Source organism: Vombatus ursinus, unplaced genomic scaffold (genome assembly GCF_900497805.2).
Source record: "Vombatus ursinus unplaced genomic scaffold, bare-nosed wombat genome assembly UNPS02007344.1, whole genome shotgun sequence".
In the NCBI taxonomy this organism is placed as follows: Eukaryota; Metazoa; Chordata; class Mammalia; order Diprotodontia; family Vombatidae; genus Vombatus; species Vombatus ursinus.
In genome coordinates, this window is record NW_020947122.1 from 3,689,507 (window position 1) to 3,977,864 (window position 288,358).

General features: G+C 38.9%; 5 protein-coding genes and 10 non-coding genes across 25 annotated transcripts; 5 read left to right on the plus strand and 10 right to left on the minus strand.

The window, feature by feature from the left end:
- Nucleotides 1–12,434: 12,434 nt before the first annotated feature.
- Nucleotides 12,435–101,364, plus strand: CEP295 (centrosomal protein 295). 8 transcript variants are annotated; one of them, XM_027849363.1, is made up of 31 exons: nucleotides 12,435–12,452; nucleotides 15,771–15,904; nucleotides 19,879–20,079; nucleotides 22,631–22,755; nucleotides 26,551–26,644; nucleotides 29,428–29,472; nucleotides 36,163–36,273; nucleotides 37,283–37,387; nucleotides 38,532–38,672; nucleotides 42,300–42,483; nucleotides 42,744–42,914; nucleotides 44,563–44,793; nucleotides 47,258–47,368; nucleotides 47,623–47,726; nucleotides 49,641–49,868; nucleotides 50,310–50,407; nucleotides 50,646–53,484; nucleotides 63,773–63,950; nucleotides 64,102–64,245; nucleotides 66,951–67,157; nucleotides 69,282–69,391; nucleotides 69,917–70,064; nucleotides 73,560–73,696; nucleotides 74,081–74,270; nucleotides 74,952–75,529; nucleotides 77,726–77,866; nucleotides 84,316–84,418; nucleotides 90,648–90,842; nucleotides 91,848–91,947; nucleotides 94,251–94,350; nucleotides 101,215–101,364. In XM_027849363.1, the coding sequence occupies exons 2-31, from the start codon at nucleotides 15,797–15,799 to the stop codon at nucleotides 101,251–101,253; spliced, it is 7,266 nt and encodes a 2,421-aa protein (XP_027705164.1). In that variant the 5' UTR covers nucleotides 12,435–12,452; nucleotides 15,771–15,796; the 3' UTR covers nucleotides 101,254–101,364. The 8 variants fall into 8 exon arrangements, 7 of the variants coding, with proteins under 7 accessions (XP_027705164.1, XP_027705163.1, XP_027705165.1 ...); XR_003568023.1 differs by lacking the exons at nucleotides 12,435–12,452; nucleotides 101,215–101,364 and adding exons at nucleotides 12,499–12,576; nucleotides 92,975–93,066 and having other exon boundaries at nucleotides 94,251–94,334; XM_027849362.1 differs by lacking the exon at nucleotides 12,435–12,452 and adding an exon at nucleotides 12,499–12,576.
- LOC114033763 lies at nucleotides 69,532–69,612 on the plus strand. The gene has a single exon (XR_003568028.1). It is a non-coding gene; the product is annotated as a small nucleolar RNA U2-19 (small nucleolar RNA).
- Nucleotides 69,750–69,819, plus strand: LOC114033762. The gene has a single exon (XR_003568027.1). It is a non-coding gene; the product is annotated as a small nucleolar RNA U2-30 (small nucleolar RNA).
- A 10,199-nt stretch (nucleotides 101,365–111,563) lies between the features above and the next one.
- Nucleotides 111,564–123,583, minus strand: TAF1D (TATA-box binding protein associated factor, RNA polymerase I subunit D). Of its 2 annotated transcripts, XM_027849390.1 has the most exons (15): nucleotides 123,440–123,583; nucleotides 122,940–123,161; nucleotides 119,535–119,621; nucleotides 118,591–118,981; nucleotides 117,696–117,871; nucleotides 117,400–117,448; nucleotides 116,748–116,912; nucleotides 115,636–115,685; nucleotides 115,183–115,222; nucleotides 114,826–114,966; nucleotides 114,135–114,201; nucleotides 113,436–113,481; nucleotides 112,603–112,672; nucleotides 112,216–112,291; nucleotides 111,564–111,736 (listed from the first exon to the last, which is right to left on the minus strand). In XM_027849390.1, the coding sequence occupies exons 2-7, from the start codon at nucleotides 122,957–122,959 to the stop codon at nucleotides 116,844–116,846; spliced, it is 792 nt and encodes a 263-aa protein (XP_027705191.1). In that variant the 5' UTR covers nucleotides 122,960–123,161; nucleotides 123,440–123,583; the 3' UTR covers nucleotides 111,564–111,736; nucleotides 112,216–112,291; nucleotides 112,603–112,672; nucleotides 113,436–113,481; nucleotides 114,135–114,201; nucleotides 114,826–114,966; nucleotides 115,183–115,222; nucleotides 115,636–115,685; nucleotides 116,748–116,843. The 2 variants fall into 2 exon arrangements, with proteins under 2 accessions (XP_027705191.1, XP_027705192.1); XM_027849391.1 differs by lacking the exon at nucleotides 122,940–123,161 and having other exon boundaries at nucleotides 123,440–123,578.
- On the minus strand, nucleotides 111,872–112,006 carry LOC114033770. Its single transcript, XR_003568032.1, has one exon. It is a non-coding gene; the product is annotated as a small nucleolar RNA SNORA25 (small nucleolar RNA).
- On the minus strand, nucleotides 112,423–112,541 carry LOC114033772. Its single transcript, XR_003568034.1, has one exon. It is a non-coding gene; the product is annotated as a small nucleolar RNA SNORA32 (small nucleolar RNA).
- LOC114033760 lies at nucleotides 112,880–112,952 on the minus strand. The gene has a single exon (XR_003568025.1). It is a non-coding gene; the product is annotated as a small nucleolar RNA Z40 (small nucleolar RNA).
- On the minus strand, nucleotides 113,844–113,974 carry LOC114033771. Its single transcript, XR_003568033.1, has one exon. It is a non-coding gene; the product is annotated as a small nucleolar RNA SNORA1 (small nucleolar RNA).
- LOC114033769 lies at nucleotides 114,282–114,418 on the minus strand. Its single transcript, XR_003568031.1, has one exon. It is a non-coding gene; the product is annotated as a small nucleolar RNA SNORA8 (small nucleolar RNA).
- Nucleotides 115,071–115,141, minus strand: LOC114033768. The gene has a single exon (XR_003568030.1). It is a non-coding gene; the product is annotated as a small nucleolar RNA SNORD5 (small nucleolar RNA).
- Nucleotides 115,290–115,423, minus strand: LOC114033761. Its single transcript, XR_003568026.1, has one exon. It is a non-coding gene; the product is annotated as a small nucleolar RNA SNORA18 (small nucleolar RNA).
- Nucleotides 115,912–116,040, minus strand: LOC114033767. Its single transcript, XR_003568029.1, has one exon. It is a non-coding gene; the product is annotated as a small nucleolar RNA SNORA40 (small nucleolar RNA).
- Nucleotides 123,584–123,769: 186 nt separating the features above from the next.
- On the plus strand, nucleotides 123,770–152,100 carry CUNH11orf54 (chromosome unknown C11orf54 homolog). Of its 3 annotated transcripts, none has more exons than XM_027849375.1 (9): nucleotides 123,770–123,835; nucleotides 128,662–128,723; nucleotides 133,472–133,570; nucleotides 141,237–141,310; nucleotides 141,465–141,566; nucleotides 143,066–143,242; nucleotides 144,979–145,128; nucleotides 147,234–147,350; nucleotides 151,416–152,100. In XM_027849375.1, the coding sequence occupies exons 2-9, from the start codon at nucleotides 128,666–128,668 to the stop codon at nucleotides 151,587–151,589; spliced, it is 951 nt and encodes a 316-aa protein (XP_027705176.1). In that variant the 5' UTR covers nucleotides 123,770–123,835; nucleotides 128,662–128,665; the 3' UTR covers nucleotides 151,590–152,100. The 3 variants fall into 3 exon arrangements, with proteins under 3 accessions (XP_027705176.1, XP_027705175.1, XP_027705177.1); XM_027849374.1 differs by having other exon boundaries at nucleotides 123,786–123,852; nucleotides 128,577–128,723; XM_027849376.1 differs by having other exon boundaries at nucleotides 123,834–123,852.
- A 23,290-nt stretch (nucleotides 152,101–175,390) lies between these two features.
- On the plus strand, nucleotides 175,391–209,633 carry MED17 (mediator complex subunit 17). The gene is made up of 12 exons (XM_027849405.1): nucleotides 175,391–175,754; nucleotides 178,906–179,072; nucleotides 183,000–183,219; nucleotides 186,017–186,153; nucleotides 186,482–186,566; nucleotides 192,519–192,671; nucleotides 194,396–194,523; nucleotides 195,208–195,392; nucleotides 198,359–198,496; nucleotides 203,777–203,894; nucleotides 207,801–207,960; nucleotides 209,193–209,633. The coding sequence occupies exons 1-12, from the start codon at nucleotides 175,505–175,507 to the stop codon at nucleotides 209,399–209,401; spliced, it is 1,950 nt and encodes a 649-aa protein (XP_027705206.1). The 5' UTR covers nucleotides 175,391–175,504; the 3' UTR covers nucleotides 209,402–209,633.
- Nucleotides 209,634–215,144: 5,511 nt separating this feature from the next.
- Nucleotides 215,145–246,580, minus strand: VSTM5 (V-set and transmembrane domain containing 5). Its single transcript, XM_027849408.1, has 4 exons — nucleotides 246,412–246,580; nucleotides 217,987–218,313; nucleotides 217,729–217,869; nucleotides 215,145–215,711 (listed from the first exon to the last, which is right to left on the minus strand). The coding sequence occupies exons 1-4, from the start codon at nucleotides 246,500–246,502 to the stop codon at nucleotides 215,668–215,670; spliced, it is 603 nt and encodes a 200-aa protein (XP_027705209.1). The 5' UTR covers nucleotides 246,503–246,580; the 3' UTR covers nucleotides 215,145–215,667.
- Between the last annotated feature and the right edge of the window lie 41,778 nt (nucleotides 246,581–288,358).

The window sequence follows — 288,358 nt, forward strand, 5'->3', positions numbered from 1 at the left end:
GTGAAATAAAGAATTTAACAACCCCACCTCAGAAAAATAAACTGAAAAACCACCAAAAGATTCCATGGGGGATTTCCTCAAATTCTTTATTAAAATATAGCTAAAGTCTATCTGCAGTATTTCTCTCACCCCACAGTTTAGTAATCCTGCCTAAGATTTCAGTTGTATAGTCATTTTTCATTCATGTCCAATTCTTTGTGATCCCATTTGGGTTTTATTGGCAAAGATTCCAGAGTGACTTTCCATTTCCTTCTCCAGCTCATTTTACAGATGAGAAAACTGAGGCAAATGGAGTTAAGTGACTTGTCTAGGGTCACACAGCTAGTAAGTGTCTGAGGCTGGATTTGAACTTAGGAAGATGAGTCTTCCTGATTCTAGGACCAGCATCCATCCACTGTGCCACCTAGTTGCCCTCCTGCCTAAAACTGGGTTTGTCTGAACAAGAATTGTTCTTGATGAAGCCTTGCTGACTCTTTGAGATTACTGATTTCTTTTCTAGATATTTACTAATCATTCTTTTAATAATGTATTCTAGAAATTTGCCAGGAATCAAAGTCAAGCTTAATAGTATAGAATTTGTAGACCCCATTCTATTCTTTCTTTTGAAAGATGGGTTATTTGCCTTTTTTTCCCCCCTTGCAGTTCTCCCATTCTTCACAATCACTTGTTGACAGTGGCTGAACTGTCTGCTTATCGGGTTACTTGCAAGCTTTGACTATTCTGGCCACATTCCTATCAAATCACAAACAACTAATGAGTTATCTCCTCCCCCTGCCTAAATGGGGCAAAAGATGAAAAGAACTATAATATGCCATTAATATCATTTCCATCACTTCAGAAATATGACACCAATACTCTGAAGGTTCACAATGACAAGACCATCTGTTACAGCCGGGGCATAGGTTAACAAGCATTCCCCAAGGACTCTTAAGTCACAATGGCAAATGGTAGTAGCATGGAGCCTGAGGCTGGTGAGCAAGGATCCACTACCGATTTTCTTAGAACTCAGACTCATATCTCAACACTTTTGTGCAAGCAAACCCATGATCTAAATAGCTAGCAATGTGGTTCAGTGGACAGTGGGTGGATTTGGAAGGCCTGCGATCCAATGCTGCCCCAATGTGTATTGCATTACCAAGGGCAAGTCATCTAGACTCTCTCTCTGAGTCTCATTATTCTTATCTGCAAAATAGGAATAGTAATGCCCCTAGTCCCTACCTTACAGTGTTGTTGTGAGATGAATGTTAGTTGTTTCCCCTGCTACCATTTGCTCTAGCTTTTCTGAATCTGCTGCCATCAAGACTCTTGGATGCAGAAGGCTCTAAAATGCTCTGCTTTGTCCCTGGTCCCCCTTAACAGCACACTAGTTTCTTGGGTACCTTAAAAGGGGATTTACTACAAAGCATTTCAGGGGACACCTAATGGAGGGAGGTGGTATTACAATAGGTGAAAAGAATAATAGTTTCTTAGTTGATAAGTGTTATCATAGTAACTAGGGCAAATCAGCACAGCCAGACACAGAATAGCAGCAGACGAGTTTGCTCTGCCAAAAAAAAAAAGTCTCATCACTATACATTTATGGAGGGAGCATTGGCCAAGGCCAATGTGCTTAAAGAGAGAAGAAGGATGGATTCCAGACTAGCAGTTTGGGGAAAAACTGTAATTCAAATTCATCGGTAGGCAATTAACCTTAGTAAGAGTTCTTAGACTTCTTTCCATCCTTTAGAGATGTCCCTGACAAAGTTTCAGAGAGGAACATAAACCTAGGAGTGTGAGATGCCCACTGGTATGACAGCATGGAATGTTATTAATTCATATTCAGTTCTGGATGTCACATTAAAGAAAGGACATTAATAAGTTAAGAAGTATCCAGAACAGGGAGACCAGGATGTTGAAGAAGCTGGGGATTATGTTTTGGCAAATAGGTGAAAGGAATGAGGGCTATGTAGGTGAAGCAGCGGATGGAGTGCCAGCCCTGGAATCAGGAAGACTAGTCTTCCTGAGTTCAAATCCAGCCTCAGACACTTACTAGCTGTGTGACCCCAGGCAAGTAACTTTGTTTGCCTCAGTTTCCTCATCTGTAAAATGAGCTGGAGAAGGAAACAGTAAACCACTTCAATTTCTCTGCCAAGAAAATCCCAAATGGTGTCACAAAGGGTTAGACACAACTGAAAACAACTGAACAATAAAAAAAAAAATCTGGAAAAGAGAAAACAGAGATAATATTATAGCTCTTTTTAAATATTTGAAGCACTGACAGGAACAATGAATGGCAGAAAATGGAGGCATAAAAATGGAATATCTGCCTCAAATGGTAGTGGGTTCCTCTTCTTCCTGGATGTCTTCAATTAAGCAAATATGGGAAGACCATTTCTCTAGAATGCTGAAGAAAAGATTCTTGTCTGGATACCAATTGGATTAGATAATTCCAAAGGTCCTTTCCCACTCTGAGGTTCTATGATTCTATGACTTCACTAGTGGCACACATTATGTAGCAATTCCAGGATCTGAATCCTGATCTTCTATCCACTATAGCCCCTGCTTATCCCACCATATCCCTTCTTCTAGACCTTTTCTAGACCTCCGCTTCTTCATCTATAAAAAGAAGTGTTTGGACTAGAGTAGCAGTTCTCTTTTTATTTTTTTATCTCACCACCTCTTTATACTCAAAAAATCATTGAGGAACCTCCCACACACACATACACACACTCACATTTTGTTATGTGGGTCATCTCATGGGACATATAACACATTAGAAATTTAAATGTCTCACTAGTATTATTATGAAAATAGTTTTGACCTTGAAGACCCCTTGAAAGGATCTTGGAGACCCCCAGGGATTGCTGGACCACACTTTGAGAACTGCTGCTCTCGATGGCTTCTATGGTCCCCTTCCGAACATATTTTACTTTTATAGTAGTCAGGTAAGGTAACCTTGGCCCTTCATATAAATATTTATTGAGTGCCCCAGGCCTACACACATTAGTCAAAAGCATTACTCTCCACATTTTTTGATCAAGGCATCACAATCTTTGAATACGGAGCTGTCGATTCCATAAGTTAGGCTCCTAACTCTGCCACTTACTCATACTGTGACCTCAAACTGAGCACTTAACTGTTCTGTTCCTTACTCTCTCTTGATGTCAATTATCGCCCCAGATTTACCTCACATTGGATTTCATGTAGATTAACGAGCTGCCATTTGTAAAGCTTTTTGAGCTCCCACCTATAAATTAAAATACTTTCTGGTCAGAACTGTAGCCAAATTATGTCGTCTTGTTCTGCAAAAACCGAATCTATCAGAACAGGTCAATAATGGCAGTGACATCCTGGCAAACAAGTGGTTGCCCAGAATCTGCTCCACTGGCCACAGAATGAAAAGGGATCAGCCAATTATCCAATTCAATAAGCACTTATTAAACACCTATTTATTATGTGCTGGACACTGTAGTAGGTACTGGGGATACAAAGACAAAAATAGGTCTGCCTTCATTGAACTTAAATTCTACTAGAGGGTAGGGATGGGGAAGGAAATAAAAAGTACAAAGAAAATATATACAAAGTAACTTCCAGAGGGAGCAAGCTAACAAAGGGAGAAAAGGAATGCATGTTTATTAAGCACAATAGAAGGTGATCTACAAATATCTCATTTGATCCTCAAAATAACCCTGGGAAGTAGGCGCCATTGTGATCCCCATTTTACAGTAGAGGAAACTGAGGTTAAGTGACTTGTCCAGGGTTACAAAGGTAGTAAAGTGTCATTGGCCACATTTGAACTCGGGTGTTGTTGATTTCAGACCCAGTGCTCTACACGCTGTGCCACCAGCTGCCCCTAAAGGGAAAGGGGGTAAGTAGAAGAAGAAGAAGGAGAACAGACTTCCTGTAGGAGATGGTACTTGAGTGGAGCTTTGAAGGAAAACAGGGATTCTTTGAGGCAGAGTGAGGCAGGGCATCCCAAGCACCTAGATTTCCTTAACTTTTTGTCTTCTGTTAGTTTTGATTTGAGTGCTATGCTCTTTGAAGTCAGCATTCAGTTTCAAGGTCATGTTTGTTCATTTGTTGCTTAATATGAGTAATGACAAGGTACAATTAGGATTATACTGAAAACAGTGTTTAAGGCATAGACAAGGCCAATTAGTTCCACCTGTTTTTTTTCCTCTATGTTTCTCAATCTTTTAAAAAAAATTTGCTCAGTCTTTCTTTTCCCACCTCATCTTCATCCCACCCCTTCCCTGACTTTTTGTTAAAAACAGTATTTATAGCTTTTAAAAGCTTTTCCCAGTCCATCTTTCCTCTCCAGTTGACCACTCTTGATCTCCATTTCTGTAACAGCATTAAATTATCACATAGAGACACAGTGGTTCTTGTTCAGCTCTCATGGAGTGTTTATTCCCCAGAGAGAGAGAAAGAGGGAGGACGATAGATGGCAGCTGGCAGCAGATGGACAGATGGGAGCTCTTAAAAGCTATTAATACTGTTCTGACTGCGAGCCCTTTTCTCCTAAGCTTTGTAAATGAGAATGACGGAAAGCTTTTCCCATTTTTACCTTTAGTGATATGTTTTTCTACATATGCATATATAGTGGACTCATAGCCCGTGAAGCTGTCATCATGAAAGAAAAAGCCTCAGTCACTTCCAGGCAGTGATATGGATGGACATTGTTTTTATATGAGGAGAAGAGATCATATATACCTGGATCATGTACCATTATTTATTTATTCTTATTACCAAAAAACATAAGTACTATCAAAGTGCTTTGTACAAAGGGAGAGGAAAAAAGCCTTGATCCACAGCAGAGAATGTGCTTGGCTGCCTTGGTATATTTATGACAAATACGGGGAGATAAGACACGGATGACAAGAAACAACACCAGTAAAAATGATGAGTATAGTATATATCCATATATCCATATGTGTGTATAAATATATATGGAGAGAGAGAGAGAGAGAGAGAGAGAGAGATAGGGAGAGAGTGCAGTAGGTGGCACAGTAGATAGTGTACTTGGCCCTTAGTCAGGAATATCTGGGTTCAAATTTGGCCTCAGACATTTACTAACTATATAACCCTGGGCAAGTCATTTAACCTCTGTTTGCATCAGTTTATCTGTAAAAAGGGGATAATAATAGCACCTAACTCCTAAAGTGGTTGTGAGAATCAAATGAGATAATATTTGTAAAGATTTGTAAAATGATTAGCATAGTGCCTGACACATAGTACATATTATATACATGATAAAATTTCCTCAAATAGAAGCAGAAGAAATCTATGTCATACAGGAGATTGTAAAGATTATTAAATACTGATGTGACCCAGGGCTTGGGCCTCTCCCTCCCTGAAAGCTCTGGACTAACAAAAAACCAGGTTTGAATCCTGGGGTCTGACTCCAGTGGGTTACTTTCTCTCTTCTTTGATGCTCCCACCTAGAGTTTCTGCAGGGAGTTCTCCAAATGTACCTGTGACCTTACTTGTGTCTGAGAAGCAGTCAGGTTGGTGTACTGGATAAAGAACCAGGCTTGGAGTCAGGAAAACTGGTTTCAAGTCCTGCCTCCGACACATACTGGCTGTGTGGCCCTGGACAGGTCAATTCACCTCTTAGTGCCCCCTCAGATTGGAAAATCTCCACAACTTTAAAGTGCTGGCTTAAATGAAAAAGAAGGCGTTTACTCACCAGAAGTTCCCTATATCAGTAAAATCAGGCCCAGTTCGTATAGCCTCATCTCTAGCTATTCCCAAAAGCAAATAAAAAGAGTTCTCAGCAACCATATAAGCACTATATAGCACTGAGGTCCTGAATATGTATTGAACACAGACCAGGCTTTCTTTCACCTTGCAAAAGAGGCCAAGGAATCATAAGAACTCTGAACAGATAATGAAACATATAAAGCACTCAAATGACTAATCAGCTCCCCCTTGGAGAACTGGACTTGGAGTTGCTATTAGAGAAACCTGGGCATCCCAGTGAGTCCCTTTTTCTTAAAGTCCTAGTTGGTCCCCACAAGTGTCACAGAACCAGACTCTGGTTTATACCCTCATCTCCCTGAAGGTACACATTTGGAGGCTGCTGAACAAGAAATACCTTTTCATAGGACTTGAAATGTTCAAGTAATTCATTGGCTTTGATCTTCAAATAGGATGCTGGACAGTAAAGAGCATATTCTTTTTCCTCTAAGGAGGATGATTCATCAAGGAATCTCCTTCTCTCTCTAGAAGTTCCTATCCCTAAAATCATCGATTTGGGAACTCTTAAACTTGGGCCAAGTAGGCACACACACACACACACACACACACACAGACACACACACACACACACACACAATCTGTTTTGGTCACATGCTTTTGTGGGGAAATCTCTCAGTGTCTCAGGTTCTACCATCTATTGAGCTGGTGCTACTCAGGAAATCTCTCTTCTCTGGCTAGAAAATTAGATTCTATAATCACATTGCCCAGGGAATAAAGTCCCCTTTATTCTACAGGAAAGGCTGGGATTCAGGAACACTGACCATAGAGTGCCCTTTCAGTCTCTGGGCAAGTACATGGCTACCTTGTGCTTCTGCCACCAGTTGCCATCCTCTGCTCCCGAGAGGAGGGACCTGCTCAAGGGCATAGGTTTCTACCCTATTCTGCAGAATTCAGGTCAACTCTGTGGCACTCTGGTCTGGAAGTCTGGTGGAGAGGTAAGGAGGAGAAGGACGGGGAGAGAGAGAAGGAAAGACACAAACTAACCTGACAGCTGGCTTTTTTATGGCACTGGGAGGAGTCACACAACTGTGCTGACTGAGTACACTATAAAGGCACGCCATCCAGCTTTAAATGGGCTGTCAATGCAGCAAGCCAATCCACTTAATCTTCCCTAATTGATTCCCTACCTCACTGCCCATAGAAGCTATTCCAGATCTTCTCATTCCAATCCCCCAAACCTTGCCTCTCACTACTATCTCAATGGAGGATCTTGACTCATTTTACTGAGAAAATTGAGGCCCTTTGCCAGGAGCTCCCTCTTATCCCATTCTCTTCATCTTAAAGTTTTCTGACTTTGTCCCCTATTCTTCTTCTTTTCCCCATCTCTGATAACGAGGCAGCCGTCTCCTTGAAAAAGTTAACTCTGCTGTGCCCATGTGCCCATGATTCCTTCCCCTCACATTTTCTCCATAAAATTGCCCTCTCCATCATATCTCCCCATACATAACCTTCCACTCCTCCCTATTTTTTGCTTTCTTTCCCCCTGCATTCAGATATGCTTAACTCTCCCCATCCTAAAAAAAAACAAAACAAAACTTCACTAGGCCTTACCATCACCCAATATGTTTATCTTCCTTTTCTTAGCCAAACTCCAAGAAAAAGTTGTCTACAGTCATTGCCTCTACTTCTCCTCTTACTTCTCAACCCTTTATAATCTGGCTTTAGACTCTTATCTCTTCAATGTTTCATGTGTTGCCATGACCAAAGACTTCACAACCTATTGGTCAATTTACTAGTAATGAGTTTCTCTATAGTAGGTTAAGCTGATTTTCAGATATAAGACTTAATCTGTTACCAGGACTACATTTAAAGACTTTCCAGTTTGGTAAAATATCCTTGAACTTACACACTCATGGCATGATAAGTTATCAGAAGTCCATAGAACTTTTGTAGAAGTATTGACAAATGATTATCTGGGAAGTAGAAGCTGGTGAAGATAACCTGCTTGCTTTTCTTTCGTACAAGAAACCTCAGTCATTGAGGGTATGGGTGCAGTCCAGTTTGAAAACAAGGTCTAAATTGGACTCATTGATCCATTGATCTAGCAACTGTTTATTAGATGACTTGTATGACAACTAGATGGTTCAATGGATAGGCTAGATGTGAAGTCAAGAAGACCTAAGTTCAAATCTAGCCTCAAACACTTACCAGTTGTAAAATCTTGGGCCAGTCACTTAACCTCTGTCTGCTCCAGTTTCCTCATCTATAAAATGGAGATAATAATAGTATCTATCTCCCAGGGTTGTTGTAAGGATAAAATGAGATAATATTTGGAAAGTGCTTTACAAACCTTAAAGCACATGTGTGTTCAGTTGTTTCAGTTATGACCCCCAACTCTTCATGACCCCATTTGGGGTTTTCTTGGCAAAGATACTGGAGTAGTATGCCATTTCCATCTCCAGATCATTTTACAGATGAGGAAACTGAGGCAAACAGGATTAAGTGACTTGTCCAGGATCTAGACAGCTAGAAAGTGTCTGAGGTCAGATTTGAACTCAGGAAGATGAGTCTTCCTGACTTCAGGCCCAGCACTCTCTCTATCCACTGTGCCACCTAGTTGCTCTAAAGTACTATGTAAATGCTAGCTATTAATACTAAGTATTATTATTATTGGCAAAGAAGGGGCTAGACCCTGCAGGAAAATACAAAAATAATTCAGATACATTCCTTACTATCACATAGTTTACAATCTTGTCTGGTGGGGAGAATTATAATCTAGCTAGCATCTTAAAATTCCTCCCACGGAAATAGTTTTGTTTCATTCAGCATACCCAAAACGGCAATTACAATCACCTGGGGAAAACCCATTCAAACACACTTCTTCCTTTCAAGGAGTTCCATTGTGGTTGCTATTAAATATTTGTTGAGTGCCTGGAACAGTGGATTAATAAAAATAATTATCTATCTTTACATACATAATACTTGGGGACATGCTCAGTTCATTAAGAGGGTTCTTAAGGGATGGCTACCACAATTTCAAGATAATTTGTGGGACTTTATTCACTAAAAATCTCAAAATCACAGCTCATGAACCCCCACCAGTGTGTTTACTTTTAATAGTCCACCAGCGGACACACATTCCAAGCAAAGACATTTAAAGAAATGGCATAATAAGTAGAACAAAAACATTTCCTTCATAAAACATTACATTTTCTCCAAAAAAGTCTTTGTGCAGTTTTACATACGCTATTAGGGAGAGCGGATATACCAGTATGTAATTAGTATGTACTTCCAGTAGCAGTTTTACATACATTCCAGTAAAAAAGGTGAATATACCAAGGGAAAACTCAGGGAGAGACACATGTGTAGCCACACTCATAAACAGGTAGGTACACTGTGGGGAACATATGTACTCATGTCCCTGACAATGCATGGTTGTAGTATCTCCTAATAAAGTCAACATGCTGCACACCCCAAGCTTGCTCCCTACTGATTTCTGTCAGTTGCTGCTTTGTTGGACCCTGTTTGAATGCTCATTTGGTCTTTGCCAGATTCTCCTTTGGACCCTGCTCTGCTGGACACATAGTCTTCGTCAGACACTGCCAGACATAGAACTGGGGATATGGCTTTGGCGCCCCTCTCTGTTTCCAACTGTTGCCTTTAGTTGAAGTCTTTGGCTATCTCTTTCTCATAAGAAGAAAGCACTTTGCAATGCTCTGAAAAGGCAGAGACTTTTTAAAATAGCTTTTTTAGGAAGGTAGTCCTCTTCAGCCATAGGAACCACAAGAGTTAGAGAGTAGGCTGGGGAGAACATCTTCCAGACTGATTTTCAGCTCCAGACTAAACTATTTTGAACAATGTTTCTCAAACATTTGGTCTCAGGACCACTACATAGTTTAAAAATTATTGAGGAACCCAAGGAGCTTTTGTTTATGTGGGTTATTGACAGTTTCATTATTTGAAATTAAAACTGATAAATTTTTAAAGTTATATATTAATTCATTTAAATGAACAATCATAAAACTATTACATTACATGTACATTACATGTCATTACATTTTTAAATGAAAAATAACTATTTTCAAAACAAAAATACTTAGAAGAATGGCATTGTTTTACGTATTTTTTTTACAAAATTTATTTAATGTATACTCTAATAAAAGACAGCTGGATTCTCATATCTGCTTCTGCAATCAATTTATTGTGACATGTTATTTTGATTGAAATGATGAAAAAAAATCTGGCCTCACCCATATATGTACTTGGAAAATTGCTGTAGTTGCATTTTAATAGATATTCAGTCTTTTACATTAGTTTTATACATGTATTTTATATATGTAGTTGTATTTATATATATGCATAAATATGGAGTTGTATTTTAGTAGTCAAATAACATCTTAGTATTATTATGAAGTTTTTTTGACCTTACAGACACCTTGAAATGTAATCCAAGACTCTTGGGCCACACTTTGAGAATTTCACAAAGCCACTCCTAGCTATCCAAGCTAAGTAACTAGAGCCCTCAGGCTCAAATCTGTTTTCGTTTCTTCAACTTGATGGGTCCAGAGCTCAGGTTTCTCTGTTAGAGAACTCACTCTAACTTCTGGTAAGCATTCCCTACTATGCCTCTGTTCATTATGTGTGTGTGGGTATATGTGTGTGTATGAATACACATGTATACTCAATAACACATATACGTATGTGTACATATATACACACACCCAATATCTATTCAACAGCTTGTGGTGTGGAGTTCCTTCTTTTTTCAATTCTACCTTGTAGATGAATAGGTGGGAGTGGGATGGGAAAGGGACAGAGTAAGAAGGCAAGGCCTTTGTCTTCTCTACCAGCCCAGCCACATGATTGAAGACATGGCCTTTAAACTTGAAAGGTTTTGAGTTCAATCCACAAACATATATTAAACACTTATTCTATTCCAGGCACTCTACACATTGCTAGGAATACAAAGGCAGAAACCGGTGGAGATTGATGCCTGGTGCCTCTGTGAGGGGCAGGTGGAGGACAGAAGGGTCAGTGTCTCAGTCTCTTGGGAGTCTCTTTAGACACTTTTCAGTTAATTATGGCTCTGCAGTTGCTTCAGGCTCTTCCAGCTTCCAGGAAGATGCCAACCCCACTTCAAGTGGCTGAAGGGAAAGACTCTGAGAAGAAGCCAACATAAGAGGAACTGGCAGTCTCCATCATATCCCTAGACCCAGCATGCTACACTAGAGACTTCAGCTAACTTCCCCTTGAGTGAGATCTGGAACTCTCCCTTGGTTGAGCTGAGTTACCTTGTTCCCAATGGGAGAACCCCTTCATTCTGTATTGTTTGGCACATATTCTCCTATGTATATTTTCTCTTCTTCCTGCTTTGCTATCAACTTGGATAAATGAATTTCTTTGCTAAATTATGTATTCATTGTGAAATTAGTTTTTGGTGTAAAGAGAGTCAAGCCTTGTATATTAAGCTTGGGATCCTGCTCCTCCCACCCCCCATTAAGAGACAGAGATCAGAAATTTAGTTTGATCCTGAAAACCACCCTAGACTAACAATATTTAAGGGAACAGAGAGATACAATTCTAGCCTGGTAACCCCTTTCCCTGAGGCCAAGCTTCTGGCCTCAAACTCCTGCTTCCCCTGTTGGCAGGAATAAAAGTTTCCATTGGACAAGGGTAAAGGGAGAAGAGGCTAGAGATATCTATGCTGCCTCCCTTCAGAGCCACACAGTGATAGCTCCATGATACATGTGGGGACTCACCCAGGGTAACATAATTTGTGTCAGAAGCAAGACCTAAACCTCTAACCATCCTGATTCTTAAGTCACTTTCAAACCATTAAGTCGCACTACCCCTGAGTTAGTGTCTTATCCCCCTACCGGATTGCAGTCAATCAAGGTGCTCTTATTAGGCATTTATTAGTTACCATCAGGAGAAAGAGGCACACTGGATAGAGCGCCAGAGCCAGAAGACTTGAGTTCAAATCCAGCCTCGTACACTTACTAGCTGGGCAAGTCACTTAACCCTGTTTGCCTTATTTCCTCATTTGTAAAATGAGCTGGAGAAGAAAATGGCAAACCATTCCTGTATCTCTTCCAAGAAAACCCCAAATGGGGTTAGGAACAGTCTGACACTCCTGAAAGGACGGGACAACAGGTGTCAATCACTGTGTCGGGCGCTGGGACTACAAAGACAAAAGAAACGATACCTCCTGTCAAGGAGATACATTCTATGTGGGAGACTACTTACATGCATGTTCTGTGCAACTGTGTACAGAATAAATAGCAAGATAATACGAAGGGCACTAGCAATAGGGAGGCTGAGGAAAGGCTTCATGGAGAAGGCTGTGCTTCAGCTGCCTAGTCTTCTAAGTCCCTAGAGGCGTCATCCGACCTTGGCCTCCGCCCCACGCCTAGCGTGAACTCCGGTGCCTAAGAAAGGTGGGAATGCGGTACTCCACCCTAGAGCAGCATCTCATTCAGAGTGAAGAGGTCTCTTCTGCGCCTGCGCCCAAACTCCGGGAGGGTTGGGGGGTGGGGGGTGGGGGAGGCCGAGACTGAGAATGGAATAGTCCCAGCGCCTGTGCGTTCCCGCGCTTCTGTCCCGCCATTGGCTGGCGTTTTGAAACCTCCAAGTAACGTTGGCGCCCCTGGATGACGTAGAAACGGCTCTTTAGAGGCGGGGCTGAGGTTCGGTGGAAGCTGCGACGCAGTGAGCTTCTGCTTGGCTCAGCCTGGGGCCGAGCTGGGCCGGGGAGCAGACGACGTTTCCTCCAGGTGAGCGACTGACCCGGTGCCGGACCTTCCGGCGCGGGCCCGCGCAGCACGAGGCCCGGCGGCGACCCGGGCCAGCCGACGGAGCGTTCCGTTCGCGTCTCCAGAGGCCCCCATTGCCATTAAGGTAACATACAAGTTCCACAGTCAGGCATTGAAGACCCTGCACAGTCTGGTTCCTGACCCCTTTTTCAACCCCCCCCCCCAAAGTTACCTTGTTTAAAGTTTCTCCAAGAAAAATTTCATGAAGTGGGTAGGTACTGAGTGGGATCTTGAGGCTTGGGTAGAATGCGGCTAGAATAGTGGGGAAGGAATTCTAGGCCAGGAGTAGGGAGCACATGGCTTTGTGTGACTGGAGGTAAATTAGGAATAAAAGACTGTCGCTAAAGGATGATAATATGATAGCAAAGATGTGGTAAGGTGAAAGTTTCCACAGCGCAGTCTGCATTTCTGCTAAACTGCACTGCTAGCTTTTTCCTGAATTTGACTTACTACCACCTGCCACCGAGCGTTTGCATAGGCTGTCCCCCATGACATCTCCACCTTTTAGAACCTTCAAGACTTTGCTCTAGTGCCGCCTCCCTCATGTATAGGCATTTCTGGTATTTGTGTCCATCTCCACTCATTTAGAGGTTTTTTTTTTCCCTCCTAACAATTTCGTAGAGTACTTTGCCTAGATCTTTCTCCCTCCCTCCATCACCATCGTTACAGAGGAGGAATAAATTTGTTCTTTAAAGGGTGGTGGAACAAGCACGTGCTGGAAAAAAAATCCTTATTTTACTTGATTATATCTCATTACTTGTCTCAAGGAAAAGTTACTTAATCTCCCCGAGTCTCGGTTTCTTCGTCTTTGAGACTACCTAACTGGATTGTTGTGGGAGTCTGTGTACTTGGATTTTAGTCCTAGCTAGCTTTCTCCCTTAAGTAGTCTTGGGCTACTCTCTCTTTCTTCACTAGATCTCTGTTTCCTCGTTTGTCAAACAAAGGGGTTCTAAAAAGGCCTTTAAGATGTCGCACAACTCTGGATCTCTGTGATTTTATGAAATGATAATGTGGCTGAAAATGCTTTGAAAATTATCTATGCAAATATTAGATGATACAATTATTAAGATAACTATAAATTTTTATCACTTCACAAACTTTAAACACTTGCTATGCTCAAAGCAAGATTCTAAGAATTGAAAGGGGGATATAAAATTAAGACAAGGCACAATTCATACCTTTTTACAATTTAGCTGTATCTTCCCGGGAAAATAAAACACCTAATAGACCTAAAATACCTTTCGTATCTAATCAGCTGTCTGTTATTTTCTGTAAGGAAGCAGACATACAGGGGTGAGGAACATGTGGCTCTCTAGTCCTCAAGTGAGGCCCTTTGACTGAATCTAAACTTCACAGAACAAATCCCCTTAATAAAAGGATACATTCTGTGAAACTTAAACTCAGTCAAAAGGCCTCACTTGAGGCCCTAGAAGGCCTTGAAGTCCCAGGTTCTCCACCTCTGATAGACAATATACTCTGGCAAACAGTTTTAGAAAATATCATTTCCGTATAGCTTTACATTAGTTATAGTTATATTTGAACATGGGTGAATTTTCACAGCACTTAAAATGAAATAATAAATCTATATGTCCAATCTAAGCTAACTTCTTTCTTCTTCCTTTGTACACTTCTCTGATTTTCTCTGCATTCTGTGGATAGAAAGCATTAGCTCTGAAGCACGTGCGATCATTCTACTTCTGGGTTATGTAATTTGTTATGTTGGTTCCCATTCGACCAGTTTCAAATACATAGAATTTGGCTGTAGTCTATCCTATTTCTCTCCATCTTTTTTTTTGTTTTTGTTTTTTGGCTAGGCAATGGGGTTAAGTGACTTGCCTGGGGTCACACAGCTAGCAAGTGTCAAATGTCTGAGGCCGCATTTGAACTCAGGTCCTCCTGACTCCAGGCTCGGTGCTCCATCCACTGCACCACCTAGCGGCCCCTTTCTCTCCATCATTTCCACAAGATTAATGCAAAATATTTTTTGAGAAACTTTCCTAAAATCTTGGTAAAGTATGTGTACAGCATTTTTATGTTCTTCTAGGTTAACCTGTTATAACTCATCTAAAAAAAAGATTTGGTAACTCGATTAGATATGTAGGATGAATGAGAGTGAGGCATCAAGAATGATTTGACTCTTCACTCTCCGCCCTGGGTTACTAGAAGGATGATGGTACCCTTGACAATAATAGGGAAGTTCAGAAGAGTGGCTTTGAGGGAAAAGAGGACAAGTTGTTTCAGACATGTTGAGTTTGAGATGTCTATGAGATACTGAGTCCAAGATGTTCAGTAGGAAGCTGGTATTAGATTGGAACTTTGGAGAGGAATGAGATCTGAATATAAGAACTCTGGGTGTCATCTGCATAGTGGTGGTAATTAAATCCTTGGGAACAGCTGAGGCCACCAATTGAAAAAATGTAAAAGGGGAAGAAGTGTGCCCAGAACAACCTTTGAGTACACTAACAATGGGTATGTCGTGGGTGATGGTCCAGCATAGGAAGTGGAGAAAGAACATTTAGATAAGTGGAGAAACTGTCTAGCAGTCCAGAATGCTGCAGAGAAGTCAAGAAGTTTGAGAACTGGAAAAAGGCCATCAGACTTTCAGTGAAGGTAACTTAGGAGAGAACAATTTCATTTGAATGATGGGGTTGGAAAATGGGTTGTAAAAGGTTCAGAATAGAGGAAAGATCAGTCAGTGGATACTGATAGCACAACCTTTTATCTCATAGGGGTTAAATAAATTTATTTCCCTTAAAAAGTGTGCCTCATACTGAGAAATTTGGGGAAGTACTCCGCTATGTTGGGAAGCCAGGAAGAGAATATAGCATTACCTCACTAACAGGTTGTTGTGGGGGAAAGCTCTTCTTAAACACTAAATAACTGCTGATAAAGTCACTGAGAAAAGTGTACAATTAGTTTTTTAATTCTCATTCTATATTGTTGGATTGCTCTACAAAAAGACTGTACCAATTAAACCTTCTGCCTACAGTGTAATAGAGTGCCAGTTTTCCTATAGCCCCACCAAAACAGAATTTCATCATTTAATTATGTTTGCCACATGGAGGGTTAGGATACCTCATTTTATTTCAAACGTCTCCTGATGATTTTCATTAGTTGGCAGGATTTTTTTGTTTAAAAGTTAAATATTTTCATCTGCTGGTCTCTAAATTTAAAATGTTCCCCAGCTGTGTAAGATCACTGGTTTAAAAAACTATATGAAGCCCCTTTTTGTGTTTGTCTCTCGTAATAGAAGGGTTTCGTTGTTGTTGTTCAATACAGGACCTATATACTCAAAATAGAAGAAAATGAAAAGAAAGGTAACAAAAGTTGGAAACTTTAGATTTAGTCCCAATGAGGAAGCCTTACTTTTGAAGGAAGAATATGAAAGAAGAAGAAAACAAAGATTACTACAGGTATGAGTCATTCTACATTTTTTTGAATTCAAATAAATCTTAAACATAAAATAAAAATAATGTAACATACATAGATACTTATAACTTGTAAAAATAACTGCAAACGCTAGGTGTGGTGTCGACACATACCTGTAATCCCTGCTACTGGGGAGGCTGATGATACTGGATCTCTTGAGTTCTGAGCTTCAGTGGGCTAAGCTATTATGGTGTCCTCATTAAGACTGAAATCTGTATGGTTAGCCTAGTCAGGGTGGGAGGGGTTGAGGAGGAGAAGAATGCTTTAGCCTGCCTGAGAAAGAAAATTTTTTAGGTGTCTACTATTGTGAGCTACTCTAACTACTTTATTATTATTTATTAAGTATTATCTCATTTAAATGCACACAACCAAAGGAGTGGAGTTAGGAGTGTTGAGGGTAGGAACTATTATCTTCAGTTGATAGTTGAGGAAGCTAAGGCAGATGAAGGTTAAGTGACCCAGAGACACACTACTGATAAGTGTTCTGAGACTGGATTTGAACTTGGGTCTTCCTGACTTCAGCCTCAGTGCTGCACTACCTTGAAGTCCCCTAAGGAGGAGGGGTGAACTAAACTCTCATGATCAGTTGTGGGATCATACTTTCCAGGATTCTTCTTCCAGATTGGGTGAGATGAAGAGACCCAGTCCCAAAAAAAAAGAAACCAAACAAAAACAAAACATAGCAATAATATTAGTGTGTTGGTTGGTCTTGGTATTTTTGGTGCAGTTTCTCAAAATGTAGTGGGTTTGACTCTGGCTTTCATAATTCTTTCCCAATTACTTATCCATTTCTTTTACTCTTTCCTACTACCTTCCCCCTCCCATAACTACCACCACTATTGAGCAAGATTTTTTAAAAAAAGAAAAATAAAGCCCTTAAAACAGATGCATAGTTTGGCAAAAAACAAATTCTAGACAAATTTTGAACATTTATCATGTCTTGAAATGTTTATCTTTGTATTTTAAATGTATCTTCTCTCTGGCAGGAGGAAAGTGATGTGTTTTCTTCACTCTTTTAGACTTGTGGCTTATCATGTATGTATGTATGTATATATGTGGCAGAGTTCTAAAGTCTCTCAAAGTTGTTTTTCTCTGTAATGTTATCATTGTATAGATGGTTCTGGTTCTGTTCACTTCACTTAGCATCAGTTCATAGAGGTCTTCCCAGTTTCCTTTGAAGCTATCCATTTCATCATTTCCTATAGCACAATAATAAACATTTATGTGTACCACAGTTTCTTTAGCCATTCTCCAATAGGACAGGCCCTTAAGTTTCAAATTTTCACTACTGCAAAAAGAGATGCTACAAATATTTTTGTTGTAGGTAGAGGTCCTTTTCCATTCTTGATTTCTTTGGGGTGCAGCAGGATCATAGTGTGTGTAAAGTTTGGTAGCTTTTGGGGCATAGTTCAAATTGCTTTTCAGAACAGATGAACTAGTTCCACCAACATTGCTCTATCTAGTGTACTTGTTTTCTCTTAGCCTCTCTAGCATTTGTCATTTCCGTCTGTCATCTTTGCCTAACTGATGGGTGTGAAGTTGGAGCCTCAAAGTTACTTTGATATTTATTTCTCTATTAGTGATTTAGAGCATTTTTCTTTCTTAAGAAATGTTTTTATTGGTGTCTTGTTTTTTTTAAATGGTCATAATTTCCCCCAGTATCTCTTCTCCCAGCTCTCCCAGAGAGCTGTCACAAATAACAAATGATATTTTTTAAAGACAAAAAGAAGAAAAAAAATCAGCATAACTTATTTAATACATTGAAAATGTCTGAAAATATGTACAATATACCACATTAATTGACCTGTACCTCTGCAGAAGGGTAGGGTGGAATTGGCTTCTCATATCTTTTCTTTAGATCCATGCTTATTCTTTGTAATTTTACAGCATTCACCTTTGTTTTGGTAGTAGTAGTTCTTTCCATTTATTGTTGTAGTCATGTATATATTGTGTTCTTGGCTCTTATTATTTGATATCAAGTTCAAGTAGATGTTTCCATGCTCCTTTGTATTTATCATATTCATCATTTCTTATAGTAAAACAATATTCCATTCATTCACATATCACAATTTGTTTAGTCATTCACCACTTGATGGGTTATCTTCTTTGTGTACAATTTTTTGCTATTACAAAAAAGTTCTGCTACAACTATTTTGGCATACATTCCCGAATTGGTAAATGGTCAAAGGATATGAACGGAGAGTTCTCGGATGAAGAAATTAAAGCCATCTATAATGATATGAAAAAATGCTCTAAATCACTATTGATTAGAGAAATGCAAATCAAAACAACTCTGAGGTACCATATCACACCCATCAGATTGGCCAACATGACAAAACAGGAAAATGATAAATGTTGGAGAAGATGTGGGAAAATTGGAACACTAATGCATTGTTGGTGGAGTTGTGAAATGATCCAACCGTTTTGGAGAGCAATTTGGAACCATGCCCAAAGGGCTATAAAAAATGTGCGTACCTTTTGACCCATCAATAGCACTTCTAGGGCTATATCCCAAAGAGATCATGCAAATGGGAAAAGGACCCACATGTACAAAAATATTCATAGCAGCTCTTTTTGTGGTGCCAAAGAATTAGAAATTGAGAGGATGCCCATCAGTTGGAGAATGGCTGAGCAAGTTGTGGTATATGAATGTGATGGAATACTATTGTGCTATGAGAAAGATTGAACAGGCTGACTTCAGAAAAACCTGGAAAGAGTTGTATGGTCTGATGCCGAGTAAAGTGAACAGAACCAGGAGAACATTGTACACGATAACAGCTGCGTTGTGTGATGACTAATATTGATAAACTTAACCCTTCTCAGCAATACAAGGATCTAACACATCTCCAGAGGCCTTGTGATGGAAAATGCTATCCACATTCAAAGAAAGAACTATGGAGGTTGAATTGCTATTTTTTTTCTCTTCTGTTGAGTTTTGTTTCCTCTTTCTGATGGTTCCTCCTATTGGTTTTTATTTTTACTTACAACATCACTAATGTGAAAATATGTTTAATATGAATGTAATGTATAGCCTATATCAGATTGTGTGACCTCTTGGGGAGGGTGGTGGGGAGGAAGGGGGAGAAAAATTTTAAACTCAAAAGCATGCAGAAGTGATTATTGATAAATCAAAATAAAGTAGTATAAAAATAAAATAAATTAAATTAATATTTCAGCATATAAGAAGACTGATTTCTTATCAGTTACCTCCTAGGAGTACAAGCTTATTAGTGGAATCTCTGAGTCAAAGGGTAAGGACATTTTAGTCACTATATTTGCGTAATTCCAAATTGCTTTCATTTAAACCAAGCAAGAAGACTTAAATTAGATGTAAGAAAAACTTACTGGAAGGATTATTAGACACCCAGCAGATTGTTAAAAAAAGGTTTGTAGAAGCCTCTTTCCTGGGATTCTTTAGAATAAGATAGATACTACGTTTGTATATGATGATTTTGGCATTGTTTTGCAAGGAGTTTTCTTTGAAACTTATTTGCTTGACCATGGACCATGCCTGCCACATTGTTTTCCCTATCAGGATAAGAGAGTGACAATGGCAGTTTTCTGGTGGGAATTCCCACTTCTTTCCTTAACTTAAATTTTTCCTTTTTTGAATTTTTTTTCATTGCTGTGAATTTTCTTTAGATGTTCGGGTATTATATTGCATTTTAGACATCCAGGGTAATACATTTCTTTTTTTGTTTTTTGTTTTTGTTTTGTTTTTTGGTGAGGCAATTGGGGTTAAGTGACTTGCGCAGTCACACAGCTAGTGAGTGTTAGGTGTCTGAGGTCAGATTTGAACTCAGGTTCTCCTGACTCTAGGGCTGGTGCTCTATCCACTGCACCACCTAGCTGCCCCTGGATAGTACATTTCTTAAAGAAAATTCATTTCTGATGATTGGGGGTCAAAATATTCTATTGTCTTTTACCCAATCTAATTAATACTTAATTCTTTCCTTAGGTTAGAGAACAGGAAAGATGCATCGCTTTGCAGATAAGACAAGAAGTAAAGCAGAGGAGAGATCAGCACCTCCATCATTTGGCAGAAGAGTTGAGGTTAGAATGGCAAAAGACACAAGAACAGAAAATTAAAGAACTGGAAAAACTGTACTTGGCAAGCTTACGATCTGTGGGAGAGGGACATCGTGGTGCCAAGGAAAACGTGAGTAAAAATTTTACCACTCAGATGTTCATGAAGACAAATTTGAGTGCTTGAGCTTTTTGTTGCTACAATTCTATTTTTAAAATAGCATAGCGAGCTTAATTTTCAGTTGGGCAGCCTGAATAATTATATGCTTTCAGTAATCACATATATCTTAGACACATTCAGTGTGACAAATTAAAATTCTTCTTACTAATAAAATACAAAATTGTTATGTGGCAAAAGTATTTATTGAGATAGCATACCAACTGTCTTCCAGGAACTGGGTATGTATTGGTAACTGTTCTCACCAAAACCAACACCTCTATGTGTACCCTTGGGCCCATCCCCTTCTCTTTTCTACAGCAGATTGTGCCTTCTGTCATCCTCTCTTGAGTTATTAGCCTCTCCCTGCCTTACTAGTTCCTTCCATACTGCCTACAAACACATAGAAGTCTTCCTCACTACATCCTGTCATCCACTTCAAGCTGTTGTCCAGTGTCTTTTGTCTCTTTCACAGTCATACTTCTAGAAAAAAGTCCATTATCTCTCCTTACTTGCTTCTTAATCCTCTGCTATCTGGCTTTCGGTCTCAGACTATTAACTGAAACTGTTCTCTCCAAAATGATCAATGATCTCTTACTTGCAAAGTCTAGTGGCCTATTCTCAAGTTTTAACCTTCACGAACCCTCTACTGTATATATGACATTGTCAGTCATCCTTTCCTCTATCATGTCTCTAGGTTTTCTTGATACTGTTCTTTCTCCAATCTCTACCTATCTTCCTGACAGCTCCTCTGTCTCTTCTGCTGGTTCATCGTACCTTATCTTATTTATTGATGTGCCCCAAGGCTGTATCCTGGACACTACTTTCTCTATACCCTCTCATTTGGTTTTTTCATCCTGTCCCAGAAGTTTAATCGTAACCTCCATATATGACATCCAAATCTGTGTGTAGCAAGACCTTCTTTCTCTACTGAGATCTATTTTCACATCTCCATCCACCCGTTTGACATTTCAAAATGTCCTGTTGGCATCTCAAAACAATTTTGTACACAAAACAAAATTCATTATCTATTCCCTTAAACCCTACCTCTTTTCTAAGTTTCTTCATTACTATTGATGGTACCACCATCCTTCCAGTCACCCAATTTCACATTCCTTATACTGCCTCACTCCACATAGCCACTCAGTTGCCAAACCTTTTTGTTTCTGCCTCCATATAAATCTCCCTTTCTGTATTCATACTACCGACACCATAATCCAAGCTGCCATCATTTCTCACCTGGACCACCGCAGTGGCCTCCTAACGGGTATTCGTGCCACTTGTCTCTTCATTCCACTCTCCCTCACAGCTGCTGAAGTTATTTTCCTAAAGCATAAGACTCAGTAAACTTCAAAGCATACCTGTTGCCTTTGGGATCAAATATAAATGTCTCTGTTTGGGTTTTTGTAGCCCTTCACAACCTGATTTCAGTGTTGTTATAAGTTATTTTCTGTACCGTATTCTGTAATCCAACCAAACTGTCCTCCATGTGTTTCATACATAGCACTTCATGGCTATCTCCATTACCTGGAATTATTCTCTTTTCACCTTTGCCTCCTAGAATCCCTTTTTTCCTTCAATATTTGACTCAAGCACTAATTATCTTGTATTTGTTTTTTATATCTTTGTGTATGTCTCCCCTGTTTTATTTTTTGTCTGTATCCTCAGCACCTAGCACAGTGTCTGGCATTAAAATAAATATTTGTTGATTGCTTCTTACTTGAAGGGCTTTAAATAATGTGAAATCAGTCTCTTATTCAGTCAAGATAACTAAGGAAGTTGAAGTTCCCTTAGTTGAAATTTTTTTAGACTGCACTGCTGCTTAACATGTTGCTTATTCATTAAATAGACACTTTCCTATTCTTTCTAATTTCTAATTAGCTATTCGCGATTACTTGTTTTGACTTAACAGTCCCATAACATAAATGTTGTTGACTTAACAGCTTTTTAAAAAGCTTTTTCCTGGCCCCCTCCATATCTACAGTGACTCACAATCTTACTACTATTTGCTCTTTCAGTAAGTAAGTATGACAGCAATCATATGTGCTTGAATTTAACTCAAACAGAATATATTGAAAACATGAAGAGATATGCCTTACCTGTTATTTAATATGTTGGCTTTAAGAATGTACAAATTTGTATGAGTCTCATTTACTTGAGTCTTTATGTGACTTCATCTCAGAACTCATTATTTCTTTGTGAATTATGATGAGAAAATAATATTTTGTGGGCCTCACAGCAAGTCATAAAGAACAAAGGGAATTGATTATGAAGGAGATAGTTCTGTTTCTGTAGATAGGAAGGAATATTTTAAAAGAATATGACTGTTAAATAAGTAATTTTAAAAAGCTGAGTATAGTAGTGGTTTTTATTATTCTACATATCATCATTAACTTCACTTTTTAATGTTTTGAGAAAGAAGAAATTTTTAAAAAATTTTTAGTTTCAAGTAAGACATGTTTCATTTGGTCATGCTTTAATGTATTCTTTTGTTGTAACATTTTAAATTGACTTAAATTAATTTTAGGCTCCTGATATAGATGATTTGATAAAGCAAAGAGAGGAAAGGCAACAAAGAGCGGAGGAAAGAGGCCAGGAAGCATTGAAAAAAGTGAAAAATGAAAAAGAAAACCTATTGAAACAGAAAACATGGTAAAGTAGCATTTTTAATGTCCTATATTTTTGTAGAAGAAAAAAATGACAAGAATGCTTTTAATTGTGTGACTCAAGTTAACACAAAATTAAGTAATTTATGTGTAAATACAAAATGGTAACTACAGAAAATGAGGCCACCGAATATCATGTATTCTTTTTAACTTTTTTCAGTTAGCAAGAATTTATCTTCTGTCTTCTCCTCCCCAATGAAAAAAGAAAGATAAAATCCTTGTAACAAATAAGCATAGTCAAGTAAAACAAATTCCTGCATTAGCCATATCCAAAAATGTATGCTTTGTTCTGCATTCTGTAGAGTCTATTTTCTCCATCAGAGGTAGGATTGCTTGCTTCATATTCGGTCCCCTGGAGTTGTGACTGATCACTGCGTTGATCAAGTTCTTAAGTGTTTGAGTTTATTTTTGTGGTATTGTTATTACAAAATTTTTCTCCAGTTATGCTCATTTCCCCAGGTTTCACTAAAAGTCCCCCCCCCATCATTTCTTACAGTGCAACGATATTCTGATACATTTGTATATCATACTATTTTCAGCCATTCCCAAGTAGTTGGGTACCTTCTTAGTTTCCAGTTCTTTGTCACTACAAAAAACTGCTGTTTTTGTATACATGGATCCTTTTCCTCTTTTTTTGATCTCTTTGGGATGTATGTCTATGAACACTTTAGTGACTTTTGGGACGTAGTTCCAAAGAGCTTTGTCTTTATGCCCTCACAACAGAGGTTCATACCTGTTTAAGTATATCTTTGTCAATCAGTATTTTTATTCCTATAATGTCATAATTAGGAAAGACTTTTTAAAAAGGTCATGTGGTCTATGAATTCCCTCTGCAATATCCCCAATAAGTTAAGTTGTCATCGAGGCTGTTTTAACACATATAGTGACAGTCATTCTTTTTTTTTTTTTTAAATTATTGATGTTTTTTTTTTATATCACCTAAGAGATCATTCTTAAGACAAAGCTCATTCCAATTTTTAAGTGATAGTCTTTATTAGGGACTTCTTCCTTAACTACTAAATAATTAGAAAAAATAACACAGATGTTATTACTGTTTAAAAAGGTGACCAAGAGAACATGAATAACTATAAAGACGTTTAAAATCATTCTTTTAAAAAATCTATACACATATCAAGGATATTCTTGATGAAAGTAGGAGAAAGCAATAGTAAAGTTTTTTAAAATGATTCTCTATAGTAAACCTTATTTCATAGTCACACAATTGTCTGAAAGGTACAAAGAATACAGTATACTACTGGGCTTATTTTTTTGTTTAAAACATAATCATAAGACCATAATATATAATCTGATGGGGTAAAATACAGTCTTAAAGGCTTCCCAAGGTAGCCTTTCCTAAAATACACATCACTTAAAGGCTGACCAAGGTACACATCACTCATGTGTATGTCAGGACCATGTAAGATTCTTTTTGTTAGGTTAACAACAGAGATAACTTGGGTCCTCTGACCATTAATCCCAAGTGAAATTTAAAGCAGGGATTATATGGGCTAGCTCAGGAAGTTTGCCATTGTCAGAGATGACATCCAGGACAGTATCCAGATGGAAAAGGATTCCCTTTGGGTGGTGACAGCTTTGTGCTGATTGCACTAATCCATAGAATGGTAGTCTCCTACATGAGATCCGGAATCACTCAAAAAAGTAACCCAGGGGCCAGCTAGGTGGCACAGTGAATAGAGCACCAGCCCTGGAGTCAGGAGGACCTGAGTTCAAATTCAGCCTCAGACACATAACGCTCACTAGCTGTGTGACTGGACAAATCACTTAACCCCAATTGCCTCACCAAAAAAAAAAAAAAAAAGAGTAACCTGATAGAACAGGAAAGAACAAATGAATGTCTATTGTCCAAATTATAATATGTAGTTGGATAGAGAGCCCAATGACCAGTCTCCATACATAGAACCAATGCTGAAGGTAGACACAAAGCTGAGCTTGTAATTGAGTAAGAAGGAGAAAGGGCATAGAATTAAATTGAATTCAGAAAATTGCTATTCTCTACAGTCTCAGGCTCCTCCATCAAGCACAGACTCATATTTTTAGCTATAATCTTCTGGTTCAGGTTTTTTTTTTTTTCCACTGTGAATAATAGAATTTACCACAATCTCCAAAGAATCAGAATTGCAGGTGACACAAACAGAAATGAGGAGATGGAGGGTGGGTGTGAGTAGGCTTTAGTATTCTAGTATCAAAGATCTAGTAATACGTAGTAGTAAAATGACAATCATTTGGGAGCTGGATGACCAGAAAAGGAGGCTAGGCTGGTCAGATCTCCAGAGTGAGGAATGCCAAGTGCACCCCTGTAAAATATCTAGAGAAGTATTTCAGCTTGAGGATTAAGAATTTGTTGTTGCATGTAGATCAAGTTCTCAAGATGTGAGGTCTGGATAGGTTGTGATTTCTCTACCTTTGGCAGAAACTTGCATGGATGAGAATACAGATCTGCTGAAATAAAAAAATTCGTTCTTATACTGAAATGCACATTTAAATAAAAAGAAAAATAATGACATTTAAAAAACCTTTCTCATATTGAGCTAGAAATTAGTTTTATATATGTCTGTCTCCCTGTAACTCCTCATTCATCCTTTGGAACCACGTAGAATAAGTATAATTTCATTTCTACCTGCGTTTCACAGGAAGCTGTTGTGTTTTCCCCAAGTTTTTTTCTTTTTTGAGGCTAAATTTTCCTAGTTTCTAACATGGTTTTGAATTCTGACATCATCCTGTCCTTTAGACACGGCCTAGTTCCTGACTGTCTCTCATAAGAGTTACCAGAAACTGAACCAAATATTCCAGGTGTGGTCTGATATTAAAGCGTGTAAGAGAATTGTTGTTACCTTCTCTAAATTTAGATAGTACACTTTCAGGATTTTCGTAACAACTAATCAAGTTGCAGTCTGTTATAACTAATACATATTTAACATATAAAATATGTATATTTGTATATATATGAATAATTTGAGTCCTTTTTTCCCCGTGTTTGCTGGTTATAACTTTCTAATATTTGACATTTTGAGCTTAATTGAATGTACTATTTTGGAAAGAATGCTGGACAGCCTTGGTTCTTTCTAATATGGGTTCTGAAAACCTGGGTTGTTTCTAGTCCTGGCACTGCCATCTGCCACTCAATTGACATTGGTGTTTAGGCCTGTACTCTCTTCAGCTAAGTTCCTTAGGCATTAAAGTAAAAATGCCTACCTTGACTACCTCATAGGGTTGTTACAAAGATCAAATTATATGATATATGTGGATACTCATTGTCAGATATGAAGTGCAATCCAGATATGAGGTGATATGACATTCTGGATCAGAATGTTTTATAGAAAAAAATTGAAGACATACTGTGTCTAGATGTGTTTCAGGCACTGTGTCGTAAGGAATTAGATTAGAAGGCCTCTTGACAGCCTCCTGTTAAACATGTAATCTGATGCAAAAGATTGAACCATTACATTATTTGAACTGATACACAAAATGGTATTGTGAGTAGAGGGGAGAGCTGAATCATGTAGGCCAGGACTCAAGTCCTGCCTCTGACATATACGGGTTGTGTGAACCTGTACAAGTAATTTATTCTCATCTGTCCCAGGCAGCTTCCTCTAAGTTACAAACAAGTTGATCATTTTCATGAGAAGAGGGAATTTCCCCATTGGAAGTTCCTTACACTGATGAAATCTCAGATCCCAGACCCAAAGGGGCCAGTGGAGGGGGGAGGTGCAGGTTGGGAAATTATTTGAACATTCATTTATGACTTGTCGTTTCACTCAAGGTACGTGGAAACTCGTAAGAAAGTACTACTTGAGGAAAAAGAAAGAGCTGCAAAAATTGCAAGTCTGCCACCTCCTCCTCCAAATCCTTTTGAGGTGAGTTATGTGATTTTGAGATGGTTTTTAAAAAAAACCAAAAAACCTGAACTATCATTGTTGCATTTTTCTCTTAGAATATTGTGGAGATGAAAACAACCACGAGTTAAAGGAAAAAGTGGCAAAAGGTTATTAGGAGGGATTATTGACTTTCTTAAAATGTTAATGACTAGTTTCTTTTTTTTTTTTAAATGAGAGTAGACTTCTGTTTTTTGCTATATGCACCTTTGGATATAAATTCTTAGTAATTTTAGTTTCAGTCAATCAGTAAACATTTATTACTTGCCTGCCATGTTCCAGGTGCTCTAGGGATATAAAAAGGAACAGAAGACATTTCCTGCCCTCAAGTAGCTCACAATCTAATAGTTTGATACAAAGGAGAAGTTAGGTTGGTGGAGATTGTCTGTTTTAGCTTTGAATAATTTGAACCCTTTTCCCCTTCCCTCCTTCTTTTATTTTCAGCTCCAATTTCTGTCCCTCCCTTCAGTCCCTTCCCCCACTCAACTATCTCCATTATACACACAAAGTCAGGCAAAACAAATTTTCACATATTAGCCATGTTGGGGGGGGGGGGGCGAGAAAAATAAAGAAAGCTTACTAAATAATTGTTGAATTGAATGGATTATATTAGATTGTTGGTCCTAATGGACACAAACAAGGGAAGAAATAAACTTCCAACAGAAAAGTTTTACATTTTAAAAGCATTATTAGTTTTTCAATTACAAGCTTTTACTCTCCCTCCCACCAACTCTGCCTTTCAACAACGACAAAAAGAAAGATGTAAAAAATTCATTAGAATTATGTGAAAAAGAAATGAAATTAATCAGGAAGAAACTAAATTTAGCATAACCTGGGAAAGTGATTTTTTAAAATATAAAGTTATATTAAGTGATATTTTTGTTACATAATTACGAACTTGGTTTCACAAAAAGGCATACCACACGTGTGTATGTATATGTGAATTCATTAGCTGAAAGTGTGTGTGTGTGTGTGTGTGTGTGTGTACACACACTATCATGGGATTGTAAGTCTAAAGCTGGACGGGACCTTAGAGGCCATCTAGTCTAAACCCCTCATTTTGCAGTTAAGGAAACTGAGGCCCAGTAAGACTTGTCCAAGGCCACTCACATAGTGTCAAAGGAAGGCTATAAAATTGGGCTGGAACCACAGTATTTTATTTTGTAAAAGAATAAAGGTGTATCTGAGTCTAGTGAGGGGAAAATTCTGGTTGGATAATAAGAGGATGAGGAAGATGGTTCTGGTTAAGGAGGACTCTGGATCATGTGGGGTATTTGTCACGTGTAGTTGTTTTCTTAATTGTACATTAGATTGTGAGTTTTTTGAAGTCAGAGACTATTGCCCGTTTTTTCTATCCCCAGCACTTACCACAGTGGCTGGCTGGCACACAGTAGACACCTAATAAATGTTATTTAATTGATTGATTGTTCTTTTATTGTGTTAGGTCTTTGGGATACCTGGTTCTCTCTTCTGCCTCACCCTTTCATGTGACTTCTGTGTGTTCCTTTTAGCTCTTTCAGTATTACATGAAAAAGTTGAGCATGTGCATATATACCTATTTACAAACATATGACTAGGTGACAGATTGACTGTTGTTAAGGCATGGGGAATTGTATGTGTCTGATAATTTAGGCATAAAAACTACTGACTCAAAATTTCATTTGAGAATGTTAATCCTTGAATATACCATATATTTTCCTGTCTTCCTTGAAACAGTGAAAGTCTTTCCCCCGTAATATGCATATAAAATGAACTATTTGGACGTGAGATTTTTTTTTTAATGAGCTAAAATCAGAGGGGCAGGGTAGTATAGTCGATAGAGAACCGGCCTTGGAGTCAGGGAGACTTGAGTTCGTGTCCCATCCCTCACAAGTATCAGTGTCCAGGATGGTAGTTACAGAACAGCTGCTGGTCTGCCTAGGTATAGAGTCCTCGATGTAAATTCCTTATACCAGTGAAATCACCAGTCTGGACCTCCAAAAGACCCCAAATCACTGGTCTGGACTCCCCCCCCCAAGAAAAAACCCATACTTAAATTTTTCTGTTAGAGAACTACTTACACTGCAGAGGTTAATTCAGAGTAGTCAGGTTTGTTCTTTATGCTGCACTTAGCCCAGATATAGGAATAGAGTAACAGAATCCCTTAAAGATGGCCGACACTGTTGTCTAATTCACATCAAAGGTTCTTGGCAATTTGTCCATGAAAGAACTTGTTCCAGCTGTATTAAGTCTGTACAGTAAGTAACCAACCAGAATTCAAATAGCCAAAGAATTCTGATAGACTTTTGTTTATAGTGCCTTACATTGCTTATTATTCATAATAATGATTTGGAGATGCTGCTGTGTCCCAAATAGATTGCTGGATCAAGTAAGAAAAATCTATTACCTTATATATTTATGTATGTTTACCTTAGATATTTATATTGTGCTGTTCATTCTTTTGCATATGTTATCTCATGCAGTTTATAGCTTTGTTAATGTATTAACTAGAGGATTCATACTCCCTAATCATGTGTGTATGTGAAAGTACATGGACACATTAGCTGAAGGTTATTAATGAATCACCATGTGATAATCTAGTTGGTAGCTTTAAGATAGTTATTTCTTATGGTAATGGAATAGCAAATGAAATGGTTAGATTTCATGCTTTATATTTAAATTTATATTTATATTTAAATTTAAAACTTGTTTTATTATTTTTGTGATAACGTAGTAAAGTTTTGGTACATTTCAAAGACTTTATTGTTGGATTTTTCTATTTGTAGGCAGTCCTGACACTTAAGACATGCTGCCTTCCTGGAAAAGGCACAGTAAGTTAAAATTATATAAATTATTTTATTTTCCCTACAGTGATGGCGTGAGGGTAATATTCCTCACGAAAGACCTGATGCTTAGCATTCTTTAGAAATAACGGGGCAACTAGGTGGTACAGTAGATAGAGCAATGGCCCTGGAGTCAGAAGGACCTGAGTTCAAATGCAGTCTCAGACATATAACACTTCCTAGCTGTGTGATTCTGGGCAAGTCTCTTAATCCTAGTTGCCTCGGTTTAAAAAAAAAAAGAAAGAAAGAAAGAACACCATGTTTCATAAACTAAAAAGACATAGTCTATAGCTTTCTTGAATGTATTTGAATCAATTAAATGAGGCAATACAGTAACCAAATGTAACAATATAATAATTCCTCTTGTTTTTATTTTAACAAATTAAAAGATAATGGAACACCTTTTTTCAGCGTCCTAAACTTCAGCAGAGTTTCTTTAGGGAAGTTTTCAAGAAGATTTTTATCAGACTTAGGACTTTGTGTTTTTGAGAAAGTGTAGTAAAGATGTCTGTCTGCTGCTTCTTGCTTGTTCTCAGTTCTCTCCTAGAGTTTTCCAAGCTGGTTCTGCTTCATTTTGCAACCTAATGTTCTATAAGACATAACTGCCTTCAAAATATGTAAATAGCCCTCATTTGCAATACATTTTTTAAAATTTGTGATTCTTTATAATGTTAGTAATTCAGTATCCAAAAATGTCAAGACACTGGCTTGAATGGTGATGATCAGGAAAGAATTTTTCTCAGTTTACATTCTCACAAGTCTCCATTTCATCCATAAGCCCTACCCTTTGACTTAATATGTCAGTTACAATCTTACAAAGCAATGCTCTTTCCTTTATTACCTATTTTTAAGCAATAAACTGCATATGAGGAGCAGCTGGGTAGAAAAATGGATAGATCTCCAGCCTTGAAGTCAGGAGGATATGAATTCAAATCCGGGTCTCAGACACACAACACGTACTAACTGTGTGACCTTGGGCAAGTCACTTAATCCCAATTGCCTGGCAAAGCCAAAAAAAAAAAACTGCATATGACAAAAAGGTACAGATGTATTATGACTTTATAATAAATAATACAAATTTTGGTTTGTTTAAAAACATCAAAATTTATACATACAAATGATTGCTCTTTAAGTGATCCTATTGGGAAGATAAAACTTTTTATTTGTGTGATGCTATCATTGTTTAAATTATTTTTTGGAATTTCTTTTTCAGATTGCCTTTAAAGATATTTTGCTAGATGCTCAATAAAGGATTCTTTTGCCATGAGGTCTTTTCTTTTTTCTACCTTCTTACTTTGTTTGGTTTACTTAGTTCTTCCTTCCCTCTCTTCTGCTTGTTGAGCTGATAGACACACCAGAGTTTTGGTGTTGACTAACCTTCAAGAGACAGTAGGGAGATACACTAGCCAAACTCAGACTGGAAGCCAGGGGGAGTTTTACATAAAATGGCCTTCCGTAAATATTTTATGTTGCAGATGTAGGTGTGAGTAGCTAAATGCTTAGGGGAAGGGAAGGCACATTTATATAGTGCCAGCTGTGTGCCAGGCCCTGTGCTAAGCACTTAACAAATACTATCTCATTTAATCCTCACAACAGCCCTGGGAGGTAGTTGCTATTATTTATCCTCATTTTACAGCTGAGGAAACTGAGTCAGACTGAAGTTGTGACCTGCCTGAGGCCACATAACTTGTAAGCTTAAGATTTGGAATTTGAAATCAGGTCTACCTGACTCCAGACCCAGCTGTCTACTGTGCCCCCTAGCTACTCTAAATAGAAATACTAAGTGGAATTACCTTTAATTTTAATCTCCAATTTTTAAAAACTATCTTTTCAGATTCAAAGAAGCATATATATATATATATGTGTGTGTGTGTGTGTGTGTGTGTGTGTGTGTGTGTATGTGTATATATATATATGTGATCTGTTTTTTTTTTTAATGTGGGTGTAGGTATACATATGTATATGTGTGTGTGTATATAGCTACATGAAGTATACTTACATTTAAATAGTTTTAAATTTAAAAGAGTAAACTTACCTTACAAAATAATTATGCTAATAATACTATTTTGATTTGTTTGTGATCTCATTAGTGTAAGATTCCCTCTACCAGTAGATCGCAATTCATGCTTGCCTTTTCAATTTGTGATTCTTATCTGTGTCCTTCCATAAATCTACCAGAGAGAATCTACTAAGTAAGTTGGACAGCTTATTTAATTTCTTGGTGTCCTCAGCAGTTCTCTAAGACTATAGTTATAGAACTGTTGCTCATCTTTACTTTAGGTCTTTTAATAGTTTGTGCATGCTAGTGTAACAGTCATGCCATATATCTGTTATCTCTTGCTTTTGATATATGCTGGGTGGTACTGAGCCTGGAATCAGGAAGAACCCAGTTCAGATTTGGTCTTAGACACTTATACGCTCTACGACCCTGAGCAAGGCACTTACTTGCCTCAGTTTCCTTATCTGTAAAATGGGGGCAATAACACTTCTTCTCCCCTTCCTCTTTCCTGTCCTTAGGGTTGTTATGAGGATCATATGAGATAATTGTAAAGCACTTAGCACAGTGCTTGGCACGAAATAAGTACTATGTAAATGTTAGCTATTATTGTTGCTATTATTATTTTGGCCCATCTCCTTTTCCAGTCAATATGTGTTTTTGATGTCTTTTATGCCATTTTTAGTGTGTAAGTCATTGTAGTATGTTATTGCCTGGTTACACCGACCATATGTCTTTTTGTTGCCTTGTCACTTGAAATATTGATTATTCTAAGATATTGTTCTTATGATTCTCAGCTGTATAAAGTAACTAAAATAATATTGGTATTAAAAAATATGGGAGAAGCTTAGGATCATTTTCTTAAATGCCATACAACCTATTTAGTACTGGAACTAGGTCTTTGTGTTTCTGTCCAAATATAGGCATTGATGGACTAAAAAGAGCTACCATTCAACTTCCTAATATGAGTGATGTGCATTCTTTATGCATTTTGTTTTTCCTATATGAATTACTAGGACAGTCCCTTTTGAGTGGCTGTGAATTTTACTGTGAAGTCCCTATAGCCCTCAGGACACTGTTCTCCACAAATAGGAACTTCTGGAAATCATTTCATGTGGCTGTGACCATTAACAGCTTAACTTTGGGTGGTGATCTGTAAAACATAAATTCATTGACACAGATTATAACTAAGGACATTCCAAGATGGATCATTTTGTAGAGGGAAAAAAATCCTTTCTTAATGTTAATAGTTACCTTTTAATTTCTGTTTTGTAAATTCATTTTTGCAGGTAATACCTGTATTGAAGTGATCTTAATTTTTTTTAATGACAGTATAAGGGGAATTGCTATATCCTATATCCATTTCCTGCATTTTAAAGCCCACCATAATAACCTACTCATTTCACCCATCTTACAAGCTATTCATTCTGCTGTGCTTCCTGCGTTCTTCTCGACAAATTCCCCTATGTCTTTAAACCTTGAAACCAAAATTTATTCCACTTACTCATCTTATCGAAAACCTGGCTGACCCTAAAAATACCACATCACTTGCAATTCTCTCCACTGCTGACTGCTGCTTCTCCTGTTTCACCTGACTTATAGAGCCAGGAGGAGAATAGTAATATTCCTTGTTCTCCCTTACTACTTCCAGATCTTTCTTCTCCTTCATCTCTCTTTTTTTTTTTAAACATCTATGCAATCTGATTATAACATCCTCTCTCCCTAGTCCCTATTGTTGCTATTTCCTGACCTCCAGTTCATTCTCCCCAGTTTTCTCAGTGACTTTATGGCTTATGATCTATTTTTTCACTTCCTTGCCATCATTCTGATGAAGTATTCACTGTAACATTCTGACTTTCCTGTTATCAGATCAACAAGTAATTTCCTCTGTATCCCTCAGCGATATGGGATGCTTTTGATCCCTTCCTATGATTTTTACTGCAGGATATCTCACTGGCATCCCTTCCCTGGAGGCAGGTTGGGGCAGTGGGAAGAGTGTCGGCTTTGGAGTCAGGGAACCTGAATGCGCATTCTGGCTTTATTAGCCCTCACCTGTGCATTCAGTCTTGCTTAATTTTTTGTTGATCTTAACTTCCTGAGCTGTGTATGGGGAGGGTGTTGGACTCGGTGCCCCTGAGGAGTTTTCAAGGTCTGTATCTGCGATCTGAGAACCTGTGGGTTATCATCTTCATTTCTTGAAACACAGTCAGCTTCTTTCTTAGACAATCCAGTCTGTTCCTCTTAGAGGAAAGCCTTGTATTTGTTACTTAATTTTGAGTGTTCACTGGGCTTCTTCCCTTTTTCCTCTGACTCAGAGTCTTCTACCCTCAGCCTTCTGAAACAGATCTCAATTCCGCTCTGACTCTTCAGATTTCTCTTCCTCCTTCTGCTCATATCTTTATTCTTCCTCGTCTTCTGTACACCCTCTACTCTTTCTTTCTGTGGTTGAGGATTAGATAGGAAAGGATTAGTCAAAGATAGGGTTGGAACCTGGCGATTGGGAGATTGGTGCTCCTAATACAAATAGTGAAATTAAGGAAAAGGATGGGTGTAAAGGAAAGATGATGAGCTCCATCTTGGAGGTGATAAGCATGTTATCTTATTTGATCTTTAAAACATTGTATGAGGGAGGCAAGATTAACTCCATTTTACAGGTGGACAACTAAGGGCTCAGAGGTCAAGTGACATGTTCAAGGTCATATAGATGACAGAGTGACAAGTAGGACTAAGCCTTCAGGGCTTTTTTTCACTGCAACATGAGGATAGAGTATTCTGTGTGTTCTTCAGATTAATAATAATAGTGAGGCTTTTAAAATCTGAATCTGGTTATCTAATAATGGGTGAACTTTTACATGCAGTAAATTTTGTTAATTGGATGCCCTTTTAATTATATAATAGTGAGTGAAACACAGGAATAAACTGATGTGATTGGGAGGCAGTGTTGTTAGATAAAAACTAATGGGTACCAGAGGATACTGAACAGGTATTAATTAGTACCAGTATGAAGTACTAATTAATTGCTTTTTAGAATACCGTTGTAATTCACAAAGCTTTAAAATGTTTCTGAAACAAATATTTCTATCTTCCTGAGCTACATGGTAGCATAATTAGTGCAAAATTATTAATTTCTCTCCATTCCATTTAGTTTCATATGGAAAATAATGTTTTTGGCTTAGCAATTTGTTGTTCTATTTAATTTTTCAGAATCTTTAAGTAAAGAGAATTCCTATAGTAAAGACCAATAGCTTTTCTACTATTCATCATCTTGACTCAAGTGTGAGTAAAGAGAAGGATGTATAATATTTTTAGATTTCAAAGATAAAATAACCATAGCAGGCACTGGAAAGTAATAAATATTAGAAAAATCTTGAAAAATATGCTTTTGAATTGCACAGTAGTCACACAATGGTTCTGATCGTTCCTTTAGGACAAAATACAGAAGTCTAGAAGTCATAAACCATTATTTTCTCTGCCCTCATTTGGGGGCTGTTATTTTGTAAAACTAGGATAACACGGAGGGACTCAGCACAGATCCTTAAACATTTTGAATGAGTTAGGCTGGCAGTTTCAGTATTTTGTGATGCAGTTCTTTTTTTTTTTTAATTGTTGTAGGCTTTTTGTTCTTATTTCTTTGCTCATATATGCAACAGTGCATGTTCTGTTTATTGATCCTATGAATTTTTTTAGTTATGGGGCTGGACTTGTGATATTTCATCGGAATGAGGAAAGTCTAGCTAAGGAAACGCCTTTTGCCAGTGCAGGGACAGTTGCTCTTCAACATACAGTTATTGAGTTTTTGGAGCACAGAGAGATTAAGTGAGTTGCCAAAGATCATGTAATCAACGTGTGTCAAAGGTAGTACTTGAACCCAGTTGTGTCTAACTACTGGGCCTGCTCTATGCATAAAGCGTACTGTTTTTCATTACTACGTGAATGGGGACAGAATAATAGAGGCTTTTTGTGATTTTAGTCTGGATGGCAGGTAATCTGAGCACTTTTATGTACAATTGACTTAAATTATTAATATGTGGATATCAATATGGATATTATGTTTATTTTAAATTGAAAACGGAACTTGGAGATCATCTGGTCCAGCCCCTTCATTTCATGGATGGGTTAGACAGGGGAAGTGATTTGACTGTGATCAGCATAGTTTAAGTAGCAGGGCCAGATTTTAGATTCTTAAGTCTGCCTTTTCTAAGCTTCTCTTTCTGCTGTGCTCAACTGTCCTTTAAGAGAAACTTGGACATAAATGGAAATAAATTTGTCATGTATACATAGATTTAGAGCTTCATTTTACAGATGAGGAAAGTGAGGCCCAGAGATGGTAAGTATCATGGTTAGGGATTTATCCAAGGTCAAACAGGGAGTAAGTGGTAGAGCCAAGATTTAGATCCAAGGTCTCTAACATCAGATCCACTGCACTTTGGCTGTGTTCCATGTAATACCATTGTCTTCTTTTAAACCTCCTGAAAAATGTAAAGTGAATTTTTAAAAATAAAAATGGTATTGTAATTCATAAAGCTCTAAATTTTCCTTAGGGACAAAGTTTTAAGTGGGCAGTCAGATACTCAGTTTTCTTGGACCATATGGTAACCTTTAAAATGCAAAACTTATTTCTCCATTTTTTAGTGGAAAATAATGTGTTTGCCTCAACAAATTGTTTTTGTTTAATTTTTCAGAGTGTTCAAGTAAAGGGAATTTCTACATTAAAAACCAACACTGCTAGTAACCCTCCTACTTACCATCATCTTCACCCAAGTGTCGTAAACGAGGAGAAGGATTTAGAGCAGGTGATTGACTTACTGCTTATGTGTAGTCTCCAATAAATTGTTACTTTGGATTCTAATATTATTAGATTTTAAAATTTAAATAACCTTAGCAAGCATTCGTGGGTTATAGTCATTGGAAAAATATTTCAAAACATGCTTTAATAATCATAGTAGGGACATCATGATTCTAATTGTCCTATCAGACAAAATATGAACTGTAGAAAAAGGTATATCATAATTTTCTACTCTATTTTAGGGTGTCATGTAATTAGAACAACATGGTTACTTGCTACTGTCCCAGAATTCAACTTATATCTTAAAACTTTGAGAATAAGTTATGTTGACATAGTTTCAAATTTGTCAATGCAGTACATTTACTCTGTTCAGTTTTCTCTTCCCATTTAGGTAATTGTACATAATTGTGTGTTTGCTGTTCTTATGAATTTATCTTAAATGAAGTTTTTGTATCTTGAGTCTTTATAGCTGGTAATGGGAGAAGTATAACCAATAAAATAAAGAACATCCCTTTTATTAAATGACATGTCTTAATGTAGATTAAGAGCTAGAAGGGATATTAGATGTCACCTCGACCAACTCCTTCATTTTACAGATGAGAAAACTGATGCCTTGAGAGAGATTTTACTTTCCTGTGGTCAGACATTTAAAGACCTGGATCGTCTGACTACAAATATAGTGTTCTTCCTACTAAGTTGGACTGCTGGGCATCTAAATAGAATGTTTAGATGCTTAAAAGTGAATGGAAATGAAATGGGAGTCATTGTTTTAATTCAGATCTCCTGTAAAGATACTAGAGAATTTTTTAAAAATTCTGTTTCTAACCTTTAAGCTTTCTAACCTTTATTTCTTCTCCTATGGGACAGTTATTTTAGATAGACAAGCTGATTTTCAGTTCTCTTGGGTTAGGATATATAACTTATTAAATACAAAACTATTTTTGTCCATACCATTAGTTTTAAATAGAAAACAATGCCTTTGGCTTTGCAATTTTTTCTTGTGTTCAATTTTTCAGAACCTTCAACTGAAGCAAATTTCTAAGATTATTGGCACTACTACTGCTACCTGTTCTACTTATAATTTTGAACCAACTGTGGAGAGAGAGATGGAAATAGAGCAGGTGATCTACTTATTATTTGCTTATAGTACCCTAGAATTATTTATTTTATCTTGGTGTTAAATATAATACCTATTGCTTAATAGAGGACTACTTTTTCTTTTAGTTCTAAATGTAGTATCCTGATTTTACAGAACTTGAGTAATTCAGACAGCTAAGGTTACTCATTTTTTAAACTAAATATTTTCTGACCTTGCATAACCATCAAAATAAAATAGCCATAGATATTTATAGAATTATCAAAATTTGAAACAATAGACTTCAAAAATTCTTGTTTATTTACAGAGATCAGTGGGCGCATTAGTCTATTACATTAATATGACAGGAAACTTTCTAAATGTAGAATTTGTTTACATTTTATTTGAGGGTTTTAAGGTACCCAGGTGTGTTATTTGTGCTTTGTAACATTTATGGTTTATCAAAAGAATTTTTCCACTCAAGTATGTATTTGTATTGCTTTTTTTTAAAAAGGCAAATATTTTGTCACACTTAAAGTACTACAAAAATATCAGCTATAATTAATGAAAAAAATTTAAATGCATCATTGGAGTATACATTTTTATTCTATGTTGATTTATTGTCTACTAAATAAATATTTTTAAAAATGCAAATAAATTAGTTAAATGGTGAATAGTTTGGAACTAGCAGTTGGCAAAATCAGGAAAGACCTTGTGCAGAAAGTGCCACTTGTCCTGAGTCTTAAAGGTAACTAAGGATTCAGAAGGCAGGGATGGAGGAGAAGAATTTATTGAGACATGTGGGATGGCCATGCAATGGCACAAAGATGGGAACTGGAGTTTGCCACAAGGACAGTGAAGGCCGATTTGACTGAATTGCAGAGTTCAGTAGGGAGAGTGTTATACAAGAAAACTGGAAAATATTATCACAAACATTAGAATGTAATGCTTTATTGTGTAATTAAGTATATAATCACAACGATTCTTCCGTGGTTTTATTTGACATTAATACAACAATTAAACGTTGAAGGAAAAAAGTTTTTGTTACTATGACTTTTTTTATCTTTGCAATTGTGTGCTCTTAATACATGTCTGATCATTTTTCACCCTAATTTTATAGTAATTAAAAGAAAAACATTAATCGTCTATGTGTCTGTGTGTGTTTTGTATAAAATATTATTGATTGCTAGCCAGATCCTCATTTGGCTGCTGAAGAGGAAACAAAGAGGTTGGAGGAACTACAGAAAGAAGCAATACAAGAAAGGAGAGAACAGCTTGAAAAGGCTCACATACGGGGAGTTCATGCCATGAGAAAGGTCCATTTGGCTAAAGTAAGCAAAACACAACTATATTTTCTTAGTGTTAAATGTGAATACCAGTAATAGAAATATTTAACATAGCAAAATGGATAATAAATGGGTTGAAATTAATGGAGTATGGAGGATGTTACAGTAATGTAGTTTCTATTCTTACCTCTTCTGATTACAAGTTGAACAGCCTATTTTTATTTTCCTCTGGCACTCCATACATATTTATTAATGGTGACTGTATCATAAAGTCAAATTTCATCATATAGACCAAAAAAATCTCATGTTACAAAAGAGGTTAATTGAGAAAACTTTTTTTTTTTAAAAAGCATAGTGTTTTTTCACTATTAAGATTTAATACCGAAGAGCTAATTCTTTCTATTACATTTGTGTTCTTTAATTTATCTGACCATATCCACAGATACTTTTATAAGTAATTTTAAGAGTGTGAAAACTGGTTTTAGGAATTTAGAGGATTTAGAAAATTTTCCTTGCTAATTTGATACTGTGTGAGTGCTGATAGTTGAGATTACAAGCTTAGAAATAATGAATAGTGTTGGTAGTCTTTTTATGAATTAAAAATTTTAATAATGTGCTTAAATGTTATAGGCATTTTTCTTTGGAAATAGATTTTTTTTATACTTTGAGGTGTTTAAAATTTTTTATTAAAGCTCTGTGCAGAAAAACCACAAAATTGCAGAGTTGAAATTCGGTGGCCAACAAATCTTAACTCAGACCTGAAAAGTATAAAGTTTCTAATAGGCAGAATAATTATCTAACCTTTTCTTGAAGGCCTCCATTGAGGGGGATCCACTCCCTTTTGATGGAGGTGTGTAATGCCTAGTTTGGGGAAATTTATTTTTTCTTCTCGACTGAATCTTGCCTTCTCCTTTAAATATTTAGTTTTGTTATATTATAACCTTGTAGTAAACCATAATAAAATGATTTATGTTATTCTTGGAACTTAGTAGCATCATTGAACGTAGATAACTACCGTCTCTTATAAATCTTTTTATGAGTTAATGAAATACCATTTAAAATAGACTATTACCCTTCTTTGTCTCCTACATCCATTTAGTGATTTAAGAATTATATACAACATTAATGAATCAGAATGTTAAAGTCATTCATGAACAAGTAGTTGGATTAACATCAGTTATTTGCCTTTTAATGTCATTTTACTGGAAAAGTTGAGTTTTTGCTAATTAAAAGAAATTGAGTCATAATCTGACCTTTTTTTAGACATGACAAAAAAAGAAAAGCTTCCTACAAATAACAAAACATGAAAAAGCACAAAGCAATGTTTTATTTAATAATCTTTAGTATTTTAGAAAAGCATTTTATTATTTATGTAGCTTCTGATTTTTCTGTATCCCTTGTATATGGATTGCTAACCCAGTTGAGCATTATAGGAACTTTGCCTACCTTTGTCACTGAGAATCCCTTCCCCTAATAGGCTGTTCCTTACTATCCCACAGATTTCTGTCCCTCTCTTTACTGCTCAGCCCCTGTACTAGCTGCTTTTCAATTCAGAAACCCAAATTATGTTATTCAGAACCTGTTTTGCTTGGTTGCTTCAGGCCTCAGAAGCCATCTCCAATAGTTTAAAATAAGGAAAGTTAGTGATGTCAGGGCTGTTATTATTGTTCAGTGCTTTTCAGTCATGTCCAACTCTTCTTGACTCCATTTGGGGTTTTACTGGAGTGGTTTGTCATTTCCTTCTCCAGCTCATTTTACAGATGAGGAAATTGAGGCAAAAAGGGTTAAGTGACTTGTACAGGGTCACGCAACTCAGGTGTCTGCAGCCAGATTTGAACTCAAGAAGATGAATCTTTCTGACTCCAGGCCCAGCACTCTACCTACTTTGTCATCTACCTGTCTGTCTGGGCTTAGAGTGAAATCTGATTCTGACATATCAAGTTGAAATTTTGTCCATATTTTCTCATATGACATTGTTATTAATGGTGGTGGTTTCTACAGTTAGTAGTGTACTTCAAGTATTATGGGTTAATTAGGTTTTTGTGAGCTATCCATCGTTTATATTCTTTCTATGGGAAAAGGCAGTCTAGCTTCTTCTGCATTCCTCTTTCCTCTCTGGCCAGTTCATGAAAGTTGCTGAGAGGCAAATTTAGGCATAATGTCAGTGGAAACTTCCTAATACTTAGAGCTATCCAAAAATAGAGGTGGTGGGTTGTCCTTCATTGGAGGTCTTTGGAGAGGCAAGATGACTACATGGTCAGTGTTGTAGAGGGGGTTCTTTTTTCATGTCAGGTTATATTTGATAGTCACTGAGGTCCCTAGTAGCTCTGAAAAAATTAAGTAATGAAAAGGAGAGGAGATCACACGGAATTCTTCTGGTGTTATGTTCTTCAAAATCTATATTTTGCTACAGTGCCGTAATAATTTCTTCCCACAATAGCCTAGTTGGTAGAATATTTTTGTCCTTTGTATTTAGGCATACCTGGCAAATATATCCGATAGTAATGTTTCAATGGTTCAATGGCAAAACAACCACAACAATGCTATACCTATTCTAATTGATGACTTCATTGCCCAGAGCCTAATCAGGAACTAGGAAGTAAGCAAAAATACTTTGTGCAGCCCAAAAAATAAATAAATAAATGTGTGTGTGTATATACACATGTGTACATATATACATATGTGTATATATGTATGTGTGTATATACACACAGAGAGAGTTCATATGCTAAATTTCTTGCCATCATTCAGAAAAAGTAGCACATAATTGTAATTAGCTTAGTTATCTTGTTTCTTGAGCTACAGTAAATTAGAATAGAAATTGAAGATGTTCTAGGCAGGCACACTAACACTGAAAAGTTGCCATTTATTGCAATAGAGGGGGACATGAACTATAGAAAGTAACTAATTACATTTATATAATTTTTTTATAGATTACAAAGTGCTCTCTAGTGTAAAAAATATTTTCCCATATGTTTATCTCCTTTGACCTTTAATAAACAAAAATACCCCAAAAACTGAAAACTCAAATAGAATTGCTTTTGGGAACCAGTTCACATAAGGACAAAAAGCTCCTAAGGCCCTGAGGTCTTCCGTGGAGTAAAGCATAGGATGTTCAGCATTTTGAGTATGTCATTAGGAAAAGTTTAAAGGTTGTATTATGTTTAGCATGCTTCATTTAAGAAGGGGAAAATAATACATGTTTGACAACTGACTAACAATGCCTCTTAACTCCTTCAGTGCACCAGGCAGCTGTATGTTGCAAAGATGGGATTTATTGGCATTTGTAAAAGGAGTTCCTTATCAGGATCTCCCTACTTCAGTGAAATCAAAAAAGAAAGCTGGGTAGTAAATAAAAATTGCAAAAATTTCCATATAAAAATTTTTTTAAAGTTTTGATGCTTAAAATTTAAGTGTCTGACTATTTGGTAAATTTAGCCATCCAGAATCACTTATTTCCCAAGGTATCTGGATAGCTGAGGTTTTACTTCACTCACACCAAGAGTAAGTCAGTTATAAGAAACCAAAGTAGGCTAAAAAAAAAAAAAAAAAGCAGTTAGTACACCTACAGTGAGACTAAGGTATGGGTGTAAAAAAGACTAGCAAAGTGAAAGATCTTACTCTTACTCATTTGAGTAAATAAATCTGAATTAATTTGCTTTTTATTTGTAGAGCAGAGAGAAAATAATGAAAGAGCTGGAACAGCTGCAACAAGAGGACCTGGCTCGTAGGAGGCAGAATGTGGCCCAGATGCCACCACAGGTGGTTGAGCTGCCATACAAGCGCATGGCCATGAAAGAGGACTGGCAGAGGGAACTGGAGTTTGCCTTTGAAGATATGTACAACTCGGACAGAAGTAAGATATTTGTTTTTTGTTTCTTCTAAATGTATTAAGCAGATGCGAAAGCCAAAAAAATAGAACAGCCTGTTGTTTTGTTAATAAGGTAGATTTCTCGTATCAAGAGGGTTTGGAAGTTTTTAAAAATAGAGTATCAGCGTGTAAGGTGCTTTTCGTTGTTTTCATTTTTTTAAAAGTTGCTCTTTGGGGGTCTTTTATCTTGTGAAAAATGGGTTTTCATAGTTTTGGAAGAAACTTCTGACATTTCTTTTTTTTAGAGGTGAAAGGAGACCTGATTTTGAAACTAGAGCCAGAGCCTTTGCCAGTTGTGACTGAACTCATCCAAGATGAAGAACTGGATCTTTCCATGGAGCAAGACCATGCATCTGAGGACACTCAGAACCAAGAGAGAATGGAAGAAGAAACTCCATTTCTCACAGAAACAGAGAGTGAGAAACCCTGAAGCCAAGTTCATTTTAAATGAGCATAATTATATCATTTCGAAGAAATAATGCTTTAAGATATACGGATCATAATTTTAATTTCTGGGTCTGTTATATCATAAGGGAAGTGAGTGCTTTCCTTAAAAACTGTCCATTGATTATGTGAAAAGGAAGGTATTCTCATTTTAATGCAAACTTTAACAAGTCACTCACTGTTTGTACTTCTGCAATATCTCTCAAATCCATACCCTTTTCTTTTCATGTACAGACACCATCCTAGTACTGGCCCTCCATCACCTGTTGTCTGGACTCTTAGAGAGCCCTCCTAATTGGTCTTCCCTGCTTCAGATCTCTCCCCATTTCAGTTCATCATCCTCACATCTACCAAAGTGTTTTTCCTAAAATTCAGGTTTGACCATGTCATTTACCTACTCCTATTACCTCTAAGATGACATGTAAACCTTTCTGTGGGGCCTTTAAAATCCTTCACAGCCTGGGTACAACCTTTCTATCAGGCTTCATTATACATTAATCCCTTTCCCTCTCTGTGGTCTGTCCAAACTGGCCTTGCTGCTTCTCACACATAGTGTTCCACATCCTGTTTCTGTTCCTTTATACTTTTGGACCTCTGTGCCTGTAATGCTCAGTCACTACCTTCTACACAAAGGCCTCCTATTGCTCTCCCGTCTGTCCCCTGCCCCCTACAATTGCTAGTGCTATAAAGTAGTTAGGTTTTGGGGGGTTTTTTCATCTATGAACTTATATATAGGTGTCCCTGTGTGTATGCTTCATAGAAAAAGGTGAAGACAGACAGACATGCATGTTGTCTATAATAATGTCAATTCCTTGGTAACAGAGACTTTCAGTTTTTGTTTTTGCATCCCTGTCAAACTAGCATAGTGTTTGTAGGAACTTGTTGATTCTTTCTAAAAAATTTTCAAGTTACATAGGTTTTCAGGTGTGAGGATTAGTTTAGTCTTCAATGTTTTCTTCAAATTTGAGTTCTCTTTCAACTTGAGAATAGTCTGGTACACTGTAAAGTAAAAATTGAAAAATTCATTATCACTGATGAAAAGAAACTCTAACATATTAACCTTGCAGTGTAAATAGGTAGTGAAAAAAGGAATTAGAGATAACAATTGTCGCAGTGGTGAGTACGAGACCAGCTCAGTGCTCAGTGACCCGGAGACGCCTCAGGAGACGCATGGATGAGGCGGGAGACAACAAGATGGCAGAAGCTCCTGTTTATTGTTAGCTGGGTGTGGCCTATATAGCCCTCGAGGCACCTTGGGATCACGTGATCAGAGCCCATCAGCCAATTAGTAGATCCCATCATTGCATGCAGGCCTTGTGTCAGGGATGTGCACAGGAATGCTTAGCCATTCAGAGGAGAGCCGAACCAGCCATGATTGTTGCGTGTCCACAGAGGAGAGGTCAGTTAAGACTTCCTTGCTTTCACACAACAGACTGTGACCCTCAGCTTCCTGCTTAAGAAGCCAGGACTCCAATAGCAGGGCGCAGCCCCGTGACAATTCCTGTGACAAACAATGGCTATAATAATAATTTTTTCAGTTCAGTGTTTTGTAGCAGCGATAGCTGGCAAATGAGTATAAATGTTATGTGGTTTCAACTTTGTGTTTAATTTTTTTCTTAGTTCCAGAGGCACAGGAGACCCACCATGCATCTTCAAAAACTGTGTTAAAAAAATTACTAGACAGAATCCAAAGCCAAAGATCACAGTGGGCAAATAAGTACACTCCTGAAGATGAAAGTGAAATGCCTAAAATTTTTACTGATGGTGAAAGTGAGACATTGACAGTAGAGACAGGAACAATTGCCAGTGAAGAAAAACCGTTGGATAAACCAGAGCATACACAGGGACAAGGTATTGTTCTCTAGTATCACATGTTAATGCAACACCTATAACTTTTTGATTCTTTTAGTATTTATCGTGCTTCAAAATCCATACTAACTCTAAGGAAGGTATTATCATTCCAAGTTACAGATGAAGAACCTGAGGCCCAGAATTTTACTCAAGGTCACACGTAATTAATGGTAGGCTTAGCACTAGAATATGGGCCTCTTCTACTTTTTGTACATTTTAGTAAGATACTGACTTTCTAAGTCGTTTTTCTGAGTTTTTTCTTTAGTTTTTCACTCTCTACCCACCCCCTTCCCCCCAACATGTCAGTCTTGTATTGAAGATTAGGGCATAAATACTCAGATTCTTGTTGAAATGATACTTTTAGTATCTAATGGTTATATAGTATTTGTCCCTTCTTCGTTGTTGCCAGAGAAATTTTTTGATGTTTCCCACTTCCCATTAATTTTTAAACCTTTTATTAGTCAGTGTTTTTGTCATAGTTGACTGGTTCCCCTGTGAATCTTAATACAGATCATTAGTTCAGCTGGTCATTCTGTTCATACAAAACTGCTATCCCTCGAGGATACTCAAACCCTGGTAGCACATGGAGACCCCCATCTAGAGAGAGACCAGAGTGGTGGAGTCTGCAAATTGTCAAGAGAAATGGGCTGGGGCAAGGCAGTGCTTTAAGTTCCATTAGGTGTCCTATGTTAGTAACAATGTTATACATTTGCATAGTTGTTTGCACTTTAAAGTGCTTTCACATAAATCATTTCATTGACCCATATAAAGCGTCTGTAAGACAAACAACACTTAGGAAGATTCCTTGTCTTATGGATGAACACACTGAGGCTCCTTGGCCACTTCAGTTATTAAGTATCTTTTCTTTATATTTCTTGATACTTTGTACTTATGGTATTCTTTCTATATTAAGATTATTTGTTTACGTCCAACCTATTCAAAAGTATCTTTTCTTTATACTTCATGATCCTTTGTACTTAACCTATGGCATTTTTGCTACATTATATTAGGTTTATTTATGGATATATATTATCTCTCCCCATTAGATTGTAAAATTTTAAGATAGGATTCATATCCTTGTATCCCTACTGCTTAGCACAGTACCTTACACAAAGTTTTCAGTAAATGTTTTTGTTTGAGGAAAGGAAAACTTTGAAAGGAGACAGATTGAGTTAAAATGTGGTCAGGAGGACCTGAGTTCAAATTTGGCCTCAGACACTTGACACTTACTAGCTGTGTGACCCTGGGCAAGTCACTTAACCCTAAATGCGCCCCCACCCCCAAAAAAAAGCCTACCATGTTGAAGACTCTGCTAAAAACTGTTGTTCTGGTTGAAGTAGATGGAAAAAAAAATTCATCCTTAACATAGATATGTAGTTGGAAAAGGAAAGAGTATTTTAAAAGGTAAATAATGTCCAAGTGTTGTTATGAAAATAATTTTGACCAAGGACCACAGATCATATTTTGAGATCTGCAGGTATGGAAGATAGTTTTTGTTTGTTTCGATTTGGTTTTGACTTGGACTTTTTACTTTGTTTCTGGGTTTCTGGTACTTAAACTGGCTCTGCTCATTTTAGTTGTATCAGTGCTAGGAAATTCTCTAGTGCAATTTCTCTTTGCTTAACCCAACTGGTTATGTGTTTATCTGTCATAAAATGATATTACTTCAATTAAAGATAAGAGACAACAAAAAATTTAAGATTTAAATATAATTGTTGAACATTTCAAATTATTGATAACTATTTTCAATTTGTTTTTTTTAAGTAGCATTTTTGAGGAGGGCTATCTTATTATATCGTGAAGTGTTGAGAAATACAATTTATTTTATGCTATTTTAAACATCAACACAAAGACTGTTTAGCTTCAGGTTTAAACTCCTTACATTCACGTGCAGTTATCTGTATCATCAATTTGTTCCAGATGACATGTCTGTGACACTTAACCTTGCATGTTTCAGATTCAGTATTTGCTGAACTTCATTCACTGTCAGAGTGAATTTGCCCTGCTATGTTTGCTTTTGTTTATTTTTATTTTAACTTTGTGCTGTTTTTAAAAGTGGATTTTCTTGTCCAGCCCTTTTCATTTTTTAAGAAACTGAGGTATGGAGAAGTTAACTGACTTGCTCCAGATCACCTAAGTAGTATGTGAGAGGAAGGCTTTGACCCCAGGTCCTTTGATGCCAGATCTAGTGCTCTTTCTACTATACTAAACTTACCCATTAAAAAGATCTAATAATTTTGGCCATTGCTTCACCTTCCCTTCTCCAGCCTCAGGGTCTTATCTTCTCCTAAAGAGGTATGTGTACCCCAGAGTCTGGGTACTCGTTTAAAAGGAATAATCTCTAGGTTTTATAAATCAAAATCCCCTGTGCAAAATTAGAGGATCTTTTTTGGCTTTGTTCACATATAGACTTGAGTAATAATATTGGATTAGTTATTATAGCCAATATTATTTGCTGTTGAAGGTGAAACAAAACTTACTGGCATTGGAGGTGAAACATTCAAAATTGAGTTGGGAACAATGCTGGAAGAAGAAAAACCATTCAAAAACCTTACAGAATCTGGAAAGAAAAAAGGTAATACATACATTTTTTTTCTCCAAAGCCCCTAGTTAAATATTAGATTGGTCTTAATGCTTTTTAATTTCCCCGTTTAGCACATTACATATTGATCTGTGAAATAAGCTAATGGTGAGTAACAGGAAGGAAAGGGAATATGCATTTAAGTATATGTATATGTCAGACACTGTGCTAAATGACAATGGTTGATGTATTATGAAAGTATAAGAATTTTAAAACTCAAATCCACTTCTTGTTTTTGGAATGTTTAGAATCATCTGAAAAAGAAATTTCCCTGTTAGATGAAAAGTCGATTCTGCTTCATCCTTATGAAAAGGCAACTCAAATGAGAATAGTAATGAAGAGACAAAAAGAGGTATTTTTCTGAGATTCTTTTAACTTTTTTCATCTTTGGTTCTAATATTATCCATAAATTTGCCTTGATTTTTGTCCCTTTTTAAAAGATTCCTCCTCTGTGATGCTTCTTCTGATCTCTACCCTGACACCTCACCCTCCTCACCACCTCCTACCAGTGACCTACTACTACCTTCCTCTGAACTTCAGACACACTTGAGTTTATGTGACTCATATAACTTTCCTTTCTTAATGCTTTATATTTTAGCTATTTGTGTGTTTCTCACTAAGCTCGAAGTTCCTTAAGGACAGAGACCATTTAACTTTTAACTTTGTACATAATAGGTGCTGAATCAACACTTGTTAAATGAATGACTGTTTTGCTATCATAATACAGTATGCTGTATTCCAGTTTCAGTTAATTTCAAGTTTTAGAAAATTACCTGAATTGCAGAAGGGTGGAAAATTAAATCTTGTATAAGATTTCAATCTCAAACTTTGATAGCCGTTTTGTTTTAGCATTAAATCTGATAGAGAAAGGTGAATTTTGTTTTATACAGAATGTGTAAGAGTTTTTTTCCTTTCCTTTTTTTTTTTTTTTTTTTTTAATTTTATTTAAAGAAGGGAATCATATGAACCAACCTTCTAGGAACATGAATTTGGAGACAGTAAAAAGTCCCCATAATGCACAAATTTAGAAATTAATTCACTTGATTGCTTCAATATTATATAGTTTGCATTTTTCTTTTTGTATGATGTATGATTTTAAACAGAAAATTAGTCAATACATTTCGGACCAAATTGAGAATTAACTTTGTCTTTTTTAGTCTTAGTAAATAAATATTTAGAACATTAAGAATTCTATTCATTTCAGAATAGTGAATGTATCTTTAGAACGTATTAATAAAGGTTCTAATCATTTCAGAGTGAGATATTAATCGTGAAAATGCAGTAGCCGTCTATATGTGTGTATGTACAAATGTATTTGTTCGTCATTCCGTCATGTTTGATTCTTTGTGACTCCATAGACCATACCTGTTAATGTGGTTTTCTTGACAGAGATACAGTAGTTATTTGCCATTATCTTCTCCAGTGGATTTAGACAAAACTTAAGTGACTATCCAGGGTCACACAACTAGTGTCTGAGGCCACATATGAACTGGGGTCTTCCTTACCCCAGGCCCAGTACTCTATCCACAGAGCCATCTAGCTGCCCTAAATAAATGTATATACACACATATATATGTAAACATATGTGTGTGTGTGTATAATATATAATATATATATCACACGTGTGTGTTTGTATATATAAAATAGAAGTATCCTTAAAAATGTGTCTGAAGCTAAATTTGACAGAGACTTACTTAATCTCTCCAACTTGCTTTAGCCCTATAATGCTTGCTTTGTTGCTTAGCCTTTAGGTAACCAGGTCCTCCGTGGGAAAATGATCAATTTGAGGTCCTTCTTCCCCTTGAGGAACCCAAGAGGGCCTCAGGGGACATCCTGGTACTAAAACTGCCTAATTCACAGTTGAGCTGAGTATGGTGCTAAAGAAAGTTGTAATAGATGTCCAGTTTTGCCCAACAATGTCCATGGCAACTGTTGGTTTAGCTGAGCCCCTAGCATCAGCTGCTGCTTACCTAGAGCACTTTAGCTGGGAAGCTTATGCTTGTAGTCATATAGTGGTGGGTGGATCACTGTGATCCCTTATCTCTGTCAGTGATGGTTGTCCTAATATATGTATGTGGGCGTTATCTGTTCTTTTTCTTGCTGATCTTTGTTTGACAGTAGCAGCAACCAAGAGAAAGCATTAATGCTCTTTATAAATTGGATCCTCTTTGATTAAGAGCTAATCTTTTAATGATGTAATTAGCTTCACTTTTTGCCTTGAAGGTATTAATTTGTGGCTAATTACTTGAATCTTTCTGTTTCCTAGATGATGAAACTTGAACAACAAAAGCAGAAGCAGATTGAATTAATTAGACAGATTGAACAACAGAGAATAAGATTGGAGAGTGAATGCCTAAAGGCTCAAAAAACTCAACTAGAAGATGAGAGGAAAAAAATGAAAGAAAGAAATCAACAGTTTTATTTAAGATATATGAAATCTTACCCCGTTATGGACCAGAGGAAGAAAGAAGCCTATACAGTCTCTCAACATTTGGTAAAATAAAATTTCTTTTAGATTCTCAAGTATCTTTTAAAAAAACACTTTTAAAACAATGGGTACTTTGTAAGTTGTTGGAACACATTTATACTAATATGATGACTTGAATTTTTTAATTGGTGTGGTCAGATTATTCTTCTGACTTGTAGGCATGCAACCATAGTTAATAGCAGACATTTGTGTAATTCTGGGATACAACACTAACAAAACACCTATTAGCCTTGCTTTTGTGAATATTGGTGAGGTTACATGAACTACTTATAATGTCATATTATTTTTAGGTTATGAGTAGATGTTATATTTTTATTACTAATTTCTAATCAGAGAGTGATGTTTTTTAATATAAAGCTTCATAGAAGCTACAATTGAAGAACTTTTTATTTTGGTTGCTTTGTAACTTTATTTTAAATTCATCTCTTAAATATTCTCTTTTATTAGATTGATGATGCTCCAACGTTAGACTTGAAAGTTTCCAGAGAAGATCATAGTAGACAAATGATTCATAACTACCAGCAACATCTTTTACAGCAGAACAGGTATTACTAGTTTATGCACAAGTAAATTTGTGTGTGTGTCTAGTTATTTCGATTTGTTTGTCATACTTTAAGACTCAAGGAAATGGAAATTTCCCAAAGGATTATTCAAGAGTATGTTCTTTCTTCTAGCTATAGTAGCTGGTAACAGATATCTTATTTTCCAGAAGATGAAAATTAGGATTAGTACTTTAGAATGCTGGACATTTTTCTCATCAGAAAAAGTTTGATTTCTTTGCAGGTTTCACAGACAATCCATTGATGCAGCCAGGAAACGTTTGTATGAGTATCAGAATATGTTAAAACAAAGATACCCATCCAAGTCAACCAAGTCCTTTTCGCCTGATTTTGCAAAGCCTAAGGGTGAATCGCTTGATAGAAAAACACTAACATTCCAGGCAAGCTCTCACCTTCCAGGAGTACCAGAACTACCCAGTCTACATTCATTACCAAGTTATCCTGCCCAAACAGTAGACTCCCATTTGCTTTCCATAGAGAGCAGTGAAAGGATATTATCTTCTGATCAGACTGCTCTTTCTTATTCAGGGTCGCTGTTAATTGAACCTACACTTAGTTCAGTACCTTCTGCTGAACCTGAATCTAAATTTAGAAGAATCCAAGATCTCTTTTCAACTGAGAGTCAAAGTCCACAGCCCTCAAGTCATTTCATGAGTTCAGAGGATGGGTGCTTCATTTCTTCAGATCATATCCTACCTCGGAAGGATAGTTTGAAGACAATGCAAAAGCCGTTAGATGTACAAAGGAAAACTCTTCATTTTGGTGAGAAAACCCCAGAAGAATTGGTTGTACATAGGCAGACTGAATTGGAAGAGAGAATACTTTCTAATCAGACTGGGTCCTCATCTTTAGTACCATTATTCTCTCAGCACTCACTCACTTTATCCCCTTCTGCTGAACCTGAATCTGGAAGAATCCAAGAACCCTTTTCAATCAAGAGTGACAGCATAGTTCCCTCAGGCCATTCCCTAACTCAAATAATTCCAGATAGACTTTTATCTTCTTCTGAGGACACCCTACATCAGCAATATAATTTGAACACAACCCTAGAACAGTTGAATATGCAAAGGGAAGCCCTTCACTCGTGCCTGAAAGCCCAGGCAAAACTGGTTTCACATAAATCAGCTTCAGTAGAGGAAAAAGTACCTTCTAGTCAGACTGGGTCCTTTCCTTTCCTACCACTGGCCCCTCAGCATTCACTTAGTTCATCACTTTCTGCAGCATCTGAATGGAGAGGAGTTCAGAAACTCTTTTTAACTAAGAATGAAAGCACAATTCCTTCAAGCGCCTCCATAAAACAGGTATTTCAGGATAGACCTCTGATTTCAGAGGATAGCCTACATCAACAGGACAGTTTGGATATTTTGAAAGTAATGCAAGAGCAGTTGGCTATTCAGAAGGAAGCCCTCCTCTTTGGCCAGAAAACCCGGGAGCAAAACCTTGTAAACAGACCAGCTGCAGTAGAAGAAAAGAAATCTGCTCAGACGGAGTCTCCTTTACTACCACTTTTCCCTGAGCTTGCACTTAGTTCATCACCTTCTAATGAACCTGAATCTGTAGGAATTCAGGAATTCCATTTAACAAGGAACGAGACTACATATCCTTCAAGCTATTTCACAGCTCAGGATAGACGTTTGACTTCTTCAAAACCAATGCTAGTTCAGCAAGATAATTGGGAAATGAATGAAGAACAGTTAGATTTGCAGAGGGAATTGTTTCGCTTTAGTGAGAAAGCTCAGGAAGAACTGATTGTTCATCAACCAGCTGCAGTGGAGGAAAGAACACGTTCCAGTCACACTGGACCCTCTTTGATACCACTGTTTCCTCAGCATTCATTTAGTTCATTACACTCTGCAAAATCTGAGTCTGGAGGGATCCATGCCATCTTTGCAGAGAAGTGTGAGCCTGAATGTCCTTCAGGCGTTTCTTCAACCCAAATATTTCAGGAAAAGGTTTTGGCTTCTTCAGGGCAAACTCCACCTCAGCAGCATAATCAGATGGCAATCCAAGAAGCATTAAATGTACAGAGGGAAGCCTTTTGCTTTAGCGAGAGAACTCAGGAAGAGCTGTTGGTACAATCTAAGGTAGCTTTAGAGGAAAGACTATCTCCTAACCAGACTGACTCTTCTTTCCTGCCACTAATACCACAGCATTCATTTACTTCACTACCTTCTACTGAATCTGGAGGCATCCACATAGCTAGTTCACATCCTGCAACCCCTAATATCCAGGTATTTCAGGAAAAGCTTTTGGCTTCTTCAGAGCACATTCTCCCTCAGCCAGACAATTTGAACCTTCACCAAGAACAATTGACTGTAGAAAGGAAAGCCCTTCAGTTTAGTGAGAGAGCCCAGCAACAGACAACATTGAATGAAAGATTATTTTCTGGTCAGACTGACTCCTCTTTTGTACCATCATTAGCTGAGCATGCATCTAGTTCATCACTCTCTAATTCTGAAGAAATCCAAACCCCTCTTATAGACAAGAGTGAGAACACACATCCTTCAAGTTATTCCACAATCCTTGTATTTCAGGACAGGGTTTCACCTTCAGGTGACAGCCAGTATCAGCAAGGTGATTTGAAAGCAACACAAGAACAGTTGAATATACAGAGGGAAACCCCTCGCTCTAGCCAGAGATCCCAGTTACGGTATCTTGACTACGAACTTGCTGCAGTGGAGGAAAGGACATCTGGTCAGATTGACCCCTCTCTTTTTCTACCACTGTTCCCTCTTCATTCAGTTAGTTCATTGCCTTCAACTGAAGCTGAGTCTAATTGTGGAGGATTCCAAGAACCCTTTTTAACCGGTGGAGAAAACACATTTCCCTCAAGCCAGTCTTCAATCCACGCATTTCAGGATAAGCTTTTGGCTTCTTCAGAACATTTTTCAGCTGCTCAAGACAATTTGAAAGAGCTCCAGAAACAATTGAACATACAAAAGGAATTTTTTGAGGGGAGACAGAAAGCCCAAGAAGAATGGCTTCTCCAAAAACAGACTGAGCTGAAACAACAGGTACAAAAGCATGAGGAGACATTAAAGGATTCACTTTATGAGATTGAGGTATTAATGTTTTATTTTTAAGCAAAATTATTTAAAATTTAGACGACTAATTTGTTTTTATCAGATATCAGTTTGACATCTTTTTATGAACCTAGTCTAAAAGTTTGAATCCTGGCTCTGGAACAAGTTCTTTCTGGGTTAGTAATCTTGACTATATAAAATAATTTTGAACATGCTTCAAACTTCTTATTTGTATTTAAGGAACAGGGACACTTGTTAATGAAATACATCCTGGGAAAGACATAGCTGGATAGCAATTTGTGTGAAAAGACCTCAGGATTTTAATAGAAAGCAAATTAAGTACCAGTCAAGAGTGGGACATCATTAAAGGTTTTTCAGCAGGGCAAAGACATAAAAAAAGTGACCAAAAAATAACTAATTCAATATTAGACTGTATTAGTAGACATATAGTTTTCACATTAAGGAAAACAATCCCTTTGTATTGTACCCTAGTCAGGTCACATCTAGAAAATTCTCTCTGGTTTTGGGTGCCATGTGTTAAAACGGATAAAACTGGAATGTGTGCAGGGGAGGGAGCCACAGTCGTCAAAGGCCAGTTGTTGGTTGTTGTTCAGTTGTTTTCAGTCTTGTCTGTGTCTTCATGAACCCATTTGTGGTTTTCTTGGCAGAGATACTGTAGTGGTTTGCCATTTCCTTCTCCAGCTCATGCAGATGAAGAAACTAAGGCAAACAGGGATAAGTGACTTGCCCAGGGTTACATAGCTAGTAAGTGTCTGAGGCCAGAGTTGAACTCAGGAAGATGAATCTTCCTGAGTTCAGGCTCAGCACTTTATCTATTGTACCACCTACCTGCCCCAAAGGGCCAATATAAGTATCTGTTGAAAGAACTGGATTTGTTCAGAGAGAATACTTGGGAGAACATAAAAGCTGTTTTCAAGGACATCATTCAGAAAAAGGCTCAGACATGTTCTACCTGGTTCCACCCCAAAGGACAGAATTAGGAGCAGTGAGTATAAGTTTCTAAGAGACAGATAACAGGCTTGGATGTCAGGGAGAAAATCATAATGATTAGAGCTATCCATAAGTGGGGTGGGCTACCGTGGAAAGCAATGGGTAAGTGACCACTTGTCAGGCTTGTTGTAAAACAAATTCTTAGTTATGGTCACTGAGGTTTTTTCCAACCCTGAAATTTTTTGATTACCAAGAGATTCAGAGGAGATTGACCAGGATGGTAAGGTGACTTAAAACGATGCTATGTCTATTTGGCTAAGTTGAAATGGGAATGGATGTTTAACTTAGAGAAAATAATTAGGTTGTAACATGATCCCAGGGTTCAAACATTTGAAGAGTTGATAGCATTGGGCTGTTTAATAAAGTGAAATTCAGAGATTTAGTAGCAATTAAAGTCTTGGCACTTGGGTGCAAAAAAAATCTTCACAATTTTAAGATAGGAGAATATGTGAATAGACAGCAGTAGTTGTGAAAGTATCTGAGTGTTTTAGTGGGCTATAGTCAGCAGTATGATACAGCAGTCAAAGAAAGGTAATGCAGCCTTAGGCTGCCTCAAGGAGGCCATAGTTTCCAAGAATAAGGAGGTGATAGTTTCCTTGTACCCTGTCCTCATAGGCAGCTAGGTGGTGCAGTAGATAGAGCACCAGCCCTGGTGTCAGGAGGGCCTGAGTTCAAATATGGTTTCAGATACTTATTAGCTTTGTGACGCTGGGCAAGTCACTTAACTCTGTTTACCTCAGCTTCCTCATCTGTAAAATGAGCTGGAGAAGGAAATGGCAAACCACTTTAGTATCTTTACTAAGAAAACCCCAAATGGGGTCACAGAAAGTCAGACACGACTGAAACAACTCATCAACAACAACTCTGCCCTCATCAGACTTCATTTAAAGTATTGGGTTCTATTTAGGGCAACATGGTTTAAGGAAGATAGTGATAAACTGAAGACTATCCAAAGGAGGGCAATAAAGATGGTGAAGGACCTTGAGTCTTTGACATATGAGAATTGGCTAAAGGCATTGGGTATGCTTAGCCGGTAGAAGAGAAAACTCATGGTGGCCATGATAGCAAGGTATATTATGTAAAGGAAAGGTTCTCTTTGTTCTCTTTGTGCACAGAGGGCTAAACTAGGAACAGTGAGTAAGGCCAACTTAGGTTTGATGTCAGGACAAATTTCCTGACAGTTTGAGCTGTCCAAAAGTGAAGTGGGCTGCTGCCAGGGCTAGTGAATTTCTTATCTTTAGAGGTCCACATATCAAGTATGTTATAGTATATTCCTTTCTTGAATAGCATTGACTGGTTAATTGTTGAACTCTCTCAACCCTCATATTCTGTTATTCTGTAGGATGTGGAAGAGAAATTAGATGGTTTCTGCTTGACTTATAGAGCAGAGACCTAGAACTTGATGAGTGGAAACTATAGGGAGACAGATTTTCAACTTGCTGTGGGCAAAACATCCTAAAAGAGTTGTTGTTTTTTTTTTTTTTTAATGTGGTTGGCTGCCTCAGTAGCCAAAATGCAAATTAGTCAAAGAGAATTCAGAGAATATCAAAATTGGGGGGAAAACATAGCTATAACTTAATAGCAGAACTTGTCCTCTTTATATCTAGCACATTATTGAAATGTGGGATAGGTAGTTCAAAATCAGTCAATTTTATATTTCTCTGACAATTTTATAAGATGCCTCTTATAAAATATCAAGCTAAACTCCCACTGAAGTTGCTGTTGAACTCATAATAAATTGCTGTTTATTCAAATAATTTGCTCTAGAAACATGGCAATAAGTAATATTATTGTTGTTTTTATTATTCAGTAATAAAACAATTTCAACAAGGTTGAATTGAAAAAATATATATTTTGACAACAAACTTTCAAATTATTTTCTTTTTTTAAAAATGAACATTATAAAATGTTTTAGCAGTTGAAATGCACTGTTTTTGAGTTTTTATCATTGGAAATAGAACTATATATCTCCAGAAAGCACATAATTGAAATTTAAGTTGGAAAAAACAAATTTTAAAGGAATACTTTAAAATTTTGAATAATGAATGCTATCACACAGATGTTATACATTTCAGTGGACAGTTCATTGAACTGGTTCATTAATTAGTACATATATTTTGGACAGATAACATGGGGGGATGATGAGTTTGGTCCATAATTGAGTAGAAGGTCAAGAGTGTGCTGAAATTCATTTGGGAAATTGCACAGTACTTTTTAACAACACAAGTTCCCTGAAGCAGAAATCATCTTTTTTACTTCATTATTTATCCAGTGATGTTTTATAACTACTAGTGATGGAACATCACAGTCTCTTCCCCCAAATAATGTAGGTGACCCAAAGACTGTGTATGAATTTTGTTAGCTGTAGCATGTTACCAATGATAATGTGCATAAGAAGTGACCTTTTTAAAAGTTATCATCCAGGAAGCATATGATCAGAAAAAAGATAATCAAATGAGGTGTTTAATTTAAAGCTATTTGTAAACCTTGAGAGCAAGGAAGTAACATATGGGTAGCCAGAATGCTCCATTGGTATCTATAATGTTAAAAGAATGCGAAGTAAGGGAATTGCAGTAGATGACCTCAAAAATCCTAGCGTTAAATTTACGATCCTGTGACATAGAGGAAGGCCATCAGGACACAGAGTGGATCTCCCTTGGAGGATTTATGGGAAGGCATGAAAGAGAATCACACAGGCTGAAAAAGCATTGATGAGTTATGATCTTGAACAATTAAAGGGAATACCCATATTAATAAAATCATGGATCTATCAAAGTGTATAAAGTAGTAACTTTAGTAATATTAGCTTTTTTTCAGAGAGTTTCCAAATGTTATATCGAGCGAGATAGAGCAGTTTCGGTGATTATATACTGAATAATTGGACTTAAGACATGTATTAAGCAACTGTTATGTATAGAACACCTTACTAGACAGTGCACTGGAAGATATAAGATGAATATGAAATGGTTCCTTCCCTCAGGTAGTTTCTAATATAGTAGGACAGACAAGACAAATAAATAACTATAACACAAAGTGGAACCTAAGCATGTAATAATTCAAAATGCTACTTTCTTTTCTAGCTTACAGTCTTCCTTTTAGTCTCTTTCCTGTCGTCAGCTTTGTAGATGTCAGTATTTTCATTGATATCTCTTCTAAAAATCTGACTTCACGGTTTTCTGATGTACTTAATTTCTATGAAGGAGTAAGCTTTTCATCTACATTCTACTTCATCCAACTCCTAGAGTTGATCCACCTTCGTGATCTTGAACAACTTCTTCTCTCTCCTTTTTTCTTTATATATTTCATTCATTCTCATTAAAACTTCTAGGCCCTTTGTCACACAGTTTTCAACTAGTGATCATCCCTACTCTGGGCCTAAATTCTGTTCCTAACCAGAATTGACCCAGTAGTCAGGTTCGTTCTCCTCCTGTTGAATCCCTCTCTTCCGTTTCACCTTCAGCCTTTCCTAGTTCTCCCTGCCCTGAAAATCCCCAATTCTGTTTAAGTCTTACCAGCTGCCTTCTTTCTTCTTCCCAAGCTGACAAATGCTGGGGAAGGAAATCATAAAACTTTTCTGATTGGATCTACTATAAATTTATTCTGCCTCGTCTCAACCCTGTCCTCACTTCTGTTCTACTGTTCCAGATTTTCCCTGTCTTGAAGCTCCCAGCTTTCTTCATTTCCTCTCTTATTGTCAGTGCGTGACTTTGTCCCTAACCTGTTCAGTTCAGCAAGCATTTCTTAGCACTTACAACTTGCCAGGTATTAGCTATCTGCTGGGGATACAAAGACAAAGGTGAAAATAAGAACCAGGCCTGAAAAAAAGTTTACAGTCTGCTAGAGGGGAACCAGGTAGGATTACTACCTACCTTCTGGTAATGAGATAAGTTGTACAACATGAAGCCCCTAAACTCCCCTTTTCTACTTATCTAAACTTTTCAACATCAGTCAGTAAACACTTATTAAAAACCTGCTATGTGCAGGCACTGTGCCAAATACTCAAAATGCAGCACAGAGGCATATGGAGAAGTCCCAGAGAAGTGCAGTTGGGTGGGAGAAGTGACTGGCCTAGGCACCTTCCTTAAGTGGGGGTTCTGAGCATGATGGAGAAGTCCAGAGGAGCACTGCAATGTAATCCTTAATCTCCTCCTCTCCTATCATGTCAGAGAGTGAATGGTCCTTGTCAAAACTAGCTCCTTTTACCACCTGTAATTTCTTCTTCATCTGACTTGGCTTTGTCAAATAATAATAGTAACAAGTCACATTTATATCATACTTTGAAGTTTTGCAGTGTTCTTTTTATCATAACTACCTGTGAAGTCTTTTTTTTTGGCTGAAGAAACAGGCTTTGGGAGCTTAAATGACTTCTTCAAGGTCACACGGCTAATAAGATAAAACTCAGACCGAGGTCTCCTGACCCCAAATCCAGCATTTTATCCCATTGTTTGTCATGCTTATTCCTCTCTCCTAATTCTTTATAAAACAAATATGTTGAGGTTCCCTCTAGCCAAAAAAAGTCTCCTCTGACCTTTCTACTCTCTCAAAATGTTTTTCTTTTTTCCTTCCACTTGACTACTAGAAAAATCAGGCTTCGCTCACTTTGACTTATTCCTCAACCCCTTGTCATCTGGCTTTTGCCCTCACGTTTCTAATAGAACTCCTTTTGTCAAATTCTTTTTTTCAATTCTCAGCCTCTGAAGCTTCAGACACTGGTCTTGGACACTACACTTTTATGGTTCATCTATCACTCTTGACAATTCCTTCATTAAATGATGTGTGGATGTTCCCCAGAGTTCTTGCTTTGGCCTTTTTCTCTTTACATTCTTTCCCTTGGCACCTTTGTTGCTTCATTTATCACTTGGACTTGGAGTTTCAGAATCACCTCTGAGGCTACCTAGTCTAATCCATATACAAAAAGAACCCCTACTGTTAACGTAGGCAACAAGTGATCATCTAGCCTTTTCTTGGAGATCTCTAAGGAATGGGAACCTACCCCCTCTTGAGGCAGGTCATTCCTCTTTTGAACATGTTATTGTTAGGAATTTTTTCCTTTGTAGAAAAGCTAAATTGGCTTCAAGCTGGTGTCTTCCCACAACCCATAGATAGACAAGACAAAACCAGGTTCCATCCCAGATCTTTATTTCCTCCAACAGAGACATTTGGGACTAAGTTCCTGGACCCTCCACTCTACAAGAGGAAGGCTTAACTACACTAATTGACGTGAAAACAAATAATAATAGTATCCCAGCACCTTTGTGAATTTGGAAGCATCCCTGACTTGTTGACCTCATCTGTCAAATACTAAGGTCACCTGTGTTTACTTATTTTGGCCTACTTAGAATCCATTGGGTAGGGGCAGCTAGGTGGCGCAGTGGATAGAGCACCAGCCCTGGAGTCAGGAGGACCCAAGTTCAAATCCGGCCTCAGACACATGACACTCACTAGCTGTGTGACTCTGGGCAAGTCACTTAACCCTGATTGCCTCACCAAAAAAAAAAAAAAATCCATTGGGTTGCTCTCAAGATCACAAGTATCAGACCAGTGCTCTGATGCTGTCCTATTATACCCTGCCAAGATTGGAAACAACTCTTGTTGGCCTACTAAATCATTGGTGTGCCTGTACCCTGTGGCTTCTTGTCATCGTGGGAGTATGTCAGCCCTAGCTCATTCTTCGTTCTGGCCCACATACAGGATTCTCTTGCTGTTGTGAGGAAATGGCTCTACTTTCCAACCTCACTGCCTTTTTATCCTTATTCTCTTCCCTACTCCTTGCAGCTCCTCTACTTCGTATGTGAGTAATTCTTTCCCCTTTGTTGTATCTCTTCCTGCCTCTGGAAGGTTCTTTCCCATACGTGTTGAATACCGAACTTTGACACTAATGTCCACTGAAGTTCTATCTCAATTGTCAGTATATTTGCACTACCATCATCCTAATTCAGGTCCTGATCACCTGTATTGTTTTAATGATTTATTATTTGATTTTCAAGAAATAAAACATTTTAAATGGCTACTATGTGCATGACATGATGCTAAGTACTGAGATTATAGAGACAAAAGGCAAGTCAAAAAGCATTTATCAAATATCTGCTATATGTCAGGGACTTTGCTAAGTGCTAGGAATACAAAGAATGGCAAAAGGCAATCCCTATTTCAAGAAGCTTATAGTGTAATGGGGGAGACAGTATGCAGACAATTATATACAAACGACATAGACATGCATTCGTCTTTATGTGATAATTGGAAATAATCAACAGATGGAAGGTACTAGCATTAAGGAGAATTGGGAAAGGCTTCTTGTAGAAAATGACATTTTAGCCAGGACTTGAAGGAAGCCAGGAGGTGGAAATGATTTGATCCAGGACATGAGAGGGAAATACTGGAATTTACTGAATTCAGTGGTGACACGATAGTTAAGATGTGAAGTGATGAAGGTTTACATCAAGTTGGTGGCAGTGTCAAAGGAGAGAAGGGAATGAATACAAGAGATGTTAGGAAGGTAGAATCGACAGGATTTGGCAACAGATTGGAGGAGCTGTAAATTACACCTGGGTTGTCAGCGTAGAGTCAGGGAGGGTGGTAGGGATTTTAACAGTAGTGGGAAGTTCTAAAGGGTGGGGGAAGGTTTTGGACATACTTAGTTTCACATTTTAACAGGATATCATTAGAGATGTCCGGTAGGAGGCTGGAGATGAGAGTCTGGAGGTGAGGTCTAGATAAATAGATCTGAGAATCATCTTCAAAGAGATGATTATTGAATTCATAAAAATTGGTATGATCAAGTGAAATTATACAGAGAGAAGAGGACTCAAGATAGACTTTGGGGGATACCTACAATTATCAAACAAGACTAATAAATTCTAGCAAAGGAGACTGAGGAGAATAGGATACATTAGTAGATAAAACTATTAAAGCCTAGAGAGAAGAGGTTATCAAGAAAAAGGTGATTGACAAAGGCTGCAGAGAAGTCAAGAAGGGTGAGCATTGAGAAAAGGCCATTAAATTTGGCAATTTAAGATATTGTTAACTTTGGAGAGAACAGTTTCAGTTTAATGATGAGATTAGAAATCAGACTCTAGAGTAAGTAGAAAGGAAATGGAAGCACCTGTTATAAAAATCCTTCTCGAGGAATTTAGCCACAAAAGGGAAGCAAGATATAAGACATTGGCTAGTAGAGATGGCTAGATCAAGTGAAGGTGTTTTGAAGATAGGAGGACATGGGTGTTTTTGTAGGCACTGGGGAAGCAGCCATTAGGTAGGAAGAGCTTTAAGATAAGTGAGAGAGTGGAGATAATAGAGGAAGCAATCTGCTAGATAAGATGGGATAGAATGGGATCATTTGGGCAGGTAGAGGGATTTGCTTTGCAAGGAGAAGGGCCATCTCTAAATGCGAGACAGGTAAAAGGGGAGTGGGGGAGACATCAGAGTGTTGGGAGATGAAGAGGGAGCTTGCAGTGAAAGGCATCAGTTTTTTTTTTTCTTAAGTAAAATGTGAGGCAGAGTTTTCAGCTAAGAGGGAGAGGGAGCCATGGAAGGTTTGAGGAGGGATGAAAAGATTTGGAAAGCTCTGTGGTAGGTGGGATAGTGAATGAATTAGATGTCAAAGGATTGCTTTGTCTCAGTGAAGACCCAGTTGAGATTATGTAACATTTATAGTGGACCCAGTTGTGTGATCTTTTTTTCCAGCTTTGTTCAGCAGCATGTGTGTAGGAATTAAGGCAGAGAATGGAAAGAGTAATACTCAAGAGAACATAACAGTGTAAAGTTGAGCTAGTGTACCAAGGGGTCAAGATGGGGAAGGAAGGAGAGCATAGCTAGTGCTCGGGTGATGTCCTGGGAAAGAACTGAAGAGATCAGGGATTGAAAGCCATGGTGAGAATGAAGAACAGTATTCAGGCTTGCAAGGTGGAGTAGAGGAGGACAACAGATTGTGATCAGAGAATGGAATTTCAGGGCTCATGGATGTGGAAGTGGGCAAAAATAAACCATCTTTATATTTCCAGTGCCACTATCCCAATATATTCTTCATACTGCTGCTGCTTACCTCTTCGATCATGTCACATCTTCATTCCAAAACCTCCAGTGGCTTTTTCAGTGTCATTTGTCAAATAAAGTATAAATCAATGCCGGTATTCAAAGCTTTCTATAATGGCAAGGATTTTGAACCCCACATTTAACTGGCTAAGAAAAGAGAAGAATTTAAAGAAAGAATGACAGGGGCAGTTAGGTGGTCCAGTGGATAGAGCACCCGCCCTGGAGTCAGAAGGACCTGAGTTCAAATACGGCCTCGGACACTTACTAATTGTGCGACTCTGGGCAAGTCACTTAACCCCAATTGCCTCACCCCTCCCCCTCAAAAGAAAAAAAGGAATGACAGATAAATAGAAAAAAAGAAATCAAATTGTTAATTTGCTTAAGGCACTTAGGACAGAGTAGGCAAATGGGAACAAGGGAAAAGACTAGTGGAAGTAGTCAATATCAAAGCAGTGTAATCAAAACTAATCATAGGATCAACTTGCTCGTTTTGAGGAGGAAGGAGATAAAAAAATAAAACAAATAATGAATATAATCATAACCTTAAATGTAAATGGATTAAACAATCCAATAAAACAAAAGAGACCAAATAGTTAACAAGACCCCACAATTAGTTGATGCATCATCCAAAAATGACATAGGCTGTGGTTATAGGATAGGCATACATTATCAGATCCAACCATTGTGCTTGTTTTACTTAAGCATACTGCGTTGCAAAGGAGGAGGTCATTGTAAAATTGTGATGACTTTTTTTAAACATCAATAAAATATTTAATTAAAAACAACGAATGAGGATTAGGGAAGTGGTAAATTTGGGGGTAGATAGCAAAGATCTTTAAGTGGTATGGGAGTAGAAATGCTGAGTTGGTAGGATTTAGTCGTAGAATAACTTGAAGCATTAACTGGTTCTAAAGTTCCAATCACAGTGTTTTCGAGTTGGAATATTGGTGCTTTGAGATGTGACTTCCCAGACCACTCCTGAGCATTTGTTCTCTGATGGTGGCATTGGAGTTTCCCAGTGGGAGAAGCGAGGAGTCTGGAGTGCTGCCTTCAAAAATCATCTGCTAAAAAAAAATCTGCTCCCAGTACTTCTTGATAGATGCTTTTGAGTTTCCCATTGGTAAAATAGGAAGGAGCTAGAGTGCAAGCCTTGTGAATCATGGTTTCTGGGGTCTTTAATTCGTCTCTGATAGTGACTGTGGAGTTGTTTTATTTTAAATTAGGAGAGGGAAGGAAAGGACTGGAAAATAAATCAGTTCCTTCTGGTTTTTTTTTTTTTTTAAAGGCAAATAAGTCCACACCCCGAAATGTGAAAGAAGCACAAAAGACAATGCAATTCACACAGTTATCTCTGTCACAAGATGTAGAAAGAAATCATCCGGAAGAACTTGGTAATGCAAATAAGAGTAAATGTGATGATGGTGAATTGCTTTCAGAAAACATCAATCCAGATGAGCATACTGGTAAGGAAAGTGATTTGTTTTTATTTTTACTGATTTTTGTCTCAATTATGATAGCTTCCTGTCCCTCATGTTAATTGGGTGGAAGATTTATAGCATATTGATATTATTTGCTGTTTAAAGTTTAGATGTGTATAATATCTTGGTTTGACAGGTCAGCTGCAAAACAGAGAACTAAGACAGAGACTTTCAAAACCACCTGTAGCAAAAATCAGATCAGGACTAGATTTAAATCAGCATGAACTTAGTGCTATTCAAGAAGTGGAATCACCAAAAAGTGGCAGAGCTTCTATTAGAGGTAAGGAAGCATCCAGTAATATCAAGTTTTTTAAATTTGGTAAGTTTCAAATACCATATAAAGGGTTAAAATATTTCCAGGCATATTTACTTATCACAGTTGTTGAATTGTAAGTTTCATGTCCTGTCCCATTTTCTTTTCTTTCTCCCAACAAACAATGGATTAGTTTGAAATAAGTCACCTTCTTTATAATGAAAAAATAAAATCAGTTACACTGACCACAGTTAGGAATTTGGGTTGCAGTAAACTTGCTTTTTAAATATGTAGTTTATTTTGCATGTGAAGGGTTAAAATTGATGTTACCATTCTCTTTCTTGCTGTTTAATGATCTTTCATTGAATTTATGTGTTTCTCTTGAGGGTATACCATTCTTTCAGTCATCCCAGTTTGCAACTTTCTTTTGACTTACTGTTGTGTCTTCCATATTCATTCAGTTGACTTTGCCACCATCCATATTGCCTTTCGTACATTCCCTTTTCTCCATTTATAGTCACCACCATAATTCATGTCCTTATTATGTCTCATCTAGATTATTACAATTGTTTTTCTTCAGTCATTTTCAGTCCTGACCCCATTTGGGGTTTTCTTTGCAAAGATACTAGAATGGTTTGCCATTTCCTTGTCTAGCTCATTTTACAGAATAGGAAACTGAGGCAGACAGGTGACTTGCCCTGGATTACACAATTGGTAAGTGTCTGAGGCCATATTTAAACTCAGGAAGGTGAATCTTCCTGACTTCAGGCCTGGCACACTATCTACTATGCCACCTACCTGCCCTTGATTATTACAATAGTCACTTAATTTTCCATTTTTTCCACCATTTCCATTTTTTTCCTCTGTAATCCCTCTTCCATGTATTTGCCAATTTAATATTTCTAGAAGACCTGACATATATTACCCTACACAGAAATCCTTGGTGGTTCCCAATTGTCTCTAAGATAAAATAAAACGACTAGTCTAGCATCCATCCAGTCTAGCACTCAAAACCAATCATAATCTGGCTCCCGTCTACATTTTTAGCTTTATAAATATTACTACCTTTCATGCGCTCTGTGTTCAAGCCAACTAGCTTTTACCATAACTCGGTATTCCATTCCTATCTCTGTTTCTTTGCACAAGCAGTCCTATTCTTGGAACGCACTGTCTCCTCATCTTTACCAGTTAGCATCCATAGCTTCCTTTAAGATTGAGCTCCAGTACCACTTCCAAAAGAAATGTTTCCTGATTTCTTCCAGTTAGTTTTTTTTCACCCTTTTGAAGTTATATTTTTTTTTATTTTTCTGTTGTCTAACTATATCATTCTTCTACTTGGTAAACTCCAGCAGCTCTCTCTTGCTTAAAGGACCAAATAAAAACTCCTGTATTTGACATATAAAACCCTTCACAACCTGGCCCCAACCTGTCTTTCCAGTATCATTTTGTACTACCCTCCTTTCCACATTCTATAGCCTAGCCAATCTGACCTTCTCCATGTTCCTCACTTACTACAGCATTCTTTCTCCTATCTCCTATGCCATTGTCTTGGGCTGTCTGCTATAGCTGAAATCAACTTCCTCCTCTTACTACCTCTTAGAATCCTTCAAAATTGAGTTCATATACCAACTATAGGAAACCTTTCATGATTCCCCAGCTCCTGATGCCCTCATTGCCAAAATTATTTTTTTACTCATTTTGTACATATTCTGTATATACTGCATGTTTTCTCCCCCAACAGAATATAAGCCCCTTGAGGTCACGGACAGCTTTGTTATTGTCTTTGTTCACAATACAGTGACTTCTTCTTAATAGGTGCTTAACAGGTCTTGTTTTCAAATGGAATGCAGTATACCAAGTTAGAGGTCACTGGATACAGACATAGCGTAAATATTTTGTGAAAATTGGATTACAGTAATTTAAGAGACTTAAGTTAAGCATTTGAGGGTGCTTAAGTCAAAAAGTCTGAGCTTCATTTATCCTTATCAACTAAGATATTTTAGTTTGAGTGACCTCTACAAGCATATAAGGAAATCTGTTGCTTTAAAATCAAAGCATCTCAGAGTTGGGAGGAACCCATACTTGAAACAGGCATCTCCTGGGCTACATTCCCACAAGTTGAGAAGATAGTTCACTGCTGCTTTCATATCTCCAGTCTTATAAGGGAATCTGTCACCACCTGGGGCAGGTCATTACAATTTATCCTCTCTAATTGTCAGAAATCCTTTATGGTGAGTCGAGACATTGCTCTTTGCAGATTCCACTCATCAGTCCTAAAAGCAGAACATACATGATGTCAGATCCTTGGAGAGAGCTGTCATGTCCTTTTTGAGCTATCTGTTCTCTAGACTAAACATTCTCGATTTCTTCAGTTGATCCTTATGTAACATAATCTTAAATCTTTTCATTATGCTACAATTCTTTTTCTGGACATAAAATTGATCCATGCTTTTATAAAATGTGATACCCCGAACTGAACACAAAACCCAAGATGTGATCTGAACAAGGCAAAACACCAGGGACTTTCTTCATTTTGAACGTTATACTTCTCTAAACATAACCCAAGATCATATTTATAATAGCCTTCATGTTTCGCTGCTCATTCATATTAGATGCCAAAATTCCATTTTCACAGAAATTTTTATCTAGTCCCCCCCCACCTTCGTCTTGTGCTGTATAGATTAATTGATCTTTATCTATGTGTGTACTGATTCGGTCATTTTTAATTTCAGAGAAGAGAGAATGTTATAGAGAGGCTGCTTCCAAATCAGCTTCAGGTGACTTGGATTCTAGCAACCATGAAGAAACTATTGATCAAGATAGAGACCCTGTCAGGATTTCAGTAAGCCAATGCCTGAGTTTGGAGGATAGATTACAAGATAGTAATCAGGCTAGTAGTCAGCAGCCTGTAAAGCCAGTTCATACAGGTAGTAATGATGGTATGTATCAGCCAGGTAAGTAAGACATGAATAAGTTGATTAATAGACTTGTTGTCCTTCAAGGCTCAGCTAAAGCCTTACCTTTACAACAAACACAGTCACAGTCTGTCCCTTCTCTAAGCAGTTATTTTTTAACTATGCTACTTAGCACTGGACTGTAACATGTTTCACATGTGCTAATCTTATTTACCAGATAAACTCACATTTTGGAAGGGAAGGATTATCATTTATCTTTATTATTGTATCTCCTAATGTCCTGACCACATGTTGAGTGTTTGGATTAGTGCATACATCTTAACAGATAAGGAAGAAATAGTGTCAATAAATAGCAGTAGAAACTCTGTGTAGAACACTTCATTTTTCAGAAGCTTGGTTTTCTCATCCATAAAATGAGACTGTTGGACTTGGTGATCTCTGAGATTGCTTCTAACCCATAATCTATAATTCTGTGAACTCTTAGTTTACCAAAATACTCTCATTTTACAGCTGTTTTAGATAATACAGGTTTGGCTATACTGTACCCTGATTCCCAAGCTACAGAGGAAAATACTGTGACATGTAACTACATTTTAAGACACCCTTTATGTTAAGTTCTGCCATGTATCCCTATTGCTACTGTTTCTTTGCCTTTTCATTATTTACAGTTTCTGCTTCTTTCCTTTTTCAAAAAACTTATTCCTTGTTGCTTTCCCTAATTCTTATTGCTTACTCCCTACCACTTTCCAAATACTATTTCAGTTCCGTTTCCCCTCCCTTCTGACATGAGTAGTCTATTTTTATTGCTTCCCAGAGAGTATTAGTAATTATAGATGACTAAATTGTTTGGTATTACATTTCTAGATTCCAAGGAGTACATAAGGCCTCTTATTCCCCCTGGTTTTCAGTTTGAGTCTTATTGTATTGCTGTATCACAATTCCTAACACATAGTATGCATTCAATAAATACTTATTGATTGGCATAGTAGACAGAGATTCAGCCTGGGAATCAGGAAGAATTGGTTCATGTCCTGCCTCAAATACATACTGGCTTTGTGAATGTAAGTCATTCAGTCATAACCAGTTAATAAGTAATTAAGTTGGACTTACTGGTCTTTTAGCTCTAAAATTCTGTGAACCTAAGAAAGGAGAGAAAAATAGCCCATGTGTATCTATGTCATTTAGAGACCTTCAGTGACTCTTATCTATAGGATAAAATGTAAACTTCTTAACCCTTTATTTAAGACTCTTCCTGATCTGGTTCAAGTCTTCCTTTCCAGCCTTACTGCATACTACCCTCCTTCATATATTCTGTGTTCCAAGAATACCGTACTGGGGGAAGAGGGGAAAGGTTCAAAGTGAGATGGTTGCTGAATGAGGCTATGACTCTTCATTGGCTTACATATGTGTGTTTAGAGTTAATCAGTTCAGAACATTGTTGAAAATGTTCTCTGATCCTGCATTCAGTCAGTCAATAAGGATTTATTATGCACCTCCTTACGTTCCAGACACTGCAAAACTCTGGGGATACAGAGAAAAGCAAAAGAGAGTCCCTGCTCTCAAGGAACTCAATCTAATGAGGAGACAACATAAAAATAACTGTACAGACAATATATATACAGAATAAATGGGAAATAATCAACCGAGGGAAGACATTAGCTTTAAGGGGGATCTGGAAAGACTTCTTATAGAAGGTGAAATTGGAGTACACTGCTGCCTGTTTTTTACCTTTTGGAATTTTTCTCTTCCTTCAAACCCAATTCATCTGCCACCTCCAGGAAATCTTTGCTGAAAATAGTATCTTTCTCCTTAAATTTTTTTGGAATATCTTATCTAGATCTCTTTTATCATTGTCATATTTCATGTAAGATCATTTATTTGCATGGATATTCTTTTCTCTTTTTAAATTGTAAATTCATTGTGGGTAAGTACTGTTATTTTTTATCTTGTGTTGCCAGAGAGGCAGCATGGCAATAATAGATAGACAATTAACCTTAAAGTGAGGAGACCTGGATTCATGCCCTGCCTTATATATAGTACACACCTTGTACAGTGTTTTACATATAGTGGAGACTTAATATTTTCTTAATTATGTTGAAATGGAATTAAGCTTCAACTTCAAATTCTACTTTTAATTTTCATATTCAGGCCAGGCCAGGGATGTTGTAACTGAGAATCATGGGTTACTCAGTTATGCTGCTGCTGATTTGATGCAGAAAGTACCTGTATATCCTGGTTCAGCTTTTGAGCCAAAAAAGGTTAGTAATAAGGAATATTACAGAGTAGCTTTTGAAGACATATACTTTTATTTGTGTGTGTGTGTGTTTTAATAATCTTGTCAAGTTTAAATTGCAAACCATGGATATGGTGTCCTCTGAGATCTACTCTCGTTGAGGTAGATCAGTGATGAAAAATAGCCAAATATGAGCATCACAAGACCTTCTGGTCTTTGTGGTGCGTGATTTGTTTGTTTCTGAGAAGCATTAGAAGTTAGAATAGTTGGTGAGAAAAGTTGTGGGGTGCAGTGTGTGAGTGAAAATGTAAGACTTGAGTGAGGTGGGTGGGTGGGAGTGTGTGTGTGTGTGTATGCGTATGTGTTTAAGGTTACTCAATTCTGTGCAGTGATGAAAACAGTTTTTCTGCTGACCTTTTAATCGTGAAGGTTTCTACACTTGAACTGAGCTCAGAATTGATATTACTAGTATCAGTGATTTCTTCATGACATGGACAGCTGTGTGATTTCTTGTTCTTTTGTTTGCCTTTTTTTTTTTTTTTTTTTTTAGATAGTGTCATCCGTACCATGGTCCACTAATGACCTTGTTTCCCAGTCTCATGCACAGGAGCTACAAGATGACCAACTATCTTCATTAACAGTGTCTACGGGGAGCTTCTTAAGTAATGACAAGACTCATTTAAACCTTGCACATTCAGGTAACGATGCATTAATGTGAGCCCAAATAAATGAAAATGCTAGTGTGGATAGCTGTTTCACTTTCCCCAAGACCATTTTATATGTTGCTACCTTATTACCTTCTTAAGACTCTGTCAGTTAAACGTCACCATTCTCAGTCTGGCCTTCAAGAATCTTTATTATAACTTTTCCATCTTATCTTAGTATTTCCTAACATAACCATTCCACTCCAGTTAGGCCAGTTCTCTCTCCATGCATATTCCTTTCTTTTGTTTATTCTGTTCCTCCCTTCTCCTTAATGACCTTACTCATCCTTGCCACCATGAATCCCTTATTTATGTTAGGGCCCAGTTCAAGTCACACTTCCTTGAGGCCTTCTCTAACCAAACCCAGACTCCACTGATCTTTCCATTTTCTAAATTCCTGTTGCACAATTTTGTATTTGATTGTATGCCACTAATTTTTTTGTTTGTTAGTTATTTCATGCAAATCTACCTTCCTGGTAAATTGTGTGCTTCTCAGAGGCTACTTCTTTTAGCTCTTCCATGTTTGTTGGCCATGTTTGTTATTAAAGCTTATTCTGCAGGAGTAACTGCAATCAACTCTGTATTTCAGCACTTTGTCAGTGAAGAAAGATCAGTAAAAATTGCTTTGAATAATAAATTCCCAATTCATCTGGATAGTAGAGATTCTTATTTTGGAAATTTATCCCTCTTACCCCAAAATTTTTCCAGATATCTGGCCATTTCACCTTGCAACTAAATCAGGGTTGCATCGAACTTCAGTTTTAATCAGATACTAATGAAGTTACATTTATTTTTAAAGCTAAATCTCAAAAGCAAATTATTGATTCATGCCTAGTACAGAGTTTCTGTACTATTAGTACTATAATATTAATACTTAATTAGTACTATAATATTAATATATAATTACATATTATAATATATTATATTTATAATATTATATAATTATTATAATGTTATAATATTATTCATAATATATTGTGTATTATAATATATTATATATTATATATGGCATATAATTATAATAATATTTAATTAGTGCTATAATATTAGTACCATTAGTACTATAATAAATGGGCTTTTACTATTTCCCAGTAAATATGGAATAACATCCTGTTATCTTTCTGATGATACTTTTCCTATACCTATCAGAAAGAGATTGTGAGTATAAAACATTTGATCAGTGTAATATATGGTGGATCTTAATGTCATGCCTCCTTTCAAAAGTTTGTAATAGAAGTTAAATGTAGGCATTAATGTGGCACAATATAAAATGCTTGGGTATTCTAATTAAGTTCAAAAATTTTCATAGTCATTTTCCAGTAGTACAAAACCAGGATGACAAGATTCTGTTGTTTGAGAAACGGAAAAAGTCTTGAGTTCTGCACTTGTTGCTTGTTCTTCATTTTTTGAAGAAGACCAGTGACATCACAGGGTGATGTCTTGACTTGCAAATGAATTGGATTTAAGTGAGGCAAAGCTGCACAAAGTTGTCAGCCTCACTCTCTTTTCCAAAGTCATCGGAATCTAGTGGCAAGATAAAAGTCAAGAAAATGGCTCAGGATGCATTGGCTGACCTTGATGTCTTGAGTGTCTGACTAAGCTCTAATTGCTCCACGGTGCCAGCTTCAACCACCTTTTATGGCTGTTAGAACAAATTGTTCTCATTTGCCCATTTCATCAGGGGAAGTAGTCTTCGCTTGCTCAGGGCAGACATCCCTCTAATTCACTGATGAGTTTGAAGCCTGTTGATTACCCTACCTGGGTTAGTTTGTCTGCTGAGCCAGTTTTACCAGGGTGTGGCATAGTACGGTTTCTTGGAGCCACGGGTGAGAGTTGGATGGCAGGTGGACACCAAAGGTGGATGAGCAGTCCTGAAAAGAGCTCAGCAGACCCTCACACCAGAGGTGCTAGTCCTCCTTAACACCCCATATACCCCAGTCTGCACTTACTCTACCAAGGTCAGGAGTCTTCTAAACATAAATTTCTGTTGCAGGTAGAAATGTTTAGATACAATAGAAATCATGCCTTTCAGCAGGTCATAGAGAAAAACGCAAGAGATTCAAAAAAAGACACCTGAGAGAAATATAAACTTTCAACATAGAAATATTTTTCTATTTCTAAATTAGTGCAATGTCTTTTCAGATGCTATACTTACATTTTTCACACTTTAGTGTTCCTCTGCTATCCCTAGATTCACTATGCTGATTTTTGGTGATAAGCCATTCAATTCCTTTCCTGAATTCTCAGACCTTTGCAAATTCACTCTCTTGCTTGACCATATAAAAGATGTAAAATCTAATAGCAAAAGCATCTAATTAAGACATAAAGCAATGCAAACAACAAGGAAGAGATTCAAGTAGTGGAACATCCTCTGTACTCATACGCTAGTTTCAGTTTCTCACACCTTCAGGGAATTATATAATTCCCCTTAAATTTCCACTGATTCCCAGTAGGTGAAAGACCCAGTCACTTCAGAAACTCATAAGACTATCAGTAAGCATTAGAGTATGATATCTGTCTCTTTAAAGTGTCTTGCCCAGAATTCTCAAAGGGCAGGCAGGAAAATATCTAAAAATTCTCACCATATAATTCTGGAGTTGAGGTTGTAGTCATCTCTGTTCTAATCCTATTGACTACTCTCATTTTGCACTCTCATTCCACTTCATTCATGTACCTCTCACAACCTCATTTTTCTTTTATTTTCATTTATATCCCTCTCTGATTTTTCTAGGTTCTCATTACTTCATCCTTTTCTCTTGTGGCTGTAATATATTTTCCCCTCTCAAGTTCTTGCTTCCTGGCTCATTGTAAGTTCTTACTATGCATGACTTATGAGAAGAAAGTCTCAAACTTTTTCTTCTAGACATCAGCTTTCCTGTTGTACGGTTGTCAGCATCTGAAAAGCATACATAAAAAATGGAAATTTTCTCTGGCCATATTATATGCATCTTGTACTTTAATGCTGTTTAAATCATTATTTAGAGCTTTCAATTTCAATGATATTTAGTTGTGCGGAGTGGTGAATTAAGAAATTTAGTGAAAAAGAGCGACCTGGGGCTGGATGGTATGTTACTGAGGGAAAAAAAGATAAATTCTGCTTTCCCTCTTCCTTTATACTTATTGTTCCCCTCTTCATTATTGTTAGCTTTATAATTGATTCTTAGGTGAGCTCTTTAAAAGCAAAGGTCATATGAAGGCTTCTCTATCTTTTGATCATCCTTAGGTTTGGGGCTTGTAGCATCGGGAGCTTCGTTGGTCTTTGGTCATTGAGTGTTTTTCCAGTCTTAAATAGCTCAGATAATGAAAGTCTGACCTTTTATCAAATCACTTTGTTGATAATACTAAAGGGGGGAGGAAGGGAACCAAAATTTTCTTTTTTACTTGAATTGTTCCAAAGTACAACAACATAATCTTGTCCACAGTATTTATTTAGAACTTATGTTCAGTAGTTCAAAATTACTGTTTTTCTTTTTCCCAAAATTCTAATAGTTGTTCCTGACTTCACAGAATTGGAACAAACTTTTCCGCATTTACATCATCAGCTCTTTCATACTCTGGAAACAAGGCCTGACTTGGATCTCTTATCATCTCTTTCTCAGTCTGGACTTTCTCAAGACTTCAGCAAGGTATTTGACATTATGTATTAATAGAATTTTTAAAAATAAGTTATTGTTATTGTGATGGAATTTGATCTATAAGAAGGCAGGCAAATAAGAATTGAGAAGAAAAATAAAGAAAATTTTAAGTCCTTTTTGAAAAAATGTAAACTCCCCAACTTACCTTAAGTTCCAAGAACAAAATGCAGAATTGTGGAAAAATTCGTGTAGTGATTTTTAAGTTGGAATTGTGTTTGAACATGGAAACTGTTATTCTTCTATTAACCTACGTTAAGGTAATATGGTATTTGTCAGTGTCATATTAATGTGAAAGCATCATAGCAATGACCACATTGGCTGTCATATGTCGTATTTTTGTTATTTTTTTTAAACTTATATGTGTGTTTCCATCAGACCACATACTCTTCAACCCCGGAAAGCCAAGATGCATCTGAGTCTCATGAAAGCACACCCTCCACCACAGCTGTGAGGGCCAGCCTTCATTCCTCTCTTGATGTAAACTTTCATTCTGCTATGAATAGAACTGGTGTCACCCTTAATTCCTCCAAAACTGAAGATTTTCCTAAGGAAAAAATTATTTTGGGTATGTATGACCTAGACAATTAAATAAGTTTCAACAAAAACCTAATTGGTAAGATTTCTTGGTTATTCTGAGACCCAATGAGATGTCATAAGCTTAGAAGGATCTCTTCAAAGAATTAGATTTTGGCCAGTTTGTTATTCTGTACACTTCTTTTCCACATTTTCTCTTCATTTTCTTTCTGATTATCCTTTCTTTACCATCCAGAAATTGTTCCCACAGATTCACAGTGAATATTTTTAAGTGCAGGTTTCCTTATGACACTTTATGATTTGGTTTGTGCTGATGTGTCTGTAATGAAAACACAAGAGTATTTAATTTTTATCTTTTCCAAAGAAATCTTAAGGTTAATAACCAGTAATGATGTTTTGGATATAACACTTCAAACATTAATTTCAGTAGAGAAAGCTCATGGTCATAGCTGTTAGAGTTGTGTGATTGTGTGATGTAGTTTCTTCATATGGGAAGAGTTAATGTGGGGTAGTAAAAACTAAATATTTTTCAATATTAAGAAAAAACTTCTCTTTCTATTTATATAGCTTATATGTGGACATCATTAGTAATCATAAGGAAATTAAGTAAACACTGTATATAACTTATTTATTTAAGTAGTATTGTTTTGGTCTGTTTCCAGATACCACATATATGTGATTAACTGATTTTTGAAAACTTTTTTTAAAACAGTGTCTGAAGAATCCTTTCAACCCCTTCAACCTGAATCAACTCCAAATGACAGTAGCTGTTCTACTGATTTACTAAGCATTGAAGCTGAAGGACCTTCACAAAACTTTAAAAAAGAAATATCTCCTCTTAGAAAGCAGTATGAGGAATTACTAATACAGAAGAGAAGTGCTGATTTCTCCCCATCAGAGGCGGTTCTGCAGAGCCCAACTTTTAGTTCCTCTGATGATCCATATCTGTTTGATAGAATGAGGGTGCCACATAGCACACCTTATGATTCTTCTTCAAGCAAGAGTTCAACAAAAGACCAAGTGCAATCCAGAAAGGAGGATTTGGGTTTTGAAGAATTATCTGATGAAATGAGGAGTCAAACGGAAGTTATTGCAGGTGCTCGGAGGGAAACAAATAGTAGGTGTATGGTCAGAGATTCAGACACACATTTGGAAAGATCAGGTGGATCCATAACAAGTGAAGAAGATGTGGAGATCTTTCGAAACACACCTCAGTCACTACCATCATCATTCTTAATAAGTCTCAGATCATGTTCATTACGGAGCTCTATACCCATTTGGATAAGTGAGGTAAATAAATCCTAAAAGTGGCTACTAACTGCATTATATTTCATGAGTCAGTAAAGGAATTATTCAAATGAATCTCAACATGTCACTTTGGAACCAGAAGAAGCTCTTTAACCAAGAGAGCCATCTGTCTTAGATTTCCAAATACCTAGAATTAAAGGCATATGCCTTTATTTTCATCATGGATTAGATCAGTGATGTCAAACTCAAATAGAAATGGACCCCTGGGGGCTGTATATTGCCTTAAAAACGACAAATTAACATTAACTATATCTATCTTGTATTATATTTTTATTTTATTAAATATTTCCCACAGGTGAATTTGATACCTCTGAACTAGATGGTCTTTAAGTCTGTTTGAGCTTTAATATTATCTCATTCAGTACTTTTCAATAAGGGTGGTTTTGTTCTTAGTATCATAGCAGTGGTACAACAGGGTATGAAGAAGCATCCTACTTATTTACTCTTTCTTTGATATTTATTAGTAGGGTTGTAGGGCAACTAGGGTGGCATAGTGGATAGAATGCCACACTTGGAGTCAGGAAGACCTGAGCTCAAATAGAGCCTCAGACACTTGCTAGCTGTGTGACTCTGGGCAAGTCACTTTACCCTGTTTGCCTCAGTTTCTCTATCTTTAAAATGAGCTGGAGAAGGAAATGGCAAACCACTCCAGTATTTTCGCCAAGAAAACCCCAAACAGTGTCATGAAGAGTCGGACACGACTCGGCAACAATGTAGTAGTAATGTAGTAGCAGTAGTGGTAGCCATGACAGCATTTTGACATAGTGCTTTGGGTTCAAGTTCTGCCTTTAATACCTGTTAGTTTTGTGATTATGGGCAAGTCACCTCTCAGTGCTCTGAGCACATGTCTAAAAGTATCAATTACAAATGAGTTGCCCTTCTGTATCATTAATGGAAGTTCATTGTATGGATAAAATCATATGTAGAGACTTAAAAATATATTCAAAGTAATATTTGACATTTTTGTAGTGCTTTATAGTTGCACAGTGCTTTCCATGCATTCTCTGAACAACACTGTAATAGATAATACATGTATTTTTATCTCTAGTGTATTACAAATAAGGAAGCTGAGGCTGTGGTTACCTAGCCAGTTAGTGTCAGAGATCTGGTCACACAGGTAATTAGCAGCAGAGATGAGATTCCAGCCCATACTTTCTTATCTTTCTGTATCATAGAACTGGGCTTGAGGAGTCAGAGCGAATGGCTGTAACCAAAGTTTCATTTTGAGAAAGCCTCTACATGAGGTGGGAGTGACTGCTCACAAAAGCTTTTCTCAAGGCTTACAGGTTTTACTAAGATAGAAAGTCTGTGTGTGTAGTAGACCAAGGTGTGAGTATATTTACATTTTTCTCAAGAGATTCAGCACCTAAGGATTGGCCACCCACAGTGATCATTTTCTTAAGGCCTAACAGGTGACAAATTTCATTGATGAGAAGGAGGGAGTACCCTCATTGCTGAGACTGAATTCTAAGTACTGAAGCAAGTCAGTCTTTTGGAAACGGACAAGTCCGTCTTGTATAATTTCACTTCTGACCTGACACACACTTTTGTCACTTCCCACTATCTGCATTCACTAGGTGATAGAGAAGATAGGTTCTCATACTCCATGTGGTCCATACTGCATATGGTCAGCAGCTATTTAATATAGTCTTAACTGCTGTGTTCTGAAAATTCTCTTGCCACTAATACCCTATTAATTAAATTATTTTCCTAAATGTAATTTTTCCTTCATTCCCTCAACTATTCACTGCCACTGTAGTATGAAAATGTGGGCATCAGACAACTTTTTCATTAGCCAAAAAAGCATGGTCTAGCGGACATGCCAGATCAAGATAAACCTCATAGTAGTCCTTTCAAGAAAGTGTTTTTTTACAGGCAGTAAAATTAGTGGGAGACTGTTACTCAGGAAATTACCAAATTGTTTTTTAATGTGTTCCTTTCTTTAAACATTGGCACATTATTTCAGTGGAATTAATGGAATCCCAAAAGTTAGGGTTTTTGTGGACTTTTTTGTTTTTTTTAGTGGGCACCAGTTTGTTTTTCTCCTCCTTTAAACATACCTGTTCCATAACAACTTCCCGTTTATTTTATCTTAAGATATAAATAGATATTAAAATTTTTATTTTATTTTGAGAAATAATAATTTATAAGAGCTGCTTTCTTTATATTGCTGTTTAGGAGGCCACATCTGGACAGGGTATCATGGAAGAGGCTGAACTCACTTTAATCAGCTCTAGTGACAATAGTGTTACAGATTCAGATTTGGAAAATTTGATCCAAGAAGAAAACAATGGGAGTGAATTGAAAAGCAATTTTCAGGTAAGTTTTACAAAGTTTAGTTTAATAATACTTCATTTATATAACAAGCATAGCTATCTGAAACACAGTGGAAGAGCAGGAAATAAGCCAAAAATAAATGTCGGCAACTAAAATAGATGTCATAATGGTAGTCATTTAAGAAGAAATGTGTATTTGAGTTAAGAAGTTCAGCAAGATCATCTCTAAGGTTTTATAAATTTCTGTGATGTTTTTTGCACATAAGAAGGACCTAAAGACCCTAAGTTATAATTAATTTGCTCTTATTTTACACACATTTCTAACACATTTTTGTTATGTGCTTTTCTAGCCCAGCATAGATTAGAAATAGAAATTACCAGTGGTCTGCTAATAAAACATGATATAATAATTGGTGTTTGCAATGATGATCTTATGTTATCCCAAAAAAGGCCTTGTGAAATCCTGTGTTAAGAAAGAAAAGTATGTGAGATAATTTAAAGAAGGTTACTATAAAAATGATTAAAATTTAGGGCAAAAACTTAATTAGTGAAATTTTTTTCTAAAATTTATTATACATTTAAGCTGAATATATAAGACATTTATTTGGAATGTGTTTTCTGACTATTAAACATTGAAAATGAAGGCTGTTTTTAGGAAATCTTGATACTGTTTAACAAGAAAGTATGTGCTACCTCTGTTTCCACTTTTGGCTTATCAATCAAGCAAAACAGATGGATGCTATAAAGGGTCAGTCCTATGTGTTATCTTTACTAGCAGTGTGACCCGCTTCCACAGACCAGTTTTCCTCACAAATAAGTTTTTTCTCTATAGCACACACTTCTGTACTCATCAGCATCATGAGCAGCAGGCACGTGGTCGTGAAATATTGATTTACCAGCCTGTTGAGCCAATGGAATATTCTAGTTCTTTTCATTTTAGTCCCTAAAATAGTAAGAATCTTGTTAACTTTGGAAGATACAGTCTGTTGAAACTCACTGATTGTTTGATTATCAAGGGATTTTTTTTTTAAGCACATTTGGAGCATTTTTACTATAAAGGATAATAAACATTCTAGGATTAGGAGATTGGATGGAACCTTCCTTCAGTCAGAAGGTCAGAAGCACCCCTGGAATCTGAGGACAACTGCTTGATTAGCCCTGAGGTCACCAGCCCCTCCTTCCTTTGAGGGAGGCAGTATTGTACAGGGAAATGTCATTGACTCTGCGGTTACTTTTAACATTTTTTTCTTTTTAAATTTTGAGTTCCAAATTCTCTCCTTCCCTCCCCTGCCCACTAAGAAGGAAAGCAAAATTATATAGATTATACATGTGAAATCATGCAAAATATTTCCTTACTAACCATATTGCCAAAAAAAGCAAGAAAACTATACTTCATTTTGCATTCAGAGTTCATCAGTTCTCTGTGGAGGTGGATAGCATTTTTTCATGATGAGTGCTTTGGAATTGCCTTGGATCACTGTATTGATCAAGTCTTTGATAGTTGATCGTCATTACAACATTGCTCCTAACTGTGCACAATGGTCTTCTGGTTCTTCTCACTTCACTTTGCATCAATTCATATTGGTTTTGATCTTGTCATGTTTTTTTCTGACCCTCCCCCCCATCATTTCCCACAGTACAATAGTACTCCATCACAATCATATACCACAACTTATTCAGCCATTCCCCAAGTGATGAGTATTCCCTCAATTTCCAATTCTTTGCCATCACAAAAAGAGCTGCCATAAATATTTTTTGTGCATGGAGGGTTTTTCCCCCCCTTTTTCTTTGATCTCTTTGGGATACAGACCTAGAAGTGGTATTGCTGGGTTAAAGGATATGCACAGTTTTATAGTCCTTTGGGCATAGTTCCAAATTGTTCTCCAGAATCACTAAATCAGTTAACAGTTCCATCAGCAATTTATGAGTGTACCTATTTTTCCTCATCTCTTCCATCACTTGTTTCTGGTGGGTATAAGGAGATACCTCAGAGTTTTAATTTGCATTTCTCTAATAAATAGTGATTTAGAGCATTTTTTCATATGATAGCTTTGATTTCTTCTTTTGAAAATGTTTGTTCCTATTCTTTGACCAATTATCATTTGGGGAATGGCACTTTTATGAATTTGACTTGGTTCCCTATATGTTTGAAAAATGAGGCCTTTATCAGAGAAACTTGCTATCACTTTTTTTGATATTACTTCATTGTTTATGATACTTTTTAATTAAATATTTCTCAGATTATCACTTTTATATCTTTTATATATATGTTTTATATCTGTTTTTGCTTTGTCTGAGATTATGATTGCTACCCTTGCCTTTTTTTTACTTTACTTGATCATAATAGAGTCTGCTGCAGGCTTATGTGTGTCTTTCTGTTTCAGGATGCTGGATTTTGGTTTCTGATCCATTCTGCTGTTTCCCTGTTATGGATTATTCCATGTTATATCATCTCATTCACAATCATAGTTATGATTACTAACTGTATATTTCTCTGTATCCTGTTTTCTTCTGTTTATCTTTCTCTCTTTATTTTGTCCCTCCTCAAAAGTCTGTTTTGCTTCTGACCATTGCCTTCCCTAATCTGCCCTCCCTTTTATTATTCCACTTCTCCATATCTAATCCCCTTCCCCTCTTGTTTCCTTGTTGGATAAGATAGATTTCTGCACCCAACTGAGTGAGTCACCCAAGCATTTATTAAGCAGTTGTTGTATGCCAGTCACTGTGTTGTATGATATATATACAAAAAAAGGCAAAACACAAATAATCCTCACTCTCAATGAGTTCGTGGTTTTATGGGAGAGACATCATAAAAACAATGCTATACAAACAAGCTGTGAACAGGATAGATGGGAGATAATAAAAAGAGAAGTCACTAGCATGAAGGGAAATTGAGAAAAGGATTTTTTCTGGTTCTTGAGGGAAGTCGGGATGTAGATGTGAGGAGGGAGAGCATTCCAGTATGGGGCTTTTCTGATGACTGAGAGATAAGCCAATATCAGGCCGATAAGAGGATTTCCACCTTGTTCAAACCTGTCAGAGTCTGAGTTCCACCAACATAACATTCAAGAACCCAGCTTAGCTTTCATACCACAGTAAAATACAGTTGGAAGACTTTAGTTCCAAATTGATCATCACTTTTCTCTTCTGTCATTCTGATATTTAAAAACTCTTAGTGACCTACAGTGTAAAGTTCATATTGCTTTGTATGAATAAGTATATTTAGGCATTTATTTAGCACTTACTGTGCAGGTACTGTTCTAAGGAGAGAGAGAAAGAGAGAGAATGTGTGTGCGTGTGTGTGTGTGTGTGTGTGTGTGTGTTCCTTTGAGAAGAAATTCACTTTCTGACTATATAAACAGAAAGTGTAGTTTCTTCTCAAAGGAGCTTACTTTCTAGTAACTTAGGAGCAGCAAGGTGTGCAATGTATAGAGCATGGGGCCTTGAGTCAGGAAGACCTAAGTCCAAATCTAGCTGAGACACTTACTAGCTAACCCCATTGCCGGGGGTAGGGGGAGGGAGGGATGGTGGGTGGGAAGCTTAACATTAAAAAAAACTAAGGGTGTTGTTTTTTTGTTTGTTTTGTTTTTTTGGCGAGGTAGCGGGGATTAAGTGACCTGCCCAGAGTCACACAGCTAGTGAGTGTTACGTGTCTGAGGCTGGATTTGAACTCAGGTCCTCTGACTCCAGGGCCAGTGCTCTATCCACTGTGCCACCTAGCTGCCCCAAAAACTAAGATCTTGTCAAGTGGTCCCATCACTTCCTGACAAGTGAAGGAAGAAAAAGTGGAAGCAGTGTCAGATTTTATATTCTTGGGCTCAAAGATCACTGCAGATGGCAACTGTAGCCATGAAATTAAAAGGCACTTGATCCTTAGAAGGAAGCTATGGCAAATCTGGAAAGAATATTAAAAAGCAGAATCATCACCTTGCCACCAAAGGTTCATGTAGTCAAAGTTACGGTTTTTCCGGTAGCAGTGTATGGCTGTAAGAGTTGGATTGTAAGGGAAGCTGAGCACTGCAGAATCAATGCTTTTGAATAGTGCTGGAAAATACTTGGACAGCAAGGAGATCAAATCACTTAATATTTAAAGAAATTATTTCAGGCTGTTCACTGGAAGGTCAAATACTGAAGCTGAAACTTAAATACTTTGGCCACATAATGAGAAGACAGGACTCATTGGAAAAGACTGATGTTAGAAAAAATTGAATGGAAAAGGAGACAGCAGAGAATGAGATGGATAGTGTCATGGAAACAACAAACATAAACTTGGACAGACTTTGAGAGATAGTGGAGGACAGAAGGATAGAAGTGAAGGATATGGTCCATGGGGTTACAAAAAGTCAGACATGGCTGAACAACAGTTATTAGTAGGTAAAGATAGCACACATAGAGAATGGCCAGGTAAAGGCTTTTATTCTTGGGAGTCAATTGCTTTGGTGACTTGACCTACACGCAGTTATTAGATGTCATTTCCAGAAAGAATAGTAATATTGATTTGACTACTTTGCCTAGAGCAAGAAATAGAAAGGGGTGTGGGAAGGTTATTATGCTTGGGGCTGTAGGTCTAATGGCAGAATGTTAAGATATACTAGATGGATGACAGAATAAGATGTGAAGCATAGACTGATGCCCACTTAATGGGTTAGGTAAGCGGGACATGATATTCAAAAGACCACATAATCAGACCACAACAAACCTTTCTAATATCATCTTATCATCTCTCAGTATTCCTGTAAACGAACATTTTACTCAAACTAAATTTGTTTCATTATTGACTGGTTCTCACATTACAAAAAGGTCATCAGGCCTTTACTAGAAACCTTTATATTCTATTGAGTTCTTCCAAATCTTGTGTTTCACTGGCATAGCCCAGAGTAACTTCCACCCCACAATGAAGTATAGTAATCTTAAACTAGTGCAAAATTAATCCCCACTCTCATCATGTCATGCCAATGTTCAGAAACTTTCCATAGCCTGAATTTTATATCCCACTATTTCTCTGAATAAATATTTTACTCCAGGTAAATTGGTTTCATTGTACATAGACCATACCTTGTTTAGGTGTGCTTTTCCTTAATCTGGAGTCCATTTCCCCTACTCTTTCCATCTGAAATCCTACCTATTCTCAGAAGCCAATAATATGAAATTTTTTTTGACTCCCTCAACTCACTGTGATCCTCTGAAATGTTTACGACTTCTTCAGCTGATTTGGCATGCAATGTACATTGCCTCATGTTACTGTAATGTTTTCATTTAGGAATGTCATGTCTTTCTAATATGTATTATGTAAATTTCTTTTGTAAAGTTGTTGACTCTGAGGCCATTGTTTTTCATCCTCTGTCCTTTGAGGACTCCTGCTTCCAACATTCTAGTACAGTAGTGATTGACTTTCCATTCTAAGAACTCTCATAGGATGGCACTCACTACTTCATGCAGCAGCTCATTTGACTTGGTGAAAGTTCAGATTGTCAGGACATTTTTCTTGTATTGACCAAAAATATACCTTTCTGCAACATTTGTCCATTGCTTTGAGTTCTTCCCTTTGAGGCCAAACACAATAATTTTTATCTTCTTCTTTTTAACTCTACCACGTCATGCTTGTGACTGCCAGAATAATCTTCTGAATAGATTTGGTCATGTTCTTCCTCCTCAGAAAACTTCTTTTGTTCTTTTCTTGAGTAGATGAAGTAAAGGGATTTATTTGTATTTATGAAATGTAATCTGATATTGATATGTCTATAACATACTACTGTACCTTATACAGAACTATTATACAGTTTTCAACTTGGCCAGTGGAGAAATCCCACCCATTTTTTTTTCCACTGTGATTGACTGAGTTTCTGAAAGCATTAGAGGTTAATCAGCTGACTGATTCGTAACATTATAATGAAGATCTTGCACAAAGCTATGACAAAAGTGGGGCCTGAATACCAGTTAACTTTGTCATTTCCTTCACATTTTTAATAGTAGTAAAATCATAAGACAAATAAAAAATGCATCAACTAGAGTGAGTGGGAGGATAGTATATGAAGCCAAAAACTAGATTTTTAGAATTAAAAGATATTTTCTTAATATAATAAATATATAATGCTTACATATATAATATAATAAAAACTGCTTTTAAAATAATTTTGTCTCAGAAAATCATCTTTGTAAGACAGGATGGGGAAGCCATGGTTAGTAATTTATCTGAAAAGGTGGAATTTTAGTTTATTGGAAGTTGATTGTGAATCAGAGTTGTTGTGAGGATCCATTGAAAAAACAAATCTAAAGTGCTTTACAAACCTTAAAGTACTATATAAATGTTGTCTATTATTAAAAATATTACCACCACCAATATTTGAGATTGTCCTTGATTGATTATGTTTTGAATATTTATTTTGTATGCTTGTGCTATCAGCAAAAGCAGTTCTTACCTGTGAGGACAGTAGAAAGAGATGTTTTACCCTTTCTGTAGGTCTGAAAAACATTACTCATTCTTGTTATTAGGTGAAACAAGATTCAGAGTTGAAAGATTGCTCAGTTTGGAAACCAGATTTAACTGTTACAGAACCTCCTGAGGAGAGACCATCTTCCTCCTTCCAGTGTCCAGGTAATCATAGTATCTTAGATCTAGAGATGGAAGGAACTTTACAGGTCTTCTAATTCTACCCACTTCATTTTACAGATGAGACAGAAATTCAATTATTTGTCCACAGTCGCATAACTAGTAAGTGGCAAAAATAGGATTTGAACCCAGGTCAAGTCCATTTTATTCATTATACCATTTAATCTCATGCACTGCAGAAGTTCTTTTGATGACAGTCACAAGGCCATATGGCCACTGGAATAATCATATTAAATTCTTTATTTCTGAATGAAATAGAAATGGAAAAGGAGCATCTATGTAGAACAGGGGTGGGGAACCTGTGGCCTCGAGGCCACATGTAGCCTTCTAGGTCCTTGGGTGTGACCTTTTGATTGAGTCCAATTTTACAGAACAAATTCTTTTATCAGGTGGATTTGTTCTGTGAAGTTTGGATTCAAAGGGCTGCAGGACCTAGAGGGCCACATGTGGCCTTTGAGGCCACAGGCTCCCCACCCCTGATCTAGAATCAAGTTGCAGTTATAGTTTATTAAAGTTGTCTTACTGATGGATCTGCTTCTGGCTAGTGCTTTCATAATTATGCTGACGTTTATGTGGCTTTAAGGTTTGTAAAATGTTTTACATAAATTGTGTCATTTGAGTCTCATGACAACCTCATAAAATAAGTAGCAGAGATATTATTCCCATTCTGAAGTTGAGGTATCTGAAACTTAGGGAAATTAAGAGATCTGCGTAAGTTTATGTGTCAACTATATGTTTTTCTGACTTCAAGTCTGATGTTTTCCATTATACCGCATTACCTCTCTGCTCTAAAGGCTTTCATATTAGAGATATGAAATCTCCTAGGCTTACCTGGTTGCTATTAATGCTTTTATTTTGGGAGCAGGGAAGTGTCAGGGATAAGATTGAACTGATAGTTACTTCGTTTTTAATTTACTATCCTTGCCATGTTCCTACTGCTTAATTTATGTTTAATAGCTGCAGAAAAAGAAGCTGTAAATAGGTGGGCCTATAAGCTTACTGAATTTTGTATTTTATTTTCCTTTTACTAATAGCCATATATCTTTTTGTTTGGTGATTTCCATTGCACACTTGCACTAAGCATACTATGTAGAGTTCTATTTAGAAAAATAAAATCTGGGGGGCGGAGCCAAGATGGTAGAGTGAAAGCAGTGACTTGCTTGAGCTGTCCTACAGAGCCCTCCAAATACCTGTAAAAAATGGCTTTAAACAAATTCTAGAACAGCAAAACTCAAAAAAAGAGTGAAACAAATTTCCAGCCGAAAACAACCTGGATGGTTGATTGGAAAGGTCAGTTGCGCCAGGCTGGAAGAGGAACCCAGTTCAGCATGGGCACGCAGGCAAAGACCAGGCCTCAGGGGACTGAATCATGGGTGGTTTCCAGACTTCTCAACCCACAAATGCCAAAGACAACTCAGAAGGTCAGTCGGAAAAAGTCTGTGACTGCGGTGAAAGAGAAGCGTGGTCCCACCTCGATCCTGGTGCAACCCCAGGGTGGCAGCTTCTTCCTGAGCTTTTGGCCCCCAGACTGAGGGGGAATCGAGTGGCTGATCAGGGGGGGATTGCGGGGATCTCTTTGCTGGTGCTCTTGCTTTGCCTGCGCTTGGATCTAGGGGGCAGTCCTGGGGTGAGGAGGAGTGCTGGCGTGGTGGAGCTTGTAGTGGCAGCGGAGAGGGAATCCTCCTCACAGTTCCAAGGCAGAAAAGAGTGCTCATGGTCACTCATAGATCAGAGTACAGTCCAGGAAAAGAGAAAACACCTTGCCCTTGATTGTACTACCTTGGAAAAACTGAAAATTTACAGGTCCCTAAAAGTATCTCTAAAAACAGCTGCACAGACCCCCTGAAGCTTGGGACAGTACATTCCCCATACTGGAAGCAGACCCCTATGTTAACAAAGAGTTTAAAACTCAAGTAATTGGCTGGGAATATAAGCAAACTGCACCAAAGAAGTCAGACCATAGAATCTTTCTTTAGTGACAAGATCAAAACATACAACCAGAAGGAGACAACAAAGTCAAAGCTCCTACATCCAAGCCTCCAAGAAAAATATGAATCAGTCCCAGGCCATAGAAGAGCTCAAAAAGGATTTTGAGAAGCAAGAGAAGTAGAGGAAAAACTGGAAAGAGAAATGAGTGTGATGCAAGAAAATCATGAAAAGCAAGTCAACAGCTTGCTAAAGGAGACCCAAAAAAATACTGAAGAAAATAACACCTTAAAAATAGCCTAACCCAAATGGCAAAAGAGGTCCAAAAAGCCAGTGAGGAGAAGAATGCCCTAAAAAGCAGAATTGGCCAGATGGAAAATGAAGCCCAAAAGCTCACTGAAGAAAATACTTCCTTAAAAATTAGAATGGAGCAAATGGAAGCTAGTGACTTTATGAGAAATCAAGACATTGTAAAACAAAACCAAAAGAATGAGAAAATGAAGACAATGTGAAATATCCCATTGGAAAAACAACTGACCTGGAAAATAGATCCAGGAGAGAGAATTTAAAAGTTATTGGACTATCTGAAAGCCATGATCAAAAAAAGAGCCTAGACATCATCTTTCAAGAAATTAGCAAGGAAAACTGCCCTGATATTCTAGAACCAGAGGGTAAAATAGAAAATGAAAGAATCCACCGAACACCTCCTGAGATTCCCAAAGGAAAACTCCTAGGAATATTGTAGCCAAATTCCAGAGTTCCTAGGTCAAGGAGAAAATATTACAAGCAGACAGAAAGAAACAATTCAAGTATTGTGGAAACACAATTAGGATAACACAGGTTTTAGCAGCTTCTACATTAAGGGACTAGAGGGCTTGGAATGTAATATTCTGGAGGTCAAAGGAGATAGGATTACAGCCAAAAATCACCTACCCAGCGAAACTGAGTATAATCCTTCAGGAGAAAAAATGAATATTCAGTGAAATAGAGGACTCTCAAGAATTCTTAATGAAATCAAGACCAGAGCTGAATAGAAAATTTGACTTTCAAATACAAGACTCAAGAGAAGCATGAAGAGGTAAACAGGAAAGAGAGATCATAGGGGACTTATTAAGGCATGGAAAGATGATATTTGTAACTCATGAGACTTATCAGTATTAAGGTAATTGGAGGGGAAAAAATTATATGTATGTGTAGGTAGATGTGTAGATAGAGGGCACAGGGTGAGTTGAAGATGATGGGGTGTTATCTGGAGAATAAAATTAAAGAGTGAGAGAGGATTATACTGGGAGAAGGAGAAAGGGAGAGGTAGAATGTGGTAATTTATCTCACATAAAACAGACAGGAAAAGGCTTTTACAGTGGAGGGAAGTGGGGGAAGGTGAGAGAGAATGAGTGAATCTTGTTCTCATTGGATTTGGCTTAAGGAGGGAATACCATACACACTCAATTTTGGTATGGAAATCTATCTTATCCTATAGGAAAGTGGGGGGAAGGGGGTAAGAGAGCAGGGGGATGATAGAGGGGAGAGCAGATTGGGGGAGAGAGTAATCAGAAACAAACATTTCTGAGGAGGGACAGGGTCAAAAGAGAGAATAGAATAAACGGCAGGCGGAATAGGATGAAGGGAAATATAGTTCGTTTTCCACAACATGACTACTATGGAAGTGTTTTGCATGATTACACATGTATAACCAATATCTAGTTGCTTGTCTTCTCAGGGTGGGTGGGGAGGGAGGGAGAAAATTTGAAACCCAAAGTTTTAAAAATAAATGTTAAAAATTGTTTTCACATGCAACTGGGAAACAAGATATACAGGCAGTGGGGTATAGAAATCTATCCTGCCCGCCAGGAAAATAGAAGGGGAAGGGGATAAGAGAAGGTGGGGGAGAGATAGAAGGGAGGGCAGATTAGGGGAAGGGGTATTCAGAATGCACGCTGTCTTGGGGTGAGGGGAGGGACAAGATGGGGAGACATTTGGAACTCAAAATCTTATGGAAGTGAATGTTAAAAATTAAAAATTTTAAATAAATTTAAAGCACCGGCCCTAAAGTCAGCAGGAGGCCCTGAGTTCAAATCCAGCCTCAGACCAAACACTTGACACTTGCTAACTGTGTGACCCTGGGCAAGTCACTTAACCCCAGTTGCCTAAAAATTAAAAATTTCTTTAAAAAATTTTTAAATAAAAATAAATAAATAGAAAAATTAAAATCCTGCAATATAATTTTAGTTATTATGGGAACCACTTTTAAAAATCAAAAAATTGACAGCTTTGCTCACTTGGATTTTTCGTAAAAAAAAAAAATTTTTTTTCACCAAATATCACAGTTGGAAGGAACAATCATTCCAACCCATACCTGAAAAGACATTTGTATGTGATAGCTGACTTTGTGTGGAGACCTTCAGTAAGGAAGGAATTCATTACTTTCTAAGGCAGTCATTCTACTGTTAGATAGTTTTAGTTGTTAAGAAATTTATCTGCACATAAAGCCTATATTTGCTTCTTTGTAATTTACACTCATTGCCCCTAGTTCTGCCATCTGAAGCTATGCACATAACCACTCTCCTAGGTGTTATCCTTAACTCCTCACTATCTCTTGTCCCCACTATTGAATCTGTTGCCAAAGCCTATTGATTTCACCTTTGCAGCATCTCTTAAATACTTCCCTTCTCTCCTTTGATAATGTCATCATCCTAATGCAGGCCGTCATCACTTCACTCTTATGCTATTGCAGTAGCCTTCTGGTGGAAAGTCTCTCCCCACTCCAATCCATCCTTATTTCAGCTGCCAGAGTAATTTTCCTAAATCATAAATCTGACCATGTCAAACTACCTCCTTTCCCCCAAACTCCAGTGGTTCCCTATCATTTCTGGAATCAAATTCAAAATCTTCTAGGCATTCAAAGCCCTTCATAACCTAGTATCTGCCTCCAACTTTCCCAGTCTTCTTATACCTTACTCTCCACCGAGTATTCTTCAATCCTGTGACACTGGTCTCCTGGCTATTCCATAAACAAGATGTTCCATCTCTCAGCTTCAGGCATTTTCTCTGTTTATCCTGATGCCTGGAACATACTCCTTTCTCATTTTCACCTTGTGACTTTCTTCAAGACCCAGTTTAAATCCAGTCTTTTATAGGAATCCTCTCTTAATTCTAGTGCCTTCCCTCTGTTAATTATTTCCTATAAATAGCTTGTTGGTACATATTTGTTTGCTTATTCTTTCCTTCATTAGATTATAAGCTCCTTGAGAGCAGGGACTGTTTTTTTCCTCTTTGTTTATAACCAACTCTTTGCACAGTTGCCTGGCACATAGTAGACAATTATTCTGATTATCTTTTGTATTTGTATTGCCATCATTTAGCATGGTGCTTTCAACATAAAAAAGAACTCAAAAAAGCAAAGGATAGCAGTCATGATTTCAGACAAGGAAACAGTAAAAACAGATGACCAAAAAATAAATAAATAAGCAGGAAAACTACATTGTTTAAAACATCATAGCTAATGAATCAATATCAATACTTAGTATATATATATGCACTGAATGGCATAGCATGAAAGTACTTTATGCATAGCCATTTCTCTGATTCAGGAATATGAATCTTATTCTCAAGTACCATCTTCTTAACCTCCCACATCAGCTATTAACTAGCAGTGAGACTGATTTCAACTGGATAGATTCTCTGTTTACTTGAAATGAAAACATTACTAAAGATATTCAGCCACCAACATCTGTCTTCAAGCTAGGCATATATTTAGATGCTATCTTCTTAACTTGTTTACTTCTTAAATCTGCCTTTATTAGCGGAAGCCGTTGCCATCAGTAGGCAGCACTGATAAGGACATTGCCTTAACCTCTGAAGTTTCTAAGTTTTGGGGAGATATCCCTTCATAATTTTTAACAGTGCTAAGTTCCTTCTGTCAAGATCATTTGTGCCCACACGAATCTAAAGAAGTGAACATGAGTTATCCTATCTGCAAAGTCTTAGGAAGTTCTCTGTCATATATGAGATGAAGAGCATGTTTCTTTATCCAAAGAGATTTTCAAATGTGTATAGTGACTGAAATTTTTCCTTTGTTTTTCCTGCAACTAGCCAAATTGACCTCCTTTCTGTTCCTTATACACGCAATATCCCATACATTTTTGTTGTATGAAATTGTTAGATACTTGTCTCTTCCAGTAAAACATACTTTCCTTGGGAGGGAGGAATTATTTCATTCTTTGTACTTATATTCTCAGTACCTAGAACAGAGTAGATGTTTAATAAATACTTATTGCTTGATTAACAGACACATTCCAAGAATTTAGTTCTGCACCAGGAAGTTTACAAGAAGTGTTTGTAAAGAAGAATAATTCATTCATTGAACAATCATCAAAAAGACAGAAAGAAATTGAAAATAAAGCTCAAACTTCTGGAAAATCTCAGCCTAAATCAGCTCTAGAAATTGAAAGTAAAAAGCACCCAGTGGAGAGAAAGCCTTCTGGTATGTTTCCTAGATTGTCACAGGCAGGCTGGGATCTTTGTATGTTGGGACCATTCTTAAGTAAGATAGAAAAACACATTTGGTTTCTCTCGCTTTGCAGATATGAAAGACTCTGATGTGGAACACTATCTGTACTGTGAGAATTGTTCACTGTATTGGGTGATAACTGCCTAGTTTGAAGATAGATGTTGGTGGCTGAATATCTTTAGTAATGTTTTCATTTCAAGTAAACAGAGAATCTATCCAGTTGAAATCAATCTCTCTGAAACCTCTATGCAGTTCCTAATTTTTCCCTCTGGGGCCAATCAGAACAAGTATAATCCCTTTTCTAAATGATAACCTAGACATAACTATGACCTAATTCTGTGCTGTGCTTCTCCCCTCTCTATCACCTCCTTTCTCTCTTCCCTTCCTCCCCGTCTCCCCAAGCCTAAAGCCTTCTCTTCTCCATGCTAAACATTTCTAGTTTCTTCAACCAATCTAAAGATAGCATGGTCACTAGTCCTTTCACTGATCTGGTTACCTTCTACTGGATGCACTCCTTCCAAAAATGTGACACCTACACACAATTTAACATAATACTACAAATGCATTATAATCAGAGTAGAATACAGCAAGACTAGCATATCCTTAGTACTGGACATTGTACTTCTATTAATGCAGCCTAAGATTATATTAGTTCTTTTATCTGCTATGTCATACTATTAGCTCGTGAGATTTTGATCTATTTAAATCCCCCAGAAGTTTTTAAAATGCATTGTTCTTTAACCAAACCTCCCCCATCCTAAGTTTGTGCAGTTGAACCCAAGTATGGCATTTTACATTAAATTTCATCTATACTAGATTCAGTCCATCAGTCTAACCTGTACTTCTTTTGGGATCCTGACTGTTATCCAGTACAGTAACTGTTATTATCAGTCTTGTATTGTCTGCCTCTCTTTTGTGTAGTTTTTCTTACCTATGATGTTTTATTTTTGTTTTTGGTTTTTTTCCCCCCACACATAGAGCCAACAATAAATCAGTTGAAGAAAGTGAATGAAGTTAAAGTTTGTTTCCCTGAAGATAGGAAGACTGCACAAACACTTGGGCATCAGCGGACTTTAAGGTATACTTTATAGTAGAGGGGAAAATAATTAGGATAAATTTTAGGAATAAAGCTAAACCTATCACAGTGAGATGGAACTTCTTTTATTTCATTTACCTCATTTGAAGTTTTAGTTCTAATTGAGGTTGAGCTCAATTAAGTTGAAAGTCTTTTTGTCAAATTAAGCAAATTAAGCCTATAAATTCTAACAAATCTCTTTGCGCAAGTATACATTTTAGTCAAAAACTAAAGCAAAAACATAGGTCTTCCTATGAAAGGAAGTGACAATAGTTTTCTAAAGAAAGACTTATTCAAAAAGAATGAATGTTTCTAAATTGTGTGTGTGTGTGCATGTGACTAGTACACATTAAATCCCTTATAAACCATCCCTTAATGAGTGTGAATTGACATTTATGAATAGTGTTTGTCTTTATATCTTAAAAGATTTCTTACACATATCATTAAATTCTGTGACTGAAAGTTCTAGGGAATAAAGAAAGTTGCAGAGAAGGTGCCAGTCTAAACTAGTAGACTGGTTAGACTCACCGGAAGTCCCTGTAACTATAAAATCTCAAATTCTGTCCAAAAAAGCCCATAATTACTGGATATAGAGATCCTGAATTGATATTTAAATCATTTGGATCAACACTGAAATATGGCCTGCACTCTACTACTTAGTTTCATTGACGTAATTTGTTTTTGGCTGTGTAGATGACAGAGCCACATGTCAAGTCATGTTTGCTGCTAGTTATATAGTACAAGCCCCAGAGACTTATAAATTGGGCATATCTATGTAGTTTAAAATCATCTGTCTTTCAAAGCACTGACTATAATAGAATGTAGTTAAGGGTCGGAGACGCAGAAGACCTCCCCTTCGCCATTATTTCACTTTCAGCTGAAGGCAAGCTCTGTTCTTGACTGGGATGAGGCAGCAAAACCCACATCCAATTAACCTGGTGCTAAAGTCACCCTCAAAAGACAGCAGCCCCACTGTACTCCTACCTTCTTATGCAAGACTTTCCAGCCCATCCTTTTCTGTTTTCAAAAGGTTGAATTCTGATTCAGTGGTTACCAGTCCCATTAGGTAAGAAAGGCTTTCCAGTGTTTCCTGCCAATACCTTCTTGAAGTGGCCTCTTAAGGTAAAATCTTGCAGAGCTCCCTGCTCTCTAATTGGTCATTGATGCCCATTACTCAAAGTCTTCTCTTTAGTAGTCTTCTCTTTAGCCAACCTTTGTGTTTATAAGAATAAATTAGAGTGTTTTATAGTTTTCAGGATGTTTTTGCTTGAGTAGTCTCTCATAAGAGCCTAGAAGTAAACTGTAGGAGGGATAGGCATTGAATCAGAGTCACATACCTGAATGTTTTAACTAGAACTCTGGACCTTGAACCTTATGGGCCCTTGTACAGAGTTAAAAACAAAGGTATTCAATCTTTCCCCATCCACCCACCACTGAAGTGATATTGGGTTCTTATATCAGCCAAGACATATCCCCTGAACACACCTTACCCTCACATCTTTAAACGCATAGAAATTTTACAGTGCTGTTTGAAGACACTAAAGAGATAGCTCTCTGTTACTATAAGAATCCTACTGCTGTCTGTCATAAGGAGGCTGACCTCTTCCTTCACTCTCTTTGTGCACTCCTTCTATTCTCATTCAGAGCCCACAGGGCTGTGGGAAAGGGGCAGTTATGTGATCCTCCCAAAGAGAATCTTAGTTTGATCACAGCTGTTGTATTCTGATTAACCTCATGCGACAATCTTCTGTTTGTCCAGATAAAAAATCACATAAAAACTGAAGACACACTCCTTCCACTGTTGAATTTGTTGCAGTTACTTAACAATAAAACAAGTTTTCCTAATGCGTATCGTGTAGAGTAAATATACCCTCTTCCACTATTAGTCCACATCTTCAGGTGGTGTGGGACAAACTCAGATGGTACCTGAACACCTTTGTTATAACTGAAAGATTGAAAACAGGTCATGTCTACTAGTTCACATAAGTAGTATTGATATCCAAATTGATGCTGAAACCTTCCAATGGTTTTGAGTAGCATATAGATAGATTTTTTAAAACATATATTGGTAAGGCACAGGTATCTCATAAGTCTTATGTAAGATTTTATATCAGCTATTCTATATTGTGTTCAGTCTTTGGATATAATCAGGAATTATCAGTTGTACAACTTAAAATAAGAATGTAGGGATACTCTTAGGGCAAATGTCTTCTGAGTTTGTATTAGCCACCTTTGCTAATTTTAAAATAACTAATTTATTTGCATATGATGATTAGATACTGTCTAAATCTCATCTTTTTTCCCAGGTTATATAATCAGTTAGCTGAAGTGAGACAACAGAAGGAAGAGAAATCAAGACAAGAAGCCTATGCTAGAAATAGAGAAAGGGCAAAAGAGTTTCATAGGGTATGTTCTTGAAAATTTCTCCTTCAATCCTATTCTGTAATCAAAATACCTCAGTAAGAATACTATGATAAAAATCCTTTTACATAGCGTTCTATATGGCAGAGCTAATTCTGTTCTTTTAACATCCCATTAAAATGTATTAATCTTTCTCCTTTACATCCTGACCACTTAAAATAAGTTTACTAAGGAAAATTTATCTGATAATATATGTTGTATTTCTAATTTGCAAAATATAAGAAACAGGAAAAAAAAGAACCATAACTCTTCCCAGTGTTTCCCCCTTAGATGTAGGTAAATCAGTATTTTTCAATTCCTTGTTAGTTCTTCTTTAATGTAAATTTTAGACTCTCAAGGTTAGAAAGTACCTCAGAGGTCATCTAAACCAACCCTTACCTGAAGCATGATGGGGGTTGGTGGTGGTACAAAAACAGGCAAAAAACAGTACCTGTCTTCAAGAAGGCCAACTAGGTATTGCAATGGAGAGTGCTGGGCCTGGAATCAGGAAGACTCATTTTCCTCGAGTTCAAATCTGGCCTCAAACACTTACTAGCTTTGTGATACTGGGCAAGGCACTTAGCCCTATTTGTCTCAGTTAGTGGCTAGATGGCACAGTGGATAGAGTGCTGGGCCTGAGACACTAGCTGTGTGACTCGGAGCAAATCGTTTAGTCATGTTTGGCACAATTCTTCATCTGTAAAATGAGCTTGAGAAGGAAATGGCAAACCACTCCAGGATCTTTGCCAAGAAAACCGACTGAAGGGGAAAAAATATACTTATGGCCCCAGAAGCAACAAGCAAACAATTATGTACAAATAAGCTATATACAGGGTAAATAGAAAATACTTAAGAGAAAGAGGGAAGGCACTAGTACTAAGAGGCTCAGAAAAGGCTTTCAGTAAAAATTTTAGTTGGGACTTAAAGAAAGGCAGTAAGCGGAGATGAAGAAGGGAAGCATTCCAGGCCTCTGGGACAGCCACAGCTGAGAAGGGGAGTGTCTTGTTCAACATCTAGGGGATAGTAAGGAGTCAGAGGTGACACCTAGGTTATGAGCTTGAAGACTAGGAGGATGGTAGCCCTAAACAGCAATAGGGAAGTTGATGGGAAGAATGGGTTTAGGGAGAAAAGATGAGTTTGATTTTGGACATTTTGAGTTTAAGATGCTTATTGGAGGAACAGCTAGGTGGCGCAGTGGATAGAGCTCCAGCTTTGGAGTCAGGAGGACCTGAGTTCAATCCGGCCCCAGACACTTGACACTAGCTGTGTGACCTTGGGCAAGTCACTTAACCCCAGTTGCCTAACCAAAAAAGCAAAAAAAAAACCCAAGATGCTTACTGGGTATGTATGAAACCCATAACTAGAACATGACTAGAATGATACAGCTTATTCAAAAGGAACAAAATAGGGAAGAATAGAATGGATCAAGGCAGGGAAATTTAAGGACTAGAAGAGGAAAGTACTTGAAGATCATTGGACGCAAAAACAAAGTTATATTGTCATAGGAGGATACTAAATCCCAGTTTGGGCAGAAAGGAAATAGATGCATTTAGGAAACATCAAGGGCCTGACATGGAGGCATAATGTTGCAGGGATAAGCAACTTCAATTATTGTGACGCTTACCGGAAATAGTAAGACAAAAACAGCGTAATTTTGTCTTGTTTTCATCATCATTTCATCTCCCAAAAAGTGGAGCAGCCAGTGTTGGAAATATCTACTCTGAATTTGATTATGACCAACAAAGAAGAATGTTGCTGGAATGGAATGATGGTTACATTGCAGGGAAATGACCTTTTCATCTTAGAATCTGTGGTAATTATGAAGAGGAAATTTAGTCATATGCTAATGCAGACCCTAGATTTGGGAAAAGCGAATTTCATAGAGTTCAGAGGATAGATTGAAACCTGTCAGCTAAAATTCTGTAGGGCACACAATCTGGGATATGTGGAAAGATCTTAAGAACGACATTCTGAAAGTCTCAGATACTTAAATCCATGATCTTATTGACGTGGGTGTTCCTTTAAGGGATACAGATTGCAACTGTCATGTGCCATCACATCCTATGAGATGATTGTCCATATCCTCCCATGGTTTCACTACTAGATACTTTATCGTTTTTCTTTTGACATCACAAGAAATGAAATGAACCACATGAGCAGTTCATCAGTCATTCCTTGCTTTCACCTCAGGATCAGCCCATCTGATTCATAGCATTTTTCTTTGGTCTCATACAACTCTGGTTGTTCATATTTTCTTGTTCATAATGTGTTGTAGCCTGCCCACACTCTTCTTACACTTCTTCATTGACTTTTCTTGGGAATTGTTGTAAGAAGCTAACGTGGACACAAAGGACACATAAAGTTAGAACTCACCTCTTGGGAGGAACTCATTCCTTACCTTAAAGGAGAAAGAAGGTTCTCCTCTTATGCATTGACAACATGTCTTATGGTAGAGCTACTTGCCACATATAGCAAGGAGCAGGACAAATGAGAGTTGAGACAGGAAGCTGCCTTGATACCCGTTGGAAGCAGAGAAGAGAACTAGCTATGGATTAGCAGAGAATTAGCCCTAGCATTTGGAAGGTGAGCCATGAAGAGAGAAACAGGCCCAGGAATTCCAGCTAAACAACTTGCTCAGCAGAAGGAGCAGAGTGAGGAAGGAAGCAATCTTTTAGTGTGCTTACTATATGAAAGACTATACCTACTCTCAAGGACCTTATATTCTAATGGCACTTATATTCTATTGTAAACAACACACGAAGTAGGGTAAAAAGAAGAAAGTACCTGTTGCAAAATATAGTAGTCTTAAGGAAGTCAGAAGTCAGGAGCAAAATGAAGGTAGGCTGGCATGAGGCCCTTCACCAAATAAAGACTGCAAGAGGAATTCACCTGTAGGAGCCTTGCAGTAAAGCCATGGTGGGCTGTTCCAGGGGGAGAAGTCCCTGAGGTGTGAAGGAAGTTGAGGGATGAACCAGCAGCAGAGGGGACATGGTTGTGAAGTCTGGAAGAAGTCTGAAGTCAAAGTTAGGAGCAGAGCTGGGAGGAAAAAAAGACTACGTAGGACCACACAATAAGAAATATCTAACTTAAGCCCAGAACAGTGGAGAAACATTAGCAATTTTCCCACTGAAAGTAGATCACATACAAAATGCTCACTTTGTTGGTCTTTTTTTGTGTGAGGCAATGGGGTGAAGTGACTTGTCCAGGGTCACACAGCTAGTAAGTGTCAAGTGTCTGAGGCCAGATTTGAACTTGGGTCTTCCTGAATCCAGGTCCAGTGCTCTATCCACTGTGCCATCTAGCTGCCCCAAAATGCTCACTTTTATTTTACAATATTGGAAATGCTAACAAGTGCCTTCCCCCCCACCCCCTTTTGGATTCTGATCTGTGACTTCATCCACTTCAGGAGAGAAATTTTCACTAATAGTGCATATTGACCACTATCCTACAATTTAAAGTTTTAAAGTTGCCTGATACGCTGAGAAGATAAGCTACTTGCCCAAGCCAGTATGCAAGGACAGTAGGAGTTGGGGTGGGATTTGAACCCAATTTAACCATGGCTGTAAGGCCACCTCATTAGCAGTTATAAAAAGATAGGCAAAAAAGTGAAGAGTTAATACTGAAAATGAACAAGTCAGATTATTATGTCCAGAGGATATGATTGTTCACCTAGAAAATCTAGAAAGTACTAAAAACATTAATAGAGATAATAAATGAATTTGTCCTGATCTCATAGGATACAAAATTAACATCAAAATAATTTGCATTCTTTAGCAGTAAAACAGATCAAGAATACAAAAGAAGCACCTCTCAATGCATTCATAGTTAAAACCTTCAGAAAGGTTTGAACTTAGCAATAACTAGGACCAGTAAGCAATAAGGACAGGTATAAATGTTCAGTATTCATGGAAGAGTTGGATTGATATGAAGTAAGTGAGAATGTTTCCCTAAATTAACTTGGACATTTCTTATAATACTAACCAAAATATCAGAGTTTGGTTTTTTTTGTTTTGTCAAATTGCATCAAGCAATCAGTAAGTGCTTTTTATGTGCCAGGCATTGTGCTAGGTGATTAGCACAAATACAAAGAGTCAAACAGTCCATATTTTCAAGGAGCTTACATCCTGATTTGAGAGACAAGAAGTTCATATATGTATATGCAAAACACATACAAAGTAGTTTGGAAGAGAGAGCATTAACATTTGGGGGAATCAGGAAACTCTTCGTGTAGACGTTGATGGTTTAGCTGTGTCTTGAAGGAAGAAAGAAAACTTTAAGGTAAATGTCATAAAGGAATGCATTCCAGGTATGGGGGCTGGTCGTATGTGTGGCACAGAAGGCTGGTAAGGTTGGAAGCCAGTGTTCAGGAAGGAAGCAAGCATTTATTGGGGGCCTACTATATGCCCGGAACTATGCTAGCCACTTTACAGATATCTCATTTGATGCTCACAACAACCCTAGGATATAGGTGCTATTATTCTCATTTTACAATTCAGGAGACTGAGGCAAACAGATTAAGTGTATTGTCCGGTGTCACACAGCTAGTAAGTTCCTGAGGCCAAATTTAAACTCAAGAAAATCTTCTTGACTCTAGGCCCAGTGCTGTATCCATTGTGCCACCTAGCTGCCTGGGAAGCAGGGAAGATAATTTCTAGAGAGGTTAGAAAAATAGGTTGGGGCCAGCTTGTGAATGATATCAAAAGCTAAACAAGTTTATATGTGATTCCAGAAACAATAAGAACTACTGGAATTTATGGAATAAGGAGTGACTACAGGATTTTTGCTTAAGGAAAATTACTTTGGCAGCAGTTAGAGGATGGCCCTGGAGTGGGAAGGAATTGGGTGTTTAGGGCCTGAACTACAGTCGTAACTGTGAAGCAAGAAGGGATCTGATGGAAAAGATGTCTTGGATGTAGAATTGGCAAGATTGGACAAGTAATGGAATGATGTGGGGTTAGGGAAAGTGAGTTGAAGATAATACCAAAGTTATTAACCTAGGACATTGGAAAAATGGTAATGCCCTAGACAGAAGTCAGGAGGTTTTGAAGAGGGATGGATTTAGAGGGAAGGACACATGAGATCTCTCTTGTGCAAGTTGAATTTGAGATGTCTCTGGATCAGTCCAGTTTGATATATTAAATAGGTAATTGGTGATGCAGGATTAAAACTCAAGGGTGATGCTAAAGCTCAATACATTCACCTGTGAATTGTCTACTTAGGGATGATAAGTAAACCTGTAGGAATTGATGAATTCAACGAGAGATTTTATATAAGAAGAAAAGGTCTAGGACCGAGGCTTGGGGAGCACCAACAGTTAGGAAGCTTGTTATGGATGACTGAGAAGCAGTGCTCATACAAACAGTAGGAGAATCAGGAAGAGAGATGTGACGTGAAAAATCAGAAACAAGAATATCCGGAGGAAAGGGTGATCAACAGTGTCAACTGCCACAGCTCAGTTAGCCTTCTTAGCTGATAAAGTCTAATTCAGTTCTACTCAGCAAGCATGTATTAAACAGCCACTATGTGCCATGCACTGCATAGGACTATAAAAGAAAAAAATGGAATAGTTTCTGCCCTTGAGGTTGTATTCTACTGGGGGAGAGTATGTACATATGTAAGTATATACAAATTATATTCAAAATTAAATGCAAAGTAATTTGTGGAGGGGGGATGTTAGGTTACTGGTGGAAATTTGGGGACCCAAACATTATCACACACTGGGAGGCTTTTAAATATTTTGGGTGCAGGAAAAAACAACTCTAGTATACATTGCCTGACAATTTGTAACGCAGCCCAAATGGTGCAGGAGGGAGATAGGGGTCAGTTATATGATGAGAATGATTTGAGAGAGAAGGGAGAAGTTTGTGCTTATTTTTAGCCCTGACATGGCTTCTTGGCTTGTGTTGGAGACAGTGGGGTCAAGGATAGTGGGATTCAAAATGACCTACAGAATGGGGGCAGCTAGGTGGCACAGTGGATAGAGCACCAGCTCTGAGGTCAGGAGGACCTGATCCAGCCTCAGACCAGTCACTGGACACCTACTAGATGTGACCCTGGGCGAGTCACTTAACCCCAATTGCCTTAAAAAAAATTTACTTACAGAAGAATGGAGGAAAGGGAAAATGGGAAAGTTCCAGCTTCTTATCACTATTGTGGTGGAACATATTGTGGTGAAACGACTAGCAAGACATTGCTTTTTCAAGTTTATATCCCTATCACTAAGCACCCCTTGGGGTTTTGGTTTTGGATTTTTTGCTTAATTTGATTGGGAGTGGTGTTCTGGTAGAAACATGGTTTATTTGGCCTGAAGGATATGATTAACAGAGTAATGACTAACAAAGTATGAATGTGACCTCTACTTCTATAAATATAAAGCAGTTGCTTTTAGGAAAAAACAACAGGTTTCCTTAAATAGAGCAGTTTTCCAAGTGCAGTGCAGTAGTTTTGAGTGATTACTTTTTTGGTGTACTATTTTTTCCTTTCAATGAGATCTCATTTTAGGAATGCTGCTTATGTTTAAAGGAAGACAGCAGTAGAAGTCAAGTATTTTGACAACTTAACCTGCTTCTTGTGGTACTGCTACCCGCTGGTTACAGGTTATTTAGAGAAGTAATATAACATTAAAGGAAAGATTAATAGACTCATTCAGGAGGTGAGGGATTTTGTCCAAGCTCTGCTGTTAACTAGCTATGTGACCAAGGGTAAGTAACCTTAGATCTCTGAGCCTATTTTCTCTTTGTCATGTGAACATTAGATGAATTCTGCGAGCCAAGCAGATTTAGGTATCTGGGGTGAGTTAAACAGAAGTGATGTGATTATTTGCATAAGGGTAAATAAATCTGTTTTTGACCAGTTTTGTTTTACCTGCAGAAAACACTGGAGAAACTACGAGCAAAAACCTTCCACTAGGACAAAAGGACTTTGGATATTATTTCAGGATTTTATCCTGTACTACAAAATGCATACTTGGTTCTTTTAATTGACTCATGATATATACCTCAGATTAACCTGACTTGTAAATATTCCTTAAAAAAATATAATTCAATAAATTTTTATTACAAGTACATTTTTTCTAATGTTTTCATTCAGTCTTGGAGAACAATGGGATTTAAAGACTTTTCTATACTAAGTCCCTTCCTTTTCTTATGCTTTGGTAATTTTAGATTCTGTTGTTGGCCACACTTATTAAATCCTCTTTAAATTCATTCAACAGCCATTAAATCTACTGTTTGCAAAGAACTATGCTAGGTGTAGGCAAGAGTACAGAGATAAATAAAACATATTTCCTACCAGAGCTTCCAGTTTAGCAGGGACCACATACACAAATATTCAGAAACCATGTATTATGCAAAAACTAAGCTATACAGCATTATTAGAGAGCCACAAAATGATATGAAGGGCCAGAGAGAAAGAATTGAAGAATAAGGGAAAGATTCATGAAGGTGTTTGATTTTTTTTTTTTGTGAAGGTATTTGATTAATCCAATTTAAGCAAGTGCTTACTGAGTATAAGGCACTGGGAAAGATAAAATATAATCTTTAGACCTTGCTGTCAAGAAATTTATAACTAATAGAGTGTGAAGGGAGTATAATGGTGAGATATTTTGTGCCCCAACTACCACAAAGTAGCTGTGCAACTTTGGGCAAGTCCCTCAACATCTCTAGACCTCAGTTTAATTATTTATAAAAAGTGTTTAGATTGAATGATTTCTGAAGGTCTCTGATTCTGTGATCATGTAGACAAAAGTAAGATTGGGTGAGAATGGGCTGGGAAGCGACATACACAAACAACAGTGGTACCAAAGAGATCTGTCTGACAAAAAGGGTTAAGAAATTTTGGGGAGATCTTTTTCAGATTGGAAGAGGAAAGAAGGGGGAAAGGTCTGATTAGGTAGCACCAGAATTGAACATTGGTGAAAGGTAAGGATTTCAAAAGGTAGATATATGGGCAAGAGAGTAGGGAGGGACCATGCATGGGATAGCAAAGGAACAGATTGGAGAGGGCAAGATGAGGATGAGGGATAGAGAGTGGTCCAGTTAGGCTTGAATGTAGAGTCTTTGGGGGGGGGGGAATGGGATAAGGTTAGAAAGGTATATTAAAGCTTTGATTGTGAAGATGAGGAATTTATATTTAGTAAGCAATAGGGAAACCACCAAAGGATTTTGAGTTGAGGAATGACATGACTAGAACAGTGCATTAGAAGAATCCACTTGCAGATTGGAGAAGTAAGAGGTTGAAGGAAGGAAGATGAGTTAGGGAGGCTGTGTCATCTGTTTTTGCAAGAAGAGATGAAAGGGTAAATAACCATCCTTAATGAGAGTGGAAAGGAGAGAATACATGGGAGAAATTTTGGAAATCAGACAGGACTTGCCAACAGATTAGATGCGATATTTAGTGGGAAAGGAAGAGTCAAAGATGAGTAAGGTTATATTCCTACAGGAGTAGGAAGATGTTAGTGTCCTCAACAGAAATAGAGAAGTTTGGGAAGGGACAGGCTTGGGGGATAAGACAAACGTTGAGTTTGAGGAAGTATAAGAACATAAAGAAAAATAAAAGATGTAGCTCAGTTTATTGAGATTTAACGAAAATTAACATTTAGGGGTCATCTGTGTAGAAATTACGATTGAAGCTATTGGAGTAGATGAGATCTTCAAAAAGCATTGAAGGTGAATATAATATTAGGGGACATTTTAAGCACAGGATGAGGAGAGCCAACAAAGTAAATGTGTGCAAAGCTGGAGGACCATTAAGGTATAATGCAATGGAACCTGAGAATAAAGGATATATACCAAAGAGGACATAGCCCAACTAAAGGGCTATCATTTAAGTTGATCTATGCTTTGGATAGCATTCTCAATTTGAAGTGAAGAGAACATTTCCAAAAGGTTGGCTGCCCTAGGTAAAGAATTTGGTGGGGCTTCAACTCATGAAGACCAGCCCCAAAGGCATAAAGAATTACAAACTTCATTGACATGAGAGTACCCTCACTGATAAGATAGTGAGTAAGTACTGCAATAAGTCTTTTAGAAACCTGAAAAATCTGGCCTACCTGATCTAATGTTTAGTCTAACACACTTCTGTTACCTGCATTCAGCAGGAGATGGAGACTATGTGTTCTCATACTCCCAAGAGTCCTATAGCTTTTATTGATGTTAGCCCATCTTAACTTCTGTGTTCTACTGTATTTTGAAATTTTTTCCTGCCATTAATACCCTTGTCACTCCGTTCTTTTCGTTCATTATTCCTCCTTCCTTCTTTTTCTCAACCATTTATTTAACAGCTACTATAGCATACACTCTGATATGATCATGTGGACCCCTGACAGTGGTAGGACATTGGCAACTGTCCTTTTTCCTTGGTTAATAAAGTATTGCTGTCTAGTAGATAGACCAAATCAAGATAAACCTTACAGCTGCTTTGAGACAGAGCATTATTTAATCATCAGAGGTAAAATTAGTGGAATTTTGCTTCTTAATGTGTTCGCTTTTTAAATATTGGCATGCTATGTTGAGTTAATGGAGATGGGAGGCAGAAAGAATCAATAAGGGGATGAGGTTCTTTTTTCTTTGAAAAAGTTTCAACATGTCTGTTCCTTGGCAGTGTCCCTATTTATTTTTCTTGGGATTTAAATAGTTAAGTAAAATTGTTTTATTTTACTTTTAGAAAGTGATTTTTAAAGGCTGTTTTCTTACGTTGGTGATTCTTTGTTTAATTTACTATTCATGAGACAGAGTATCACAGAAGAGGCTGAGCTTTGAACAGCTCTGGTGACATTTGTATTACAGATGATGAAGGTTTGGAAAACTGTATCCAAAAGAAAAGCAAAGTGAGTGAATTAGCCATTTTCAAGTAAGGATAAAAAGCTTATAAATCCAATAACACCCCAACTTATCTGACATTCAAAAACACAACTGAGAACCAGGGAATAAGTACAAAAAGATAAATGAAACTAGGTGTCACAAAGACCAATATGGGTAGCATGAACACTTCAGTGAGGGAGCTGGCCTACTTAATCTCTAAAGTCTCTTACAGTATGTAATCTGTGCATTTTACTAATTTGAAAGGCCCTAAGACCTTTAGTCAGAATTGATTCACTCTTATTTTACATACTTCTAACAAGGATAGTTACGTGTTTTCCCAGTCAGCGGGCAGTGTTCTTGTCCGTGCTTTTTAGCCTGATGTTTTCAGCAATGTTTCAGATGGCTTCAACAAGGATGAAAACAGCGTTAAAGTCAGCTACTGAAACTTGAAAAGGCTACAAGCCAAAACTGAAGTTCAGGAGGAGTTGGTGAGTGACTTTTTGTTTGCAGATGATTTTATGTTCACTGCAGCCTCTCAGGCTGAGATGCAACAAAGTATGGATCAAACGTCAAGGCTAACTCAGCATTTGGGAGGCTCCAAAAGAATGCATGGGAGAGAAGAGGTATTACTGCCTACCAGACTAAAGGTCTGCAGAGCCATTATGCTGACCTCATTGTTGTATGCCTGTGAAACCTGGACAGTATACCAGTGTCATGCCAGGAAACTCATTTTCTTCCATTTGAATTTGTCTTAGCAAGATTCTGAAGATCACTTGGCAAAATAAGGTACCAGACACTGAAGTCCTCTCCCAAGCTGAACTGCCAAGCATTCATAGTCTGCTGCAAAGAACACAACTCCGATGGGCTGGCTGTGCTGTCCAAATGCCAAGTATGTTTGCCTAAAAGATATTTTATGGAGAATTCATACAAGGCAAGCACTCACATGGTGGTCAGAAGTAATACAAAGACACTCTCAAGGTCTCTTTGAAGAACTTTGGAATTGATTGTGAGACATGGGAGACACTGGCACAGGAAAGCTTAGCACAGTGTGCCCGCATCAAGGCAGGCACTGTATTCTGTGAGCAAAGCAGAATTACAGTAGCTCGATAGATATGTGAGAGGCGCAAATTTAGAGCCATCTCCACTCCAAATGTTCACATGGATTGTTTGTGCCTGACCTGTGGTAGAGCCTTCTGAGCTCATATAGGTCTGATCAGCCACAATTGGACACGCTGTACCTTGACCCCAGCATAGTGATATCATTTTGGTCTTCTTCAAGAACGAAGAACAACCACCAACCAATCTGAAAATTACTATGTTTGAAAACAAAAGGCATCAACTTCTTTTTAAAAATAATTTGTCTTTGTAAAAATAGTAAAAGTAGATAAAAAGAATCTAAAATGACCGTGTAATATTTGTAACTGGACAGCAAGTATGCTTTAATACCAGAGAAAATTCAGTATAAATCATGTTAAGAAGATACAAATAGACTGTGATTGTGCCATTTGATCATACAGAAGATTCTTTTATAAAACACAACATTAATGTATGTTAAAACTTCATATAGGAACAGAAGGATCTTTGCTTAGCGTAATAAAAAATATGTATTCAAAAGCACAAGAAATAGAGAAACACTTGGACAAAACCCTATAAAGGAAGGATGTTGTCTTCTGCCATTAAGACTTAATTTTAGCATTAACAAAAAAAGTGTGAAAACATTAATGGGAGAACATTGTTATTTCAGTCATTTCCAGTCGTGTCCAACTCTTCATGACCCCATTTGGGGTTTTCTTGGCAAAGCTACTAAGTGGTTTGTCATTTCCTTCACCAGCTCATTTGGCAGATGAGAAACTGAGGGAAGCAGGGTGAGGTGATTTGACCAAGGTCCCACAGCTCGCACGTGTCTGAACTCAGGAAGATCCCATCATGAAGAGAAATTTGTGGCTTTTTGAATAGGAGAGCAAGTTTTTTTTAAACTACTTTCTGATTCTTTGATTTAAGACTTCTTTCCTGCCTTATTCTCACCAATATCCAGATAGTTTAATTTCTTAAAATTAAACTTTTTTCTTCTGGCAATTCAGTTTATCATTTCAATCTGTTATGCTTCAGTAGAGCAGCTTCATTTACCCTTCTGCCTTGAGTACTCTCCCACTCCATTCTCTTTGCATTTGAGTTCTAGAACTGGAATCCAAGTCAATACTGCTATCGTTACTGGGAAGGTGATGTTAATAAATTCCCTTATGGTTTCATTCACCATCCTTCTGACTTCCCAAACCAAAATATCCCTTCTAGGCCTATCCCCTTCCTTGCCCTCCCCCAATATATGGGTTGTCTTCTGTTAGACTATAAGCTTCTTGAGGGCAGGGATTATCTTTTCTACTTATATTGCCATCATTTAGCATGGTGCTTGCAACATAACTCAAAAAAGCAAAGGATAGCAGTCATGACTTCAGACAAGGAAACAGTATAAACAGACGACAAAAAACAAACAGGGAAACTACATAATGTTTAAAACATCATAGCTAATGAATCACTATCAATAGTTAGTATATATATGCATTGAATAGCATAGCATCAAAGTACTTTAAAGGTGTGCTTTATGCCCAGCCATTTCTCTACTGATTCAGGAATATGAATCTTATTCTCAAGTACCATCTTCTTAACCTCCCACATCAGCTATTAACTAGCAGTGATGAAACCACTATTTTTGCCCTTGTGGTCTTTTAATTTCTTAATTAGGACTTCATATTCCCTAGCAATATTTCCTAGGTTCTTTATGGCAATATAATCTCACATGAATCAACAAAAATGATAATAGTGGATGTCATGTTTAACCAGACTTATGAGGGTCTCTATCATATACTAAGTACATGCCCTCAACACGACAACCCTTCCCTCCAGTGACATGTCAGGTCAACACAAGCCACCTTGATAGCCTTAAACAGCCTCCAACCACCACCATTCCACTTTTCTTTTCTGACCAGTTCTGGAAGAGCTTTCCCTTAATGACATCTATGAATCCTCATCATTTCATGCAGCACAAATACTTGTTTTCCCTTTGAAGGTTCCACCTTCTATGAGCAGAGTGTCAAACCTATTATGTAGCTCCAAAGGTTTAATGGTCCTTCACTTCCTCTTTCACATTTTTGCACTTTGGATAGCCTAAATTTTCTTCTTTTTTCTTAAGTGATTTGCTCAAGATCACTACAGCTAGTAAATGTCAAGTGTCTGATGCTGGATTTGAACTCAGGTCCTCCTGACTCCAGAGCCAATGTTCTATCCACTGCACCACCTGGCTGCCCCTAAGTTTGACAATGAAGTAGAAGTCTGATCATCTTCTACCTAAGACAATTCCCTTTTTAGATACTTTGTGTTTCCACACAGACAGACATGTGGGTGGGCAAACTTGCCTCCCTTCTAAATGATTCAGTTATTTTTTTAAAATACACACATACACACACACATACATACACATACATATTAGACTAAGCTACCTGAAGCTTTTTGACTGTAGAGTCATGAATGTAAGCCATCACCATTATGCATTTTTATTTTTTATATTCTGTATTCCATTTGATAATATCACAGTACCTCTTCTGCCCCAGGTTTGATGTTTTTCTTTGGCTGTGGACTGATTATAAAACAGCCTGTCTGCAATGCCTTGATCTATAGTTTCAAAGCAGTTGGAAATGCAATATTTGCTAAGTAGTCATGATGGTTTGATTTGTGTATAATGTGTATAATGGTGATCATTATTTCAGGAGTGATAATATTCAGTTTTATCCCATTTTAGTGGTATAAATGGTTCTGTATCTTCCCCTGCTTTGAATAGCTTTTGAATCAGTTTCTCAGTGCCATCACAAATGTATTAACTCTAGCATGAATGATGTCTTCTATAATCAGTTGGTCCTGTGCAACTGCTTTTCTCATCTCTGTTCTTTTTGGGGTGATTTCCATCTCCCCAATAAGCAAATTGGGACTGAGTCCTAGAGTGATGGCTTTGTTTTCTCTGATGATTAAGTCTTTTCCATTTTTTTGTTTTCTTTTTTCCATTTTCACCTTTAATTCCCTCATAATGACCTTGCTTGGATATCTTGCCAAGCTTTCTTTAAAATGGTTTTTATCCTCAATTGTTTCTGATTTATTAGATGGTACTCATATTCACTTAATATTTCATAATGAGCTCATATTCTATACCAGGGTTTTCTTCGGCTGCCGTCTATTTTGGCTTTGCAAGTTTACTAAAACTTCTTGTAAACTTGATCTCCTTGTTAAGGCAATTGATTTACATACAGCCATTAAAATTTGTTTAAAATTATCTTCATTTCTCTTGTACATTAGGTCATTTTTCATTATCTGACATTTGTTTAAATAGTTCAGGATTAGGTTATTTCAGTTATATGATATACCTTTTTCTCATTATTATTCTTTCTCCTAGATTTTTACTGATTGAGGTGTTTGCTCTGACCAGTCAGTGGTCTGACTACACAGAAAGGGTCATTCAAAGATACTATACTGGCACATCAATAATGAGCCTTTTTTCCTGTCAGTTAAAATATGATCAGTTTCATTTTTTATTTTTTACATTACTTGATGCTAGTCATGTCCAACACTGGTACCTACTGGTTTTTTTCTCTAAGAAAGTATTTATGTTCTGAGAGGCTTCTTTGTAGCCTTTAGCTTTTTTGTTGTTTCTCTTGACCCATACTTTTCCAATATGGTTCTCATGACCCACACCTATTCCCATCAACAATGAAGTCACCAAATAATTGATGTGATTGAAGGATCTTACCAAATTCTTTATAGTTTCGCTATATTCTCTTTAAGCAAATACTGGTACACAAGTTGTAATTTTTGTGGTAGTCTCTTTGAAAATACTTTTGGTTACTATAGTACATGATCACATTTTATGAAATAATATCCTATGAAATATGAAACAAAATCTTTCAACTCCTTTCCTTTGCCTCTCCAAGGATCACCTGTGAATTCTTTCCATTAAATGACCCCTGGGCAAGAATCTCACATTTAGTGTACTAACAGCTACGTTAAAGTTTTTAGATGACTTTAGAAAACCACAAAATACTTATCGTATGCAGGTAAGTGTGGTAGAATCTAAGGGAGGAGAGTGTATGTCTAAAGGACAGGTCTTTGAGGAAGCTTTATTCCTTTATAAACATTGGGTAACCTGTGTTTTGGATGGAAAGATTCTCAGCATGATGATAAGCTAATTTTGTCTTGTCCTTGAGTGGAGCAGCATGATACAATGAAGATGGGAAGAAGTTATTCAGTAAAAAGTAGAAAATGGCACTGGAGATGCTAAGAAATAGATTTGATGATAGTAAACCTCAAACACAGGGGATAGCCAGTGGAAACAAGGGTTAGTGCTGTTTGACATGACCAGTATTTAATCCTTGAATGGGGAGGCACTGGAGTTTATTAAGCAAGGGAGTGAAATGGAATTCAGGAAAATCGGTGGTTGAGTAGAAAAAAAGGTTAGAATAGAATAGGTAGCAAGCAAGGTTATAGGGGCCTAAACTAAGGTAGTGAATGTAGTAAATAATCCATTAAGTGGAGAATGAAGCCAAAGTTATTGACTGAATAACCAAGGATGGTATGGAATGTTGAATGAAATGCTTATAGATCAAATGGTGAGGTTTAAGGATGGAGAATGAAATGTTTATAGGAAAGAGCCAGAAGGTGACATGTATGAGCTCCTAAGGAATAGTTTGGTAACTGATAGGGCTAGTCACTCATATTACCTAATCTTTTGTCCTAAGTAAAACCTAAGATTGAAAAATCCGTTTAGAAATCATCTGTTCTAGCAATGCAAGGATCTAAGACATCTCCAAAAGTCTCATGATGGAAGACGATATCCACATCTAGAGAAAGAACTATGGAGTTTGAATACATATCAAACTATATTTTTTTCGTTTCCTCTTTCTCATGGTTCCTTCTATTGGTTCCAATTCTTCCTTAGAACATGACTAATGTGAAAATGTTTACTGTCAGACTGCATGCTGTCTTGGGGAGGGGGAGAAAATTTAAAACTCAAAAGCTTTTGGAAGTGAAAATAAACTAAAAAATCATGTTCTCAGGTCTCTTGAGGAACTTTAGATGTGGCAGAACAGCCCCCTGCTCTCTGAGGTACATCACACTTGTCAGACTGGCCAACATGACAAAAACAGGAAAATGGTAAATATTGAAGATGTGGGAAAATCGGAACACAAATGCATTGTTGGTGGAGTTGTGAAATGATCCAACCATTCTGGAGAGCAATTTGGAACTATGCCCAAAGGGCTATCAAAATGTGCATACCCTTTGACCCAGCAATACCACTTCTAGGTCTGTATCCCAAAGAGATCATAAAAATGGGAAAAGGACCCACATGTACAAAAATATTTATAGCAGTTCTTTTTGTGGTGGCAAAGAATTGGAAATTGAGGGGATGCCCATCAATTGGGGAATGGCTGAACAAGTTGTAGCATAGGAATGTAATGGAATACTATTGTAGTATAAGAAATGATGAGCAGGCAGACTTCAGAAAAACCTGGAAAGACTTGTATGGACTGATGTTAAGTGAAGTGAGCAGAACCAGGACAATGTTGTATACAGTAACAGCCACGTTGTGTGATGACTAACATTGACAGACATGGCCCTTCTCAGCAATGCAAGGATGTAAGACATCTCCAAAGGTCTCATGATGGAAAATGCTATCCACATCCAAAGAAATAACTATGGAGTTTGAATGCATATCGAAGCATACTATTTGCTCTTTTTTTCCCCTTGTTTTTCTTTCTTTCTTGTGGCTCTTCCTATTGGTTCTAATTCTTCCTTTCAACGTGACTAACGTGAATATGTTTAATAGGAATGTATATGTATAGCCTATCAGATTGTGTCTTGGAAAGGGAGGCGTAGAAAAATTTAGAACAAAAGCTTATGGAAGGGATTGATAAATCAAAATAAATTAATTAGAACAGCCACCTGCTTCCATGAACCCAATAAAGCCCACCTGATATAGCCAGAGTAGAAGTCAACTGCCCATAAGGACTCCATAACTCACGTGTCTGAGCTCCTCTACACTCATCTTTTTACCACCATAATGGTGATGGTGTATGCTCAGAATATTCCCTCCACCCAACACAAAAACCACCTGGTGCAGATGGGTATGTAATACCCAAGTTTGTTGGAGGGAGGAGCAAATGTAAGTATATTAAGCTAAGTCTTAGTCAGAAAAAGAACCCTCATTTGGTCAGGTAGAATTCACAATCAAATCTTAAGAGAAAATATAAAAAGTTAAAACTCAAAATAGACTGTTTTTCTCCATATCCTAATGGTCTTGGATTTTCTGTTTAGTCTTCATTTGTATGGCCTAACCTTTTATGAATTTAAAGTGGGTTAAGAGATTCATTACAAAAAGGATGTCAAATAATTATTTTATTGAAATATCAATTTCATTACAAAAAAGATACCAAAACATTTAAAAAAACTGCTTCTCCAGAGAATCTGCAATGTGGATGGCATTTTAGATGGATAGTTTTCTTTCTGATGACTCTTCCTTTTTTTCCTTGGGCTGTCTTTTCTTTCTCCATTCTCTTAAAAACAGAAAGCATGACAAAATTTAATGTGGAGACCTAGCTGACTTTATTAATGATCACATTACATGTACATAGATAACAAATATTCTTTGAATTGCCTTTCTTGGTCTGTTACTCATTTGATAACATCAGGCTTGTATCTCTTTAGTGAGAGACCATGATAATTACGGCAATTAATCATGGCATCCTATAGAGACTTTTCCTTTTAGGTCATAGCGTTAAGAGCTTCTGGTTTCAAAGCCATGTAAGCCCTCTTTGAAATGACCTGGTATGGGCAGCTAGGTGAGGCAATCGATAGAGCTCTGGCCTTGGAGTCAGGAGGACTTGAGTTCAAATCTGGACTCAGACACTTACTAGCTATGTGACCCTAGGCAAGTCACTTAACCCTGACTGCCTCACCAAAAAGCAAAAAAAAACAAAAAACAAAACAAACAAAACAACCTGGCAAAATAGAGTTTAAGAAAAATCAACTTTACCTGCCCATCTTGAAACATTAACATGTTTAAATTACAGCATAGCTTGCTTCAGTTTCAGTGTACTTGTCAGACTGATCTAAAATTATCAGAAAGATGAAATCACTAGACCATCATTAACATTATTGAGTGGCACATAGTAGGTGCTTAGTAAATGTTTACTGATTGACATCCAATACACCAATACAAGTATGGCCCAGGGCTCTGTTAAAATGTTCCCAAAAGGTTAAATGCTACTAAGGTAGCAAATATAAACCTGCTGGGGTAATTTTTTGTGGTCATGTCCACAGCAATCAGAAACCACATTCTAAAAGCCTTGGTAATGACCAGACAGAATCTCCAGACTCCACCACTAGGAAATTAAGAATGAATAATAATATATTTACACACCCTTTAGGCTAGGTTTTTTCCTTCCTTTTGCTCCTTTGTGGTTGGTAATACATTGTTGTTTTCAGAACACCTGTAGTGATAACATTTTGTCATAGTAAGATGACCATCATTTTTCAGTTATCAGTAATCAAGAAAATTCTAAAAACTCAATGTCTATATTTCAATTGTCCTAAGTTCTATTCAATTAGTAAATGAATCATATATTTTACTGATGAACTCACTTTCTCCTTTGCTCAGTTTTCTTAGGATTCAGTAAGGTATTAACTGCAAAGAACCTGGATGTTCAGAAAGGCCATTTTTCATTCACCTCTTCAGAGCAGTTGAACATTTTGCCAATCATCATCACATCTTTAATGTCCTTTACTTAACAAAATCAGCCAAACAAGTTTCAGAAGGATCCAAATGACAAGCTTCTAAAATAACATCTTCAGTTCAGCAGGATTTTGCCCCAGCCCAATCAGGACTCGTTCCATGGGGGTGGATGCATTAACTTCCACAATCCCAAATAAAATCAAGAGATTAATAATAAATTTTGGAAACGTAAAATTGCCTCAATCAGGCAATCCCAGACTATACTAAATGAAATTGACTCTTATTCCATGTAATATATGTATAGCACATAATCTGCAAAAAAGCACTAGGCTTACAAAAAGCCTATTTCGTTAATGTTGATTGTTGGCAGGTGGACTCCCATGGTGTGTGTGACAGATTCATGCTTTGAATGATGTCAACTTTTGACATCACTGCATGATTCCAGTAACTGATCAGAATACAGCAACAAATGAAGGATCTGAATGATGATGAAGCTAAATTACTACTATAAAAATACTTACTTAGAATGTTGAAAACTGGCCTGATATATATCCATCTTTGATCTTCCTAAAAATATAATTTTAGAAAAGCCAGTCATTGCTTTTTGCACACCACCCCCCCCACAATTCCTTCTCCCTTGCATAAATACACAAAACTAACCTGTTATGGACAGTTAACATTTATCAAAATATCAATCTTTTGTTTGAAAGATTTTTTGGGGGGGGGGGGGGGGTGTCATAGAGAAGGAACTACCTGTAAAAATACCAGGGGCCAGGAGGACAGCAAAGATGCCAACAGATGTGTTAACTAAATGTGACATCTAACAGGCATGATTTTCAGAACCTTATTTGGTACAGACACCACAATTCTTTCAAATTTTGTTTCGCTTGAAAGGCCAATGCTCAACTGCAGAGCATACAAAAATTGCAGACTGTTACAGGTCTCATTGTCACCACTAATAAATCTTTAGTGATGGAAGCAAAACCTGTCTTATTATAGCCACATTATTACACTATGAACACAAATTCCAAATGTGCTCATGATTATTTGGAATATGGCATTTCATAAAGGAATGATGGAATAATGAATTCCATTAAGGCTTAGTATAATCAACATCGACTTGGATCGCTGTCAAAGTGAGGTTACAATTATCATGTACAAATAAAAACCCCCACCAATTCGGAAAAATTTTAAACACAGGAAAATAATCATCTACCTACCGTAAGTATGTCAATTTGCCAATCTCCCATTCAAACAGGTTTCCAGGTCCCTGAAAAATCACCTTTCCTAAAGAAAAAAAATCTAAATATGGATCAATTCAATAGCAAAATGGTAACAAAAATAAGTCAAAGGTACCTTTTAAAATGGCTTGTATCAATAGAAATACCAGGTTCAACATGCACAGTAAGCATGCAACCAACGATGCCAGATACCGAGTTTCTATAGCACTGTCTTCTGAACAGCCCAACAATAATACTGCTGGGTGCAGATACCATACAGTGCAGTCTTTATGTGAAGACATGGATACACAAAAATATTAAACCTACATGTTTAAAGATTTAATATAATCTTATGCAACCCCACCCACCCACCCCAAATATGATATGGTAGGAACCTTTTAAGAGCTCTATCAGCTTTTCCCTAGTTATTTCCTGAAACCTCAGTTTTTCTAAGGGCCATCTTAGGGATCAAATTGTTTGCCCAGACTGGCTGATTAATGTTTTTTTTAAATCAGTGATGTGACAGAAATGCATAAAACACATGAAACAAAAATGTTAAGAATAGATAGCTTTGAACATCTAATCTAAAATCTAATATGGATAACTGTAAAATCAAACTTGAATTGAAAAAAAGAACACAAAAAAAAAACCCTTCAATACAAGATAGGAAGTATGATATGAGAATACAGACCTGAGTTTTTAATAGGCTGTATTGGGATGTCTTAAACCCAGAACTAAGGCAGCAGTCATCTTTCTATATTTACAACCCTGGTCCAAATCAACTTCTTGTTGACCACAGTGCACATCCTGTGAATTCCCTTTGGCAGACAAGCTAAAAGAACAAATAAATTGTTGACAATAAATTGTAAGCAGTAGAGGCCAAAAAAAAGGTCCAAATATTCATCAAGGACATTTTGTGGTCATATAGTTTGTTAGCTCTGTCAGAATTCATTTCAGTTCATGTTTCCATCACTCAGCAGTTGAACAAAAGAATTCATCATATGAACTATAATCGGATTAATGCTAAGACTGTAATGATTAAGCTTACCTACAAACAACATCCAAAGAAACCAGCAAACTGGCATCATCTAAAAGAAAAATTTGTGTTAGTATGGTAAACACATTATTTGAGACAAGATATTGCTTTAGATTTAAGTCTGTCTTGTAGTTTTATCCCCACAGACCTAGTGAATAGATAAGTGGGTAAAGCGATAACTACACATTTGCTGTCTGAGGCGTTTCCAACGATAAGGACCTACGGAAAAGGACCTATCGGGATAGACCTCAAAATGAGATGACCAAAACAAAGAAAACTGTTTAGTCTTCAAAATAAAAAAAGCTAAGAGGTTTAAAACTTACCTATCCTTAAGACAATTTACTATTGTTCAAAAATATATTCAAGATCTTTGATAGACCAAGGTTATGTATCAAAAGCTGAAAAATCTTACAACATGACAACTCTTCCACATTTTACTCACTATAAAGACCAGAAATTTCATACCTGAAAAATTCTCATATAGCTTTAATCACCAAGTTCCTCAATGCAAATTCCTAAGCAGGGGGAAAAAGAGATAGAAGTGGGGTAAAGTATTTCAACTTTCAAGGTATGTATGAACAGTGCTTATCTACCCAATATTATTCTTAACTTCCAGTTTGACTGTTTCTAGTTTTACAGCTTTTTATATTTTCCATTTCATTCTTATTCTTAATCCAGAACACCAAGGCACTCTAAAGGGAAGGGTTCAACTTTCAAGTCTACTTCAAGATGTTCATTAACACTGTCCCTTCTTGTATGTATCACAACTCATACAAAACCATGGGTTGTGGGTTGCAAAAGAGGGTTTGCTGTTTTGCACTTGTCTTTAAGTCTTTGTCTACAATTCAAAACAAAGCTGAACAAAGTGCAGTGACACTCACAAACATGGCACATACCATTTAACAACTAGGGAAATTTAAACTGGGCACTTTTTTTTTTTTAACACTGGCTCCATTCTTCCCAATACAGTGCTCTTCAGCTTGTAGTAGTAAAAAACATCAGTGAAGTATACCATAATGAGACATTGAATATAAATAATACAACATGTAAACATAACAAAACATCCCATAGTACTATTATAAACCAAGTGACGGAACTGCACAGGAGCTGTGGTAGGGGGCACTTCCACTGAGGAAACGTTCCTTGCCATATTTCAAAATTTGTAGACTTAGGCCTGTGGGGCATTAACAAGTTAAAGTAACTTGCTTATAGTGTTACAGTCAGGATATGGCAAACAGAGAACTTGAACCCAGTTCTGACTCCCAGATCAGCTCTAATTCTCTATGCCAAGCTGCCTCTCAGTACCTGTATTTTCTCATGCCTGTTTACTGGATTCCATACCATGAAAATGTGAGAAGAATTAGGTATAATGCCCCAAAAGTAGGAAATAGGTTTCTAAAAAGTAGTTGCCAGCCCTGGGCCACCATTTCAGTGCTCCTGTGAAAAATACATGCACTGTTCAAGTGAGTTGTTCCGGCTTTTTATATCCTCAATCCTAGAAATGTACAAATTTCTGGCATTGTTTTTATCTATATTTCACCTAGCATAATAAATCCAAATAATCTATTACTGCTTACCATTTCTTTTCCCTTTGTCCATGGAATTTTTTTTTCATTGGGCAAAATCTGTTTCATCTTTCTTGCAATTATTTTCTTGAATGTCATTTATACTCTTTAGCACTCTTTCATCTTTGTCTTCACCTTCTCGGGAAATTCAGTACTTATTATGAAACAACTGTTCTCCTATACCAAGAAACATTAAGCAACAACTAAGCTAGGTTGTTTTTAAGTACATTTAAGAATTGGAAAATTAGAAAAAAGGAAACATGAAGTTCAAATATATAGGGGTCATAATTCTTGTTACCTCATCCTCCAAGTTACTACAAATGTTTTATTTACATCCAGAAATAATGAAAAAAAATTCATTGGATTCCAGAGTTCATTTCCCAATTAATACACTCCTCACCATCAACAAAACCTTCTGGATTCTCAAAGAGCCTTTCAAAAATTTACATTTTGGGGGCAGTCAGGTGGTGCAGTGAATAGAGCACTGACCCTAAAGTCAGGGGGATGTGAGTTCAAATCCCAACCTCAGACACATAATACTAGCTGTGTGACCCTGGGCAAGTCACTTAAACCCCACTGCCTCACCAACCCCCCCCCCAAAAGTTACTTTTTTTTTTTTTTGCTAAAGCCTACAACAGATTATGCCTAAATCATATTTACTTACCACCAATTTAATATCACATTCATCTGGATCATCCAACTGGTCTTCCACACTGAAACATTAAAAACAAAAAACACACACCTAAGTTACTTAAGCATTACACATTTCTATTCTCTTCCTTTGTTGAAAAAATGGCTTTCAAATTGCTTAACATTTTGAAAAATAGGTAGGACAAAAGGAATATGCACAATACAAGTACATGAGGGCAAGATCTAGAAATGACTAGTATAAAAAAAGCATACAGGAGGGGGAAATCAATATACATATAATAAAGGCCTATAAAAAACATGTCAACTTACTTCGGTTCTTCTATAGGAGAAATAGATCCATCATCATCTAAATATTTGTATTTCCGTACACCAAAGTCTTCTTTTTCTAAATCTTCACCAACATCTAGATGCTTCAAAGCTTCTCTGAGGTGGGATTCATATTTCTGTTCCTTAATATAGTTGAAAAACCCTCTTGCAACTGCTTGCTATATAAAGAAATTACAGAGACCCTTAACAGATGTCTTACAGAATATTATGTCTTAGAACTGATAATCTTCAAGAAGCCTGAGAATTATTATATTCCTGTTACACTTCTGACTGCTCTCAAAAATACTCTACAAACATTCTTGTTACTTAATCTTCACCACAATCCTTTGAGGTTAAATTTAAATGACTTGCCCAGGGTTACAGTGACTAAAGGAAACTGAAACTCAGGTCTTACTACAAACAAAGCCTTCATTTGTTGCTATATTCTAATCAGTTATTAGAATCATGCATCCTCTGCCATTTAACCTTTATTGATGTTCTCCTGTTAAAGAGAACAAGGGTTTTTTCCCCCGTCTTGTTTTTCTATTCCCAGTACATTAAACAGTAGCACTTGGTGGCAAAGCAGATAGAGTGCCAGGCCTGAAGTCAGGAAGACTCTTCTTAAATTCAAGTCTGTCCTCTGACACTTACTATACTAGCTATATGATCCTAGGCAAGTCACTTAATCCTTCAATTTGCCTCAGGTTCCCATTCTGTAAAATGAGAAGAAAATAATAAACCACTCTAGTATCGTTGCCAAGAAAAACCCAAATAACTTGAGTTATATATAGTTGGATTAAAAAACAAAATACTTATTTTCCATTCAACAAGTTACTTGTGTGGAACACTGGTACAACACTACATAACATCTCTAAGAACTTTTCAAAATTGGCCTCACCTCATAACCTAAAATTTTCTTCCAAAGTAATGGTTTCTTTCCATTCTCTGATTCTACCAAAGGGAACTGTAAACCTTTATCTTTGAACAGATCCTTTTTTTTTAGTACAATGCCTAAAGACGGCTGTTTTTTAAAACTTCCTTTTGGCCTTCCCCTTGGCCTTCCAGTTGGCTTGTATTTTCTCCTTCTCTTCTTTTTCTTCCAATTTTCAAAAACAACTTGCAAATTAAATGTTTCTAGTTCTGAAGAGGAGTCACTTGAGTTATCTTGCAACTGAGTATTTGCAGGTGACTGTATCATATTCGAGGTAGATATGTTTCTTGGTTTTCGATTGGGTGAGGGGGGATCACACTGAGTTTTGAATAAACTGCTGCTAGAATCTGAGTCATCGCTGTAACAGAAAAAAATAAATAAAAAGACTTCACTAAATTTTAAATTTGCTGTTTATTACATTAGCTAAGGATGATACCTTCCAACCACAGCATTCCAGAAGCCAAACAATTAAACTACTATACTTTCTATTCACTAAAGGCTTTTGGAGCATTCACTGTAATATACATGTGATCTGAGTTCTTTGCCAAGTATAATTGTTGCACAGTAAAAACATGCACACATAAAAAAGCACTAGTTCTGTGACCCCGGCAAGTCACTAAACCTTATTTGCCTCAGTTTCCTCAACTGTAAAATGAACTGGAGAAGTAATGGTGAACCATTTCAGTATCTCTCCCAAGAAAACCCCAAATGGACACCACAGAACTATGTGAAACCTATTAAAATTTCCCCAGCAAAACCTCTAATTCCATTAAAGTGGAGACAGATATTTCCCTCAATTATCAAATCTGTGTTCATTTACTATGTTCAGATCCTTATTTTAATCCCCATATTCTGTAAATCTCCTACCATATCTTCACTGACTAATAGCTTTTATGAAAATGGAGACTCACATTTCATTGTTTACCAATGAACCAGTTGAAGCCAAAGAGGTTTCCTTCTTCAAACTCCTTTTCAAATTCTGAGTTTCATCCATTACTCTAAAAGAAAAAAGATTTCCCCAATGTTTATATGCCTTCCATCAAATTCAGTTTTTAGGTCCTGGTTTTTCAGGGTGATATGGGTATTGCAATTTCTGGTCAATCCCCAACCCTTGTTCAATCAGTCACTATCTGGCTTGTGACGAGTATAACCCTATTAGAACCAATGATGCATGGTATCTTGAACCTCTGTATTAAGTTTAGTCAATTTCTTAGTCACAATGGTGGCATCTGTTCTTTTATATGGAAAAAGCTCCCACCCACTCAGAGAACACAAGACCAGTAGAAATCTTCACCCCTTTCTAGGTGGTAGTTCTATACAGTCAGATCTAAATAGGGACCCCGTGGTGGGCACTTCACTCCTTGTTTAGCCTAAACCCAATTTCCTGGGTTATGCTGCATGCATGTGACATTGCTGACATTTCTTTTGCTACCAGGTTTACTCCCAGCACTTCTTAATCCCTTTTATTTCAGTTACCACCACCACCATACTCTGTAGAACCAATTAAATCAGGCTTACACATTTAGAGCTGGAAGGGAACTCCAAAAACCTTCTCCTTTTATAGGTAAAGAAACTGAGGCCCAAAGAAAGGTCAAGGAACTTATTCAAGGTCACATAGAATTTGAATCTCATGCTCTTTCTATTATATTCTTTCAGTTAAAAAATAGTGTTGGAGGGAGAGGGGCAACAATATGCATATATATATATATATATATATATATATATATGGATAGCACTAAACCTAGCTTTCCAATTAAAATTTTAATTTTTAAATTCCTTCAGATGGGGTGCTTGTACATGGACCCCACCACTCCTAGATCATATTCCTCCCCAACCTCAACACACTATCCCTGACAGTTTTTTCCTCAGCCCAAAGATCCTATGTCTGGCAGTAAGTCTTGAGTGGACCCAGTGAGGCAAACTATCTCATTATCTCTCCCTGCTACAAGAACAAGATGACCTCTGTAGAATTCCCCTTGTATGTATGAAGGAGACTTATCTTGCACCAAATTATCACGTTCTGTGATGATTTAACAATAACTGTGATTCCCAGTTATTGTGGATCCAAAGGTTAAGTTATAGACATCAACTCCTGAAGCTACCTTGTCACAGACCAAAAATACACCCCCCCCCAGGAATCCTCCTCCCCAGTTTCAGTAGTGAATGATGCCTCTGACTAAGGCTGTACTTAGCACCTAATTAGCATACTTGGCACATAATCCAATACTTTCCCTATATAAGCTTTAGCATCATTCCTGTGAGGTTGCAAGAGTTTGGAGCTCTGCCCACCATGGCAGAATCCCTTAAGGAGCTCTGCCTGACAACTTAAAGAATGCTTGAATTCATGAATTCTTTTCAGACAACTCTGCCCTATACCTCATTATTTTGGGTCTCTACACCCCTAAACCGCATCACTTCTAGTTTATTGGAAAAAAAAATTCTCATAGTAAGACAAGGTCCTAAATTACCCACTTGCTTGGGTTCAGTTGCTATTATCCCCATCTGAAAGTGGGCCTTTCCTTTCTCTCCTTACAATACAAAACTGTATCCACACACCAGGTTCCTTCCTGACTTGTGAACCAAATGGCCATAATTAAAAATCCTTTGACTTGAGCAAAGGAAGATAGAAACCTGCCACTTCTGGATTCCCACCACTGCTAGAAACTTCTGAGATTCACTCCAGATTGATCATTTCATTCATTCTAACCAGCTGCACACCATCATCATCATGCTCTCACTAAAATCATCACCTATAAACTTTAGTACTCACAACTCTTCAATATCTTCCAAATGGAAAAGAACCGAGCAAAGAACCCCTCCCTAAGACACCATTTAAAAAGGGCTCAGTCAACTCTTTTCCCAGCAATTGCAGGAGTCCGCCATGCTCCCAGTGCATGGGAAGGGGAAGCACTTACCCTTTTCAGCTTTCCTTTGCGTGTTGTCTTCCCCCCATTAGGGAATGCCTTTTTATTTGTATCCCTCCTGTTTAGTACAGGGCCTGGCACATAGTAGTGTTTTTTCATTCCCAGTCAGAATTTCCTTAAGCTTCCTAGTATTTTATCTAATTTAGAGACCATTTCACTCCACCTTTATTGTCTCCTTTTTTACGATAAAATGAGGGGTGGGGGAGGGACACACAGCTAGGGGGCGCAGTGTATAGTGCCGGATCTGAGGTCAGGAAGACACGTTCCTGAGTTCAAATCAGGCCTGACATTCTGCTGGACTGGACAAATCACTTAGCCCTGTTTGCCTCAGTTTCTTCACCTGTAAATGAGCTGGAGAAGGAAATGGTAAACCACTCCAGTAATTTTGCCAAAACCCCAGATGGGGTCACAAAGAGTCAGAAAGGACTGTAAAACGACTAACAATGATAAAACATGCTGTGGTATTGGAGGCTCATTACATGCTGGCCCTGATGAGGTTGGGAGCTAGACCCCAAAAACGAAAAACCCTGGACTTTCCCACTGGCCAAATCTCTGGCGCTCCCGAGGCTATAATTCCATCAACTGGCCTTTAATTGTGGCTACACCCAGTCTCCCAATTCTGTTACCCTTAACCTAGCCTTGCCCTCCATTGTCTTACCTTCCTATGGCCCCTGGCCACTTCCCACCCTTAATCCTAGCTAGGCTCCATTGTCCAGGTCCACTCCCATCCAGATCTTCCTTAGACCCCTCCTCCAGTCACCCCAGACTACTTGGCCACTCCTAGATCCCTCCCACAGTCTTTCTGTATTATAAGATCCGTCTTGTCTCCATTAAGATGCTCGGATTCTTATAATCTGGTCAATAGCTCACTAATGTTCAGACTCTGGCCAACATGACAGATGTTCTGATAAACCTTGTCTTTGGCTGATATAAGGCTTGGGTCGAATTCTTTCGGGCAGGACCTGCGTGCTGTGATTTTGGGATTACAGCACCCCTAACCACCTTCCCTGAGTAACTGCACAACCACCATTTCCTGCCTCTATGCCTTACACAGGAGGTCCCCATCCCCTTCATCGCCACCTCTCAGAACGCCATCTTCCTTCAAGCTCACAGACCAAGTGACGTCATCTTAGCCCTTCTGTCCCCAAGTATCAGTTTCTCAAATCCTCACGTAAAACTTATCCATACCGCACAGCACCTCATACAGTAGGCACCTCATCAATTATTTTTAATGGCATTTATGCTTCTTTCATTGTCATTAGGTCAGCAATTCCACAATCATCTCGCCTTTAAAAACAGATGAGACCCACGCGCTCACTCATTACGTTGTCAAAACCTCAAATTCCCAAAGCGCCTTTCCGTCGAAAAATAAAATAAACAAACAAGTAAAACCTTTGCGTAGCCCCACCCATCCCGATGGCTTGCGGTGCGGGGGCAGGGCGGTAGAATCTGCTCTCGGCCCCTGCGGAGGGGGAAGGCCCTCTTCCAGCCTGCTTCCTGCTTACGAGGGGTGCTCCGGGGAAGCTCCAAAGTCTCCTCCACCTCCAATTTCCTATGATTCTGCCAAATTTCTTTAATCACACCGATTGAGATCGAAATATCGATCTGACACGGCTGAAAAAAAAATTACCGACTCCCACTTAATGGGATTGTTCCACCGGGCCCACGACCCAGCCGGCGCTCTTGGGCCTCCGACACTCGCGGAGGAGCCGTCCCAGCTGGTGCCCCAAAGAGGCGAGGCCCAGGGGAGGCCGCATGGCTATACCCCGTCCCGCCCGGCCACCCGTGGTGCGGCCGCCGGGCCAAGCCTCCGCCTAAGAGCAGAAGCCCGGTGAGAGGACGGCCCGAGGCAGGGAGAAGGATGGGAGAGGGGGAGGAATACGGTAACTCACCAAGCGCTCCTTCGCACCCACACTGACGCCACCGAGTCCGGAGGCGCACGAGGCTTAAAAAGGACGTTGGGGACGTGCCGCCCGACTAAGAAGGGCAGAGAAATCTCGCGAGATCAATCGGCTGCCGGCCGAGAAGACGCAGGTGGGGGAGGCGCGAGAGGGAAGGCGGGAGCGAAGAGCGTTGGGAGGAGCGGGAATGGGAAAGAAATCGTGCCCCGCCCTCGAGCGCCATCTTGGACGGCGGAGGCGGAGCTTGGAATTCGGAAGGGGCGGAGCCACAGAGGGGCGGTGAGGGAAGTGGGGGGAGAGGGGAAATGGAGAGGAGGCGGAGCCAAGTGCGCTGAGGCCTCGGCCGAGGCAGTGCCGCCCCGGTCAGGACGAGCGTCTGACACGGAGGTAACGACCCGGGCTCTGTAAGTGGGACGGTCCGGAGGGGGGTGGGGCGGGCGAGGAGGAGGGAGCTTGGGGGTCCCTGCTGGAGCCCCACCATCCTCCCTGGCCGGCCTTTGGCCGCTGACCTTCGATTTGAACTGACTCAAGTGGCTGAGCTGGCGAGGGCTTGGAGTCCTAGCAAGACCCGAGTTCATTTTGCCTCGGACCCCCAGCTAACGGTGTAACTTTGCACTAGTCCCCGAACCTCTTTTAGTCTGTAAGTCAATGAGACATTTATTAAGTGCTTGCTATGTGGTAGTCACTGTGCTGCTGGGAATTCAAAGAAGGAACAAGCATTTATTAAGTGCCTGCTGTGTGCCTGGCACTATGCTCAGAGCTTTTCCCACAATGATTATTTCGTTTGATCCTCACAACAACCGTGGGAATAAGGGATATTATTCCCATTTTACAGATGAGGAAACAGGTAGGTAGCCGTTAAGTGAGTTGCCCAGGACACAGAACTAGTCCCTTTCTGAGATCAGATAAAATGATAATTGTATAGCCCAAATGTGCAAGACGCTGTGCTTAGCTTTTTACAATTATTATCTCATTTGATCCTCCCAACTACTCTGCCAGGTGAGTGCTTTTGTTATCACCGTTTTACAGATGAGGAAACTGAGGCACACGGAGGTTAAGTGATTTGCCCAGGATCACCCATCTAGTAACTAGGTAAGGCTGGATTTGAACCAAGGTCTTCCTAATGTTAGGCCCGGTGCTCCCTCTACCAAACTTCATAGCTGCAAAAGACAGCCCCTGCCCTCAAGGAGACAACACTCAAACAACTATGTACAAACAAGCTATGCAGAGAATAAACTGGAAATAATCAAGAGAGGGAAGGCTCCAACATTAAGGGGCGTTGGGAAAGGCCTCCAAAAGAATCTGAGGTTTTAGGCTGGACTTGAAAGAAGCCCAGGAAGCAGGAGGTAGAGGTGATGAGGACAAGCATTGTGGGCATGAGGGATAAGACTGAAAATGCCCAGAGTCTGCAAGTGGAGGCGATGGAGGGTCTAGCTGGAGGAAGAGCTGGGAGGCCAAGGTCACCAACGCTGAGAGTGTGTTGGTGGGGGAGGGCTGGGAGAGAAGGTTTGAGAGTACAGGAGGGGACCAGCTGATGAAAGGCACCAGATGCCAAACAAAAGATTTTGTAGTTGCTCCTGGAGGTGATAGGGAGCTACTGGACTTTATTGAGTAGGGGGTGACATTTTAGGAAAATCATTCTGACAGCTGAATGTATTACGGAGTGGGGAGAGCCTTGAGGCAGCAGGCTCACTAGCACATGAACTACAGCAATAACACTATTGCTGTAGTTCAAGTGTGAGCTGGTGAGGGCTTGCACCAGGGTAGTGGTAGCAGTGTCCCAGGAGAGATGTTACAAAGGTGAAATCAACAGGCCGTGGCAACAGATTTTAACCTGTTTCATCATCTATAAAATGGGGTTAGTGATGTTTGGCATTTATATAGCCCATTAAAGTTTACAGAGTGCTTTACAGGTGTTAACCTTGTTTGATCCTTTATTTTACTGATGAGGAAACTGGCTGGGACTCACCCTGGATCATATAGCTATGTAAGTGTCTGAGGTAGAAATTGAACTCAGTTCTTCCTTACTCCAAGTCCAGCATTCAATCCACAGCACCACTTAGCTGCCCCTAATAATATTACCTTTCTTCCTGGTTCTAAGAAAATAGGGGAAAGGACTTTACAAACTTTATAATGCCATATAGATGCTAGCTATTATTGCTATTGGTATTATTCCTTCCTGAAGCTTTCTTAAGTCTTTTTCCTCCTGTATATATGCCTCCTACTCTCTCAAGCTGTGAACTTCTGCTGGGGAGGCTGGATCTGTGTTTCCGTTTCCCCCTGTATCATATCTCTGAATTATTAGCACCTGACACAGGGGGCCCCAACCACTAGGTCTTTATGTTTTGACTGTGGTCATTCCAAATTTGGAAAGGTCCATTCTGCTTTTTGGTTCCCCACTTATCTGTACTGGTGTGAAATCCCGCGCAAGGGTCATCATGCTTTGCTTGCCGAATGCTTGGCTAGTAATGCTTAACAGCCAAAGGTCCATTTAAATGTACAACCTTTGTACAAGCTATCCATTTTATGTGCCAGCCCATAGGGAAGGGGAAGATTAAGGGGTGTTGTTTTTTGGGGGTGGCTAAGGAAGGGGGGATGGAGAATCTTTTTTTTTGGATCAGACTTGTCATTTCAAGGGTAGGAAACTCTCTTTGGAGAAAGGCCCCCTCTGTCTATACAGAAGGCACCAAACCACTCTGCAATTTAGAGTCTTGGAAAATTGCCTGGGGTACTGAGAAGGAATTTGCCCTGGGTCAGGTAAACAAACAAGAAATATAGAAAAGCTTTTGGTGTGTGGAGGTTGCTGTTTTTAACTAAGATTTAACTTCAAGCAGCTAATTAATATAATACAAGTAATAAGTTATCAGTATTTTTAAAAGTTTGCATTTATTGTATTATACAATGGTATAATACCTACTTTTAAGCAATCAAATTGAACACCTACTATTGAGTAAATTGCTCTTCTCTATTAAAGAGAAAGAATTGTTACTAATTTTCTTTTTAATGTACCTGCTGTCCTTGATGTAGCTACAGCAATAAAACCCCATTCTCCCTAACTCAGTGTTAATCTACTAACTGCCACCCTCATCTTATTCAGCATCTGATGCTTGTTCTTGTGAGGAAAACTTACAGTTCCTGAAGTCAGGAAGTCAACTTCTTTGAATTGGGAAAAATGAAAACTGGCACTGAAAGAGGCAGGCCCTCAGGGAAGAGATATCATCAAGTAGAAGATGCTATCCTAGGATTTTTAAATTTAGTTTAGATTCCGAGAGGTGATTTTTAACAACAATATAGAAGCAAGTACAAAATACAGCATATATATGTATACACACACATACACACACACATATACTTATATATTGTGGAATGAGAATCATGGGGTTGGGAGGTAGATTATCAAGGAAGACTTTTTAGGGAAGTTAACTATTGTCGACTTGGAAGTTTGGCTAAAGGAGGCAAACAAGCTAGGGGATATGTATGTATTGTTTATTCGCCTTAAAGTAGCAGAATACATGTATACATGGGACCTAGAAAATAATTCTGACTCAGAGATAAGCAAGCTGAAGAAGACCCTTTATACACTTAGTGTAATCCCAACTCAGGATGTCTGTGTCAACCAAAATTATAGTCTCCATATGTTTTAACCATGATATGAGAAAGGAATTTCTAAATTGGATAGGTTGTAAATACAATAAGATAGGAAAAGTGTCAAAGTTTCAATTGAAAGTATAGACCCAGGATATCTGTGTTTCTTCTATCATTAACATGACATAATATAATATAACATAACATGTGTCTATAAGATGCCAAGATAAGGAAAGTCCCATTATTCAAGGTAGTATCTGTGTCAAGGTGCCTTGTCCTTGGCAGAAGAATACTCCTAGTCAGCTTCATTCTGCCTTGTAGTTGCTGACACAGGAGGGAGAATTTTGGATTCACTCAGAGAGGAAGCAAAACATGTTTGTTATGCCAGAGCATGCAAGGCATTATGGTAGATTAAGGTCAGAGTAGGCCAAAATGTCTGTCTCCTGATTGGCCAATCTAGGTTTTAGGCCTTTCTCAGGTGAGGGGGTTCATACTGTTGACTCGGATTTTGAAAGAAGTGATGAGTGTGGATCACATTTCACTTTGGGATCCCTTGAGAAACTGGCCTAGAAACAGGAATATCTGAGTTCAAATTGGGCTTCAGATACTTACTGGCTGTGTGATCCCAAGCAAGTCACTTTACTTCTGTCTGCTTCAGTTTTATCAACAGTTAAATGGGAATAATAATAGCACCTACCTTCCCAGGATTGTTGTGAAGATCAAATGAGATAATATTTGCTTAAAAAAAAAGCATCTAACACCCCCCCCAGCACATAGCAGGTGTTATATAAGTGCTTGTTCCTTCCTTCTCCCTTCCAGTGGTCAATTACAGTTTTGTCTACATTTCCTCCAAACTGAGATAATCTACAAGCATTTACAAGGCTCTGGAGATACGAAGACAAAAATGAAACAATTCCTTCCCTCAAGTATATGTTCTATTGGCAGAGACATGGGATAGGCACTAGATTTGAAGTCAGGATGTGGATTCATATATTGGAATCATTTAACCTCTCAGTTCTTCAATTTCCTCATCTGCAAAATAGGCAATCATGTTGGACTCTGATTTCCTTAGTAAGGTCCCTTCAAGCACTAAATTTGTGGTCCTGTGATCTTCTAAGAGTATAGGGACTGGCCCTGTGCTTTCATTAGTATGAAGAATTCACAGATAAGGAAGCTTCCTCTGCCAAAGCAGATTAGCCCATTCTCTGCAAATTATATACTGTAGTCTTAAGAAAATTCACTAGGGCAGAGAGGTTAAGTGATTTGCCAGGAGGTCACACAGACAGTATGGGTCAGATATCTGATCTGATTTGGAATCCAATTCTCTGTTCATTACAGCACACTGCCTCTCGCCCTATCACTATATACAAAATAAATAGAAGGTAACTTTTTTGGAGGATTTAGAAGGAGCACTTGTCATTCTTGGTGTCTCATCATCTTCCTCCCCTCCCCCCCAAAAAAAGGAAAACAAATGCATCATTTTTGAGTCACACAGTTACATGCCAACAGAAACCTAAAAGCCATTCTTTATGTTCATTGACAGGTTAACAGCTGTGTGTATATCTGGTATGCTGTGAGTGCTAGTAAATTAGCCTAAAGTATCTTTTTTCCTCCAACTTTGTGCATAGCAAAATGGCAAGTGTTGAGAAGTTTTCTTTTCATGTGCCAAGCTTAGAAGAACTTGTTGGGGGTAAGTACAAACAATTGTGGCAGCTTTGGGGTTTTAAAATTAATCTAGAACATGTAATTGTGAAAGTTGTTATTTACATGATTTTTTTCCTCTTCAATCATGGGTTCTTAAAGTATTAAAGTAAGTTATTATATGAATACATTTTTTCTCCCTTTGAATTAGAAATAACTCTTTTGTACTTCAAAGAATAATAAATTCAGCCTTAGCTTGGGATACAGAGCCAGAAATTTTGTCATAATCACAAAAAAAAATAATATAACAAAATCTCACCATTATAGAACATAAATTTAAACCAAAATACAAGTTTTATTGAGGGAAAGTAACTATGAAAATCACAGTTTCCAAATCTATCTGATCCCAAGTCAGAAATTAGTTTTACTTCCTGAGATGAAGTACTTCCCTTCCCTCTTATACACTTGCCACATTACATTTGATATGATTGTGTTTGTGGTCACAGCCACTTGAACACAGCCTCGTAAGCCCAATGAGGATTGGGAACCATATCTTATTCTTTTTATACCTTCCTCAGCTTTCACTCATGTTCTCCCTTGATGCCTCTTCATGGTGTGAAGGTGACCTTGGGCTCTCAAAAGTGAGTGGAGGCCTTGAGGAAAGACAGGTTCAGTGTAACTCTCATGGGAAGACCAGCTTGCTAATGTGTGGAGAGGCTGCTCACCAGGTTGAGCACCAAGTAATGAATATTTTTTACCACAACACCTCAGTGAAATCATCTAGTAAGGTATAAAAGGAATTTAAATCTGATTGGTGGCAGCAGTGCCCACTCTAATCAAATCACAGCCATTTTGAAATGTTGAAGTTTTGCAAGTCCTCCTCCCCCTCACCACCCCAGCACCCACCAGAGGGCTCTGTATAAAGTAGGCACTTAATAAATGTGTGTGGAATTCATTTCAAGGCCCAGGCAGTGGCAGCAACTTCATGTTTTATTAAATTTCTGCTAGTTAGAATAAGCTCTAAACATATAACAATCCTATTGAGTATCAGTTGATTGTTTTGTTTAACAGTCTTACCGAATTAATATTGTTGTTCCAACCTAGCTTGATGAAACAGGCTGTTCAGAAATATGCTCAGGTTTCTCTTGCTGCTTTATTTCTGTATTGATAGCTTTCTCAGACTTCCATGTGACCAGAAGTTTAAAAAAAAAAAACTATTAAGTATTTGCTATTGGAGTAGGTCCTTTTCAAATGTCTTTACTTGAAATGGCAGACAGCCAGGAAAATGCCCAGATTTCTTTCTTGTCATATTGCTGTGCCTTCAGTTTTCATATTTTTTCTGTCAGTTAACAATATTTATTAAATACCTACTATATTCTAGATACTGTGCTAAGCTCTGGGAACACAGAGAAAGACAAAAGATAGTTCTTAGCTTACAATCTTAAAAGGGGCTAAGGCTTTCTGTCACCCATACATTTCTCTAGTCAGTGATAGGTGTCTGTGCATCTGTTTTTCCTGGGTGGTCACAGTTTATTTCATAATACAGATATAAATATCCCTTAGTTTCTTCATGGCTTTTACAACATTTCCTTAATAGAAATTGGCATGCCTTTTTATAGAAAATCTTTCTTTTATTGATCAACTTGGAACATCTAGTATCTAGCACATAGTATCTAGTACATCTAGTATCTTACACATAGGGATGCTGAATTGTAGATTAATGCCAGAGATTGATATAATAAAAATCTTTCTCTAAAAGGATTGCTGATGTAGTAAGAAGAAAATATGTATACATTAATAACTGTGATACAAGAGAGTGAGACTAATACAAGGAAGTCCTGGCAAAGTATTTTGACAAATTTAAGGAGTGAATGACCATTCATTCCAAGGGTGGGGAGGGATTGGGGGAGGGAGACATTTCACCAGAAGGAAATGATTAGGAGGGAAATTATCCAAGTGTGCTAGATAATATGAGCAAAGTTACAATAAGAGGAATGAGCAGAATGAAATTGGGGAACCGAAGTGTTGTGAGTTAAGGCTGGAAAGATATATTAGAACTAGATTATGGATAGCTTTAAATCTGGGGTTCACACTTTATTTAGCTATTAACATGGTAGGCAGAGAGGACCCCCTGATGGTTTCTGTATTGAAAAGTAACAAGATTGATCAGTCATACATTAGAAAGATTACTTGAATAATGTTTGAAGGATAGATTGATGAAGAGGATACACTGGAGGCAGGAAGACCAATATGGAGGCTGTTGTATGAATCTAAGAAAGAAGAGATGAAACTATCTAAACAAGAGTAGTTTCAGTGGAAGTTGAGAGGAGAGACAGATGTGAGAGATATTGCAGAAGTGGAATCAACAGGACTTGGAAGATAAGTGAATATGAGGGATAAAGGAGGCAAAACAGCCAGAGATGACTGAAATTATAAGCCTCATTGAATGGGAAGATGGTGGTGCCACCAAGAGAAATGGAAAATAGGTGTTGGGGGAAAACAGGTTTTGGGAAAACAGATTATGAGTATGTTTTTAGATGTGTTGAGTTTGAGGTGCTAGTAGGCAGTTAGAAATACAGGACTGTTGCTCTTGGGAGGGATGGTAGGTAAGGATATAGATTTTGAAGTCAGTGTATAGCCACCACCATGAAGCCATGGTGATGGCTAAGGAAGAGAGTGTAGAAAGATAAGACAAGTATAACCTCCTACTCATTTTCGAGGTGTGGGTAGAGGATGTAGAGCTAGGAAAAATGAAAATTGGTCAGAAAAGTTGGTGAACTGTATGACTGCTGTGTCATAGAAGCCATGGAAGGAGATAATATCAAAAAAGAAAGGTAGACAACAGTGTTAAATGCTACAAGGAAGTCAAAGAGAAATGAGAATTTTGGATTTAGTGATAATTAGATTGTCAGTGACCTTGGAGAAAGCTGTTTTCATATAGTGGTGAAAATTATACCAAATTGCAAGAGATTGAAAAGTGAATGAGTAGTAAGGAAGTGGAAGCAAGAAATTTAGAAGTTTGGTGGTACATTTCTAGTGTGTTTTTTATTCTGTTAAAGACTGCATCTGACTGATATGATCTGATTTCTCAAAACTATCTATAGTTGACCCCCCAAAAAAAGTTTAGTAGCAAAGAGAAGGGAAAGATGAGACATGTGGAAGTGACATGATCTAGGGTAGTAGCCTGAAGAGAAGAAGAAAGTGAACATGAGAGAGAGGACAAATAATTGATGAAACGAGAAGCATCTAGAGAACCCTCAGTTGTGCAGGCAGAAAAGCTCACTTTGGCACAAGGGTGACATCTTTTTTTGAAAGGAGAGAAAAGAGAGATTGTTGAGATATTGAGAGGTTAAGATGTGGGAAGGAGGGAGTCAGGTAGGAGGCTATTGCAGGGTGGAAGAGGGTGTGGATTTAGAGCAGGCCTGCACAACACAGAGTCCTCAGACGGTATGTTATGTAGGCCTGTTTTACATCCTTTACGGTTTTGGTGTGCCGTGTACAGGCCTGATTTAGGAGCTTGAGGAAAAGAGGCCTCATGGTCCCCAGCAGCAGAAGTAGTCATGTACAGATGGCCAAGTCTAAGCCACAACCAGTCTCACAAGTGGCATCAAGAAACCGAAGCCCACAAATATGAGTCTCTGAAAGGTGTTGGCTCTAAATTTCTGAGGAGCTTAAGCTTTGCTAAGGAGAAAAGGCTAAAGAAGATGCAAGCCTACGACTCTATCAGTGCCTACAGAGAGGACATCAAGGTCTTCAGCACCAAGGTCCTCACGGTTAGGGGCCTCAGTCAACGAATCACCAAGTTTGTAAGCCCCAAGGCTACCATGAGATTCACTACACTTAAGGCCATCATTAGATGATAGACCCAAACTCACCAAACCTACAGACCCCATTGCTGCCAGTCCCACTGAATTCCCCTGAAGGTAGTTAAACCCAGGATTACTATTGTAAAGACCCCTGGGGGAAAAGCTAACAATCTCAAAACTTCAGGAGAGGACTTCTTTGAACTTCAAATCACAGTTTTTCCTAGGCAAGATATCATCACTTATCGTTTGGTACAAGTAAAGGAAATGGAGAGGCATCACTATTTTATAGCAACTGATGATAAGTAGATGATGGAACTGTATGGAAGTAATCTAGATAAAAATTTATCCTTTTCTTTTGAGGTATCTATGGTCAAGGAATTTTTCATTACCTTCATTAACATCTCCAACATTTAAACTCCTTTATAAAAAGATTTTTCCTGGTTCAGTGTTTAGACCAAAGGTGTCAAACATATGGGAGCCACCTGGGACCTGCAACACTCCTGAGTGCAGGCCAAACTAGATTAAAATATAATTGCAAAATAAATAAAAGTACAAAAAAATAGATAGTATTGCAATTTAAAAGTAAACCAATATGCTTACATTTCTGTTTGAGTGTGACACCACCAGTACAGACAATACCAAGAAAATTTGTGGTCTGAATTATTGCCATTGATCTGTAATCGTTCTAGATTAGCTGTTTTTATTTTTAGAATTTTATTCTGTACAAAATGAGATATGATTGTGCCTCTTTACTGCATAGTTCTGAGTATATTAATAATAAGGAAGTACTTTTTTTCCATTAAGTGGTGACAGATTACAAAAAATAAATTTCTTAACTTAGAAAGGACTTTTTATTAGAAAGGACTTTTTATTTTTTTCCTATAAGTTTAGTGGAAAACATAAAGTACAGAATGTTTAGGGAAGATTTGACATATGGTTGCCAGTTATTAACTTGTGTTAAATGAATAACTTTTTCCTCTCTACATATTAGTTCTACAGAATGGACTTAAAAATAATTTTGCTGAGGTCCAGGTCTCTGTAGTTGATTGCCCTGATCTGACTAAGGAACCATATACATTTCCTGTTAAAGGTAATTCTTTCTTTTCATTGATTCTCTGCTTTTTAATCACAGTTATATTATGTAACCAGCACATGTTTACTTAAATAGTTATCTTCACTTGGAACAACAAGTGATACTTTCCAATCATGAGAATATTTTTTTAATTTCATTTTTTAATATTATTTAATATTATGAACTTGACAAACATAAACATGAACATTTCTGCATACAAAGAAGAGACTATGAAACTGAATGTATTACATACAGCTTGGTTTTGTAAAGTATATTTTAAATTTAGCAAGCTCTGCTTGTCTGAGTTTTCTTCTGCTTTCTTCTGTGCATTTTTTTTAATGTATCACTGGCGTGTCTTCCTTTCTTTTTTTTGTCCTTCTGTCACTACTGCCATTTCCCCTCACAATTCTCTTCCACCCCCCAAAAAAAAACATTCTTCAGAACACAGTAGTCAGGCAAAATATTCACATATTGGTCATGTCTAAAAATGTGTGCCTAGATTTGTACCTAGGGTCTATTCCCTTTCCCCCAAGGGATAGGAAGAATGCTTCATTATAACTCCCCTGGAAATGTGATTGGTTGTTGGATTGATCAGTGCTAAATCTTTCAAAGTTGTTTTCCTTTGCAATATTTTAGTCATCATATAAATTGTTCTCTTTTTTCTGCCCACTCTCTATTGAACTGGGTCCCTTCCATCTTTTCTTATGGCATAATAATATTCCATTCTATTTCTATTCTATAATTTTTTCGTCCAGTCTGCAGATGACAGATACCCACTTTGTTTCCAATTCTTTCCTATAAAAAAGTGCTACTATAAATATTTTTGTACATATCGATCTTTCCCTCTCTCTTTTTGATCTCTATGGAACATATAGTAGTGGCAGCAACATTAAGTCAAAGTGTATACTAGTAGATGGCGGAATGAAAGCAGTGACTTGCTGGAGCTGTCCCCCAAACCCCTACAAATACCTATAAAAAATGGCTCTAAACAAATTCTAAAGCAGCAGAACCCACAAAAAGACAGAGTGAAACAAATTTCCAGCCCAAGACAACCTGGACAGTTGATCAGAAAGGTACATCGCACTGGATGGGGAGAGGAGTGCAGTTCGATGTGGGTGCACAAGCCACAGTGAACCTGGAGCAGGCCTCAGAGGACTGAATCGCAGTGTGGTGATTTCCAGACTTCTTAATCCACGAATACCAAAGACAATTTAGAAGGTCAGTGGGAAAAGTCTGTGACTGCGGTGAGAGAAGAAGCTAGGTTTCAGCCACAAATCCTGAGTGTGGGCCATGGCTGCCTCCTGAGCTTCCGGCCCAAAGACTGAGGGGGAATCGAGTGGCTGATCAGAGGGGCATTACAGGGATCTCTTTGCCAGTGCTGAGGCAGGAATCTCTAGCTTTGCCTGTGCCTGGATCTGGGTCACAGTTCTGGGTGGTGGTCCTGGGGCGAGGAGGAGTGCTGGCATGGTGGAGCTTGTTGTGGCGGTGGAGAGGAAACACCTCGCACCTTATCATACCACCTTGGAAGAACTGAAAATTTACAGGTCCCTAGAAGTATCTCTGAAAACAGCTTACAAACCCCTGAAACTTCGAACAGTACATTCTCCACATTGGAAGCAGACTCTTACCTTAACAAAGAGTTTAAAACTCAAGTAATTGGCCGGGATCATGAGTTAGCAGCACAAAAAGAGTCAGACTATATTATCTTACTTTGGTGACAAAGAATATCAAAACATACAACCAGAAGAAGACCACAAAGTCAAAGCTCCTACATCCAAAGCCTCCAAGAAAAATATGAATTAGTCCCAGGGCTTGGAAGAGCTCAAAAGGGATTTTGAGAAGCAAGTAAGAGAAGTACAGGAAAAACTGGGAAGAGAAATGAGAGTAATGCAAGAAAAACATGAAAAACAAGTCAACAGCTTGCTAAAGAAGACCCAAAAAAATACTGAAGAAAATAACACCTTAAAAAATAGCCTCACCCAAATGGCAAAAGAGGTCCAAAAAGCCAATTAGAAGAAGAATGCCCTAAAAAGTAAAATTGGCCAAATGGAAAAGGAAGTCCAAAAGATTACTAAAGAAAATACTTCCTTAAAAATTAGAATAGAGCAATTGGAAGCTAGTGACTTTATGAGAAATCAAGACACTGTAAAACAAATCCAAAAGAATGAAAAATTAGAAAATAATATGAAATATCTCATTGGAAAAACAACTGACCTGAAAAATAGATCCAGGAGAGAGAATTTTAAAATTATTGGACTATCTGAAAGCCATGATCAAAAAAAGAGCCTAGACATCATCTTTCAAGAAATTATCAAGGAAAACTGCCCTGATATTTTAGAATCAGAGGGCACAATAGAAATTGAAAGAATCCATCGATCTCCTCCTGAAAGAAATTCCCAAAGGAAAACTCCTAGGAATATTGTAGCCAAATTCCAGAGTTCCCAGGTCAAGGAGAAAATATTACAAGCAGCCAGAAAGAAACAATTCAAGTATTGTGGAAACACGATCAGGATAACACAAGATTTAGCAGCTACTACATTAAGGGACCACAGTGCATGGGATATAATATTCTGGAGGGCAAAGGAGATAGGATTACAACCAAGAATTACCTACCCAGCAAAACTGAGTATAATCCTTCAGGAGAAAAAAAAGGTCATTCAGGGAAATAGAGGATTTTCAAGCATTCTTGATGAAAAGACCAGAGCTGAATAGAAAATTTGACTTTCAAATACAAGACTCAAGTGGAACATGAAGAGGTAAACAAGAAAGAGAAATCATAAGACACTTATTAACATTTAACTGCTTACATTCCTACATGGAAAGATGATATTTGTAACTCATGAGACCTTTGTCAGTATTGTGGTAGTTGGAGGGAAAAAAATTATATGTATGTATATATAGACAGATAGATAAATAGATAAATAGAGGGCACAGGGTGAGTTGAAGATGAAGGGGTCATATATATGGAGAATAAAATTAAGGGAAGAGAGAGGATTATACTAGGAGAAGGAGAAAGGGAGAGGTAGAATAGGGTAAATTATCTCACAAAAAAAAAACAGGTAAGAAAAGGCTCTTACAGTGGAGGGGAAACAGGGGAAAAGTAAGAGGGAATGAGTGAATCTTATTCTCATAGGATTTGACTTAAGGAGGGAATAACATACACACTCAGTTGGGTATGGAAATCTGTCTTACCCTACAGGAAAATAGGGGGGGATGGGGACGAGAGTAGGGGGATGATAGAGAGGAGGGCAGATTGGGAAAGGGACAGGGTCAAAAGAAAGAATAAAATAAGTGGGGGGGCAGGATAGGATTAAGGGAAATAGAGTTAGTTTTTCATAGCATGTCTACTATGGAAGTGTTTTGCATAACTGTACATGTATAACCTATATTTAGTTGCTTGCCTTATCAATGAGGGTAGGTGGGGAGGGAGGAAGGAAGGGAGAAGATTTGGAACCCAAAGTTTTAAAAACACATGTTTAAAAAAATGTTTTCACATGCAACTGGGAAATAAGAAATACAGGAAATGGGGTACAGAAATCTATCCTGCCCTACAGGAAAATAGAAGGGGAAGGGTATAAGAGAAGGGGGGGGAGAGATAGAAGGGAAGGCAGACTAGGGGAAGGGATATTCAGAATGCATGCCATCGTGGGGTGGGAAGAGGGGCGAGATGGGGTGAAAATTTGGAAATCTTATGGAAGTAAATGTTGAAAACTAAAAATAAATAAATTTATTAATGAAAAAAAAGTGTATACTAGTTTAGTGACTTTTTTGGGTATAGTTCCAAATGGCTTTCCAGAATAGTTGGATCAGTTTACAATTTCACTTGGATTATTGTTTCTGTATTTCACATCCTCTCCAATGATTGTTATTTCTGTTTTTGTTATCTTTTGCTAATCTGACATCTATGAAGTGGAACCTTAGTTGTCTTAATTTGCATTTGTCTTATGATTAGTGATCTGGAAGATTTTTATTTCCTTATGGTTGTTGATAGCTTTCATTTATTCTTTTGAGAACTGTTTTTTCATATTCTTTAACCATTTATCTTTTGGGAAATAATGTTCCTCCCTCCCCCCCATTCTTGTGGCTTTCTTCTGAACAGTCTCCAACTTATGAATGTCCTTTTTGAAATGTGAAACCCAGGACTGAACATAGTGCTCCAGACATGACCCATCGAGGGCAGAGTCCAGGGGAGTATCCCCTCCCTTCTTGGAAGCCTTTCTTCATGCAACCTCAAGATCATAGAAGCTGTTTTGAGCATCGGATCACAGTGTTGATTCATATTGGGTCAGTTCTTTTTCAGATAAACTGGAGAAGGGAAAGGAGGGGGAATGAACATTTATACAGTGCTTACTGTGTGCCATTCTCTGTGCTAAGCACACTACAAGTATCTTATTCACTCAAACTACTCACTAATCATGCTCTTAAAAGTGACTGTTTGAACTTGTGGCAATGAAAAGTTTTAGAGACTTGTTGGCTAGTAAATAATTAACAAAAGGATGGTCATTTGTCTTTCTTTGGTGAACCAAAAACCCCTCGTAGAGGCCTCTTGATGCTTATATACCCTTGGAAGAGTGGGTGTTCTCGACAGGCAAGAATCAACTCTGATTGGTTAACAATTAAGGAGAGAATAAATATTATAATGAGGGGCTAGGTATATGACTCTGATCATTCCTCTGTAGTCAGACTACTCCCATCTATACAAAAAGATCCATCTTCTACTCAGTCAGTGCAGGTTAAGAATTCCACCTAGACTACATTCTCTTTGTAAGGTCTTCTATTTGGGTGTAGTCCTCAGCATGTGTCCTGAAGATCTGGGCAATCTCATCTGTCCTTCCATCCAGAATTGAATAGAAAGAAAAGTATGGATTAGATTGCATATGGGAAAGGATCATACATTTAGAATAAGAAAGGACCTCAGCAGCCATCTCATCTCCTCATTTTACATAAAGAAACTGCAGCACAGAGAGGTTAAGTGATTTTCCCTGGGTCACACAGCTATTAAGTGTCTGAGGCAAGATTTCAAACCTGGCCTTACTGATTCCCAGGTCCTGTGCCCTGAAAATCATTTTTAATACCAGCAGTCTTCTAGTGGTGTTATATGTAACCACAAATAGTTAAACACCATAATCTACATAAAAATTTTACATGGCCCAAAAGACAATGAAAGTATGCTGTGACACAAAGAATACGGTACCTGGAGTAAGACTACCTACATTCAGTTACTTACTGCTGTTTACTACTTGTGTGACCTTGGCTAAACCATTTAACTTGTCTATTAATTCAGCAAACATTTATTAAGTGCTACTATAGGTCAGGCATGGAGCTAAGCATGGGAATACAAGTAGAAGCAGAGAGACAGACAGAAGGAGGCATCGGCGCTTCTTGAGCTGGGGTACAACGTGGTCAGACTTGGGCTTTAGGAAAATCAATTGGGAAACTGTGGGAAGGACTGATTGTGGGAGGAAGAGACTGGTACAGGGAAACAGTTAGGATTTCATTATTATTAGGACTATTATTGAAATAAATGGTCCAGATAAGAGGGGATGAAGGCCTGGATTTGGGTTGTGGCTGTGCGAGTAGAGAAAAGCTGAATGCAGAATATGCTGTAGAAAAAGGATAGGCAAAACAAACTGACCTTGCTGTTACATGACTTTTTAAAAAAATCTTATTTTGATATCTTTTTTTTACAATGCCTAGATATCTCTATCTCCTCTCCTTAATCTCACTCCCAGAAACACATTTCTTACTACAGAGAATTTCTTTAAAAAAAAAAAAAAAGAAGAGAAACCAAATCCAGTAAAACCCATCAATACATTGCAAGAATCTGATATTTTGTTCAGTGTCTCACACCCATGGAGCACAGTCTTTAAGAAGGAGCCTTGGGCAGTGTGTTGCTCATGTTTTTTCTCTGGATCTAAGAATTTCACTTATTTTGTGGTTGTTTTTCTTCCTATTTACATTGTTGTACTCATTGTATATGTATTGTATATGTTTTCTTGGTTCTGCGTACCTCACTTTGCATTAGTTCAGGTAATTCTTTCCCTTCTCATGTAGTTATCATGTTTGTCATTTCTTACATCATACTGGTATCCCATTACATTCATTGTATCAGATGTTTCATCTCCCACCTCTGTACCTTTGTACTGTCTGTTCTTTCTGCCTGGAATGTTTTCCCTCCTTGCTACCACTTCTTGCAATTCTGCTCTCCTTTAAAGGGTCAGCTCAAGTGTTGCCATTTGGTAGGTACTCCAGTAGGCAATGCTCTCCTCACTTCCTGACATTTTCTACACATTTTGTTTATACTTATCTCCAAATGTATTATTCCTCCAAGGAGAATGGACGTTTCTTGAGAAGAGGGACTATTTTGTATCTGTGTTTTTTTCCCACATCACCTAGCATAGGATCTAGCATGTGGTAGGCATTTGATGGGCACCTAGGTGGCGCAATAGAGTGCAGGGCCTAAAGTCAAGAAGATTCCTGTTGCTGAGTCTAAATCTGGGCTCAGACACTTACTAGCTGTGTGATGCTGGGCAAGTCACTTAACCCTGTTTGTCTCAGTTTCATCATCTGTAAAATAAGCTGGAGAAGGAAATGTAAAAACACTCCAGTATCTTTGCCAAGAAAACCCCAGATGGGGTCACAAAGAATTAGACATGACTGAAATGACCAAACAACAAGACATTTGATAAATAATACTTATTGAATTGAATTGCCTAGGAGAGGTAACTTGATTTTCTTTATCTGTATGAAACTTGCAGTATTGTCTTTTTCCAAGGGGCTGATTTTCTACCTCTTTTTTTTTTTTTTGGTTTGATATTTAAAGGGATATCTTCATTCTTCCAATAGCTACCAAGCAGCTAACTTCAGTATTGCTTAAAATGTAAATACAATTACATTTATCTGAGCAGCTGAGGTTGTCCCTAATAACCTGAAACTAACAAACAATACTGGGCAGTATGTTAGTAAAAATGAGCACAGATTTAAAGAAGGAAGGGATCTTCAAAGTCCTCTAGTTCAGGGGTGGGGAACCTGTGGCCTTGTGGCCACATGTGGCCCTCTAGGTCCTCAAGTGCAGCACTTTGACTAAATCCAAACTTCACAAGCCACATGTGGACCTAGACCCTCGAGGCTTCAGGTTCCCCACCCCTGAATGAATCCCGTAAATTTTACAGTTGAGGAAATTGAGTCCAGAAGTTAAGTGATTTGCCTAAGGTCACACAAGTGGCAGAACCAGAATTTGAACCTTGACCCTATTGACTCCAAATGCAGCACTCCTGGAACTAATTTCTAAAATAATTGTATCCTTATCAGAACAAAACATTTGTAAACAAAAATGTTCAGCAAAAAACTTAAAAGATTTTCAACAGAGATATAAAGTGATTTCATCATGGATTCATTCATTCTCAGTTTAGACTTTTGATTTTTCTCTGTTCCAGTAGCCATATTCATTCATCCAGGTTGGGTGAAAGAAGAGTTGCTGGGTATGGGGAGTAAGAATAATACATTTCATTGACGTTGCTATTGCCCCTTTTATGCCATTTTTGAAATCCTTTGCAAAGACTTAGATGAAACTGTCTTAACAAAATAAATTATTTATTGTCATTTTGCACTTTGGTATAAATGGAAAGAAAGACATAATAAGTTTGGTCTGGTTTGAAAAAAAAATTGACCTATATGTTTACAGGAATCTGTGGGAAACCTAGAATTGCAGAAGTAGGTGGGGTTCCTTACCTCATGCCTCTTGTGAACAAAAAAAAGGTGAGTATTTTGCTTTTAACCACACATATATTGTACAAGTCAAGATCGCTAAGCACAGGGATGAGGAGGTGTCATGGAATGGGGGATTAAGATTTTAATTGGGAACTCCAAGAAAGGTGTAATTAACATTGTTGTTTGTGTGTTGTTTTCCTAGGTTTATGATATGAATATTGTTGCAAAGGAAATTGAGCTGCCCGGGGCTTTCATTCTTGGAGCAGGAGCAGCCCCGTTTCAGACTCTTGGAATCAATGCTGAGGTCCTTTTCCATATTGACTTGTCTGTTAATGCAGTAGTATATTTTGGGTTGCCTTTTCCCTATTTCCACTGCCTCATAGGAGAATGCACCAGAATGACTAGCTTCAGGCTGTTTGATATTCCATGACTATGTTGTATACTATAATTTGGGGTGTCTCTGGCCTTCAGTTTCATAAGCCCACAGGGTGTAAGTTCAGTTATAAATGGTCCAAGCTCTTATTTTGGCTGTACCTAAGGTTCTGTTTAGTACATTCATGTTGTAAGAAATCACTCTTAAAAAACTTAAGTTGATTCTTGGCTCATAAATGGAAATAATTCTTTCTTCTTTTTTTCTTTTGGCTCCCAAAGCATCTTTCAATTAGGAAATGTTATAGGGCACAAATGGTTTAAGCTATTTCAAAAGGGGTAGTGACATTTATTTAACTACTGAGAAGTATGTCCATTGTGGTTTAGTGGAGAAACACCTAGACTTTTAAATCTGTTTATTTTTTAGGCAATTGGGGTTAAGTGACTTGCCCAGGGTCACACAGCTAGTAAGTGGCAAGTGTTTTATCTGAGGCTGGATTTGAACTCAGGTCCTCCTGACTCCAGGGCTGGTGCTCTGTCCATAGACTTTTAAATCTGAAAGCATGAATTCTAGTCCCAACTATGCCATTTACTTACAGTGTAGGAATTACTTTACCTCAATTTCCTCATCTGTGAAATAGGGATAATCTTTTTGCAACCTATTCCCAAAGGAGTATTGAAAAAAATAAAATTAGATGATATATGTGAAGTGCTTGGTTACCATAAAGCATTACAGAAATATTAATGGCAATTGTTTTATTGTCATTGATAATTCATATATTTTTGCTATGACATTATTGTTATCACAATGTTAATGTGTATTTCACAATACTTCTTGACTTTCTTGTAATCAGAGGGTAGATTCTCTCTAATACATACTTTCTCCTAACCCATTTTAGATATGGGTGTTAATGATTTATTTTCTCTTCTAAGTCTAAGTGTAGAATTTTGTCCTCATGCTTAAGAAATGCAAAATGTCCTAAATAGATTTCTAAAAGAAGGAGCTACAAATCTAATAAGACAAAGGAGTACTTACCCTAAAGATCCTAGGGTCATTGATCTAGAACTGGATAAGATTTTTTTATTAGCATTTGTTTATCATGCTACTTTTCATGGCTTATTAAAAATGAAAATTTTCAAGGAATTATATTAGCCAGAGTTTTTCTGCCTTTTGGGCAGAAAATTGAATTCAAAATGAATTATTTAAGCCTGATATAAATCAACATTTTTATTATGTTACTGAAGATAATTTGTGTTAAGTCTTTATAGCTATAATGTGCTATGTAAATGTAAGCTGCTGTTACTGATATTGTTATTATTTATGTCAGTACATTTCCAATATAATGGCATCAACAGTGTCTTGGAACTAAAAGCATTTTCCTTGAATAGAAATACCAGAATTGAATAATGATTTTTTTGTGCTTTTCTTCCCAGTTTATGCCAATTATTCAGACTAAAAGTGATCACAAGGCTGCTGTGAATGGAAGCTATTTTGCCCAGATTAACCCTGTAGATGGAGGGTGCCTGCTAGAGAAATATAGTAAGAAGTACAATGACTTTGGATTCGCATTACTGGCCAATCTGTTTGCCAGCGAAGGCCAGCCTGGCAAGGTGAACACTCAGAAAAAGACAGCATTTTCATTGTTAATAAAAAGCCCCAAACTTAACTTTTTTTTGCTCTAAACTTTTAAATTAGTATTTGAAGTTGCCTAAGAAACAGAAAATAATTATAAAATAAAATACATAATATCCTAGAGCCGTAAAATACTACTACATTCAGAGAGGAAATCTTTGGCTTTAAGGGTAAGGATTATTATACTTGCTACACACTACCGTTTTTCCTTTGAAACCAAAGGCCAACAGGGCATTTTTTTTTGAGAAGTGTAATTGGTTCGATAGAGTCAACCAAGCTGCTAAGGAATATGTTACTCAACTATTATTTTTGCAGCTCCATAGTCATTCATTCATCTGCCACTTATGACTCATATACTAGAATTGATAGAGAAGTAGCAAAGGGCATTGTCCCAGAGAAGGTGGGAAAATTGAAGCAACTCTCATCTTCAATTCCCATCAGTCTCCATAAAGTAAGTTTCAAGATTGCTGGGAGTTGAATAGAACACCAAATAGTTTAAAAAGTGGGGGGCCTGAGATAGAGCTAGGTCGTGACTCATTTATCCTGCTTTGGCTTAGTCAAGTGCAGAGTATTTGTTTACTCCCAGATTCATTAGACAGTTTTGGGGTAACCATCCATTCATGGCTGAATCCTTATCTGAAGCAAATCCAATAGCAAAAGCATTTTAACAATATAGATAACAAAGAGGGGAATCAGTAAAACATTCTCTGCACACACACACACACACACACACACACACACACACACGCACACACGCACTCATCTCCAACACCACCCCATTTAATCACCCTGACTCCCCATTATGGGGGAGGACAGTCCTTTGTCCACTCCTAGTCTCAGGGGTGGATGCTCAAAAGTACATTGCCTTCTGCTTCTTAAAGTCTTTCCTCAGGGTGTGAAAGGGCAGGCTAAAGCATAACTGAACGCTTCCACCTGGGCTCTGTCGTCATCAGCATGGTCCAGACGGAGCATGGGTTCAGGATCACAGGTCCACAGATCAGAGCTGGAAGGTACCTCCGAGGCCATGCAGTCTACATCTCTTTTTAGAGATAAAGATACTGAGGCTATCGAGCTACTTAACTTCTGTCAACCTCAGTTTCTTCATCTGTAGAAGGAGGCATCATAACTACTGTCCTCTGTGGCTCTCTCTTCTCTTTTCACTCCCACTGAAGCTCTGCCTCGCTATTCTCATGTTTGTGCAGCCATTGCTGGCCACTTTTCTCTACTTCCATCTTTCATTGTACTCCCCCACCAATCAGAGTCCTTTGTAAATGGCAGCACTGAGCTGTTATCTCATGTACAGATCAGGTATTGTGGGAGGCATGATCCAGATGGGACAGGCTTTTATTATCATTTAAAAGAAAGTCAAATGGATGAACACATGACTATATTTAAATTGCATGATATTTCATTTCTGTAATATTCATGCTAATAATCATGTCATTTATGACCCTGTCACAGTTCTAGTCATTTATTTTTATAGCTGTATACATGTAAGATTATATTATAGTATAAATACACTCTGAAAATAATTGAGTAATGTGTTTTCCTTAGCACCAAGTCTCCTTCTAAAGATATACTGCTCCAACTACATATACCTGAGACCAAATATAGATTGCTATATTAAACTTAACATGATTTTTCATTTTTTATCTTGTTTATGAACTTATAGCTTCTGACAATGACTGGGGGTATGTGTATTCATGTACTATAGGTTATTGAAGTAAAAGCCAAAAGAAGAACTGGAAAGCAGAATTTTGTGACTTGTATGAGAGAAACTCTTGAAAAACATTATGGAGATAAACCCATAGGGATGGGAGGCACATTTGTTGTTCAGAAAGGAAAAATAAAGGTTCATATCATGGTAAGCTTTTCCTTTCTTTCTTACTTTTTTTTTTTTGGTTAAATTTAAAGCACTTTTCAGGTTCTCTAATGTGTACTTTATAAATCCTGAATACCAAGACTCCTCCAACCACTTCTTTATTATCTAAAATTTATTAGTGATAATGATAAATTGTGCCATTGTGAGTTAATAGTTAACAGATTTTATCTCAAATTCCTGCTACAGTATGAACATCTTAAAGACTTGTATCACATAAAGGTCATATTTGAAAATGCAGAGCAATGGGGGAAGCTAGGTGGCACAGGGGATAGAGCACCAGCCCTGAAGTCAGGAGGACCTGAGTTCAAATCCAGCTCAGACCAAACACTTGACACTTAACTAGTTGTGTGACCTTGGGCAAGTCACTTAACCCCAATTGCCTAAAAAAAAAAAAAGAAAGAAAGAAAATGCAGAGCAACCATACCTGACTTTGAAAAACATATCTATCTTTCTTATTTAGTCTAAATCTGAAAAATTGAAATGTATTTTTCTTCTCTTTGGGCAGTATAATAAAGTTAATTTACTCATGCGTTGCTAGTTATATGCCTTGTGCCAGGCTCTCATTAAATGTGGGTTCGTTTTTTTAAAAAATTACCTGATTATTATTCTTATTATCACTAAAAGAAAAGTATAAGGATTTATAGCACAAAATTATATTACCATTTGAGTTCAGGAGGTACAAAGAGTTGCTTTTCTGATATTCATACATCAGTAGAGATAAAAAGTCAGGTAGTAGCAGTGACTTGGAATAAAGTGTTGTTTTTGGATTGAGGAAAACCTTATTTTAAGTCCTCCCTCAGACATTTACATAATTGCGTGACCCTGAACAAGTCACTTAAATTCTTTCAGCCTTACTGTACTTATCAATAGAATGGGATTAATAATAGGCTCTACCTCATGTGGTTGTTGTGAGGACAAAACAAGATAGCATATAGAAAGATGTTTGCAAACCCTAAAGCATTATATAATTGCTAGCTATTATGAATATTACTAATTGGGCTTTTTCATCTCAAAAGTGCTATTAACTAGGCAGTTTAAACATTATTATTCCCATTTTATTGATGAGAAAGCTAGAAAACAGATCAAGCCATTTCACCATAGTCATATTTAGAACCATTAGAATGACTTTGAGTCTGTGCAAAGCTGAGACCAAATACTGGTTCTCTGATATGGTAGATTTACATATGTTGTGTCTCTTCACATTAGAGCATAAGCATATTGAAGGCATGGGGCTGTTTTTACTTTTTCTTTGTATTGTACTTAGCACAATGCCTGGCCCAAAGTCATCATTTAAAAATGCTTTTTGATTGGTTGAAAGAAGTCAACTAAAGTAAGGCTGAGTTTAGACGGTAGGAAGAAACAATAGAGGATTAACTGTAATAATACTTATATTTATTCAGAATGTGCCTCCAAAACCATGAGAAAGACCTGGTGTTTTCTTCATCTGGTAAGATTATAGCATAACAGCTAAAACAGACCATTTAGTCCATATTCCTTATTTCATAGATAAGGAAAATAAAACTCAGGGTGATTAAGTGACTTGTTCAACTTTACACAAGTAGGATCTGAAGTGGAATTTGAGCCTAGTTTCTTCTGGCTACAGGACCAGTGCTTGTTCCGCTGTGTTATAGTTTGTTCTCCCTTCTCATTTCCACTTTCTGGCTTCTCTGGTTTCCTTCAAGTCCCACCTAAAACCCCACCTTCTACAGTAAGCCTTTGCTAATTCCCCGTAACTCCAGTGCCTTATTGTTATTGATTATCTCCAATTTATTCTGTATATACCTTGAACATAGTTGTTTGCAGCTTTTCCTTCCCATTAAACTGTGAGCTGCTTAAGGGCAGGAACTGTCTTTTGCAACTAGGTGGTACAGTGGATAGAGCATTTCTGTGTATCCCTAGCACTTAGCACAGTTCCTGGCACAGAGTAGATGCTTAATAAATGCTTATTGACTGACTGGCTGGCCTAAATCCCTCGCAGTTATAAAATATTAAAGAGAAGAAACATGACTTTGATAAAAATTTTAGAGTCAACTTTAAGAAACCACCAATAACATTTAGCATGTTTATATTCTTAATTTTTGTTGTAGCCCCCAGAATTTTCATCTTGCCCACTGACCTCTGATGAGGATGTGAATAATTGGTTACATTTTTTTGAAATGGAGGCTCCCTTGGTTTGTCAGCCTGTTTTCGTTTCTCGAGATCCAGTAAGTTTATCTCTCTCTCTTCTTTTAAAATAAGATTTAACCAGAATCATGACAAGTGATTTGTTTCATGGGTTTCTATGGCCAAATGAATTTTATTACCCCTGGTGACCAGCCTTCTTGTGAGGACTTCCTTTGTACTTGAGCTTTTCTTCAGAAAGCAGACATAATTTGTCACTTTAAAAGGATGGGGAGATTGAGGAATGCATTAGGGAACAGGAAAGGAGCCAGGAGAGAAAGAGAAAATACGGGATGCTTCACAAATTTGCTGAAAACACAGAGCCCCAAAATGCTAATTTTGACTTAACTTTGCATTTTGTATACTAAATATATACTCCTTCCAGAGTATATTTTATATACAAAATATATATATTTTGCTGGCATAATATTCAAGAACACTAGGTCACTGCCATCCCATGATAAGATATTAAAATATAACTTTTTGGAATTAACTAATTAAACGAAGAAAATTTGAAGAGGTCCTCAGTCCTTTGTGGCCCCTTCCTCTCTACAGTGGCAATGACAAAATAGTTGAAAAAAGGATGGAGGATGCTAAGAGTTGGACATATTTTAGACTATAAACATGAATTTAATTGGTGGTATTCTAAATGTAAGAACCTTGTCCAAAGACCAGTGTTTATACTACTAGACATACTGAATTCTATTAACAGTAACATTCTTACTATAAATGAAAGCAGAAGACAAAAGAAGGTTGCAGCTAAATGTAATAATGACTCACAGATTCTCTTTGTAAAAGCAAATGAAGGAATTGGGAGTTGGTTTTACTCTAAAGATAAGAAATAGCTTTTCACAGAACACTTGATCATCTTATGCTATAATGTCCATAGCGAGCATTTGTAAAGAGTGAAGATAATTACACCTTATGTGCTATCTATTGCAGAGTAGGAGGAGGAAAACCTATGAAGAGTTTGATAAGACCTTACAAATTAAGTAACATATATTCAAAAAATGGCCATAATAGGGAACACTGAGAAATGTGTTGGAATATTTGACTAAGAAGTTAACGCCAAAGACTTGTATATTTTATGAAAGCCTCATATTTATACATCAAGAAGAGAGCTAGAAAACACAAGACATGACAAGCATCAAAAAATACTACCAAAAAAATAAAATTTATCACATTGTGGGAGGCAGAGAACAACCTATTACTAATGTTGGACTCATTTCCAAATCAGCTTTCTTATGTACAGTCAGAATATTGAATTAGTAGATCAAAGACCAAAATAGATGCCAAGTTGGAATAAAAATCAGAAAATATGAATGAAATTAAACCAACTCCAAGTTCACTTATTTAAAACTAGTTATTGATGCCAAAAGTGGGAAATGGGTAAACAAGCAATCAAACATAGATACAGACTATCAACATTTCCTAAGGAAATTAAGCCAAGTGTAAAATAATTGCCACAATGAAGAGAACAAGTCTACAAAACATCTTGTCTAGTAAACAGCTGATCTCTTTGCCAAGCAATGAGACATTACAGCCAAGGGCTATACTGGTTTAGAATGTAAAATCATTCATGAAATCCTTCAGAAGAAGATAGTAGAAGAGTGTGAGTAGTATTGTTTCATAAAATAGTGAGAACCAATGGAAGGGAAAACATGCTTACAGAGACCCAATTAAGCTATCAGTGCCCAGGTATATAGGGATGAAACTGGAAAGAATACACCAGGCAGATAAAAAAACGGGAAAATTGTCAGGATTACTGTAGCAATTACATTATTGATAGTGGAACCCCTGAATCTAGACTCTTAAATGTTTCAGTTCCCATTATACTTCATGATGAAGTAGAAATGGCACCAAAGGAGAAAAAAGAAGATGGAGAGAGCTTTCTAGACTAAACCAAATATATGGAGAGCAGTTCTGTGCTGCAGAGCATTGAAGGTTTCTCAGGGTGCCTGAAAGAAGAAAGATTCCAAACCCTTAGAAAAAATTATGGATATTATTGCTACCAAAACCTATCTTTAAAAACTGACATATGCCTTCTTTTCTAGTCTCTACAAAATCTTTATATCAGTGCACAAATGTACTGAGGGCCTCCTTACTGAAATAAGGTGTTAATAAGAAAGGAATAAGCTGGCTTTAGCAAGTGATATTTTGAATACTATTTTTTTTTTGACTAGGTAATGAGGTTAAGTGACTTGCCCAGGGTCACACAGCTAGTGAGTTAACAAGTGATATTTTAAAGTACAAAGTATCTTTATAGTCATGTAATTGACTGAAATGTACAGAGCATAGAAGATCCTATTATACTTACAGTTGGCTACTTTTTAAAAAATAATAACTAGCATTTAATAGAGTTTTAAGGTTTGCAAAGCATTTTACATACTCACTTGATCATTGGTGGTTTAAGGCAGGAGTGGGGAACCTGCAGCCTCGAGGCCACATGTGGCCTTGTAGGTCCTTGGGTGAGGTCTTTTGACCGAGTCCAAGCTTTACAGAACAAATCCTTTTATTAAGGGAATTTGTTCTGTGAAATTTGGATTCAGTCAAAGGGCCCCACTTCAGGACCTAGAGGGCCACATGTGGCTCGAGGCTGCAGGTTCCCCACCCTTGGTTTAAGGCATTGAATTCAGTAAAGCAAAGTGCTTTAAAAGCTCTCCTCCAACAAGGTTTTTCCCGTGTGTGTCAAAAGCATACAAAATTCTTTGGAAAATATAATAAGAGATAACTTTGTTCAACCCTCTGATTTATTCATATGAAGTAAGACATAGAACAGGGTGACATCCTTACTCGAAGTATTTGCCACTATTATTGAGGATGTCCAATTCAAGAATCCATTTCCTGTAGATAGTGAGGGTCCTCCAGATGCTCCTGTTTGCAGATAACATCCTACTGAGTGCATTAAGTCCAAACCATTGTGGAGCCCCTCTGCATTATCATTCAAAAGACCTCAACCATACCATCCATACCGAAAGTCTAAGTGGATGAAGTTAGTCTGCCTCTTGTCTAGAGACATTTCCATCACTTATCTTGGACAGATCCTTCAGATGAGTAATAAACTAGCCCCAAAATTGAATATTAGGAGAATGGGCTGGATTTTATTTGGGATATTGCAGTACTTTTAATCCATCTTTTAAAAAATCAATATTCATTCATTGATGCTATTTGAATGTGAAGCATAATCACAGTTTCCAAATAATTAAAGGTACAAATTACCCAGAGGGCAATGGAGACACATGTAGTGGCTATTACTAGGCTGCACCATATTACCAGCAAAGAATTATGCAAGAGAATCAGCATTAGAGATAATATTAGGGAGCTGTGAAAGGGAATGACTAGAAAAGGAATCTAGCAGGCCAAGTTGAGATGAGACCATTTTATAACTAATGGATAGCCTACATGTTCCATTTGTACCCGTACAATGTTGAGAGATCTAGAGGAAGTCTCCTAACACACTGGGTGGACCTTCTGTGAAGGATTTATTGGAAGACATGGACAAGAATTGTATTGGATGAAAAAGTCTGGATAGGCTGTGATTGGTACCACTGGAACGATTATTTACTTTGATGACATCACAGATCCATTGACGTATAAAAGTAAATGTCAAGGATTTGTGTCGAGGACATTCCAGTTTTTAACTTGGATATGTATTTTTATGAAATGAATTAGCTTTGAAGAAATGATTAAAGACTTTTAGAAGAAGTATTAAGTCTCAGAAAAATTAAAATAGGCTATGGGGCTGCTCTTCTATGCCATATCACTAGCGATGGGAAGTTCATAGCATTTGGTAAAATGCTTAGCAATAACCACTCTAAAATGAGTTGGTTCGTAGTTTCTATTCTGTTTTCAAGAACATAATTCACTCCCTCCAGAAAAGTTTTACAGTGTTTTCCAGAGAAAAATTTGCCCTGCATATCTGATACCTGCACTGATTCTCATATAGAGCTGAATTAGAAAACAAGTTTTCTCTTGTTAAAGAACTAAGGTGGTCTTATATTTGAAGGTTCCTTAAAATGTACAAAAATTAGCATTGTGATCTTTTGTCTTTAAATTCTATACAAAAGTTTGTTATAATTAACATTTTAATATGTGATTTGTTTTTCTAGGGGTTTGATTTGCGATTAGAGCATACTCATTGTTTTAGTCATCATGGAGAAGGCGGACACTATCACTATGACACCACTCCAGATACAGTAGAGTATCTTGGGTATTTCCTACCTGCAGAGGTTCTCTATCGGATTGATAAACCAAAGGAAACTCACACATTTGGGCGAGATTAATTAAATCAGGAAATATTTTGCCAGGGGAGGGGAGTAAATTATGCTTTAAATTTACAAATCTTTAATCAAGTTTATAGATAGGTGTTGCTCTGCAATGCAATCCAACAAAAACTGATCCAGAAGCAACTCCTTTCTCCTGTGCAGTGAAAGGATATGTTGATCTCTTTTACTTTTACCATTTGACCTCCATTAAGTACTCTTCTGAGTAAAATTAAAGGGAGTAAAGATTTGTTGTTGGGAAATTCAGTTAATTTTCATTGCTGCTACTATAATTAATACAGTCATAACTACATGCTTAGAATTTGTCTACATCAGGAATCTTAGGACTTTCTGTTGTCTATGAATGAATTGAATATTGTGTATCTCAAAAATGTTTTCACATCTGTTACGTCATGTAATTGTTTATTAAATTAAATGTCTTTAAGTATTAGAAACCAAGGCCCTCCAGCACTTAGTACAGTGCCTTGAATATAGTGGGTGCATAGGAAATGTTTGTTGAATTGCATTGAGGATTCAGTTGTTTTTTGTTTTGTTTTGGTTTTTTTTTTTTTAAGAAATAGAATATAAAGGCACACTATATATAATATGTTTTTACTTCCAGGAGAGGCTCAAGCAGTCTCTCAAACTATTTTTTATTCAAAGTTCATAACCAGCAGCTCCTATGTTTACTGTGAATATAGGTGTATTTGTTTTCGTTTTGAAAGCAATTTGCACTCTGTGAGCATGTTTGGGTCCCTTCCTCCCCCCCTCCCCCCCAAGAAAACACAAACAAAACATTGAAATGTTAACAACTTATTTTACAGATGTAAATATTGCCAAACTAAATTGCTGGGCTTCACAGATAATTTTAATTTAATTCAACAAGCATTTTTTTTTTTAATTTGGCCAGGCAATGGGGTCAAGTGACTTGCCTAGGGTCACACAGCTAGTAAGTGTTATGGGTCTGAGGCTGAGATTTGAACTCAGGTCCTCCTGAATCCAGGGCTACTGCCCTACCCACTTCCCCACCTAGCTGCCCCTCAATAAATATTTCTTAAGCATTCTCCTTCATGTCAGGCTCTGAGCTCTAGGCACTGAAAATACAAAGACATAAAGTAATCCCTGCCCTCTATAAATGTGTTATTTTATCCAGTAGGATAGAACACAATTATTTGTTTTTAATGGCTGCAGTTGTAATCTGTTGCATTTCTTCCAAAATCCAAGATTAACCAAGAATTACTTTGTCTGATTTAACAAATTATTCAGCAGTATCCAGCTACAGCCTCTAACATAATTGGCACATAGTAGATCATTCAAAATACTTTGTAATTGATTTGTTTATTTTTATAATCCTTAATTTGTATAATGATTATATATTTTTGAATAGGATCGTTAATCATCTATGTTTGAAACAAAGTGAATAAAGTATTTTAAATCAATAATGTATCTTTCATTTGGCACAGTTTTCACTTCAGTAAAATGAGTACACTAAAATTAGAATTCTCTGAGGAATATTTTCTCGAGTCTACATTTTCATTAAGTTGCGCTAAAGTTAGCAATTTAGGAGCTCTTATGTTTTCAGCAAATTTGTGAAGCATTCTGTATTTTTTTCTTTCTCTACCAGCTCCTTTTTGTATTTTCTAATATATTCCTAGGTCTCCTCATCCTTTAATTAAACAACAACAACAACTTGGCCATCCTCTTTTCAGGGTTTCTTAACCTTTTTTTTTTTTAATTTATGTTAGAGTCCTCTGACTTTGGAGTCAGTGCTTATTTCACTTTACCACCCAAATCCTATGGCCATTCCTCAGTTCTTAACTTCTCTGTAGCTTTTGACAGTGTGGAGGACCTGGACTTAACAATTTCCAAGAAATGTCTTCTCCCCAGAAAAAGTAATCTTAGAGGTCAAAAAAACAGAAATAAGGAGTTGTGTGAATTGAAACAAATTCTCAGGCTATATTTTATTCAGCTATAGAATTATTCCAATGGTGTCTATCTTGAAAGAGGCTTCCACTATCTTGAGATTTCCTGCCCAAAAGATACTCTGATAAGATTAATTAAACATTATCCCAGTGGAACAGACCCCAGGGTTAATATGTTCTAACCCTAAGGTTAATCACATTCTCCCCAAATAACTTGACATCCTGTCCTTATTATTCAAACTCCCAAATAAGGAAAGTAACTAACCAGCCTTGCCTGATAGCCTTCTTTTACATATCTTTTTGTAATGTTGCCTTAAATCTGGTAAAATCCTATTATATGTGTATCTAGCTTTGTTTGGACTGAGCCTTGCTATCCACTTCTGGCTACCGCCCATCAGCTGATACCAGTTAAACCTTTTCTCTTCTAACCTTGCCTCCTAATCTATTGACCTCCAGCCAAAAGGACCAAGGAGAGAAGAATTACTGTATTCCTCATCTCAGAAGGATCATAGGACTTCTGAGATGAGGAATTCCCCAATCACACTATCACTTTATCCCTATCACTGTTTTCTCTCTTTCTGGATATTTTCCCCTCTTTGGGTTTTCATGACACTTGGTGCTTTAACCTGTCTGACCACTACTTCATGGTCTTTTTTTTTTTTTTTGGCTTTTTGGTGAGGCATTTGGGGTTAAGTGACTTGCCCAGGATCACACAGCTAGTATCAAGTATCTGAGGTTGGATTTGAACTCAAGTCCTCCTGACTTCAAGGCTGGAGCTCTATCCACTGCACCACCTAGCTGCCCCTTCTTCATAGTATTCTTTTCTGAATCATCACTTACTGGTATGTTTCAATATTCTCCAGGTCAATGGTCACAGGCCCACTTCTCTTTCTTGTGCTCTCTCAGTGACTAAATTTGGGTTCAGGGGGCTTATTGGTCTTCCCCACCACTTAGCTGTAAATGCTTTATAAGTGAGTGCCTTTTGTGGCCAGTCAGGACCACATCAGAAAATGAAAACAACTCCCACACAAAACTTGACCTGTTTGAAAGCAGATTAGATAGATAACTGTGATTACATAGCCATTAAGAAATTCCTGAGTGAGGAAATTACCTCTGCCAATGTAGTCTGACCCTTCTGCAATTTAGTTTTATAGTTGCTTAGAACACTGATGGACTAATTGACTTGCCCAGTTTCCAACAGCCAATATATGTCAGTGTGTTAAGCAGGACCAGAACCCAGATCTTCCTGACTATGCCATGCTGAGTTTCTGAAATCTGCTATACATTTGGCCGATCTTTGGTCTCAAGTAGGGTCACAGCTGTTTAAAGAAAGGTGGGGCGAGTATCCCTTAGTACTTTCCAGTTTGGAATGTGTTTCTCTACACCTTTGGTGGATGGGGGCCATCCTGTAGATTCAGTCATTCTGCTGATACCCACCAGTGTAAAAACAACTGTGACTCAACATCTTTGAAGTCTGAGTTAGCCCAAAGTTTGGATTTTGATCTTAGAGATAAAAAGGAATCTCTCACTTCTTCCCTGGGCCCTGAGGCTCCCATCAGTTTTCCAAGATCTGTATTATGTAAGGCTTATGGATCAGAGGTGAATTTAAGTAATCTCGAGAATTTAAAGCCATGTAAACAAATTACCCTAGGCTTATTTGATTGTTTCACATATTACCATGTCATATCTATGAGATGGATTAGCAGATAACTTTTTTTTTGAACTTGGAAAAGGTCTTTTTTTCTTCTCTACACTCTCAGCAAACTGTCACATATAGTAAATGCAAGTCAAAATGATCAACTCTGCTTCTAATCTTTGAATAGCCAATAAAGAAAGGCACATGGTAAAGAGCAGCTAAAAGACTTGGTCATTGTTTCTGGTGCTTAATGGCACACCCTGATAGCAATACTTCGAGAAAGTTGCCCCACCTCTTAATGTGGAAGCCCTGGTACAGCAGCAACTTTAAAATCCAGTACCAGATGTCCTCTTGCTGGTATTAAAGCTGACCTCTTGCCAGCCTGTAGGAGTAATTTTACAACTAGGTCACTAAAGCATAAAGTACTAAGAATATGTTTGGATCTGTTTACCACCGAATTCTACCCTGCAAAGTCAGATGGTTAGGCCCTCTTTCCTTTGTCTTATAAATCTCATTTTTTCCTGAACCTGCACATTGGGTTCTAGTCTAGGGGAGCAGATCTGGTATTTCACATGATGTGGGAGTGGAGTTCCTTTACTGATCTCTACCTGTCTGCATGCCATTGTGTGTAAATCTGGAGGGATTTCAGGTTATGTGCTCAGGCATGCCAATTTACTAGGGCATCAAATGACGAGGTAAAAAGTTAGAGTGAATATTTGCCATGTTCAGTTAAAGTACATGATCTGTTTCAGGCTGACACGTTGATCAGCCTTATGTGTGCAAAAGTAATAAGCTAATCTGATAACAGTATAGCTGGACTGCTGCACCTACTACTGCTAGGCCAAAGTTTGAGTGGACTTGGGACCCAGAAGTTTTAAATAGAGTTAATATCGGGGTAAACTATATCCAGGTGGCACCCTTTTTTGCTGACTTTTTTTTCACCATGTACATTTGACAGTTAAAAAATCCTAGCATGGGGGTGATAATGGGACAAATATACAAAATAAAATACTGTTTGGTGTGGAAATTGTAAAAAAAAAAATCATAAAACATTTCAAGAAATCTTAACAGAAAACTGCCCAGCTTTCTAAAAAATAGAGAGGAAAGTGGAAATAGCATCAACCAGTTCCTGAAAGAAATCCAGAAATAAAAACTTCAAAGAGCATTATAGCCAAAATCCAGAACTTCTGAATCAAAGAAAAAAAATACTTCAAGGAACCAGAAAGAACTCAATTACTAAAGAGCCACATTCAGAATCACATATGATTTAGCAGCTGCTATCATAAGAGAGTGCAGAACTTCCAATATATTACCAGAATGCAAAGGGTATTATAGGCTTGTAGTCAAAAAGAATTTACTCTACAAAACTAAGTATAATCCCATAGGAATAAAAATGGACCTTTATTGAGGACTTCAGAACATTCTTGATTTAAAGAAAAAAAAAAGCTGTGTAGAAACTTTGAAATTCAAACAGAAGTTAAGAGATACATAAAACGAATGAACACTGACAAAGGACTAAACAGATGTAATGTATGTAATATAGAGAGATGTAAGGGTAAGGGTAAGGGTAAGATCCAGTATCAGCTTCAACTCCAAATGTAATATAGAGAGATGATATGAATGTCCCCTTTATACTCTATCATCATCAAGATTGTAAAGGCAGCCGAATTAGACAAGACCTGGGAATGATGCTGTTTTGTCCTGATCTTAAGAAGAATGGAAAAGAAGGGAGGAGAAATACATTAGTAGGGGAAAGGCAAAGAAATTGAAAGGAAATTATCTCACATAAACATGGTGTGCAAACAGACATCTGTACCAACAAGAATGAGGAAGTGGAGGGGGTAGCTGACACTTGAATCTCACTCTCATCTGAACTGGTCAAAAGAGGGAAGAATATATACACACATTGGGTACAGAAATACATTTCACTCCACAAGGAAATAAGAGAAAAAGGGAAGGAAGGAGAGGGAATTAGCGGGAGGGTAGACTAAGGGAGTAGTCCTAAGCAAAACAAACTCTAACTGAAGTTGAACAAGAATATTTATTGCTCTCTTTGAGATGACAAAGAATGGGAATCTGAGGGGGTGCCCATAATTTGGGGAACAGTTGAACAAGTTATGGTATAGAAATGTGATGAAATACTATTGTGCTGTAAGAAATGGTAAAGGGAATGGTTTCAAAGAAACCTGGGAAGACTTGCATGAACTGATGCAGAGTACAGTGAACAGAACCAAAGAATAACTTACATAATGACAGCAATATGGCAAAGATAAGCAACTTTGAAAGAATTAGGGACTTTGATTAGCGTAATGACCAACTATGATTCCAGAGAACTAATGATAAAACATGCTACTCATCTTTAGACAGAGATGGGAAGGACTCAGGGTATAGAATAAGACTTTTTTTTTACATAACCAGTACAGAAATTAGTTTTGGTTGTATATACATGTTTATATCAAGAGTTTTGTTCTTCTTTTGTCCTCAACTGTGGGGAAAGGAGAAGACAGATTTTTGCCAATTGAAAAAAACCATAATTTTTAAAAAAGCTCTAATAAAAGCTGTGAAGATTTATATGTGAAATTGCAATTTGTGAGTGCTATATTCTTGAAAAGAGAAACATTTAATTTAGTGAGGAGGAACTGTACAGAAAGACTTTTTTTCAGCAAGTCAATAATGTATTCTTTTTTAGTTATATTTCAAATACTGGCTAGCTGGGAAGTGTGGGGAGATCTTTACTGATTGTTGGTTTTTCAGTTGGTGTGGATGCTAAAAATAAATGCTCACTCTTCTACATTTAGTTGTATTGGGGTTAGCCTGTTTTCAAGTCAGAGAGTGACACGCAACCCTTTACACAGCCTGCTTTCTAGTCATTTGTCTAAGGGTAAGATCCAGTATCAGCTTCAACTCCAAATGTTACAGCATCATAGATTTAGAACTACAAAGACCTACAAAAGAAATTATCTGGTCCAACAACCCTTATTTTAACATGTGAGGAAACCAAGGTTAATGTATACTTCAGCTCTCTATATTTTATAACCATCTTTTAAAACCCCACAGAATTACAAGAGTTTATAGTTATTAGGTACATGCTTGGGAAGCTAAGGCTGGTGGATCACTTAAGTCTGGGAGTTCTGAGCTGCAGTAGGGCTAAAGCAGACTGGAGGTCTTAACTAAGTCCAGTACCAGTGTGAACCCCTGGGAATAGGATGTAACACATGGTGCATGCATTTAGCAGATTTACCTTTACTTATGCTAATTAATGAGACTGAAGTATTTATTAGACTTAATACTTCTCAATGCATGCAATCAAATCTTATTGATACAAGTGTACCAATAATAACCTCTTTTAACAACAAACCAGAAACCTCTATCATAGAGATTCATCTTAAGTTACAGTAATAGAAGGATAGAACACAGAGAGGGAAAAAGGTGACGATCATCTTCCTATGCTCTGCCTGAGTCAAACTATAATTGGAATATTTACATCAGTTCTAGGTGCCACATTGGAGGAACTGGAGTTTGTCCAGAAGAGGCTAAATAGGATAGTAAAAAGACTAGAATCCATGTCACAAAAGGATCAATTGAAGGAAAAGGAATGTTCAATTTGGGAACATAAAATAAAATAAAATAAGACTTAGGGGGCAAAGGATAGCTGTTCTTCATGACATTTGACAGGCCATTATGCCAATCATGTTTAAAAAATTAGATAATGTAGAAGTGATATGAAGGAAGATTTTGGATTAATATAAGAGAAGAAATCTCTGATGATTATAGCTTTTTAAAATGCAGAATTATTTGTTTTCCAAAATACTGAGTTCCCAATTAAGAAACAGTGCATGCATACAGCCAATTTACCATTAAATATGCTAACTAGAATATGCCAGAAACACTAACTAGACTGAGACTTCTCAATGCATGCAAACTTTATTAATCAAAATGTGCAAACAATAATTGTCTCTAAAAACAAGCCACAACTCTGAGTCTTAGAAGTTCCAACAAGTTTCTTTCTTTTTTTTGTGTGAGGCAATTGGGGTTAAGTGACTTGCCCATGGTCATACAGCTAGTAAGTGTCAAGTGTCTGGTCTGATGCCAGATTTGAACTCGGGTCCTCCTGACTCCAAGGCCAAAGCTCTATCCACTGCATCACCTAGCTGCCCCTAACAAATTTCTTTTATGCTAGACTCATGACAAGGTTCCCTCTCTGTCAGCTCCAGGCCATCTATCTCCCTCTGAGGTGGACATTTGGTAAGTCTCCCTCAATTAACAGTGCTCTTAAACCAAAGTGGATTGTAGGGAACACAGGAGCCAGTCTCAGTCTCAGTGTAGGAACAGGCTAATGTCTGGGGTTATCAGTAGGGTTTTTTTTTTTTTTTTTAAGTTTTAGCACAGTGCCTAGAATAGAGTAGAATCTATATAAATGTTAGCTATCATTATTATTTTTATTATATTATATATATTCTTCATATTGTATTGTAATATTCATGTGGCAGGTATAAAGACTGACAATGCAGCATGTGTGCTGTTGATCATTATCAACATTATATTAAATTGTTTCAATGGTCAGAAGTATCTTCTTTGAGCAATTTGGAACTATGTCCAAAGAGCTATCAAAATGTGCATACCCTTTGACCCAGCAATACCACTTCTAGGACTGTATCCCAAAGAGATCATAAAAATGGGAAAAAGACCTACATGTACAAAAATATTTGTAGCAGCTCTTTTTGTGGTGGCAAAGAGTTGGAAATTGAGGGGATGCCCATCAATTGGGGAATGGCTGAGCAAGTTGTGGCATAGGAATGTAATGGAATACTATTGTGCTATAAGAAATGATGAGCAGGCAGACTTCAGAAAAACCTGGAAAGACTTGTGTGGACTGATGCATAGTGAAGTGAGCAGAACCAGCAGAACGTTGTACACAGCAACAGCCACGTCATGTGATGACTAACATTGATAGACTTAGCCCTTCTCAATAATGCAAGGATCTAAGACATCTACAAAAGCCTCATGATGGAAAATGCTATCCACCTCCAAAGAAAGAACTATGGATTTTGAATGCAGATCAAAGTATACTGTTTGCTCTTTTTTTTCCTTCTGTTTTGTTTTGCTTCCTCTTTCTTGTGGTTCCTTCTATTGGTTCTAATTCTTCCTTACAACATGACTAATGTGAGAATATGTTTAACAGGAATGTATATGTATAACCTATATCAGATTGCATGCCATCTTGGGGAAGGAGGTGGTAAGGAGGGGGAGAAAAATTTAAAACTCAAAAGCTTGTGGAAGTGATTGTTGATAAATCAAAATAAATTAACATAAAAGGAGAAAAAAAGAAAAAGAAAACCCCTAATGGGGTCATGAAGAGTCAGACATGACTAAAGAACAACTGAACAAATAAAATAATAACAACAAATGAAAAAAAAAGAAATATCTTCTCTGCTTCAAAGCTCAAGCTCCCCTTTGGATAGGCAACTGAATTCCTATCACCCGTCTTTGACTAAGGCCTCATTTGTAGAGCACATATAATAGTTACATAGTGAGTTGGAAACCTGTAGGAGGTTTTCATATCAAGTCTGGATGGATGATGTGATGAGTATGATGTAGATTAGGTTCCTACTTCATGTAGGGTGGTTGGTTTCAATAAGATTGTATGTTCTTTCTCCACTCTAAATTCTATTGTTCTATGACTGATATGTCCTGAACTTAGGTTACTAGTTTCATTGTTTTCTAAACTTGACTTCTATGATTCATGATTCAGGTAATACTAGGGTATAACTTTACTTAAAGTCTCTTAATTACATTTTAATAATACATTTTAAATATGAAAACTAGATGCCACATAATTCCACAAAAATAACAAATGGAAGGTATGTCATAGTAGCAAATAATATAGGGGTGAAAACATGAATGACATTAAATGGTTTTAGAAAGAGGATTAGGATGTAAAATAGAATTGAGTTTTAAAAACATCAGGGTAGGTTTAATCCCTCCAGGAACCTTCCTCCTAGTTTTATACTTACTAGATAAAGTTACGTGGTATACCAGAAAGCTGATGTTGGAGTCAGGAAGCCCTTAGTTCAAATCTAACCTGATACTAGGTATATCATCCTAGGCAAGTCACTTAACCTCTGTTTTCCTCAATTTCCTCTAGGTGACACAGTGGATAGAGTGCTGAGCTCAAAAAAATTCATCTTCCTGAATTCAATTCTGACCTCAGACACTTACTAGCTGTGTGACCCTGGGCAAGTCACTTAACCCCAATTGCCTCAGTTTCTTCATCTGTAAAATGAGTTGTAAAAGGAAATGGCAAACCACTGTAGTATCTTTGCAAGAAAATCCCAAATGGAGTCATGAAAAGTCAGACACAGTTGAAAAACAAAAAAATAATGGCACCTACCTCCCAAGGTTGTTGTGAGGATAAAATGAAGTGATATATGTAAAGTACTTTGCAAACCTTAAAGCACTTCGTAAATGCTAGCTTTTATTAGCAATTGCAGTGATATTTAGGTAAGTGGGACTAGAGGTATTTAGGTTAGCAGAAAACTAGCTACTCACTATTGGATAGCTCATACTTTATGTAAGTAGAGCCATCCTTTAAGACTCACAGTTCCTCTTCAGTCTTTTGGTTCGGCGTATACTATGCATAAGGACATATACATACTCTCAATTTCTCCAAATCTCTCATATTCCTCGCTTCTTACTATATGATGTAATTCCATTGCATTCATATACCATAATTTTTTTTCAGTCATTCCCCAATCAATTGTCACCCATTTTGTTTCTGATTCTTTGTTACCATTGAAGAGTGTTGCTAAGAAGGCACTGGATTTTTGTTTCTGCCTTTAACTTCCTTAGGTTATATGACTGATATGGGATCATGGGGCTGTTAAGTCCATGGTCAAGGATGTCTTATCACTTTTCTTGCATAATTTCAAATTGATATCCCAAATAAATATGCCGCTGCATGGCTCCACCTCCAGTATATTAGTGTGCCTGTTTCCCCACATCTTCTCCAATGTAGACTATCCTAATTTTTGTCATATTTGCATTGTGTGAAGTAGAAATGTAGAGTTTGTTTTCATTTGAATTTCTGTTACTGTTACTGATTTGGAGTTACTGATTTGAGTTGATCCACAGGATGGTCCCAATGACTTCCATCTATTCATCTATGAATAACCACTGTTATTCATAATTTGCAATTCTTTTGAAAACTGTTCCTATTCTTAGACTATTTATCTGTTGGTGACCAGCTCTTAGTGCTACATATTTATCTCAGTTCCTATGTATCTTGGATGCTAGACTTTCATCAGACTACAAAACTTTTATATACTATGGTTTCTTTTCACAGTCTAGTTTCACTGATTTTGTTCATGTAGAGCTCTTATTTTACATAATAAAAACTGCCAATTTTGTCCTTTTTGATGTCAATCAGTAAGCAATTATTAATCACCTAGTATGTGTTGGGCACTGTGCTAGGGACTAGAAGTGCAAAGACAAAACTAAATCAATCCCTGCCCTTAAGGAACTAACATTCTATTAAAAAAAATAACATGTACACATATAAATATATACAAATACATACAAAGTAAATAGAGAATAATTTTGGTTGAAAGGTACTCATGGATCTTATATCAAAAGAACTAAGGTGAACCAGTAAATTGTCATGAATTCAAAATGTCTTAGACTCTCTGCTATGAAGTTAGTGGTTTTCAGTATTGGACCTATGGATTGGGTACTGTAGAAGAGTTTTGGGGAGACATCTTCTCTCCAGAAAATATAACCTTAGAGGTCTAAGAAACAGAACTACAGAATTGCTGAAATGGAGACAGACTTTTGGGCTGTATTTTGTCCAACCACAAGATGGTCCCAGTGACTTCTATCTTGAAGGATATCTTCATGATTTCCAGCCCAAAATAGAAAAACTACAGAAAAAAAATTATCCCATTGGAATAAACCTGATCTTCAGCAACTCCTGAGACCCCAGGATTAACCACATTCTCTCCAAATCATTTGACAGCCTGTTCCTATTATTCAACCTCCTGTGTAAGGAAAATGCCTGACCAACCTCACCTGATAGGCTTCTTTGCTAAGGGAAATGTCTCCTTTAGATAGTATAAAAATCCTCTCTCTCTCTCTCTCTCTCTCTCTCTTTCTCTTTTCCCCCTTCTCTCTCCCCCTCCCTCCCTGCCTTGTTCATTGCTATCACCTGGCAACTGCCCATCAGCTGATGCTAATTACATTTTTTATAGTCTGACTTCCTGATTTACTGACACCTCCTCCTTAGTCAAATGAACCAAAGTGGGAGGAATTATTGGGGGTTGGGAGGGAGAAGATTCCTCTGGGTTGAGGAATTCTCCAATAGTGCTATCATTCCCATTGCAAAAGATGTTAAGGAGGAGATAGCCTTTATCTGGGAGTCTTCACTAGGAGTCTACCAGTCTATGTAATGGACAATGCCCTCACATTTTCCCAGACACGGCTATGTGCTTGCTCCCATGCTTTTTAGCATAATGTTTCCAGCAATGCTATCAGACACCTTTAGTGAGGATGAAAACAGCAACAAGGTCAGATACTGCACTGACAGTAAATTACTTAACATGAAAAGGCTACAAGCCAAGACTAAAGTGGAGGGAGAATTTGGTAAGTGACTTTTTGTTCGAAGATGATTATGTATTCAATGCAGCTTCTGAGGCAGAGATACAACAAAGTATGGATCAATTCTCTGCTGCTTGTGCTAATTTTGGCCTAACAATTAATACCAAGAAAACAGATTCTTCACCAGTCAGCACCACACCATCCATATGTGGAACCATTGGTTATAGCAAATAGAGAAATTTTGAATGTGGTGGATAATTTCACTTATCTTGGCAGTATGTTTTCCAGGGATGTACACCCAGACGATGAGGTTGATGTCAAGGCTAGCTCAGCATTTGGGAGGCTCCAGAAGAACGTGTGGAAGAGAAGAGGTATTACTGCCTACTAAACTGAAGGTCTACAGAACCATTGTGCTGACCTCATAGTTGTATGCCTGTGAAACCTGGACAGTATACCAGTGCCATGCCAGGAAACTGAATTGCTTCCATTTGAATTGTCTTAGGAAGATTCTGAAGATCACCTGGCAAGATAAGGTACCAGGCACTGAGGTCCTCTCCCAAGCTGAACTGACAAGCATTCAAACTCTGCTGCAGAGAGCACAACTCCGATGGGCTGGCCATATTGTCCAAATACCAAGTATGTTTGCCTAAAAGACTATTTTATGAAGAACTCACACAAGGCAAGCACTCACATGGTGGTCAGAATTAATACAAGGACACTCTCAAGGTGTCTCTAAAGAACTTTGGAATTGATTGTGAGACATGGGAGACATTGGCACAGGACTGTGCAGCATAGCAAAGTCACATCAAGGCAGGCACTGCACTCTACAAGCAAAGCAGAATTACAGTAGCTTAAGGAAAATGTGACATGCACGAATTGAGAGACATTTCCACTCCAATATGGACTATTTGTGCCTGACCTGTGGTTAGAGCCTTCTGAGCTGATAGTAGTCTGATCAGCCACAGTCAAAAACATTGTACCTTTACCCCAACACAGTAATGACATTTTGGTCCTCTTTGAGAATGAAGGACACCAACCAACCAACCAATCTACCTGCATGCCCTAAGGAATTTGTGGGGTTTCTGCTGCCTTCCAGCAGCTTGTGGACCTGTTCCCTGGTTCGTGTTGGCCTCTCCCCACCAGGCCACCTCACTCTAGGTAGCCTTTTCTGCAGTTAGTCCATGGAGGAACCAAACCATTGTTGTCTCTTAGACTATCTAAATCCAAATGTGTGCCCTGATATTAAACCATAAGATGTTCAAGAACTACTTGCAGAGGGCAGCTAGGTGGCACACTCCGGCCTTGGAGTCAGAAGGACCTGAGTTCAAATGCGGCTTCTAACACTTACTAGCTGTGTGACTGTGGGCAAGTCACTTAATCCTGATTGCCTCACCAAAAAGAAAAAAAAAACAACTACTTGCAGAATATGTATTCCTTCATAAGAAATGGAACAACCTGACTAACAAAGAAGGTCTTCTAACTCACCGTTGGACCAGGAGACCACAGAAGTTCCTCACAATGACAAGTCAGTAAGACCACAGAGTTATCTCCAACAACTCATACTGTCATGGTATGGCAACATTACTGAATTTACAACAAAGACTATTAATGATATAGGCATTTCTACAGATACAGTCAATACTAGTAATGATGCAGCCATCATCCACAACTTTTCTGCTCCAACCTTTTCCACTACAATTAATAGGCTTTCGCAGTCACTAGGCACAAAATGCAGAAAGCCACAGAAAATCCATTGATGACATTAATCATAAGTACAAAAGTGGGCACTACTTCCATGACTAGAATGTGTACCCAAATAAATAGCCACAATGACTCGAAAGCAGGAATCGCCATGTCTGATCTCAAAGCACCTAATATATCTGCCCAAAGCACCACTATACAGACTCTATCCACAAATTTTTGGCACAGGCACTCAACAGCTGGCATTCTTAACATCAGCAAAAAGTGAGTCTGTATAAGTGCCACTAACCTCTCCAAACGCCCCCAACTTCCTTCATCTACAGAACCTCAATAGGAGTATTCACTACTACCACCACCTTCTCCTTAAGTGAAATAGTGGAGTCCCATTACTATCAAAAACCAATGTCATCTACTCCACTGCCAATAGACATGAAAATAATTCTGACTGCCATGCCAACAACTGTTGCTTAGGCTACTGAGATTTCAAGCACTCCACAGACAACAGAAAAGACTCTCATACAAGTCACACTATGTATATATGGTATCAATTAAACTCAACTAAGAGCTCAGCAATAATCCTTGAAACGTTAGCACAGTCAGGCATGACAAATTAATATGTACAAATTGCCACTTCATCTCTCACCCAGAATTTGGTTAATAAAAACTTACTCTTGGCTACACTGTTACTTGGCACAACATTTTTTGTTGCTGTCTTGGTTTTGCTGACCCTGCAAGCCTATAAGAGGTATAAGAAAAAAGACTATCCAGGGATGGGGAACCTGTGGCCTGGTAGCCATATGTGGCCTTCCAGGTCCTTGGGTGTGGCCTTTTGACTGAGTCTAAGTTTTACAGAACAAATCCTTTTATTAAGGAGCTTTGTTCTTTGAAGTCTGGATTCAGTCAAAGCGCCTCACTTGAGGACCTAGAGGATCACATGTGGCCTCAACGCCTCAGGTTCCCCACCCCTGGTATACCCATAGAAGATTATTTAATGAATAGAAAGTATGTTTACTCAGAAAGGTAAAGGGCTTGTACAGAAGGGTGAACACAAACACAAGGGTTTTAGTTTTTATGAGGAGTGATTATGTCTGTGAAGCAGTTTACTCTCTTTTCACTTTGCCTATAGATCCCAATCGGTGCTTCCAAGTATTTTGGTTCAATTTAGAAGAAATGCCAACTACTTTAAGGATGTAATTTATATTTAATTCCACTGCAACTAAAGAAGTGCTACTTTATTGTTATGTTAAAAATCATGTTGACCCAGGGCAGGGCCTGGCCACCAACCATTGAACTGATGAGGCAATATTTCTACAACCCTATTGGTTGCTTTGGTTCGTTCTGTCATTTTTGCTTCCCATCACTGCCTCCCTTAATCTCCCCTCCCTTCCATCAATCCCACCGCTGTCTTCTCTTACCTCCTTCTCCTCCAACTTCCCTTTTGGATAAAATAGATTTCTATACCCAAGTGAGTGTATCTGTTATTCCTCTTTGGAGCCAATGCCAATGAGAGTGAGGTTCAAGCACTGCCCACCACCCCTCCATTTTCCACTCCACTGTTAAAGCTCTCCCTGGGGCTTTCTTTGCAAAGACACCGGTGGTTTGCTATTTCCTTCTCCAGCTGATTTTACAGATGAGGAAACTAAAGCAAACAGGATTTTATATTAAAAAAAAAAAAACCTAGGAAAGATGTTAATAAACTAAAGAGCAACTAGTAGAGGGCAGGTAGGATAGTGAAGGACCTCAAGGTCATACCAAATGAGCACTGGTTGAATGAGCTAGGGATGTGTAGAATGGAGAAGAAAAGACTTAGAAAAGACATGGCATTTGTATTTAAATATCTAGAGGCATTCATATGGAAGATCTATTTAAATTTGTTCTGTGTGACCCCAGAATGCAGAACTAGGAGTTGTGGATGAAAGTTGCAAAGAGGCAAATTTAGGCTTGACATAAGAAAAAACTTTCTATCTTAAGAGCAGTGGACTTCCTAACAAGTTCTTCCTTATAGGAGATCTTTAACCAGTGGTGTCCTAGTAAATGTTTAGCAACTAGCAATCAAAATAAAAACTTTTAAGTTTAATCTACATTATTAACATTATTCCCATTGCTTTATTAAGTGTAGACAATCTACAAAACAATAAATCAAGACCTGACATGTAGTGCAGGGAGAAGAGAAGGGAGAGACTGTGACATTTTAAGTCATCCTCTAAGTGTGCTCTGATGGAGCTGCTTCCTCCTAGACTTAGACCTACTTCTATCAACTTTTAAGTAAGTTTCAATATTCAATATTTGGCCACTAGAGGGTAGTCAAAATCTGAGTTGTTCCCTCCAATGGCAACTAGCTGCTGTGCCTTTTTCTAATTGACTGGTGAAAGCAATTTTTCATATCTAGTCAGCTAAGTAGCTTTCAGAGTTCAAGTCTAAAAGAATGAATCCTTAGAATACTAAAGATAGTCATTGCTTTGATCGTCCTAAAGTCCCTAGGCTGTCTCCTACACTAGGAAACTTCAACATATAAGCTGAAATTCCCCCAAACTGTGTGGCCTCTCATTACCTCAGTCTCCTCAACTGCAGTAATCAACTTTATTCTACCTCAACCATACACTCTTGATCATCACTCACAAGTACAGTTATTCCTTCCACATCGCAACTTTCCCTGTCCAGGTTTCGATATATTGAGGGTCAGCAAAAGAAATTAAATGGGAATTGTGGGGAGTTTTGAGAAAGCCAAAGAAGACATGTGAAGGCCAGCAGACAACACAGAAAAAGTTTAGAAACTCAGAAATGCATAACATATGTGTATAGTATTGTATAATATCAACATATTTTATCTTTTAATACCATAATAATTCAGACTTCTTCTCTGGTAGGAAGGGAGGGCCAAAAAGTTTTACACAGATTTTCCAGATTGCAGTATACTGTATCCCTAATCTTCATGATGTAGAAGGGAAATTTCAATGATAAAGAAGTCTGAAATCCCTATATCTGACGTTAACTTCCTATCATTCTAATTATCTCTATGCCTCTCTAAACCTATTATTTGTCTTCACTTTGAACTAGTCCTCCCAGCTTATCACTCCTGTTCAGCATTCCTATTTTTTTCCCTTCCCAAATTTAACCCAATAGATAACTAGTTCAATGTTACACAGTTCTCTGTTTTCAAATTTCTTGCCCCCTTGTTCTATCTATGTGGAGTACTTAGACATCCCACTGCCTGGGTTCTTACTTGCTACTGAATAGTGCTAGGGGAGGAAGTCACGAAAATTCACAGACTGGGTCCACTACAAATTTATGTTATCCAGCAATACTGTTTGCACAACCTGTGGCCTGCCAAAGGATTTCAGGTGGCCTGAGAAAAATGTAGAGGAAAACATCCTCTACATTTTTCATGGGCCACCGGAAATCTGTGGGCCACAGGTTGTGGAGGCCTGCTGTAGAGGCAAACAACTTGAAAAAATAATTATTCTAATCAACAAAATGACTAGGATTCTAGAATGATGAAACTTGCTACTCACCTCCCAACAGAGAAATGATAGATTCAGTATAGAATGAGACATTTATGTGGACATAGCCCATATGGGATTTTTTTCCTGCTTGACTACAGGTATCTATTATAAGGGTTTTGTTTATCTTCGTTTTTCAGTGTGGGGGAGGGGGAGAGTGAGAGGGTACTAAAGATTGGAGGGAGAAAAGGTGAATTTTTGTTAACTGAGAAAAATAAAATGTAATTAAAATGAACTTTAAGTAACAACAGAAAACTTCCAAATTTATATTATCTAATTTCAGCTAGGTCATCACTGATAGTAAGGAAATCCTTTGACTTCTCACTAATTGATACTCACCTTCAATACAATGGCTATTACAAAATTTCTTTTATTTCTTCAAGCTTCCCCTATCACTAGTCCCCCACCATCATAGTAAAGGATCTGACCTCATAATTTACTGGGAAAATAAAAGGTTAGTCATTGGGTACATACATCTCACCATGCCATTCTCTATGCCCTTACTCAATAAACTCTACCATCTTCCTATTACTCCAGGATCAAATATAAAGTCCTTTGTTTGGCATTTAAAGCTTTTTACAGACTAGCTCATTCCTACCTTTCAATCTTCTTACATTCTATTTCATTCTATGCACTCAACAATTCAGTCACAGTAGCCAAGAGGGAACAAGGTGCCGCAGTGGATAGAGCGCCAGGCCTGGAGTCAGGAAGACCTGGGTTCAAATCCGGCCTCAGACACTTGCTAGCTGTGTGATCCTGGGCAAGTTACTTAACTCTGGTTGCCTCAGTTTCCTCATCAGTAAAATAAGCTGAAGGAAATGGCATACTCCAGTACACATAGTGGGCACTTAACAAATGCTTGATTCCTTCCTTTCTTCCTACTTAATTGTTCCTATAATACAAAACTCCATCTCCTGTCTTGGTAACCTTATACATATTTAATCCATCACCTATCTTTCAAGAGGTAGGCAGTTCATTGTTCATTAAACTCCTGCTTTAGACAAACTTTCTGTTCTGATTTGAAACTTTTACTGCAGCTAAAGACAGAGATAAACATAGGTTTATCTTAGGTTCCAGGGCAGCTAAGTGGCGCAGTGGATAGAGCACCAACCTTGGAGTCAGGAGGACCTGAGTTCAAATTCAGCCTCAGACATATAACACTCACTAGCTGTGTGACTCAGGGCAAGTCACTTAATCCCAATCGCCTCACCAAAAACAAAACAAAACAAAAACACTCAGGTTCCTCTTTGTAAGGTAGGGATCTAGACTTTCTTTGTTAATGGGGATTTTTGGAAGGTAGAGGGACTACATGCCAGTCAAGAATACTTTGTGAAATTGCTTAAAATATTAATAAATATTCTACAAGGTAGGACTGACAAGATTTGGCAAGGGAATCACTATGTAGGGTGAAGGATAGTGAGACGTTGACTTTGACTCTAAGGTTGTGAATCTGAGTAACTGCAAGGATGGTGGTTCTTTATCAGTTTCCTTTCCTGGATTATGATAGACGTGATGCCTCCCAACCCTGGTGGTACTCCAAAGTTCTGTCCTGGGCCCTCTTATATCTCTCTTACTTGGTAAACTCAGTTCCCAGGGTTCATTTATCATCTCTATGCAGATTACTCCCGGCTCTAGCCCCTCCTCTTAATTCCAGTCCCACATCACCAACTCCTATAAGACATTTGGTATCTCAAACTCAACACGTCCCAAACAGAATCCATCATCTTTATCTGCAAACCCATCCCTCTTAAGAATTTCTCTATTTCTGTCAAAGTACCTACAATTCTTCCTGTCATTCATGTTTACCATCTCAATGTCAAAATTAAGAACTCAATCTCCTTTACTCTTCACATCCATCAATAAACATTCATTAAGCTCCTACTATGTGCCATGCACTGTACTAAGTGCTGGGAGACAGCCTGAGAGAATGCCCAGAGATGAGAGATGGAGTGTCTTGTTTATGCAATAGCCAAGAGGAATGAAGAATTTGGGTAGGGGAATATGGTGTAAGAAGACTGGGAAGATGTGAAGGGGTGAGGTTATGAAGGGCACTGAATGTCAAACAAAGCATTTTGTATTTGCTTCTGGTGGCAATATGAAGCCACTGGAGTTTATTGAGTAGGGAGAGTGCGTTTTAGGAAAATCACTTTAGTGACTGAATGGAGGATGGATTGGAGTGGAGAGAGACTTGAGAGAGGCAGACCCATGAGCAGGCTATTATGGTAGTCAAGGCGTGAGTTGATGAGGGCCTGCACCAGAGTGGTGGCAGTGTCAGAAGAGAGGAGATGAATTTGGGAAATGTCACAAAGCTGAAATCAACTGGCCCTGCCAAAAGCTTGGATTGGAGGATGAGAGAGAGTGAGGAATTCAACATGACTTCTAGATGTGTATATCCTCGGGATTGGGAAAATGGTGTTGCCCTCTACAAGAAACTGGGATGGTAGGAGGGAAGAAGTGGTTAGGGGGAAAGATAATGAGTTCTCTTTTGGACATAGAGAGCTTAAGACGTCTCCTGGACATCAATCTGGGATGTCTGAAAGACAGTTGGAAATGTGAGATTTGGAGGTCAGTAGAGAGACTGGGCCAAGATAGGTAGATTTGAGAATTATCAGCATAGAACTGGTAATTACATCCATGGGAGCTGATGAGATCATCAGATGAAGTAGAATAGAAGGAGGGAAGAAGAAGGCACCAGGACAAAACCCTGAAGAATGCCTTATCATATTTATCTCCATAGTATTCTTTCTCTTCTCTCTACTTACACAGATTTCTTACTGAGCCAAGAATCCTGCATCTTTCTAAGCTTTGCTTGCACTTTACTTTGATGGAATTACACGCTGCCTTCTTAGAGACCCTGTGGAGTTTCTGTTTTTCATTTAGCAGCTTCTGAGTTTCCCCATCTTCTCCAAATCAGTCTTGATTTTGTGAGTGTTCTGACCCAGATGAGTAAATGCAGTACTGTACAACCAATTTCTGAACGCTGCCTGCTCCTTTTCTGCTCCACTGTCGCCAACTGTGTGTTGGCTCCCTCCAAGGTAGTAATGAACTGTTCCTGCTCAGAGCTCTAATCTGTTGAAGTTAAGTCTTCCGGTAGTCATCTTGCCTTGGGGCCCCTGTTTTTGTTGAATACAAATATTTAGCTTGGAGAGGAAAAGTCTCCAATCAGTCCATCACTCTGTACCACACATCGTCTTGTCACTCTCACATGCTGCCTGTCTCTTCTCCTTAAAATGACAGTCTATTAAATGCAGGTGTTTCTGTGAAGGTGCATCCATTAAGTTTTATTGTGCTTAGGTAAACAGAAGACAGTGTTGGTTCTGAGGTCATGAGACCATTGCTGTTGCTATTTCTGACTCCATTCCTCCCAAGGACTCCCTGCCTCACTGTTGTATGCCTGTGAAACATAGCCAGTACACCAGCGCCAAGGCAAGAAACTGAATCGCTTCCCTTTGTATTGTCTTAGGAAGATTTTAAAGATCACCTAGCAGGATAAGGTATCAGACACTGAGGTCCTTTCTCAAACTAAACTACCAAGCATTCAAACTCTACTGCAGAGAGAGTATAACTTTGATGTGCTGGCCACATTGTTCAAATGCCAAAAGTATGTTTGCCTAAAAGACTACTTACAGAGAACCATCACAAGCAAGGCACTCACGTAGTGGCCCAGAAGAAGTGATACAAGGACACTCTCAAGGTCTCTCTGAAGAACTTCAGAAGATTGCATGACACAGGAGATATTGGCAAAGGACCACCCAGAATAGTGTGTCAGCATCAATATAAGTCTATTTTTGCCCGAACTGTAGTACAGCATTCTGAGCTCGTATTGGTCTGATCAGCCAGTCAGACACACTGTAATTTGGTTCTAACGTAGTGATGTCATTTTGGTCCTCTTTGAAAACAGACAACAACCAACTTACACACCAAAGTACAGGCCCTTATCATCTTTGCCTAGACTATTGTAATAGGCTCCTAACTGGTTGTCCTGACTCCTCTCCTTACTTCAACCTACCCTCCATATAGCTGCCAGTGATTTTCCTAAAGCAGAGGTTTGTTATTATTCAGTAATTCCAGTGACTCCCTATTACTTCTAAGACTGTTTGGCATTTAAATCTCTTCACAACTTGATTTCATCTTACCTTTCTAGGCGTATTATTAATTACTGTCCTCCATGCACTACATGTTCCAACCATACAGGCCTTTTTGCTCTTCCTCTCATATGAACACTATCTCTCACCTTCATGCCTTCATTATGATTCCTAGAGTACTGTCCCTTTAAACTTCTGCCTCTTGAAATCCCTGGTTTTCAAGACCTGATTAATGCAGCATACTATTGGCACCCCGCCCCCCCACAGCTACAGTGTATCCCTCTCCAAAGTTAACTTGTATTTGCTTTATATGCATCTTGTCTCACCTTAGAATGTAATCTCCTTGAGGGCAGGGACTGCTTTGATTTTTGTCTTTTGTATCCTTGTGTCTAGTAAGTGCCTAGCACATATAAATGCTTGTTGATTAATTGGTTTGGAGGAAAAATAGTTTTGTTTTTTTGACTAGATGGGCTTTAGGGTCCCATTCTTCTAAGATTCTGTGATTCTGTAAATTACATTATTGATATGTATGTACATGTTCTATCTCCCCAGTGAATCAAAAGCTCAAAGAAGGAAGTGATAGTTTTCTATTTCTTTCTACAATCCATTGTTAGTGCTCATCAAATGTTTGCGGAACTTTGCATCTGTATGCATTTACACTGTTTTCCTTTCCTTTCTCTTTTCTCTTCCTCATTGCGCCATTTATATTCTTTCTCTATTCCCCTCCAAATGAACAATTTTAAACTAAGGTCTGACACCCCATGTTCGGGGCTTATAGTTGCTGTAGAATCACTTTCAGGTCTCTTTCATTTCCAAAAAGTGGCATGAGGGCCTGATTTTCCCTTGCTTCTCTTTTATAGACCTATTATAAAAAGGTGCTTAGATCCAAGCAACATCAGTCAATCAAATCAATTTACATTCAAAAATTGGTCCTATTGAGCTTTAGGTGTTTCAGGGTGCTGGGACCCTGAAATAGCAACATGTGGGTCCTGCCCAAATGAATTTAACCCAAGCCTTCTTTCAGCCAAAGACAAGGTTTATTAAAGATTTGCCATATTGGCCAGACTCTTAAGGAAGCTGAACATCTGTGAGGCTGGTATTCACAAGAGGGCTAGAATGAATCTCAGCCATTGTCTAAATTTTAAAAATCTGAGCACCTTAATGGAGACAAGATGGATCTTATATACAGAAAGACACTGGGAGGGATTTAGGAGTTGCCAAGTAGTCTGAGGTGACTGTGGGGAGGGATCTAGGGAGGCTCTTGATAGGGGTGGCCAGTAGGCTGGGGTGACTGGAAGTCCAACACTTGGGACATGGACCAACGTGGCCAAGGGATCAAGGAGTGGAGGTCTAGGGCCAGGTGCAGAAAATGAAAGGGCAGATAATTAACTAGGAAGGGCCAATTGCCTGGCAGGGACCTTGGCCTGCTGGGAAAGTCTAGGGCTTTTCCTTTTTGGGGTCCAGATCCCAAAGACATGGTCTTTTCCTTTTAGGGGTTCAGATTCCCATCCCCATCAGTCTTAAATAAGTCTTCTTCCTCAAAGAAATGTTATTGAACACGGCCCCTAGTTGTTCTCTCTCTTCTCTCACCCCCATCCTTTGAAGGAGGATGGCACTGTTTAGTTTATTCATTCTCTCAATATTGCTGTGATTTCATTGGCAAACTCTTGGTAAGTAAACTACCAATGCACATCAACCACTGCTGCCACAACTTACAGTCTTATAACAGGGGTTCTTAACCTGGAGTGCGTGAACTTAAAAAAAAAAACGTTGATAGCTATATTAGCATAATTTCTTTCGCAATCCTATGTATTTTATGTATTTGAGTAATTATTCTGAGGAGTCCATAGGCTTCACTAGACTGACGAAGGGGTCCCATGCCTCAAAAAGGGCTACGAGCCAGGGTCTTGGACAGCTGTGGGAAGCCCCGAAGGGCTTTCCCTTGGCCAGGGTCACACAGCCAGCACGTATGAGGGGGAAGCCTCGAACCCCGGCCTTCCTGCCCCCACGCCTGCCCTTTCTGAAACACGGCACTCGGTCTCTCACGCATCTTGGGAGGGACTGATCGTACAGAAGTAAAAACAAAACCGTCACTGTCCTCCAGGAGCTTACATGCTGGGGGCAGAATCACTCGCTCTGGCGAAAGCTGGATCAGTTACTGAGCATAAAAAAAATTCATAACATAACTTTGGAAACACAACATGCCTGTGAGGACGGGTCTCCACTGCCTAATCTCCGACCTTCCACTCAGGGGGCACTTCCCGGAAGTAACCCAACCTGGCCCTTCCGGTTCCCGTAGGATTTATTCACAGGCCTTCCGCGCCTTCGCTTTTCCTCCTAGTTTGGCCCGGGAGCCGGACCGTAGCGCGCAGCCGCAGTGGATTCTGGGAGCATCCTCGCGCAGTCAGCTGTGTTGGGACCCCGGCGTCCCGCGGCTCCGAGTTCTTTCTCTGCCTTCCCATTCTCCGCGTCAGGCTCCGCCGGGCCTCAGCGAACCGCCGACATGTCTGGGGTGCGGGCGGTGCGCATCAGCATCGAGTCGGCCTGCGAGAAGCAGGTACAGGAGGTGGGCCTGGATGGCACCGAGACCTACCTGCAGCCGCTGTCCATGTCGCAGAACCTGGCCCGCCTCGCTCAGCGCATTGACTTTAGCCAGGGCTCGGGCTCCGAGGAGGAGGAGGCGGCTGGCGCCGACCGAGACTCTCAGGACTGGGCGGGTGCCAGCGGCAGCACCGACCAGGACGACGAGGAAGGTGAGGCTCGGGGCGGCCGCTGGAGGATTCAAGGCAGTTCGGCAAATACTCATCATGCGCCTGCTGTGCGCGCTGGGAATACGAAGAAAGATAAGAGACAGCTCCTGGCCTCGAGAAGCTTACAGTCTAAAGCTCAGGGGCCGCCAGGGTCTTCTGTAGTGCAGTGGCGATGTCCTGGGGGCGTGGGTACCAGGTCTGCCTCTGCCACTTAATACCAGCATCACTCAGGCTCTCTGAGCCTCAGTTTCCTTAGTTGTAAAACAGGGAGAATTGGAGTTGGTCCTAGATGATAAAAGAAAGAGGAAAATCGCTCAAACATATAACGATTATTCATTGCAGTTCTTTTTGTAATGGCAAAGAACTGGAAACTAAAGGGGTGAGACCATCTGTTGGGAAATAAACTGAGCAAATTGTGGAGTATGAATGTAATGAAATATTATTTTGCCTTTAAAAAAACGAAGGGGAAGGTTTGAGAGAAGTCCGAAAGACTTAATAAATGAATTGGTGCAAGGTGAAGGGAGCAGAACCAGGAGAACAATTTATACGTAAACAAAGACAAACAACCTTGAAAGACTTGAGAACTCTGATCAAAGTCATGACCAACAAGGATTCCAGAGGATCAGTGAATGATGAAGCATGCTGCCTTCATCTTATCAGAGAAGGGGTGGATTCAGGATGCACAAGACATGTTTTCAAACACAGGCAGTATGACTGCATATTTGTTGTGAGGGCTTTGTTTCTCTTTTATCATTTTTCCAGTGGAGGAGTGGGATGGGAGGGGGGTGGTAGGAGAGGTTAGCCAAAAAAAAAAAAAAGAAAAGAAAAAGATCATTGAGGCATCTTTAAAAAAAAACCTGTAGAGAAGAGAACAGAAGGAAGGTCATAAAGAAGCACAGAAAAATAGGACAGCTTAGAAAGCTACAGGTAGAATTTATTATACTTAAAAGGAAAAAGAAGCTGCACATAATAGAGATCTGTAATTTCATGTACAATCATCTTTTTATTCTATTAATATGTAAATGCCAATTTTATTTAATATTATATTTAGAAAGAACTCTTATAAAACAAGAATCTCTCTCTCTTTCTCCCCTACTCCCCCCAAACCCTGGTGCAGGCTGTAAGAGTAGGTGTTGGCAGCTGGATGTCAGGGTTCAGAGTGAACTAGAGTTTCAGGGGATGAATCCTGTATAATGTGGATTCTTTATCACCTGCCCTTCTTCAGGAGATTCAGCCAGTCTCATTCATATCTGCTCCTTGTTCTTCCATAGATAGCCTGGACTCAGTGCTGACTTGGTGTTGGGAAGACCCAGGTTCAAATCCTCCCTCAGATACTTAGCAGCAATGTGACTCTGGGCAAGTCTGCTATTTTCTTTGTGCCTCATTTTCCTCATCTATAAAATGAAGGGGTTGGACTCAATCACCTCTGAGGTCCTTTCCAGCTCTAAAGGGGATGACTTACAATTAGAATCCCTGCTGCCAGTCTTTCCATTCTCCAGGGTTCTCACAGAACTACCAAAATAACTTTCCTAATGCACAGGTCTGATCATGTCACCCCATATTGCCTGTAGAATAAAAATAAATCCTTAGCCTAGCCTTGTGTCTTCAGCATGATATAGTTTCAACCAACCTTTCCAACATTGTTGTACTCTATTATCATTGGTATACTTTGTGTTCTAAAATCAGTAATAATTGTAACTTGCAGTTATAGGGCTTTAAGGTATTCAAAGCTCTTTTATTACAACATGTTAAGTTCGCGGTGCAAATATTTTTATCCTTATAGATGAGACAACTGAGGCTCAGAGAGGTTGTGTCTTGCCTGAGGTCACAAGCTAGTAAGTACCAAAGCTACCATTTGAAAGCAGGCCTTCTGACTCAAGTTCAATATTTTTCCCATCATACGATGCTACTTTTCTATCTTTCTAGTTTCATCCTGCTTTCTCCCTCCTCTCTCTAGTTTGCAGGCCATCCTCCATGCTAAGAACAAATTCCCCTCATATCTGTGCATTAGAATCCTTTCTTCAAGTTCATTTGTTCAAGTTCAGATGCCACCTCTTCTGTGAAGCCTGCCCTGATTGCCCCCAGCTCGGAATGATCTTCCCCTTCTCATATTTGTTAGAGTCTGTGGCCAGGCTATTCCTTTGCACTTATCTTATTCCACCTTTCATCATACTTATTTTTTTTTTTAATAGCAATGTGGCATGGCATAGTGAAGAGAAAGCTGCCTCCTAGGAGTCAGTAAAGTCTGAGTTCAGTTATCATTTTTGACACAGTGTCTCAAGCAACTCTCTAAAGCTATATGTAAGTTGTAGCTAGGTGCTGATCTTCAGTGGTAGAGGGAATTTCTTCACTGAGCATTTCTACACTAAGGGAATCATAGGTATAGTACAAAAAGAAAATCTTGTTCTCTGTTTAGATTCCAAATTTCTTAAGATCTGGGACTTTCCTCTTTGTATCCTCAGCACCAAGTATGAGGTCTTATATAAAGTAGATACTTAATAAATGTTAATGCATTTGTTGATAAAATAAGAGAAAAATTTAAAAAGTTTTCAGTTTAGTGGCATTGGTTCTAGTGTTAAATCATCTTTACTTAAGAGCTGTATTAATTGGAGTCTGAATTTGAAGTTTATAGTCTGGATGGCAGTTTTAAGCAAGGAAAAAACTTTCACATATTTAGCTTAAAATACAAGAATCATTTATTCTCTTTTTCATTAGACTCATTCAGCTTTATGGAATTCAGTGGGATTCAGCTCAAATTCTTTTAGAGCAATTCAAAAGGATTGGACCAATTCTCTTATTTTGAATTTTTTTTAACAAGTGGACCTTTTTGGCTATGGCTTAACATTCTTTTGATTATATATGATTCAGTTCAGTTGAAATGGATTTATTGATTGGCTACTTGCATTTATTTGTATTTGGTGCAATGTAATTTGACATCTGGAAACGTGACATATCTTTCTTTTGTCAGAATGTATTAATGAGTATTAATAGACATATTACAGAATGGGTGACAGGGACAGGGTAAAGGAAAAATAACTGATAAAAGTGAAAAATTTGGTATCCTTTTTAAAAAACTCTTAGTTCTTTGTATATGTTTATATGTGGCTTCTGTCTTCTAGTCATTATAAGTAAAAGTACATTTCTTTTCTTTTAGGGTTGGTAAAATTTCAGCCTTCTCTTTGGCCGTGGGATTCAGTCCGGAACAATTTAAGGAGCTCCCTGACTGAGATGTGCGTTCTCTATGATGTTCTCAGCATTATCAGGGATAAAAAGTTCATGACTCTTGATCCTGTTTCACAAGATTCACTTCCTCCCAAGCAGGTACAATATGTTTATAAGAAAATAACACAATCAAACCTCAGTAATTTATGGTTTTCATTAACTTTTTCAGGCTTTAAATTTATGTAATAAAATGTTATATGCTGTATGAAGTGATATTTTCTCATGTGCCTTAGACCAATTAATTATTTAAATAACAAATTAGATCCTGATATGATTTTACCTTTATATTTTTATGCGGCAAATAGTTTAGCAAAGTTACGTGAAGTTTGGTTACTCAAATGAAATGTTCTTTTTTGCGTTCTTTTTTTAACATCCTGCTAATTTTTTTCTTGTTCTGCTTGTCTTTTGTTTCATTACTTTTCAAGCTTTTCCTTGCCCAGATATATACTGCCCCTTCTTGTTTCCTCAGCTATAAAATGATGAGACTGGGTAAGATAATCCATAATCTTCCAACTCTTAAAAACTTATGAGTCTGTCAGAGTTTATGTACACAAGTTTAACAGTATGACAGAAGAATTGATTTGGCTTTTTATGTCCTCTCAAAACTGTTTTAAGAAATCGTATTACTTACTTTCAGAGCTGTCCTGCTTGTATGTACTTCCTTCTGAACTGTCTTCTGTATACCAGTGTGCACTTTTTAAAATGTTTCAATGGCCTTCCTCCTTTTTCTTGTCATCCCCTTTGCTATATGCCACTTCCCCTCAATTCTCCCCACTTGCAATTAATAACAAGAGAAAAAAAAAAAGTACATGTATATACAAAACAAATTAACACACTGACCATATCGAGAAATGTATTCTCTTCTACACTTGAATTCATCACTTCCCCATTATTAAGAAGTGGGTAATGTGCTTCATTATAGGTCCTCTGTAGATGTTGCTAGAAATTGCTTTGATCAGACTTCTTAAGGTTTTTTTCCTTAAAATGGTATCTTTTTGTAAATTGTCCTCCTGGTTCTGCTCAGGTGGACATTCCTGTGACATTCCTGGAACTTTTCATTTTGGGGTTTTTTTTGTTTGTTTTGTTTTTTCCTTTTTGATGAGGCAATCGGGGCTAAGTGACTTGCCCAGGGTCATACAGCTAATAAGTGTCAAGTGTCTGAGGTTAGATTTGAACTCAGGTCCTCCTGACTCCAAGACCAGAGCTCTATCTTTTGTGCCATCTAGCTGCCACTTGGGATTTCTTTAGAAAGGTAATAGATGAATTCTTCCTATCTTTATTTTGCCTTCTGGTTCTAACAGATTTAGGCAATTTTCATTTGATTTCTTGAACTTTAGTGTACAGACTTTTTTTTAATCATTTTTTTGATTTTTGTTTTTTTTCTTGGCTAGGCAGTGGGGTTAAGTGACTTGCCCATGGTCACACAGCTAGTAAGTGTCAAGTGTCAGAGGTCGGATTTGAACTCAGGTCCTCCTGACTCCAAGACCGGTACTTTATCTACTGTGCCACCTCGCTGCCTCTTGAGTCATATTTTTAAAAGAGACCAATGATTCTTTTTAGTATTCTCAGAGTCCCTTGTGGAAAATCCATTTTTGGATTTGAATCTCTGCTTGCAGCTGTTAATGTGATTCTTATCTCTCTAGGTTGGATTTTGAATATCTTTGGCACTGTTATAATTCTTTATACAGAACCATATCTTCTTTGGTTTACTCATCTCTTTGGCCTTAGTGTCTGAATTGGGACTGTGCTGGGACTAGCTTTGCCCCCTGCTGTGGCCAACATGGTCTTGACATGGGTGACTTGGGTTCCCATACCTCTTGCATCTTTGAGTTTCAGAGAATTGGATCTTTAGGGCCCTCTGTGGACAGGACAGTGCTAGGGCTGTTGGAGACCTTGGGCCAGGGGTGTCAGAGCACCAAGTCTTGGGCACTGCTATGACCCCAGGGCTGGGGGGGGGGGTGTTGGGAGGGATGCCTTTTTCATGAGCATCCTCTGCTCTTTACTGCTTTTGGATACAGAATTTTACAGGTTACAGGTATTTCTGGCTAGTATCTGATTGTGTTAGGAGGCTACTGTCTAATTTGCCTGTGCTGGCACTGACCTTTCTATTGCCACCTTTCCTGTTGCCCTTGGACTTTGTATTGACTTTTTGTGCAGTCTTGGATTGGATGAAGTCGCACACGGGATTTTTCTTAATCATGATTAGGTTTGGTGCTGTTTTAAAGCTTTTGCTGGAGTAGTTCTAAGGGAGCTGGTCTACCTTCCTGTATTCAGGCAGAATAGAAGTTTTTGGTTGGAAGTCCCTGGGGTTTTATTTCATCTTTGATGATTCCAAAAGATACTTCAATAGCCTACATTGCCACAGAAGAGACATTATGAATGGGCCAATTAATGGAATGAAGGAAAAACATATATTAAGTGTTTACTCTCTGCTAAAAATGGTGCTGAGTCCTGGGAACATAGCTCCAGGGAGCTTACATTCTAATTGGACAGTGTAATGGAATAGTGGTCAGGGAAGAATGATTTTTGTTCTGTAAGTTACCAGGTTGTAGAGGAATTAACTGACGTATCCTTTCCAGAAGCAGTGGAACTTGTAAGCTCTGGACTTACTCTCCCAGCTTCTACTTGTACTGGTAGGTCACCAGAGCTAAGCTTCTATTAGTCTCTTCTGAGTCTAGGGGTATGCCTACAAGGTTGGGGTAGGAGGAATTTTTTCTAATGTTTAGCTCATGAGTCCCTACTAGTATGTTTCTTCCTAATACTATCATGTGATATCAATTATTCAGTAAGTTATTTTTTAGAAAAGGGTATTAGGTGGTATGCTAAGAACTGCTAGTACAAAATATCTCCTTCCATACCCCCACTTCACTCCCAGAGACTGGGACGCATTCTCCCACCAGTTTATACAGAATCCAGGGGAAAGTAAGTTCAGGATTATTGAACAGTCATGGCATTGGGATGACTCACAGCTCCTGATTATTAGAAGGCCTTTTCTTTCCTTTGTGGGGTACTCATGAAGTTCCCCTTAAACATGTTATGCCTTTTCTCCTTGTACCTGGGCTCCTTGTAGAGCTTGAATCTGCCTTTCCTCTCTGCCTCTAGCCACTGTTGTAAGATAGATTTTAGGATGCTAATGAGCATGGAAGCCCAGATCCCTCAGACCCAACAACACTCTCAAGGTTCTCGACCAGCCAGGGAGGAAGGTGGGGAGGAGACTGAGACCACGACTGAAGCTGAGTTGCTTGCTTCTTCCACTTCTTCTGTCCCTGTGCCCATGAGCAATTCCCTCTCAGTGGCTAGTTAGATTTCTACTCTAAGCTTCTAGATACAGGAATCTCCTACTCCAAACTTAACTCGCTTGTTTTATTCAGGCTTCACAGTTTGTGATGAAGTCCCTCAGCCAATCAGCACATCCTGCCAGTGCAATATCAAGTCAATCGATGACTATCCAGTGGCTTTCAATGATTTTTTGCACTTAGTTTAAAGTATTTAATTGATTGATTGAAGCATACCTGAGGCACACCTAGTTAGGGTATCAAGATATAGGGTATACTATCTTATCACTTGTGTTAAATGGAGTAGAGTAATTGATCCACACACTCAATGCCTCCTCTGTTACAGTAATAACGATTTGATTACAATTCTCAGAGCCAACAGACAGACTGGGATTTGAGATACAGAAGGCAGGGAGGCTGATTAGGAGGCTATTCCAAAAGCTAAGAGAATCCGAACTAGAATCTTAGCCATGTTAGAAGAGAAAAGGAGATAGAGGCACAATATCTTTATTGTGGAGGTAAAATGAGCAAAACTGTAACACAGCTCACTGATATAATAAGCTTTGATTCCTGTTCCATATAGCTTTAATTTCAATATACCTTAAATTAAAACTTTTTATATTGGTATCTTTGCAAAGAAAATATTCATATTAGTGAAAAAAGTGACATTTGCTGATAAAAACCACATTTTTTCCCTCTATTCTCTCCAGGCAATACATAATGATCATTTTTTGTGTTCTTCTTTTGATAGAATCCTCAGACTTTACAGTTGATTTCAAAGAAGAAGTCACTGGCTGGTGCAGCACAGATCCTTCTGAAAGGAGCGGATAGGTTGACTAAATCAGTTACTGAAAACCAGGAAAATAAGCGACAAAGGGACTTCAACTCTGAACTCCTTCGATTAAGGCAACACTGGAAACTCAGAAAAGTAGGAGATAAAATTCTTGGTGATCTGAGTTACAGAAGTGCAGGTATATTAGGCTACTAGACTATCTATTATGGAGGAGAAATTAATATAATTTTTGCTTAACTAACTACAGAGTTAATGCCATATTGTATTGGAATTAATATTGTAATATGCTCATAGATGAGGCCATTTATAATTGACATTGTCCTGAAGTGGAAAGAACAAAGAACTGTGAATTGAAGGATGTGGGTTTTTTCCTGACTTTATGAGTTAGTTGGAAATACTGGACTGATATTTAATCAGAACCCTTCTAGCCTAAGTTTTGATTCGCGGTGGTTAGAGTGTATTCTTAAACTTCAGTGATGCTTAATGTTCCCTGTTTAACAGAAAGTTCAAGGTGGGGCTTCTCTGCTAATACGCTCTGATCTTTAACTTCCACCCTTCACATAGGATTAAACCTGTGACTTTGAAGGTTAACTGTGTATGGGGTAACAAAAGATTTCAAATCTGAAAAGAAATGACCAAAGAGACACAGAGGTTATGCAATCACTTTAACTCTGAATATGCCAAAGAGCTCACACAGGTCATCATAACCACAGTTAACTCTAAAAAATAAAATAAAAACAAAGAGCTAACAGTGGTCATAAGCAAAAAGCTTTCTTTATTCCCTTGGAGAAGGGAAACTAGACAAATGTGCCAGGGCCTCTCTAGGAGGAGACCCACTTTAGTGAGGCCAAACCTTAATACACATAGCAATGGCTATGCAATGAGCTGTAGCCCTGACAATGAGGGGTAACAGCAATAATGAGACAAGTTTGGTGTATAGCAGGGATTCGTGACTGGAACATGGGTCCTGCAGGTGCTTGTCTGAGCTCAGGGACCATATGGGGCTGGTGTGAAACAATTCTGGGCCTTTACTGTGTTCATCCAGAGGGTGAGCACAAAGGATTGTTGTTATGCCAAGCTCAGGGCACAGCCTGCTTGCTTGGGTCTCAGCTCTGGAAAGCAAGATGAGAGAGGGATGGTCTTGGCATGGAATCCTGACAACTCCAACCGTAGTTCCATGACTTGGAGGGATGGTGGGATAGAGTGAAGATAACATTCTACACTAGGCTGGCAACATGAAATTTGGTCAGATTTTGTTGGTGAAAGGCATGGTAAATTGAACTCTGCTCTCTACCTCCTTTGACTTAAGGCAAAAGGAGAGTCCCTTACCTTTTTGATCTTAGCTACAATGTTTGGCAAAATCGTGAAAAGAGGTATCATGTTAGATGATCTGCTCCTAAGCAGTAGTTTGTGCATGAGTTTATTTGAGATTGTTGTGGCAGATTAATGGGTGAAAATATGAGGTATCCTAAGTGTAGCATTCAGGGCCCTCCTTACTCAGGGCCCCAGTTAGCTATCCCGGGTTATTGATATTTTGTGGGTCAGAATTGCTTCCAAACTGATGGAGCCTTAAGGCCCTATCAGTATGTGTTACTTTTTACCAATCAACCAGATGACATGCTTAGTTTAAAAAAAAAAAGCATTTTAAATAATAGTGTAAATGAAGTAACCGCAGAACATTTTGCATCCATAGACCTTGAACTTCCTTTTCTACAAATAAAAACACACTGTGTGGGAAGAGTGGGCTTTATAGAAGTTATATGTGGGACATCCACAGATGGGGAACTCTTAAGACCTCCTGAAAATAGGAAATAGTGTATGTGCAGGAGGGACAGCTCATGATGTGCAGAGTTGCTTACCTTTAATACAAATGTGCTACTCTCTGCTTGATGTGTTCCCTGCTAGCCATTGCTGTCCATCACTAGTTGCCATTTTTGATTGTTGTTCAGTCATTTCAGTCATATTCGACTCTGCATGACTCCTTTTGAGGTTTTCTTGGAAAAGGTAATTGAGTGGTTTGCCTTTTATTTCTCCAACTTATTTTACAGATGAAGAAACTGAGGCAAACAAGATTTAAAAAAACAAAACAAAGCAGGCACTGCTTTCCATAGCTGGTTGCCAACTCTGGCTTTTTTCAAAGTTATTTAATACCCTGAAACTACATTCGCTTGAGGTTATAGCTGTTTAACCAGTTCTCTAACTTGAGTGTGTGCTATTCTGAATTGAAGTTAAGAAGAAAAGAGATAATGCCATCAACTAGCAGTTATTCAGCTCCCATCACCATTTTTCAGTTTACATTTTTAAACTCCCAAATAATATGTTCAAAGATGCAGTCCCTAGGAAGAGAGAAGAGAGTGGAGCATGTCATACTTTATTTGCAATGGTAGGTTGAAAACACTTTTACATTATTGATACAGATATTCATATTTTTTCATATTTCATCTCCAGGTTCTTTAGACTAAGAACGTGATTTCTAACTAGTATTGTGTATTACAATGTACTGGAAAGAGCCCTCAACTAGTGGTCAGAAGAATAGGGGGTTAATCCTAGTTCTGCTATTTTCTGTTAGCCTCTTTGAAATTTATTTTCTTCATCAGTTAAAAAAAAAATGGGGATAATGTTACCTGTCTTTTCTACCTTACCAAATTTTATTTGATGATCAGATTAGAGAATGGATATGACAGTGCTTTGTAAAATCTAAAGTACTAGATAAAGTTCTTGTTATTAACTAAATTTTGGTGTAGTAAAACAATTGCATCTCCCATCTCCATGCTTTTGCCTGTGGAGTTTAATCTAGTGGGATCTTATTATATACTCAAGGTTGTTTTTTTAAAAAGTCACTTAAGATATTAACATCTCAAAATGAATGTATGCGATTTATGTAAGTGTCCTATATAGGCATGTTACAGTATACACTTGAGTGTCTGCTGGATGAATTCCCTCCTATTTTGTTCTTAACGTTTATGCCTTTTTAGGATCTCTTTTTCCCCATCACGGCACATTTGAAGTGATAAAGAACACAGATATTGATTTGGATAAGAAGATACCAGAGGATTACTGCCCCCTTGATGTCCAAATTCCCAGTGATTTAGAGGGATCAGCATACATAAAGGTCTGTCAAAGTAATTTTTGCATATAGTTTCTGTTTCTTCCCTTAATTAATACAGATTGTGGTGCTCTGCACAAAGTAGGTACTTAATACATGTTTGTGAATTAACACCTCAGGACTTCAGTAGATTCAGGATGTCCTTGATGTAGGTCTTCCTTCTGGCGGTTCAGACTGCAACTTATCCATATCTCATCCTATGCAATTGTGGTCTGTCACCTCCCGTAAACTCCCCATAGGTGATGTGGCCAGCATGCTGGAGGCCTTCCTACAGGTCTGTTTAATTTCCAAACACCAATGTATAACATTTCCCTCTCATTTTCTGCTTGCTTAGGTGTCTATTCAGAAACAAGCATCAGACATAGGGGACCTTGGCACAGTTAACCTCTTCAGACGACCTATGCCCAAGTCAAAACCAGGTATGGCTGTGCTCCAGTCATTCAGTTCAAGTCTTTATTACAGTTTGTGTTTGGGAACAAACTGGAGAACTTTTTAATGTGCTAGAAAAATAAATGACTTGAATAAAAGCAATTGGAAATAAGTTTTTTTTGCCTTTCAGGACATAGTGCTGTTTACATAATTTAGTACAATAGTAACAACATTTGTCGAAATGTGATAGCCTATAATTTTAATTTATTTCTCTCATTTTCTGTGTGTTGATCTGTGTTTTAACAAATTAAAATTTTCCAAATTGGTGAAGGTATGTTCTAACACCTATAATCTAATAATTTCTATATTTAACTTTTTCAACTTTACACTGACTTCTGTTCTTTAATCCTTTGCCCCTTTTTCCTGTCCCAGTCCATGCCTTGACGCACCTGGATCCCCCAACTATCTGCCTTCTACACTGGTACTGTGATAAAATCTTGAATGATGCTGAAAGAAGTAAAAAAAGTTTTATTTGGGTTCACTGTAAATTGTTGTAATCAAATCTCAGCTGGACTGTCACTGCCACAAGTCAGTCTTTCCATAATTTACTATATTTGTAATTCTCTATAGTGGTTGTTCTAAGCCTTCTCTCTTTTCCTTAAACCTCCCACGCCAAGCGTTCTTATCTCCCTTTCATCAGAGGACTTCACCTCATACTAACTTAGAAAATAGAAGCTATTCATCATGGGCTTCCACTTCTTTTACTCTTCATCTCAAAACCCCTTGATATTATCATCATCACCACCACCCATTTTGTTATCCTTTATTCCAGTGTCTAATGTAGAGGTAGCTCTTCTCATCAAAGCTAAATCCTCTACTTATACTTTTGATATAGCTTCTTTAGGAGATTGATCATAGTCATCCTCATCTTCATTTTCTTTCTATCTACTTGCTTGTTCCCTGCTGCTACAAACATACTTGATAAATCCTTGTTGATTGATTGTTGAAACAACCTTCACTCACCCATCTCCTCAAGATGTCAGGCTATATCTTTCTTTTAATAGCCAAACTCCTCGAAAAAGTTGTGTGTGCTCATTAAAAACGAAAACAAAAATAAAAAAACTTGATCATTCTTCAGCCCTTTGCTTCCGGCCTCCTCACTCAACTGAAATTGCTTTCTTCAGTTAGCATTGGTTTCTTAATTGTCAAATCCAATAGCTTTTCTCATTCTTCATTCTTGATCCCACTTGCAGCCTTTGTCACTATTTATTGATTTCTCTCTCACCTTTACTGGATCTACCCTGAGGCTGTGGCCATAGCTCCCCCTTTTTTCCCTCTACACTTTTCCTTAGTGATCTTACCAGCTCCTAGGGGGTTCAGTGGCCGTATCTAGATATCCAACCCTCGTCTTTCTACTGAGCTCCCGTTCCACAGCAGTAGCAGCTGCAAACTGCATTTCTGGTGGGCATCTCAAACTCAGAATGTCCGAGATAGAGCTTATTCTCTTTCACTGTCATTCCAGACCCACCTCCCTTCTGGACTTCTCTGTCTATGTCGAGGGCACCACTTTTTTACCCCTTTCGTCCAGGTTTACTGCCTCTCCTCAGTTCCTCACTTTCTGTCACTACAGCTAGCGATGGCTATGGATGCAGCGGATGACCTTGGTATCTTCGGTGTCTGACCAAACTCTGAGTGCTCCACAGTGTTTACTTCTGCCTCCTTCATGGCCTGTTGAAACAAAATGTTCACATCCACTTGTTCCAGCAGGGAGGTCTTCACAGACTTGGGGTAGGCACTAACTCACCAGTGGGTTTGAAGTCCATCAGTAGCCCTCAACCTGGTTTAGCCCATCTGCCAAGACATTTACCAGGGTGTGGCTACTGCGAATGCTGCAGCTTCTTGGAGCCACCGATGAGAGCTGTGTGACAGGTGGACACCAAAGGTGAATGAACAGCCCTAAAAGGGGCTTGACAGCCCTCATACCAGAGGTATTAGTCCTCTCTGAACACCTGATATACACTGTGAGAGGCAGTGAAGAACTGAGGAAGTCGCTGGGAGAAATGGGGTCAAAAATAGTAACTGTCACTTACTGTTGAAGACTTAGGCATCTTGTGACCTTCTCATCACCAACGCTGTCTTCTGTTTACCTGAACACAAAAAAACTTCATGGGATGTGCTCTTAAGGCAGACATTAGCATTTAATAGACTGCATCATTTTAAGGAGAAGAGATAGGATGTGAGTGAAGAAGGCAATGTGTGGCACAGAGTGTTGGATTGATCATAGACTCTCTAAGTTAAACATTTGAATTCAACAAAAGCGGCACTCGCAAGGCCTGACGACTATCAGAAAACTCAAAGTCAATACATTAGAGCCCTTCTCTGTATGTGAACAGTTTATTGACTTCGAGGAAAGCTGAGCCAACACACGCTAACAGCAGAGCAGAAAAGGAGTGGGCGGCTTTCGGAGATTGGGCGTAAGGCACCACACTTACTCCTCCGGGCCAGAACAATCACAAACGTCAGCATTGGTTTGATGAAAATGATGGAGAAATTCAGAAGCAACTAAATGAAAAATGAGAATTCTACAGGCTCTATCAACAGGATAGTTCATCCACCTCTAAAAAGGCAGTATTTAACTCCATCAGAAGTAAAGTGCAAGCAAAGTTTAGAGAAATGCAGGATTCCTGGCTCAGTAAGAAGGCAGATGAAATTCAGTTTTATGCTGATCGTAACAATCCAAAGTGTTTTTGTGATGCCCTGAAGTCTATTTATGGGTTAAAGACATATGGTGCATCTCAGCTACTCAGTGCTGATGGAGCCACATTGATCTGTGGTAAGGACATGATCCTGGAGAGGTGGGCTGAACGCTTCCATGGTGTTCTCAACAGACCGTCATCAAATGCTGAAGCCATTGACCATGTACCCCAGGTTGAAGTTAGTCCCTCTTTAGCCAAACTTCCAACTGAAGAAGAGGGTTTGAATGCCATTAAGGTCCTCTTGTGTGGCAGACTGCCTGGTGCTGATTCTGTTCCAGCAGAGGTCTATAAGGCAGGGGTGCACTGATGGAAATCTTCTCGATTGTATGGCAAGAGGAGATTATCCCCCAGGAGATCAAGGATACCTCCATTTTCCATCTATATAAAGAAAAAAGACATAGATTTTTCTGTGACAATCACTGGAGTATCTTTCTCTGTCATTGCCTGCAAGATTCTTGCCAGAGTCCTCCTTAATCAGCTGATCCTTCACCTAAAAGATGGTCATCAACCTGAGATCCAGTGTGGCTTCAGAAAGGACCGAAGAACAAACCATGATGTTTGCTGCCCGACGGCTCCAGGAGAAATGCCAGGAGCAGAGCAGGGGTCTGTACACAATATTTGTTGATCTAACCAAGGCCTTTGATACTGTCAGTCATGAAGGCTTGTGGAAAATTATGGCAAAATTTGGTTGACTAAAGAAGTTCATCAGTATTGTATACCAGTTCCACAACAGCATTCTTGCATGGGTTCTGGATAATGGGTGATGTTCTTGCACTTTCCTAGTTACCAATGGAGTGAAGCAAGGCTGTGTGCTTACTCCTATGCTTTTTAGCATAATGTTTTCAGACACCTTCAACAAGGACGAAAATGGCATCAAGGTCAACTGCTGCACTGACAGTAAATTATTTAACTTGAAAAGGCTACAAGCCAAGACTAAAGTGGAGGGAGAGTTGGTGCAGTTTTTTGTTTGCATATGATTGTGTACTCAGTGCAGCTTCTGAGGCAGAGCTGCAACAGAGTATGGATCGATTCTCTGTTGCTTGTGCTAATTTTGGCCTGACAATTAATACCAAGAAAGAAGAAGTTCTCCACCAGCCAGCACCATACCATCCATACATGGAACCATCGATTATAGCAAATGGAGAAATTTTGAATGCTTCGGATGAATTCACTTACCTTAGGAGTATCCTTTCCAGAGATGTACACATAGATGATGAAGTTGACACACTCATTACCAGAGCTAGCTCAATGTTTGGGAGGCTCTGAAGGAAACTGGGAGAGAAGAGGTATTTACACTGTCTACCAAACTGAAGATCTACAGAGCTGTTGTGCTGACCTCTTTGTTGTATGCCTATGAAACCTGGACAGCTTACCGGCGCCATGCAAGGAAATTGAATTGCTTCCTTTTGAATTGTCTTAGGAATATTCTGAAGATAACCTGACAGGATAAGATACCGGAAAATGAGGTCCTTTCTTGAGCTAAACTGCTAAACATTTAAACTCTGCTGCAGAGAATGCAACTCCAGTGGGCTACACATGTTGTTTGAATGCCAAATGTATGTTTGCCTGAAAAACTGTTTTAAGGAGAATTCACACAAGGCAGGTTTTCACATGATGGTCAGAAGAATCGATACTCTTGAGGTCTCTCAGAAGAGCTTTGGAATCGATTGAGACTTGGGGAGACATTGGCACATGGCTACTCAGCATGGTGTGCCCACATCAAAGAAGGTGCTGTGCTCTATGAGCAAAGCAGAATTGCAGTAGCTCAAAAGAAACGTGAGATGCACAAATTTAGAGACATCTCCCTCCCAAATGGTCATATGGACTATTTGTGCTTTTCCTGTGGTTAGAGCCTTCTGAGCTCCTATTGGTCTGAGCAGCTACAGTCAGACACACTGTACATTGACCCCAGCATAGTGATGTCATTTTGGTCATCTTTGAGCATGAAGGACAAAGAACCACAACTTTCTCTCACCTAACATTGTCAGTTAACTGCTGAGTCTTATTGATTCTATATTCAGCATATCTTCCATTTCATCTCCTTGTCTCCGGTCACATGGCCAATACCCTAGTTCAGGTCCTCATCACTTTATAGTAGCTTCATAATCTCTGTCTCCAGTGTCTCCCCACTCTGAACTGTTCTCTACATAGCTTCCAAAGTGATATTGCTACAACACAAATTAGACCATTTCATTTTCCTGTCCAGAAAGCTCCATTGGCTCCCTGTTGCCTCTAGGGTAAAATATAAGCTCCCTTCTATGGTGTTTAAAAGTCTACGGAGGTTAGTCCAGTGTAGTTTACTTTGCCTGTTTTGTATTACAGTACTTATCATTATGGACTCTGCATTCCAGCCAAATTAACTTACTGCTGTTCCTTTATAGTGATTCCATCTCTCGGCTCCACGCCTTTGCACAGGCTGTCCTGTGTAAGGAACTCACTGTTTCCTCACCTCTGCCCCTTAGAATTCTTAGCTTTCTTGAAGACTCGGTTTAAGATCCACTTCTTACATGAGGCCTTGTCTTTACTTGTATTCATGCATGCATGCATGTTATTTCAGTGAAATGTAAGGCCCTTGAGGGTAAGGACTTTTTGTCTCTGTTATCTTCAGCACTTAGTACAGTACCTGGCACATGTCAATTAAATGCTTAATAAATGCTTATTGATTTATTGGTATAGAATTCTCTCTACTAGTCAAGAGTCCCACTTTGATGTAGGAAATCTAGCATTTATTCACCCTATCAAGGGCAAGAATTCTAAACAAATACCTCAGAATACAAAGCTTGCATTGTAGTTGAAACTGAAGAACAGAGTACTTGTCTAACAGAATGGGAAAACAAGTCAAAGAAATGTGGTGGTGGTAAATCATGATAGAGGAAAGTGTTACAAATTACGAAGATTCGAAGCAAGCTGTTATTGAAAATCAGGGAATAATTTTATCTGTTCATGCAACCAAAATATTTATAGCTGATAACTTGTAGCAGTATTAGTATTGACATTTAGAACATTAATATTGATCAACAGCTAATGGCTTATATTAGAGGCCTAGTTAATTTGGCTGTAGTAGCCATTTAAGTTCTTTAGTTATAAGTTTGAAACTTTAACATTTTGCTTCTTTAGTTGAAAGAAGCTTTCAGCAATAAGGAGATATTTTTAATTATTTAAAATTTTATAATGTGACAGACTAGTTAATGCACACCATGTTTAGGCAGTAAATCTATTTATACACATATAGTCCCTATTTTTCAGGTTCTCCACACTGGCAGACAAAGCTAGAAGCTGCACAAAATGTTCTCTTATGTAAAGAAATCTTTGCACAACTGTCCCGGGAAGCTGTTCAGATTAAATCACAGATTCCTCACATTGTTGTGAAGAACCAGATTATCTCTCAACCTTTTCCAAGTAAGTTGCCAGCCAGTCTTTTTGTACTTATCTTTAGGACTTTTGTGACTAGGAGCACAATATGTGCCTTTGTAGGGAATGGCGGTTTGTGAGGTGGGAGTTTAAGGGCAGATTCAATTTTATGACCTATGAGGCCTTAGTGTTTATACAGGAGATCATAGCAACTTCCTTGCCAAATCTGTTCTTTGTTAGGAAGAAGTCATTTATGGAAATTGTAACAGTTACTTTTAGATATGTGTGTATGCGTATATGCACAAATAGGCACATTATACATACCTACATATACATATGTATGACCCAAGATAGAGGAACATGCTGCAGCAGCATCCAGAAGATGTTTATAATTGATACAATTTGTGGCAGTTTTGACATCGCATTATACATTTGTCTGAATGAGATGTCAGATAAAGTTTATTTGATTAAATGTGTCACTGGGTTCTATTAAAAATGAATGGATACTGTTTCGCTGGTATAGTTTATATAATGTTCTTGGTCTAAAGTGAATTACTTTATACTGGAGATCATTTGTTTTTAGTCTACTGTAAATGTACATGAAAATTCAATGAACTTGATTATTTCATATGGTCAGAAATTGGTGTGTCCTGGGTAAACAAGTATTCTACTTAATGTATTGCTACCACATGTAGTACATACATGAAATACTAATTTTTAAAATTAGAACGTAGTAACATTCAGCCTTGAACCACATCATTTTCTTAGATTCAGAAATTAGAATCATCATCACCGTCATACTAATATCTAGCACTTATATAAATAGTGCTTTAATGAAGAAAAGGTTTTTGTATGTTAATAAATTTATCCAGTTTTAAATATTTTTAGTTTCTAGTTTATGGATATTTTAGCCTTTTTACTGTAAGAATCTACATGGCACAGTAGGTAGAGGGCTAGATTTGGAGTCAGGAAGACCTGAGTTCAAATTATGCCTCAAACACTGTGTTGTGTGAACCTGGGCAATTCAGTCAACCTCTCTCAACCTCAGTTTCCTCATCTATAAAATGTGGGTGATAACATCTACTTCACAAGCGTGTTGTGAAGGTCAATTGAGGTAAAAGCATTTTGCAGACCTTAAAGTGCCACATTAGAAAAATGAGAGTAAGTAGGTACTGTGAGCTGTTGCTGTGTTGTGTTGGCTATATTTGTGAAGAGAAGGTGTATTGTTGAAAATTAAACACAAAGGTTTCTGTATCGTTAGAAGTAAAACATTCTATTCCTATCCTGATGGGGACAGGCAGAAATATAATGCTTAAGAAAAGTGAGACCAAAGATAAGTTATATTGTACCTACCAATTTCAGAAAGACAGAAACAACGCTAAGTCAGATTTTAACTCTTCTATTTTAATGTTCATGTAATGGGCCTAGGATTTAGAATTTCTCATTATTACTATAGGAATAGCTGACTCTTATTCCTCTGGCTTAAGCTACACAAACCTATTGGATCAATGGTAATTGGAATCACTGGTATCTAATTGTTGTATTTATAACTTTTGAAATTGTATTACTACCCATTTCAGTGTTCAAAATATTCATAACAGTGATGACAAAGAGGCCGTTAAAAATAGATTGTGAATTCAACATTATGTGGTTGTAAAAGTTGTTTCTAATTGTAGTAATAAAATTTTCCAAAGACAATTTACAATTTTTTTGGTTGTAGACTGGGTGGATCAAAAGATTCTGAATATATAACGCTACTTCTTTGTAAATAGGCTTACAGTTATCTATCTCCTTGTGCCACTCCTCAAATGATAAGAAATCCCAAAAATCTTCTGAAAAGCAAAGTACAGAGGACCATCTTTATGTTCTGGAACATAATTTGCATCAGCTGATCAGAGAGGTAAAGAATATATATATATATTCTTTTTATACTTTGGATAGAGTCAGTCACATCTAGCCAGAGATTAGTATGGACTTCTCTCCTTTTTACCATACATTCCCTTATTTTGGCCAGATCCTTTGGTTATCAGTTTAGAAACAGTAAAGAGAGGCAGGCTGGATACTCAGACTACTTGCCTGTCAATTGTATATTTCTCATTTTTCTAAGTTGTTGAAGTTTTCTTTCTTTCTCTCTTTCTCTCTCTTATTTTTAACTTTTTCTCTGGCTATAAGTAAAACAGAAAATAAAACATAATTGCATCTTGAGAGGATCACTTCTTTATACAAACGTACATTGTGCATGTCTTTTTAGCTATTAACATATATCTTGGTTCCAGTGTGGATTTTATCTGTATGTTCAATCAGAATGGTATAGTGGAAAGAGTCCTTAACATATAATCAGGAGACCTGGCTTCAAGTTCTGACTTTGCACTTTACTAGCTTTGTGATTGGACAAATCACTTAATGTCTCTGAATTTCAGTTTTCTCATTTGTAAAGATGGGATTGAGCATACTTGTACTATCTACTTCATAGTATTGTGATTTTCATAAGCAGTAATAATGTGTGCATTGTCAGCTTTTAATCACTGGGTGAATTGAGTGCACATTAAATAACTTAACATTTGAATTGATTTTATTGTTCCAGTTTCACAAGCAGACCTTGAGTTCTACAATGATGCCGCATCCAGCTAGTGCACCTTTCGGCCACAAGAGAATGAGATTGTCGGGACCTCAGGCTTTTGATAAGAATGAAATCAACTCTTTACAATCCAGTGAAGGGCTCCTGGAGAAAATCATTAAGCAAGCAAAGCATATTTTTCTTAGGAGCGGGTACTTTTTTCTTTCAAGTTGTGATAATCTTGCTTTTCTGTGGGAGTGTAGTATATTTATGGTTTAGACATAACTTATCAGCTCCTTGTTTCTTCTTTGTCAGTTATTTCACATAATTTCACTGTTTGGTATACTTTATATCTCAAGGAGAGAGGAAGTACGCTGCAGTGGATTGTTCACATTGCTACACTGGGCTCATCTAAGTTCTTGTTTTGCAAACCAGTTTTAAAACTAAGACAGTTGCCCTCCATGGGAATTACTTCTGTAGTTCATGCACCACAATATTTTGCTTCTGTCTGTGACAATGAGGGACATGTGGGAAGACACAGTTGTCCTTCCCACTGTCAGCCCCAACAGATTTGAAATGTATCCATAGCCACTGGGGAGCCATTGTTCATGACCCTCTTTAAGCCTGATACTTTTAGCCTTTTCCATCTCGTGGGGGAAGTACATGCCATAAACTGATTGCCCATTCACACTGAGCCAGTTGTTAGTACTTCTTTTTATCAATCATACATTTATCTTGTTCACCTTTCAAAGGGTTTTCTCATTTGGTTCTCAACCTTCATCTTTTCAGGCTAAAGAATCCTAATTTTAACTCATTTCATAGTAGCCCCATGCCCTTCAGTCGTCTTAGTTGCCTAAGCTGGATTTTACAATTTCTATTATGCCTTTCATGAGATAGGCTGACCTCTGATCTTCCACTATTTTAAGTATAGGTGTGCTGTGGTTTTGCATAAGGGAAGTAATGTTTTCTGTTTTTGTTTTTTTGTTTTGTTTTGTTTTTCAGTACTTTTCCTAATAATGTGTATCATTTTGTTGTCCTTTATGTCCGAAGTATCACATTGGCCTGAGGTCTTAGACAAGAAGTTGTCTGCCATGCTCAGAACACCTTTCTTCCTCACTTCTATTTCCTGAAATTTCAGATATCCCAGCCCCCTTCAAGGTCCAACTCAAATGCTATGTTCTTGATCTCCCTTGTTGTTAGCTTCCCACTCTTCCCTGAAATTACTGTGCCTGTACTTTGTCTTTACTTGACTTTGTACCTATAGTTTCCTTTTAGTAGAACCTAAGCCCCTTTAGGGAAAAGACTTTCCTTTTTTCTTCATCTCCACTATGCCTTTCACACAATAGGGACTACTGAAGGCCTTGTTGAATTGAATTGAAGCTGACATCCTTTGTCAGCTTTGCTGGCCTGGCAGCTAAATGAAGAGGGTACATTTAGGGAAGGTCTTAGCATTTGGCATTTATGTATTATTAGTAATATGAAGGCCTTAAGAAGAGCTTTACAAGCTCCTGGTTACATCTGAGCATTTTCCATGGGAAATGAGTACGCTAACAGTAAGGATCATTTGCCCATTTCAATTCTCAATTGTTATTACGGTCTTTGAAGGACATAGTGCTTTGGAAGGAGAGGGCTTGATTCTGATAGTTTTTGTGTAATCTTAAGGGTATTGGAAGAAGCAGGATTTTCACATATGAGAACAACATCAAAAACAGGAGTAAAGGGTACAAGACTAAAGCAAAAGTATTGTAAGCCAGTGAGCACTGTAACCTTTTATCTTGTCTCCAAACCCCTGTATCTGTACCACCCTCAGGTCCCTTGTCCTTTCTGATTTCTGCCTTTACTTCCATTAAAAAGTGCTAGCTAGGATCAGACATAAGCAGAGAGTCTGTAAGTTTTTGGTTTTACCATACCCAGCTAGTTAATGTTTTTAGATAGCTTAGTGGTTGTGCTCATGGGTCCTTTTCTAGCCATGTTGGCTATTTTGGACTGTCAGAGGGCGTGTCTAAAATTGAATCAATCATTTCTCACTAAACCCACTTCTCTTCTTGATTCCCCAGTGTCTCAGTGACACTATTTTTGTCCTGATCAATACTCATAATCTCTTCTTAGTAATCTTCAGCTTCTCCCTTTCATTTCACTGGGTGAGTAAGTCAGCAAGTCCTGTTGATTCTATTTTTATAATATCTCCTGGTCCATTACCTTCTAACTAGTCTGACTGCCACCATACTAGTTCAGATCTTTACTACCTTCTGCCTCATTTATTGTGCTAGCCTTCTAACAGGTCTCTCTATCTCCAGTCTCTTTTGCACCTCTGATCTAATTTGCCCCGTTATTCCCAGACCAATATGCCTAAAGCACTAGTCTAATCATGTCATTCAACTGATCAAAGCTGTCCTATAGAACACTGTTACCTAACAAGTAAGTGTAGGTTTCATAGTCTGGCATTCAAAGCTTTCCATGACTTAGTCCAAACCTACTTTCCCAGCTTTATCTCACACTTATGTACTCTGTGCTCTGGCAAGACTAGAAAACTATGCTCTTCAGTCCTCTCCCATCTCTTCAACTTTGCTCAAATTGTTCCCTATACTTTGAATAGTCTCTTTTCCCATCTCTATCTACAAATAACCTAGCCATTTTTCAAGGCCCTTCTCAAATACAGACACTTTCTCCATGAAACCTTTCCTGATTCTGCTAAGCTGCTAGTGATCTCTCCCTAATCTAAGTGCATAGCACTTTGTACTCCTTTTTTTGTATATTAGATCTGTCTGTGTTCATGTCTTATCACCACTACTCAGTTTTAAGTCCTTTGATTGCAAGGACAGGTTTTTGTCTTTGTATTTTCCCAATGTCTAACAGTGTTACTTCTAGTAAGTACTTAAGTGTTTGCTGAATGAATGACTAAACATGAAGCTTTTAGAATCTCTAGCTCTAATTTATTTTTAATAGAGTGAATAACAACAATGTTGCTCTAATCATTTAAGAAATACTTTTGGAATATGTGCTGACTCCATTACAATGAAGGAAAAATTCCTCAAAATTGAATCTTGCTTTGCTCTAAACATGTCTGTGTTCTGATTATTGTTACTTGAAGCACCAAAATAAAAGCATTCTTGAGATATAAATCAGTTAGATATTTGAGGTGATGATTTTTAAAAATTTTAAATCTTTTCTTTGAAAGAACTGCCCAGACTATTGACACCTTGGCAAGTCGTATTGAGGATCCTCAGATACAAGCTCATTGGTCAAACATAAATGATGTTTACGAATCCAGTGTGAAAGTTTTAATAACATCTCAAGGCTATGAACAGATATGCAAGTAAGTATCATATGATAATATTTTACATTAATTTGTTAAATTGCTTTTGTATATATTGATATGACTTTAAATGGGTACTATCATTTTAGTTTTTTATCTATTGGAAGGGTTTGACTTTACACAAATTAACACTTAGCATTGCTAAAGTTATTATGTGATAAAGTTTAGAGTATTTGCAAGGACTGAGAGCAAGATGGGCTGGTTCAAATAAGCATGTTTCTTCTTTTTAAGAAGTTTTATTGGGGTAGCTAGGTGTCGCAGTGGATAGAGCACCAGCCCTGGAGTCAGGAGAACTTGAGTTCCAACCTGGCCTCAGACATATAACATTCACTAGCTGTAAGACTCTGGGCAAGTCACTTAATCCCAATTGCCTGACCAAAAAAAAGAAAGAAGAAAAGAAAAAAAAAGTTTTATTGATGCTTTTTAGGTGCTTTTTTTCCATCTTAGTCATTCTGCCTTCGGTTCCCTCTCTCCTGTGAACATTGAACCTTGCTTTGTAACAAAGTAAAACGGTTAAACAAGACTAACCTACACAGTAACCAGGCACAATTGCAGATGCAGCATTCTACACCTGTAATCCCTTGCCATTCTGCCAATACAAAGGAAGTATGCTTTACCTTCTCTCCTCTGGAGTGGATTGGTCGTTGTGTTTAACTTGAAATCAACTGCTTTTTAGTTATTGGCATCATTGTATATATGTTGTAACCTTTTCTTCACTTTTTATCCATTTATACAAGTCTTCCCATGTTTCTTTAGATTCTTCATATTCATTGTTTCTTATGGTGCAGTAGTATTCCATTACATTCATATGTCACAATTTGTTAAACCCTTCTCCAATGAATAGGAAACTCCTTTTGTGTGCAATTTTTTGCTGTTACAAAAAGTGCTACTATGGACATTTATGTACACACACACACACACACACACACACACACACACACAAATCTATCTGTCTATCTGTCCATATATATATATATATACACACACACACACACACACACATATACATATATACACACACATATATACATATATATACATACATATATACATATATATATATATATATATATAGTACCTTTCTTTTGGTATGTATCCCTCTAAAGGTATATAACTTATAGTGGTATTTTTGGATCAAAGGACATGAATAATTTAGTGACTTTTGACTTTTCTCATATAATTCCAAATTCTTTTCCAAAACAGTTGTAGCAATTCACAGATTTCTCCAACGGTATATTAATTTACCTATGTTTCCATAGTCCCTCCACCATGGTTTTTATTTTTTTTAATCATTAGAGAGAGAGAGAGAGAGAGAGAGAGAGAGAGAGAGAGAGAGAGAGAGTGGGTGTATAGCATACTAGATTCAGAGCTGACCTTAGGGCTAGGAAGACTTAGGGTTCAAGTCCCCCCACTGACACATCTTCCCCCTCACTCTACTCTTAACTTTCTGCAGTCTGGCTTCAGACCTCATTATTCAATTGAAACTGCTCTTTCTAAACTTATTGTTGATCTCTTACTTGCCAAACCTAATGGCCTTTTTCAATCCTTATCTTTCTTGACCTCCCTACAGCCTTTGACAATGTCAGTCAGCCCTTCTGGATACTTTCTTTGCTCTAAGCTTCACGTTATCACTCTCAGTTTACCTACCTTTCTTTCCACTTCTCAGTTTCCTTTGCTGGATCTTCATTCAGATTGAGCACACTAATCATGAGTGTCCCCCAAAATCCTGTCTTGGGCTCTGTTCTCCTTCTATATTATTTTGCTTGGTGATCTCATCAATTCCGAGGGATTTAGTTCTCTCTGAAGATTCTCAGATCTACTTATTCAGACCTAACCTCTCTGCTGACCTCCAGTCAGTCACACATCTTCAACTGTCTGTCTTACATCTCAAACTAAATGTCCTGTAGCTATCTTAGACTAAACATATCCAAACTTGAACTCATTATCTTTCCCTTTCCTACCGCCCCATCTCCATCAGATTTCCCCTCTTCCTAACTTGCCTATTACTGCTAAGGATACCATCATTCTCTCAATCATTCAGCCTCATAACCAAAGTGTCATTCTTTACTCCTCATTCTCACCCCTAATATCCATTCTGTTACCAAAGCCTGTCACTTCTATTGTTGTAACATCCCTGTATATGTCTATTTTCTCTGACACTGTCAGCACCCTGGTGCAGATAAACTTGAATTATTGCAGTAGTCTTGTAGTTGACTATTGAAATTGCCTCCTAAGTGGAGGAGGGGCTGGACTGACAATATTTTGCTACTTGGTCTCCCTGCCTCTAGTCTCTTCCCCCCTCCAGTCCAGTTCATCCTTGACTTTGCTGTCAAAATGATCTTCCTTTTAAAGTCCAGGTCTGACCATATCACTGTCCCTCCCCTACTCAATAAACCCTAGTGGCTCCCTGTTACCTTCAGGATCAAATATAAAATTCTCTCTTTGGCCTTTTTTTTTTTTTTGTGTGTGTGTGAGGCAATCAGAGCTAAGTGACTTGCCCAGGCACACAGCTAGTAAGTGTCTGAGGCTGAATTTGAACTCAGCCTCCAAGGCCGGAACTCTTTATGCTGTGCCACCTAGCTGTCCCTCTCTTTGGCTTTTAAAGCCCTTTATAACCTGACCTCTTCCTTCTTTTCCAGGCTTCTTATACTTTCTTCCCTTCCATAATGCAGTTGACACTAGCTGTTCCTTGAACAAAACATTCCATTTTCTGACTCGAGCATTTTCTTTTTTTTTTAAACTTTATTTTTTTTTCCCTAATTACATGTAAAAATAATTTTAACATTCTTTTTTCAAATTTTGAGTTCCAAATTGTCTCCCTCCCTTCCCTTCCCATTAAGAAAGCAAGCAAATTTTTTTTTTTTCCTTAAGGACCAAGCCTTAAACCTAAATCACTCTGGCTCTCCTTGACTGGCCAACAATAGGTCCCAGGCCAAGCCCCACTTGGTCATTCTTTGGGCCCTGATTAGTTCAGAGTGAATGTAAATAGCGATTTTTTCTATTTTGGCCAGAAACCCTGAGGGTCTTCTCCCAGATTGAGGGGTTTTTTTTTTTGGACTGGCTAAAAGAGGTCATTATCTGCCTCATTTCTTACCTAGCCTTAATCACCAAATGAGGTGTTGCCTCAATCAAACTAAGACCTGTTAAAAACCTCAGCTTAAAAAAGTCAAGGTCTCCCACTGCATCCAGGGCCATCTTCAGTCATCCTGATTTATATCTTCTCACTGGACCTAGATGGTTACTGAGGATAAAGAGAGGCTGGTGACTTTGCACAGCCTTCCCTCATTAAATCTAATTCACTTGCATGTCATGGCATCACCTCCCTGATGATCATGTCATGGTTCTCCTTGAGAACAAAGGACAAACAACAACAACAATTTGACATAGGTTATGTAAGTGTAGTCATGCAAAACATTTCTATGTAATTCATGCTGTGAAAGAAAATGCAGATTAAAAAAAAAGCAAGAAAAATAAAGTAAAGAAAAACAGGTTCCACAGGTTCCAAAGAACAGGTTCCACCAGTTCTTTCAGTGGAGATGATAGCACCTTTCATCATAAGTCCTTCAGAATTGTCTTGGATCATTGTATTGCTAAGAATAGCTAATTTTATTCATAGTAGATCATTATACAATATTGTTGTTACTGTATATACAATATTCTCCTGGTTCTGCTCATTTCACTTTGCATCAGTTCATGTAAATCTTTAGAGATTTTTCTGAGAGCATCCTGCTCATCATTTCTCATAAGCACAGTAGTATTCCATCACAGTCATGTACAACAACTAGTTCAGCCATTCCCCAATTGATGGATATTCCCTCAATTACCAATTCTTTGCTACCACTAAAAGGACTGACATAGGCATTTTTGTACATAGGGGTCCTTCTCTTTCCCCCTCCCCCACCGTCCTACTCATCTTCGCCTCCTGGCTTCCCATGCTTCCTGGGCTTCCTTTAAGTCCCAGCTGAAATCTCATTTTCTACAAGACATTTTTCCTGATCCTCATTAATAGTATTATCTTCCCTCTATAAATATTTACTATTTATCCTGTTTCTAGCTTATTTGTACATATTTACTTGTTGTTTCTCCCATCCTATTGTGAGTTCCTTGAGGGAAACTTTTTTGTATCCTCAACATTTAGCACAGTGTCAGGCACATAGTAAGCACTTAATGAATTCTTGTTGACTTTACTTTTCAGTGCTTCAGTCATCTTTCTAACTCTGTGAGCTATGGAACAGTTGTTTATATTGGCATAGGACATTTCTTCACCAGGGATTCCCTAGATCAATGAAATTACAGGGTTGGAAGAAAAAACAGTCATCTTTACCAAAAGGATGACTGTAAGGTTTGAAACCTCAAAGTTGTTTTAATTTATGTTTTTCTGTTATTAGTGATTTGGAGCATTTTTTTCATAAGAGTGGTAATAGTTTGCATTTTGAGGAAGTAGTGAGTCTGTAGTGCACAGTTAAGACTTGCCTGACTGATCTACTGGATAAAATTCACCCAGAAGGCATTTTATTTTCAGTTTTTGAAAAATGAACTCAACTAACTGACAAACTGCTAGTCTTTTTAATTCACTTGATTTGGAGTATTTTGAAATAATAACTTCATATAATTGTTTGCTTTTCTTCCTTATCTCAGTAATTTACTCCAAATGTTATTTTCTTTGTTGAATACTACATCTTGCGGCAGCTAGGTGGTGCAGTGGATAGAGTACCGGCCCTGGATTCAGGAGGACCTGAGTTCAAATCCGGCCTCAGACACATAACACTCACTAGCTGTGTGACCCTGAGCAAGTCACTTAACCCCGTTGCCTAAACAAAAAAAAAAATACTACATCTTATTTTAAAATGCTCTCTCCTAATTTAAAACTAGAGGAGTAAATACCAGCTATTGCAAACAAGGGATAAAACATCATTTATTCTTTATTTTGATGCATTTGTTGATTCAAATTGAACAAGACTGGAGTTTTAAATCTTAGATTTTGTGATTTATGTCTTACACTACAGATTAGGAACATCCAGAAAAAGACGTATGTTGAACATATTATATATATCTACAATTCCACATATACAGAGGCCAAAATTCTATTTGATCTGCTCTAAGTTAATGAACTTATTCTGTCATATTAGTCATTTAAGAAATACTGATTTTTAAATGTCTCAATAACTAAGATTTAATACAAGTAAAGCTTGTCAAGTTTTTCTGTCTTTTTCTTATTAAAAGATTGTGTATATTTTAGATTTGAATGTTTCTTATTTGTGTGGTATCTCTCTTATAAAGGTCCATTCAGCTGCAGTTGAATATTGGAGTTGAGCAGATTAGAGTTGTGCACAGAGATGGAAGAGTAATTACATTGTCCCATCAAGAACAAGAGTTACAGGATTTTCTTCTGTCTCAGGTACTGTCCAGTAAAGGCAGCTTGTTTGTTTGTTTTAATATTTGAAACTCATACACCACCCACATTGTTGGATTCATTCCTCTTTTATGCCTTCCATAGATTAGTTGATATGTAACTATCAGTATTAGAATTCAAAATGCAGCAGTTTTGAATTACAAATAATAATTAATTTGAATTACAAATAATAATCAACAAACATTAAATATATGTTGTTTGCTGAGCATTCTGCTAGGCACTTAGGGTTAAACTTTAGATAAGATACTGTGCTTGTCATAATGAAATCTGTATTCTAGAAAGAGGGATAATACAGATGGGGATAAAAGGCACTATAACATAGTAAGTACATTTAGATAGCTACAAAGTACCTGGGAGGTCAGAGTGGGGAGAGTGTTACCAACCAGAGGAATTAAGGAAAACCTTCTAGAGGATATAGCTTTTGAGTCGAGTTTTAATGAATGGGCAGATAGTGCAGAAAAATAGAGGATGAGGAGGAAGAACATTCTAATTGCAAGGAATGGCCTAATCAGAGGCCAAAAGCTTAGGTGTGCATGTTTGGAAAGCAGAATATTGTTCAGTTTAGGAGGCAGAAGGGAGCCACTAAAGATTTGCAAGCAGTGACATAACTGGATCTACATTTTAAAGATTATTTTGGTAGTGGCATGAAGGATGGCTTGGAGGGGGGAGAAAGTGGGAAGACCTGTAGGATCATTGTAGTACAGGGAGCCTAAACTTTGTTGTTAAGTCATTTAAGTTGCGTCTGACTCTGTGACCCCATTTGGGATTTTCTTGGCAAAGATACTGGAGTGGTTTTCCATTTCCTTCTTCAGTTCTTTTTACAGATGAGGAAACTGAAGCAAACAAGGGTAAGTGACTTGCCCAGGGTCACACAGCTATTAAGTATCTGAGGCCAGATTTGAACTTCCTTACTTCTAAACTAGGGTAGTAGTAATGGGAAGAGAAAGGGATAGAAGACAGAGATTTAGCAGATCTGGAACAAACACGATTTAGTTCCTGATAGGATATAACAGTTTGAGGCAAAGGGAAGAATCAGAAAGGCCTGTGAATGTGGGAAATGTGGTTAGAGAGAAGTAGTGAAATCGGGAGGAGCAGGTTTGGTGAAAAGATGATGGATTTACTTTTCTATCTATCTGTTTAGATCTAGATAGATATAATTTGAGGTAATCTATAAGGACTTGTTCTGGAGGCAGTTGGAGATGATGGTTTGGAGCTAAAAACCCTAGTTGGTTAGAGCTGGACATATAGGTTTGGGAGGTATCTATGTAGAGTTAAGTGAAGTGAATAAAGTTGCCCAGGGAGAGGACAGACTCTTGGAGAACAAACATTAGGATGTCCAGAAGGTGAAGAGACATGAAGGGTGGCTGTAGAGACAGGAGGAGAGTTGGGATAGTATGGAGTTTCTGAAAGTGAAGGAAGAGAAAGTAGGAGTATGAAAAGAGTCTGAGGCCTCAAGGAAGAGAAAGACTGAGAGAAGCATTCAGTATAGTGATTTGAAGGTCATTGGTAATCCCAGAAAGAGCAGTTTCAAGAAGCAGGTGGAAGCATAAGTTCAATTGCACAGAATTGAGGCAAGAACAGGAAATCAACTGTTTCAAGAAATTTCATGGTAAATGAGGAGTAGGGACGTTAGAATTATAGCTGGATTCGGGATGAAATGGTCTATGGAAATTGCTTTTAAGATTGGGGGACCTGTGCATGTTTATAGGCAGAGGGGAAGGAGCCAGTGGCAAGGCAAAGATTGCAAATGCGTGAGAGGGAGGGTATGATTGTTAGATGACCTCCTATTAAGGGTACAGGATCATAATTCAAAGGAATGGAGAGCAGGAGGGGAGAGTGATAATACTGAAAAGGTTTGTGGAGTGGGAGAGGAAATTCACTTCTGAGAGCCTTGACCTTCACAGTGAAGTGCAAGGCCAGGTTATGTGCTCTTAGAATGGTGGATGGAGGTGAACTGGTGATGAGAAGAAAGAAGAAAAAAATAGCTGAAGGGAGGAATGAGATACTAACTCAATAATGCTTTAAGATTTACAAAGTGCTTTCCCCACACAGTCTGACAGTCTCTATTGGACAGATGAGGAAACTGAGGTTTGGAAATTTTCCTTTTGAAGAAAATCAGTGGAGACACTCAGCAGTGTTATGCATGTGAAATCAAGGAAATGCACATATTTTGGATGAGAGTTAACTTCTTAAATGTGGTAATAGAAAAGGTATAGTTTAACATGAGAATAGGTTTCCAATAGAAGACCACACAAAAATTATTAAATTATTCTTTTCTTTTCTTTTCGGTGAAGTAATCAGGGTTAAGTGACTTGCCCACGGTCACACAGCTAGTAAAATTATTCTTTTCTTTAATTATCTTCTAACACGGTACATGTAGTTTTCCATGGAAAGGTTTAGAAAATGAGATACCAAATCTTACTTTCTTGCAAAATTTATGTTTAAAGTGTAGTTAGGAGACCAGTTTGGGCTGGACCTGGCTCCAAGTTGTTTCTTTGTAAACCTAAAACTAATTCCAGCCAATTTACTTCTATGAATGACAGTCTTAGAATTATAGAATCTTAGAGCTGGAAGCTCATAGATAATTTAGTCTCACCCCTACCTGAAAGCGGGTATCCCCTCTGTAAGAGCTTTAATGGACAGCCATACAACTTCCTCTGGGCTGTGACACTCATAGTTATAGACACATATGAGATACCATTATATTAGCTAATTATTTCTGGAAACTCAACTTGAATTTAATCCTTTACTAAAAATAGTGTGTGGTACATTTCAGCCAATCATGTTTTCTTTAGATTTAATGACTTTCCTAGTACACATTTATAACCTAATAATTGATCCAGGACTTTGATAAACAGAGTTTTCTGTTTAGGGTATGGAATAGGTTCTGAGAATGCCAAATGCCTCTTATTTTTTGAAGTTTCAGGAGGAGATTATTCACATAGTAGGGATTATGAATCATTGCCATACATTTGTGGAATGGTAGAGTAAGTGAGGAAACTCACCTCAGCCTTCACCTTCTTAGTGAAATACAAGGCTAGGTTATCTGCTATCTATGTATGGTGTGGGAGTAGAGTAATTTTTAAAGACTTTTCATTTTAAGATTGGGAAAGGAAATAAAAGATAATTTAAGGAATGTATGAGATTTAAAGATGGTATTGTCAAATAAATGGAGCCCTGGCAAAAAAAAAAAAAGCTGGACTTTTTTCAACCCCTTGTTTATATATAACATCCATCCAGTCCAGTAAACATGCCTACTCTATGCCAGACACTGTGCTAATAAGCATTGAGGATACAATTAACAAAAGGAAAGACAATCCCTATGCTCAGGGAGCTCACAACCTAATGAGGGGGGAGGCGGAGATCAGGCAGTACCTGGCTCAGGGACATCTTATTCTAAGGAGCTGAAACCTGGCAAAGCAGCAGACGCAGAGTAGAGTGAGCAAAAGTCCAGTTTCTGCCCTCTATAATGGAAGGCATTGGAAGGAGTTTTGTATTCCACCCTCTGGCCCTCCAATTAGGGAGGTGGCTTGAGTTAGTAGCATGGTGATGAGATTAGATGCCGTGGGAAATGCATCTTGTTTAATGGAGTTGACCAGGCAGAGCAACAGTTGCAGAATGGAATGAGAAATGCTATATAATATCATCATTTTTTTTGCTCATTGCATTTACATGTTCAGTGGTTATCACATGCAGGTGCTTTATATCTGTCCTCATCATTGTCTATCTTCAATTTTAAATTCCCAGAAACAGGGGCCTTTATGTTGGATTCCCAAGAATAGCCTTTTGTGTTAGCTTGTTTTGAGTGGTGCCTAGCAAATAAGTGATTTCAAAGCCAAAAGTAAAGTAAACCTTAACTCCAATTATTATTCTCTTCCTTCTCCCCTACAGATGTCCCAACATCAGGTGCATGCAGTTCAGCAACTAGCCAAGGTGATGGGATGGCAAGTCCTTAGTTTCAGTAATCATGCAGGACTTGGCCCAGTGGAGAGCATTGGCAATGCATCAACCATAACTGTGGCGTCCCCAAGTGGTGACTATGCTATTTCAGGTAATAATAGGTTATAAGTGACTTTAGGTAAAAGTCTAACTTTGTTATGTTGCTGAGCATTTCTTGAATATTGCTATATTTCTCTAGCCACTTAGTATTTACATTGAAAATTATTATGGTTACTAGATCATAAAATTGATAACATGACTTTCAAAATAGCAATACAGTGTTTTAGCCTACTGTATCTTTTACAATCCCTCTTTTCTTTAGGAGAGAGCATATTAAATGTAGTCAGTATTTCTCTTCCCTGCAGCCGTGGCTGTTTCTAAGACTAATTGTTTGACTTTAAAGTTTGTGTTGCTGCATAAGTGCAGAGGAATATTAGTTTCAATTCCATGACTAAAAAAAGGAATAAATTACTCACTTCTTAGGGCCATTTTAACTTCACAATGATCATTTCTAGTTTCTGCATTAGTGGTGTGAGAGATTATCAAAATGTTGGTCATTGCTTGGGCTCTCCTCACCAGCATCAGGATATGTGCCAATTAATGCTTTCCATTTAATTCTTTAGTGATAGGAATTTTTAATGACTTTTTATTCTCTGAACTTGGAATGAAACCTCATTAAACATTGAAAACCACTCTAAGAATATACATAGTTATGTAACTATGGGGATACAACCTAATGGGGGGGAGGCGGAGATCAGGCAGTACCTGGCTCAGGGACATCTTATTCTAAGGAGCTGAAACCTGGCAAAGCAGCAGATGCAGAGTAGAGTGAGCAAAAGTCCAGTTTCTGTCCTCTATAATGGAAGGCATTGGAAGGAGTTTTGTATTCCACCCTCTGGCCCTCCAGTTAGGGAGGGACATTGAAAACCACTCTAAGAATCTACATAGTTACGTAACTACAAATAACTTTACCTTATATAATAAAATCAGACTCTTTAGCCATGCTTTTGCCTTTACAGTTTTTAAGAAAGTGTATTCACTAGCATTAATTCTTTTAATTAACTTTTAGTATGATGATTTCTTTTACATTTTGTCCTCTTATTTAGAACTCTGACTTTATCTACAGCTAATTCTGTATTTTTTAGATTGTTACTATAAGCTTTTTTTAGTTGGAGGTTTTGTTAAAAATACATAGAAAATCTAACTTTTTTGGGCTAGTTTACTTATAATTTTACACTTTATGTAGTACTTAACTAAGAACACTACTCCTGCATACCATCATGTGTATAATGCGGAAAATGTTGCTGCTGCCAATATTCTCACACACGTTGTTTATGTTTGCAGTACGTAATGGCCCTGAGAGTGGCAGCAAGGTCATGGTACAATTTCCCCGAAGTCAGTGCAAGGACCTTCCCAAAAGTGATGTGCTGCAGGATTGGAAATGGAACCATCTCCGTGGACCTTTTAAGGAAGTTCAGTGGAATAAGATGGAAGGCCGAAACTTTGTGTATAAAATGGAATTGCTTATGTCTGCACTTACCCCGTGTTCATAGTGTGACTTTTTCTAGAATTTATTTTCTGCTTGGGTTATTTATAATTTTGACTACAAGCTAATGAAGGGAATTCTCCATATGAAACATTGTTTTTAAAATAAAGTAATTGGTTAATTTTTCATAGCATTTTAAAGTTGAAAAGCACTTCATAAGTGTACTTTGAAATGCATAATATGTTCCTAAAGAGCTTGTGACATCAGTGGTGTTTTTTTAATGCAATTTTTTTTTAAGGAATACGAAGTGGTTCCTTTTTAAAAAAAAAAAAAATCTAATTAAAAATACAACTTGTGACTTTGGATATACTTTTTTTCCCCCTAAACTCATCTTAGTCTTTGCTTCCTATCAAATACAGATAACACCTGCCTTAGAGCCCTCAAGTGCTTTCTCAGATCCAGGGAAGCTCTTTTCTCACCTGACTGACTTTGCTTAGGTGGACATGATCTAGAAAACTACAGAAAAAGAGGCTTAAATATAAATTTATTTATTTCTTGGAAATGATTGTACAGTTAAAAAGCCTGTTGTGACTCAGCTTTATCATAAGGATTAAGTTCTACAGACAGTCATAAATGTCTGTTGTGTGTGGAAAAACCAATGCCTTCCAGAAAAGGAAGGAAAGCCAAGGGCCACTGTGGCGTCCTCAGCAGTGATCCTGCTGCTACTTTCCCATGTACCTTATTTACTGCTATATAGCTTGAGAGACTTGGGGTGAATATCAGGAGGGAGCAGTTATGTGGTCTGTGAGGAGAGGTGGGTAGGGTGGTAACAAAATTAATTCATCGATGAACAATTTTTATAAGGAACCCACTATGTAACTGAGATTATGCAGGAGGATTATACTAACTAGCTATTTGTCTGACAGAACTATTACCAGAGACCAATACTGGCATCTGAGGTAGAGGAAACAAAAAACTCCTTATGTTAAAAGAAGCTAAAACCAGTTTCTACCACTGCTGCCTTCTCATTGATGGGAACTAAAGAAATCTCATTAACATTTGTTTTGTAGACAAGATACTTGTTTTCAGCTGAAATTTTGGGACAGTCAGCAGTCTTCAGAAAGGACCATCACAGAGTTGGAAGGAATGTCAGAGACCATCGACTTCTACCTCGCCTGTCCCTGTGTAGGAATCCCCTCCACAAGTGGTTACACCCACAGTGTTTGCTTAGACTTCCAGGGAGGGGGAATCGATCTCTTGAGGAATCATTCTACTTTTAAATAACTTTTAGAATCATTAGAAAGCTTTTCCTCGAATCAGGTCTAAATTTGCCCCTTTGCAACTTTGTCTTCTATTTCTCATTCTTATTAGGCAGCTTGTTGTGGTACAGTGGCCAGAAGCCTGGACTTGGAGTCAGGAAGACCTGAATCTATAATCTGTCTCAGATGCTTACTAGCTATGTGATTGTGGGCAATTCGTTTAACCTCTCAGCCTCAGTTTTCATATCTGTAAAATGGAGATAATAGCATCTACTTCACAGGGCCTTTGTGAGGAGCAAATAACATATAAATGCGAGCTTGCTTTTGTCTGTCTGTGTATCTAACCTATTTACCTACCTCTTTGATCCTCTGGGCCCACCATAGCATGTCTAATCCCTTTTCCAGGGATTTCCTTTCAACTGTATAAAGATAGCTTTCATGCTCTCACTCCTTAGTCTTCTCCATTCCAAACACCCCCACTCCCCAGGCTATTCTTCTTTGGATGTAACCCAGATGTGGACTGACTAGGGCTGAGCAGGGACTTTTACTTCCCTAGGCCTGGATACTAGGCCTTTCTACAACCTCAAGTAGGAACTTAATACAAGATCCAGGTTTGTCAGAGGAGGGTCTTTGCCAGCGTTCCCACACTTGGCCAATCCTTGCCAAATGTCAGAGGAAAGAGAAAGAGAAACTGCTGTTGGGCATCTTCTTTGTGAGGATCTAAAGAAGGATTTTCCACGACCAGCAGGACTTTTGTTAATTCTAATTGTCTCCCTTTTCTGTTGATACTTTAGATACTTCCTTGTACTTTTCTGGCCAAACATTCTGTACCCATTAGGGACAAGGCTGAATTTTTTCTTTTCCTATAGATTTCCCCCCCATGTGTCTATAGCTTGCTGAGCTCTCATTTTGACAATTAGGAGATTTCTGACATTCCTGATAAAAACAGAAGCTTCTAAGCTCTGTTAATTTGTGTGTGAGTTTTTCAAGCAGGCTGTATCAGCAAGGCTTTACCTGCTGGAGTACCCTGGTTCTGGGTACTACATTTTAGAAAATATTTGAAAAAGTAAGTGGGCCTAGGCCTGGTGTGAGTTAGGAAAAATTGATGAATGACTTGAGTGCTCCTGTGGTACCTTTGAAATGTAAAAAGGCCCATACTGGAAGACCTTTAGTCCACACAGTGGAGCCTCTCTAGAGGCAACTAGAGGGCGCAGTGGATGGCTCATTGATTGGACTTGGACGCAGTAAGATTCTAATTCAAATTGACTTCAGCACTTAGTAGCTGTGTGATCTTGGGCAAGTTGTCAAGTCTCCGTTTCCTCAACTGTAAAATGGGAATAATAGCACCTATGTCCCAAGGTGGTTGTGAGGATCAAATGAAATAGTATCTGTAAAGTGTTCAGCACGGTGCCCAGCACACAGTGGGTGCTATAGAAATGCTTGCTATTAGAGGGTACATGGAGCCTTACACAGATCCATGGATCCAAGATATGGATCTTATCCATAGAAGAGTATGGACAAGAAACACACAGAATGAGAAGATAAGGATGGATGAATTGCAGTCTGTTCATTAGTAGGCTTTACTAGTGGTTAGTCACATAGGAGAAGAAAAAAGTTAAACACCAACTTCATTTTTATTTAATATTTTGACCACACTGCTGTTCATGTCACAATTTCCTATACACTTTTACTAATCCTCAGTACATGGTAAAGTCAATGAGTAGAGGGCAGTGCAGCATAGTAGACAAAATGGGGGTCGGGAAGACCTGAGTCCAAATACTGGGCCTGATACTTTCTAGCTGTGTGAACTAGGGCAATCACTTTATCTCCCTTAAACAGAATTTCCTTATCTGCGAAGTGGGGAGAATGATCCATCGAGCAGAAGTGTCAGACACCACTGGCTGCCTGAAACAGTCTTGAGTGTGGGCAGAACCAGAATAAAATGTAATTAGAAAATATTTAACAAAATAAATAAAAATACAATAAAACATAGATTATACATTTTAAAACCAAGTCAATAAATAGCCAGCAGTAATCCTTATGTACAGTTTAGTGACCCTCCTTTTGCTATTTTTTCCTCTTAAGAAGTGTATATATTTGGATATCAACAGTTGGGGATCAGGCTTTAGGCTTTATTTCCCTCTTTAGCACAGTCCTATCTTTTACAGTATGGAATATAACTTATGATTTGATTTACTTTTAACAGATAATCTCTAAGACAATATTTTCCTGTTGTGGAAAAAGGCAGAATTCCTCCATGAGACAAAAATAGGGATATTTTAAAATGTTAACAATTTAGGATGGAAAATTTTCTCATTACCTGAAACAATCAGAATGAATTCCCCCTACCCCCCTTCCCCCAAACTGTCTTTCCAACCAAGGGTTCTACATATCTGAACTCCCAAGGTATCAATGGCATTTTTTTGTTCCCATCATGGACTGCTCATTTGACATAGTTCTTGATTATATCCCTTTTTTTCTGTAATATTCCCCCATTCGTTCAAAATTCAACATATACTTACTAAAATTCTGCTATGCACACTACTAGGCAATGGGAATATTAAGAGAACGATGAAATAGCAATCGCCCTCAAGGACTTACATTCTTGAGTTCCAGCCTATTGAGAAATCCTTACATGTGATACTTTATTGTTGAGAATGGTGAGCTTTACAAACCTCCTTTGCTTCTATAATCTGGCTATGAGGTAGTTGAGGATTAAAGTGTGTATTAGTCCTGCTTAGCAGAAAAACAGCCTGGAGAAGTGAAATAAATGGAGGCCAGTACTAGGGTTATTGGGTCCATGACTTTTGGTTTCCTATTTGTATTACTGAAAACAAACTTGAAAAGAGCTACAAAAGTTCCAGATGAACATTTGTAATTTGGTTCTTTGGAACTTGGAATGCATTTTCTCATAGAAGCAACAATAGACATCATACTTAAATTCCCAGGATAACCCACAAAAACTTATTTAACCCCAAATTGAAAGATAAGTATTATTAAGTTATTATTAAGAGTTCTGCCAATGCAGTCCAATAAAGAAGAAAAAGAACTTGTGTTAACCCTAAACGAAATTGTTAAATAAGTTAATTGTGAACATCCTCAACAACCCTTTCTATAGCTCTCTCCTAGCTGCAGGTACCTTTTCCCCTAGGTGTTCAGTGTCCTCATGTTGCCCTACTTTTCCCTTCCTTCTTTTCACAGCTTTCCTTTCTTTGCTTCATAAAGCATAACTTCTTGACAATCTCCAAGACTTTTTTTTTTTTTACAACAGCTTCCATGACTTAACCAATCAAAGCATCTCAGAGTTGGAAGAGTCCTCAGAGGTCAGAGGATTATTGATTTAAGAGTTGAAAGGGACCCCAGAGGCCACCTGGTTCCACTTCATTTTACAGATGAGAAAACGCAGGCCCATGGGGAGGTTGAAAGGTTTGCCTAGGGTCACCCAACTAGAGATGGTTTTATCCAACCTACCACACAGCGCTGGTTAAGTGCTTAGCTAGCCCCTACTTAAAAATGATAAGGAAAGCTGCCCGTTCCACTCTGGACACTGAATTATTACCATATTTTTTCCTTAAATCAAACTAAAGTCTTCAGTTCTGTGGCTTCCACTTTCTGTTCCTAGTTTTTCCGTCAGGTCAACAAATCTAATCACTCTTCCTTATGAAAGCTATTTAAATGAAGATAGCACTCATGTTCCACTCAAATTTTTCTTCTCTAGGCTAAACATTCCCAGTTCTTACAGGTTGGGTGATATCCTTATGTGGACTGATATATCCAGTCCTCTGATCATCTTGGTCACCCTCCTCAGGCTGCTCTAGCTTGCCAATGTCTTTCCCAAAATGTGGTGCCCAGAACTGAACACAGTATTCCAGAAGTGCTATGACCAAGGCAGGACTACCATCTCCTCTGACTTGAATGCGGTGCCTTTGTCAATGCAGCCCAAGATTACATTAGGTTTCCTTTTTGGCTGCCAAATCACACTGCTGACTCGTAGAACTTTCAGTCTATTGAAACCTCTTAACAGCTCAGGTTCTGGTGGGGGCAGGAGAGGTGGTGGTTCTTTGTATGTGCAGGTCATTCGAAAATTACAGATTACCTCTATTTTGGGATTACCTTTTCAGGGCCAATGCAATGGGTACAATTTGTACTGAGTGATATATTACAGTGAAGCAGATAATTAGCTAATATGGGATATGAAGAATGCAGAGAAGTAGGTTCTGTTCCTGGCACAATGTGTTCATGGAGTGTGCAGGCAAATGTTGTGTCCACACCAAGTCTGTAGGTCACTTCAGGGTTTTGGTTTTTTTTTGTTTGTTTTTTAATATGGTACTTCCTCCTATATCCTGGGTAGGTGACCCAGTGGATAGAGTGCTAGGCCTGCAGTCAGGAACATCCCAGTGAGTTCAGATCTGGCCCCAGACACTAGCTGTGTGACCCTGAGTAAGTCACTTAACTCTATTTGCCTCAATTCTTCATCTGTAAAATGAGCTGGAGAAGGAAATGACAAACCACTCTAGCATCTTTGTCATGAAAATCCCGTATGAGGTTATGAAGAGTCAGACACTGCTGAAACAACTCAACAACAACTTCCTATGACCCTATCACTACACTTAAAGCATAGTATGAGGAGGGTTAGCATGGGGCTGTCCATGTCTTAGCACCGATTCTCCATCTTAATTGGTGTTTTCCTTCAGAGGACATTGTCTATGGACCATTATTGGACTGAAGATATAACCAAATAGAGTCCTTGGATCAAATTCTGTTGCACAAGCAGTGATTCACTTGTTTAAACCCCAACACAACCTTCCACAAGATTTCAGCCTGAGGGTGGAACCAATTGATGCCCTATTCATCCAGAGTCCTTCTTCATCTTGGTCAGACCTGTAAATTTTCATGTGTCCTTGGATCACTCATCAGGGATAAAGGTCCGTCCTGTGAAAAAAGATCTGTACAAAAACATGCTCAAGCTGTGGAAGGTGGCAGAGATGGGTGCTTAGTTTTGATTGCTTGTTTCTTTTAAAATGAAGTCTTTTTTTTTATCTTGAGGTAGGAATGTCCTTCAGCCCAGACTTGGCTAACAGTCAATATTTTGCAGCTCAATCTCTTCAGTTGTGCTTTCTGCAAATGAATGACATATTAATTGTGTGAAAGAGGTAGTATGTTTAGAGCTTAAACTGTATTAAAAAGTGGTAATTATCAAAACTATCTGGTACTGGCTAAGAAATAGGTGGATCAGTGGAATAGAGTAGACATACAATACCCAGAAGTAAATGATCACAGTAACCTTGTGTTTGACAAGTATGAAGATGTGAGCTTATGAGATAAGAATTCACTATGTGGTTTAAAAATATTGTTGGGAAAACTGGAAAGCAGTCTGGCTGAAATTGGGTGGATATAGAACATTATCTTATACCATTTACCAAGAGAAGGTCAAAGTGGATACATGACCTAATTATACAGGGAGATATTGTAAGTAAATTAGAAGAACAAGGAATATACTACTTTTCAGACTTATGAATAAGAGAAGAATTTATGAATAAACAAGAGATAGAGAGCATTGTGAGATATAAATGAATCATTTTGAATACATTAAATTAGAAAGATTTTATACAAATAAAATCAACATAGCCAAGATTAGCAGAAAAACAGAAAATTGGGGGAAACTTTTAGAACAGTTTCTCAGAAAAAGGTCTCATATCTCAAATATGTAGAGAAACTCTGTCAAATTTATAAGAATATGAGTCATTCCCCAATTGATAAATGGTCAAAGGATATGAACAGGCAGTTTTTGGATGAAGAAATCAAAGCTATATGTAATGATATGAAAATATGCTCTAAATCATTATTGATTAGAGAAATGCAAATTAAAACAACTTTGAGATATCATCTCATGACTATCAGATTGGCTAAAATGATGGGAAGGAGAAATGACAAAGTTGGAGGGGATGTGAAAAAATTGCCACACTAATACACTGTTGGTGGAACTATGAACTGGGTCTAACCATTTTGGAGAGCGACCTAGAATTATGTCCAAAGAGTTATAAAACTTGTGTATACCCTTTGACCTAGCAATATCACTATTAGGTCAGTTTCCCTAGGTGATCGGGGAAAAGGAAAATAACCTATATGTTCTAAAATATTTATAGCAGCTCTTTTGTGGTGGCAAAGAACTGGAAATTGAGGCGATTCCCATCAGTTTGAGAATGGCTGAACAAGTTGTGGTATGTGATTGTGATGGAATACTACTGTGCTTTAAGAAATGATGAGCAATTTGATTTTAGAAAAACATGGAAAGTCTTGTATGAAATAATGAAGAATGAAATGAGCAGAACTGGGGCGGCCAGATGGCATAGTGGATAGAGTTCTGGCCCTGGAGTCAGGAGGACCTGAGTTCAAATCTAGCCTCAGACACTAACTAGCTGTGTGACCCTTCGCAAGTCACTTAACCCCAATTGCCTCCATAAAAAGAAATGAGCAGAACTAAGAGAACATTGTATACAATAACAGCAATATTGTTCTAAGAACAACTGTGAACGACTAAATTATTCTGAGTATCAAAAATACTCAAATCAACTACAAAGGACCTATGAAAGGAGGTGCTATCCACCTCCATAGAAAGAACTGATAAATAGAGGTATGCATAGTACAGTTTTACGTGTGTGTGTGTGTGAGTGTGTGTGTGTGTGTACATTTCGAATGGTGGCCTTTTCTACTTTGGAGTGGGGAGGGAGGGAGACAACTTGAAACTTAAAATGTAACAAAAAATAAATAAAATTTTAAAAAAGCTAAAAGAAGAAGAGAGGAAATATAATACAATGCTAGAGGTCAGCTCAGAGCTGGCCTCTGAGTCAAAGACATGGGTTCAAGTCCTGCCTGTGGTACATGCTGTCTGTGTGTGACCCTGGCCAAGTCACTTAACCTCTTAGTGTGCCAGGCTATAAATTGCACAGAATGCACTATTCTAGACTGGTAGAGGAGCTTCCTACACTGATGAAATCACAGGTCTTGGATCCAAAAAATTACCCGAAAACTATGGGAAGATGTTTTTCCCAAATGCCAGAGCTGCCCATTAATGCCAAGGTTGTCCTAGAAAACATGAGGACTCAATGATCACAAGACCAAGAGAATTAATTACCTTTCAGTTTGTGTCTCCTCTTCCTCTGGAATTTGTATGAACACTTATTACAGACCCACATGAGACTGATTAACACCGTGGCCACAGCACCCAAAAAAGCCAGGACGACTGCCACAAAGTGTAGATCTTCATAGAGAATCTCTAAGAGGAGGACGAGGAAGGGAAGGAGGGGAGATAATTTCTCTTAATAGTATGAAATGTGCCCAAACACATTCTCTGATAAATTAGTTGTGGAAGGACCCTTAGGGGCCTCCTTACCAGATACGTGTAGTACAATAATACCAAACTGGCTGCTTCCCAGTCCTTCGGTCACAGTGACTGTGTAGTAGCCGGTGTCCCTCACACCTACCCTGAAGAGCTGAATTGAACCATTGTCATATGTACAGACTCGATCCTTATGGCTTTGGGAGATGTTAGCTTGGGTTCCAGGTTGCCACTCCACAATTTTTTGCATCCCCCAGTAAGACGTGTATTTCCACTCAATGGTAGGCACTCCATGGCATGAATACTCAACTGAGAGTAGAATGTCTTGGGCCACTGTGGCGTTGATGTTAGGCTGTGGGATGGTCAGTGATACTCCCTGGCCTACAACACAAAACAGGAGATTTGGGAGTTGTGAGGATGTATCTGGAAGGGTAATGACTTCTATTTATAGATGACATTCTCCAGTTATGAATCACTTTACATACATTATCTAGCTCGATCCTCACAACTGCCCTGTGAGATAGGCTGCACAAATTTTATCGTTCCCTTATGAGTCAACTCATGACTTGCCCAAGCCCACACTGCTAATAAGGAGACAGAACTGAGCTGTTTCACGACTCTATGTTTAATGTTCTTGTCACTGGGTCAGACTACTACTCAACACAGCTAGAGCGTGGTTAAAGATGCTGATGGTATAGGGTGGCAGTCACCAAAACATCAAAGGTGATAAATAGGTCTATACCAATCCACAAGTGTTTGATTTTATTGAGGTGTGTGTCCACCATCTATCAACAGAAATCACAACTACTGTGTATCTTAGGAGATGGCATTCATGAGTTTCTGTGGCCAAAAGAATTTATTCCCTGGTGGCCACCTTTCCTGTGATAAGCCTTTCCAAATTTAGCGAGGCTGGTCCTCAATAAACAAGGCATTTTGAGTCTAAATGGGAAACTTTTCCAGTTCCACAGGACTTGTTAAAACTTGTGACTCCTTCGCCTAACCCTTGAGATCTCAGATTAACCTTATAGAAATTCCCACACTCGCATGAGACATTAGAGAATGCTTTTAATGGAGGAAAGAGGATTAATCTTTTTTGGCAAAATTGTGAATTATAAAGTTTTGTTTGTTTGTTTTCAGGATTCTCTCTCACTCATAGGGGCCCAGTCCTTCGAAAGCCATTAAACCTAAGACAAGTCACATACGCTTTTTGGGCCTCAATTTCCCCATCAGCAAAATGAAAGCCTCATATTGGTTCCCAGATGGTTAGAGCCAAGCACTACCACACCACACCCAGTATCTAGTGGCAAACCATTCTCTGGATCCTTTCTTCCTCCCTTGTACATACCTATCCTGTGTCTTATTCCTTACTAGGTGATAAAACTAGAGCTTAAATGCTAAATAAATTCCATGTTGAAGTGCTAATCAATTCACGTTCCCAGAAAACATATTTATATTCTAATTAGGGCTGTCAATTCATTAAATTGAGAGAGTGAATAATGTGTGGGGATTTCTCACACTGCGGTAGACCACTAATGAAATATTTTTGGGTTGGAAGTTTTCAGCACCCACAAATTATACTACAGTATTGGTGGCTGCCAGCACAATTTGTGGGCAATGTCCTGACCATAAAAATTTATGTTAGTGTGGGTGAAGGGCCTGGTTTGGTGACACAGCAACCTATAGGAACTCAATGGAATCAGACTCTTTGGAGCAGAAGGGACCTTAGAGGTTACCCAGGCCAATCCCTTTATATTATTGATGAAGAAACTGAGGTTCAGAGAAATAAGTGAGATTCTTTGAGATTATGCAGTTGTTTAATAGAAGAGTCAAAATCTGAAGCCAGTTCTCCCAATTGCTGGCACCATCTCCTTTACTCCTTACTATATATACCAGGCTGCTATACTTTAGAACATTTTATTCCTTCTCATACAGTATAGCCCTTTAAGCATGTGAAGATAACCATCTTCTCTACTGTGGGCTGAACAGTAGCCTATTTCTTATGAGACATGCTTTTCAGATCTCTCACTGTAATTCCTAATTAAATTACCATCGTTCTTCATGTCAGAACAAAGCCAGAAAGCAAGATCTGTAGATTAGAATCACACAATGTTAAAGATGAATGGGACCTCTGAGGTCATCTAGTCAATCTGTCCACTTCCCTTATTTTACAGGTAAGGTAACTTGAGTTCCAGTTACCTTATCTTTGCCCCCCAGGATTCCTTCACCCTCTCTCTCCCCCACTTCCCCCTGGCAAGGATTCTTTTTCATCCCTAGGGGCCCAGTCCTTCAAAAGCCACCAAACCTAAGGCAAGTCACATATACTCTCTGGGCCTCAGTTTTCCCATCAGCAGTTGACTTGGCCAAGGTTAAGTAATTAGTGTAAGAGCTGGGACTTGATCACAGAGCTTCTGAGTCTAAATCCAGTACTTTTTCTGCTACACCACAAATCCAGGTGGGAAGGGGTAAAAATGAAAAGAGAAAGACTTATCTCCATGTCAACAAAAATAAGGAATGGTGGGATGTTTTTTAATCATGACAGGGTAGCCAGAGAAGAACATAGATTTAGAGCTTGGTAGAATCTGAAAAAACCCAACCTTTCCCCTAATTTTACAGATGGGAAAACTAAAGCCTAGAGAGGTGAAATAATCTGTCCGGGGGTGGTGGCAGGAAGATAGTAGGTGGCAAAGTCAAGATTTGAACCCAGTTCCACTGACTCTAAATCAAGCGCTTTTTCCGTTGTAGTACAGGGATGGTCTTGAACAATTAATAAAGTAATCCTAAAATTGGTGCATATTTTCTCTCCTCTTCCCCTAGGCCATTTGCTTGTGAGAACATTATATTATACTTATTGGTTGTATGTAGGTCATAAAAATGAGTGTGGTTTCTAGGCAATTAAATTGTCTGTCAACTGCTAAAGGAACTGATTTAATGAGTAATCCACTCTACTGTCTTTGAAGTGCTGTGAAATCAGATCTAGACAAGGCCAGAAAAACCTCCCACCTGTGAATTTTTTGTATTTACAAAGTCTAGTTCAAGGGTTCTTCTCACTAGACCAATCAGTTAGACAAAGAAAGAAGAAACAGGAAAATGGGCTGTGTTTTACCTTAAAGTTTTATAGGAGGAGGGATGGAACAGGTTCCCACTTATTTCTCAGATGAGGCAATAATAATAATAATAATAATAATAAAAATAATAATAATAACAATAGTATAATTGCAGCATTTATATGTCACTTTAAAGTTTGCAAATCAATTTGATCAACAGAACAATCCTGTGAGGTAGATGCTTTTGTTGTCTTACAGATGAGGAAACCTAGGCTAATGGAGGAAGTGAAGTGATGTCCAGGGTCACCCAGCTAGTGGGGTCTTCCTGACTCCAGATTTAACAAGGTAGCTTTGGCACTTAGCAAGTAGCCGCTAATAAAGAAATGGCTTTCCTAGTACATCTTGAAGAGGTAGGTAGACTACAGCACTTAGCAAGATGTTTGGAGAGTGGGGAGGCAACAGGCCTTGGAATTTAAGGAGCGGCTAGTCCTGGTTTACCATTAACTAATATTAATAGTAACGATTAACTAGGTGGTGCAGTGGATAGAGTATAGACCCTGGAGTCAGGAAGATCAGGGTTCCAATCCAGCCTCAGACATTTACTAACTGTGTGACCCATGGCAAGTCATTTAACCCTGTTTGCCTCAGTTTCCTTATCTGTAAAATGAGCTAGAGAAGGAAATGGCAAACCACTCCAGTATCTTTGCCAAGAAAATCCCAAATGGAGTCACAGAGAGTTGGCCATAACTGAAACTACTCAACAACAACAATAATAGTTAACATTTATGTGGTGCTTTAAGATTTACAAACCACTTTACATGTATGTTAATTCATTTAATCCTCATGACAACCCTAACTGTGAGGGAGGTGCTATTATTATCCTCATTTCCAGATGAGTAAACTGAGACAGAGAGAAATTTAAATGACTTGCCCAGCCAGAATCACACAGCTATTAAGTGTCTGAGGCAGGATTCAATTGTAGGTCTTTCTTTTTTTTTCTTATTAATTTTTTTTTGATTTATCAATAATCACTTCCATATGCTTTTGAGTTTAAAATTTTTCTCCCCCTTCCTCCCCACCAGCCTCCCCAAGACAGCGCACAATCTGATATAGGCTATACATATACATTCCTATTAAACATATTTTCACATTAGTCATGTTGTAAGTATGAATTAGAACCAATAGGAGGAACCACTAGAAAGAGGAAACAAAACTCAACAGAAGAGAAAAAAAATAGCAAATAGTATGCTTTGATCTGCAATCAAATTCCATAGTTCTTTCTTTGGATGTGGATAGCATTTTCCATGATGAGGCCTTTGGAGATGTCTTAGATCCTTGTATTGCCGGGAAGGGTTAAGTTTATCAATATTAGTCATCGAACAACGTGGCTTTTATTGTGTACAACGTTCTCTTGGTTCTGCTCACTTCACTCAGCATCGGTCCATACAAGTCTTTCCAGGTTTTTCTGAAGGCAGCCTGTTCATCATTTCTTACAGCACAATAGTATTCCATCACATTCATATACCACAACTTCTCAGCCATTCCCCAATTAATGGGCATCCTCTCAATTTCTAACTCTTTGCCACCACAAAAAGAGCTGCTATGAATATTTTTGTACATGTGGGTCCTTTTCCCATTTGTATGATCTCTTTGGGATATAGCCCTAGAAGTGCTATCGCTGGGTCAAAGGGTATGCACATTTTGATAGCCCTTTGGGCAATCATAGGTCTTTCTGACTCCAGATTCTGTACTTTCTGTTTCACCACCCAGCTGCCTCTGTTCCTGTAACTTCTCTTAGGCCTCAGAACCCTCATCTGTGAAATAGTCAAGAACAGGGGTTCTTAGAGTTTTTTTGTGTCAAGGACCCCTCTGGCACTTGGGTGAAACCTATGGACCTCTTCTCAGAATGTTTGCTGCCTGCATTAGTAGTTGAAGGAAATGCTAAATTTCAGCTGGAGCTTAGTGAAAATAAAGATGTAATTGTTTCCCTATCCAAGTTTATGGGCTCTCTGAAATCTCTTTATGGACTCCAGGTTAAGAACCCCTAGTCTAGAAGATCTCTAAGGGTCCATGAAACTCAAAAAAATGCTATGACTCTAAAAGCAAGCTTTATTGACTCCACAATTTTACTGAAGGACGGCCGAGTTCAGATCTAGATTGTAAATACCACAAGGGTAAGGATTGTCTTATCTAAACTGTGCATCTCAAGTAATTGCCTCACTACCCCTCCCTGCTTCTGAACATATCAGGTGCTAATATTTGTTGTGAAATGACTCAATGAATCAATAGCTTACTCTCCTACCCCCTAAGCGTCTTCTCATCATTTGACAGCACTGTCCCTGGCTACTGGGGAAAGCCTTCTGTCACTGAATAAGGCCATATTCGGGCGGGAGACACACGTAGGCCAGCGGTCTAAGTGATGAGTAAGCACCTAAAGATCACTTATGAGCAAAGTTCATGAAATTCGGTGTACGACCTTTATGATATTTATTATTGACCCAGTACGCTTCTATCAGCAATTATTAAGTACTTACTATGTGCCAGCGCCATGCTAACTTAACATGAGCAAAATGCCTTTTACCCTAAGTATTGCGGATACCATATTCCCTGGGGACAAGCCTGCTGAGAGCCTGGCAGCTGAGTGTGGGGAGGAAGGAGGGAGTGATTTAAAAATGCAAGGAACTGATTTCACATTTTCTTGCCCAGATGGGCCCTTGACTTTCACCCCACCTTTCTTCCTGATAACTGAGGGCCCAAGGCAAATGCCACAGGACTGGGAAAGCTTCTAGTTTGTGCTCAAGACAAAGACTCAGCTGGGAAAGCTGAAAGCTTCTCAATCCTTAGTTCAGTGGTTTATCCAGGGGTGGGGAACCTGTGGCCTCGAGGTCACGTGTGGCCCTCTAGGTCCTCAAGTGGGGCCCTTTGACTGAATCCAAACTTCACAGAGCAAATCCCCTTAAAAAAAGGATTTGTTATGTAAAGCTTGGACTCAGTTAAGAGGCTGCACCAAACTTTATCCATCACTCTATGGCCCAAGCAGCAAGTGATCCTCCTGGGTGGGTGGGAGGGAAACTGTCCCCACATACTGTTTAATGGCCTCAAGAAGGTACAGTTAAAAAAGATGGTGATAGGGGCAGCTAGGTGGCGCAGTGGATAGAGCACCGGCCCTGAAGTCAGGAGGACCTGAGTTCAAATCTGGCCTCAGACCAAACACTGGACACTTACTAGCTGTGTGACCCTGGGCAAGTCACTTAACCCCAATTGCCTAAAAATAAATAAATAAATAAATAAATAAATAAAATAAAAAAGATGGTGATACGTTGCCCAAGTGTTTGTAAGAAAGGAAGAACCAGGTTCCCAGATGCAGGTTTAGCCAGTGAATGGCTGACTGGCTCGCTCCATCCAGTTTCTGTGCTGTCACATTCTACCCAGGCAATCATCCCTCTTGCTCCTTCCCCTAAAAGACTTAAAAGTGACCCTAAGCAAGGAGTCTTCCCTCCTTTCAGTTGGATAATCCATCACTGTAAATCTGCCACTGAGTGTCCCATGGTAGAACAGGGAATTCACTAGCATTGCATGCTGGGTACTAACCAGACCTAAGAATTACAGAATCATAGAACCTGAGAGCTGGAAGGGCCTTCAGAGTACAACCCATTCTTGAAAAGGAAGTAGCCTCCACAGTGCCCCTGACAAGTGATCACCCAACATTCACTTGAAGACTTCTGTCCATGGGGAAGTCACTACCATCTGCTGAGTCAATCCATTCCCATTTGAGATAGTTTTAATTGTAAGAAGTGTTGTTCTTGAATTAGGTCAAAGTTTACCTCTCTGTAATTTCCACCCATTGCCAAGAAATGCTATGACTGACCTGTGCTGATGAATATGGTTCCCTGGGTCATGGGAGGGTATGACTGGGAGAACCTTAGCCAAAGCTAAGTATACTCAGTAGGAGGAAGGGAGGCTGGGAATTAGTTAACCCCAGGGCCAAGAACTTCTAAAATGTGAGCAAAGTTATATTCTGAGGCTTTCAACTGTTCACATGAATTAAAAGGAAGAGCCTTCCTCTAATTCCCCTCTCCCCAATCAATAGTCCTTGTGATTGGGGTTAAGTTTGGGGACAGGGAACTAAGTATTAAAATGAATGAATCAATGAATGAAAAAAAAAAGAAAAATCATTTATTAGGATTATAGTCCAATCTAGAGAAGGAAGGTACCACAGAGACCAGCTAGTTCAATTTCATCATTTGACAGATGAGGAAAGTGAGGTTCAGAGAAGCCTAAGGTCATACAGGTAGAAGTAGAACTTAAATCCAGGTAATCTGATTCCAGACCCACTATACTTCCCACTGTATCATGCTGCTGACTACTATGTGCACTTATTAAGGACTCACTGTCAACCAGCATTTATTATGCACCTATTATATGCTAGGTACTGGGCTAAATACTGGAGATATACAGAAATGTAAAAGACTGTCCCTGCCCTCAAAAAGTGAACAATTTACTGGGAGAGACAACTAGGTACAAACAAGATATGTGTGAGATAAAATGGAGGTCATCTCAGAGGGAAAGCTTTAAGATTAAGGAGGACCGGGAAAAGTTTCTTTTGTTTTTAAATTAATTTATTTTTAGTTTTCAACATTCACTTTCATAAGCATTTGAATTTTAAATTGCAAGACAGCGTGCAATCTGATGTAGGCTCTACATATACGTTCCTATTAAACATATTTTCATATTAGTCATGTTGTAAAGAAGAATTAGAACCAATAGGAGGAACCATGAGAAAGAAGAAACAAACAAAACAGAAGAAAGAAAAAGAGCAAATAATATGCTTCGATCTGCATTTTAGACTCCATAGTTCTTTGGGAAAAGTTTCTTGCAGAAGATGAGATTTTAGTTGAGACTTGAAGGAAGCCAGGAGAAGGAGATGAGGAGGGAGAACATTCCAGGTATGGGGGACAGCCATGGAAAACACTTGGAGTGGGGAGATGAAAGTGTCAAATTTGTTAAATAGCAAGGAGTCTGTGTAAGGTCATTGAATTACAGAATAGGTATAAAAATAAAGGGAAGGTTGGTGAGGGCCAGGTCGTGAAGGGCTTTGGATGCCAAACAGAGGATTTTATATTTGATCCTACAAGTCCCAGGGATCCTATGGAGTTGACTGAATGGGGGGAGGATGTGGTCAGACCTATGTTTTAGGAAGATCACTTTGACAGCTGAGTGGAAGATGGATTGGAGAGTCCAGACTTGAGACCCACAGTCCCACCAGTGGGCTAATGCAATAATCAAGGTGTGAAGTGATGAGGGCCTGCACCAGTGTGCTGGCAGTGTCAGAAGAGAAAGCCAGGCGCAATGTGTGTGGGTCACTGGGATACCAATATCAAGTGAGACAATCTCTTCCCTTAATGAGCTTACATTTTAATACACACCTAAGAGGAGTAATGGCCAGAAAGGGAATTTTAGTCTGGTGAGTTACAGGGATTGTGAGGGGAGCCACAGAGCAACAGATTGTCACTGTCCTTTCTATTTGCTGTGGTGGGGTTGCTTAGATTACTGTTCCCGGATTAATTCATGGACTGGGGGAGTGGGGAAATGTGCGTATGATCATAGGGCAGATCACAAGATGGGAGGACCTGATTTCTAGACTGGGATGTGAAACTGTGATACAATGGGTTGGGTAAATTTCCACTCACTCATTCACCAACCAGTATAGTTCAACTCTCCCCCTACCCCCAACTCAATACCTCCCCAAAGTTCCAAACTCAATGAATTAACTCTCTTAGAGAGGGGGAGTCTGGTTTTTGGAGCTCTGTCTGAAAGCCCTTTGATCCAGGTGGGGAGAAGAGCATGGACTGTGTAGACAGCAAAGTGACCAACTGAGTATGCATGCCCTGGTTTTTTACTGTGTAGCAACACTGAATGGAAGGTATAAGAGATAGACACATCCCCGGAAGGGCTTGTGAACAGAGTCTGGCCACAGGCGCCAGGGTTAACTGGCATGGTCCACTGTAGAATATTGGACTTGGAGCCAAAAGATATGGATTGAACTCTGGGCTCTGACACCTACTAGCTGTGTGATTGTGGGCAGTTCACTTAACTTCTCTGAAGCTCAGTTTTCTCATGCATAAAATGGGGCAGGGGAAGTGAAACTTATGTTTCCTAATTTGCAGGGTTTATTTTGAGGGAAAGTACCTCATAAACCTTAGGGTGACATAGAAATGGGAGCTGGTACTGCCCAGCTTTACCATGACTTGTTTTTCCTCCCCATCAGTCCAAATCCAACTTGTTCTTCAAGGCCCACATGGAGGCCTACCTCAAATGGAAGCCTTCACCAAGAGCCTATCCTGATTTCTCCATCCTCAGGAACCTCAGTATTCACCATAGGTGCCACTCCTATTAGCATTTGATGATATATATGCCAATTTAGTCTCCTCCAGCAGAATGTAAGCTACTCAGAGAACTGAGTTTAGACTATTCTGATATCCTTTAGAAGACCAAATAATATTGAGCCCATTTGGGATCCAGCCAATAGAACACTCTCAGGGTTGCAATATGTGCCTGTGAGTGTTATAAATATGGTGACTATACATTCAAAAAATGGGGGATGATCTCTCCATAACAAGAGAGAAACATATACTTTTAATCAGGATTTGAAAAAGGAATATCTTTTATCATCAGATCCTGGGTTCAGAAGAGAGTTATTCCTGAAAAAGACTCTCTTCTGCAATATGCCAGCAAGTGGTTATCTAGACATCAGTCAATCAACATTTATTAAGTAATAGGCAGACATCTAGACTTCATTAGAAGACCTCCAAGGAGAGAGGACTCCTTACCTTGAGCAATAGTCAAGCACTTCTGGGTCATGTGACCAACAAAATGGAGGATGAGACATTTTCTCTGATGCTCATAACCTTTCAAACTTCTCTAAAATAGAAATTATGCACCAGAGATAAAGCAATTTCAACTGTCTCAATGCTCTAGGACACCAGGAACCAAAGAAAGCAAAAACTCCATGAACTAACACCTAATTGATGCTTATTCAGCATCCCATCCTCCTACTATCCACCATGCTATTGGAAGCAAGTCTGCACAAGCTGAACTGATTCATTGGCTTATAACAAAGCACAGTTCCACCCCCTGAATCCCTCTCCCTCTTTTCACTACTTTGGAGATCCAAACTCCAAACTGAATAAATTTGCTAAGGTCACAATAGCCAGCACCACAGTAGCATTCTGTGCTGCAACAGAAAGTAGAGGAACAAAGGGAGTGGTGTAGGATGTGTGTCTGGGCTTGTAATAAGAGTTTAACTCTATACCTTGACTCCCACATCCTACCAGTGCCATGGAGAGCTAAACTGCAAATTGCAGAAATTTTCCCAGATTGTGATAGCAGCAGTATGGTAATGCTTTGTACCACTGGGCCAGGGACTGAGGAACAGAGGGAATGGTGCAGGACACTATGTGTGGGGGACTGCATGGCATTCCACTAAAACTGATAGAAAGATTCATGCATCCAGCTGGGGCCATTTCTGTCCCCTCTAAAGTCACCTGGAGTAGAGACTTAGGCTGATGAACTGTGAATATGGGAGGAAATTAAGAGGCTTTGAGATCCAGCCCCCAGAGAAACCATCCTCAAAAGGGAAGGAGTCAGACAGTGGGCAATAGGGGACAATAAGCAAAAAAATAGAAAGACTTCTCAGGATGAAGAAAACTCAAAAACCTTGAGGATAAGCAGATAAACCAACAGGGAAGACATTAACAGCAGAAGGAAATATGGCATCCATAACTAGTAAACGAGTTCAGACATCTACGAATAAATGCTACAAAACAAAGGAAAATGATTCAACACCTAATTAGGCAGTGGGTACTGTGGGGATTTTGATGAGAGCCTAGAACAACAAGACTGATTTAAGAGAGAAATGAGAATTGCAAGAACAAAATTTATAGCTTACATAGCAGAAATAATTGATAGAATAGAAAAATTTGAATCCATGGTGCTGTCTCACTAAAGAAACAAAGGAGAAGACAACTGATTAGAAATGCAAACACACAGAAGTGAAGGTCAGTCTGAAAGAAAGAGAAGCCAAAAACAATAACATTAAAAGAAAACACTCTGCTTCTTCAGTTGGTGATCTCATCAGCTTCCATGAATTTAGTTACCATCTCTATGCTGATTGATTCTCAAATCTGCCCATCTTACTCCAATCTCTCTGATGACCTTCAGTCTTTCATCTCCAACTGCCTTTCATACTTCTCAAACTTTATGTTCAGTAGACATCTTAAACTCAATATGACCCAAACAGAGCTCATTATCTTTCTCCCTAAAGCCTCCCTTACTCCTACCATCCCTATTACTGTAGAGGGCAACCATCCTTCCAGTTCCTTAGGCTTGCAACAGAGGAGTCATCCTGGATTTCTTACTATCTCTCAACCCACCATATCAAAGCTTTTGCCAAGGCCTGTAGATTTCACCTTTGCAACATCTCTTGAATATGCCCCCTTCTCTCCTCTCAGACTGCCCTCACTCATCAGGGACTATTGTAATATCCTCATGGTGAGTCTGCTTGCCTCAATTCTCTCCTTATTCCAGTCCATCCTCCATTCAGCCACCCAAATCATTTTCCAAAAACACAGGTCTGATCATGATACTCCCCTAATCAATAAACTCCAACGGCTACCTATTGCTTCCTGGATGAAATACAAAATTCTGTGTGATATTCAAAAGCCCTTCATAACTTAGGTAGCCCTCTCCTCTTGCAGTCTCCTTATGCCTTACTCCCTATCACATACTCTTCAATCCAGTAATTCTGGACTCCTTGCTGTCCTTAAAATAAGACTTTTCATTTCTCAGCTCTGAGCATTTTCTCTGGCTGTCATCTATGCCTAGAATGTTCTCTTTCTCTCCTCTCTGCCTTCTGGCTTCCCTCAAATCCTGACTAAAATTCTATCTTTTACAGGAAGCCTTTCCCAATCCCTCTTTGTTCTAATGCCTTCCCTCTGTTAATTATTTCCTATTTTTCCTGTATTTGGCTTGTTCATACATATTTGTTTGCTTGTTTTCTCCCCTGTTAAATTGTGGCTTCCTTGAGGATAGGGGCTATTTTTTGCCACTTTTTCTATCCCCAGCGCTTAGCACAGTGCCTGGTACATAGTAGGTGCTTAATAAATGTTTATTGACTGACTGACTAAAAATGTGCTTTCCATACAAGCAAAACATATTGATCTTAAGGACAAGATGCAAAGACTATTTGAGGATTATAGGTGTCCCAAAAGAATACCATAATGCAAGAAATAATACAAGAGAACTGCTTAGAACTTCTAGATTCAGAAAACACAGTGCCAATTGAAAGAAGTTTTAGATATGCAACTCCAAGCTGCATATCAGTTAGATTTAACAACTCCATTGAGAAACCAGGAGAAAGATCTTCAAATACAAAAGAAAGGCAATTTCAATAACATAAGAATATTTTGCACCCACCAGAAAATGTAGGAAGGAATGGAATTATGTGTTCTAGAGGGCAATGGAGTTCGAGATGCTCTCCAAGGTAACCTACCTTATAATTTGAGCTTAACCATAAATGAAAAAAAGATGGATATTCATTAATAAAGAGGTCTTTGAAACGTTCTTAGAGAGAAAACCAGGGGCAGCTAGGTGGTGCAGTGGATAGAGCTCCAGCCTTGGAGTCAGGAGGACCTGAGTTCAAATCTGGCCTCAGACACTTGACACTTACTAACTGTGTGACCCTGGGCAAGTCACTTAACCCCGATCACCTCACCAAAAAGCAAAAAAAAAAAAAAAGAAAGAAAACCAGACATGAAGAGATCATTTGCTTCTCAAACATCCCAGAGGTAAATGAATGAAGTAGCCAAAGACAGCAACAGCAACCAAGTGACAGAGGAGAAACAAGTAGACAAGGGTGAAAGTTAAAGTCAGGTGGAGGTGATGGTGGAGAGGTCGCTATGGATTGAATCCCATGGCGCCCTATTTACAGGTGAATCAATGTTTTCTATGGGATGAAATACAAAAATGGGAGGATGCAAGGAAATTGAGAGGGAAGAAGAAAAGGAGAGTGTGTCGAGGACTGGCAATGAGGGGAAGATGATTCCTATGGTCTCTCAGGAAGAGGAGAGCCTTCAAGGAAATGGGTGAAGAGAGAGAGATCTTTTTAGGTATGGAGAGAGGGTGCTGCTGATGAATGCACTTGTGGGTGAAGAGAGGTATTCTGTGAAGGGAGACGGACACCTTCCCCTGGGTATTGTTGCTGGGGCTTTGGTCCTTGAAAGATCACTTGTTCTGCCTCGTGGAGTCAGAGATTTTGGAGGCAACTGATCCCTGGTGAGTGGAAAAGCATGAACAAAGGGAGGAGATTTTGAGGCAAATAGGTGGAAGGCAAGTTTGAGGAAGGTGACCAGGGAAAGGTTTCTTCTTGGGGTGTAGGATGTGTCCAGGGAAGACTAGTACCTCTGGTGTGAGGGCTGCCAAACCCATTTCAGGGCTGCTTTCCACCTTTGGTGTCTACCTGATCCACCTTTCTCTCACAGGTTCATTGTTTGGGTTTTGATGGCTCAGAGTTAGTGTAAATAGCAATTGTTTTTCTGGCCAGAAACACCAAGGGTCTTCCCCTCCCAGAGAGATAGTTTTTTTGAGTAGGTAAAAGAGGCCTTTTTATTTTTTTCATTTAAAAAAAATTTTTTTTATTGCCTCACTTCTTACTTAGCCTTGATCAGTGAATGGGCATTGCCTCAGACAAACTAAGACCTGGGAAAGAACTTAACTTAAAAAGGCCAAGGTCTCCACTGCACCTGGGGCCATACCCAGTTGTCCTGATCTATACCTTGCCACTGGACCCAGATGGCTCTAGAAGAGAGAGTGAGGCTGGTGACTTTGCACAGTCCTGCCTCACTTAAATCCAGTTCATTTGCAAGTCAAGACATCACCTTTTTGATGTCATGGATACTCTCTGAGAACTAAGGACAAAAAACAATAACAACTCTCACCTCTGGCTCCAAGAAGCTGTAGTGTGCACAGTGGCCACACCCCGGTAAACCATTTTGGCAGACAGGCTAAACTAGGTTGAGGGTAACCTGAAGGTTTCAAACCCACCAGTGAGTTAGGGGGGTGTCTACCTGAAGGCAGCTGAAGCAGGCACTGTGAGTGCTCAGAGCTTGGTTGGACATTGAAGACACCAAGGTCACCCACTGTATCTTGAGCCATCACTAATCATGACTCTGTCCCGCCACTGGACTGTGATAACTCTAGAAGAGAGAGTGAGGCCAACAACTTCGTGCAACTCTGCCCCACTTAAATCCAATTATGCATGAATCATACCGTTACCATTTTACTATTTTTACCTATCGTCAAGTCCTGTGGCGAAAGGCAAGTGATGAAGCAGCAGTTACAGATACAATGGGAGCTGTAGTCACTACTTTGCACACAGGTAGCCTAGGCCATAGGATCGTCTTTTCACTGGAAGCAGCAGTGGGATTCGGCAGCCCCTGGGTGTTTGAGCAGCTTTTTAAGGACCACACTACTCACCTCCTGGTGTGAAGAAGGGTCTAGAAAAGGTGCCCTAAAAATTGTCTGCTTACTCAACCCTGGCCTGTTTACCGTGACAGGTGGCAGGTGGTTGAAACACACACATACAAAAAAAAATGTACAAAAACTTCTGCAAAGATGATTCCATTCACCATCAGGACATGGAATGCGTGTACAATTATAGACAACATAAAATCCAATAGACATGAAAAACAAATAGCTCTTGTTGCAAGAGAACTCAACAGGTATTGCATCCAAATAGTAGTCCTGAGTGAAACAAGGCTGGCAAATGAAGGCCAGCTTACCAGGGTCAGAGCCGTATACATATTTTCCTTGAATGGCTGCAGTGAAGGGGATTACCATGAAGCTGGTGTAGGTTTTGCAATCAAAACTAATGTAGTCGACAAGCTTGTATGCCTACTAAAAGGAGAAAAAGACAGGCTCATGACAATGCGATTACCACTTTCAGGAAAATGCCATGCCACCATCATCAGTGCCTATGCTCCCACCATGACGAACCCTGATGAGGTTAAAAAAAATTTTATGAAGACCTAGAGATCTTTATCATCAATGCACCAAAAGATGACAAGCTTATATTTCCGGGTGACTTTAATGCTAGAGCAGGCTCAGACTACCAGATGTGGGAGGAATGGAGTTGGAAACAGCAACAGCACTGGTCACTTACTACTGAAGATTTGTGCATCTCATGACCTCATCACCAACTCTGTCTTCAAAGCACCTTCACAGCAAACACTGACATTTAATGGACTGTGTCATTGTAAGAAGAAGAGACAGACAGGATGTGAGAGTGAGGATAGCAACTTGTGGAGCAGAGTGCTGATAGATCATAGGCTTATCCTCTCCAAGCTAAATATTAGCATTCAGCAACAACAACAAAATGACCCCAAGGCAAAATGACTATCTGAAGATTTAATGTCAAGAGATTAGAGCACTTCTGAGAATGAGAACAGTCTGTTGCTAACTTAGAGGGAAAGTTGAGCCAATACAAGCTGGCAACAGTAGAGCAGAAGAGGGGTGGGTGGCTTTCAGAGATTTGGTGTACAGCACTGCCTTTATTCATCTGGGTCAGAATACTTTCAAATATCAGGACTGATTTGATGAAAATGATGGGGAAACTCGGAAGTTCCTAAATGAAAAATGAGAACTCCACAGGATTTACCAGCAGAATAATTCATCCATATCTAAGAAGGCAGCATTTAACTCCATCAAAAGTAAAGTATAAATGAAGCTCAGAGAAATGCAAGATTCTTGACTCAGTAAGAAAGCAGATGAAATTCAGTTTTATGCTGATAGTAACAATCCACAGCACTCTTATTATGTCCTGAAGACTATTTATGGGCCAAAGACATAGGATGCACCTCAACTACTCAGTGGTTATGGAGACACTGATTAGTGATAAGGACATGATCCTGGAGAGATGGGCTGAACACTTCCAGAGTGTTCCCAATAGACCATCATCAGTCAATGCTGAAGCCATTGACCATTTACCTCAAATTGAAGTCAATCCCACTCTAGACAAATTTCCAACTGAAGAAGATATTTTGAATACCATTAGGCTCCTCTCCTGTGACAAAGCACCTGATGCTGATTCTATTCCAGATGAGATTTATTGGAGGGGGGGGGGTCCAATTCTCATACTAGAACTGACTGAAATTTTCTGGGTTATATGGCAAGAGGAGATATCCCCCAGGAATTCAAGGACACCTTCATTGTCTATCTCTATAAATGTAAAAGAAATAGATTGTCCTGTGACAATCAGAGTGCGGTCTCTCTCTTAGTCATTGTTGGCAAGATTCTTGCTACAGTCCTTCTTAATAGGCTGATCCTTCACCTGGAAGATGATCATCTACCTGAGAGCCAGGGTGGCTTCAGAAAGGGCCAAGGAACCATGGTATGCTGTTTGCTGCCCCACAACTCTAAGAGAAATGCCAGGAGCAGAAGAGGTCTGGACACAACATTTGTCAACCTGACCAAGGCCTTTGATACTGTCAGTCATGAGGACTTATGGAAAATTATGTCAAAATTTGGTTGCCCTGAGAGGTTCCTCAGTATTGTATGTCATTTTCATGATGGCATGCTTGCATGGGTTCTGGATAATGGACGATGTTCTTGTGCTTTCCCTGTCACCATTGGAGTGAAACAAGGCTGAGTGCTTGCTCCCATGCTTTTTAGTGTGATGTTTTTAGCCATGTTGTCAAATGCCTTAAGTGAGGACGAACACAGCATCAAAGTCAGCACTGATGATAAATTCTTCAACTTGAAAAGGCTACAAGCCAAGACTAAAGTAGAGTGATTGTTGGTGCATGATTTTTTGTTTGCAGATGATTGTGCACTCAATGCAGCCTCTGAAGCTGAGATGCAACAATATATGGATTGATTGTCGACTGCTTGTGCTAATTTTGACCTAACAAAAACACCAAGAAAACACAGGTGCTCCATCAGCCAGCACCACACCAGCCATACATGGAACCAACAGTTATAGCAAACAGGGACGTTTTGAATACTGTGGATAAGTTCACTTATCTTGGCAGTATACTTTCCAGGAATGTACACATTGTTAATGAGATTGATGCACACATTGCCAGAGCTAGCTCAGTGTTTGGGAGGCTCTGAAGGAAAGTGTGGGAGAGAAGAGGTATGACTGACTACCAAATTGAAAGTCTACAGAGGCATTGTGCTGACCTCATTGTTGTAAAGCTGGGAAACCTGGACAGTATACCAGCACCATACCAGGAATCTGAATCGCTTCCATTTGAATTGTCTTAGGAAGATTCTGAAGATCACTTGGCAGGATAAGATACCAGAGACTGAGATCTTTTCTCAACCTAAACTGCCAAGCATTCAAACTCTACTGCAGAGAGTGCAACTCCTATGGCCACGTTGTTAAAATGCCAAATGTACACTCACCTAAAAGACTATTTTACAGAAAACTCACACAAGAAAAGTGCTTACATGGAAGTCAGAAAAAGTAATACAAGGACACTCTCAAAATCTCTTAAGAACTTTGGAATTGCTTGCGTGACCTGGGAGATACTGACACAAGACTGCCCAGCATGGTGTGCCTTCATCAGAGAAGGTGCTGTGCTCTGTGAGCAAAGCAGAATTGAAGTGGCTCAAAAGAAACGTGAGACATGCAAACTTGGAGAATCTACCCCAAATAGTCCACCTGGACTATTTGTGTGTAACCTATGGTAGAGCATTCTGAGCTCATATTGGTCTGATCAGCCACCGCTGGACACACTGCGCCTTAACTCTAACACAGTGATGTCATTTTGGTCCTTTTTGAGAACAAAGGAAACAACCTATCGCTTGTATCTCCAGCATTTGGAACAGTTCCTGGCACATAACAGATGCTTAATAAATGCTTATTAACTCTTGCCTAATGAGCTGTAAGAATACATAGACAGTAACAAAATAATGACAAGAGATTTCAATGTTCCTCTCCCAGTTTTGGATAATTCTAACAAGAAGATAAACAAAAGGGAAAATATAGAATTGAACAAATTGCTAGAGAAACCAGAGCTCAAAGATTTATGGTGTCTTCTAAATGGGACTGCAGAGTAATATACATATTTGTTAACATCACATGAAACTTTTATAAAAATTGGCACCGACAAATTGCAAACAAATCTAAAAAGGCAGAAATAATAAATATAAATTATAATTTGGGGCATATGTATATACGGATCAATCACCTTGTATAACATATATGTTATAACATGTATAATCTAACACACAAACACACATATTACACAATGTAATTGTGCATGTATACAATACATGTTGTATATGTGTACATACATACAAATATATGTATGATATATATATATGTTGTACAAAGTAATCTGTATATATACATACATATGTAGTATGATTTGATGTATATACACATACACCAGTTATCTTGTATAACATACATATATACCCTATATTATGCATGTATGTATAATATATGTTATAAAAGGGAATTGGCATGTATATACACACATGAAATTATAATATATATTATATACATATATGTATATATGTAATACAAGATAGTTAATGTATATACACATGCATACCTTTGTTTCCTGATAGAATGTAAGCTTTTTAAAGGCAGAAACGATATAATTTTTTCCTTTGTAGCCCTAGCACCTAGCATAGTTTCTGGCACATAGTAGGAATTTAATAAATGCTTGTTGTTGATTATTGACTCCAAGTGAATCACTTTTCCCACTACACCACTAGTTGCATTGATGAGAATCCTACTACTATTTTTTTCATAAAAAAATAAATCTAGCGATAGCCACATAAATCATCTCACAACAGTAACTAAATGAGTGTCAGTCATTCAGTCAAAAAGTATTTATTAAGCACCTACTATGTGTCTACTCAGTGCTAGAGACACAAAGAAAGTAAAAAACAAGGAACTTACCCTCAAGTAACTTATGAATGTAATGGCATGAAAAGAATAATAACTCTCTCAGAAATCCCCAGCCAGGATTCTCCATGAAATGCTTATCAACAGATGAATTAAGATGAGGTAGGTGTCATTTTTCAAAAACATACTTTTCAAATACTTTTATGGAAAACTGAGCCCAATGTTTGTCAGAGAGATGGTGCAAGTCTAATTTTACAAGGGTGATTCAAAACATTCACAGGCATTGCCAAACTGTTCAACTTGATGGTATCTGGGTGCATTATTTCCTGGGCTCTGGGCTCCTGGGAAAAGAGGGTGTGGGTTCTGCATGTGGTGAATGCAAAGTTTCCTCTACTCTCTTTGTTTAGAGTGTGGGGGCAGGAGTGGGAAGAAAGGCAGGAGGGTGAATGAAGAGATGAGACTGAAGGTAGGAACTGCATCCCTGGGAAACCCTGAGAATTTTATCCAATTAAGAAGGGTACAGTAGAAGTGCTACTTTCCTTGTTTATTTCACCTGCTGAATGTGACCTAATTTAGTGACGAAAGACTTTCATCCTTCACTGGGGACAGTGGTGTGCTCAGATAAGGGGACTAGTAGAAGAGAGAACAGGGAAGTATTAATTAATTAATTTATTCATTCAATGACAAACAGTGCCTAATGTGTGTGTGTGTGTGTGTGTGTGTGTGTGTGTGTGTGTGTGGCAATTACTGGGCATGCACAGTTTAGATGAGTCATAGTCCTTGCCCAAATGGAGTTTATAATGTAGATTTAGACATGGCCATCCCTTAGCAAAATTTTGGAGTCAATGAAGCATGTTTTTAGAACCATAGTACTCCCTCTTCTCTCACTCTCTTCTAAATTCTCTACAATCTGGTTTCCAACTTCATCAAGTGAAACTGCTCTCTCCAAAGCTACTAATGACCTATTGATTGCCAGGTCTAATGATCTTTTCTCAATCTTTATCTTGAGCTCTCTGTTTCAGTATTGTCAGTCACTGCCTCTTGGGTAGTCTCTCTTCTCTAGGTTTTTGTGACACTTGTCTCTCCTGGATCTTCTCTAGTTAGCTAGAGAACTAACTCTCCTAAAGTGTAAGTCTGAGCAAGTCAACATCCTCGCCCCATCCCATTCAGTAAACTCCAGTGGGTCCCTATTACCTCCAGGATCAAATATGAGGTATTCTCTTTGGTATCTGAAGCCCTTCATGACTCCGCTCCTTCCTACCTTTCCAGTCTTTTTACACTTTGATCTCCTCCATGGACTCTATGATCCAGCTACATGGCTTCTAGAAAGGTGAAAGGATTTATCTAAGGCATTGCAACCCAGGGTTTTTGTTTGTTTGTTTGTTTGTTTGTTTTGTTTTTTTGTGGGCTAGGCAATGGAGTTAAGTAATTTGCCCAGGGACACACACAGCTAGTAAGTGTTATGTATCTGAGGCAGGCTTTGAACTCAGGTCCTCCTGAATCCAGGGCCGGTGCTCTATCCACTGCGCCACCTAGCTGCCCTTCAACCCAGGTTTTCTGAATGCCAGTTCAGGGATGTCTTCTTTGTTGTTGTTGTTTAGTGGTTTCAGTCATATCCAACTCTTCATGACCCCATTTGAGGTTTTCTTGGCAAAGATACTGGAGTGGTTTGCCATTTTTTTCTCCGCCTCATTTTACAGATGAGGAATTGAGGCAAACAGGGTTAAGTGACTCGCCCAGGGTCACACAGTTAGTAAATGTGTGAGGCTGGATTTGAACTCATGAAGATGAATCTTCCTGATTTCAAGCCTGACATTCTATCTGCTGCACCACCTATTTGCCTAATGCTTTCTTACTACACAGTATTTCCATTTGTGGAGGAGAAGTTTCACAGTGGATGATGAATAAACAACAAATTTCTCCCTTCCCCCCCCACCCCCCACTCCACACTGTATAAGTTGCTACATCTCATGCCGAATGGGGATTAAAACTCTTTCCCTGCAGGTACACAGAACTGCTGGGGTTGAGCATGTGCCTGCTCTTTCTATTTCAGGAATGGCTCAGGTATTTTGAATAACTCCACCCCAATGTCCCAGGGAATGGAGGGATAATTTGACCATATCACTATGGTTGGGACATACACACAGAGTCAGGGGTAGCTGTAATAGGCTAGAGCCAGTTGTTAAAATTTCAGTGTAAGCAAACTCTACAAATCAGGGCTTGATTTATTGTTTTGTTGATTGTGATTGAGAAAGTGATGGAGAAAAAGTGAATGATGTAGATTTAACTTAAAAGTCCTACTTTCTTTCTTTCTTTTTTTTTTTTTGACAGCCAGTTGTTAAACATTTACTAGAACAACACTGGACAGGGCCATCTTCTTGCCCCAGCTAGGGGCAAGAACTTCAGAAAAAAAGAAAAACCACCCAACAATTCTATGTACATAGCCTCAGATGTAGCAGAGGGGAATACTAATGTAGAGGATCAGTCCCTTATTATCCTATGCTGCAACCATATCTAGTAAAATACTTTAAATGGTTTACTTAGCCCATATAGGTCCCTGGAGGAGGGCTGCTTTTTGGCAGGTGGTAGGGGAGGGTAGAGTATTATATTCTGTGGGATGAGAAATGAATCCTATTTGTTTTCCCCTAACCTTTAAACAATAATCTATTATATTTGAGCCTTGTGAATTTGTATGCTTGTAAGGGAGTTTGATGTTTATACTCTATCCTCTTTACTGGAGTGTAATTAGTGTCAGACACTGAAGTTTGAAGATCATATAGGTGTGAAGTCAGACAAGTAAAAAGTACCCTAAAGTATATAAAGGAAGTTTGAGTCAGGAAAGGTTTTACATGCAAAGATGACCCTGGAAATGTAGTACTTCATAACTGACCAAATGATTTCCAATGACACCATTAGAAAATTCCATTAGATTCAAGGAATTTACAAGGGTTTTTAGGACCCAAAGCCTGGCTCCAAATCAAGGTCATGGTCAGCAGTATGGTAGCCGTGTTTCAGAAAGATACACAAGATACTTATGATCAGAGGATTTTAGAGGTGAAGGGGCCTTAGAGCTCATCTAGTCTAATCCCCTTAGATGAGGAAACAAGGCACCAAGAGAATGTTTCTTGCCTAAGGTCATACAAGTGACAGATCCAGAATCCTAACCCAGATTTTTCTGATGCCAAATCCACTATTCTTTCCACTATTTCATGCTGCCTTTTTTGTACACATATGGATGAAAGTGCAGTTCAGTGGGAAATGGATGGCAATAACTTGTCATGGTTTTTCCTTCCACCTACTCTTGCAAATCAGATTGAGGGAAGAAATGAATTTTCTTTCCATCTTTGAGCCTGCCAACACCACCCACTTCTGTCACTGTCAGTGAGAAATACTCTCCCACAACCCAAGCCCATTTTCCTGGGAAAGAGAGAACGAAAATGGAAGGGAGGGTGGAGCTGGCTTGAGGATTGTGCAGGGGACAAGGAGAGGTCTTCAAGCATGGCTGCTGAGCAGAACTACAATGAAAGTCTCAGAGCAAGTCTGAGGTTGTATACTGCAATGGAGTAGTATAGCGTGTGTTGTGTCTGCACATGGACTAAAGCAGCCTTGTGGTGTGGGATCATAAGATGTAGGGTTGGAAGAGACCTTGATAATAATAGCTAGCATTTATGTAGTGCTTTAAGACTTGCAAATCACTTTTCATATGATAACTCATTTGATCGTCACATCAATCCTGTGAGGTAAGTGCTATTTTAATCCCCATTTTACAGATGAGGAAACTGAAGCACAGAGATGGTAAATGACTTATCCAGGGTAACATAACTAATATAGATTGGAAGTAAGATTTGAATTTAGGTCTTCCTGATTTTAAGTCCTATACTCTATTCCCCTCCCTCCTTAGAAATCAGCTAGCCTACCCGCCCCCCCGTTGGGTGTTTCACATGGCTAATTTTGGGCTGTCTCTGAAAAGTGTCCCCCAAATTTCTGTATTTGTCACCAGGGACTCTGCTCTTTGGGCAGATTAAATACAGAGAAGGCAGGAAGGGAATTATTTCAAGTGGATTATTAATAAAGTAGTGGATCTGATCATGGGGGAACTAGATAGGAGGATGTCTGCTCTATTTTTTTTCCTAGGTGGGGTAGAGGATCAAGAAGACTCAGGTAGTAATATTGCAGAAAATGGCTTGCCTCTTACCTTCCTCACTTCCCTTCCAGGACCCCATGCTCTAAACTGACCTAGCATTCTTTCTCTTCTTTCCTGATCCCTTAATCAAAATCCTCCATTCAGACACATTAGGAAAGCAATTCCAATAAATAAATTTATACTAAAGGGTAAATGATTGACAGCTTCCTCCTTAACCCTCCCATGGGTGTGAGCATGCTAACATAAGTACACTTCTACTTGGTTGAATTCCAGGCAATGTGAAGGCCTTTCTAAGGCCTTTTAGATCACTCCATTTACCTATATTTCTTATGGGCAAGGCTATACTTTAGCATTGAGAACCATTAGGGGAAAGGAACATCTATCTTTGTGGCTAATAGTCTTCTTGCCTGATAGAGAGGAGTTCCTAGGCTCATAAAATCTCAGAGCTGCAAGTCCAATTCACTCATTTATACTGAGGAGGAAACTAGGACTTTGCTAAGGGGTGTGCTGAAATGTTTGTTAGCCGGCCCTTCTCAGGATGCCCTTTTAAGTGTAATCTGTATTATTGACATTTCTCCATCACTTTTTAAAGTCTAGACAATCAACAAAACAACAAATCAAGCCCTGATTATTGTAGTTTGTCCATTTAAGGTGTAAATACTCACAGTGAAAATTGAACAATCTGCTTGAGCTGGCTCCAGCACACCCTTCCTATGCCTCACCTCGCCCTGCTCTCCTAGGGGCTCCAAATAAATGGGGAGGGGCAAAATCTCAATAGACAGGAAAGGGCATGTACTATCTAAGCCAAATTCAACTCCAGGACCCTGGTTACCAATACTCTCATTACTTTAAGGTGGCTTGGGTCCCCTGTCGAATGGGGAAGGTAGCTCTAGGAATAACCCCAAAGGGGTGTCTAATGGGAGGTGGGCAGTGGGGTGGCTAGGGAATCCAGCTGCTGTCATTATAGTCCAGGTATTCTCCAAGAGGTTCCTGAGAAGCTTTGTGCTCCTCTTGGTCACCTTTCTCCAGCTGACCTCCAAAAATGGTCTTAGTTGCTGCAGCAACTCAGTCAATCCCTCAAGGTCCAGGCCCAAGTCCAGGCCCAGCCTCTGCTCTTCTCTGCTCTCCTGGGTTTGGGCTGTGACTCACTTGGTGGCCTTGACTTCAGCTTTCTGCTTCCCCAGGCTACAGCTCAGGATGAAATCTGAACCAGAAAGCCATCTCTCACTGAATCATAGGGCATTTGCCATTGGGGAACTAAAGTAGGGTTGGAGCAAGTCTGCTATCAACAGAGCCCACCCTTCCCAAATTGACCATTAAACTCTATCCCTGTCTGTCATCGTTTTTAAAAAATCAGAGGAACATCAGCTATTAGACTGGTGGCAATTACTTTTGAGAATCAAAAAAGCAACCAGTATGCATTCCCCAAAGGTACTTCCCCCACTTGTTCACTGATGCCTAAAATTCTTTTGCCCTTAGTCACTGTGCCTTCCTTATGTTTAGCCCTTTACAATTTCGCGAGCACTTTTGTGTGTATTGGGTTATTTGATCCTCACAGCAATAATAGCTGACGTTTATATAGTGCTTTAAAGTTGGCAGATCTTTACATGTATTCTCTCATTTGAACTTCACAACAACCTTCTGAAGCAGATAAGTACTCAGCTATTATTATTCTTGTTTTACAAATGAGGAAACTGAGACTCAGACATTAATTGATTTGCCCCTGATCACAGAGACAGTAAGAAATATAAGAGGTCTGATGTAAACCCAGCTTTTCTTGATTTGACGGCTAGTGGAGAGTCACAGTGACAAACTGACTTTCAATAACCCTTATTACTACTTCCATTTTACAGAGCAAGAAAGTGAGTCTTAGAAAGGTTAAGTGAATTAAGACAGTGTGATACTGAGAATAAAATGCTTGGAGTCAGGAAGCAGGTTTGAATCCAACATCGTCTTCTGACATTTACTAATTATAAGACTGTGGACAAGTCACTTAAAATCCCTGAGCCTCAGTGTTCCTCATCTGTAAAATAGAGCTAATATGGTAGTACTTACCTCACTGAGTGGTTTTGGAGTTCAAAAATGATCCAATGGAATCTGTGATTTCATCAATTCTGCCAGAGTAGGGAACTCTAGGGAGTAGGGGGGAACTCTCTCCAAAACAAAGCCATGTCAGATCACAAGTCACTGTTCATATGAGGAGCAACCCAATGGAAGATAAGCTTTTTGAGAGCAGGGACTGTTTTGGATTTTGTCTTAGTATTTTTAGCACCAAGGTTAGTGCCTAGTACCTAATAGATGATTAATAAATACTTCTTGAATTAAATGAATTCACCATCTCCAGGGGAAAGGCATTCCACTTTTGGACAAGCTCAAATGGTTAGGAAGTTCTTTTTAGTCAGCCTAAATCTGCTTCAATGGTCTCTTACCTAGTGAGTAAGCTTTAGGGAGTTGCTTAATGCACATATTTGCCCAGGGCCAGAAAGCTGATAAGTCCAAGACAGGGGTGGAGGACTTGCAGCCTCCTTCTAGGTCCTCAAGTGTGGCCCTTTCACTGAATCCAAACTTCACAGAACAAATCCCCTTAATAAAAGGACTCTAAGAGGTAGGATTTTAATCTAAGTCATTCTGACTACAAGCCTCTCTCCAGGACTACTAAATGTTATTATTACTGTCTAATAACATGGTACTAATAGGTGGCCAAAGCCAGGCTTTAGGTCTGAGATCAAATAAGATAATATGTGTGTGTGTGTGTGTGTGTGTGTGTGTGTGTGTGTGTATAAACACTTAGTTCAATGCCTAGCATTCAGTAGGTACTTATTAAAGGATTGTTCTCTTCCCCATTCTGACTCTAATTTCAACATTCTACCACAACCTCACCTGTCTTTGACATGACAAGGAGAGATAAAGCTGAAAACATACCTATTGGGTAGGCAATCCATTAATTCACATGGAAATTCATCATTCATTCAAAAAAAATTTATTTCTCTATGCCAGGCACTAAATTAAGTCACACAAAATACAAATAGGAAACAGTTTCTGCTCTCAAGGAAATTTAAATCTCTTGAGATTGCTAGTTTATCCTCTCTTGACAATCCATTTGGATAGAACTGATACCTAAAAAAGTGGGGAGGGCTGGTGGAGAGAGGGAAGAACTACTGGATGAATAAAGGGAGAAGCTTCACAGTTTTGCCTCAGGCATTAGCAAAGCTCAGGGCTTTGCCCATTACTCTAGATAGATATGTTGATAGTGTCTCCAGGGTTTAAAAAAACAACCAAAAACTAGCATGGCACACTTGCAATTTTCCCTTATTCCATGCCTGCCAATTTTCCCCTACTCCGTGTCAGCCAAATGTATCTTCCCATTCCTCTTTACTGTTGTCCTTGGAACAAGGATGATTGGGGAAACCCTGGATTTGCTGGACTGAGGCACCTCCCACGGAGGGGGATATGTGCTGGGCTCCTTGCTGAGGGCCATTGTCCTTGCTGAGATGACACAGGGAGCTCTCAATTGGTCCCCAACGACTTGAGAATTGCTATCAGTCCAACAAATGACAGATCAGCTCTGATATATATATATATATATGTATATATGTGTATATATATACATATATATAAACACAAACATACATAAATGCATACACCTGACAAAAGCAAGTTTCAGTGAGCAGAGGAGGGAAACACAGTTATGGTCTAGTAAAAAAATGGTAGATTTGGAGTTAGAGGACCTGGATTCAAATCCAGACTCTCTTATTTACTACCTGCTACAAGAGAGGTTTCCTCATCTGTAAAATAATAAGAGATTGGTCTACCACAAGTGGCCCTCTAGGTCCTCAAGTGTGGCTCTTTAAGGGGATTTGAGGACCTAGAGGGCCACATGTGACCTCGAGACTGCAGGTTCCCCACCCCTGGAGATGATCTTAGAAATCCCTTCCAGCTCTGATTCTGTGGTCCAACAAGGATCACAGCCTCCCGCAGCCAAAGGAGGGAGAATCAGTCCCAAGAAAAAGGAAACAATCTGGAAGTCATCACCTAGGGAGTCTGGTCTATTTAGACAGCCCAGCTGAATAACTCTGTCCAAGAAAACCCAAATGTCAAAACCTGCAACCCTTCTTCTCCCAGGCCACAGGGCTGATTGCATTTCCTGCATTCCCCCGCCCCCCCCGCCCCCCCGCCCCCCGCAGTTGTTTCCATACTTTTTCTAGGGAAATATCAGAGAATGGAAGGAACTCCCTCGTTGATTCAATTCAAGAAACACTTATTAAACACCTACTATATAGCAGTGAAAGGGCAGTGTGGTTTAGTGAACAGAGAGCCTGTCTCAGAGCAAAGGTGACAGACAAGTCCTGCTCTCGAATTATATGGGCGGAGTGACCCTGGAGCAAGGGAAGTAACCTCTTATGGCTCTAGGCAGCTCTCGAAGACTATGAATTGCAGAGAAGTTAGTGACCTACATTACTAGAGAGAATTGGCTCATCTGGGAATTTCCTATGCTAATGAAATCACAGGTCTTAGCCCCCAACCTCTACATTCAATTCAATTTAATAAGCATTTATTAAGTGCCTGCTCAGTGCCAGGCACTGTGTTAAGCACTATATGAGAAGTACCCTGGTAGAAGCTGATCCACGAGTAGACTGCACGTGAACAGCAGGACAACCAGTCCAGAGAGCGAGGTCACTCAGAGCTCTATCGCTTGTATTTCTTCAGGGTTTTTTTGTTTGTTTTTGTTTTGTAAATTTAAATAGAGAAAGCAAATAAGCATCCGTCCTACACCTACGCATGCACCTACACACACACGAGCAATCACACACGAGAAGGTGTTGTGTGTGTGTGTGTGGGGGGAGTGTAAAAGAGACTGTGGTCCCAGCTGGAGTGCGGCTTGGGGCTCCCAGTTTCCTGATCTGATAACACACCAGCCACGTGCAGTCCTGCCCAGGAGTTGGTGCCCTCTGGCAGAGACCGGTGAACACCCCCATGGTTTCTCTCTCCTTCCTAAGGGTGGACACTGGGAAGACAACCTGAAATGACCGAAAAGCCAAGGGCCTCCGGGCCGCCCGCTTTCCTCCCTGCCGCTGGCCGACTGCAATAGCCAAGTGTATTAGGTCCTCGGCTGACTCCGAACGGAAGCCGCTGCCAGGGCTAGGCCAGAAGATGCATTTCCTGAGCCCAGCCCGAGGCAGCAGGCTGGCACCACCCCACCGGGAGGTCTCGGGACAAACTATTTCCCTGCCCTCTCAGCCCGTTGGTCCTCTCTCTATCAACAGAGAAAAAAACCAGTGTAGCCCCGAGCTCCAGACATGCAGGACTGGCCGGGGAAGCTGACCTCTCCTTTCCCTCTAGAGTTCCCGCCCCATAGGGGAGTTCCAAGAGCTTACTTTGCAGACAGCGGGCTGCAGCCAGGCAGAGAGCGAAGAGTCCCAGGGTGATGCCTCGGTTCCTTCTCCTCCAGCTCTGCAGTGGCCTCATGAGCAGTCCCAGGTCTGCAGGGGTTCTGCATTTAATGGACAGGAGGCATGGCAGACACTGGAGCTGCTGGGCTGCGGGGCTGAGCTGCCTCACGAGCAACTCCTCCTTTTTCTCCGTCCCCTCCTCCTCTGCCTTTCCTCTGTCCTCTCCTCCAACACATACACACCCCTTCTTATCTCTCTCCTCCACCACCTCCTTCTCTTCCTCTCCAGCCGGTGTCTGATGCAAATGAGCTGGCTGCTCTCAGGTTAAACCAGTTCTTGAGTCTGAGAAAGAAAAAACAGAAAAGGAGAGAGAGTCTTGGAGAAAAAGAGAGAAAGGGAGGGAGGGACAGAGAAAGAGGGAGAGAGGGAGGTATGAGATGGCAGGGGCACGAGATATCAGAAGGGGGCACACAGACTCAGGAGGCAAATAAAGACTGTTTCCTTCTGTTCACACCCAATATACTGCTATTGATTCAAGATTTAACCAGACAGTGGGGTGCTGGTGAAGTGGGGAGTCTGCTACCCCAAGAGCTGTTTCTTCTCAAGCAGCCAAAACATAACTATCCAATGGCCCTTGCAGACCAGGGAAATACATTTAGGAAGGAGAGAGTGTCAGGCATCTCCTCTAAACGAATGCTCTCTCTCAGCACTTAGGATCCACTGTAGGGTAAGGAAAGTGCCCTGGATGTTGGAATGAACTAAGTGGAACCAGCAGGAAGAGCAGAGATATTCTGCTGAGGCCATTTAACAGGAGATCTTTACCATTTCGAGGCAGCATCCTTCAATATGGTGGAAAGAGAACGGAACTGGGAGTTTCACACCTCTGCAAAGGAGTTGGGTGTTGGGAGGTATCTTCTTTGGGACCCAGCTTATTCCTTATAATTTCATAACACTCATTTTCAACTAGATAAAACAAATTGCACCCCTCTTTCACATGACAGTCCATAGTACTAGGTTTGGAGAAAGGATTTGGATTCTAATCCTGACTCTATCACTTAATGACTAAGTGATCATGGGCAAATCATTTCATGTCTCTGTTCTTCCATTTCTTCATCTGTAAAATGAAGGGCTGAACTCCGTAACCTCCAAGATTCTTTTTTATCTAAATCTGTGCAGTTTACACTTAAAGATAGCCATCATTCTCTTCTCTATTTTATTTTATTTTTTTTATTTTTAGGCAATTGGGGTTAAGTGACTTGCCCAGGGTCACACAGCTAGTAAGTGTCAAGTGTTTGATCTGAGGCCAGATTTGAACTCAGGTCCTCCTGACTTCAGGGCGGGTGCTCTATCCACTGTGATACCTAGCTGCCCCCCATCATTCTCTTCTATAGAGAAAACATCTCCCAGTTCTTTAAGAGAATTTTCTTAGAGCATGGTTTCAAATTCTTTCACTGTTCTGGTTGTCCTCCTCTGGACAGCCTCCAGGTTATCAGTGACCCTCCTAAAGTGTGGTATCCAGAGCTAATCATTACACTCTTTCAAGATGTAGTTTCACTAGACCAGTGCTATTATCTCCTGTATTCTGGATGCAAAACTTCTGATAATGCAGCCTGAGATTGATTTAGTTTTTTTGGCCACCATGTTACACTATTGACTCATATCGAGCTTGCAGTTTGACAAAATCCCTAGCCTGTTTCCATCTTAATTGTTGTCCAGCTATGTCTCCTCTGGTCCCGTACTTGTGCAATCAATTTTTCAAGCCCCAGTATAGGACTTTACATTTATCCCTATTGAATTTCATCTTATCTTCAGCCCAAGGATACAGCCTATTGAGATCTGCCACAGTATTAACCATCCGTTCTTACTTCACATCATCTGGTAAGTATGCCATCTGTGTGTCAACTTCCTCTTCTTCCAAATGGAGATAACACCTGCTTCTTATAGGGTTCTTGGAAGCATTCAATGAGATAATGGGAATAAATAAAAGGGATTGGGATTAGATCTGTGATTTCATTGATATAGGGAACTCCCAGAGGAGGAAATTTCCTTCACCAATGTATGTCACCCCATTTTCTACAACTTATAGTCAGGGATTTGTGTAGAGCACTGAGAGGTTCAGTAACTTGCTAAGAGTCACACAGCAATAATGTGTTAGAAGCAAGGAAACAAAGATAATATAAGCCGTGACTATGAACAATTCTCTTGTATTTTCTTGCCTTTGCACAGACTATCTCCTATGCCTGGAATGTACTCCCTTTTAACTTCTACCTTATAGAACCCTTAGTTTTATTTAAGGTTTAGCTCCCACACAAGGGTGATTCTGATCCCTCCTATTGCTGCTTCTCTGCATTCAAGTTGTCTCTCCCCAAATAGAATGTAAGGTCATTTAGGACAGGGACTCAGTTTCATTTTTGTCTTTGCATCCCCTCTGCCTAGCATAGTACTTGGCATCTAGAAAGTGCTTAGTAAATGATTGCTGAATGAATGAATCAATGAATTATTCCTTCTTGTCATTTCTGGCCCTGGTATTGGTGATCTGGGAACTGGAAACAAAGACATGTAAGCTGGAGTGTTTTGGTACTTCCAGAACAAGAGAGCTATAGTAATTCTGGAAGGAAGGAATATGGGGTTTGTCTTTAGCATGGTGAAGAAGATCAATCCTAGTCTAGTCAAAAGAGATTCTAATGGACTAGAAGCAGAAGAGCTCATTGTTATAATGCACAGAGATGTGCCTCAATTTCAGCAAGGCATTTGACATGCTATTCTTGTGAATAAGACAGAAATATGTGGACTATATGATCATATAGTCTGGTGAATTTAATAATAGACAAACAAAAAAGCAGTCACTAATGGATCTCCTTAGAAAAAAGTCTCTAGTAGAGTGTGCTGGGGTTGATGAAGGCCTGAACAATGATGGTAGCCTTCAATGACGTGAATGATCAGAAAAGGATACACTTGGGTCATGTGGTGAGATTGACAAATAATAATAGATGGATTGCTTGCATCCTGTCCTGGAGTTCAAGAAATATGAAAAGAATGAGAGGATTGCCTACATCATATTAGTTGGATCCTTTGGAAAATTTATGGAAAAATATGGATAAAAATCACTCAATAAGAAAAGGCATGGAGTTGTGATATATATACTAGGGTGGTAGTATCTCACTAATGAAATTATGGATCCATCTAAGTATCTAATGTCAAAACTAAACAAAAAATTACAAACTTCATCTCCATCCCTTTTTCTTTACCAAGAGACTAAGCTAGAAGAGTTTTTTGTCACTCTTCCCTTCACTCATTCATCTTTGTCCTATGTTTGGGCCCAAAAAATCAATTGCCATAAGTATAGAGTGATGGTGTAATATGGAAGACGAGGAAGCCAGCCCAACCTGAGACTGCATTGAAAGACCAGGTGTCTGTCTAGGACTAGGGAAGCAATAGTTCCACTGTACTCTTCCATGGTCAGGCCACACCTAGAATATTGTGGTTAGCTCTGAGTGCCACATTTTTGGGAGTAGTTGGGTACATTTAATTGAAAGGGCTTTATGGATGGATACTACATACAGGGAAAGGGAAGGAAGCAAACATTTATTAAGCACCTAGTATATTCCAGGCACCATGCTAAGTGCTTTACAAATATCATCTAATTTGATCTTCATGCAACTCTGTAACACAGGTGCTATTATTATTCCAATTTTGTAGATGAGGAAACTGAGGCAGGCAGAAGTTAAATGACTTGCCCAGGGTCACATAGCTAGCAAGTGTCAGAGGTGGGATTTGAACTCAAGTCTTCCTGACTCCAGGCCCAGTGCTCTATCCAATAGGCCACCTAGTTTGTTTGGTCTCCTCCTTGGTCTTTTTTTTTTTTTTTTTTAGCTTGAAGACACTCCTCCTGGTGTTTTCATGTTTCTATAGTCTTGGACCTGTGTACCCTCATCTGGTCAGCCAGGAGCTTCTGGTGGGCCCTGTCTGCCTTCAGCTTATAAATGTATTCCTCAAGGATCTAAAGCAATTAGGTGGCTCAGTATCAGTAGAGCTCTGGACTTGGAGTCAGGAAGACCTGAGTTCAAATCCAGCCTCAGACTCTTACTAACCATGTGATCCTGGGCAAGTCACTTAACTTCTGTATGCCTCAGTTTCCTCTTCTATAAAATGAAGAAAATAATCGCACCTACTTCTTCGGTTGTTGAGAGGATAAAAAGAAATAGTGATTGTAAAATGTTTTGCAAACCTTAGAACACTATATAAATGCTAGCTATTGTTGTTGTGGTTGTTGAACCCTTTTCCCTTCATCTTCTTGTTCAGGCTGAGGTACATAAAGTGCTCAATCCTTTTGGATCATAGTAGGTATCTACAGTATAGAAAGCATAGAATACCCATTCTCCTCATCTAGGTCATTTCCTCAGGCATATGGCAAGTGTAGACTGCACCGTTTCTCTTATTGGTGCCCATGTACCCACTCTTCCAGTGAGTCAGAGTATTTTTCTGGCATTGGGAAATGAACAGTAACAGGTTTATGGGTCTTTAGTTTAGTTTTAGCTTGGTTTAGTTGATCTTTAATCAACTTCCAGATTGGCTGACAGGGAGTTGGTTTTTATCAAAATCCAGCCATCCTTTCTTCTTTCTACAAAAAAAAAAAAAAAAAAAGACACTGGAAGCAAACCTGTTCTGAAGCCTGAATATACTCATGGCTGTAGCTGCAGCATGGAAAAGGGAAAAAGACCTGAGTGCCACATTTAAGGAACTGCATGGAGACGCTGGAGAGCATGCAAATGATAATAAACTGGACGGGAAGAAGACTGGAAATCCGGCCATGCAAGGATATGGTCCAATGCTTACCCTGGTGAAGAAAAGGCTTTTGGAAGAGAGAGTGGTGATAGAAATTCATTTCAACCCAGCAAACATTTTTTAAGGGTTCCCAGGGGGCCCCATGCCAGGTCCTTAGGATACAAAGTAAAAAACAAAAGAGTTCCTGATCTCAGGGAACTTCTATTTTCACTGGGAAGTGAAGTAGGAGGAATAGAACTCATATATGCACAAGCATGAAAATGAAGAGGATAAGGGAGAGATTGAACAAGATGGTCTAGGAAAGGTCTTCAGCTGTGGGGAGGAGGTAGGGGGAGGGACAGGCCCAGGATCCACGGCTGGCATTCCCTGGGTCCTGCCCCCAGGAGTTCACTTCTGGGAAGGCCCTAGGCAATGCCCAGCTGGCAGTACAAGGTTGGTGATCTGACTACACACAGATGACTGATACAGGAATGACACCAAAAAGAGTGACAAATTGCTGTCAATTAAAATAGAATCAATTTCACTTTAGTGCTGTTGTTAAGTGCTCATCACATATAGCACATTTGGATTCTTTTCTCAAAGAAAATATTCATGATTTACACAAGTGTGAGGCTTCTGTGTAGTGTATAGGTCTTTGACCTCTCTTATTGCATTTTTCTGATTCATATTTTTCAACAAATTCTCACCATCATAGTGATGGAATATTATTGTGTTATAAGAAATGACAAGCAAGATGCTTTCAGAAAAATTGGACTTAGATGAACTGACACAAAGTGAAGTAAGCAGAACCATGAGAGCACTGTACACAGTAACAGAGAGACTGTTTGATGATCAGCTGTGAATGACTTGGCAATTCTCAGCAATACATTGATCTAAGTCTAAGACAATTCCAAGGACTTAGATTAAAAAATGCTACCCACCTCCACACTGATGGGAGTATGAAGCGTACTTTAAAAACTTTCTTTCTTGGGGGGGAGGAGACAAGATGGTGGAGTAAATGTAGATACTTGACTTAACTCTTCCCTAACCCCCTCCAAATACCTTTAAGAAATGACTGTAAACCAATTCTAGAGCAGTAGAACCCACAAAAAGACAGAGTGAAACCAATTTCCAGCCCAAGACAACCTGGAAGGCTGACAGCAAAGGTCTGTTGCACCAAGCTGAGAGGGGAGCATAGTCCAGTGCAGGCCATGCCAGTGCAGACAGGGCCCCAGCAAACCAAGAGCAGGCCTCGGGGCAACTGAGTGGGTGGGTTTCAGACTTCTCAGCCCACAGACACCAAAGATAACTCAGAAGGTCAGCAGGACAGGTCTTTTGAACCCCGGTGAGAGAGGAGCGTAGCTCAGCACAGGCCTTGCCAGCACAGCCCCAGCCCCAGCCCCAGCAAACCAAGAGCAGGCCTTGGGAGTGACTGAATCAGCAGGGGCAGCAGCAGCAGCAGCTGTTTCCAGAGCTTTCGGCCCACAGACAGTAAGGGAACAAACAGCTGGTGAGAAGGAGATTACAGGGGTCTCTTTGCTAGCACTGAGGCAGGAGTCTTTTGCTTTGTTCATACCTGGATCTGGGTTCCAGTCCTAGGTGGCAGTCCTGGGGTGAGAAGCAGCACTAGCATAGTATGGCTTGCAGCAGCAGTGGAGTGGGTGTCCTCCTCACAGTTTCAGGGCAGAAAAGAGTGCTTGTGGTCACAGGTCAGGAGAGTAGAAAATCCCTCTCCTTAGATCATACCATCTTGGAAGAACTGAAAAGTTACAGATCCCTAGAAGTATCTCTGAAAACAGCTGCACAAAACCCTTGAAACTTGGGACAGTTCAACCTTCATCTTGAAGAAGAGCCCTACTTTAACAAGGAATTAAAAGTCAACTAACAGACTAAGAAAATGAGCGAACAACAGAAAAAAATTCTGACCATGCAAAGGTACTACGGTGACAAGGAAGATCAAAACACATGCTCAGAGGAAGACAGCAGAGTCTAAGCTCCTGTATCCAAAGCCTCCAAGAAAAATGTGAATGGATCTCAGGCCATGGAAGAGCTCAAAAAGGATTCTGAAAATCAAATAAGTGAAGCAGAGGAAAAATTGGGAAGAGAAATGAGAGTGGTGCTAGAAAATTATGAAAAATGAGTCAACAGCTTGCTAAAGGAGACCCCAAAAATACTGAAGAAATAACCCCTTAAAAAATAGCCTAACCCAAACGGCAAAAGAGGTCCAAAAAGCCAATAAAGAGAAGAATGCCATAAAAAACAGAATTGGCCAAATGGAAAAGTAGGTCCAAAAGCTCACTGAAGAAAAAAATTCCTTGAAAATTAGAATGGAACAAATGGAAACTAATGACTATATAAGAAATCGTAAAACAAAACCAAAAGAATTAAAAAAATAGAAGACAATGTAAAATATCTCATTGGAAAAACAACTGACCTGGAAAATAAATCCAGGAGAGAGAATTTAAAAATTATTGGACTACCTGAAAACCATGATCAAGAAAAGAGTCTAGACATCATCTTTCAGGAAATTATCAAGGAAAACTGCCCTCATATTCTAGAACCAGAGGGTAAAATAGAAATTGAAAGAATCTACCAATCACTTCCTGAAAGAGATCCCAAAATGAAAACTCCCAGGAATATTATAGCCAAATTCCAGAGTTCCCAGGTTAAGGAAAAAACATTGCAAGCAGCCAGAAAGAAACAATTCAAGTATTGTGGAGCCACAATCAGCATAACACAAGATTTAGCAGCTTCTACATGAAAGGATCAGAGGGCTTAGAATATGATATTCCAGAGGGCAAAGGAGGTAGGATTACAACCAAGAATCACTTGGTCAGCAAAACTAAGTATAATCTATGAGGGGGAAAAATGGATATTTAATGAGATAGAGGAATTTCATGCATTCTTGAAAAAAGACTAGAGCCAAATAGAAAATTTGACTTTCAAATACAAGACTCAAGAGAAGCATGAAAAGGTAAACAGGAAAGAGAAATCATAAGGAACTTAATGAACTGTTTATATGCCTACATGGAAAGATGATATTTGTAACTCATAAAACCTTTCTCATTATTAGGATAGTCAGGAGGAGTACATATAGACAGAGGCACAGGTGTGAGTTGAATATGAAGGGATGATATCTAAAAAATAAAATTTAGGAGAGAGGAATGTACTGGGAGAAAGAGAAAGGGAGGAGTAGAGTGGAGTAAATCATTTCACATAAAAGAGGCAAGAAAAAGCTTTTACAGTAGAGAGGAAGAGGGAGGAGGTAAGAGGGAGTGAGTGAACTTTACTCTCATCAGAGCTAGCTCAAAGAGGGAATAATACATACACTCAATTGAGTATAGAAATCTATTTTACCCTACAGAAAAGTAGGGGGAAGGGGACAAGAGAAGGGGTGTAGTGATAGGCAGATTGGGGGAAGGGGTAGTCAGAAGCAAAACACTCTTGAGGAGGGACGGGGTGAAAGGAGATAGAGAACAGAGAATAAACAGGGGAAGGGTGGATAGGATGGAGGGAAATAGAGTTAGTTTTTTACAACATGACTATTACGGAAGTGTTTTGCATGATTACATATGTTTAACATAAATTGAATTGTTTGCCTTCTCAATGACGGGGGTGGGAAGGGAAGGAAAGGAGAGAATTTGGAGCTCAAAGTTTTAAAAATGAAAGTTAAAATTGTTTTTACATGTAATTGGGGGAAAATAAAATACAAAATAAAAGTTTAAAAAATAAAAAAAAAGGTGGCCTAGGAAAATGGAAAAAAATCTCACATTAGAGAGGCAGAGACTATGGTTATAGAATGTGCTTTACATTATTGGACTCAATTGCTGGCTTTGCTTTGTTTTTCTTTGTTATAAGGAAAGGTTCAGTTCTGTTGTTGGGACTGACAAGATATGACTGTCATGGAAAAACAAAACGTAACAATGAGATTTGAAAAACAAAAATAAATCAAGCCAGTTCTTCCCAAATAATTTAGCAGACAGAAATCACTAACAACTTGTGATAATATTCTTAATAATATCAATAGCAGCAGCTGTAGGAACAAGAATTCACCATTCTACAAAATGGGAAGGTTTATAAAGGTCCTTCCTTTCGTTATCTCATTTGGACAAATATGAGGGAGGGGGCACCTGGGCTGAAAGTCTGATGACACCAACCAGTTCCCAGGGAGCCTAAATGATTTGTTTCTTCTTCTTCTTCTTCTTCTTCTTCTTCTTCTTCTTCTTCTTCTTCTTCTTCTTCTTCTTCTTCTTCTTCTTCTTCTTCTTTTTGCTTTTTTTTTTTGGTGAGGCAATTGGGGTTAAGTGACTTGCCCAGGGTCACACAACTAGTAAGTGTTAAGTGTCTGAGGCTGGATTTGAACTCAGATCCTCCCGACTCCAAGGCCAGAGCTCTAGTCACTGTGCCCCCTAGCTGCCCTGAGCCTAAATGATTTGCCCAAGCAAGGTCACGTGGGCAGTAAGCATCAGAGGCAAGATTAGAATGCAAGTCCCCTAACTCCATAGACAGTGCTCATGTAATACACCAAGCCTAAGTATGCACAGGTGGCTTAGTGTTGCAAAAAGAACTATTCCACAATCTATAAAATGAAGAGGCTGGACTCTGAGGACCCTTCCAAGATCTAGAATCCTATGTATGAGATAGCTCACATTTATGTAGCACTTTAAGGTCTACCAAAAACAAAAACAACTTCATTATAAGTAGAGTGGTCCAGAAATGGAAAGGCATCCTCAAGAAGGCAATGGGCTTCTCCTCATCAGTAAACTTTTTCAAGTAGGTACTGCGTGGTCACTTATTGGGAATGTGGTAGAGCTTTTATTCTTAATCTTTTTGTGTGTGTGTGTGTGTGTGTGTGTGTGTGTGTGTGTGTGTGTGTGTGTGTGTCCTGAATTCCTTGGACCATGTCTGGTGAAGCCTATGGACCCTTCTCAGAATAACATTTTTAAATGTATAAAATGAAATACATGGGTTTACATAGGAGAACAATTATATTGAAATATCATATATATGTATATATGTATGTATGTAATGTATGTATCTAAAAGTTCACAGACCCCAGGTTAAGAACCCCTGTGTAATGTGTAGGATCATGACTTCATGACCTCTGGGATTCCTTCTAACTCTAAGATTCTGTCAAGATCCTCATGCCAAGATCACCCCTCTCTTTTTATTGTTAGGAGATATCCTGTCTTCTAGAGCTAAGACCCAGGAAGGAAGCTGTGTCCTGAGCTTGGCATGACAATAATCCTTTGCACTCACCCTGTGGATGAATTCTGCCGCAGCTAAATCTCAGAACTGTTTCACACCAGTCTCAGGTGATCCCTGAGCTCAGACAAGCACCTGCAAGAACCATGTTCTGGTCATGAAGCCCTGCTTATAAATCAGATTTGTCTCACTGTTGTTGTTACCACTCATTGTCAGGGCTTAAAGTCTTGTGACCTTAGAGAAACATTGCTATATGTGTTGAGATTTGGCCTCACTAAAGCAGGTCTCCTTCTAGGGGAAGCCCTGGCACATATGCCTAGTTTCCCTCCTTCAACAAAATAAAGCTTTTTGCTTATGACCACTGTCAGTTCTTCAATTTTATTTTATTTCTTAGAGTTAACTGTGGTTGTGATAACCTGTGAGCTCTTTGGTACTTTTAGAATTAACAGTGGTTGCATAACCTCTGTGACTTTTTGGTCATTTATTTTCAGACTTGACAATTCTGTGATTTGGTTTTTTGGTGGTGGTGATGGGGGTGGAGTGGGAAAGGGTTGTAGAAGAGGGAAGGGGGAATGTGTCATGATTTAGTTGATCTTACTAGGTCATTTCCAACTGGTGACCTCTCTGGGGCAGTTTTGGCTCAAAATAAAGATGAATGACTAACAAGCAGCTTTCTCTGATCCTTTGAAGACTTCAGGTTTTGGTTTTGAGGAAATGGAAAGGGAGCTCTATAGAGGGCCCTGGCACCTGAATGAGAGTAGAGGTTGAGGGCAGTAGAGAGGAGAAAGCCACCACTGGTGTAGAAGTGGCCGAAATGAAAAGAGAGAGGGCATCTGTGAAAATCTAAGGCTGTTTTATAACTTCACTACTTTGCTAGATCTAGCCTAGGATACAGACAAGCATTTCAGGAGTTCAGAGGTCAGAGAGATAACTTCGGATTAGGGTCATCAGGGAAGGCTTCATGCAGGAGATGGGAACTTGAATATATCGACTGTACTTCATGATCTCCACAATGATCTGGGGGGGTGGGAGAACAGGGTGAGTGGGAGAGGGCAGTCCACACAGAGACACTACTGGTCTCCACCTCATTGTTTAGCTCATGTGCTTAAGGGTATTTGGCTGTGTCAAGCAGGCCATTCAACCTCAAACAACATGAACTAGGTAGCCATGTGGTCCAGTGGAAAGAATACTAGATTTGAAGTCGGGGACCTGGGGATCAGGATCTTGAGTCAGATCCTGGTTCTGTTGTTTAGTACCTATATGATCTTGTCGGTCACATGACCTTTCTGTGCCTCAGTTTCTTCACCTGTAAAATGAAGGGATTGGACTAGATGTATGAATGAAGTATTATACATAACTACATGCAAAACACGATGCTAATCACTGAAGATACAAATAGAAAAGTAAGATAGTCCCTACTCTCAAAGAGTTCACATTCTGATGAGGGAGACAACACACACGAGAGGTTTCAGGTGATAGTCAAATGGAAAGTCTCACGGTCCTTAGGGTGAAGCATTGAAGCAGATCTCAACCTCTCTTCTTTAATGTCATTATTTAATGTCACTATTCCCAGAGCTCTTGGGTTCAGGGTCTTGAGTTGTCCCCATCAGAGACTGAGGGGAGATAGTGGTCAAGGTGGTGGTGATGGTTTGACTTGCCTGGTACATGCTGCCTCCTGTCTCTTGCTCAGGTCCTTGATACATGAGCTAGTCTGACTTGCCTGCCTAGTGAGTGTCAGCTGGCTGGCAGTTGGTGTGGGTGGATGGCTGGTACCTTCTCTACAGCAGTTGATTCCTCAGATGGTTGCCATGAGGGCTGGGATCAGGACTGGTGGTCTTGGGGGTGCTGTCCCTTGAAGAGTTTCTATGCTTATATGACTACTGGTGGCAGTTGATCAGCGGTTATTGCTTGGGGTGATGAGGCAAGTGGGCTTCCTCTCCACAGTGATTTCTCCCCTCAATGATAGCTGTAGGGACTGCACTATAAACATGTCTGGTGGTCTGGAGGACACTGGTATTCTTAAGCCTCTTGGGTGCAGGATTCTGGGCTGTATCCATTGGGGTTTGAGGGGAGATGGTGGTCAAGGTGCTGGTGGTGGTTTGACCCATGGCATATGCTGCCTCCAGCCACCTTAGGGTTCCTTGATACTTCTGCCAGGCTGGCCCTCCTACCCTGTGTGTGGCAATTGGTTGGCAGTTAGATGAACTCTGAGGTTCTTTCTGACTCTAAATTTATGATCCTGTATCCTGTGGAAAGAATACTAGTTTCTCCCCAGCTATGCCGTGAAGTGCTTGGTAATTCTTTCCATCTCAATGTACTCTGGAAAAAGAAACACCGTATTTCCCCCTAGCAACAGCAAGCATCTGGCATTTCCTCAGAGAATAAAAAGTCCTGGGTCTATAGTTACCTAGAAAGCATCAGTAAACGTAATGGTAGTGCAGTGGATGAACAGTGCGACAAAAACAAGATCCTAGACTTTCAAAGGCTGCTGCTCATGTGGGAAGAGTCAGTGTGGTGTAATGGACAAATCACTAACAACAACAATAATGAAAGCTAGCATTCATACTGTGGGCCAGGCACTGTGCTAAGTGCTTCACAATTATTATCTCATTTGATCCTCACAACAACTCTGGGAAGTAGGTGCTATTATTATCCCCATTTTATAGAAGAGGAAATTAAGGCAAACTGAAGTTAAGTGACTTGCCTGTGATAGGAGGGATATAGTAACTTTTCTATGATGTAGGGGATATACTACCTGTAACTGGTGATTGATTTTAAAAAGAACACACCAAAGTGGTGGCGGTGGTGGGGAAATCGAGTGAATAGCACTAGAAGAAACCCAGCCCTGCCAGGATAAGTGAGAGAGTCAGCCTAGAATGACATAGCTAGTATCTATCTGAGGCCAGATTTGAATTCAGATCTTCCTGACTCTAGGACTAGTTCCTGAATCACTTGTGCCACCGAACTGCCTCTAGTTTTGGAGTTCTAATTCTGTATCAGACGCTTACAAGCTGTGTGACCTTGAGCAAGTCCCTTAACCTCTGTTCTTCAGTTTCCTTATCTCTAAAATGAGGGGACTGGACTCATTGGTTCTGAGTTCCCTTCCAACACTAAATCAATGGTTCTACGGTGACTGGGACAGGTGCATTTCACTAAGAGTATTATAGACCATCAGGGTTGGTTATTGTTGCAAAATGAGATTATTGAAAGAGCTATTTGGAGTCAGAAGATGTGGGACTGAATTCTGGCTCTGCTTTTTCCTACCTATGTGGTCTAGGGCAAATCATTTACGCTCTCTGATTTTTAATTTCTTTATTTGTAAAATGAGGGAGTTACATTTAATTATCTGTAAGGTTCTTATTAGAAGGCAGCTAGAGTAGATAGCAAGTAGATAGCAAGCTGGGCCTGGAGTCATGAAGACCTGAGTTCAAATCTGGCCTCAGATACTTACCAGCTGTGTGACCCTGGGCAAGTCACTCAACCTCTGTTTGCCTTAATCCAAGGGAGAAGAAAATGGCAAACCACTCCAATATCTTTGCCAAGAAAACCCCATAGACAGTATAGTCCATGGGGTCATAAGGAGTCAGACACAACCGAACAACAAGGTCCTTCTTAGCTCTAAATTCTGTATCTATAACTTTCAAGAATTTTGTTGTTTAATGCCTTGCATTCTTTTTTTATTTTTGACATTTATATTTTAAAAATTTTGAGATCCAAATTCTGTCCTCTCTAGCCTCTCCTCTGCTCATTGAGAAGACAAGCAATATGATATCAAATTGAAGTCAGGCAAAACATATTTCCATATTAACCATATTGTTAAAAAAAAGCAAGAGAAATAAAATAAAAATAGGCTGCTTCAATTTGCATTTAGAGATCATTAGTTCTTTCTCTGGAGGTGGATAGCATTTTTCACCATGAGTCCTTTGGAATTGTCTGGAATCATTGTATTGATTGGAGTAGCCAAGTCTTTCACAGTTGATCATCCTTACAATATTGCTACTGTGCACGATGATCTCCCTGTACTACTCACTTCACTTTGCATCAATTCATGTAAGTCTTTCTAGGTTTTTCTGAAAGCACTCTGCTCATCATTTCTTATAGCACAATAGTATTCCATAACAATCAAATACCACAACTTGTTCAGCCATTCCCCAATTGATGGGCATCCCCTCAATTTCCAATTCTTTGTCACCACTAAAAGAGCTACTATAAATATTTTTGCACATATAGGTCTTTCCCTCCCTCCTTTTAAAAAATCTCTTTGGGATACAGATCTAGTAGTGGTATTGTGGGGTCAAAGGGTATGCCTAGTTTTATAGCCTTTTGGACACAGCTCCAAGTTGTTCTCCAGAATGGTTGAACTAGTTCACAACTCATTAGTGTCCCTAGTTTTCTTTCTTTCTTTTCTTTTTTTCTTTCTTTTTTTTTCTTTTTGGTAAGGCAGTCAGGGTTAAGTGACTTGCCCAGGGTCACATAACCAGTAAGTGTCAAGTGTCTGAGGCCAGATTTGAACTCAGGTCCTCCTGACTCCAAGGCCAGAGCTCTATCTATTTCTCCACCTAGCTGCACCTATCCCTAGTTTTCCACATCCCCTCCAGCATTTGTCATTTTCCTTTTCTGTCATATTAGCCAATCTGATAGGTGTGAAATGATTCATTAGAGTTATTTTAATTTGCATTTCTCTAATCAACAGTGATTTAGAGCATCTTTTCATATGACTATTAATAGCTTTGATTTCTTCTGGAAACTGCCTCTTCATATCCTTTGACCATTTATCAAGTGGGGAATTGCTCTTATTTTTATAAATTTGACTCAGTTTCCTATATATTTGAGAAATGAGACCTTAGAGAAACTTGCTGTAAAATCTGTCCTCCAGTTTCTTGCTTTTCTTCTATTTTTGGTGGCATTGATTTTATTTGTGCAAATCTTTTAAAATTTCATGTATTCGAAATTATCCATTTTGCTTCCTGTGATTCTATCTATCTTTTGTTTGATCATAAGCTCTTGCCTTATCCATAGACATAACAGGCAAATTTTTCCATGCTTCCCTAATTTGCTAATGATATTACCCTTTGTATCTAAAGCATATACTAATTTTGACCTTATATTGGTAGATGGTGTGAGATGTTGATTAATCCCTTATATTCTTAATTTCTTTGGACCTCACCATCAAATTAACCCCACCCCCAAATTATCTCCATAAATCCTCACTGGGTAATTGAACTGCGCTCATATCACCCCAAACATTCCAAAAATGTCTTTACCATAACTCCATGCAAATGTGATTAATTAAGCACATGTTTAAGTTTACTTTTGTAGTCTATTATATGCTTTGAGGGTCCTCCTTCATACCCCTACTTGTATTGATAAACCAAGTCCCCAAAGGATTGACTAGTTGACTTTCCCATTCAACATGAGGGTTGGTTTCTTTTACTATTAGCTTGATTCCTCTTTCCCATTTCGGTGCATTCTTCCTAACATCAATCACTAGTTACAGCTAATATTTCTCCCATATGATTGATTGACTTGTAATATCAGTTAATTTTTACAAAAGGATATTTGCTGAGAAGGCATAGCAAGAACAGAAGTTCAAAACACATTTCCCACCAGTATCAGTAATATATTCTCCCTTCTCCTACTTCAGTCATTGGGGAGAATGGGCTTAACCTTAAAGCAGCTGTTAACAAAGTATTCATTCACTCTACCACCTTCACTTATGATTGTGGCATGTTGTAGGATAAGTTGTTCCTTTGTAGCAACAGGACACATCTTGGAGTTGTTCTGTTGAGTCAGGTCCAGCAGGTCAAATCCCAGAGCTAAGCCCTCACTTCACCTTGGGTACCAGCCAACTCTGGTATTAATTCCAGTTGCTAGATCGTGGATGGCTTTCTCTGACTTTTGGAAACTCACAAGACCATACCCATTCCTACTTCTCCACCCAAGAGTAGGAAAGAATAGACATGACAGAGACTGGAAACAGCAGCATCACATGCTCAACAACAGGGAAGGAAAGAGGGATCATTTTAGCCACAGTGCCTTTGTGAATGTACAAAGGCTTTTTTTTCTTATCAGGAATTACATGGACAGTGAACAATCGTAGAATGTCTATACCTGCTTTGAGATCTGGGGAGTTGCAGGGAGGGGCAGGGATTACATCAGTTTGAGTGTTCCATACCTACTGAAAAGGACTGGGATGCCATTTGGCCACTCCTACATTGCACATTGCAGAAGCTAGGTGGCACAGTGCATAGAGTGCCAGGCCTGAAGTCAGGAAGACTCCTCTTTCTGAGTTCCAATCTGGCCTCAGAAGCTTACTAGCTTTGTGACCCTAGAGATGTCACTTAACCCTGTTTGCTTCAGTTCCTCATCTGTAAAATGAGCTGGAGAAGGAAATGGCAAATGGCTCCAGTTTCTTTGCCATATGTAATATGGCATAATAAATGGTTCTTTCTTCCTTCTTTCTTTCCTCCCTCCCTCCCTCCCTCCCTTCCTTCCTTCCTTCCTTCCTTCCTTCCTTCCTTCCTTCCTTCCTTCCTTCCTTCCTTCCTTCCTTCCTTCCTTCCTTCTTTGCAATCTCTAATGTGACAAGTCAACAACCAGTTGTTATGTACCTATTGTGTAACAAAGAATATGTGTCCAGCTTTTTCCCTCTATTTCAGGTCCCTCTCTTGGTACAGGTTGCCTTCCCTTCTTGGGTGAAACCTTTTTCTTGGTTCACATAGGGCATAAAGAGCTTTCAGGGAAAGAGCTGTGGTTAGTATGTGGTCACTCATGACTAAGTCGGTAAAAAGAGTATCTGTTAAGATCATGCATTATCCTGACCCAGCCAAGCTCTTAATGTTTTGTCCTCCTCGAGTGGCTATTGTATGCTAAATATAAAGAAATAGCTCTACCTTTAATAGAAATAATGTTCAGTTCCCAGGAGGTAATAGCTTCATAGTCAACAGTGCTGGTTAATATCCGAACTGTTATGTTATGATCTGGGAGCTATGTTTCAAGAGCTTTATTTTATTTTATTTTTTGCAGGGGGAGGGGAACACTTCCTCTTATTATGTATTTCCCAGAACAACACCTACCACAGTATCAATCATCTGATAACCAAAGAAGCTTCAGTTAGGGATATCCATCCATCTTAGGAATTGCTCAACTCAGCTTGTTCCAACTTTCAAATATATTGTGATACAGTTGTGTTGTGTAGTGATAGCAACAAAGTTTTGTAATTCCTAGGTTGGCTAGGCAATAGAGACCCCAGTTTCTGTCTGTGGCCTCATATGGAAATTGTTCATTTTAGAATATGAAAGTGGGAGCTCAGTTCAAGTCAATGCCTGTTAATAGACTGACAATTGTCTGAGTCGACCTAAGACTGAGTGGATGAGTTCACAGCTGGAGTGGGAGTGATGACACCCAAGAAGCCCAGCTGGTTCTTGCATCTGAGGACTTGTGTTCAAATGATGCTCTGCCACTTAATTAACATATGAGAGAGTGGGGAAGTCACTTGGCTTCAGTTTATTCAGCTGTAAAATGAGAGGACTGGTCTAGATGACGTCTAACGATCCCTTCTAGTTTGAAATCTATGATCCTGTGACCTGAGCCTGAGAGTCTGGGGACCTGCTGCTGGCACTTCCTTCTCCTCACTTGAACACTGATAAACACAATAAAATGTGTGTGTGTTGAACAATGTGTGTGTGAACCTCCTTCCTTTGTAAGGGAGAACTTGGAGTCCTTGCCACAGATAGGTGCTTACTGTCTATCATATGCATAGAACTTTGTCTATTTGTGGCTTCTAATGGCATTTACTTAGACATGGGAGACCGCCCCAGCAGTGTCAGCTCAGAGGCTCTTTCTCTCTGTATCCTCCCACCCTCACTTGCAGGTGCCTTTGCCCATAGTAGGGGGATGCTAAATACTTGTTGGCAGAATGAATTGTTTCATACTTAATATTTGCTGTTTCTCCAACAAGAGACTCCATCTGCTGGCTCTGGGAATTTTCACTGGTTGTCCCATTATGTCTAGAATTCTCCCTCCTCAACTCCATCTCCTGCCTTCCCTTCAAGTAACAGCTGCACTCCCATCTTCTTCAAGAAGCATTTCCTGGTCTCCCTCAACACTTGTACTTTGTGATTATTTCTAATTTATCCTGTATACAGTTTGTTTGTACATAATTGATTGTATGTTGTCTCCCTTGTTAGACTTTGAACTCCTTGAAAGCAGAGGCTTTTATTTTTTTGCCTTTTTTATATCTTCGTGATTTAGTGTAGTGCCTGGCACATAGTAGGCATTTAATAAATGTTTGTTGAATGATTGGTTGATTATCCTCTTCTATGGATCCTTGTTTTCATTGAGAATCCTTCCATCCATTATTTCTTATCCTGTGTGATTTTTTTTGTCCATATCCTTCCATAGTTCCCTAGAAGATGTGCCTGATATGCTGGAAGCCTTCTGGGACTTTTCTTAGTACATGGCCACCAGTGCCTCACTCACCACATGGTGATTGACCCACTTCCTTTTCTAGTCATACATACACACTCTTGGTGATGTGTTTTATGCCAGTCCTTACACACAAGTCATAGTTTGCAATGTGGTACAGCCTATATGCTTCCACCACGTCTTGCCATTGCTCTTTAGGTCAGCTTCAGTTGTGATTCTTTCGAGATTGTGATGTTCCATTCAGTTTAATAAGAAGCATTTATTAAACACCTACTTTGTGCAGGTGTCTGAAATACAAAGACAAAAATAAAGCAGTCCTTGACCTCAAGGAGATTGCATTTTACTGATGAAAAACCACATGTGAACAAATAAGTAAAAATGTATATAACAAGGAAAAAAACACAAAATAATTTTTTTGGGGGAAGGGAAGGAATCACAAACAACTGGGGAGATCTAGAAAGGTGAAGAGGGTAGCACTTGAATAGAGTCTTGAAGGGAGCTGGGAATTTTAAGAGGAAGGAGAGAATTCCACACTAGGGGCACATTCAGAGAGAGGAAGTGAAATGTTATTTATATGGAAGAGAGACTGCAACGTAAAGTTGCAAAGGGGAGTAATACGCAATCAATCATCCTGGAAGGACAGATTGAAACCAAATTGTGAAGGGCTTTAACTGCCAAACAGAGGATTTTGTATTTTTCTGTTGCTTTTTTTTCTTTTTTTGCTAGGCAATGGGGTTAAGTGACTTTCCCAGGGTCACACAGCTAGTAAATGTTATGTGTCTGAGGTCAGATTTGAACTCAGGTCCTCCTGACTCCAGGACCAGCGCTCTATCCACTGCGCCACTTAGCTGCCCCTGATTTTGTATTTTTTTCTGGAGATAACAGGAAGTCACTATAACTTCTTGAGTACAGGGATGGCAAGGTTACATTTACACTTTAGGAATATAAATTTGGCAACTGGGTGGAAGATGGAGAGGAGAGACAATGGAAACAAGGAGATCAATTAAGAGGCTATTGCACTAGTCCAGATGAGTGGTGATGAAAGCCTGAATTGGCCACATAGCATCATCACAAGAATCTTATTGTTATAAAGATGGGCTGAGTGCCATTTCTACTTTCTCACATAACCTATTGTACACTGAGGTGTGGTGGTAACTGCCACAATTTGTCACTGATGAGGAGACTAGCTTGCTCTAGAAACACATTTTGTGTCTATTTGTTGTCTTCCTAGTTTCATCTATAAATGTTGTTATTTGTATGAACTGACTTATTGGGTCTCATGCCAAGCTTTCTGCAGGTTCATTTTCCCCTCTATGGCTTTTTGCTGTTTTGTAATGTGATACTGTTTGCAATCTTCTACCATTCTCCCTCTTAATGATTTTCAAATGAGCTTGTTTTCTAAACCAGTGTTTTGCTTGGCTGCCGTATTCGTTGGCTGAGTGGTTTCTAATCTCTTTTTTATCCTTATTGTGTCTATTATTTGATATCATATAGATTTCATTAAGAAATGTAAATGATCAAAGTCAATGCCTTTACTTTAAATCATTTCCATTTTTCAATCAAAGAGCAGGTTGGGACTATTGTAGTTGTACACAGTGTCATCTCTGTTCTTTTTTTCCCCTTCTAATTTGCTATTATTGATTGTGACTCTTACTCAAACCAAGGTCAAAGAACTATACACAGAGAGCTGATTCAGAAATGACTCTCACATTAGTAACCACTTGTTTCCTTTCAGTTAAAATGTAGTTGGTGTATTTTCTGACACTTATGTCTAACACCTCCAATTCATTTTGAAGAAAGTACTCATGTTACACAAGTTCAAGGCTTTTGAGTAATCAATAACCCTTTGGTCTTTGTCACTGCTTAATCCTGGCCCCCTCCTGCAATCTATGATGCAGTCAAACTGGCCTTGTCTCTGTTATACACATAAACACATCAAGCCTGCACACACATATTCACGTACACACGTAGATGCACACACCCGTACATATACACACACGTGCGTGTGCACGAACACCCACACACCCACCCACCCACCCACCCACACACACACACACACACACACACACCACTCCATCTCATGCCTGTTTGCCTTTACACTGTCTGTTCCCTGCATGAAATGCACTCACTCCTTCCCTTTGCTTCATAGAGGTCCATGAAGCCTTTTCCAGCCACTGGTGCCTTCCTTCCTGAACTTACCTGTATTTAAATACTTTGTACACATTTGTGTAGGAAATACTCTCAGTGCTCTCTCTCTCCTTGAGCCAGGCCAGGTAACTCTCCCTGGTCAAGATTCTAGCGGCACCCTGAGAAGTTGGGGTGTTTCTTCTTTAATATTATCAGCTTGAGCCTGACCAGTTGTTTTCCCTTTATCATAGTCATTAGTGACTAGAGTCCTAATTCTATCTATCCAGTTAACAACAGTTAACTTTTGTAAAGGGATATTTACTTCCAAGTTATAGCAAGAAGAAAAGTACAAACATTGTTTTGAGTACCCCAGGTGCGCATTATCCCATAAATCACCTCAGTCTTTGGGGAGTGAGGGATCAGACAGCACAATTTCTATATAGCTTTGGTCCCGCCAAGGTCAAGTCCAACCTCCTCCCCCCATTTTTTGAGCCATTTTTTCCGTCCCCCAGGGCAGTTATAATCTAATTTCTACCTGGTAGCCATAGCACCAATTGCTTATGTGTCATTGAGGAAATTTCTCACTGTGATCAACTTATGAGGGTCAGGCATCCCTTGAAATTCTTGCTCTATGTCTCTCCCTCACCCCATTTTTCCATTGGACAGAGTAGGTGGGGTGAACACAGTCAGGATAAATATGTAGAGAGGGACTGTGATATTTGTGGATGATCTCAAGACATTATCTTTCCTTTTAATTCCACTTTCACAAATCAAATACACAAACAAACTTCCCTGCTACTGATGAGGGCACCACCACAGTCCTTCTAGTCACTAAGGTTCACAATACTGGTGTCATCTTTGAATCATCACACTTTTCACCCCCAAGTAGGTAATCAGTTGCCAAATCTTATCATGTCTACCTCAACAACATTTTTTATATGTCATCTTTTCTTGACTTACATAGTCACCACCCTAGTTCAGGCCCTTATTACCTCTGGCCTGGACTATTGCAGTAGCCTTCTAAATTGGTTCACTTGTCTCACATCTCCCATTCCCAGCGCATCCTCCAAAGAGTTGCCAAAGTGATTTTCCTAAAGTGTAGATCTGACCACCTTAGTCTCCTCCTGCCCTCCTACCCCCAACTTCTTATTGACTCTAAGATCAAATAAGATTTTGTCTTTGGCTCATCCTTTAAAAAAATTTATATTTTTTGTTTTATAATATACATAAGAATGCAGTAGTTACATGTATACAATTTATAAGTAAATATGCACATGTTGAGTGTGTGTGCTCAAAAGTTTTTAATAATAGGGGAGGGAAAAGGAATAAAGAAGGGAGAGGGAAAGTGAGTGAAAGGGAGAGGATGGGAAGAGAATAGGGAGGAGAAAAAATGAAGAAGACAGGGACAGAGATAGGAAGGAGTAGAGAGAAATAAAATTCTTCTAATCTTAAGGCAGCCTTGTAATGCTCAGGACCAAGAGTAATACACAGGTAACTTGTATGATCTGTGCTGCTGGCTTTCTGTGGGATAACTCTGCAGACATTAGTTGAGTATCCATTATTATCATCTTAAGCCCATCAGTCCCAAGTATTTCCAGAACACCCACCGTGCAGAGCTGTGGTGTACAGTCGTCTGGTTGCTGTATGGTACAGAGTTGAAGTGTGATACACAGCTGAGTGCTTATTTGTTGGTGGTGGGGCTCTGGGATCCACCCCAAACCCATTAGGAAGCACTGAATCCTGCCCACAATGATGCAGATTGACATAGAAAAGCTCTTCAGACACTTAGGTACTCAGCCCTCAGCAAGAGTCTAAGTGACAGGCCTGTCTGATAAACTCTTCTAGGAATGCACGGTCTATTTTTGGAATCCTCCTGGAATTTGGTGGGATTGACTACTCTGTTGCCTAGAAATCTTGTTGTCACATAGAAAAAATTGGTAGTGATTGTATTGGTTGGGATGAGATTTGACCTGCATTAATAAATGGGATGAATAAATCCATCTCTCCCAGAGCGTGTTTAGTACTGACATTATTCTATTCCATTCTAGTCAGGTGGAATAGGAGGTCTCTTAGAGTTATCTGAAAGGTACCAGGAAGGCTTCTCCTTGATAAAGGGCCTGAATTCTAGTAGGTCATTTCGTCAGGTTAAGGAGTTGCTTCTTAGTGTCCTGTTCTTTATAATGCAAGGCTGGGGAAGCTTTGAGCATTAACCTCTCCCACCCTTACTCAATTGTCTCTCTTTTTCTCCACGTTTCTTTATCTGTCTCTGTCTTTCTCTCAATCTCTTTCTCTTCCCTTCTCTGTCATCTAGCCTGCCTTGGTTTGTTTTTGTTTTTGTTTTTGTCTTTGTTTTTTTTTTTTTTTTTGCTGACTCCTATCTCAGACAAGGTCCACAAATGCTTTCCCCCTGAATTCAACTAAGACCCAATCAGGAATTGAGAAGTTTTACTGGGAATTTAAGACAAGAAGTAAAATTAAGGCTACATAATGGACAGAAGTGTCAGACTGTTAAATATAATAAACACAACAATCACAATCACACCCACAGCACCACCTAACATTTTTTATAGGGTTTTAGGGTTTGTAGAGACCTTCTTCCCAGGCATATTTTGGCCCTTTTTTATAAGTCCTGTTGTCTCACTCCTACCTATTATATTTCTTTTTCTAAGCCAATGGTCTGGAACAGTGTTATAAATAGAACCACCTTCTGCCATAGGGCCTGGTCACTTTGGTCTTTCCATTGGGATAAGGTCTTGCTTCTTTGGGATTTTCTTTTAAAATGGAGCTAGAAAAGGCTGTTTCTACCCTTAGGCAAGCTACCAGTCCCTTGTGTCCATGCCAATTCTAAATTTAGCCTAACTGCCCCTTTTCCTGTGTTCTATGGCATTTTTCTCCCAGAACTGAGGGCTGGCTCACTGAGAAGATTTTCTCAAGGGTTATTGCTCTACAAGGGTAGCTCATTAAGCTGTAATCATTTATTCATGTTTTAATATCAATAGTTTATCAACTTCTTCCCTTAGAGAGTACTCTGGAGGCCAGAGTACTCAGGCCATTGGAGGACTTTATTTTATATTTTTTGGCAAAAGAGATAAATTTCCTGAGCTTGAGGAATGCCATAGGACCTGGGAAAAAGTCCTATGGCATTCCTGACTATTTTCCGTAGTGGATCATGAACATTTATGTGTTGATCAGGGGCATGCTTGAGCCAGTTCTAACCAGTTCCTCATTATTAAATTTTCAGTGCAAGCATTTCTATCTAAGAAATTGGCAATGGCTATAAATTAATGCTTGGTTTATTGTTTTGTTGGTTGTCTAGACTTAAGAAAGTGTTAATAATGCAGAATAAACTTAAGAATGTATGCGTATACATCCTCCTCCCTTCACCCAATTGCTAAACATTTGTTGCCATACCCCATCTCTTCTTTCAGATGTGGTGAGATTCTGGACTTATTCTTCCAACCCACACGTACACTAGGGAAAGATGGAAGGGAATAAGTATTTATATGGCACCTACTATATGACAGGGACTATGCTAAGCACTTAAAACAAAATAAAACAAATATTACCTCTTTGAATCTCACAACAACCCTGAAAAGTAGGTGCTATTATTATCCCCATTTTACAGTTGAGGAAACTGAGGCAAACAGGGTAAATGACTTGTCCAGGGTCACACAGCTAGTAAATGTCTGAGGCTAGATTTTAATTCAGGTCTTCCTGACCCCGGGCCCAGTATCTATCCACTGTGCCAACAGCTGTCTTCATTACAGGTTTAATCCCTAGAACTTGATATATCTTCCCTTCTGGGTTCTAAGGATACCCCTGAGGAGCAGTTGATTTTTAATCATGCTATGGCCTCAAGTCCCTATTCTGGTATGTTTCTTTTCCTGCCTCAACTAGTATCAATTGCTGATGAATAGCATCCCAATATTTTTTGCCAGATCCAATTGTTGTTCATCTTTCCTTCTCGAAGAGGATCAATGACATCATGAGGGTGACGTCTTGACTTGTGAGTGAATTGGATTTAAGTGAGGCAGAGCTGCACCAGATCCAATTAGTGGCTCCTCAATATATTGATGCCATTGATTGGTGTCCCATTATCAGTTTAACTGGTTGATTTCTCTTCAGTAGCAAAGAAAAAGTTATTATTAACCAAACAGCACCAATTAGTCTTTACAATGGAATATTTAATGAAAAGAAATAGTAAGAACAATAGTACAATATTTCTTCTCAGTAGGGACATACTTTCCCCTCTACTACTTTGGTTCCCGGGGAGAGTAAGCCAATACAATTCAATACACATTTATTAAGTACCAACTATATGCCAGGCACTGTGCTAAGTGCTGGGGATACAATAAATAAAAAGACAGATCCTGTTCTCAAGGAGCTTCCAATCTAAGGGAGGAGACAGAATAGCAGGGGATAGGTAGGGGAGGCTGACACCAGGAAATACTGGGCACGGGGGCATCTTGTTCTGTGGAGTTGAAACCAGGCAGGGCAGCTGATGCAGTGAGCTGAGTCTTGTTCCTGCTTTCTATAAAGGAAGGCATTGGGAGGAGTTTGGTACTTATCAGAGGAGAGAGGAGGTTGAGGAAGGTGGTGTCAATCAAGGCTTAAGAGGTTGCTACACATATTTTGACTACCAATTTCAGTGGGGGTATAGCCTTTACTTCTGTAGGACACACAGTGTCTCGGCTTCTGGGTATATTCACTGCTGGCCTGGGTCAAGCATGTCATTCCTCAGGGCTGCCTTCTTCCTGGACTCAGCTGCTGACTTTTTGAGGTCTTATGAGCCCTGTACCAAAGGAAAGAAGATACAAACAGAAGGCAATCCCAAACAGATAAAGGATTCCCTAGGAGGCCGCATCCTTAATAGTCCTGGGGAACTCAGATGGTCAGTCTTTCACCTTACGGCTAACAAACAAGAAAGAAAGAGGCCAGATACCTTTGTGGGATTCCTTTTCATGCATGCTCATTTTCAGCTCAGTAACTAATTAAAAGGGATTTCTTCACCATGTACAAAGTGGACAAGAAAGTCTTAGAATACCTGTGCATCAACCCCATTGGGGGTTTTCTTGGTAGAGATACTAGAGGGGTTTGCCATGTCCTTCTCTAGCTCATTTTACAGATGAGGAAACTGAGGCAAACAGGGTTAAGTAACTTGACCACGTAGCTAGTAAGTGCCTGAGGTTGGATTTGAACTTATGAACATGAGTCTTCCTGATTCTAAACCCAGTGCTCTAACCAGTTGTTTCCTTTGTATTTTAAAATATTTGGGTTTGTTGATTAAGTTCATAATTAAAAAAAGAATACCTGTGTATTCTCTGAATAAAGGGTAGGGGCCCTCTATCATTACATTCTCTGCAAACTTCCATATGAGCTGGCAGCATGAACTGGTCAGTTCTCCTATTATGTAACTGGTGAAGTTTTGGGGAATTCAATTAGAATTTATTGGTAAGCACTGTGCTAGACTATGATGATGGGATAGGAACTAGACCTGTATTTTCATTGGTTTAAGGAGCATCTGATAAGGAACTTTCTCTATCGATGTAGGTTAGCATCATCTCAGTAACTCATAGTCTTAAAAAACTGCTCAGAACATCGAGAAGTTAAATGACTTGTCCAGGGTCACGTAGCCAGTTTGTGTCTAAGGTGAGACTTCAGCCTAGATCTTCTTAGCTCTGAGGCCAGTTCTCTTTCCACTATGCCAGGAGGCCTTAGGGACCAAAAAATTATGATTGTCCCCTCCACACACACCACACACACACCCTTCCTTTAGTTTTTTTTCAAACATATTATGTAGGTGCTTAGTTGTCCTGGTGATTCTCTAACCAACGTATTGTACTTAGTCTGAAGTTCTCCAGGTCTGAGGGGTGCCATGAGTTACACCAAGATAACATTTCCTTCTTCGGCAAAGGGGTGGAGAGAAAATCATCAGGAAACCCCTAATAATAACAATTGACATTTCTATGTGCCTGAAGATTTATAAAATGCATGCCCCACAACAACCCTTAGAGGGAAAGCAGTGTAAATATTGTAATCCTTATTGAGGCCAAGAGAGCATGAGTGACTTGTCCTAGGTCACACAGGTAGCAAATAACTGACAGGCCTCAATCCTGGTTGGCGAATTGGGGGATGTCTACCCCAAGCATGTGAAGACTTCCCCAGCGGAATAGGAGGAGAACAATTTGTTCCAGTGGTGATGAAGGTGGCTGAAGCAGGTGCTGTGGACCAAGGTCATCCATTGCATCCCAGGCCACCACCACTCATCTCGGCTTTTGTCTTGCGACTGTACTTCATTAACTCTGGAAGACAGAGTGAGGCTGACGACTTTGTGCAACTCTGCTTCACTTAAATCCAATTCATGCATGAGTCAAGACGTCACCCCGTGATGTCATTGGTCCTCTTTGAAAATGAAGGACAAACAACAATATCTGCAAATAATAGAAGACTAACTCCCAGACTCAGTGTTCTTTTCACTACACCAGGATGCCTTTGGCAAAGGAACTAAGAGAGAAGCCTCTAGAGATTGGTGAGTCATGAGCATGATTTGTATCACTAGAGGGAAAGGAGGCCATTACTTAGAAGGAGGCGCAGCATCTGCATTATTTAGCATCAGATTCATCCTGACTAGCTCCTCAGAAGATCTATGGGTGGGGGGAGGGGGAAGAAAAAGTTTTTTTCTAAGAACTGATCGATCCTCCTGAGTGGGAGGGATGGGGGTAAGAGGAATGCAGCTCATCTATCAGGGCTCCAGGGTGGATGGACCTTGATTAGCTGGAGTAGCTTCCCAGTCTGAGGCTGGAGAAGTAACAGGGAGCACAGCTTCAGGCATGGAGTGGGGTGGAAAAGGCAGCAGACCAGGAGTCAGCAAACTCTCGTTTGGCCACTAATTTCTTGTGTGACCTTGGACTGGTCACTGATGTTCTCAGTACTCTCTTCCCTCCCCCCTTCCCTGGTGGGGGGGGACACCTACTCTAAATATGTCTGTAGGGATTTTTCTAAGAGCACACATGATAAGGTATGAGAAAATGTTTTGGGAAGTACAAACAGCAATACAAATGTCACCTGTTTTCTTTAAATTTGCCCCTTCACCTCCTTCTCACCTCCTGAGTGGGTATAAAACCTCCTGTCTTTTCCTCCCACCCTCATCTCTTCTTCTATACTCCTCTTGGTGCAGTGGTAAGAGCAGGCCCTGGATTTGGAGGTGAAGAACCTAGGTCTATATCCTGGCTCTGCTACTTAATGCTATGTGACTAGGGGCCAATATTTGAGTTGTTCAGTGTGTGGTCAAGGCAGGCTGGTGTCTTAACTCCTGCTTTATCATTCAACCAAAACCATTTTCTCTAAAATGACTAATAATCTCTTAATTGTCAAATCCAATGGCCTTTCCTTCTTCCTCATCCTTCTTAATCTCTCTACAGCCTTTGACACTGTTGATCACCCTTTTCTCCTTGACCTTCTTCTCTCTAGGTTTTCATGAAACTGCTATCTCTTGGTTCTTCTCTTACCTGTGTGACTACTTTCTTTCTCTCCTTTGCTGGATCTTCATCTCATATCATGGCAACCAAGGGCAGGCCCCCCCCCCCCCCGCCCCAGGCTCTATCGTGGGCTGACTTCTTTTCTCCTTCTGTTTCACTTGGTGATCTCATCAGCTCCCATGGTTTCAATGATCATCTCTGTCTACTCATTCGGCCCTAACTTCTCTTTCCACCTCTAGTCTTGTATCTCAAACTGCCTATTGGACATCTGGGATGTGATGCCATATAGACATCTTAAACTCAACATATCCCAAACTTAAGTCATTATTCTCCCCACCCTGCCCCACTCCACAAAGACTCCCCTTCTTCCTAACTTCCATATTATTGTCAAGGGAACCATCAACCTCCCGGGCACCCAGATTTTCTCCCTAGTCATCCATGACTCCTCTGTAATCAGCTGTCATTTTTATCTTCATGACATCTCTCATATAAATATATATGCCCCCTTCTCACCTCTGACACTACCATCACCATAGTACAGACCTTCATCCCTCATGCCTGGATTACTGCAATAGGCTGCTGGCTAGTCATTTTATCTCAAGTCTCTCTCCACTGCAATAATTGGTAGCATTTATACAGCTCTTCATGGTTTGCAAACCACTAAAAAATTATTTTGTTTTATCCTCACATCAACCCTGAGAGGTAAGTGCTATTATTACTCCCATTTTACAAATGAGGAGACTGAGGCAGACTGGTTAAGTGACTTGCCCAGGGTCACAAAGCCAATCGGAGTCTAGACTTGAATTTAGGTCTTCCAGACTCTAGGTCTAGCACTTTATTTATTGTGCCACCTAGCTGCCTTCACCAGTATATTCCATTCAGCTGCCAAAATGATCTTTCTGAAGTACAGGTTTGAGCACATCACAGTCCTATTCAATTAACTCCAGTGGCTCCCTATTTCTTTCAGGATCAAATATAAAATTGTCTATTTTGCATTCAAAGTCCTTCATCATGCAATCCCTGGCTACATTTCCAGGCTTCTCATGTCTTACTCCATCTATAAGCCAGTACTAGTGTCCTCCTTGCTGTTCCTTGAATAAGACTCTTCCAACTCCAGGCATTTTCACTGGCTGTCTCCCATGCCTGGATTTCTCTTCCTTTTCATCTTGATGTCTTGCCCTCCCTGACATCCTTCAAGTTCCAGTTCAAATCTCACCTACAGGAAGCATTTTCCAATTCCCCTTAAGCTACTGGCTTCCCTGTGTTGATCATCTCCAATTTATCATGTCTACATATTATTGTACATAGTTGTTTGTGTGTTGTCTTCTCCATTAGACTGAGCTCATCAACAACAGAGACTTTTTTTCTGTCCTTACCTAGTACATGCTTAATAAACACTTGTTGACTGACTAGCTCCTCAGGAATACCCTCAATTCCTGGGATGGGATATGCAACTAGCCAGCTTTCTGGGGACCTGAAAATGGGTCAGTGAAAATGGGAGTTGGGGTAAAGGTTCCCAGAAGCTTTAAAGAGATGAGTCTGTGGATCGATTTCAAGGAGTCTGTGAACTTGGGTAGGAAACCAATTACATCTTTATTTTCACTAACCTCTAACTGAAATTTATTATTTCCTTCAATTATTTAAAAAAATTATTTTGAGAAGACATTTATAGACTTTAGCACACTGCCAAAGAGATACATGGCATAAAAAGGTTAAGAATCTTTGTTACTTGGCTATACCTTAGTGTTCTCGTCACTATACTATGCCCTGCTTTCCTTCCTCCCAATGCCTGGGCTGCAGTGAAAACTTCACAAACTTTTATCAAGGTTTGAGTCTGTGATCTGCCTGTACTTTAGCAATATAGATAAAAAATATACAGGCTAAATTACAATTAGATGAAAATTAACCTGGACTGTATAGTATGCTATATAGTTTTAATTTTGTAAGTGGCTGGGTAGTTGTTATACAGATGTATCTTATGAGAAAATTAAAGTAGCAGTTAGAGCACACAAAAATGCCCAGATATCCAATGACATGAGTCAGGTACCTAGATTTGTAGAAGAAAAATTTATCGTGCAATTGGGATGGATGTTAATGCCTAGAACTCTGATTTCTAAAAAGCATTTTGCCTCCTCTACAATTTAGTGAAACTACTTTCTTAAAGGTAGGCACTGATCTCCTAATTATCAAATACAAAGGCCTTTTCTATGTCTACATTCTTCTAGACCTTTTTGCAGTACTTGACACTGATTACTCCCATTTTTTAAACTCTCCCTTTTGCTTCCATGACATCCTATCTTTATCTCTCCTCTCTCTCTCTCTCTGTGTCTCTGTGTCTCCTCTCTTCTTTCCTTTCCTTTCCTCTCCCCTCCTCTTCTCTCTCTCTCTCTGTCTTTCTATTTCTCTCTGTCTCCCCTCTTCTCTTTTCTCCTCTTGTCTCCTGTTCTCCTCTCTCTCTCTCTCTCTCTCTCTCTGTGTCTCTCTCTCTCTCTCCCCTCCTTCCACACATCCCCCTCTCACTTTTCCCCCTTTCCCTGTGATTTCTGGTTTTCCTTCTACCTCTTTGATCCTCACAACAACCCTGGAACGTATGTACTATTGTTATCCCCATTTTATATTTGAGGAAACTAAAATTAAGTGACTTGCCCAAGGTCATATAGCTAGTAAGTTTCTGAGGCCAGATTTGAATTCCTGTGTTCCTGCCTCCAAACCCAGCACTCTAGTCATTACACTACCTAGCTGCCTCTATAGCCTTCCAGATGTAGGCATTCCCCAAGGCTCTTTTCTTGATCATCTTCCCTGCTTTGTGCCTAATCTTTCCTTTAGTAAGTACTCCTACAGCTTCATCTATTTTCTCTGTGTGTAGGATTCTTAAATCTATATCCCTGACCTTAACTAAGCCCCAGTTCCAAATTTCCAGCTGCTTGCTAGACATCTCTATCTGGATGCTCATCCAATATCTCAATTTCATCTTGACCAAAAATGAACTCATATTTCTTCCACCAACCTATTCTTCCTTCCAACTTTTCTGTTGTTGGTGTTCAGGCATTTTTTCAGTTGTGTCCAACTTTTTTATTTATTTATTTATTTTTTAGGCAATTGGGGTTAAGTGACTTGCCCAGAGTCACATAGCTAGCAAGTGTTAAGTGTTTGGTCTGAGGCCGGATTTGAACTCAGGTCCTCCTGACTTCAGGGCCGGTGCTCTATCCACTACGCCACCTAGCTGCCCCTGGTCCAACTCTTTATTACCTCATTTGGGGTTTTCTTGGTAAAGATGGTTTGCCATTTCCTTCTCTAGCTCATTTTATAGATGAAGAAATGGAGATAAACAGGGTTAAATGACTTGCCCAGGGTCACTCAGCTAGTAAGTGTCTGAGGCCAGATTTGAACTCGTCTTCCTGACTCCAGGCACAGCCCTCTATCTATTGCCTTACCTAGCTGCCCTTGCACATTCTACCTAGTAATATGTTTATTTATGTATGTGCTTTCTTATCCCTACTAGATTGTATAGTACAGTGCTTAGCATATAGTAGGCACTTAAATGTTTGTAGATTGATTGTAAACTCCTTGGGAACAAGGCCAGGTATCTGGTTATTCATTTTTGTATTCCTCAGAGTGTCTAGAATACTTCACCATGCCCAGTATTATGTAAGTGTTCATTGTATAATATGCATACTGCTCACTTCAGCTCCTAGTACCTTGAGGTCACCTGGGATGCTTTGGGTAGTCCCAGGGCAGACACCTAAGGGCCCCACCTTCTCTTGGTGTTAATTTCTATTCTTGTACCTTCCCTTATAGTCCTCTGTGAGTGAAAGGCATAACCACCTTCAGCTGTCTCTCTGTTAGCTTGGGACCCCTCTCCTTGCTCTACAAGTCTCAGGAATACACTGAGAAGACCGGGCTCCTGAGTAAAGTCTTTTTTTTTCTTTTTGATTTTCTCTGATCGTAGGCTGACTCTGCTAATCCTTGTGGACTCTACCACTTTTTAAACCTTCTATCTCTCAGCATACACCCCACCAACTAGAATCTTCATTTCATGAAGCTATTGTTCTATGTCCAGACAGGCAGCCTCTAGAGAATGGAAATCAAGGGGATTCTCCTAAAGGGGAATGTTCTCTGGTCCCCAAACATCATGGGAAATAAAATCACATGGAGTTTTCTCCTATACTTGTGGGTTTGGTTATAGGCTAAAAAATTCTTTTGAGCAGACCACAAAAGTCACACTCACCTCCCCGTATCAAAATCCTTCATGACATAACCTTGAAGGCCCCTTCAAGGCCCAATTGAAAAGCATGAAGCCAGCAAGCATTTAGCAAGTGCTAAGCACCTTGCTAAGTCCTGGGGATACAAAGAAAAGCAAAAAAACCCCCAAAAAACCAGAACAATAAAAACTAATTAAAACAGTCTCTGTCTTCAAGGATCTTACAGTCTAATAAAGCTTTCTATGATTCCCACCTAGATATTCTCTCTTACTTTTCTGAATCCACACAAAAGCTCACACAAAAGCTCACCTATTTCCGTAAGGGAAGTATTCAATCCACATCTTAATTAATCTAATCACAATGGTCTCAGATACTTCACTTCATGAATCAATCAAAAGTATGGACTAGTGGTGATTAAATCCTTAGTCAATTTAATACTATAATAGCATTTTGGCTACTGAGCAAAGGGGGAGGATGTCACCCAGAAAACATCTCTTAATTGGTTGAGGAGATCGGGCACGCCTCTTGGGCTATATATAAAAATGGCAAACTAGCTCCGAGTGGTTCAGTCAATTGGTGATCCAGTGTAACGGTGGAAGAATTCCAGTTTAGAGGCTTCCAGCTGGAGCCAAGCCCTTGAGGGGAGTTACTTCAACCTCCCCCACTCCCTCCCCAAACATATACACCCACTGACCATGTATGTGGAAAGACTAGACCGTGGAAGATAGTGCATCCAGATGGGATCAGGGAGATTGGATCAGTAGGAGACAACAATCTGGGAGTGACAGCAGTTTGATGAAAGACAGCTTCCTCTTGTGGTGGAGAGAAGTGCTGGTTATGTACTCTTGTTCTGAGATGTAGGTGTTATTATTACCCTCCATTTTTGTCGCTGTTCAGTTGTTTCACTTGTGTCCGACTCTTTGTCATCCCATTTGGGGTTTTCTTGGCAAAGGTACTGGAGTGGTTTGCCATTTTCTTCTCCAGCTTATTCTTACAGATGAGGAAACTGAGGCAAATAGGGTTAAATGTCTTGCCCAGGGTCACACAGCTAGTCAGCGTCTGAGGCCAGATTTCAACTCAGGTCTTCCTGACTCCAGGTCAAGCGCCAGGCGCTCTATCCACTGTGCCACCTAGTCGTTCTATATTAGTAAATACTTTTGCTAAAGATCCCATTAAATCTGCTTGATTTTCAGTGAGAAGCATACAAGCGGGGGCTTGTCAGAGACAGCATCAGAAACCCGGTCGCTCAGTTGTTAGCTGGGCACTGAGCCCACCGATGGGAATGGGAGTTGGGGAAGCGGCTCCAGAGGGGAGGCTGCATTCTACCTTGTATTGTCTTTGTCTTTGCTCTTGTCTTATTATCCTCGTTAGAGTTTAAGGAAAAACTTTGTGATAATTACAGTCTCCCAAAGTGGCCTGGCTGTCTCATGTAATGCATCCTCTGTCACTGGAAGTCTGCCAGAGGAGGCTGGATCCTCCCACAGTGAGGATTTTTTAAAGGGAATTCCTGTTCAGGGACAAGTTAGATTTGGTGATCTCCGGGATCTCCTTCAGCCCTGAGAGTCTGTGATTTTGTGGACTTACATTTTAATGATAGTAGTGAATCCGAGCATTTACTACAACAATGACGCAGATGCAGCTTTTTTCTTTCCAGAGAGAGGATTGGTTGGGTATTTTAAAGACGAGTATTTTCAGAGCCTGCTCACAGTGGGAGTGGGAGAAAGAGACACAGGAGAAAAAACTGAACATAGTTTCCTTTTTTTAAATGAGCAGTGGGTCCCTTTCTTTTATTAAAAAAAAAAACAATGAATTGACTGTAGTTTTCATTAAATTTGCCTTTCTGCAGGTTTGTCTTTGTGGAGGTACATCTAGAGTTCACTAGTCACTTAGTTATGTTTCTTATTTCTTTCCAGCTTTTCTCCTCCAATTGAATCCTGGGAATGCTAAAATATCCCTCTGGTGGCTGAATGAATATTTCCCTGTACGAGCCATTAGATGGCAGCCAAGGACTATAGTCTAGTTCACTGTAGGCCCCCTTGTGTGACTTGTGGTTTGTCCTTCATTCTTGAAGACAACCGGGACATCGGGGAGATGATAGCATGACTTGCAGTTGAATTTGATTTGAGTGAGGGTGGGCTGTGCAAAGTCACCAGCCTCGCTTTCTCCTCCAGAGCCATCTGAGTCCAGTGTCCAGATATCGATCAGAATGACTGGAGATGGCCTAGGATGCAGTGGGAGACCTTGGCCTTTTAAGCTAAGGTCTTTTCAAGTTCTCACTTTGAGTGAGGCAATGCCCATTCAGTGAATAGATTTCTTTAAGAAGTGAGTCAAAAGATGGCGCCTTTAATAAAAAAAAAAATCAAATTGGGAGGGGAAGACCTTCAGGGTTGCTGGCCAAAAGAGAAACAGTTACTGCTTATATTCACTCTGAGCCTGGAGGGCCCAAAGGAATAATCATTAAGGGGTGCTTGGGCAGGGACCTATTGTTGTCCAATCCATGAGATCCAGAGTGAATTGGGTTTAAGGCCTGGTCTTTGAGAAGGAAATCTAGCCAGTAAACCCCAAGTTAACTAGATAGGTTTTGGCCATCAAACTTTACCTTCCTTTGGACAGAACACTCTCCAGTAAAGGGAGGGGAGGGGAGGGGAGGAGAGGGGGAGCTGAGTTGCCCAGCTGGAACTGGCCTGCTGGGTCCCCATTCGGGCAGCTCGGACTACTCACAGGTTGTGGTTTGTTCTTGGTTTTCAAAGAGTACCATGACATCAGGGAGATGATGACATGACTTGCAGTTGAATTGGGGGCAGCTAGGTGGTGCAGTGAGTAGAGTATGGGGTTTGGTACCAGGAAGACTCATCTTAGACACTTACTAGCTATATGAGTCTGGACCAATCACTTAACTCCATTTGTCTCAGTTTCTTCAACTGTCAAATGAGCTGGAGAAGGAAATGGCAAACTACTCCAATCTCTTTGCAAAGAAAACCCCAAATGGTGTCACCAAGAGTTTTGTAGGGGGCCTACAAAAAGTTAGAGCTGGAAGGTAATTTAGAAATCAGAGGTCATTTGGGTGGTCAGATATATGGTCACTGTGCCTGTAAACACAAGGACAATCACATCCTGCCCCTACCTATCTTTCCAGTCGCATTACACATTATTCCCCCTCCTATATTTAGAAATTCATTCAAACTGGCCTTCTTTGTATTCCTTACACATAACACTCCATCTCCCACCGCTGGGCTTTTCCATTGGCCATCTCCCATGTCCACAATGCTCTCCCTTCTCACCTACCCCTCATAGAATCCCTGCTGAAACTTAGATTAAACTCCATATTCTACATGAAGCCTTTTTTGATTGCTAGTGTCCTCTATCCCTAATTCCTTTTTAATTTAACGACTTTGCATTGAGGGGCCACTAGGTGGCGCAGTAGATACAGCACCAGGCCTGAAGTCTGAAAAAATGACCAGGTTGTATTTATTTTCTTCATACTTACTCCACATATACTTACAGATGTACCTGTTTCCTCCCTGTTAGAATATAAACTCCTCGAGAACAAGGATTGTTTCATCCTTTGTATTTCCAGTGACTAGTAGAGATTATGACCTGGAAAATAGTAGGTGCTTAATAAATACTTATTGATAACAAAACTGGACTTTTATCTTAAGGTTGGTCCCCACTGCTGGTAGATGCAATGCCACTCTCACTTCTATTAGCTCTTAATATCTTAGCGAAAAGAGCACTAGGCTTGGAGTCAGGGAACCTAGGTTCATTTTAAAGATGAGAAGACTGAGGTCTGAGAAGTTAAGTGATTTATCTAAGGTTATCCAGTGATTAAGTGGCAAATTTCAGATTTGAACTTGTCTTCTCCCTATAAGTCTGCTAGGAGTGCTTTGGACTTTTTCTACTCATTCATTCATTCATTCATTCATTCATTCATTCATTCATTCATTCATTCATTCAGTGTCCACATAGATGGGGAAAGACTTAAAGAACAAAAGAAACTTTTGTTTTTGAGTTTTTTTCAGTTGTCTCAATTCTTCCTGATCCCTGGGGTATTCTTGGCAAAGATACTGGAGTGGTTTGCCATTTCCTTCTCCAGCTCATTTTACAGATGAGGAAACCGAAGCAAACAGGGTTAAGTGACTTGCCCAGGGTCACACAGCTAGGAAGTGTCTGAAGCTGGATTTGAACTTGAGTCTTCCTGACTCCAGGCCTGGCACTGGGCCACCTAGTTTAGGGAAATATTAATAGGAGTTTTATATGCCTGGTAGGGTTTCCTTATCAACTAAACCAGAGATGAAGTATAGTCTGCATTTCATTTAGGAAAGATTACATTGATAATGCAAATTTTGTCTCATGTCATCCTCACAACAACCCTGTGAAGTAGGTAGGAAGAGTATTATTATCTCAGTTTTACAAATGAGAACCCTTTCCTTTTCCCTACCGTATTAATGTAGAACTTGGCTTAGCCCACTGCAGCTCAGAACTCCCAGGGTCACATGATACACAAGCCTCAGTCTGCCTGGTAGTAGGGATTATAGCATGTGCTACTATGCATGACTCAGACCTCTTTTCACTATATCACAATAATAGTGATGTTGCTGCTGCTGACCACTGGGGCCAATCTTATTATAAAGGCCCAGCTTTACAGATGTGGTGGTTATAAATCCAACAGATTTACTTGACAGATGGATCAGAGGTTCATACTTCACGCCTCTTGGTGAGGTATGGATCCTAATGGTGATTGTCACTCAGTCAATAAATATTTATTAAGTGCTTACTATGAGCCAGGCATTGTGCTAAGTACTGGGGATACAAATACAAATAACAGGAAAGATAGTCCCTGGTCTCTAGATGCTTACAATCTAATGAGTCTCATACTAGAAGAAAAAACTGTCTCTTACAGTTGTCTTTCAGAGAAAGAAGATCGACATCTACGCCATGATATTTGAGGGCTGCAGGAAGGCCTCACTTGTCCAAGGTACCTCCCTCTGCTCCCTGTCATTGATTTTTGAAATTCTACTTATTTCTTTTTTTCTTTTTTTTTTTTTTGGCTAGGCAATGGGGTTAGGTGACTTGCCCAGGGCCACACAGCTAGTTAGTGTCAGGCCAGATTTGAACTCAGGTCCTCCTGACTCCAGGGCTGGTGCTCTATCCACTGCACCACCTAGCTGCCCCGATTTTTGAAATTCTAACATTAAAGATTTATTCCCTTGCTTTAGGACTTTGTCCTGTGTTAAATTGAAAGATTCTTTGAAAAGGGAGAAACATATCAACTGAATATTGGTGGTAAGAAGGTGGGCCTCAGATACTTACTAGATGTGTGTCCCTAAGCAAGTAATTTAACTTCTGTCTGCCTGTTTTTTCATCTGTAAAATGGGAATAATAATAATAGCAGGGTTGTTGTGTGGATCCAATGAAATAATGTTTGTAAAGTGCTTAGCAAATTGCCCGGCACATAATAGGTGCTTAATAAAGACTTGTTTCCTCCCTCCCTCTTTCCTTCCTTCCTTCCTTCCTTCCTTCCTTCCTTCCTTCCTTCCTTCCTCTGAGTTTCAGACCTTTTAATTACAACACGGCAGTACATCCAGTCAACTTATAAGGGTAGCCAAGGATGAGTATGGAGATGAGGAAGGCAGATGGCCTGCTTCCCAGGACCCTAATGCCCCAGGTCCCAAGCCATGAAGGCTTTTCTGTGAACAATTCAGTTGTTCTCCCAGAGTCAGTGTGAATGTTTACTAGTTCTTGACCTACCATATCCTCTGATGCTTTGGAGTCAGGGATTGATGCTTAGCAAGAATCATCAACACAGACAGCAGAGCAGCCTGAATTAGCATGATCATACGATTTGGTCCCTGTAAGAGTGTGGCACTGTGTGTCTGTGGGCAAGCCATGAAACCTTTCTGAGCCTCAGTTTTTTCATCTGTAAAAAAAACAGATAATACCTGTGGTATTGCTACTTATAAGAGGCTTCAATTTAGTTTAATTGAACATGAATTTACTAAATGTCTATGTGCTATGAATTACAAAGACAATGCAATGCAATAGTTCCTGCCCTGAAGGAGCTTATTTTATGCTGAGAGGGTACAATATGGAAAAAGGTCCCCAGCTCTGCCATCTACTGTCTGTGAAATTTGGAAAACTTATTTAAGTCTACCTTTAGTTTCTTCATTTGTAAAATGAAGAAGCTAGACTAAGGTCCATTCTGGCTCTGAATCTATGATCCTGAGTATAGACAAAGTAAACACAAAATAATTATGGTGGGTGGGGGAGCACTGACAACTAGAGAGAATAAAATGAGATGATGTGCATAGAGCATTTTCACCATTTAATGTCAGCTGCTATAATAATTATAATAGGACAGGGACTGTACCTGTGATTTCATTAGTCTATGGAACTCCCAGGTGAGAGAACTCCTTCTATCAAGGCAGGTTGGCACCTTCTCTGCAGCTGTAGTCTAAAGCATTGAGAGCTTTAGTAACTAGCCCAATATCACACAGACATATGTGTTAGAGGCAGGCCTTAAACCCAGGTTTTCTTGACTTTAAGGCCAACTTTTTATCCACTATGTCGTGCTTCATCTCAGTAATAGTAATCTGTTACAATAACTAGTAATAAAAGCAGCTATAATTTAAATATACACATGATCCAATAATGCTAATAATTCCTTGAAAGAAATTCCCAATGATAAAGACAAGCCCAAGGTTGTAGAGGCCTGAGTTAGGTACGTTCTGTGCAGGATACACTTGAGACTGGAACCCTGAATTCCAGAGGAGGGCCCTTCACGGTGACTAGAGGTAAATGGAGAAAATGCAAACACCATCATCACCAAAATAGCTAACAAAGGTTAGACAGACACAAGATGCAATGTTGCATAAACTCTCAAGAGGTCCACTCTGGTAACTATGGTGACTGGCATTCTGTGGCCATGCTGACTGGTGTTGATAAGGCCATTCACCTTCATCCCCTGCAGAAAGGAAAACAGTACAGAGGAAAAATAGAATTTCCTCAGGGGTTCTGAAAGAAACCTGTAAACAAATAGGCAATGTTCTTTCCCTCAGTGGATATTTCATTTGTTTGTTTCAGGGGTGCAATTTCCCAGATGTGATGTCATACAAAGGTTGAGATGTGTAAGTCTAAAGGACTGCTAGTATCTGAAAATAAAGTGTCTCTTCTAGGGGTGAAGTGATTGAACAACAACAACAAGAGGGGGTAGACATAGTTCTTTCATGTTCAAGAAGTCAGTATCTATCTCATTTTCTTTTTAAGAAGATTTGTTGATATATTTTGTTTTTATATCACCTTTATTTTTAAATATAAGCCCCTCTGCCCTACATAGAGAGTTATTCCCAGTTGTTGAGTTATTTTTCAGTCGTTACAACTCTTTGTGACCCCATTTGGGGTTTTCTTGGCAGAGACCCTGGAGTGATTTGCCATTTCTTTCTCCAGCTCATTTTACATGTGAGGAAACTAAGGTAAACAGGTTAAGTGACTTGCCCAGGGTCACCCAGCTAGTGTCTGAGGCCAGATTTGAACTCAGGAAGATGAGTCTTCCTGACTCATCTTGGCTGCCACTAATCCCTAGTAACAAAGAATAGAAAGAAAAGGCAAAAATCCACAGATCAGCACAGCTAGATGTCAGTAACTGCCTGTGCCCATAGGCTCCCACCTCTGCAAAGGAGGGAGGGGAGGAATGTACATTTCTCATCTCCTCTTTGGAGTCAAGCTTGGTCATTATAATTACACTGATTTCAGGTTTTTTTGTGGTTGTTTCCATTCACATTGCTAATCATTATGTCTATTGTTTCCCTGGTTCTGCTTGCTTCTCTTTGGACCAGTTTATATACATCTCCACATTTCTCTGAATTCTTCAGATTCGTCATTTCTCATGGTGCAATAACATTCCATTTCATTCAAGCTTTCCACTAATTCTAGCAGAAATGGATAATATTTGTAAAAAAGTGCTTAGTTCAGTGCCTGCTTTGTAAATACTCATTCCCCTCTCTCCTTTTTTCCTCTTGGTTTGTCCTTCGATAAACAAAATACAATTATATTCCATTCAATTTATTTAGCCACTTCCTAATCAATGGTATATAGTCCATTTTCAACTGACACAGAGGCTCTGGGAGAGAGAGAGAGGAAGAAATGAAGACGTTTCCTTCATTCCCTTTAATTTTATGACTTTTCCATTGGGAGCTGGGAGGGGAAATCTGATATTCAGATAGCCTGTGAATTTGTCAAGGACTTGATTTCTAAAGATTAGGGAGAAAATGTGCTTGTAACCAAGACAGAAGAGATTAAATTGTGGAGTGCCTAGTGGTCAGGTTAAGTTTGAATGCCCTTCATCTGCAACTAGTGCTCCTCTTACTACCTATGGGTTCTACTAATATCCTACTCTAATGCCTCATCGTGGCATGAAGAGGCCCCTTGGTTTCCAAAGAGCAGAGCATATGCCTTGGCACATCTTGTCAAGCTGGAGAGGCATCAGGTTGTTTGCCTGATGACCAGCTGTCCTCCAGTCATCTCAGGACCAGCCTAATTAAGTTCAGAGAGCCTTATCATCAGGATGGCTGCAGGTGGTAGGTTTTCCAACCATGCCTCACCTAAAGCTTATCTAGCAATCCTAGATGGATTACTATCTGTAACAGTGGAGGGAGTACCCACACCAAGTAAATATTAGATGAAGGATCAAGGTGAGTGCTAGAATGATACATAAAGGGAATGGTATCTATATCTATATACACACACACGTATACATATATATTTGTGTGTGTATATATATAATATATATAAAATTTAGGATGTCAAAATCTTATATGATATTCACACGGACAAGGTGAGAAGATATAGTACAATGAAGTGATGGTATAATGAAGTGCATTCAGAACTGGTTGAATGAGTTATTAATGAATCCATATTAATATGGAGGAAGGTCCCTTATAGTATACTTCAAGGATTTGTTCTTGGCTTTGTTCTGTTCAACATTTTTGTCAATGACAAGGATGATGTCTGAGGTAGTGTGGTGTAGTGGATAGAATGCACCTAAAGGACACAAAAAATACATGCTAGTGTTTTACTTCTGACATTAACTAGCCGTGTGACTCTGGGCAACTGGTTTATCCTCTATGTTCCTTAAATAATACCATATGACATCCTACTGGGAATTCCCCATGCTTATGAAATCATAAATCATTTGAGTGTCCATGGACAATTGCACAGATAATGTATTTATCATGCTTTGTGGATGACCCAAAGCTGGGAAGCCTAGTTACCACATTCAATGACAAAATTGAGGTCCAGAAAGATTTTTACATTCAGTCAACAAGAATTTATTAAGTACTTACCATGTGATGGGATAGAACAATGAGCTAAATGTCATGAAATAAAATGTAATGGAGGAAAATGTCAAGTTTTATATGTTGCTTTAAAAAAATCACTGCACAAGTACAGGATGGGCAGGGCTGGACAACAGCTCATGTGAAAAAGACCTGGGGGTTTTCATGTATTAGAAGCCCAGTCAATTCTGTGACACGGCACCCTAAAAAGTCAATGTGCTTTTAGGTTATACTGATAGAGCATGCATCCAGAATGAGACTGGTGGTACTGGTGGTGCTGGTCCCCACTGTACTCTGTCCTTGTCAGAACGTATCAGTGCTAGTCTGTTCTGGTCACCGCTTTTTGGAAAGGATATGGACAAATTGGAGCCTGTCAAGAGGAGGCTGGATAGGGTGCTAA

Bases quoted from the DNA above. Each gene is read 5' to 3' on its own strand.
- CEP295 (XM_027849363.1), top strand. From the start codon at position 15,797: ATGAAAAGAAAGGTAACAAAAGTTGGAAACTTTAGATTTAGTCCCAAT. The intron at 37,388-38,531 runs GTGATCTACTTA...ATTGATTGCTAG, and splicing joins GAGAGATGGAAATAGAGCAG to CCAGATCCTCATTTGGCTGC. The intron at 64,246-66,950 runs GTAAGGAAGCAT...TTTTAATTTCAG, and splicing joins TGGCAGAGCTTCTATTAGAG to AGAAGAGAGAATGTTATAGA.
- TAF1D (XM_027849390.1), bottom strand. From the start codon at position 122,959: ATGGGTGGGGCTACGCAAAG. The intron at 117,449-117,695 runs GTAAGTTGACAT...TTAATGTTTCAG, and splicing joins TCTCCTATAGAAGAACCGAA to TGTGGAAGACCAGTTGGATG. The intron at 116,913-117,399 runs GTAAGTAAATAT...TTCTTGGTATAG, and splicing joins AATGTGATATTAAATTGGTG to GAGAACAGTTGTTTCATAAT.
- MED17 (XM_027849405.1), top strand. From the start codon at position 175,505: ATGTCTGGGGTGCGGGCGGTGCGCATCAGCATCGAGTCGGCCTGCGAG. The intron at 183,220-186,016 runs GTATATTAGGCT...ATGCCTTTTTAG, and splicing joins TCTGAGTTACAGAAGTGCAG to GATCTCTTTTTCCCCATCAC. The intron at 186,567-192,518 runs GTATGGCTGTGC...CCTATTTTTCAG, and splicing joins TATGCCCAAGTCAAAACCAG to GTTCTCCACACTGGCAGACA.
- CUNH11orf54 (XM_027849375.1), top strand. From the start codon at position 128,666: ATGGCAAGTGTTGAGAAGTTTTCTTTTCATGTGCCAAGCTTAGAAGAA. The intron at 128,724-133,471 runs GTAAGTACAAAC...TCTACATATTAG, and splicing joins CTTAGAAGAACTTGTTGGGG to TTCTACAGAATGGACTTAAA. The intron at 147,351-151,415 runs GTAAGTTTATCT...TTGTTTTTCTAG, and splicing joins TTTTCGTTTCTCGAGATCCA to GGGTTTGATTTGCGATTAGA.
- VSTM5 (XM_027849408.1), bottom strand. From the start codon at position 246,502: ATGAGGCCACTGCAGAGCTGGAGGAGAAGGAACCGAGGCATCACCCTG. The intron at 218,314-246,411 runs GTAAGCTCTTGG...TTTGTGTTGTAG, and splicing joins TGCAGCCCGCTGTCTGCAAA to GCCAGGGAGTATCACTGACC. The intron at 215,712-217,728 runs GTAATTAATTCT...ATTCATTTGCAG, and splicing joins GAGGAGACACAAACTGAAAG to AAAGCACAACTGAAGAGATT.